General features: G+C 38.9%; 10 protein-coding genes, 1 long non-coding RNA gene and 2 pseudogenes across 21 annotated transcripts; 5 read left to right on the forward strand and 8 right to left on the reverse strand.

Annotated features, from left to right (window-relative positions):
* Window positions 1-5,038: 5,038 nt before the first annotated feature.
* On the reverse strand, window positions 5,039-10,162 carry LOC143858018 (uncharacterized). Of its 2 annotated transcripts, XR_013238840.1 has the most exons (3): window positions 5,623-10,162; window positions 5,414-5,520; window positions 5,039-5,239 (listed from the first exon to the last, which is right to left on the reverse strand). It is a non-coding gene; the product is annotated as an uncharacterized LOC143858018 (long non-coding RNA). The 2 variants fall into 2 exon arrangements; XR_013238839.1 differs by having other exon boundaries at window positions 5,414-10,162.
* A 415-nt stretch (window positions 10,163-10,577) lies between these two features.
* LOC143858317 (uncharacterized) lies at window positions 10,578-12,827 on the reverse strand. Its single transcript, XM_077368972.1, has 2 exons — window positions 12,456-12,827; window positions 10,578-11,024 (listed from the first exon to the last, which is right to left on the reverse strand). The coding sequence occupies exons 1-2, from the start codon at window positions 12,766-12,768 to the stop codon at window positions 10,786-10,788; spliced, it is 552 nt and encodes a 183-aa protein (XP_077225087.1). The 5' UTR covers window positions 12,769-12,827; the 3' UTR covers window positions 10,578-10,785.
* A 6,737-nt stretch (window positions 12,828-19,564) lies between these two features.
* Window positions 19,565-20,110, reverse strand: LOC143857655 (calmodulin-like protein 30 pseudogene; annotated as a pseudogene).
* A 1,818-nt stretch (window positions 20,111-21,928) lies between these two features.
* LOC143858133 (calmodulin-like protein 30 pseudogene) lies at window positions 21,929-22,808 on the reverse strand (annotated as a pseudogene).
* Window positions 22,809-24,567: 1,759 nt separating this feature from the next.
* LOC143858002 (anaphase-promoting complex subunit 2-like) lies at window positions 24,568-46,114 on the reverse strand. The gene is made up of 17 exons (XM_077368582.1): window positions 45,984-46,114; window positions 45,529-45,770; window positions 43,898-43,987; window positions 40,622-40,853; window positions 39,150-39,427; window positions 37,103-37,174; window positions 35,485-35,729; window positions 32,793-33,209; window positions 32,239-32,440; window positions 31,918-32,032; window positions 31,698-31,780; window positions 27,513-27,632; window positions 27,267-27,355; window positions 27,109-27,190; window positions 26,275-26,466; window positions 25,612-25,680; window positions 24,568-25,209 (listed from the first exon to the last, which is right to left on the reverse strand). Exons 1-17 carry the CDS (start codon window positions 45,994-45,996, stop codon window positions 25,087-25,089), a joined length of 2,664 nt encoding a protein of 887 aa, XP_077224697.1. The 5' UTR covers window positions 45,997-46,114; the 3' UTR covers window positions 24,568-25,086.
* A 1,569-nt stretch (window positions 46,115-47,683) lies between these two features.
* On the forward strand, window positions 47,684-61,875 carry LOC143857848 (protein transport protein SEC24 A-like). The gene is made up of 13 exons (XM_077368364.1): window positions 47,684-47,971; window positions 51,529-52,540; window positions 52,665-52,803; window positions 54,056-54,246; window positions 54,408-54,515; window positions 54,651-54,854; window positions 55,219-55,450; window positions 55,536-55,685; window positions 56,091-56,247; window positions 59,026-59,153; window positions 59,537-59,859; window positions 59,972-60,166; window positions 61,390-61,875. The coding sequence occupies exons 2-13, from the start codon at window positions 51,572-51,574 to the stop codon at window positions 61,621-61,623; spliced, it is 3,030 nt and encodes a 1,009-aa protein (XP_077224479.1). The 5' UTR covers window positions 47,684-47,971; window positions 51,529-51,571; the 3' UTR covers window positions 61,624-61,875.
* A 1,560-nt stretch (window positions 61,876-63,435) lies between these two features.
* LOC143857656 (uncharacterized) lies at window positions 63,436-71,786 on the forward strand. Its single transcript, XM_077368098.1, has 3 exons — window positions 63,436-64,780; window positions 64,888-64,951; window positions 70,321-71,786. The coding sequence occupies exons 1-3, from the start codon at window positions 63,551-63,553 to the stop codon at window positions 71,673-71,675; spliced, it is 2,649 nt and encodes an 882-aa protein (XP_077224213.1). The 5' UTR covers window positions 63,436-63,550; the 3' UTR covers window positions 71,676-71,786.
* Window positions 71,787-77,350: 5,564 nt separating this feature from the next.
* LOC143857762 (F-box/kelch-repeat protein SKIP6-like) lies at window positions 77,351-90,178 on the reverse strand. 3 transcript variants are annotated; one of them, XM_077368230.1, is made up of 3 exons: window positions 89,749-90,175; window positions 85,101-86,682; window positions 77,351-77,369 (listed from the first exon to the last, which is right to left on the reverse strand). In XM_077368230.1, exon 2 carries the CDS (start codon window positions 86,405-86,407, stop codon window positions 85,118-85,120), a length of 1,290 nt encoding a protein of 429 aa, XP_077224345.1. In that variant the 5' UTR covers window positions 86,408-86,682; window positions 89,749-90,175; the 3' UTR covers window positions 77,351-77,369; window positions 85,101-85,117. The 3 variants fall into 3 exon arrangements, 2 of the variants coding, with proteins under 2 accessions (XP_077224345.1, XP_077224343.1); XM_077368228.1 differs by lacking the exon at window positions 77,351-77,369 and adding an exon at window positions 83,033-83,713; XR_013238750.1 differs by lacking the exons at window positions 77,351-77,369; window positions 85,101-86,682 and adding an exon at window positions 88,696-89,012 and having other exon boundaries at window positions 89,749-90,178.
* Window positions 90,179-90,387: 209 nt separating this feature from the next.
* LOC143857763 (F-box/kelch-repeat protein At5g39560-like) lies at window positions 90,388-91,567 on the forward strand. Its single transcript, XM_077368231.1, has one exon. It carries the CDS (start codon window positions 90,572-90,574, stop codon window positions 91,148-91,150), a length of 579 nt encoding a protein of 192 aa, XP_077224346.1. The 5' UTR covers window positions 90,388-90,571; the 3' UTR covers window positions 91,151-91,567.
* Window positions 91,568-102,964: 11,397 nt separating this feature from the next.
* Window positions 102,965-119,878, forward strand: LOC143857536 (F-box/kelch-repeat protein SKIP6-like). Of its 8 annotated transcripts, XR_013238692.1 has the most exons (4): window positions 102,967-104,231; window positions 107,637-107,811; window positions 107,912-108,261; window positions 108,365-108,556. XR_013238692.1 is itself a non-coding variant. In XM_077368002.1 (2 exons), exon 1 carries the CDS (start codon window positions 103,063-103,065, stop codon window positions 104,212-104,214), a length of 1,152 nt encoding a protein of 383 aa, XP_077224117.1. In that variant the 5' UTR covers window positions 102,965-103,062; the 3' UTR covers window positions 104,215-104,231; window positions 115,413-115,656. The 8 variants fall into 8 exon arrangements, 5 of the variants coding, with proteins under 5 accessions (XP_077224117.1, XP_077224116.1, XP_077224115.1 ...); XR_013238693.1 differs by lacking the exons at window positions 107,637-107,811; window positions 107,912-108,261; window positions 108,365-108,556 and adding exons at window positions 119,575-119,650; window positions 119,754-119,878 and having other exon boundaries at window positions 102,965-104,231; XR_013238691.1 differs by having other exon boundaries at window positions 107,912-108,556.
* Window positions 107,661-125,233, forward strand: LOC143857657 (uncharacterized). The gene is made up of 5 exons (XM_077368099.1): window positions 107,661-107,811; window positions 119,575-119,650; window positions 119,754-119,808; window positions 124,497-124,524; window positions 124,590-125,233. Exons 1-5 carry the CDS (start codon window positions 107,661-107,663, stop codon window positions 125,231-125,233), a joined length of 954 nt encoding a protein of 317 aa, XP_077224214.1.
* A 5,884-nt stretch (window positions 125,234-131,117) lies between these two features.
* Window positions 131,118-141,171, reverse strand: LOC143858187 (bidirectional sugar transporter SWEET3b-like). Its single transcript, XM_077368826.1, has 5 exons — window positions 140,976-141,171; window positions 134,520-134,742; window positions 132,941-133,102; window positions 131,443-131,562; window positions 131,118-131,360 (listed from the first exon to the last, which is right to left on the reverse strand). The coding sequence occupies exons 1-5, from the start codon at window positions 141,047-141,049 to the stop codon at window positions 131,220-131,222; spliced, it is 720 nt and encodes a 239-aa protein (XP_077224941.1). The 5' UTR covers window positions 141,050-141,171; the 3' UTR covers window positions 131,118-131,219.
* Window positions 141,172-193,297: 52,126 nt separating this feature from the next.
* LOC143858297 (uncharacterized) lies at window positions 193,298-200,179 on the reverse strand. The gene is made up of 2 exons (XM_077368947.1): window positions 199,333-200,179; window positions 193,298-193,634 (listed from the first exon to the last, which is right to left on the reverse strand). The coding sequence occupies exons 1-2, from the start codon at window positions 200,165-200,167 to the stop codon at window positions 193,615-193,617; spliced, it is 855 nt and encodes a 284-aa protein (XP_077225062.1). The 5' UTR covers window positions 200,168-200,179; the 3' UTR covers window positions 193,298-193,614.
* Window positions 200,180-206,707: the final 6,528 nt, after the last annotated feature.

Raw genomic sequence — 206,707 nt, forward strand, 5'->3', positions numbered from 1 at the left:
GGGTCTTTCATTTTCGGATCTAAAAGAAAATTTGCAGAGAGAGGGTTTATGCAAAGTGAGAGCAGAGGTTTAAGAGGAGGAAGAGTTTATCATCTCCGATTGACAGATTGAAGCTTTGAACCTCTGTTCGGGTGAGCTAAATAAGGGTTATACATTAAAATCAGGTATGCTATGCTATCTCACCTCCATTTTTTTTTACCATAATCTTCTAGCTCCTTGGACCTTGCGCAGACTTTAGATTTGAATTTTTACACTTCCTTTCCCTTTTTACTAGCACATGTACTTTGATTTTGGCATGTCACTTTGTGAATTTCAAGTTCAATTATGTTGTTAATTCTGGGCCTCAGTGAACAGACCCTTTTTGTTTTGGCTCTCACATTTGCCTTCATTATTTCTCTTGTGTATCATTTGTGTGTTGCTTATATCTCATTGCTTACCCTTTATGTTTTGGGTTGGAAAGAAGGTTTCATGTGTCTAAGAGGTAACTTCCCTCTATGGTGTATGTGATGTTGGGGATTTCAATTGTGCCGTTATCTGTATAACCCAGGCTGGTTCTAATGAAATGAAAATTGGTTGGCTTTTGAATGATGACAGCATTTGTAGATAGTTAAGAATAAGGAATTAAGCTAATATGGTTCAATCGTAAGAGCAGAGCATGTTTTGATAAAAATAAAAGTGTTGATGATCATGGAGATTGCTGTTGGTGTTTGAATAAATGCATGCTTCCAGTTAGTTTTTTTTTTCTTTGAAAAGCAAATGACAGCCCTTTTCACTTGATAATGGCAGCCTTCGTGCCCTTACTTTGAAAGCCCTCACTCTCTTGGTATGTCAACCCTCTTTTTGCATATAATATAGTATTGCCAATGGCAACCCTCATAGTGTTGTGTAGACATAGCAGCTCTCATTTTGTTGTAGAGGCATAACGGCCCTCGTATTATTGGAATCATAAAAGCAAGGCAATGGCATGGAGTATGTATGTGTGTCTTTGTGTATGAGCATGTGTAGGTGTGTGTGAACCTGCAAATGCATGTATGTATGAATAGGTGTTTACATTACAAGTTGTAGAAATTCAGTCTTTCTTTTAATCGTTGCACTACCATTTGTGTAGTTTAGTTTTCCTTTTAGCTGTTTGCATTATTAAATGTTTCAATGCAATTTTTCTCTTAACAGTTCACACTGTGCATTGTATGAGTTTAATTCTCTTCTTCATTGTTTGTATTACACATTCCAAGTTCTACACACAAATCTATTCCCGTTTTAAGCACAAATCTGTCCCCTTTTGGCACAGTCTATGCACACAAATCCGTCCCTGCTTTGGATTAAAATCTGTCCCTGTTTTAACGCAAAATTCTGTCACATTTCAGCCCCTGTTTTACACTAAAATCTGCCCCGTTTTGGCACAGTTCAGTCCTTGGATCTGCCCCCTGTTTTAGCACAAATTCTGTCACATTTCAGCCCCTGTTTTACACTAAAATCTGCCCCGTTTTGGCACAGTTCAGTCCTTGGATCTGCCCCCTGTTTTAGCTCAAATTCTGTCACATTTCAGCCCCTGCTTGAGGCGCGAATCCGTCGCCAGTTCGGCCCTCTTTGATTTAATTTTCACTTTGGTTCTATGAGCCTCAATGAGTGCATTTAAACTATGCGCAGTCATTTGAGTGATCCAGTGAAGAAAGGTTTGATTCTTGAGCATGTTCCACTTTCATTTCGCAATTCCTTAGTGTTTTCTTGATGCTCAAGTAGGGCATTAACATTGTATGGGTGTGTATATGTGATTATGAGTGTGTAGAGCTGGGCCTGTCCCCTGAATATTATAAGCTTTGCTTGTCAATATCTGCCCTGTTATATAGTTTAAATGTACAAAGTCTCGCTGATACTGCATACTTTGATTATCAATCTTTGTACTATCTTGTCTTGCTGCCAGAAGGATTGAACTTCTTGTAATTGTCTGTACTGAATCAAGTGCCTAACAGTATGGCTATCGGGGTTATTATATTTATTTGGAAATGTGTTACTAAAGAAAAAGATAACTTCAGAATAGTTGATGAGAGAGTTAATAGTATCATGCTCTTAGACGATGGCATTAACTCTCGTTATTTGTATGTGAGCAGTGTTTAGGTTTCATAATTTGTGATTCAATGTCTATGCGCGTCTCTTTGCTTTAAGGTATGGTGTACTTATGGTGGAAAGATTATGCAAATCATAGCATGTTCTTATTTTGTGGTCATCATATAGCTTTGATTTAATTTCCTTAGTGGTATTTCCTTCTTTTCATTGAGAATATCATTAGTGGAAATCGGTAGTCTTTCAGGTTGCTTCAGATAGATAATTAGGGGAGTTTGCTTTCTTATATGAGTAATGGCCTTAGGAAAATCTAGAAAGTTTGGGATCCTTTCATTTTCTTATCCCCTAAGCTTTTCACTAGTAGTATTAGAATTGTCCTGAGAATCATTCAGCTTTTTAGAAGGGCTTGCATTGCAAGGGCGATGAAGGTGCTAGCCCAAGCCCATCCTTAGGGGACTTGCTCAGTCCGAGTAGCATACCCCTCTTTTGTATATAGGAGACTTGTCCAGTCTCATTCTCTTGCTTAACCTCCTCTTTGTGTGTCGTTTGGTTTTGGGAGAACACCCTACTCGGCTTGGCAGCATACCCCTACCCTTATAGGTATTGGGTTGCACATTTGTTGCACCCTTCGGCTAGGTAGCTGTCCGGCCCGGCTGGGTGTTTCACCTTTGCCAAATATGCACAAGGTCTCTTATTCCTTTTAGACCCGCCCGGTCTCTTTCTCTTCCTAAACCTCCTCTTTGTGCGTCGTTTGGTTTTGGGAGAACACCTTACTCGGCTTGGCAGCATACCCCTACCCTTACGGGTATTGGGTTGCACATTTGTTGCACCCTGAGGGCTAGGTAGCTGTCCGGCCCGGCTGGGTGTTTCACCTTTGCCAGCTATGCACAGGGTCTTTTATTCCTTTTTGCTTGTGAGCTTCTCCTTATTCGATAGTCCATTCGCATAGGAGTCAGCCCTGATTAGAGAGTCTTTGACTCATTCATCCTTTGTAGTGTTATTAGAGTCTCTGACTCATTTGTACTTCCTCCCTAGTGTTATTAGTTAGGAGTTTTTCCATTAGAGACTAACTCAGTCATATAAGAGCCTTCCCTGCTTAGGATCTTAGATTGTTTTCTCTGTTCTTGGGGCACTATCTTTCTTGTTGTGGTTTGTCTCTTTGAGACGCCAGTTTCTTGTTGTGGATCGTCTCTTTGAGACCTTTGTTGCTTGTTTGGGGTTTCCCCTTTTTGCTTTAAGGCTTTGCCTTAGTTTATGGTATTACTTGCGTGTCCCCTTTAAGATTGAAAACATTTAAAGGTTTAGAGCATTGGAAAAGCTTTAAAATCCAAAAACATTAGAAATTTAAAACTCAAAAACATTTGAAAACTTTAAAAATATCAAAAACATTTGAAAATATAAGAAAACCTTAAAAAATCTGAAGTGTTGAGTGTTTATTTTAGAAGCGTAGTTTGAGAGTTCGTTTCGAACTACGTTGGCTTGATCCTCTTCCACGAGGTACGTAGTGCAGCTTGGGATCTTCATCCCAAGTCCAGCCAAACTTTGTAAATAAAAAATGCTTTAACCCTTCAACTTTAAAACCTTGTTTTTAACAAAAATCTTCCTCTAGAGTTAGGAGTTTGTCCTAGATAGAGAGTTTTAGAGTTAGGAGTTCGTCTTTGATTTGTTGTGTGCTTGTTTGTGTTTGTTTTAGAGTTAGGGGTTTGTCCTAGCTAGGAGTGCCTCCGTCCGGTTAGTTGGCGATTCACATCGCCGACTGATGACTAGGTCTTGGATACGTTAGCAATCCTATTGTTTCCCTTAGGGTATACAGCCTAGTTACACGTAGGTTGTAGGAACCACCTGCATTAGCTTAAGGCTAACTTGCATTTAGTTAGGGCATATAGGGTGTCCTAAAATCTACAATTCATTGGAATTTAAATAATCGTTCAAGAAGCTTTAATAATTAGTCCGGTCTTTTAGATCGAGTCTAAGATAGAGGTCTAGGTGTCTAAGGCATCCTAGCTTAGAATAGACGCGAAGAACTACGTTGCCTTGATTCTCGTGGAGGCGGGGATACGTAGGCTTCTTTGGATGAATACCAGACCATCCGAGGACTCGGGCTTAATCATTTAGAGTCTTAGGATTTATTGTGTTGTTATATTGTGTATTTTGTTGTGTTTTCTTATTTTCTTGTGCAGACCCTATACCTTTAGCTGTAGCATGCATGCGTTCGTCCACCAGAACTTAGACACCTGTTAGGCCTGTCACTCATAACCTAGTTGTCATTAGGTGACATTTATTTCGGTTCTTTTGTGTGTGCTTATTTTCATCTCCGAGACATGCATGATTAGATAGACGTTTTCTCGGAGAGGTGTGTTCCCATTTCATATGATTTTCGCCCAAAACTCTTCGAGGTTAATAATAAATGGCATAAGAGACCAAGTGTTCGCACTCGGGCGAATTGGGGGCGCTCTTCGGACCTTCTCCATTCGTCATCAGGCACGGACCTTCTGTATCTCTGGTTATCCATTGCAAACAGAGCATTTGTTTTGGTTCCATGGCGTGTCCATGGATGGCGACTCTGAGTTATTTTAGGTACATCTCGGTTTCGAGCCTTGGCTCCTGATCAGGATGTATCTCATTCGTTTTTGTATCGCCACTCATGCTATGCTGTGAGGGTGGCATCCGTTTCGAGAGTTCCTTGGTAGAGCTCTCTTCCGTTGTGGAGATCTTTGAGGATTGCTGTGGGGATCTCGCGTCCTTCGGCACCGTCCTCGGATCGGGGTCCACAGTAGGATTATCTCCAAACCCCAAAGCTCAGTTATTATGGATTGACAGATTCTTGACAATGCACACATTACAAACGAGTGTCTTGACTACTATCACAAAAAGAGATTTGGTGGGGCCCATAAATAGAGAATAACACTCAATAACATTGCCATAATATAAAGTTGAATCCATAAACATTTCCCAATTTAAGAACAAAAGGAAAGTCTCGGCAAAATAAAGTCATTGTCTGATTTCAATGTTCTTCAAACAGTCTTCAAAAAAAAATTGTAGTCTTCAAATAGGAACTGACAGTCTTCAAAAAAATAGTAGTCTTCAAATAGTCTTCAACTGCAAAAGGTCGTGCAAGAGATTGTAAGCCCAAAGCAATTCGCAAAATGAACACAATCTGTTTGGAACTTCAAATGCCCTGCATGAACAAGAATAAATGATCATCATCTGGCCGTTACAACTGATACAAATAAACCATTTCATGTGAAGTAGAAATTATTCAATGAAAAGGATAGAATATGTGCATAACTGTAAATGTGCATACATGAGTTAGTCAAAACTGCCATTACATGATAAGGAAAAAAATCATTACCTTCATATTGTTGTTCAATCTATATTCAGGTCCTCTTCTTCTTCTTCCTCCTCTGCCTCTTCGTCTTCCTCTACATCTTCATCCTCATGCACCTCCGTTGTGGGCATCTATTGACACGTACAGTAAAGAAAAAAAGGTACTACATGTTAAATCCCGTGAACAATAAATATTTAAGGGGAAAAAAGGAAAACGTTAGCAATAAACCAAACCTCCTTTTTCTTTTTACACGTTGTTTGGTAAACGACCACAAATTCCACACTTCTTCCTCTTGCGCTGGGTTTGAGACTCCTCTAAAGGAGATTTATGCCGTGTTGCCTTTTTCGGGCGACCTTTGCCTCTCACAACTTTGGGATCGCGAATAACAATCTCAGGGGTTTCCCTGATAAAGCTAGAATGCACTTGGCTGCAACTGCATGGCATTGAAATTTGCTCAACCAACTTCTTCTTCTGTTCACATTCTGCTAACCAAGCATCAAAAGCTTCATTCATCTTCTTGAAGAGACTCTTATCACTCTGCATTTCTTCTAGAAGGCGTTGATTCTTCCCTATCAGGCACCATTTCTGAAGAGGAGTAGCGTCATCACTATCTTCTTCTCCTACAGGCACTCCACCAGCAACATGATATCTCGCCCCAATAGTCCATCTATGTAAGATATATCTCGCAGGAATGCTCATTAAACGCTTCAAGGTCATAATGCGGAGTATATGTCTACATAAAATCCCCTCAATTTCAAACTTCCACATGCACATGTAGCCTTCACGCCCTCTTTAGATTCCTCATACACAACCTTCGACGATTTCCATATTGGGTCATCACTGAAACCAACGATGTATTCGATGACGTTGCCATTCTTACATGTCTCCTCTTCCCACAAATCAATACTTTCAGTAAACTTGTTTTGGAATATGGTAAACAATGCCCTCGTATAACAATCTCTTGCTTGGGCTTCCAACTGATTTTTTCCTTTCAATACAGCTTTTGTTGATTTAGTATTGAAGTCTTCTTGAGATTCGGACTTACGACGAGCAACGAGTGCCCTATCATATTGTTGGACAAATTCTTGTAAAGTTGTGTTTTGATTGACGAAGCCATCAAAGAAGGCATTTATGCTCTCACTATGTGAACTGGATACCATGCCAGCAGTGAACGTGCCTCTAAAATAAACTGGCACCCAATGACTCCGCAACTCCCACATTTTCGCTAGCCAGTCTTTTTCACCAATGTTATATTTCTCAACCATCTTTTTCCACTCCATCTCATAATCTGATATTTTTTCCCTATAAAACCAATGAGAGCAATCTTTTTCGAAGTCACTAGTTGGGTCTCTAAAAGCTGGAATATGCTCAACTAGATGCTTCTTAATGTACCAATAGCAGAACCGATGGCGAGTAGTAGGGAATACACTCTGAATTGCATTTCGCATTGCCCCATCCATATCGGTAATTATGCAACCAGGAGCCTTCCCAAACATACACCTCAACTATTGCTCAAACAACCATGTAAAAGTCTCTTCCTTCTCGTCTGCTAGTAGTGCGCATCCAAAGAGGGCAGACTGTCAATGATGGTTCACCCCAGTAAATGGAGTGAAAGGCATCTGATACCTATTAGTCTTGTACGTAACATCGAAAACAATTACGTCACTAAATGTTAGGTACGCAGTCCTTGCCCGTGCGTCCGCCCAAAACATAGATCTTAAATTGCCCACCTCATCCAACTCCATAGAAAAGAAGAAGTTGAGATCTTCTGATCGTTTCTTTTGGAAATGTTCTGCTACTATGACTGCTTCTCTCCTCATATTGTTCTGTCGTCGTATTCTCAGACGGGAAACCACTTGATTGGTTGTGATTTGTGCATATGATCCTTTACATGACTCATTAATAGCCCTCACAATACCAGCAGGCGGCAATCCACTATCTCGGAGCAAATCTATCAAATTCTTACAGGCATTGCTCTCATGGAATCCATTACGTGAACGATGCAATCGTATTCTGTCAGGGGAAGTGAGAGCATGACAATGAGTGGGTTGAAAAGCAGTGACAACCCAGTTACCATTTTTGCATGATATCTCCAACTTCGCTTCACAACCCTCTCACTTATGGCGACGCACTTTCACTTCTTTTCCAACCTGTCTCTTATCATTCGAGTTTCTAAACCCCTCTTTATCGCATACGAATCTCTTCCATATTACAACTTTAGTATCCTTCTTCGAAGTAGCAGTCTTAGCTTTCCGAATTCCAAAGCCTGTAACCAATGCGTATAAATTATAATACCGATAGGCAGCCACTTCGTTCTCGAACTCCAAACCAACAAATGGTACAATACGTATATTGCCCTGACAATCATCCTTAATAGGTGTACTAAAGGTCCCACTACATCCCACATCATTATCACCTTGTACCAAAGCAGCCTTATTAAGATTTCCATCCCCATCAACCATAACTAATTCATCTCCACCATCTTTCTCATTTACTCCTTGAGACTCCGACCATGTATCTTCAATCAAAAGTAACATATTTGCATCAATTTGATCAATGGATAACACACAAGGTTCCAACTCATTACTCCTATCCATCGGTTCTATACAACGTCTTCAATCCCTTCTCATAAGATTGAAGTGAGAAGGAAAAAAATCCCTACCAAAAAACAGAGAAAAGTTAAAAAAAATAAAAATCAATGGTTTAGCTTTTTTGGAAGAGCCGTAGCAAGACGTGATGGATCAAGGGGTAGGATCACCAGGTGTGTTTAGCTACGGAGAAGCTTTCCTTCCTACTAAGGCCCTGTTATGGATTTTGAGAACCGATTGTCAGCCCAAAACTGATTATTGGATCAAATGTACGTTAAATTTTTAGTCCAATAATCAATTTTTAACTCACAATGGGTTCTCAAAATCCAAAACAAACAGGGCCTAAGTGAGGCAATTACTTGAATCTCTATTCAATGAAAAGAAGAAAAGAACTCAAATCAATAGCAATGCATCTGGTGTAAAAGCAGAGGCTACATGAAGTCATGGGGCCCAGTTGAGTTCATCACAAGATGGGTTTATTTATTCTCGTATGATTTGTGGGAAAAAAAACTCCCTGAAAGTATCCCAAAACAGCAGCTACAAAACCCTAGTTTCTAAACAACATAGAAACCCATCCTCAAATCCATGGATATGAGAAAAGTTACAGATCTTTCGAACCAAAAAACTCCCTTGAAAACCCATCTTAAAAACCCCTTGAAATCCATGGATATGAGAAAAGTTACATAAAACTAGGGTTTCGAACCAAAAAAAAAAAAACCGTAGCTCTCGAACCAAAAAAACCTACAGATCTTGAGAAAACCTACTAGGATTCAATCTGAGAGCTTCGAGAGAAATCTGCTTCCAAAAGGAAAAAAAATGAAGAAATCTGAGAGAGGTATTGAAAGAGGAGAGAGTTAGAGAGAAAGTACTTGTTTTGATCTTCAAACAGAAATGAGGAATGAGGGAGAGAAGCCAAAATCCAAGCCAGAACCCTTTCTCTGTCTTTTTTCTTTGTACAGCCGAAATGGGTTTTGGGGTACTTTTAGCGCTGGATGTTTTTAGCGCTGGAATGTTTTTAAAATAACGTCTTCGATCATTCAATCAAGATCCAACGGCTTATAAAATGGGAAGACTAGAGATCGTTTTCTACTCGGCAGACTAGACTCACTTTTCTCATATATATATACACACATACTAGTGGGACCCCAGTGCGATGCACGGGGAGTGGGAAAACATTATATTTAGCTTCTCATGATAGACAATAGAGAAACTGCATATTACAGAAACCTTATAGATCGGAGGGTTGCGACCATCCCATCGAAATGATTTTGGGGGCACAACCTATTTGCGTCACAGCCCATCAAATGGACGGCTTGGAGCATCCTATGGCGTTGACCGCAAACTTAATTTGAAAAATCTGGGTGGGGCCTACAATTTGGCCTTAATGTTTATGCACAACCCACACCAAAGGATGATCGAAACCATTCATTTAATGGGCCACAATGTAAATAGGTCGTGCCCCAAAAATCATTTCCATTGGATGATCACAACTCTCCAAGCTATAGAGGTTTAAGTAATATGCAGTTTTTCTTTAGATCGGAGGGCTATGATTATCAAATTGAGGGTTTGGATCATGGGGTGGTGCGTACAATTCATTTTGAAAAATATAGGTGGGGCCTACCTCGTTCAAAGATTTGAAGAAATCAATATTTGGCCCACCAACTGTGGGGGATAGACCAGTTCAAAGATTTGAAGGGATTAATTTTGGGCCCATCAAAAAGATTTTGAAAAATATTGGAGGGTTTGACCGACCCGTAAGGGTCCGGATGACACGGGCCAGGTCAAAATGACCAGGGAAAATTTACGGGTCACGAATCTTGGACCCGTACCCGGCCCAAGAACTGTACGGACCACATCACAGGTTGATCCAAACCGTCCATATGATGGAACACAACATCAACAGGTTGTGCCCCAGAAATCATTTACATACGCTGATCCTAGCCGCCCAATCTATAGAGGTTTCCATAATATGTTGTTCCTCTTACATCGGATGGTTAAGATCACCCTATTGATTTTTTATTACAAAAGCATAAAGGAGGGGGTAAGATTGAAATTAAGTGGCTTTCATGGGTGCCTTTGTTAAAAAGCATAAAGGAGGGGGTAGGATTGAAATTATGTGGCTTTAACAGGTGCCTTTGTTAAAAAGCATAAAGGAGGGGGTAGGATTGTAAATATGTGGGTTGAATGGGTGCCTTTGTTAAAAAAAAGTGATGTGTAACACAGATTTTTGGGAAAAATTGAAATAATTCCCTTAGTTTCCATTCCTATATATATATATATATATATATATATATATTCCGACATTATAATATGTATAGCTAGATTTTAAGACTTTTATAGGTCCAATAATAAGATTTGGACCTAGGGAAGTGACATATCCACCCTTTTTTTACTTGGATCAGACACCTCTGGTGTATCTAGGACTGCAGACGATTTATTTACTTCATCTAGGAAGGAATTCAACAGGCCTGATTGCCAAGTACACTGGATTTGGCTGTCCCATGTTAAAAAAGGATGGCGAATTTATCATTTCCCTCTGGACTCATAACTAATTCTCAAATCCAAAATGAACCAAATGAAGTGTCAAAGAGACCAACAAGTTAAACAAAGATTACTTCCTTGCTATATTATTATTATTATTATTATTATTATTATTATTATTATTACTACTACAACATAAGAAAAGACTACAACTGGGGTCGGGCTTATAGCTCATTTCTCGAGGCTTTGTTTCTCAACCTTGAGGTTAACCAAAAAAATAAAAGAAAACAAAACAAAACAAAGACTAAGAAAAAAAGGAGGACATGGTCATTTGACTAGGCGGATGGTGAGTCCCCAGTGCTTCTTTGCATAGTCGACGAACTCCTTAAACTCCGAGCCAGGATCTATGCGGCCATTATGGTTGTTATCGGCATGCCTCACTGCTTTCCATGCTCTCAAATCCACGAACCATAGATTCCGGCGACGGAGAGCTGCCTCTAGTTCTTCCACACTTATGGAGCCATCTCCATTTGTGTCAATCATATCAATGGTGATACTTTCGCGACCTTGGGGACCAGATGGAATGATGATTAGAAACCAAGATATATTGTAAACAAACATAACACAAAGAGTGAGTTTGGAATGGAGAATTTATAGATGGATGCCACGCAAACCTTATATTATTCGCCCTTTATTCGAGCTTATAATGCATGTAATTGATACTTCTGTTGATGTAAAGAGGTATTGTAACTATGGGATTTGCTAGGCAATTTTGAGGTAAGCCATTTTTGGGCAAATTGTCTTATTCATTTAATTCATGTGAGGTGACTGTTCTCTCCTGCAAAAGTGAGTCGCGAAATGGCTTTCCTCGAGCGACTAGCATATACTATATATAGTATATTCTTGTATAGAAATATTACTGTCCAGGGATAGTGCAATTCCAATTTTAGCTCACATAAGCACTTCTCTTTATTGAGTCATTGATTGACCAATAATATTTTTCACCTAAATTGCTTTATCAAGACCTGGAAAATTCAATTTCCAAGGAAAAGAAAGTCAGGAAATTTTTTCTTGGTTGTCAAATCATCCATTTCAGTGCTTTAGTAAGGGCTTATTGCAACTAAGGTGCATGTCCTTCAATCTACCATAGAATGAAATTACCTCTTTTATTAAATTTGTCAATATCGAATTATGATGTTGATCCCTTTGCAGATGTTTCAAATCATTCCTAAGGGGCCGTTTGGATACATAGATTTTAGAATCCGGGATTTCTTCAAAATTGTAGCTAAGAGATACGTGAAGAAGTGGATCAACCGTTGTTTTTGACTTCTCGCCCTTCTTTCTGTCAGCAAGAGAGCAACAGATCCTCCAATATTTTCAGGTTTAAGAAATCTCGGAATGCAGGAGAGATTTTTAAAACTTGAATTTCTCACTTAAAATTCAAGAAACGCTGTCAAGACAGCATACAGCAGCTTGATCATGAACCCTCTTTTACACTGTTTTCAAACTAATTAAAAACCTAGATTCTAAAATCCGCGTATCCAAACAGCCCCTAAATCACTTTAAAAACTTTGAAAGTAAGCCATTCAATTTTGCCTCTAGTCGTCCGATCGAACTATCATGCAATTGATTGGCTAGGGCACAATTGATCGATCTTTAGTCATCTTATTAAAGTATCAATCAGAATTTGAGCTAACCTATGACAAATCAGTTAGATGTACAAATCAACTAGAGATTTAAGATGAAGTTTATGAAACTCTACATCCTATAAAAATTTCCATCAAGATTTTAAAATTCTATCGTTCTAGATCGTTCTTCCACTTTGTTGTAATAATACACCAGGCCTAACACGATCTACACGATGGAAATATGAAACAAGCACACGCATATAGATAACAAGAGATAAATTCACCAAACAACCATATAACCTTATAATAAAAAAGCACAGATATGGCAACATATGTAAGGCTATAACATGGAGGGAGATCAACACAAACCTGAAATATATTTACTCAGAGCAGGGTTGCCCTTAGCCAAGGCTGCATGGATGACATTTCCCCACCGCGTCTGCGCAATGTACATGAGCCTCTCCCTCTCAGATTCGCCATCTATTACACCGTTACCATTGGTGTCGGCAACACACATGGCGAGTTTGGATTGGTACTTTGCAAACCAAAGATCAAGACGTCGGAGGGCCTCCTCCAGCTCTTGTGGCCTTATAACACCAGCCTTTTTGCTTGCTATTTGATCTAGCCACGCATCCGATTCCATAACGAAGATCGGATGCCCTGCCCGATTGAGCATAGCCATGATCGCAAGCTTAGCGACGAGAAGTTGCGATGAAGAATGACCCTTGGGAGGACCATTTATAGATAGGCATGGATGTGCACTTAGCTTAATTTCCTTTATTGTACCTTATCTTTAGTCCAAGATGTTGATTTCACCTGTGTCCCTCATTGTTGGTGCTACCGTCCTGAGTGGGAGCCTGTCTAGATATGGGACTATGTGGGACCCAGCCTCATATAGGATAGGTTTAAAGGGTCTAGTCTAAAGCGTTCCATCAACTCCGGAGCTTTTCATGTATTGGTTAGTACTAACATTAGGCCCTAGGATTGATCGTCAAACTTGATCCAATGGTGGCATTGCCAACGTGGTGGTTCTCTTTTATATATCAAGGGACTAAGTTATCCTATCATGGTGGGACCAACAGAGATATGCTGGCCCACCTAATCAAATGGTCCGGATCATTACACATGGCGGTGGGCTGTATTTGTCACGACAGTGGGCCGCTCGTTTTAGCATTTTTTTATTCTATAAATATGAAAGATGATGCATCAATCACACAGCGCAAGATAGCATGGATCCCTGTGGATAGGCCTAGGTACTAGTATAGTAGCATCTCAATGGTCCAAGATTACATGGGCCCATTGATAGCTACGCATCCTACTGCTGTCCTTATTCGTTCTTATCCTGGAAGAACCATTTGAAATGCCTTTATAAAATGGAACTTTTTCTTTCGGTTGATCATATCTCCAATGGATCATCTTGTGGAAATTAGCTAAGGTGCGTGGATAGGGACGTGGGCCCCTCTTCGATTGGATTATGTGAGCCATTGATCGAGGGGCCCACCAAAATTAATTGAAAGACGGAGATGAATCATCTTCAAGACCCTTGTTGGATTGCAGGAATTTTCCAGATAAAGTTTTCTTGTGTTTGATTACACGTGAAACAAAAAATTATTTGAATAGCTACAGTAAGGCCATGTTTGTTTTGGATTTTGCAAACCGATTGTGAGTCCAAAATTGATTATTGCACTAAAATTAAGCATAAATTTGAGTCCAATAATCAGTTTTGGACTCACAATTGGTTCTCAAATTCCAAAACAAACAGGGTCTAACATTGATCAATACCTAATAAATATTTTGAAACAATCAAAAGTTATTTTTCCTGCACAATCCAAACAGCTGTGAGAGACGTCATAACTAGAACGTCATAACTAGTACAAGAATTTTCCAACCCTAGGGTAAGAGAATATTCAATTGTCCTGAGACTGGGAGAAATAAAAGGAGAATATAGACATGGATTATCACATAAAGGGATGCCAGAATAAAGCTCCAACTTCTGTCGTGCATTCTTCTGTTTTTTTACATGCTTAATACTTAGAGAATAAAGAAAGGGCACATAAAAAAAAGGGCGATGATATTTTCACTCCCCCCCCCCATTATGCATGCGCTCCCCTTATAAGGTGAATTGACGTCAAAAAGCGTTAAAGTTGCACACTGTTCACCTCAAATCACGGCATAAGGGGGGGGGGGAAGGGGTGGGGAGCACATGGGTAAGGCAGTGGGGTTGAAAATATCATCTCCCCAGAAATTCCTAAGGGGGGAGAGAATCGAAAAACTCCAACTCCACACTAGCCACTCCTGCTCGAGCGAGATGATCCGCCACCTCTCCATTCCTGACCTAAAATTCAGTAGTCCATTCACTATATTTTTTGTTATTAGTTTCAGGGGAAATGTGGCTTTCCAAGAAATTGCCTAGTAAATTCCTAGTTTCAGATTTTGGGTACTTTATTTGTGGTGTAATTTATTTTGCCAGCATTTGCTCAAATAAATTTGTGGGTTGTTTTGATTTTTAATTCACACACGGACAGGAAATTAACATATGCTTTATTTACTTCCAATCTTTAAAAATCACCAGTATATTATTATTATTATTATTATTTTGAATGGTAGTATATTATATTTTTTTCCGACATTATAATCTGTATAGCTGGATTTTAAGACGTCCAATAATAAGATTTGGACTCGAGAAGTGATATATCCGCCCTTTTTTTTTACTTGGGATAGACACATCTGGTGTATCTATGACTGCAGACGATTTATTTACTTCATCTGGGAAGGAATTCAACGGTCCTGATTGCCAATTACACTGGATTTGGCTGTCCCATGTTAAAAAAGGATGGCGAATTTATCATTTCCCTCTGGACTCATTACTAATTCTCAAATCCAAAATGAACCAAATGAAGTATCAAAGAGACCAACAAGTTAAACAAAGATTACTTCCTTGCTATATTATTATTATTACTACTACTACAACATAAGAAAATACTACAACTGGGGTCGGGCTTATAGCTCAATGGTCGAGGTCTTGTTTCTCAACCTTGAGGTTAACCAAAAAAAAAGAAAGAAGAGGACACGGTCATTTGACTAGGCAGATGGTGAGTCCCCAGTGCTTCTTTGCATAGTTGACGAACTCCTTAAACTCTGAGCCAGGATCTATGCGGCCATTATGGTTGTTATCGGCATGGTGCACGGCTCTCCATGCTCTCAAATTAGCCAACCGTAGATTCCGGTTACGGAGAGCTGCCTCTAGCTCTGCCACACTTATGGAGCCATCTCCATTTGTGTCAATCATATCAACGGTGATAATTTCACGACCTCCTCGAAGATCAGCTCGAATGATGGTTAACGTAGGCATGTAGATATGTTGTAAACAAACATACCACAAAGAGTGAGTTTGGAATGGAGAATTTATAGATGGATGCCACATTGCCACATTGCCACGCAAACCTTATATTATTCGACCTTTATTCGAGCTTATCGTTATTAGCATGTAATTGATACTTCTGTTGATGTAAAGACGTATTATATCTATGGGATTTGCTAGGCAATTTTGAGGCAACCCATTTTGGGGCCAAATTGTCTTACTCATTTAATTCGTGTGAGGTGGCTGTTCTCTCCTACAAAAGTGAGTCGCGAAATGGCTTTCCTTGAAAGCGACTAGCTCACATAAGCACTACTCTTTATTGAGTCATTGATTGACCAATAATATTTTGGGAGCTGATATTTACACCCCTTTTAGTTCTGCGGACACCCGCATTTAAACGCCGTGACCGGCTTGGATGCGTTGTTAGTTAGTACCAAAAAAAAGAAAAAAGAATACTTCTAAAATGACGAGAATACCCTTTCAATAAACCGTCTATGTCATCTCTCAAGATCAAAATCTGTAAACCTCGTTTCTGCTTTTTCTCTCCCAAAACCCAAATCAAAACTTGAAGATCTTTCTCCAATAACTTTCCTTCTTCAATCTATCTTCGGTAAGCAGTAATAGCAGAGTAATCCATCTTCGTCTTCTCCATCCATTCACAACGGAAGAAGGGCGAGAAGAAAGAGGAAGTCGATTTCTTCTCCAAACCATAACCCTAACCCTCACCATGGCCACGGCAATTTCTGGCCAAGCAGGACAATCCCAAGGCGAAGATGACATCATTTTGCCTTCAAGGCCTAAAAGCCTCCCTCCAAGGGAAAGAGTTCTGAACTTTGTTGTTTGAGTGTTCCCTTGGAGGTTGTGATTGTGAATTCAATACCTAAAAGTATAGTGGGAGAGAGTTCTGATTTTTGTTGAATCAACTCCATCCGGATGGAATTGTGCCAAGATATCAAATTTAAAACTGGAATGTTTCATGTCTGAACAATTCGTATTGGAGCTTGTCCTCAATTTCAGTGTCAAGGAATTACTTTCACATATTTTTTCTCTCTAAATTGGATGCCAATATCTAATCAATCCCTTCTCGGGCATTTCACCGAACACTTGAGAAGCAAATCAAATAGCCCAAAATGGAAAACCCTGTTTTCATAGACATGAGATATTTTCATGGCCAGAGATAGAGACACCTGTGATGATGGCAAGCTCTTTTTTCGATTTGAGCTTAGAGACGGAGAGAGCTCGAAGGTCTCCATTTTGGTCGGCCGAGAAAGACGAAATGAGGGTTCCAGAATTTGGTTAGGCGAGATAAAGGAATAGAGGATTTTGGTAAGGCCAGAGAAAGCGGAAAGATTTTGATCGTGAGAGATGGAATAGGCGGTTTATTGAAAGGGTATTCTCGTCATTTTAGAAGTAATCTTTTTTTGTACTAACTGACAACTCATTATTGCCGGTCACCACGTTTAAATGCGGGTGTCCGCAGAATTAAAAGGGGCGTAAATATCAACTCCCTAATATTTTTCACCTAAATTGCTTTATCAAGACCTGGAAAATTCAATTTCCAAGGAAAAGGAAGTCAGGAAATTTTTTCTTGGTTGTCAATAAGGGTGTCAATTTTGGCTCGGGCTCAAAAGCTCGCTCGAGCTAGGCTCGAAAAAAGCTCGGCTCGAATCCTTAACGAGCCTAGCCGAGCCGGCTGGCCAGGCTCGTTAAGCTTAACGAGCCGAACCCGAGTTAGGCCAGGCTCGGCTCGGCTCGGCTCGTTAAGAATTTACTATATTTAAATATATATATATATATATATATATATATATATATATATATATATATTATATGTTAATATGTACACTAAGAGGGTTGTCCAGGGAGTGAAAGGGGGAGACAAAATATGTCACTTTTTTTTGGAACCCCATTTGTTACTTGGACCACCCCCCGTAGTGTAAAAAGAGTAGTCAAATTACACTAGGTAGGGCTGTCCAGGGAAAATGAGGGGTGTGAATTTAATATAACCCAAGCTCGATAAGGCTCGCGAGCCTGACCGAGCCGAGCCGAGCTTTTGAGCTTAACGAGCCGAGCCGAGCCTGGCCAAGCTCGGCTCGTTTACACCCCTAGTTGTCAAACATGCCCTAAGGGGTTTGGATCAAGGACCAAGTTATGGAAAAAAAAAAATCCACAGACAAGATAATTCTTGATCTATAAGGTTTGAAAATTCCCTTAAAAATAGAAAATTTTCAATTTGGAAAAAAGATCTAATTCCCTTGCAAATTCTAGTCCCTAGTAAAAGGATGTGCACTTTGAGAATTCGATGCAACAAGATATGCATGCCCAATCCAAGCTTACCTAATGAAAGGAGATGATTGTCTGTTATAGTGAGTTAATAAACTTGATTAATTAGTATTTTGTTTTTGGGCTGAATGAACTTTTAATTAGTTTGTATTATCTAAGATAACACAGATTTATTAGATTTCAACGTACAATATCATGCTAACGAATTACATGTCTAATCAAGATCAAGATCCATGTAAATTGCATGTGATTAGAATCTCTTTCCAGTAATCATCTTCTAACCATCTATAATTTGGCATAAATGCCGCCATGTGAAGAGATTCACCGAGAAAGCAATTCGTGCCCCTATCATTGAGGCTTCGAATCCTTCTTTTCTTTCTTTTTTTACCATCAGTCCCACTATAGTAGAACATAATCCCTGTTACCAAGTACAATGATTTTGTTTGAAGAAAGAAGAAACACAAAGCATTGATTCATGCGAGGGAATTTTGCAAAATCTAGGAAGATGCAGGCACTCTAGAAAAGAATTATGATTATTTAAGGTAAAAAAATACTTTGATTTAAGAGATCATGGCTACTTTAGAGTAGACATGAGCTTAATCAAGAGAATTTGGGGGTCGAATTCAAGTAGTAATCCCCTTTTCTTCCTCATTGGAGAGTTGCCTAAGATTTTGGAAATTGCTCGTGATTGATGTCTAAGAATCTTATGCCTAGTTGGAGTTCGATGCAAAGCTACTTTAGCAAAAGGATTTTTAAGGACTTTTGGAAACAACCAAAAGTGTTTGGTTGCACAAATGCTCGGCATCCAATGGAATTTTGAAAGAAAAGTAAAGTCGATCCCTCGTTTGGTTGCCAATAATGTATTGAACTTCCAGGAGACTCTCCAACTTGTTTGCCCATGTGGCATTCATGTCCCCTCCTCACTTTCAAACCAAATTCTACAAAATTGGAGAACTTTGGTTGAAAAATCTTAGAAATGGTGCTTCTCTCTCTATTTGTAATGTCACCCTTACTTTTTCCCTTACTCTCTGAGTCTATGCCATGCAACTAGACACTAATGTGATCTATTCACTATTCTCTGAGATGTAATTCTAGACAAATCCAATGCTTGTCACCTCCCTTTTGACTTCTTATTCCACTACTCTCGGAGCTTATGCCGCACATTCAAATATACCGGGGAAAAGATTGTAGTCCATGGGACCACCGACCACCTTTCAAGGGCAGAAATGAACTTGTGGGACCTATCCGTGGGTTTTGGGTAGGTCACATAGTCTCAAACCACCAGGATAGGGGCATTAACTGAATTGGTGGTCCTGTGAACTACCAAAATGATGTATTCAACTTTCATAAAGGACCCTGATATCCAGACTACCACACTTTGATAATCGCACTACTCACTTTGTTTTACACTTTTAGTAGTGGTTTTCACCGGATTAAAACCAACTTTGTCGGTTGGAATACTTTTGGGAGAGCTTGTTGGATCCTTCTTTTTCAGTCTCCGTCTCGATCCAGTTTCCAGATAAGAAAAAAGAATCTCATAAAAAGGGGTCCCATAAAAGAGATTAAGGGTACCCATGTAGGTTTTCCTATGTAAACAGGCCTTAAAATTAGGCATTGCCACCCATGTTAGTTTTCTTATATGTAGGGAGTGAAACTAAATCAAATAAGGCAAACTCACAAATGCCTAAATCTATATATAGAGTGGCAACACCAAGAACCAAAACATTACTGTCTTGCAGTATGATGTATTTTGCCTATGTCATTAATAAATGATTGTACACAAATCACATGAAGAAGAGGGCCAACATGTACATACATACTTTTCAAAAGCAAACTAAGCTCTCAACGGTTCCATGGTTCTGGTCATCATCACCATGAAATCTTCCATATCAACTAATCCATCCTTATCTGTGCCAACTCTTTTCACCATTTTTTGGCATTCTGCCAAGCTGAAATCCTCCCCAAGTCTCCTCAGAACTTCCTGCAAGTCCTTTGGACCAATCCTCCCATCCTTATCCAAATCACATATCCAAAAGGCTTGTCTTATGTCAGTGGCCTTCACCCCATCTCCCTTCTTTTGCACATCCATAAACTCTTTGAAATTGATACACCCATCATTATCCAAGTCTGCAACTTCCATCATTCTCGCCACTTCACCCCCCATTTTCTCCTGCCTCATTTTTTCCAAAACTTCGCGCAATTCTCCCCAAGAGATCTTCCCATCTTTGTCCACGTCTAATTTGTCGAAAACCCATTTCATCTCCTCTGTATTGGGCAGGAAAGTCCTTTTCAACGAGCGACGCCTCATCACGTTTAGCTGGAAAATTAGAAAGTTCAGTTTTCCCACTCTGCCATGGTGCCAAGATTTCAGTTTCGCCATTCTGTGGTGATGTTGATGATGATGTGAGGAATAACAAGTAAAAATGTATATCAGATGAAGGGAAGGATAGAGATTCTCATCCAAAGGTGGATGATAAGAATAGCCCACATCACATTCCAACCCCCCCACCAGATTTAGATGAAGTTTGGTATCTTTGCTCCTCAACCACACTTCCCTGGAAGTAGAAACAACATGTTCCCTTCAGCCAAAGAATCAAATATCCTAAACTTGATGATAGCAAAGCCAAAAGAAGAGAAATGGAGATGGGGCAAAGGTGAAAAGAAGAATTTATTCTAAATGTGCATTGCACACTTTTTATTCTCACTCTTTCTTCTCTCTTTTTTGAAGAAATTACTTGTCATCCCTAAGTAGAAAAAGGAAGAGAATATCAAAGTCCTTCAATTCAAAACATGATCAGGTCATATGGAAGGCTGTGTGCAAAGTTAAGATCAAATGCTTTATGGGGAAGCTAGTCAAGAACCCCATTGCTACTAGGAGTGTTAGAGAATTGACACTATCAGTCCTATGTACAAGGGACAATAAGAAACTATAACACACTTATTCCTCTCTTGTACCCCTGTTTGTAAGGAGTGGAGTTGTGATTTACTCTCACATGCTTCCAATTCTTCAATCTCTCCCTCATCTATTCTCCAAAATGGGATCAAACATCAATTAATAGACCAAATATAGGACAGGCCACTCCTTGACGGACCCTTCTTAGGGAACCCCAATCCAACGGAGGTGGGGGAATATTCCAAAATCATGAGGTTGTTTGTGGCAGTTTAGAACATTTATATTCGAAAACCTATTAATCATTCGGGCGGGCCCAACCCGAACCTGTCGGGTTCAACCAGGGGAAAATGCCGGGTTGTGTTGGCTTCCACTCGGGTCGGGTGGAAGTGACATAGTCACCCCACCCGAACCCGTCGTGTTCAACCAGACGTACCTTAAGTTAGCACCTATTATTTTATTCCCCTGCTCTTGCATTAACTTCTCTTGCGAAGTGACATAGTCACCCCCTATTTTACTTGGGCAGCCCTTCTGGTGTATTTATGAGTGACACTATTTTTTTTATAGCAGGGGCTGTTCTAAGTATAAAAAAAAACGTCAGAATATATTTATTGTTTTGCTGTTTTCTTCTCGTAAGCTGCAACAAGTGTAGTCTTTTCCCTCCGCCTCTATTAAATGTTCTGCCTTTTTTTGTCACATGTAATTATGACTTTTGATCTCACCATTTTAGGAGACTCCATTGCCTTGATGCCTTCTGTATATGGTTCTGTCTTGGAAAATGAGGAGCAATGATGGTCCTGCGTTCATCATTTTTTCCTACAGAGTCAATAAAAACTCCTTTGACTCTCTCAAATAATGACTGCATTAACCGAGTATTCGATGGTATTATGCCAAGTCGACTAGGAGTTTCTTCGACCACGTTTTAACCAGCATCTTTCTTTTTTGAAACACTAGGAGCACATACTACCCGTCCACCCATGAGATGGACGGAGACTCCACCTCATGAAATCGTTCCCTTGTTATTGTATGAATAGTCGCATCATATGTACATAAGACTTACCACCTTACAAATTCGAGAAATTATATGATGACCGACCGTCAAAGTAAAGGGCAGAGAGAGACAAACTGTCTCTCCCTTGATTTTTAATCAGGGGAAAGCACCATTTTTTACTTTTCCTTGGTTTTTTAACCAAGGGAGCAGGTTTTGTCTCCTTCCACCCCTTACATTTTGACGGTCGGGCATCATATAATTTCTCTACAAGTAGTAGCTAGTTTTCTTGTACAAAAAAATAAGAGTACAATCAAAGGGAAATAAATAAGTACGATGAGACTGTAACCTTTTATTTATTGCCCAAGAGCAAATCAGATTAAAGGTTAGGGATAAAGACACTAAGTATATATATGAATAAAACTCATTTAATCAGCTTCATGGTTCTTGTCATCATGGCGACGAAATCATCCATGTCAACCAATCCATCCCCATCTGAGTCCACTGCCTTCACCATCTTTTCGCATGCTTCCATGCAGCAACCTTCCCCCAATTTGCTCAACACTCCAAACAGATCTTTAGCACTGATCTTCCCATCCCCATCCAAATCATACTTGAAAAAGGCACGCTGTATGTCAGTGGCCTTTATCCCCACTCCTTTATGAACACCCATGAACTCCTTAAAATCAATGAAAGAATCTCCATCCACATCAAAAGCTTTCATCATCATCACAACCTCACACTCGCTCGCCATATTTTTATCCAACACATTCAACACACTCTTCAAGTCAGCCTTAGAGACTTTACCATCCTTGTCAGCGTCCATTTTGCTAAAAACCCATTGCATCTCCTTAATGTTTGGCTCGAAAATCCTTGATAAGCTCGAATCTAATCTGTCTTTGGCTGACACCCACCTGAACATTTTAGGTTTCGAAGGGAGCCGCTTCATAATCTTAAACTGGAAATCAAGAAAACTTGGATTTGCCATCCTGTGATGGCGTTGATGATGATCAGAGAAACTCCAATTCTATAGCCATAAATATATGCATCAGATCTCTCCCCACTTTATTCCTGAATAGGATGAGTGTAGGGCTACATATCCATTCCACCACCGGTTACCACCCGCATTTAGCTGTGGGTTGGTACGTTTGTTCCTCCACTATATTTAACAAACTAGGAATGAAGTTCCTTCCAATCCATGAATCAATTAAATGTCGTCAAGTCCTTATCAAAGCCCAAAGAAATAAAAGGAGAGCAAAGGTTGGAGAGGACCTGAAGAATTTATTCTGAGTGCAACAAGTTGCTTTCCCTTATTCTCACTCTTGGTTCTATTTTTTATGGGACATCTTTCTATTCACAAGAAAAAGGAGAAAAAATTACAGAAATGATTGCATTTCAAATTTATCATCACTTCCATAGTCTGGAATAAAAACATCTCTCAACATCATGCCTCATGCAAAATCGAAAAAATGTTAAAAAATAATTTGAAATGTCCTATAGAACTTTAAAAAATTCATTACAAAAACTAATTTTAAAAGTCATATAGAACTTATAAAAAAAAAATCATTTGCTCATATGCTAACATAATGGGTCAAAGTTGTTTTTCATGGTCAAGATCCTCCATCACATCTTGAGGTATCAGAAACCAAGGGAAATTATACGTCGTTTGGAAAATCTAGTGCAAAAGGAGCATGATGTCTTCCCAGCAAAAAATTCAGAGTTTATCACTAATCAACCTTGAGGACAAGGTTGATTCTAAGGGCGGGGGGATGTTAGAATCAATGGTCCTTATTTAGAGTTTAGACCATATTGCAGTAGGTTTCTATTTTGCTCTCCCTAATTTCTATGCAATATGGCTATTCAACAAGGAAATAATCACATAGAGTGCTTCAACACATTGGAGGCTTGAGTTTCCTCGAAATCACTCATTGTTTTCATTTTTCTCTATCATCTTCTTCTCTATTTTCTATTTCGAGCAAAACAGAGATGCCCAAAGCACAAAACTAAGGGAAATTATATGATGAGAACATAACAGGGAGAGAAGCTCAGGAGAATCTTGATCAAGGCCCACTCACCCCATTTCAGAATGATCCGAATCCTTCATCCAGGAACACCTGGATGGGCTTCTCAAACAAAGGCTCCACTAAGGGAAATGATATCATCACAACCATGTTTTAATATTTCCACTAACACATCTCGTCTTTTAGTGTTTAAAGAGCTGTCAAAGTTTATTACAGTTCGCAAAAAGCTCTCACACACCAATTAAAAAAAAGAAAAGAAAAGACAAGGTGGTTTGTGCAATAATTAAAACATGGTTGTACTGATATCATTTCCCCTCCACTAATACGAAATGAATCAAGAAACTAGCACAGCTAGAAGAAGGAAAAAAGGTAGATAACCAGCTACATAGGAGAACTGCTTACTCAGCCCGTAATAAAAAGTAGATAACTGGGATACTTTTAAGGCAAAACGATAAAGGGGACGAACCCTTAATAATTAGCTTTTCAAGTCTCTTAGAATATTCAATATGCTATCCCCATACAAACAGAGATGTGTAAAACAAACTGAGTATTGATGCTATCAGACTATGGTAGTGCAGATATCAGTCCATAGCACAGGTAGAACTGCTTAAGCAGCCAATAAAAAAAAGGGTAGATAACCAGCTACATAGGAGAACTGCTTACTCAGCCCGTAATAAAAAGTAGATAACAGAGATACTTTAACGCAAAACATTAAAGTTTCGTTAAAGGGGACAAACCCATAATAATTAGCTTTTCAAGTCTGTTACAATATTCAAGATGCTATCACCATACAAACAGAGATGTGTAAAACAAAGTGAGTATTGGCGCTATCAGACTATCGTAGTGCAGATATCAGTCCCCTTTATTTATTATTTATTTTATTTTATATTTTGTTTACTAATTAATTATTTTGATCCACATCATGTAATAACAGCAAAGACCAACAAGTATAGCACTCTATCATATTCATATGCAGATAATGTATCCATCTAAATATAAAATATTCCATTGATTCTATAAAATATACAGGAAGCTTACTCATGGGATCAAAAAAAGATCCCCAATATCTACAAAATATATCCAAGTGCTCAGAATAGGTTGAGGGCGACCATTAGACAACTCAGTACATTGCTGAATCGAATTGCGCCATGAATTTCTAAACTTGTTAAGTTTCACACCAATATGGAAATGAGTAGAAAAGGACAGATTTCTAGAAGAGGCAACAGAGATTTGATGGCCAAATATTCACATTTCTTAGGTTCGCACTTGGAAGTAAATTTTGAAAACAACTCTTTCAGTAAACTTTGGAAACAGTGATATTTAAAGGGAAAAAGATGAGTATCCGGTGAAAATAATGCAAAGTGGTAAACTAACCCCATCGCCTACTCTTAGACTGATACCCAAATCATCACTCAGATAACAAGCAAAAATGACCTGGGTCATTTGCTTAGCTTTTACTACTTCTTCAGAAAGTACATCCCATCTCTCAATTCTAACTTTTCTTCCGATATAAGACCAGACAAGAAGCTTTGTAACTGTTGGAGTGACTTCTCATAAGGAGGATCAGCTACACAAAACATCTGCAACATGAATTTGAAAATTGTAAGAGTACTCAGTTACAAAATGACTAATCGGGATAGATGGTTTTCGTTGAAAGTATACGAAATCATGATTGCATGGCTCTATTGTGAAACAACCAATTACTCCAAAAGCTTAAGCCGTTGGAGATGGCATTATTTAATCTTTTATAGTTTAACACTCCCCCTGACGTGTGGCCCCTCTTTTTAGGGTTGGCCTACACGTGGCACATATGGCCCTCTTTTTGGCTTGGCCATTACATGTGGATTTTTAATATCAAGGAGTTTTGAACCCAGGACCTTTGCTCTAATACCATGTGAAACAATCAATTTCTCCAAAAGCTTAACCCATTGGAGATGGCTTTATTTAATCTTTTATACTCTAAACTCTATTGATCCTGTTACCTTCAGAGTATTGTGGATCCGGTCCAGTGCCATGCTGCCAACATTAGTAAGCATCCCCAAAATATATTTCTGCAACCAAAAAATTTTAGTGAGGCTAGCTCATGAACATTTACATTATTGAAACTTCCCAGCTTACCATAGAATACTACAGTTCCCAACTGAAAGCATAGGCCACTTATTGTTACCCGGGAAGAATGGTTGTCTCTCATGCATTATTAACGTTTTAAGGTTTTCTCATTTTCTTTTAGGATTCCTACCTGGAGATTCTAGACTTAATTTTTCCAATTATGGTGGTTGTGAAAATATTACTAAGATACATAAATGGGAGGAATGCTAAACTCAGGAGCGCCCTTGCAAAAATGGATGAAAGGTTACCCCATTAGCTGCATGTCACCAAAGTGCATTTAATATTCTTTGACTTGAAGCCATTATAAATGCACAATGGTGACGTGCAGCCAATGGGGGCACACCTTCAGCCCATTTTTGCAAGGGCGCCCTTGAGTTTAGCATACCTCCTAAAATGGATTTGGATATGAGTATGACATGGGATTAGATGCGATGACCAAGGACAAAAAAGACATTTCAACTGAGAGTAAATGAGCTTTTCCATGCCCATGCAATTTTAAGCTATAGATAAAAATTGTGTTCCCAGAAAGCACAAACCTCATAGACAGACATTTCTTTCAGAAGTTGTTCCTCAACAGAGGTAAAGCATCCCTCGCCCTCCTCATCAGCTGCTAAAAGTTCCTCACAGCTCCCACTGTTAACACCATTCCTGTTTGCGTCAGCCATGTCATCCACAATGGTGAAGACATGGTCATCAGACTCCAACCCTAGTGATTCTGTGAGGATTCCCTAGGCAAAACAATTAATAGGAGAGCAACAATAAGTAAAGCATAAAAAATATCTCTAATATTTTCAACATCTGGAAAAAAAATATCCTAAGATTTCAATAAATGGGAAGGAAGCACAAAAGGGTCTAAATGGTATTAACTCAATCGCCTATAGGATTTCGACATACCCAAGAATGGATGAACAGTTCAGTTGTAAAATTAAGGATTCTAGAGTTTCAAACAGCATGAATGAAAAATGTCGGGGTTGAAGTAACACAGGCTTCAAAATCTGATCATGGAATTGGAATGGGTTTTAAGCAGTCTTAGATAGTGTAAAAAAAGGGAAAAAACACTAAAACTAGTAATGATATAACTATATGAAAGAGAAGAACTAGAAGATCACAAAGATAAACAAACTACTATAGAATAACAATAAGAGATATGTTAACATCACACTAACAAGTCCATAGCATTAGCATCACGCCAATGAAAGTGAACAATGCTTAGAATTAAGTGCAACACTTCCAAAGAGGTCGCTATTTTCACTAATGATCCCTAAGTGTCTACATGCAAGTAAAGCAAAAAACTATAAATCATAAAGTCCAAAAGCAGTTATAATGAACGGAATGAATAATTTCTTGATAAAAGAACTTATCTATCATACTTTGCTTATCCAAAAACTTATCCTTCGATTAAGTGTATCCACAGGCACCCCAATCGCAGCTGCAAGGTTCTTAGAAGTCCAACTGGAATTAGAGAAAATAAATATGATTAGAAAACAAGGGAACGAGAAAAAAAACTGACATAACTTGTATGCTTTACCTTGTTTTCTCTTGAAATTGCATGATGATTGCTGCATGTACTGGAGCCACTGTAAACTGCACATTCCGATCTTCAAATTGCAACTCTAACTGAGACAACGGAATCAAAGTAAAAGTCATCAACGAGATCAAAGATGCCCTTTCATAAGGAAATAAACTTTCCATCAAAACTATACAGCCATGATTTGAGCAGCAACCTATTGCCGATTATTAAATTTTGAATGCTCAAGCTTTGCAAGTTTCTAACCTTAACAGTTCCAAGATTCTTCATCCACAATAGCTTACGAGGGGTTTTAATTTCATGAAACCTGTTTGCGTAATCAGAAAGAAGTTGATCCACGGCTCTAGGTATGTCAAGCGATTCAGCCTGCAATTTCTCTTCGAGGTCAACGAGAATGCAAAAAAACTTGTTGATTAAGCAATGACTTATAAACACATGGTAACTAAGCAATTCCCTAGTTAAACTGAACTATATGGTGCCTATAATAATTTAAAAAATATCAAAACTGATATTTCTGCTGAAAGTATTTAACTACATATCCAGAAGCAAGCACATTTATCACACTGAAGGTATCATCAATCAAATGCCATGGTTCAAAATTGAAATACTTTAAACTGCTTGAAGCTTTGCCGTGCACACTGAAATATTTTAATGTGCAGTAAATAGTCACCTTGCAATTATACTCCTGAGGCCAAATACTTAGTATCAATATCTACATATTATCTAAGCAGAAATGAGACATGTGGTAGCAATAGTAGAAGCATTGCAAAGTGAAAAGATAAATTCGCTGTGCAGAATATTATAAGTTGTTATACCAGACCAATTACCCCAACTTTATGCTTGCAGGTTACATATAGAAAATAAAATAAAGCTTTATCCATAACCTACTTATAAGAAAATAGTATAAGCTGTTATAGGGTCGCATGAAAGACCAATTACGGCACCTTTATGCTCGCAGAGTTCATATACAAAATAAAATAAAGTTTGATCCATCTTTCAAAACAACATAGAAAATAAAATAAAATAATAAATAAATAACAAGCAAACTAGTTTGCAATGATTATTCTGTTGGTCTGCCAGTCTTGAAGTTCATATGGTTGGTATTATTGACATATCTGCGATTCAAAAGGGATAAATTTTGGAGGGATAGAAAATTCCTACAGAATCTACTAGGAATCACAACTTTATGTTAGTTAGAAGAGTGGGGAAATTTTATAGTAATGAAAACAAATTAGTTTGTAAGGATTTTTCTGTGGCATTTCAGTCTTCATGTTCGCATAGTCTGTATATCACCAGCTATGAAGTTAAAAGGGAGAAAAAATTTCTCAGACACCTATAATCAAATTTACCCACACTATCCTTGTCATTTTTTTTACCAATACTACAATCACAATTCATCCACAAAAATAAGGAAAAAAAACCAACACAAAATTTAAATCCAGTAGAAGAACACTGAAAACTTCCACCATAGTTTGTGCTAGAAATGACCCAAACATTCTGCTCTTTCGAAATATTCCATACCCATAGGATTGCATTATGTTACCTCTACCATAGAGCATCATGTTACCTCTACCATAGACTATCTCCTTCCAACATCAACTGTTCTCACCTCTAATGCCATAAAACCCATTGCATACTACCTCCATGAATGAAATATTTAATATTTTTCTCACCCATCTACCAACTTCACATTGCCTCTAAACATTCTATTCTTACACTCCTTTGGTATTAACTATAACATCACCACCAAACATAACCTCCAAAAAATACAACCTCTTGAATTGAAAAGAAAAAACACTTCGAGCAACTCTATGACTGTCATTGCCATCAGCCATGCCATGCTAAGAATATATATGTTTTTTTGAAAGATAATTCTATTTTTTGAAAACTACACTCAGAGGATGACCAAGATGGTCTCTAGCAAACATCAAAACGTATAGAAAACACTAGATGTCCAAATAAGACACGCTACAATGAAAGAGTATGACACATCACCAAGCCTCGTCCCCCCTGCCTCCGCCAACTAGTCTGGCTAACCATTCACTTCTCTACAGACATGATGGAGCAAAAAACTATGGTGAATCACATATATCCAGAGTTTCCCCAACTGGGTCCAGCAATCACCAAGGAAAAAATGCCTTTTCTTCTGGACCACCTAATAACATTCATAGAATCTCACTTGATTATGAATGGGCCTTCGAAGTTGGCTGATAGTAGCATCAAACCTTGCCTCAGAGTCAGAACCAACAATCCCACCTCCAAAAAGTCCTTAGATCTCAAAGGGCCCAAACAAGATAACGTTACCACCCCAAAATGGTCTTTAATAATGTCAAGAACCCCTGCTCAAAGATAAACCATTGAACTTTAGAACGGACTGATTTTGACAAGGCCTCCATCACCCTACCGCTTCTTTGCAGCCATACGACTCGTTAACATCCCCTCCCAATATCTCCAACACTCTTGATTTGTAAACCCTCAAAAATACTTTTGAATGCTAGCCCAATAAATGATGTGTCCTATAATCTTTTTCCTTGGCATCCTTTAATCTTTTGTTCCTTAAAGAAACAGATAGTGTGGTGCTCCCAAATTGTCCATAAAGTTAGCTACCTCGCCCAAAGGATTGTACCCTTGGAGTAAAACAACCAGCAGCCCACGCCTCACACAGAAGAGAGATAGAACCCCACTATATGCTAAAAAGGGGAAGATAAAAACACTATAACCCAGTTGCAATCAAACAATGGATTATAAGATGGTCTACTAATTCCTCCTATGAGTAGCAGATGATGCATCTGTTGGGGATGTGCCAATTTCTACCTTGTGATGTGGAATTTCTAACAGATTATTTGGGGATGTGCCACCCTCTTACAGGCTTTGGTCTGTTAGAAATTCAAAATCTTTCTAACAAGGTAGCTGTTTGCAAAATACTCATAAACGATAGGTGCCTCTATAGTCTCTGCAAAAACCGATAATAGAGATGGCCTTCTGCGAAAAAAGGCAAACAACAGGTGCTAATTATGCAGAAACTGCTAGGAAAAGCCTAGTTCACTAGGGAAGGAAGAACCTAAGCCCCCGAGGAGCAAGACTTAATATTGAGGACTAAAGCTACCACTTTAGTTTTAGGAACAGATTAGAAACTAAGAACTTCCAGCGTCCTTCAGCTTATGCCTAAAGCAACATAGTACCTCAACTCAACTCCACAAAGCCTTTGTCCCAAACTAGTTGGGGTCGGCTAAATGAATCCTTTAGAAAAATTTCATGAAGAAGGTGAAGGAATCTACCCGGCTCTAATCCTGGCTCTAGTTGGGTTCTTCTACGTGGATCATTTTCTTCCATTCTATCCTATCCAAGGTCATGTTCTCTGTTATGTTCCTAGCTATCAAGTCTTTCCTCACTGTTTCTACCCAAGTTGTGTTCGGCCTACCCCTACCTCTTTTAACTCAATCAATTTGGCACGAGTCGCCTCTTCTCACTGGAGCATCCAAAGGCCTACGTTGGATATGTCCAAATCATCTTAAGTAGTGCTCTCTCATCTTCTCCTCAGTTGGTGCCACCCCCACCTTTTTTTTACGAATGTCTTCATTTTTTTAATTCTATCTAACCTTGTGTGGCCGCACATCCATCTAAGCATTCGCATCTTTCCTACACTCATCTTATGCACATGCTGCTTCTTGGTGGCCCAACATTCTGAGCCGTACAGCATGGCTGGCCTCATAGCTGTCTTCTAAAGCAACATAGTACCATGAAAAATATACAGTGGTATGTTGCAAGTTATTGCAAGCATAGGTAGAACAGGAGAACAACCATGAGTATAAGTCTTGATCTAACCTTTAGGTTCCATGTTTCACCCTAACAATGATCATTCTCACCACTTGACTTACACAAAAATCGTAACTGTGAGACAACACATTCTTCAATTATGATCAGCTCCACATCTCACAATTATACTTGAGAATGGTGAAGGTACACCTAGATTCAAAGACTTAAAATGCTTACTCTATGATATAATTAACTGCTCTATTACAAAAAGTTTGAAAACAACAAACATTCTTTAGAGAAAAGAGCAGCGGCTCCAACTAAAGAATAAAGAACACAAAGCTGTGATTAACGGGCATCATGCTAGGAGAATGGAAGACCCACATAAATGTCAACTGGCGCAGATATGACGATTCCACGGGCCAAGTCCACCAACTTGAATGCACCTATAAAATATTAGTAAATGCTATCTGACATAAGCTTGTTCCAAAAAATCCCTAGAAATAATGTGTTTTTATTGATGCATAGAAAGTACACAATGTGACCTTAGCATATATACATCTAATAAAGAAAAGGCATACTAGTTCGATATGCTTCAAATTTCTCTACCCATGTGTATTTTACAATCCATGATTGATATCTAGTTGATGCTATGAAGCCTAATATTGATCCAAGTACCTGGATTGATGGCCAAAAGTTTGAAGATATTATTGTAGCATCAAGAAGATCCAGTGACACCTCATTCTCTCCTTGTACGCCACCTTAACATGCAGAAAATGATACAACTTTACACACCAAACGTCCAAACAAATGGTGAATAAGATTTACTATAAGGAAATTTCATGAATAAGTTCCACATGCTTCATAGTTGGCTGAGACACTAAGTTTCAAAAGGTACCTCTCTGCGGTGGCTGTTTTATGCTTGCCTTAACATTGGTGTTTGTCCTCTTGGAATCAATTAGATCATTTAGCATGATCTCGCACCTTTGCATGCTGCTCTCTCCAAAGTGTATCTGAAAATGATACCAGGAGAAGGGCATAACTAAACTTCTAAAATGACACCAGGACAACCCAGGACGACCCAAATTCAACCAAATACTAAGGTAAGAGAACTTTATAGACATAATAGAAAGAGTCCAAATTAATCCAAATAATCAATTGCAACCAATAAGCCCAATAAAACCAATGATGTCCCAACATAAGAGACAAAAGAGCCTACCTTAAGGAGTTCCAAAGTGCGTATCTCTGAGTCAATATCATAATCGGATTTGTTCAAAAGCTTCTCTGCTAGCATAACACGATATTCATTAACTAGCTGGTCCTTTGAACCAATTATGCTAACCATCATTCCAAGTATATCAATCTTTCTTCTGTTCCTACTGCCTTTCAATGGATCTGCCTCTACTGGATCGGGTTCCCAGCTGAAATAAAGCACAAAACCAGTGACAGGAAATCTCTCTCTGTCACTCTCTTATAAATGAAAATTTTATTGGATAAAAGATAAAGAGAACTTATCATCAGATCACAAAAGAGATATTAAAGCAAACTTAAGAACTTATGTAGCAGTGAGGCGTTTATTCATTGATAGCCATGACCATAGTTTTAAATTTCGGCCAAAATACCGAAATTTCAGATTTTGTCCGGGACCGAAATTTAAAAATTTCAGCCGAAATTATAAGATTTGCACCGAAACCAAAATTGCCACCGAAATCTTGTTTTCGGCCGAGGCCGAAACCAAAATTTCAATCCTTGGCCATGTCAAAGGAAACATACCGCTCAGCATTTATCCATGCTTGCTTGTCATCAGAATTGAAATCATCATCACAATCGCCATTCTCTTGATTTTCCGCATCTCTATTTAGTTCTTCAAGGAGACTGTCCCCGGCATTACCAGGCCCATTGGGATTTCCCCCAGTCCCATCAGTAAGCATGGTCACAATGCATTTTATAGTATCCTTTCTCCCCCTTAGATACTCCCTTATTGGTTCTCCTACTGCCTCAAGGAATACACCACTTGGGTCTATTGTGCGGAGTGCTTTGATAGTGGATACATACTGGTGTAATATGTCATTTGTTGAAGCACCAGCAGTAAGCAAGCGATATCGCAGAGCGGAAACAAATGAATCAACAAGCTTTGAATGTTGGCCGGTATATTCGAGACATTGCTTTAAGTCTTCAATTGCAGGAGAGCTGCAAACACATAGCAAGCTATTGAGAGCCAAAATTTTGGAAAGATGAACAAGAGAGCCCCTTGACACAATTTTTTAAGTTAACTAATATTATCTTCAGAAAAAGAATGGGCATAAATGGATGCTTCAATGCATACACAGTAGAAACCAACATGTATTGGTGAATGAACATGCAAGCAGACATTAATTACATATATTTCTTATTTGAAAAGAGAAATTTATTAGGAAAAACAAGTAAGAGAATTGAGGAAAGTGTTCCTGCGCAGCTGCGTAGGGATCTTCCCTGCGCTTAAGTGGCTTAAAAAGCCTCCCATTGGTTCATATAGCGAGTCCACGTATGCGGGTCCACAAAAAAGTGACCAATGGGAGGCTTTTTAAGCCACTTAAGTGCAGGGAGCTCCCTGCGTAGCTGCGCAGGAACACTTTTCTCAAGAGAATTATAGATTTATATAATTGGGCAGAATCTGCCCAACATACAATTCTGCCCATCCTACTCCTGTCTTTGCTAATATATCGGCTATTCCATAAGCACTTGGGATATGGAGCCATCCCTTTACCAGACCTCTTATTTTGTCTTTTATCTCATTAATGAACTGCCCTGGCCTCCATGGACCTTCATCATCACTTCTTATCCATGAGTTGCCTTCAATCAAAAGTCTGCCTCCTAAGATGGTTTGTTGGGAATATCCTATAGCCACTTTTTTGCATAAGGCTCAGTTGACGAGTGATTACTAAATCTTCATTGCAACTGTTTTTGGCTCTGATTACATTGAATGTTTGGCATGGAATCCATACTGTGCTCCCCATGGAACCCTAGAGTACACATCGAATGTCTCACTAAAAAAATACCCATGTAGAGAGAAGATGTGATTTGTATCAGTGGAACAATTCGTTAATCAAAAAGTTTCAATACAGTAGTCCATGATGGTGTGAGGGCATACTACACAAACATTTATTTCACATACATGCCCCCTTGCAGGACCCAAAAATTTCCCTTAACCATTGACTGTAAAAGTTACTTTCTGAGTGATCATTCTCCATTCCTAAACACAAAAGCATCACGATGCCAATAAATCGGTGCATGAACGCTCAGACATGTGCATTTATGAGGAGAGGAAACTAACAAGCCAACAAATCTATCTGCCAGCATAAACAGATTAGGGACAAGTGATGCGTGCACATAGATATACAGGAAAACAAGATAGTATTCAGAAACACAGAGAGAGCACCCCAGATAGATACTTGCAAGACTCAGACCTATGTATACATTAGATTGCTTTATATAAGAAATATGAAATGTCAGAATTTTTTTGTCAGGTTCTTTATTAATTGATATTGATTAGAGAAAACACAGATAGTACGAGCACTCTGAGCATATAACTAGAGAATGAAACCTCATTTTTATCTCAAAAACATAAATACATTCACAGATTAGAGGCGAGAATCCTTGTACTAATCTTCGGATGGAAAAGAAATGCAAATGTCAAGAATATGAATTGAAGAGAATAAAATCATAGGATAAAAGCCTTAAACGTAACTATGCAAAATATTACATCCATATGAATCTGATCTTTCCATCTATCAGATTAAAATATATAAAGTTTGGATTGTGAAGGTCATAAGTTTGACCACAGATAATATTTAAAGCATCCCTGCCATGGATTAGTTCGATGCATATGATCCTCTATGTATTAATTGCTTGCTCATTGTTACTACAGGGAGTAGGTAGAACAAAGAGGTATTCGAGGCCTCAAGCAATTTCATGTACTTTTATATCCACTCTACCGTATTTTTCAGAGGTTAGAAAATTCTTAAGCCTATGTTCTTCAGAATGGCCTCAGTAACTAATGCTTGCTTGCGTATGACTTTGAGGTTCCTCAATTATGCCAATAATGGGAAAAATATACGTGAATTGAGGTATACATAACAAAGATTGATATATCAAACATCGCAGACATAAGTATGTACTTATTACAGTAGGACTAGAAGATTAGTATGTTAAGCACATGAAAATTTTAATTTTAATTTTTTTCATCACAGTTATTCTTGAATAATACAAGCATGATTGATCTTAATTTGAGAAGTGCCAAAATTATCAAAATTTACATTATACATGACTTCTCTGGACATATATTAAGCACAGGAATACCTCCTATAATCTGCAATATGACTTATAACTGCACATTAGAAACCACAAGCTTAAGCCATAATCAAGAACTTACATAACAAAAAAATAATTCAACAATTATGCTAAAAAAACACGGTGAAAGATTTACCTGTCGGGATAATCCACAATAATCTCAAAGAGCTTCCCTATTCTTAAATCTTGCAAAGTTTCATACGCAAAGTACTCAAGGCGCAACTGCCATCTGATGAGCCCTTCAGAAGGAATGTCAATCCCAGGGTAACATGATGAAGGACATGAAGCCAAGGGTGTTTTAACAGCAGAGCATTTACTATCATTACCAATTGGATCCCCCAAATAAGCAAGAAGAGCATATAAGAACTGGAGTGGTACAGCCTGAAAATGGGAAGAGCAAAAAATAAGGAAAAATCTTGGGCACTACAAGCACAATCATACATCTACAACAAAGAAACTAAGGAACGGATAAAAGTAACTGCAACCCACATTATATATAGTATGCATATGTTTGAACCCTGAAATTAGCCATCCATGCTGGTCTACACTTTATGGCTGAAAAAATGATTTTTCAAGACCAATACTTTTTCTTTCGAATAAGACAAAGGACACGAAGAATGGGTCGTTCATACTTCATACCAATGCCAAGGCTTGGATTGAAAAAGAATTTGAGGAAGAGGAGAGGAAAGTGTTATTTGAATGTGCAAAGATAAGCACAGGGACTGGATGAATTCTCTTTAGCATTCTACCAAGAAAACTGGGAATTGCAAAGAGACAATCTAATGGATGTTTCCAAGCCTTCAAGGAGTTCATGGAAGGGTAGCTTTAATAAAGAAAAAGATGCCAGTTTCACAACCATAATCCCAAATAATGAAGAGGTGGAGGAGGTAAATATAAAATATTTCAGAAGGATCAGCTCGGTGAGTTAACCTCAGGAATCAAACAATGCAATTTCTTGAGCCTTGAAGGGGAGAATAGGGCCATGGAGAACAGCGCACATTGAAGATGAGACATTGGATTTGGCTGCTTAATCCTCTTTTCTTCTATAATTAATGTAACTTCATGGTGACTAAAACAAAAGGCATTAAAGCCTCATATTGCAAAGACACACATAGACATCTATGCCCCACGCCACCCCCAACACACACAGCAATCATGAGGGAACTGTGTGTTTATATTTGCAGGCAGAAATATATGATGTAAATATTCCTAAGGATCTCAAAATCAATTCAATCATTTATTTACTATTTTGGAACGCAATTTATGCTAATTACATGCTAGCTTAGACTTTATGTGAGACGCAAAGCGCAGCTAGGAGAGGGTCACTGCATATGCAATTGATGTCTTGCATAAAGGCCTCATATTGTTTGTCTGTTTGTGGCATAGCCCTGGCTTTACATTTTGAAGTGCATAGACGCATTTTAAAGACAATATACAAGATTTAATGCATGAATCAAGATGCTTCAAAAACCATTAAATAAGTAAACCATCAAGTCATTAACAGTCTAGTCATGCACCTGCCAAGAAATACCTGAGTTATCATCAAATCATATAAGAGCCATGGAAAGAAGAACTATCAGTCAAAACACCAAATTTGAGTTCATGGACCTAATCTATTCTAGAGAGCCAAGCATGAGTACAGTACTAAATAAGTAGATTTATAATGACAAAAATATTCTGATATAAATTCATTAGCAATCTTATCCGTCTACAAACACAAACTAATATTGTTAAAAATAAACCCTATCACTCACCTGAATCCACTCTTTAATAGATTCCAAAACAGGACTCCTATAATCATCACCAGCCAAACTTTGAACTTTGGCCTGATAGACAACAAGAACACAATATAAGTTCAAACAAAAAATAAACGGAAAAAGAAAACAAAAAGAACATCAATGAAATATGAATAAGAAAATACCAACCCATATTAATTAATTGAATAAGACAAATTCAGCTACGAGGTGGCTCCTCTCTTGCAAAAGAGGGGCCGCAAAATGGCCTTTTGTGAAATCGCTGCCCTTATATATATATATATATATATATATATATATATATATATATATATATATATATATATATATATATATATATATGCGATGCACGGGCCGACAAGGAATTGTACGGACCACATCATAGGTTGATCCAAACCGCCCAAGAGATGAAACACAACAGAAATGGGTTGTGCCCGTAAAATCATTTCCATAGGCTGATCCTACCCCTCGAATCTATAGAGGTTTCCATAATATGTTGTGCCTCTTAAGGTGCCCGGAATTCGTCAATATTTTGAAAGGCGTCCTGAATCCGCAGTATTATGGAATATGTTCACAGAAATCCGTAGTATTATGTAACATGTGTACCCAATCCGTAATTTTGCAAAGAAAAAACGTCCCTATGTTGACTTTGTCCACTTTTTTTTATTACAAAAGCATAAAGGAGGGGGTTAGGATTGAAATTATGTGGCTTTAATGGGTGCCTTTGTTAAAAAGCATAAAGGAGGGGGGTAGGATTGAAAATATGTGGGTTGAATGGGTGCCTTTGTTAAAAAAAGTAAAAAAAAAAAGTGACGTGTAATTCTATTAGAATTTTGGGAGAAATTCAAATAATTCTCTCATTTTCTCTTCTGCTATATAGTATACTAGTAAAAACACCCGTGCGATGCACCGGGCGAGAAAAATACAAATGGTTAATCACTTTCCCATTTGATGCGGTGGAGTATTTCACACTCATGCTTTGAAAGGTGGGTCTCACGCACCATCTATAGCCAAACCCATGCATTCGAGTGGGACCCGGAATATTTTGAAAGGTGGCCGAAATCCGTAGTATTATGTACTAAATGAACACGTTCTGTATGAAAAAATAATCGGGTTCGTCAATATTTTGAAAGGCGTCCTGAATCCGTAGTATTATGTAATTTGTTCACAAAAATCCGTAGTAATATGTAACACATGTATCAAATCCGTAATTTTGCAAAGAAAAAACGTCACTATCGACTTTGTCCACTTTTTTTATTAAAAAAGCATAAAGGAGGGGCGTAGAATTGAAATTATGAGCATAAAGGAAGGGTGTAGGATTGAAATTATGTGGCTTTAATGGGTGCCTTTGTTAAAAAGCATAAAGGAGGGGGTAGGATTGAAAATATGTGGGTTGAATGGGTGCCTTTGTTAAAAAAAGTCAAAAAAAGTGATGTGTAATTCTACTAGAATTTTGGGAGAAATTCAAATAATTCTCTCCTTTTCTCTTCTGATATATATATATATATATATATATATATATATATATATATATATATATATATATATATATATATATATATAAGGATTTGCTAGCGTCCATCGCAGATGGTCTGTTGCATGTCAGACCAGCCACACAGGCTCACTTTACAGCAGCTTTTGTCTTCATTCATGAGGTGGCTCATCTGACATGCAACAGGCCATTTGCGATGGACGCTAGCAAATCCCATACATATATATATATATATATATATATATATATATATATATATATGGGGAAACGGTTTCTGAGGTATCGTTCACCTTGAGCAACCCACTAAATACACCATCTCCCATAGTTGTTTGACTCATCCAACCCATTCATTCTATAGGTTATGGTTAGGATTATGGTTATGGTTAGGATTATAGGTTATGGTTAGGGTTATGATTTGTGGAGGTTTTGAAATTGATGGCTAGAAATTAGGCGATGATCAAAATTGTTTCAAATGGTCAATGAAAATAGGGCCGACAGTTCCAACATATTGTGAAAGCAGATAGAAGAACACTTTGAAACATAAATGACACATACCTTCGAAAACAAAAATATGGCAGAAGCATAGGCATCTTCGGTCATAGACGTAAATCCAAGACTTCTAAGATCACGAACAACCTTGCCGATGTTTTTCACCAATTTCTTGTTCATTGAATTTTCACCAATTTCCAATTCAGCAATTTCAGAGAAGGGCTTGCTTCTTTTGTCTAAATCAATGTTGCCCCTGAATTGACTTTCATAGCCACTCTCATAGTCTCCAGCCACCATTGTACTTAGATCTTCCAACTTCTCCTTAAAATAAAAGCGGAGTATCTCTAAAAGAAGGCAATGCAAGACATAAGTAATGATCAAACTCTATGTATGCATACTAAGATTGCATGCAACAAAATGCTTTCAAGAGAAACCCACCAATATAGATAATCTAACCAAAAAATATCGTCAATATTTTCCTTCTACAAGATATAATTAATGTTTCAAGTAACAAGGCGGAGGCAGCAAGTTTCTAGAGATATTGAGTACAAACTACAAATGGTCAAGTTCTCTCATAAAGTGTAGATTCAAATTTAGGATCAGCTCCGGAATTCAACATTAATTAAACATATGACACGGAAATAATCGCCCAACTTGACTCTAACATGTTATGAGAGAAAATCAACTCAGATGAAAAGGAACTCCATAGGCTGCCTTCCTAGAGAATAAATCTAAAACACTGTAGCAACCTCATGAATGAAAAAATGGGAAGAGCCATCACTGTTGAAATGTACTGTAAAGTGATAAAAGGGATCTTGACGATAGGATAAAAAATATATCAATGAGAGAGGGGGGGGGGCAAATAATAAAGCAACTTCCAAACATTAGGCCCAAAGAAGACCCTTCAAAAGTTTAGAAAAAACAACAAAGGAGGAGATAAAAATGTTAAAAAGCATTTTAAACATAATTAAAAGAAAAATCATATTGCTGAAGCCAACTGAGAATAGCAAAATGAGTGATCGGAAATACTCACTCCTCATCGGGCACTATAACCAGATTGGTTGATAGACAGTTCCAAGGTCTTGCTTATAGATGTTTACAGCAATGTTTAAAAGCTATCCGAGTCAGCCATTAACTCAGACACGTCAACTGAGTACTGGCCCTACCAAGTCAATCAAAAATAGCTCAGGTCAATCATTTACTTGCCCAAATACACCTGCTTTTGCCTTAGGCTAGTTCTTGACCATATACGAATTTTTAAACACTGGTCTTTTATATAAAAAAAACACAGTGACAACTTTCTAAAACAGAACAGGAAAGGAAAATGCTTATGAGCCGCTTGTCCCACTTGGTCAGCAATCAACCTTGTTGACCAACCCACTGGGTGGTGTGACAGGACTTGTGATGTGATAGAAATATACAGCATTAAGAAATTTTGACAAATTAAAGAAAAAAATCTGCATAAATTAATATCAGAAAATTAGCCAAGAGAGTTATCAAAATTTTAAGCACAAATAAGCACACCAGAGTTAACGCACCCGGAAAATGCCAAGGGTGGGTTGTGAGAAGAACTGAAGATACCATCAATTGGTACCTAGAAAGTAGGTTGATTCTTTCCACATCTGAATTCTGGCTGGTCTTTGAAACAGCTTCCTTGTATGACTGTAGAGCATGAACCAACATTAACAGGCACTTTTCCTGATATTGTTTCTCTAAGCATATCACTTCCAATGATTTGCAAAATACTTTCTCGGACCAATCTTCCCGAACCTGTATAACATTGTGGAGATAAGGATTCCACCAAAAGTAATTGACTGTAAATGATTCTCCAAAATAACCAGCATTATGGTCATTTGCCAAATAATAGGGAGAACTTGAAACAAACAGATACTCAGGAAACTAATGATTATGTGAACCCATGCCGAACATGCAATATAGCTCTAACTTAGTGCATTCTTACCAAATAGTGCCTCAACAGCAGAGTATTATTGTATTTTTGTGCCCTTTAGTAGCCCTATAAATGGCCATAAGTATTGCAGAGTAAACATATAATTTCAAAAACAATCCCTAAGCCAAAAGTAGATGTTCACCCTCCGGAAAAAAGGTCATACATACATTTCGAGAATAAGTTTCAACATGTGCTTAATCATTTTGTTCATCAAAGAAGACAATCTTATTTAGAAGATTTCTCATGAATTTCAGGTTCTGCAACCATATACTTGCATAAAATATCCCCTTGATGTTAGTAAGTCTGGGAACCCTGAACTTATAGAGATGCCAATGAATTGCATAAAAGTTTCAACAACTATTAGCAAATAAACATTTCTTATAATGTTTACCATATAGTGCTTCTTAAAGGAATCTATACAAGAATTATATATGCATCACTTTGTGCAAAGTGACACTCCAAATGTTTTATGCAACCCAAATTTACAGTTTGATTTCTTTATAAACAGGACTTCTTGCTTGATCATTTTTTGAAATATTCACTTATAAAGGATCCTTGATAGTGATTTAATCCCCTGACACAAACAACAATCCAAACATGTTGCTTCTAAAATTTAGTCACATGTTAGATCAAGCTTAAACATGCTGTCCATGCCAATTTTTTTGTCTTTGGGATCATGCACTGAGATACATACTCCCATTCATCTGGCAAAGAAGACCATTAAAACATGTGAAGCAGAACAATTCTACCTGGAGGGTTCCTTATGTGCAAAACAAGAGTGATTGTAGACCTAAAGCCATCAGACATTCAGAACCACGGTTCATGGAAATTTTATTTTTAAGAAGACTGTGAAAAAGACAAGGAGAAACATCTTAGAAAATATAAGAAAGGAAGTGTGAGCTAAATCTTAGAAAATAAAAGAAAGGAAGTGATACAAAGTGTGGGAATCATAAAAATGTTGATGAGTGCTTACGGTTTCTCTTTCCTTCACCATGTATAATTTACATTTCTCTCAGAATCCTCAAAGTTCATGTAGGATTTACATCTTGTCAATCTTACCAATGGCTTCCAAGTATTTACAAGATTTCCATCATCAAATGAACACTTAGGGGCCGTTTGGATATGCGGATTTTAAAATCCAGGTTTTTAGTTTGAAAACAGCGTAAAAGAGGGTTCATGATCAAGCTGCTGTATGCTGTCCTGACAGCGTTTCTTGGATTTTAAGTAAGAAATTCAGGTTTTAAAAAGCTCTCCTACATCATGAGATTTCTAAAACCTGGAAATATGGGAGGATCTGCTACTCATTTGCTGACGGAAAGAAGGTCAAAACGACGGCTGGTCCGCTCCTTCTCTTGTCTATTGGCTACAATTTTGAAGAAATCCTGGATTCTAAAATCCGTGTATCCAAACGGCCCCTTAATATTCTTCACCTTTTTTTCTTGCGACAGATGAGCTGGGATTGAATCCACGACCTCAAAAGTTGATGCATATAGCACCTTTCAATTGTGATAAGGGCTCAACCCGAGTAGAGACTTCTTTTTTTTATGGGTAAGCTGGGGTTTGGCGGGACCCCTACCGGTTTATTAATAAAGAGAAAGATGATACAATAAAGGCACAAAACCATCCCTAACTCTGAACATGTGAGAGAGGGAGAACCAAGGCTTAGCACATATGAGCGTCAAAACACTAAGCCTAAGAGATCTAAATGCTCGTCACTTGTGAATTACATAATCAGCTAATTTTGAAGGGGTATGCTGGGCTCTTAGTGAACGTCTTGGCCATTTTTTCTTCTGAACTTCCCGCCAACCCGAGTAAAGACTTAATAAACATTCAGTTCCCTGCACAACAATTGAATCACTCCCCCGTAATAAATAAGACCAAAGTGTGCAATCTCTGGGTCCAAACTCCAAACACCTTCCCTGTAGAGAAACACCACAACAAGTCTCCATATCTACAAAGAACATCCAATCTCGCCCAGCTTGCCTTAACTTGCACGACATACGCCTAAGCTAAAATCCAATCCCATATAATTTGAAAACTAAAAACTTCTGTCACCCCATGCTACTTATCCATTAACTAGGTCAAATCAATATTGTGAACAACTTCACAATGTAAAATATATCTAACTAAACAGACTGTACAAAATCTTCACAAAATTTCCAGTCAAAAACTTGCCTATGCCAAGATGAATAAGTAACAAAAGAACACATTATGGCCACTTACTCATAATCAGATACCGATTGAAAGGAAAATCATGGAAAATGGTGTAAATTCCAGTATTAATCCTTGACCAATAGGTAATAATCCCTAGGTGTAGCACAGGTCTCATGAATCGCTCATTGCAATGTAAATATATAGTTCAAGTGGCGAACTATGAACTACGAATATCATGTGATAAATCATAAGATCTATGCTTAGTTGTCCCCAAATAATTGTTTAGGTCATCACACATACCTTATGTCTGGTTTGCATATGTAGTATCATTTTGATGACATAAACGACCATAGTAACTTGACACTTCATTGTGTAAGTCACATCTTGAAGATACTGTATGCCAAGGTTGGTCAAAATTGAATGACTTTGACGAAGAAAAATTAGGTAATAACCGCCAATGTAACTAAGACAAGCAGTGCAAATAAATGATAAGAAAAATCTCGATTAACGAACAATGAAGAAAACCATTCATATATTTAAACTACGAACTTGTTAAATCCCTTGGAAAATAAATTGGAGCACGACAGTTTCACTTTAAGGTATGTAATAAATATCTTGAACGTAAATTTCTTGAACTAGGGGAAAATCATCCATTAATGTGTCTATGCATAGCATGAAAAATAGAAAATGATAAAAGGTCATGTTTCCATACACAGGGTTCATTTGTTTCGAACACCGCAATATCACGATAAGCATCAAGATTCTGCCAAAATTTGTAAACACATTTTTTCTTGAATGTCACCTGCAAAAATAACCAAATATATGAGCTTTTTGTCTTTTCAATGAATCATCACAATCGAACTAATCTCTTCAAATTAACCAAAATACTCTTACAAAATATAACATGTCATCAAGATACAACACGGTTAATTTTAAAGACTGGCCCATGCCTCCAAGCCTGCCCAACCTCAACTGATTCATACAAGGTCTTTTACAGGCTAGCCATCAAACCTATTCAACTCATGTGATTCCCAGTCAACTCCAAGTTATCAGACCATGACTTATGTATCATATAATAACAATATATCAATCAAGAGTAAAAGAATAATGCATACTCGTACATATAAATGCACGTCATAGTTTATATATCGGACAAGAGTATAGCAGCTCTGTTATTGGTGCCTCACGATCAACATTATGATGAGATTTCCAATGCAGCTACTTTATCATTTCATATATGATATGGACATTGAGGAGGCTATGCCAACTTGATTTTTTAAACTCCGGGTTATATAGTCATTTTATAGAGACATTTTAAGAGTGTATTGAAAGTGAAACAGATATAGAGGTTTAGGTTCATCAGGCCATTTGTGGTTGAATTGATGTTTTCAAATAAGGATAGCAATGCCATGCATATTTCCCAGTAATAATCCATGGCCAGAGCCCTTTTATGTAGAAGCAACAGCCCAACATCATTGTGCTATGATGATTTATGAAAGCCCTGCACACTTAAGCTTGCAAGCGAAAAGGCCCAAATATCCAATTAAAGTTATGATTTCTTGGTATGACCCTAATATGATTTATGGGCTGGCACTCCCTTCCATACTTTTAGGATTAAAATTTGAAAGCATTTTATTTAAAATAGACAAATTATAAATCTATATGATGAACCTCTAAATCTTTTTCACTTTTGCCTTAAATCTAATTTTAGAATTATAAGCTGTTAAATGAATCGTTGAATTGTAAATAGCCAGCTACTCTTTGACATTTCTTTATTTTATCCGCTCTCTAACGCGGAGCAGAAACTCACTCGTTCACTCTTAAACGGAGCAATCAATTCTAAAGTAAAATGACAAATATAGAACTATGGAACTGAAATGGGTCATTACATTGTTGCAAACCCAATCAGTTCGCAATGTGATTGATCTTCTCAGAGGGAAGATCAGCGTCTTGAACCACTTTGAGGAAGAATTAGTCCTCCTTTGTGTGCAAAAACACAATTTGAAAGAATACTACTTACATTTAATTTATAGCAAATGGAAACCCACTTGGCCACTTCATCTAAAACTAATACCCAAGCCAATCTAAACACCTTAACCTTTATCTCTAACACTCCTACCTATACCAAACAACTACAGAACAAAATCTAAAAACTAAAAATATCTAAACTAATTTATTTCACCCCAAATGGGACCCATATAGGTGTTAAACAACCAATTACTCCAAAATCTTAAGCTGTTAGAGATGGTGTTATTTAATCATTTATACTTCAACACTAGGCACATAACATACATTTAAAAAAAAACACGATTAAAACCAGTAATCACGTGTAGAGTAATATACCTCAAGGGCATTCAGAAAGTGATCCTGAATTAGAGAATCCAAACCATGTTTGCAGAGAATATGTACAAAGGAAACGAACTCTGATTCCACCGAAAGATCTTCGTCGCCTTTCAAAAGAACTTCTGTGCAGTTGCAAAATCCACTCCAGCTTTCCAAAATCTCAGTCACGGAATCGCCTCCTAGGGCATCCAAAATCCCTAGATTTTGCATTGAGATCGACTCTCTTTCTTCTCCTTCGCTCTCTGAGAGGGAATTTTCTCGAATTGTAAGTAAAACGGGAAAAGGAAAAAAAGAAACCCTAGCTGTAGAGAGGCCTTTGTTCTGAACTTATGTGGAATAGTATTTCCATGGAAATTTCCAGGTGGAGAATCGATTGCTTGTGTTAGAGAACCTTTGGGAAAATTTTATGTGCAGAAGAAATCATGGGAAATGGGTGGAAATTCAAGGGGGCCCACCTTTTCGCGCCATTTTTTTTCTCTTGAGCTTTTTAGTGATGAATGTAGAGATGGGAAGGAGGGAACGTAGGGGCGTACGGCTCTAACCTTCGATTTGCCGCGTAGAATGTAAAATTGATCTCTGCGCATCGGGCGCACGTTAAGATTTAGGAGCATGTATTATTTATAGGGACTCCCTCAGCCGTTTTCATTGGTCAAGATAATGGGACCCGCGTGGCATGTAGGGAATGGAAATAATATATTTTCCCCCTTTTCTTCCCTTCGTCACCCCAATCTGTGAGGCTGCAAGCAAGCCGAGCCAAGCGTTCAGGCTCGGTTCGCTTAGTTTCAACAAAGGCTCGAGTTCAGCTCGGGTTCATGACAAGCTTAATGCTATAGGACTCAATCTCGACTCGCAAAATATTCAACCAAGCTCGAGCATGGCTCGGCTCGGCTCATCAAATGGAACGAACCGAGGTTTAAGCTCACTATCGAGTCCGGGCTCGGGAATCTACAACTTCAAAGAGCATCCCCTGCATTTATTGTTACAGCCTTACATGTTATAGCCTTGTAGATTGTACCCAAGAATCATAATTGTAGGTATGCCTTGCATTTATTGTTATCAGCCTTATAAGCTTGTAAGGTATGCTTTGGAAACTGGGAGATATCAAAAGAGATTCTCAGTTCCATACATTTGTATTATAACAAACATAATCCGAGCTTTAAAACTCGGCTCAGTTCGGTTTGTTTATGAACCGAGCCTAAAAAGTTCACGAGCTTTTCAAGCCAAACTATACAAAGCTCGAGTTCAACTCGTTTATTTGACGAACCTAATTTTTGAGCTCAAGTTCGGCTCGTTTAATAAATGAACGAGTGTGAGCCAAGCTTTTAATGAGCCGGTCTCAAACACGTTCGTGATCCAGCTCAATTCGTTTACAACCCTACTTTATGAGGTAGGTAATTCTAAGTAGGGGTGCAACTCTGGTTGGGTCTAATTTTTTACAGGGAAACTTGAGATTATAAACCCGACCCTACCCAAGATAGTTTATTGGATCGGGTCGGGTTTTCACTATTTAGCGTAAGATAGTGACTAATTTGAAAGATCGTAGGAAAAAAAAAACAAATCTTCATGTGAAAAAATCTCTAAATTTATGTCATTATGTGTATAAATTTAAAGATGAGACTATATTCTCACATAACAGACATGATTGCCCAAATGAAAACAATCGTATCAATGTATTGGAAAATAATTTTCCATGCTATTTGAGAGATATCTAAGAGAGTCACAGTACACCTATATGAGTTGACTAAAATTTCTGATATTTTGACCGAAATTTGGTAAATATTGGCAATTTCGGCTTCGGAATTTTTCGATTTCAGTCCTCACTTAAATTTTGGATTCCGGCGGAAATTTAAAACCTTACTTACAAGCATGGTTTAAAATTTCGATTTCGATACCTGTTTCAGACTTCCCAAAAACCAAAATTTCAGTCGAAATTTGGTAATAATTTTAAAAGAATATTTAATTGATTTCAAAATTTCGGCCGGAAAAAAAAAAAAAAAAAAACAAAACTTCATTTTCTAGAAATTTAGGACCTAAGTTTCCGAAATTTCCGGAAATTTCAGTTTCGGTCTCCACTGACATCCGTCCGAAATTTCGGATTTCGGTCGAAACTTAAAACCATGCTTACAAGTGGGGATAGCCCGATAGGTTCCAAAAGTTTAGTCTGAGAGAGTGAGGGAGCGAGGGTGTGTGATGGTCGTACCACCTGCTAAAAAGGGGTGAACTCATCTTGTTAAGGGGGTGAACTGACCAATAAAATTTCGTGAGAAAAATTTCAGTGAATAATGAGGTATCTCTCAGCGGCAATCAATTCCCAGGAAATAGTTTTCCACTGAGAATCCTTTCAAGTAAAGTTCCCAATCTCTCTCATTCTCCAGATCTTTCCCTCGAATAGGGAATTCTTACAGATCATATTTCCAGATCTTGCCAAACATTACTGATCAAGGTAACCCTTGTGCACAATTCCCTCTGATTCCATATCATTGATGAATTTGGGTTGATAAAAAACAATGAAAGTACGTCTATATTGGGTTTCGTTACAGTGGCCTTGCTTTTGTTTTCTTATTTTGATCCAACATGAACTGGGTACAAGGGTTTTTTTTTTTTTTCAATTGGGTTGTTTAAATATTTTTGAAGTTTGGAACCTACATAAACTGTCTTGTAATACCCATCTCTTCATGTCCCTGTTATTTTCTCTCTCATTTTTTACTCCAAATATGTCTGGTGTTGTTTTTTAAGTTGTCTGCTTTAACTAATTTTCCTTAATTGATTATATAGTCAAATTGACTAGGTTCCAATTACTAAATAATTGGTTTCTTTGTAAACTGCTGGCCTCTTGGATTGTTCTTCTCTGATTTCCTTACAAGGATTGCTCATTTCTTTGTAAACTGTTGTTTTTTTTTACTCATATGAAAACTGCATGCATTAGAGAGTTGACCCACATTGATCTTTTTATTTTCCACATTGATCTTCTCTTGTATGTGATATAAAGTAGAAAAGTTTGTTCATTTTGTAGTTATAGAGTTGAGTTCCGTCTGAAATTCTGTTCGTCAGTCTGTTTGGAGGATTTTTGTGAATGCACGTGTTTTTCGAAGGACGGGGGTTGATGAAAACAATGAAAATATGGCCATATGGGCTAGTACATTTGATAAAAAAAATCGTTTTTTTTTTCTTTGAAACCTAGCATCCAACTCCTAAGCAAAGGGCTTATCCTGGTTAGAAATTTTGTAGAATTTGTAGACTTTGCCGTGGTTAAGGCTGAAATGAGCATGGCTACGTCCTGTGATTCTATGTTCTCTGAAGGGGACATATATTATTGTTTATGTCCTTTTGAGTTTCTAAACCTTCTCACTGTGCTTTAAAAGATCAGATATTTTTTGAAAAGATAACGATTTTGTTAAAAAAATAGAAGACTTACCGCAAAACATCACGGGAAGAGCTTCCCTATAAAAATTATGGGCTTGTAAACATTTGGACTTCTCGGTATATGCTCAAAGGAAATGTCTCATGATCTACATACATGGAAAATTTGATCCAAACAAGCAAGACTCCATGATCCTAAATTATCATACTTGGCCCTGAAATTGAAATCATTTTTAATTTTAAGAATCTCCTTACATCGCCAAATTTTCACCCATTTCATTCTTTAAGATGCGAAGCAGACCAAGAAATTAAACTCAAAAAAAGAAAAAAAGAAAAGAAAAAGCACACATACACAAATTCAGTTGAAGAGGCGTATTTTGGTAGTCTCATTACATGCCACACAGACCAAGAAGTAAAACTTAAAAAAATAACAAAAGGTAGCCTGGCTGGTTATCTTACTAGTTCATTGATGCAGTGCAATACCGTAAGTCCTTCAAAGCAGAAACAGGAGAAGGATGAACTGAGAAGAAAGATAAATATGATATTTGGTGATGTTAAGTTGCATTTTGGAATAATTTTTTGGTTTTAGGAAGTCCATGCATTTGAATTTAGGATGGTTAATCTGGAGTAAGTTGCGGTGGGAAGGTCAGATTGGGGTTGCTTTATAATTATAAACAATTTAGGATAGAAAGTAATATTCTTAGTGGAGATTTGGGTTTGTTTTATGTGAGAAGTTTCTAGTTTCTACTTTAAGTCGGATTAGAATATGAGTTTAAAGCAATGTTTTTAAAACATGACCCGTGATTGAATTGGAAAAGTTTCTGGTCTGGTCCAAACAATTTAGTCCGTGGTTCAACTTGTTCAATCTGGGTTGAATTGTGATGCCTTTAGAAAAATTAATCTTTAAATTTAAAAATTAAAATTAAAAAAAAATGAGGGACAAAGAGCATGGTTTTAAATTTTAACCGAAGCCGGCATGAAACGACCAAAATATTTCCATTTCCATCCCCACAAAAATGCATACCGAAACTGAAACGCATAGCAAAACCAAAACCGTAATTGTTTTAGTGGTACGCATTGAATTATCAGACATGCACAATGGTTCATTTCACTAGGTGTGTAATGTGGTTAAACCATTATTGTTTTTTTTTGCTTATGATGGTTTTTTGTATGTATTTGTGCTTATTCCCGTACATCCTGAAGTTTCATCTTAAAGTCCATCATTTTCATATGTTTCCATGCATTTCCGTAATCGTATAGGATTGCTATAGAATTTTTCATCCAAATTCCATTGCCATTATGACCAAAATGCACATTGAAACCGAAACTTGAAACCTTGAGGGAGAGAGAGGGAGGGAGAGAGAGAGAGAGAGAGAGAGAGAGAGAGAGAGAGAGAGAGAGAGAGAGAGAGAGAGAGAGAGAGAGAGAGAGAGAGAGAGAGAGAGAGAGAGAGAGAGAGAGAGAGAGAGAGAGAGAGAGAGAGAGAGAGAGAGAGAGAGAGAGAGAGAGAGAGAGAGAGAGAGAGAGAGAGAGAGAGAGAGAGAGAGAGAGAGAGAGAGAGAGAGAGAGAGAGAGAGAGCATTTCATTATTTGTTAAGTCTTTTGACATCTATTTATATAGTCATATATTTAACTGGTAGTAGCCAACATATGGGTCATTGGTTCTTTGTTCTAAGAGAAGATTGAGTTTTTTTAATAGTTTAGGAGTTTAGGTATTCTAGGTGATTGGGAAAGGGGTAAAAAATGGGATATGTATGTTAATGAAGTTCAGCCGTGGAGAAAGAGAGAGGGTGCCCAATAGTCAGTTCCTATTACCGATTGAGGGATAATTTGCATAGTTGGTGAGAAGCAGTGAGCAGAGTCGCTTTTATCCATGTCTCAAACTAGTCACCAACATTTAAAAAATTGTTTTGGCCATTAAAAAAGATTGGTTTATAACAAGATCTCTGTAGGGATTTTGCTCAAGTAGTCATCCTTAAAAATTAAAAATTCCATAAAATCAAAATTGGCCAATTTTATTTAAAATTGTTAGTGAGATAGTTTGGTAAGCCGAATCAAATTGGGTTGAACTGGTTTATCTTATGCAGAATCTCTTTTAATGAATCTATAAATTTGTTTTCCTCCCATCCAGACCATCTGATCTGACAATCATAGTCCAATTTGACAGTCCTCTGACCGTACTTAATGATCCATTGCCCGATTGTATGCAACTTATGGAACACATTGCTAAAATGCTTATATATTGCTTGGGTATTCCCCAATTTGCTCGGCTCTATGCCCATGAATTGGGGAGTCATCTGTTTGGAAATATAGACAAGTCACTGTGGAAACTTGTCCTATAATTGGTGGTGGAATATTTGGATGGAGAACTATAGAATATTCGAAGGAAAGTACAACTCAGTTTCTTAGTTTCTTTACTTTTTGCCCTTTGCAGTTTATCTCATTTTAATTGAACAGGATGGTGGCTTGATACTGTTCAGTGAAATACTCGTTCATCTGCTAACAAAATAGCAAATATATTAGTGGCATATCTTTGGTGCCATGGTTTTTGCATTTGATATTTTGTGATGGTTTCATTTTTAGCCCTTTTATGATTCTATTTTTCGATTTTTTATTATCTGTGATGGTTGCATATGGCAGGTTGCACATGGAACTGTAACTAAGTTTAAGAAGATCAATAAACATGCAGCCAATGGGGAATGAAAATGCTGGACCTACAAAATTTCCAGGAAGACCTGTCTCTCCATTTGTGGCTGCTCCGCAAACTACAATGCCCTTTTTCTCCTCTGGGCACGTGGTCGAAAAAACTGGACCTCCAAACTTTCCAGGAAGACCTGCCTCCCCTTTCTTATCCGCTCCTCAAAATGCAATGCCCCTTTTAAGCTCTGTACCTGTGGGGCCTTCCATTCCATCGTCTCAACCCTCACCAGATGTAGGTAATTATCAGCGCTTTCCAACACCGGTTTATCCTTCAAATGTCCAATCTATAACACCTGCACATGGCCCACCTTATGCTGGTCAGGCAGTGTTACCCCCACCAGGTTTACCTTCTCCAGGACAACAACCTTTACCTCCACCTTTTAACTTTCGTCCTCAGCCCCCCCAGCCACAGATCCCTTTAGTCTCAATGGGACCTCCACCTCAAAGTTTCAACTCTATGCCAAGAGGTAGTATGCCCACATTTCCATTAGAGTCATCAAATTTGCATCCATCAATGCTTGGATACCCCAATAGTCAAGCCAGTCCAGTTACACATGTTCCTCCAGGACAGGCTTCCCCTTTTCTTTCTCATCAAGGAGGCTTTGTGCAACCACCTATAAGAGCACCACTAGGTTTGAATTCAAGGGAACAACTAACACTTACTAGCATGGGACCTCCCATAAGTGTCCAAAACTTGGTTGAGGAGTTCAGCTCACTAAGTGTTGGGTCCGTTCCCGGATCTATTGATCCTGGCATTGATTCCAAAGCACTGCCGAGGCCACTGGATGGTGATGTGGAGTCAAAGTCCTCTACTGTGATGTACCCCTTAAATTGCCATCCAAAATTTTTAAGTCTGACAAGTCACGCAATACCGAATTCCCAGTCATTGCTTTCCAGGTGGCATTTGCCTCTTGGGGCTGTCGTTCATCCTCTGGCAGAAGCTTCTGATGAGGTCAGTAACAACTATGTTCCCTTGAGGGCCAAGGTTCATTGATATTTAAAATCATATTTATCAGCCTCTTTTATGTATTCATCTAATTTAGTTGCTTGGTAACTGTTCATAATTTGTTTTTCAGGAGGAAGTGCCTATTGTGAATTTTGGACCAACTGGTATAATTCGATGTAGGAGATGTCAAACATATGTAAATCCATATGTGACATTTACAGATGGAGGCCGAAAGTGGCGTTGTAACCTTTGCGCTTTGCTTAATGATGGTAGGTGCCCAATCAAGTAGTCTTCTTGCAGCTTGCAAATTTGTTCAAGTGAATCATGATTAGACATATATCTTGTACTGGTTTACTTTTTTCAAATATGGCAAGCCATCGATGATTCAATGAAGTAGTTTTTTTTATTTAAACGAGGCTTCAATGAAGTTTGTATTCTATTTGAAGGTACTTGTTTTTATTTTTTGGTAAAAAAAGTATCCCAATAATTTGCGTATCTTTTTCTTCCAAGGTAGTAGATCCACTCTGATTACTATTTTGATTAGACTTGAGAGATCTGATTTGCAAAGCATCTTTGCTTCTCATTCTTAAATGCATTTCTAGTTCTATAGTAGGATGTCAGTCTATTGTAAAATTCACATATATTGAAGAAGAGGAGAAAGAGAAGAAAGAAGAGGAGAGAGAAAACGAAAGAGGCAAGATGCAACCGCACAAACTGTTTTAGGAAGGAGTTCATGCCAGGGCTCACAACTTGTCTCCTCTCCTTTATATATCTAAAATAAATCAGATAACATAAGTTTTACACGAATTGTATACAAAGCTAGGATTTTGCATTTGTGATGAATAATCTTTAAGAAGGCAGTCTAAGGTAGTGGTTTCATATATGTGCATTTGTGTGTGTGTGTGTGTGGGCGCGTACACGTGTGCGTGTGCGTGTGCGTGTGAGTATGCATGTGTGCTTCGCTATGGCCTTCTCAAGTTGACACTGTCTATGAACATTTCAACTTTTTGTGTGTGGTTCTTGGGGAATGACACTATTAGGAGTGCATGAGAAGCCTAAGCTGGCTCCACCCACCTGAAGTACAAATATGCCAACTAGGAGATGACATGACATGAAAGAACCTGATTGAACATCCCTAACCATTCAGTAGGATGAAATGAAACTTGATGATTATGCAGAAATGAGCAACCACGCAAATCCTCTAATTGAGGTCCGGGAATAATAGAGCGACGGTTTCAAGTAATGTCATATGCATGATGGGTCCTTCAGATGAAGGGTTTGGATCATGCTAATGTCCTGTGGGTGGGGACTGAATCCTTCAGCTTCCCATAAGCGTCTGGTAGTATAAGTCTCCATAATTCTTTGGCTAGACTAGAATGCTTTCACCAATTTCATTGTTTCAACGATTAGTGACAAAAATGGAGCTAAACACACCCAGCCTTGTACCATTCAAAAGAAAACACACACACACACACAGCCTTGTATATACTGGTGCTAATGGCATATTAATTTCATGTTCAGTTCCTAGTGATTATTTCTCCCTTTTGGATGCAAGCGGTAGAAGATGTGATGCAGATCAACGACCTGAACTTATGAAGGGTAGTGTAGAATTTGTTGCTTCAACTGAAAATATGGTGCGCCCTCCAATGCCACCGCTATATTTTTTTCTCATTGATGTATCACTATCCGCTGTTAGAAGTGGTATGCTTGAGGTATTACCACACCCCTTTCCTCCTCTCTCTCTCTTGATTTAATGGTAGAATGTCACTACTTAGTACTTAGACCATCTTTCCCTAAGAGAAATGATGTTGGTTTTGTAGTGTTTTATTTGGAATTACTTGAATTTATGTTCACATTCAACATTCTTTGGCAGATCGTGGCGAAGACCATAAAGTCATGTTTGGATGAGCTGCTTGGATTCCCTAGAACACAGATTGGGTTCTTAACCTTTGACAGCACGCTCCATTTTTATAATATGAAGGCATGTTATTCTTGCTACTCGACCCTCTGAACTTAAATGATAAATTATCCATTTTATGGGAATTACGCATCTTTTTTCCACAGTTCTAAATGTATGCTTAGCCATCATGTGCTGATTTGTAGTTTTTGAATGCAGTCATCTTTCACGCAGCCACAAATGATGGTGGTCGCAGATTTGGATGACATATTTATACCCCTTCCAGATGACCTCCTTGTCAACTTGTCTGAATCAAGAACTGTGGTGGATGCATTTTTGGATAGCTTGCCCTCCATGTTTGTGGACAATGTTAATATAGAGTCCGCTTTTGGACCTGCTCTTAAAGCAGCATTTATGGTTATGGTGTGTTTTTTAGTTCTTGCACTGCTGTGGGCTTCTTATTTATTAGTTGAGGAATGATAGAATGAAGGGTGCCCTTGCAAAAATCAGCTTCAAGGGCACCCCTATTGGTTAATTTCTGCAAAATCAACACGGTTTCCACTTTTTTAGGTGCCACCCACTTTTTTAGGATACACCATAAATGCGCTTTGCAGAAATTAACCAATAGGGGTGCCCTTGAAGCTGATTTTTGCAAGGGAGCTCTTCATTCTATCATTCCTCTAGTTAGTTATCAGTCATTTACATTTTATTGATGCCTCTAAAGGAACTAGTTAAGTTGTTGAATTAACTTGCATCTACTTGGATCGTTATTCCATTTTACCAACAGAGCAAACTTGGAGGAAAGTTGCTCATCTTTCAGAGTACATTACCTTCTCTAGGTATTGGCCGCCTAAAGCTACGTGGAGATGATCTTCGCATTTATGGAACAGACAAAGAACATGCATTGAGAATAGCAGAGGACCCATTCTATAAGCAAATGGCTGCTGATCTTACACAGTACCAGATAGGGGTGAACCTATATGCTTTCAGTGACAGATATTCTGATATAGCCTCATTGGGTACAAATCTTTCTATATGATCTTAATAACGTGTAAAGTTTATCCTAGGGATCACATACATTTCAATTCTTTTCTTCTATGACAGGAACTCTTGCCAAATATACTGGTGGCCAGGTATACTATTTCCCATCTTTCCTAGGAGGCATTCACAAGGAGAAGTTAAGTTATGAGTTGGCGAGGGACCTTACGAGGGAGACTGCTTGGGAAGCTGTGATGCGCGTGCGGTGTGGTAAAGGTCTGTAGCTAACATATAGGGGCTGTTTGGATACGTGGATTTTAGAATCCAGGTTTCAGTTTGAAAGTGGTGTTCTGGATTTTACAATCCATTATCCTGGATTTTAAGTAAGAAATCCAGGTTTTAGAAATCTCTCCCCCATCCTGAAATTTCTAAAACCTGGAAACACGGGACGATCTCCTACTCTCTTGCTTGACGTAAAGAAGGGCGAGAAATCAGAAAAACGACAGACGGTCTCCTTCTTCTCTTGTCTCCCATCAGAATTTTGACGAAATCCAAGATTCTAAAATTCACGCATCCAAATGGCCCCATAACGTCCTCTCTTTAAAATGACTAGGTGTCTAGAGCTTTTACAGTGGTTATTATTCAGATACATTCCTGATTTATTTATTTTTTTCTTTTCAGGGGTGCGTTTTACTACTTATCATGGGCATTTAATGCTAAGGTCAACAGATTTATTAGCTCTTCCAGCTGTGGATTGCGACAAAGCCTTTGCAATGCAGTTATCTCTAGAAGAAACTTTATTGACAACTCAGACAGTATATTTTCAAGTTGCTCTATTGTATCCATCACTTCCTGAAATAAGATGGAATGTTCGCTGTGAAAATTTGTTCCTGAATGTTATATCCATGATTTTAAATTTTGGCCGAAATCCAAAATTTCAGAAATTTTGATTTAAAAAAAAAAAGATTATAGTATTACTCTAGTAATTTCGGCCGAAATTTGGGAAAGAATTAAATAATAAATTTTTATTAACGGATTTCGGCAGAAATTTTGGTTTTGGCCAAGGCCGAAACTGAAACCGAAAACTAAATTTAAAACCATGGTTATATCTAGTATTGTTTTGGGGATCATATAAGTCTAAATTGTAACTAGTTTAAGTTAATTTATTTTTATTTTTACTTTTTTACCTCTTTTATGTATTTCGGAACTTCGTAAATTCTTTATTTTTGCACCAGATGTAATGCACAATATAGGGTAGCACCTGGAAAATTATGTTTGTATTCTCCTATAGTTCTTGAGAGAGTACCTACCAGTTCTGTATATGCAATGGACTTTGCTTTCCTTCTTTCTATTCAACCAGTTTAACAATATACTGCACAATAAATTGTGTTAGGTAATCTACATTTGTTCTTAAGTTCTAGCAATTAATTGGTCGGCTATTTTTTCGAGAATTAGGTCTTCCTCTTATTTGGGACAAAGGCTTAGCTGAGTTGAGTTGAGGTCTTCCTCTTATTTGTAATTTCCTTTTTGGATCATTTGGATTTTCAAACACAACCATCTGGCCCCAGTAGAGCCCTACCTACCTGCCTATTTAATTCGGGTGAAGTACTCCCATATCATCCGTGAAGAGGCAACAGACAATCCTAATTTGCTTTCTTATTTGTGTCTCTAATAATAGCATTCCTACAAATGGTTGCACATGGTATAGCTTTGAGAGGGGGGACAACACCCAAATTGCCTAATTCCTAGACTTAAGGGGGAGCTTAGTTTCCCGCGGTTCCCTATTGTATTTTTTTAATTAATTTTTTGTGGCATTTAACATTCACGAAGTATAATATGAGAAAGCAAGCGGACCTGCTTTGCTTTCTGGTGTATGATTTATTATTTAATTATTCACATGATACATTATATATATATATATATATATATATATATATATATATATATATATATATATATATATATATATAGAGAGAGAGAGAGAGAGAGAGAGAGAGAGAGAGAGAGAGAGAGAGAGAGAGAGAGAACATTTCCTACACACTTGTGTAGGTAAGTTACCTACACACTTGCTTAAAATACAGTGAGGGCCCACATTGTTTGGGTGATCCAAACAATTCATTTGAATGGTCCTCACATAGATAGGGTGTCCACAAAAAATCAGATCCATAGGATCATCCCAACCCTACGATTTGTGGAGGTAAAATGGACGTGTATAAACCTTCACAAATTAGTCCATTTTTTGCCTCCACAGTTCGAATGGTTAGGATGATCCTATGGATCTGATTTTTTGTGGACACCCTATCTATGTGAGGATCATTCAAATGAATGGTTTGGATCACCCAAACAATGTGGGCCCCCACTGTATTTTAAGCTAGTGTGTAGGTAACTTACCTACACAAGTGTGTAGGAAATGTTCTCACACACATATATATATATATATATATATATATATATATATATATAGGGAAATGATATCTGTGATAAACATGCGCTCCACTTGTCTGTCGTGTAGTATTTAAAGAGCTTTAAGAGCTTTTTGAGAACCGTAATATCCTCTGACATCTCTTTAAATACTACACAACAGACAAGTGGAGCGCATGTTTATCAAAACACTCTGGCGCTAATATCATTTCCCTATATATACACGGACCTTGTTTTACCAGCATTGGACATAAGATAAAATGGCATGTGAACCTTCTTTCTGGATTTTGCAAATAACTCTTGAAGCATTCACATGCAAGGTTTTAAATTTCAGTTTCAGTTTCAGTTTGGTTGCTGGGAAAACGTAAACGTTTCGGTTTCGGTTGGAAATTTCAGTGGAAATTCTGTAAAATGATGGAAACTTATGAAAATGATTGAATTTATATATGGAACTTAAGGAAATGCTAGAATAAACGCAAGTACACACTTAGAAACCATCATATAAGTAAGACAACCATCCATAATGGTTTGAAAACATCGAACACATTGTGACATGCACTTTCGCTCATGTCTGAAAATTTAGCATGCCAAATTTCACATGTAATTCATATAAATATAATTATGCAATACATAATAATATAACATACCACTATTACACTTATGATTTTAGTTTATGCATTTCGGTTTCCGTTTCGTTTTCGGTGGGGATAGAAATGGAAATATTTCAGTCATTTTGTGTCGGTTTCAGTGGAAATTTAAATCCATGTTCACATTATACAATTGTTCTTTTATTTGTATTATCATGGATAGTGGTCCTGCTTTGATCCTGCTAGTATTTTTTCTCATGCACATTTCCACGCCTCTACGTGATGGGCCATTACATATGTTGATTTGATATTATGTCCTATATGCGTGTATTTTGATAGGCCTCTTTCCTTATCGTGGATTTCCATCTATTTTGATAAGCTTCTTTCCTTATCATGGATCTCTCTAAATGTTTTTATTCTTTTTCTTTGATTCCTGATCTCTTATTTTCTCTTGATATGTAAAATCACTAGTTCATGTCAAATATAAAGATGATGCTGTTAGACTCGGCAAGTATTTGAATGCAAATTGGTGCCTTATTTATATCTTTTGGGTAAAGACGTTTTTGTTCTTTTTACCAATAAAAAAAAGCTTCCTTAGCAAATGAAAGGTACACTTCATCTTCTGGTGAAAGACGTATCAGAGTCCATACAGCAGCAGCACCTGTGGTAGCCGATCTTGGAGAGATGTACCGCCAAGCAAATACTGGAGCTCTTGTTTGTTTGTTGAGTAGGCTTGGTAAGATTAATATCTATGTCACAAATATCTCCGATATTTTCAAATTATATCGATTTTATCACGATATTTTGATAAAATGACAAAATCCTGAGAATTAAAAAAATATAGTGATATTTTCATTAACCGTGATAATATCACGATATTTTTATGAATTTTTTTTCTTAATTTATTTATTTTTAAATAATTTAATTTTATTAGTTTTTCCTTATGTAAATCCGAAAAGATAAAAATAATAATAATATGTCCCGAGATTTTCCCTTGCTGAGAAATTCTCGATAATGTTAATTGTGCAATAGATTAATATCCCTTTTGATAACTTGTGGCTGTGGTATTCCATATTTTACTGGTTTTCTATCTCCTTATCACAAACCAAAACATTGCAGCGATTGAGAAAACATTGTCCCATAAGTTGGAAGATGCCCGCCATGCTATCCAGTTGAGAATTGTGAAAGGCCTTAGAGAATACCGTAATCTCTATGCCGTGCAACATAGATTGGGTGGCAGAATGATATTTCCGGAATCTTTGAAATTCTTACCTTTGTATGGATTATCACTTTTGAAGTCTATACCTCTTCGTGGAGGATACGCCGATGCTCAATTAGACGAACGCTGTGCAGCTGGTTTTAATGTGATGATTTTGCCTATTAAAAGATTGTTGAAGCTCATCTATCCCACCTTAATTCGGATTGACGAGTACCTTGTAATGGTAATGACGTTCTTGGGTTTATCATTTACTCAAATAATTCTGTTAATTGTTCAAACTTGAATCTTTGGATTGACGGTTGGAGATCGTCCACGGATTATGCTTACTTTTGTAGGCCCCAACTGTTGCTGATGATTTTGGGAACTTCTCAAAACGATTACCCTTATCTTCCGAGAGCTTAAATTCTAGAGGCCTTTATATGTATGATGATGGATATCGCTTCATTATTTGGTTTGGCGGAATGCTATCTTCTGATATCACCACAAGTTTACTTGGAGTAGACTTATCTGCCATCCCTGATCTGTCCAAGGTATAGGGTCTTTACGGCAACTTTAAAATTTTCTGGATTACAAGGCTCCATTGCCATTTGTTGATATAAAGAAGGCTCCATTGCCATTTGTTGATAAAGACAAGTTCTTTTAAACAGGATGGGTGAGGTTAAAATTTCAGAATCTTGGAGTGCCATTTAGTTTTGTTGCTTGATGACTTGATATATGGACTAAGTTTTATTGCATCTATTAAGGATCATTTGTTTCTTTGCTGGGATATGTACCATTGCCTTTTTTTTTATAAAAAGATATCTTTGCCATTTTTTAATAGACTTTCATGCAGGAGTTTTGATGCCCATTCCATCTTCAATGATGCTTATTGGTTTACTGATTTGTGCAAACTTTTGCATATTGTTTTATGCTTTATGTGCCTATAATCTGGCATTGAATGCAGATCGATATATAGAATCCCATATTTCAGTTTCTTTTTTCAATGCTCCTTTTTTTAATTCGATGTCTTTTTATTTCTTAATTAAAGTTTGAGAATTTTTATCCACACTCCTTTGTCCTCCTAATGTTACACATTGTAATCATCCTTTTTTGCCTATTATAATTCTTAAAAACTTAAAAACGGCGAATAAGAAAAGTCTTTAATGAAGTGAGGAGTGCCATTATCAAATGGGGAGTGCAGATATCAAGTTATGGGATTAATCAGTGATATATTTCTGAACCATAATTTACCCTTTCATTTTATTTATTTGGATTTCTTGAAATTATTATTTAGATCTTCCTTTCCATGATACTTTTCTTGAGACCTTTGAATCACAATCATTCCAATATTGTCTCCTTTCCAAGTTGTTTTTCTTGATACTTTTGAATCACAATCATCCCAATCTTGTTTCATTTCTTTCTTTAGTATGCATCCACTCAACTTCTTTTGTTGCTCCTAAAAGCCAGTATGGCTACAAGTTTTTCTTTAGTTTTTTTTTCACTAGTTTTTTCTATAGCTCTTATCTAATCTGCAGGCAAATAATTAGCTAAGTTGATGTTGGCGCATTCATCATTTGTATTCAGTAATTTTCATTTATTGTTACTTTTTCTCTAATCCACATTCCTTTTACTGGGCTTTGCTCCAAATAAGCTTCTCTTCATCTTTTTTTTTCTATTTTTCCCCAATATGCAGTGTTACTCAATTTTTTTTTGAATGACAATGTTGCTCTACTTAAACCTTCTCTGATGCTACTCCAATTGTCCTTAATTGCAGGTTAGCCTTTGTGAGCGTGATAATCATATTTCTAGAAAGCTATTTGGGATACTAAAACGATTTAGGGAGAGTGATCCTTCCTGTTATCAGATGTGCCATCTCGTAAGACAAGGAGAGCAACCAAGGGAAGGTTTGTTACTTCTTTCCAATCTTATTGAGGACCAAATTGGGGGGACTGTTGGTTATGTTGATTGGATCCAACAAATACACCGCCAAGTCCAGCAAAGTGCATAAATAAGCTATATGGTTCTTTCTTTTTTTTTGAAATGGCCAAGCTATATGATTCTTAGCCCTCTGAAGATCAATTTTGCTTCCTGACATATCTCTTAGTTTCGTACCTTTCTCAAATGCCATTATAAATCACAGGGCCCATGAGATTGAATGATGTTGGGAAAGTTACTCCAAAATATTTGTAAGCCAAAATAATGATTCATTATATTTTTTCCTCAGACAAAGAAACAATCCCGCTAAGACAAATCTTTTATTTTCTCCTTTAGTTTCATTTGTTGTTTTTGGTGCTAGAGTTTCTGTTCTTGATTTTTTTTGTGAGAGGGAGGGGGGTGCTACTGTGGATTCCTGTCATTAAGAATAAGTAGGTTCTGTGGGGTTCCATTTGCAAGGGATGCTGTTTCTTATGCATATGTTTATTTCAATCAGTTGCATTCATTACCACAAGTGTGCTGTTTATTGTATTGTACTTAGGATTTTGTTCAATAAGTGTGTTTAAGGAACATAATATCATTCTTGTGAGGGGAGTTGTTGCCCAATATATGAGTCTTTTGACATTTTTTATTTATAAATATGCAAGCCCATCCTCATCATCACCATCCATGTCAAAATAAAGATATGCCTTTCATCATATATGGTATCAAATGCCTCAGGTCCGACACCAATGCTTGTTTCTGGTGCTCTTTTTTTGGTTTTATCTCAAGATGGTCTTGGGTCTGTAATTGTGGATTGATTGCCATTGTGCAGGTGGTTATATGGTTGGAAGATCTATGCTTTTCTTATTGTGAATGAGCCTTATCAGGTTATTCAAAGTGTCTCATTTATGGCTTTGAACTTCAATCAAACAAATTTTGTTTCACATTCAACAAAAAAAAGAAGATTATTCGGCAGTAAAAGAAGAATTGTAGGTAGGGTGTGGTTTTACAGTGCCCATCAAGGGGCCTTCAATCAAACTGATGTTGCTTGATAATCTCACACCAATGGCCTTAGAGTTCAAGGGGATGCTTAAGAACAGAAATGGTAAACAGCCCACATTAGGTCCACTAATCAGAGAGGTGGTGTTCTAAGCTACGTCACATCAGAGTTCTATTGCACTAAAATCAGCCATTCAGTTTTTAGGGAATCCTGTTGAGATTAACAAGGTAAAAACTGGATTTTATAACCTAAAACTTGGATTTAATAAGCTACAACCAGGAGTTTACATTCTCAGGACTGTAAATTCCAAGTTTTACCTCATAAAATCCAGGTTTTGTCATGATTTTAGAATCCTGGATTATAAAATCCAGCCCGGTTTCTTTTTATGAGCAAAAAAAGAAAATTGGAACCGGCCGGCCTATTCAAATTTGGGATTTGCTAGCGTCCATCGCATTAGGCATTTCAAGGATGGTCTGTTGTATCTGACAGTAGCCACCTCGTGAATGAAGACAAAATCTGCTGAAAAGTGAGCATGTGTGGCTGCTGTCAGATGAAACAGATCATCCGCAAAATGCCCTTTGCGATGCACGCTAGCAAATCCCAATTTGGGATTTATCTAGAGGGATGTAAAATTTATGTTAAAATCCCTCTAAATTGAGCATAGTCGTATCATTTCCCCCTAAATTGATTGTGGAAATAGAAAAAATTTCCATTCAGAAATGTTTTTCTTGCAATCCAAACAGTATTCATCGGCCCAGCTCTTCTTTCCTCATTGGAGAAACCAGTTGAGAAACAATGGGACCCAACTAATCTCTAATCCCATCCATTCAGAATCTTGGGCCTACCCACATGATGAATTTGGATCGTTCATCCAAGGGCCCCCATCTTTTTCTATGAAAGTTACTGCAGCTCTGTTGAAAGTTGAAGCCAATTAAAGGAGGAGGAAGTGTTGTTAGAATTAGGGTTTCGAGAAACCACCTTTCATCTCTCTTCCTTTCTCATATCTCGCCAGAGAGAAATGGAGGAGACCCTTTTGCCTCCTCTTCCCAATGAAATCGGGATACAATGCATAGCGAGAGTCCCTCGATCCTTCCACCCAAATCTATCCATGGTATGTAGATCATGGCGATCTCTCCTTCGTTCTCATCTCTTCTACTCCACTCGTTCCCATCTTAAATGCACCCAACAATTCCTCTACTTTAACACTAAGCATGGACTTACTTTAAAATGGTATGTCGTCGATATCTGCAATGAAAACCCTAGAAAAATCAAACCATTGCCTCCTTTCCCTTCCCCTATTGGTTTCGGATTCGGTTGTGTCGTATTGGGACCATGTCTCTATGTGTTAGGCGGTAGAGTGAATGATGGCGCTTTAGTGGAAGCCATTCGTTCATGGGACATGTGGGTTTATGACGCCCGTACTAATCGTTGGGAAGCTGGCCCCAACATGATGATCGGAAGGATGTTTCACCGCGCTACTGTTGTGAATGGGAAGATTTACGTTGTCGGAGGTGACTTTAATTTTTCCACTGTTGTTGATCCATGGGCTGAGGTTCTTGATCCGACTCTTGGCTCATGGATGCCTTTGCATTCGCCTCTCCTTCCCACCGTGTTTGGAAATGAAAGGAGGTTCGACATCTGTTGTGGAGATGTGAGAGGGAAGCTTCTTGTACTCACCAACTTGGATGATGGTGAAGGCAATTACATAATCAGGGATACAGAGGGGGTTTTTTTCGATCCCGAGAGTTCGTCGTGGTGGATAGAGAGGGCGCCATTTCATTCCAATCTCGGACGGTATTCTCCCCAGAGAAGTGCTGTAGTTGGCGGGATTGTGTATCTCTTAGATTCATCTTTTAAGATAAAGGGGTATGATGCGGAGGAGAATCGGTGGAAAGAGTTGAAGGTAATTGATATGGAAACATTGTATAGGCCCTTTGATAAAGTTATGTTGGCGAATGTTGAAGGGAGTTTGTGGCTGATTTGGCATTGCTCGTCAAGAGTGAAGGAGGGGTTTGATTATCAACACCTCAAGTGGATTGACAAGAATTCCGTGCTTCGGGAGTTCCATCAGGTTGAGAAGGATTTTTTGCTTCGGGATTGCAGGCAGGATGAGACATATTTTGTGCTTTGGGAGATTCATGTGCGCAAAGAGAGCAACGGAGGGTTGCAGGGTTCGATCGTTCGATCTAAGATTATTCTGACGATTCCAAATACATCTTTTGTCACGGATTTTTTGGCACTTGGATTGTGATCTTCATACAAAGACAGGCATTTGAATTTTGTGATATTGTTCAAGGACTAAAAATATTTTGCAGTTATTGTTGTTGTTGTAGTATATTGTTATGTTTTGCGTAGCATGAAACCACCATTGACCTTATTTTGACGTCCCTATTCTCTATCAAAAGAGCATATGAAGAAGGTATCTCTTTGAAGCATTTTAATCATCCGATATGGTGGTTAAATTAGTTATATTGATAGTTTTCGAGCTCTTTTATCTAAACTGGGGTATGTTTCCCTTCACCTCATTGTGATGCTTATCATGAATGCCTTCATTAATTTTCATTATTTATTGAGGGGATCAAAAGACAAAAACTTACTAAACTAACATGGAGAATGTGCCTCTCCCTTCTTCCTTGAACTATCTCTAGAGAATGCATCTCTTGATTCTCTAAATTTACACCCTATCAACAGATTCATTCTACCTAGTTCCATCCTTCCCCATGTTGTATCCTTTCATTCAATCACTTTTTGCCTCTATGCCTCCATCTCTTCAAGCCATTCTCGCTCAGACACTTACAATTGGGACAAAGTGTTGTTCCATGACTTTTGATGGTTTTAGATTGAAGGGAGAAGAATGGTCTGAAGGAAGATGAATGTAGTTGTAGATAACCAGAAGCAATGCATTCATGTGAATTTTTGTATGAATGAGACTCCTTTAGGGCCAGTTTGGATGCCCCTTAATTTCAAATTTCAATATGGATTTGGGTCCCTAAATCCAAATCTGGCGTTTAACATTTCTTTTTTACGTCTGGATTTGCATCTGACCCAAAATCATATTATTTTCAAATCAATCATCATAGAAGCCAAATTAGAATTTGCAAATTCGTTTAAGATAGGGTACTTATAAATCTAAATCGAGAGCCCTAATTTCAGTTTTCAGATCCGTGCTCGACTCCTTCCAACTCGACCCCTAGCAACTCTCTCTCTCTCTCTCTCTCTCTCTCTCTCTCTGGTAAGCTAGGGTTTACAGAGTTCTCACAATTGAGAATGCTACGGTTTTCAGAATTCTCACGGCCATTTAATAGTTCTCTATTTCTCTGGTAATCTAGGGTCTACAAAGTTCCCACCAACCATTTCAACCGAGAATGCTAGGGTTTTTCAGAGTTCTCATGATTGAGTTTTAGAACTCGAGAATGCTAGGGTTTCTGCTGTGAGGAAACAGAGAATGCTAGGTTGAGTGAGGATAAAAGTTAGGGCTGTGTTCGGCATAAAATCTAGGGTTGAATGAGCATGAGAATCCCTTTGTCTTTCTCTTTTTCTCTCTCAAAGGTTTCGATCACGTTCGTGGTGTAATTCTTCCTTTCAGAGGCAATTCGATTCAATTCCCATCACATTTTAGCTAATTCTAATTAAATTTCTAGCTTGATGCTTGAATAACATCTATTCTTACCTAATCTGGTGTTTTGTAGAAATATTTGCATTTTTCTTGTGTAAAATCGTTCTTTTTTGGGCAGGATTTTTATCGATTTTGATTTACTGTTTCGCTATCTGATATGCCTTTGAGAGATCTAAGGATTTATATTCGAATCTTTTTGTTATTTGCATTTTGGTCGATTTTATGTATGAATTTTTGGTAGATTTATGTGCAGACTTGGTTTCATTTTGTATAAATCTGATTTTTGGTCTTATTTTTCTTTAATATTTTTGCGTTCCCCGTAGTCTGGATATGCTTTCGTCCGTATTTGGTTATTTTTATGTTTTTTTTTTTTTGGGAAAATTGACCTTTTCCCATTATCTTTTGGTTATTTATGTGTAACTTATAATTTATGGATAAATCTGGAAGATTTTGGTCGGTTTTTAGCTATTTCCATATGAATTGTCTCACGGTTGAAATGGTACCCCTTTTCTCATATATTTTATAAATTTTCGATATCCTGGAACCTTTTGTATATTTATTTTCTTTCTATCGACGTTTCTTATTTTTATTTTTATTTAAATTCTCCCATTTGTTATGGCTTGATTGTTTTTATATGTGAAAATGGGAGATTATGTGCCGTATCAACTCAATTTCTTCTCGATGTAGCGTTTTTGATGAAGTTGTTCTCTTCGTGGATCTTTTTATCTTTTTCCTGAGAATTTTTGTTTTTTACTTGGCGACAAATTGTTACTTTATTTGGATTTCCGTCTTTCATTATTTGCTGTTGTTCACTTCATTTTTTATGCATAGAAAATTGGTAGAGCTTACAGGAATTGTATTATCTCTGAGGTCTGAAAGAGGTAAAACTTGTCTTTGTTTATTTCTCTTAGTATGCAATTTTAATTGAAGGTTTTGTATTATTTGGCTACACAACTTTTCAGCTTCGATCTAATATTTTTAAATGATGTGTGCTGAATTTGCATGTAAAAATGTTCTCTGCAATTAAATAATCTCTTACACCTATTTCTGCACTGAAAATGCCGAGAAACATATTCTGCATTCTGAATATCTCATTGTTACTTTTTAAAAGAAATATCCCATTGTTTTATCTTGCTTTTCAGGGCAAAAGATTGAGAAAATGGTTCTGCTACCAAATCTTAGCTTCAATCTAGTATTATTGTATAATGTGTGCCGAATTTGCATGTGCAAAATGGTATTTATATTGATATCTTTACTTATTTGATGGTTTAAGCTGAGATAGTAAGATTAGTAAGATTCTGCAAGCTAATAGTACATATCTTACGCTTCTTCTATTGGACAAAACATTTTTCTCTGTTCTTATTTCACCTGAATGCGTGAAGATACTGTGGTTTCTTGTATTTTATTGCTCCATACATGTACGTTTGATTTGAGATTCAGTGGGTGGCTACTGCAATTTTGAACCCAAAAAAAAGATCTGATTAGGTCCTTTCTAAGGCTACTTATCAATTGATTGTTGTTGGCATCCATTATCCTATTTTATTTTCCACAAAAGGATGATTCTGCTTTGCATGACAAATTGATTGCCTGCAGTATAGTAGAACTGTCATAGTTTAGCCTACACAATTTCCCTTCACTTTTTTTGTCAACTGCAATCAATAAATCTTGGTTTGGATGTTTCCTTCAAGAACTGGTGTGCAGGTCCCATGCTTGTGGGGCTATATATAATTCTTGGAAGTACTTGGATTCACGATTCTACGTGCTCTAGGATTTAGCTTTTGTGGTACCAGACATATCTTGCTAAAACAATTCATACCCTTAGACACTCAACTAGGTGGTAATCACATCTGAAAAGAACTATCTGATCTTTTAATTGCTGTTGGACAGTCTATGGTTTCGCCTTTATGGAATTTTCTTTAGATATTATTATTATTCAATCATGTTCATGGCATGTGTGTACTTCACTTATCATGATGTGTGATCATTATCCTTATGGAAGGTCAATTCTGCTACTTGCCTGGGAGTCCGCCAGAATGTTTCTTGTTTGGGACAAAACTGGCACTGGGTGTGATATTTTGAGTAGTCAGTGACTAAGATTTACAGAATGAGGCTTGATACAAATGAAAACGAAAAAATGCTCTCAAGGTTAACAAGTCTCTTGTTTCTTTCCTGCCTCATATTATCCAATACCACATAGCAAATGCATGGAGCTGTAGTCTCTTCTTATTATCTTCTATCTTCCATTTTGCGTGTATTTTCTGGAATACTCAATAGAAAAGAGATTGTTAGTATGGTTTGTTTTGACAAAGTACACTGCCAATGGGTGATACAAGGTGGGTAAGTTTGATCCCTTGTGAAATGATAAGGATCTCTTTTGCTGGATCTGATCCTCAGATTCTTGAATCGGGCCACTTAGATCCCAAAAACAAGGCTCTGATTGGCTCCTTTCAAAGAGTCCTCAATGGGTGAATGGAATCATAGTATGAGCTATTTCAAATTGCTCCTTTCAAAGAAACTACATTGCTTGTCAATTAACTTTGAAAAAATGTATCTATACATAACCATAATGTCAAAAAAGGGCGGCCCAGTGCACGAGGCTCCCTCCATTGCGGGGTCTGGGGAGGGCTAGAGAACAAGGCTATGATGTCAATGGCTCAAAAACAAGGCTATGCAAGGGTGTGCAATTATCAGTTCTCAATAACAAGGCTATGATGCCTTCAGCTATGTAGAAACAAAGCTATGATGCCTTTGGCGGACAACAGGACCTGCTTTGTATGGAGCTACAGCACTTGCCCAGAAGATAGGACTTATTTTATTTGCAAGATTTAAAATTCAAATCCAAGGAGTAGCCAGACTACAGATTTAAAATTTTGGATTTGAAATTCAAATCTTCAGAAGATCATACAAACAGAAAATTCACAAATTTGTTATTTTGGAAATTTCGGATTTCAAACATATAGATTTTTATATCTTAAAATTAAATCAAAATCGGAATTTAAGGGGCATCCAAATGGGCCCTTATGGAAAGCAATTTCTGGGTTGCATTGTGGAGTTATGAACTATATAGGTGATATTAGCCTTTGAAATCATTTCTCATTGTCAATTGAAATCCAACCTTTCACAGTTGAGAGTTCCTTTGATGAAGCATGTTAAGGTATCTGATTGACAGATGAGGGAGGGTTCAGAGCACTCTTATGGACCTTAGGTGGAAGAAGACATCTTCCAACTGAGCTCTTGAACTTGATAGCCATAAGACCATCGATCTTTAGAGAGCACTAAGCTTGTGCTGAGCACTTTGCCCTAATTATTTGGTGCAAGGCCGTACCTGCACATGCAGCCCAATAATACACTGGGGCTCACATTGTTTGTGTGATCCTAACACTTCATTTGTTGGGCCCTGACATAGATAGGAGGTGCGCAGAGAATTTTCTCCACAGGATAATCCCAACCCTCTGATTTTTGAGGTTTAAAATGGACGGCACAATATAAAAACTGCCACAGATCAGAGGGTTAAGATCATCCTATGGAGAAGACTTTCTAGCTAACTCCTATCTATGTCAGGCCTCAACAAATGAATGGTCTGGATCAACCAAACAATGTGGGCCCCGGTGTAAGCCCGTGTAGTATTTTTTTTTAAAAAGTATTGTAGCCATAGGATGATCTAAACCGTCGATTTGATGGGCTACAATGTAAATAGGCTGTGACCCAAAAATCAATTCAATAGGATAATCTCAACCCTAGACAGGCTTACATGGCCAGTTTGGATCATCTTACAGGGTAAGACTTACGGTACTTTCTAAAAAATACGGGACTACACGTACTTACACCATATCAAATAAGGGATATGTTATCAGCGCTACCATATTTTGATGATCGCACTCCTCACTTTATTAAAAGCCTAAATAGGTTGTGCCCGAAAAATCATTTCCAGAGGTTGATCCTAACCCTCCGATTCAGTCCCTCTATGGATCCGTGGGTTAGGATCAACATATGGAAATAAGTTTTAGGGCATAAATTATTTAGGCTGTGGCCCATCCAATGGACGGTTTGGATCATCCTACGGTGCATGCCGTACCTTACTTTTACTAGGAGTGCGGTCATCAAAATATGGTAGTGCTGATAACATTTCCCTAAAATAAATGAGAAATAATCTACTACTGTTTTATAAGAATAAGAAACGTCTCAGCATAGGAAATATAGAGGCAGTGTTTGTTCCTTGTTACTGCCAAAGGGATTAGGGTTTATAGAACGTAGAGAAACCCATTTCACCTCTCTGGGCATGGAAACAGAGATGGAGGAGGAGGTACTTTTGCCTAATCTTCCCAATGAAATCGGGATACAATGCATAGCGAGAGTCCCTCGATCGTTCCACCCAAATCTATCACTGGTATGTAGATCATGGCGATCTCTCCTTCGTTCTTCTCTCTTCTACTCCACACGTTCTTATCTTAAATGCACCCAACACTTCCTCTACTTTAACATTGCCGATGGTGAAAGTAGTGTAAAATGGTTCGTCCTCGATATCTACGATGAAAACCCTAGAAAAATCAAAGCATTGCCTCCTATACCCTCCCATGTTGGTTTCGGATTCGCTTGTGTGGTATTGGGACCATGTCTCTATGTGTTAGGCGGTATAGAGGGTGAAGTCCCTAGAGTAGATAGCATTCGTTCATCCAACGTCTGGGTTTATGACGCCCGTACTAATACTTGGGAAGCTGGCCCCAATATGATGATCGGGAGGATGTCAACTAATGTTACTGTTGTCAATGGGAAGATTTACGTTGTCGGAGGTTTCTTTACTTGGTCCACTGTTGTTAATCCATGGGCTGAGGTTCTTGATCCGACTCTTGGCTCATGGATGCCTCTGCATTCGCCTCTCCTTCCCACCGTGTTCGGAAACGTAAGGAGAGTCGGTATCGGTTGTGGAGATGTGAGAGGGAAGCTACTCATACTCACAAACACGGGTGTTGTAGAAGACAATGACATAATCATGGATACAGAAGGGGTTTTTTTCGATCCGGAGAGTTCGTCATATTGGATACAGAGGGCGTCGTTTCATTCCGATCTCGTGGGGAATTCTATTCAGGATAGTGCTGTAGTCGACGGGATTGTGTATCGCTTTGATTCATCTTTTAAGATAAAGGGTTATGATGCGGAGGAGAATAAGTGGAAAGTGTTGAAGGTAATTGATATGGAAAAATTGTATAGGCCCTTTGATAAAATTATGTTGGTGAATGTTGAGGGGAATTTGTGGGTGATTTGGCATTGCTCGTCAAAAGAGAAGGATTTTGATCATCGAAACCTCGAGTGGATTGACAAGAATTCCGTGCTTCGGGAGTTCCATCAGGTCGAGAAGGATTTTGTGCTTCGGGAGTGCAGGCAGGATGAGAAGTATTGTGTGCTTTGGGAGATTATGGTGCGTAAAGAGAGCGACGGAGGGTTGCAGGGTTCGATCGTTCGATCAAAGATTATTCTGACCGTTCCAAATACATCTTCTGTTAGGGATGTTTTTGCACTTGGATTGTGATCTTCATACAAACACAGGTATTTGAATTTTTTGATATTGTTCTAGGACTAAAAATGTCTTGTTGTTATTGTTGTTGTTATAGTATATTGTTATATTTTGTGTAGCATGAAACCACCATTGACCTTATTTGACGCCCCTATTCCCTCTCAAAAGAGCCTATGAAGAAGGTGTCTCTTTTATCTAAAGGGTTGTATGTTTTCCTTCCCCTCATCTTGGTGCCTATGATGAATACCTCCATTAATTTTCATTATCTATTGAGGGGATGGAAAGAAAAAAAAACTTACTCATCCAGTGTGGCGAATAAGCCTGACCATTCTTCCTTGAACCATTCCATAGAATGCCTGTATTGATTCTCTAAATTTACTCCCCATGGATGAACTCATTCCACCCATCTCTATCCTTCACCATGTCCTATCCGTCCATTCAATCACTTTCTGCCTCCATTCCTCCATCTCTTCAAGCCATGGTCACTCAGACACTTACAAATGGAGTAGAATGTTGTTCCATGACTTCTTATGGTTTTGCATTGAAGGTAGATGGATGGTTTGAAGGAAGGCGAATGGAGTTGCAAACAAGCACGAGAGTAACTTCTTTCTGATGTTTGGTTGTTTTGGGTTCTCTACGTAGTTCCTTAGATTACAATATTGACTAAGTTGTTATGAGGAATTCTTGATTATGATTTTTTTGCCCATATCATTTTCTTTCTCTAATTGTTTGCCACTTGTTGGATTTTTCAAAATAAAATTGCAATGTTCTAAACCCAGGGTTCATGGATCATTGACTAGGGACTTAGGGGCATAAGAATCGCTTCTAATTCAGAATAATAGCAGCTTACATTCCCAATCAAATTAAACATCACATAATAATCAAAACATTTAGAAGTTTCTTAAAGATCTAGCCATATTAAAAGGAAATCAACGGATTCGATCCCAGCTTACCGATTAAAAAAATTTAAAAGGAAATCAACTAAATAAGCAAAGAAATTAGATATCAATATCGGGTCGAGGAAAAGATGTAAATAAAGTTTACAAGGTCACTTCGGCACATGGGGGGGAGGGGGCAAAGATTGCCCCTCAAAACACGAATCTCTAGAAGCACCCGACTTGGAGAGGCTGTCGACCCAGTCATCGCACTTCTAGGAATGAGAGAAAAAGAAATAATTTTGCAGACAAAGAAGGGAGGTGGGGGAGTGATGTAGAGAGGGTCCCGGCCAAAGATTATATGTAATATTTTGTGCAGGGTATCTATCGTTTTCCCACCATTTTCATGTAATAGGGAAACTCTCGTCATTTGGGGACTTTTATAAAAATTTTGGAATTGGAGACTTGTTTTCTGCTTGGAGAGAATCCCATCAGGGTTGTATTCACTTGGAGCGCTCCAGGTTTGATTTATGAGAGAAATCCCTACCTCTTGGCCCCGTCCTATCATCTCCATTGTTGCATGCAATATTCTGAATTGTTCTTGAAAGGAAATTCAGTAAGCTTCCTTCGTCCTCATGATCGGAGTAGAATTACTGATTTCCAATTTACAATTTTTATTTTAATTGAATGTCTTGTTCTTCCTTTTCAATAGAATTCTAGATCATTTGATTTTGGTGCAAATTTATGTTGTTGTCTGTTTCTTAAATGTTGAATGTGTGATTGGATCTTGAATGTTTGTACTGAGTTTGGCTGGTGACTAGTTTTTACATTGTGGGATACGAACCTATTCAGATCTGAGAAGCGAGGTGCTTATTTGATCCACGCCTCAATCCATAAGATTTGCCCAGCAGAAATGTGGATTGTATTTGGCCATTGTTGAAGTTATCCTTCATTACCCCTTGTTGTGTGTTAATGTGCTGCCAACCCTGTTGAGAGTCATAAATTGGAATTTAATACATTGAAGTCTCAAGTCTAGCCTTGGATGATCAGAGGACAGTTGTAATATAAGATCCGAAACAGTCCAGAATTCATGGTGTTGAAAACCTGCCACTTTTCATTGAAGATGTACCTCCCAAACCTTTTTATTCTTAGGTCTGTTGTGGTAGAACTTAATTCGGTCCTGTGACTGACTTGTGTAGATCAACATTGGTTTCGTAGAAATGAAATTAGACAGGACTTAGTGTGGATAAGCCTGGATTCAACGAAGCTGTCCACTGAGCTCTCCTAGTAGATTGGCACTAAATTAAGAGGGTGAAGGTCAATTGTCCTGGGTCCCTCGTGATTTCAAATTTGAGTTGGAATCTGGGGTCTACCAGGCCAACCTTGGTTGAATACTATTTTCCTTTGGGTTTTGACCCATCACCTAATCAGGGCTGGTAACATAGTTGGGCTGAAGGCTTCAGTTTACATAGGCTCCTACCCTACAGTTGGTCTTTTCACAGTATACACAGAGTTTTGGAACACCCTGAGCCATTTACAAAGCTTGTTTCATGGTTGCCACTCGACCTCTGAATTTTAAAATTCAAACCCAGACACGGTCCCTGTAAGAAGCATTGAAGCAGCTACCCTCATAGTTGTTGGAATTAGCTGCTGAAGCTTAACCCAGTTGTAACTAATAGTTGAATTCCAACTGTAGGCCCCACAAATGTTTTATTAATTATTGATAAGAGCAATCTGCAATCATGTCAGCAACAATTACATCCCTGTAAACCAGGATTTCGATGGTTCCATGTTCATTCGTATAATTTAGGAGTGCTGGCATCAGTGACATATCTGGAAGCTTTCAATCGGAATTGCCACAGATTAAGATCAACTCTATCCGCTAGACACCTGCTTCATTTTTGGTATAGATTAAGATCAACTCTATCCGTTAGACACCTGCGTCATTTTTGGTATCAGAGTGAGGGAAAGTCAAGTTCCTTGACTTGGAAGTCTTGGGAGAAGGTTGCCGCAATAGTTCAGTACTTGAGTTTCATGGTCCTTCCAAGCAAGCAAACTACTTGCATTTGTGCCTGAAAACCAAATTGAAATTGGATACAGTTGGGTCATAGTTCAGGGAAGTTGTTTCTAGTTACTCAAGGTCAGATGTGACTTCATCCCCAAGGTTAAAGGACCACATCTCCTCTTGCATTCTCTTTTGAAAATTTGGGTTGGTAAGTTGTGTCGGTTGAGCCTAATTTTGGACTGGGGTAGTACTGTAGCTAGCACTCTTATCTGTATGGATGGCTGACTATAATTCTTCCCACTACAGCATATAGAACAAAGGTGAAATATTAGTCATCTAGTGGAGATCTTTTTCAGCTACTGGTCAAGCCAATTCAGCTGGTATCCGAATTTTTGGGTCCAGAATCTAAGCGTGACCGAATTAGCCTTCTTATTCTCTTCTTTGGAACAATTTCAAACTAGGAGTGAATGGAATTACAGTTTGTTTTAGCCCCTAGTGCTGTGTTGTCTGCTTGAAGCACCTCTACAATAGGACTGATAACTGGGTGGCATTGGCTGCAATTCCATTCCATTGAGAAACAGTCTGTGGACTTGTTTGACCTTTATTACTCCCATTAGTTCCAGCAGATTATGGGTTTTCGCTTAAGTTCAATGTCGAATTCTTCTCTACTGTGTTAACTGCTCTTATACAAAGTGCCTGGACTGTACTGGCATTCATATGTGAGACTATATTTGTTCTTGCCTAAACTTCCTCATTTTAATGCTTTTGAAGAACATCTTCTCATAGAATTAATCGAAATCCTAAAATAAAATGTTGATATGCTTATGAGAAGCCTGAAATACAGGCCATAAGATCTAAGATTTTCAGCTGCAATCTAATAAGCCTTTTGATCCATCTGAGATTTTGAACTCCTGCATTATAAAGAGGGCTTAAAGACCATTAACGGCCAATTTTGATTGTGATATTAAGAGGTGGAATTTCTGTCATACTTGGTTGAATCCTGTTCTTGAATAATTAAGCTCATGGATCGTAGATGTCCGTTGCGGACTAGTTCTAGGTAAGGCCGCACTCAGGGACCCATAGGGATTTTTTTGATATTTTATTGTTCGTGGTGAGGAACTGAGGATTCTTTTGTGATTATTAGGTTTATTTTGGTCTTTTATGATTCTCAGTTGCCTATATATAAGCTAATCTGTGACTTTTTGATTAGTTTATGATTAAATGATTGCTTACTGACTTTGAGTTCTCCTTCGCCTCACAATTTCTTCTCTTCTACTTCTATTTCGTCTCTTCTTCTACTTCTTCTCTCTTTCTAGCCTACATCAGCTTGTACCTTGGCCTCAGATGAATCTTTGTTACCAATTGGTCTCACAAAGGAATATATGATGTTTCCCAAATAGTCCCTAAAACCCCCCCAATGCCTGCATACTTGCCATACTTGGGTTGCTAAGAGAGCAACGATTAACACTAAGTTTAATGGCATTCCTCTGAGGGGGTTTCCACTTAGCAATCACCCTCTCTTTTGTGACATTGTCGTTCAAGATTGTATCCTAATTCCTGATGATGCTGTCCACCGAGTAGCCCGAGAAGGACTCATATTGTAAAAGCCCAAAGCTGCCACCATGAATCTTATTTTTCATGCCAGCCAATTGGAGTTCTTGTCTGTCTGAGGTAAGGAAAATTGGATTGAAGACACTTCCTACTTCCCCCCATTTCAATGTACTGTTAGAATCCTCGTATCATTTTCTTTATCCACACTCCTACATGGCCTTAGGATGTATTTGTTTTAAATGAAATTGATCATCTTTCTTATCTTGGGAAGTATGCTTTTGTTTCTAGTGAAATTCCTCATTGTTCTTATAACGGAGTTCTTGGCTATGAGGCTAGGAAAATCGGATTGAAGACACTTCCTACTTCCCCCCATTTCAATGTACTGTTAAAATCCTCTTATCATTTTCGTTATCCACAGTCCTACATGGCCTTGTATGTATTTCTTTTTAATGAAAGTGCTCATCTTTCTTATCTTGGGCAGTATGGTTTTCCTCATCTTTCTTATCTTGGGAAGTATGGTTTTGTTTCTAGTGAAATTCCTCATCTTTCTTATGTTGGGACCTCTTTTTCATAAGGTAGAGATTAGGGGATTAAGATTACTCCCAAATTCTTATTTGCAGGGTGTCTCTCTTGGTTTGTAGTTGCTCATTGACTCCACCACTCTACTTCCCTTCACCTTCATTTGTAAGAGTAAACATGTTAGCGTGTTATGTAAATAGCTATGGTCTGATGAACTTGTGATGTTTCTTAACATCTCAAACATCTCAATCGGAGCTTATGGGTTATTCGACCTGAAAGGCTGAACTGACCATCGTTATAGCGTAGTTGGTGGTCTGAATCGGAGCTTATGGGTTATTCGGGTCTTCAGGTTACATGTTGTATTGAGGTTTCATCCCTATGTCTGGGGAACATCTTGTCCCCCTCATGCAATTTTCAATAAATAATAGTATCCATCGTTACCTGCTCCCAGAAAAGGAAAAAAAAACTTGAGGAAGGTCTTGCACGGAAAAATACACTATGCCAAAAAGTTTGATTCAAAATCAACAGCTTAACTGCTCAAGTGACTAATACAACCCAACTAATAGTTTCCAAGGAATGAAAGGCAGAATTTTTTTTTCAAAATATAGAAAAATTGAATTCCATGCCCTAAAGATGCTTGCCGAGCCCTGGTCCCAAAGTACTCCTCTCAGTAATCAAACTGCAACTCTAGCAAACGTAAAAGACTAAGCCCAACTCCATCAAAATGTAGACAAGGAAAGAATGATCCATGCCAGCCACCTGCAACAACAGTTTTTAGCAATCAGATGAAAGTGAAAAAAGGTATAAATAAACTGAACATTGCATACCACACTAATGTCCACAACTGAATCCTACTACTATGAAGCAGGTGTGTCACATTCAAGCAATAAAAGATCAAGAAGCATGTAACTCAAAACCCTCATATTTCTCTTAATCATATGCCTACCCTTTTACTTCCCTCATATTTCCCTCAATCATATGCCTACCCTTTTACTTTTCATGTAATGCAACACCACAACAAACACTTAAGTCCCATTGAAAGGAGTAGCACATACATTGAGATGTTAAGAAACATCACAAGTTCATCAGACCATAGCTATTTACATAATACACTAGCATGTTTACTCCTACAAATGAAGGTGAAGGGAAGTAGAGTGGTGGAGTCAATGAACAACTACAACCCAAGAGAGACACCCTGCAAATAAGAATTTGGGAGTAATCTTAACCCCCTAATCTCTACCTTATGAAAAAGAGGTCTCGACATAATAAAGATGATGAATTTCACTAGAAACAAAACCATACTTCCCAAGATAAGCATGATGAGCAAAACCATACTTCCCAAGATAAGAAAGATGAGCACTTCCATTAAAAATAAATACATACAAGGCCATGTAGGAGTGTGGATAAAGAAAATGATAAGAGGATTTTAGCAGTACTTTGAAATATGGGGGGGGAAGTAGGAAGTGTCTTCAGTCCAATTTTCCTAGCCTCATACAGCCAAGAACTCCATTATAAATGGCGTCATGAAATATGTCTTCATCATCTAAGCATGAAAGATTGTAGCTACTGAAACCAAGCATGAACTGTCTTTCATTACCTAAGCATGAACCATGTCTTCTCTCATCATAACAGAAACTTGACATTGGATATAGCATTGTATATAAGAAAATGCATGGGTGTGTATAGAGAGCCATGGTATATGAGTCTGCTTGCTGTGATATGAACTACTTGGCTTTGAAGACGAAGTGAACCATTTAATATGATTATGCTTGGAATTAAGATTATATTGCTTTGTTGGGTCCTTGTAAGAAGAGCTTTTTGCGAGGTAACTACTAAAGAATGTTTTAGGAATTGGGAGGAAATTATTGAGGGGAGGACACTGAAGGAGAAGAAAATGGCTAGATGGCTTCCTCCACCTTCTCAAGTGAATAAGCTAAATTGTAATGTGGTTCTTTGGGGAAGCAGGGTCTACCAGGAACTGTCGTATTGGAGATTGGTCTTTTGCTTAGAGACGATAATTGAGAGACTATCTTAGTTCATTAAGATCTGAAAATGCCATAACAACGAAAAGAAGGACAAGTTGGATATTAGGAGGGTTAACAACTGTAATCAGTCACTAGTAGTTAAATGGATATGGAATGGCAGTTTTATGTCTAATTCTATTGCACTCTTGCATTATGATACTCCTATTTCTCATGCCTCAGTAGAAGGCAACTCATAAGGAACCCACACAGTGCTCAACAAGAAGTGACCAAAATCTCCCCACGTGTCTATCTAGTACGCACTCGAAGCCGCGCGAGAATTCCTAAATACTTAAACATTGTGTTGTCTAGCTAATATAAGTCCTAAAGCTTCATGAGTACAGCTTTAGAAGATGACAAAGGTATATTGAACTGACAGAATATTAGGTTTAGGGTGGGTGATGGGAAGGTTGTGGTTTTGGAGTGAATGATGGCTAGACATCATTTCGTTATTTCACTCCTTTCCGACCCTCTATTGGATATCCTAAAAGAAAAAAGAAAAAGAAGCAAGCCTTTGAGTGCTATCAAAGGATGGGTGGTAGGGTCGTTTGGTGGTAGAGTTGAATAGGAACTCATTGGACCTTGAAATTACTTGCTTTACTAGCCTTCACTGTAGGTTAGAGGAGTATTTCATTTCAGGGGACCAGCCTGATCGTGGGGCATGTGCCTCAGATCCAAGTGGTGTATTCTCTATCAAATCACAATTTTGATTTTGGGCGATCCTACGACAGTTTCTTTTCTTTGGCAGAAGATATGGACACCCTTAATCCCTCCGAGGATTCAGGCTTTTTACAATGGTAGGCATCGCTTGGAAAAATCAACACTCAGGATAGGCCTAAAGGCCACCATTTTTACTTGGCTAACAAGTATTACCTTTGCAATTTAGAAGAAGAATCCATCTCCCATCTTTCAAAAGGATTCAAAAAACCAAAAAAAAAAACAACCAAAGGTGGTTGGATAAGGAGAGCTAAAGTGCACAACCTTCGATGAAATCAGGCTCATCCAAGCCCGAACCAAGCAAACTAATAAACCAGGTAATATATTCCAATCCATGGGATTTTCAAGATTAACTTCCGGTCATCAACTTTGGTTGACTCGACGATTAAGTGAGTAATATAACCCAAGAATACTCTTCTTTTTGTTAGGAGGAATATCCAAATCTCTTTTTGATGTAGAGCAGAAATCGAGTTCGATCCTGGCTATAGAGCTCACAACTTTGAAGGCTGCTTGATTCCAACAATTTTAGATTTGGACTCATGTCTGCCACAATGCTATTGTTGAGTTTAGCAAATGACATGGAGATTGAAGACACATCAAGGTTCCGATGTGACTAAGAAATCTCCTTCTCAATTACCCATGTTAACAAAGAGGAACATCTTTGGTTACACAATATAACCAACAGTTCTCTAGTCTCCTTTGATTTAAGTTCTAGCTCAAAATAATCTGCCCATACTCTAGATTTGCATTAAGTTTAGAGCTTTAAAAACGAACAATAGTTTTCAAAACAAGCATATCAGTTGCATTTAGTTGAGAGTATATGGCATATTCATGGATCTACTTAGGGCCCCTTTCAATCCCCAAAAATTCTGATTTGGATTTGAATTTCAATTCAAATATTTTTCAAATCACTTGTTTGGAGCACTTTGGTTTGGATTTAGATTCAATCTCAAGTAGATGGTTATCAACGACCCGTTAAAATAAATATATGAATGTAAGCTTTCAAACCAACAAAGATGGGTCCCACTGTACTTTTTCTATGCATGTACTGTTGTGGACACATTATCAATGGTTCATATAATCTAAATGAATGGGTCCTATTGTAACTTTTTCTGTGCATGTACACTACAGCTGCCATATAATTCTTGCATGTATCTTTTTCTACTTAATTATACCTTCTTGCGGCATATGTCAGGTCTACTGCTGCAGAGTCAGATATGTGAAGCCACAGCCCATTTGATAGAAAAGCAAAGAGAGTTCCTAACCATAGAACTCCAGTTGGGCTGCCTAGAGAGAAGGGTTAGAGAATGAAACCTTACAGCCCATCAGATATTCTGTCATTATTCCTCACCCTATCTAACAACTAGATAAAAGAAGATTCCATGACTTTTTTTTAATGGTTGCCAAACATGACCTTCAAGGTTGATATTTGCACGTAGAAGATCTCAGCTCGTCGAGAATATTTTTCATAATATAGTTTTAAATACCTTAATAATTATGTTAGACGTATGTTCATGTCATGTAAATGCCTAAGGGCATAGTGGTCTTTTGCAAAGTTCTCTCTTTATAAATACATTAGTGAGGAGGAGAGTTCCTAACTCACTTCTCCATTCTTTCTCTTTAACATGGCATCACAGCCGTAAGGTTTTGATCCCCTAGGGACCACCATTCGCCTCCACCCTTTCCCTCCAACCAAACCCTTGCCCCTCGTCTCTCTCGGCCACCCTACCCTTCCCCTCCACCCTTTCCCCTCTCGTTGCCCCCTCACCCACCCCCCGACACCTCTCTCTCTCTCTCTCTCTCTCTCTCTCTCTCTCTCGGCCACCCTACCTCTTCCCTACCCCCCTCCTTTGTGTTACATTTTACATGTCCATTTGTGTCTTTGTATCTTAGGAAGGGTATTTTAGTTATTTCTCTAGTACCAGTGTCATTTTAGGCATTTTGCATTAGAGAGAGTTGTATTAGTCTTTTTACATTGTAATTGCCTATAAAAGGCCATTTCCCACCATTTGTAACTAGACCTTGGATTTGAATTTAGGAACCCAAGTTTAAATCCAAATCCGAAATTAAGGGGCATCCAAACGGGCCTAAAGGAGTGTCATTCAAACCAAAATTCAACTGAATGTGTTGCTTCTTTGAGGACTTTAATTAAATACCGCAAGTATTAGTAATTAGAAACAGCACTAAACAACCCCATTTAGCCCTTTTTTTAATGGCAGGTAAATTCATTAAAAGCAAGCAAAGACGGAGATGAATTTGGTTATTGAGGGGATGGATTCCATTTAGCACATAAAAGTTCAAAAGATTTACAACCTTGAGTTTCTTTCAACAAAGCATAAGGACATCAGTTTTTAAAACAAAGCATAACTAGTAATGGTGGATTTAGTGATTGAGGGGCTGGATTCCCCTATGATAATGCTGAAATTGTGAATAGAATTTAATAGCAGAAGTCAACGAGGCATGCCGCTTCATGTTCCTTGGATTCAAAGCAACAACCAATAGAAGCATTTGTTCCATTATTGGCTCTGAAAAGAAATACTCAGTCTTGGAGGCTTCCAGATCTATAGTCTAATTAACTATAAAAGGAACGATATATCATATCTGAAATGAGATATACCAGATCTGATTATCCTTCACAATTGCTAAACATATACTTGGCTTTCAAGATAACAAATGTAAGGCTCATAAAACCATGGAAAACAAACACAAGTTCCTCATGTTGATTAAACTTGTAGCTTCTATTTCTTTCACATTTCCATTCAAAAAAATCAAAATTATTGGAGCAAGTAACAAATGTTTAAATGGTGGGAAAAGGCAAAAGATCTCATATTCCTTTCGTATGGCTTCATCGATTCAGAGAGGCTCTGTTCACTTGCCTTCTTGAGAAAGGAAAGGAGAAGAAAGTAAGCCGAATTTTCCCGTGATTGGACATGATTTGACAATTTCCGCCGTTCACTTGTTTTCTCGAGAAAGCGGAATTACACAGGTGGAACATATAAATAATGACATGGAAAACCAACTTTCTTGCACTTTCCCTCTAAATTTTCCCACCAAAAGGATAGGAAAATCACTTTCCTGAGAAAACCACTTTGCCTGTATACTTTCTTTTCCTTTCTCCCAAGTGAACGACGGAATTTTCTCACAGTTTCTTTTCCTTTTTTTTCCAGTTTTTCACGTCAGATTCTTTTCCTTTCTTTTCTTTTCCTGCAGCTAGAAAACAAGTGAACAGAGCCAGACAGAGGCAGCACTGAATTGATCGTGTAGGGTGAAAAGTCAAGTTTAAGCAATTCGCCAATGAAGTACATTGGTAAACCATATAAGAGGGAAACTCAATCTCTCGTCCAGTATGTTGCAAATAGAAACAAAGGTGAGACGAGGAGAATTACCTGCTGAATTCAAAAGTCTATTGGTGTTCTTTCCATTGGCATCTTCAAAACTCCACCAACACAAAAGCTGAATTTCAGCTTCTTCAAGAGTTCTTCTTATAGAAAATTCCTCCAATGCAATGTACAATCCAGTAAGGGGATACTGAATTACAAAATGAAATGGATCCTTGTGATTCAAGGAAAGGTAAGTTGAACAAGAGATGGAGCTTGATCCTCAAGCTCTAGAAATTTCCTTCCATAAAATGAAATTTCAAAGGGAAATTTTCCCTCCGAAAGGGAACTTGCAATATCTAATCTTGCTAAAAACTCAAATTCACTTTTTAATTTAAAAATCTAGGTCTGCAAACAAATCGTGGGAAAATAGGCCTTTTATAGGCAATTACAATGTAAAAACACTAAAACACCCCACCTCTAAAGCAAAATGACCAAATTGATAACAACATGAAAAATAACAAAACTACTCCCCCTGGTTTAAGAGAAAGACCAAAAAGGAAAAGAAAAAATCAACACTCGGGATAAGCCTAAAGGCCACCATTTTTACTTGGCTAACGGGTATTACCTTTGCACTTCAGAAGAAGAATCCAACTCCCATATCTTCATCCATTGCAGTGTAGCTTCCTTCATTCAGGAGCAAGTCATTTTATGGTTCAAAATCAGTTGGGTTCTTCAAAAGCCGATTCAAGATTAGATTGTAAGTTGGAGAATAACATGTCTTGGAACTCATGGGTTTATTCCTTGGTGTGTCGCTCCTTTTGTTGTGCTGTGGAACATTTGGTTGGAGAGAAACACCCTGAATTTTTATGATAAAGAGTCTGACTCTAGTTGGATGCCATGGGAAATAAGATTCACAGTGGCATCTTAGGCTTTACAACATAAGTCCTTCTTGAGCTGCTCGGTTGACAACACCATTAGGAATTGGGATGCGATCTTGAACGACGACGTCTCCAAAGAGAAGGTGACTGCTTAGCAGAAAGTCCCTCTGAGGAATGCCATTAAAGTTAATGTTAATGGTTGCTCTCTTGCCAACCCAGGTATGGAAGGTATTAAAGGGTTTTTAAAGACTTTTTGGGAAACATCATCTACCCCTTTGCAGAACCAATTGGTAACACGGACTCATCCAAGGACAATGTATGAGCTCTTCACCGAGACTTTACTATTTTCCTAAACATGATGGATGGGAGGTTGGAAGTGGAAAGCAACTCCCCTAATACTATATCATGGGCAAAAGACAAGAGTGACAAGATCCAGAGGCTAGTAGAGTTATGGCTATTTCATTAGAGATTATTGTTTTGAGGGGCAATCCTCACGTCCTCCAGAATGCACTTTTAATCTTTATTTTTATCAATAAATGGCATCCTTCCTCAAAAAAAAAATATTTCAGTAATTTCTTTGCTTAGTTGATTTCCTTTCGAGTAGAACCAATGGTTGAAAGTTTTACTAGGATGAGTTGAATTCGATTGATGAGTTAATTTTAAAGCTGTGGATCTTCATGAATATTCTAAATGTTTTGATTATTATATGATGTTTAATTTGATTTGGGAATGTAAGTTACTATTAGTCTGAATTAGAAACGATTCTTATGCCACTAAGTTCCCAAAAATCATAAAATAAAGTAGCAATTGCAATTTTATTTCGAAAAATACAATAAAGTACTAAAAACAATTAGAGAAAAAAAGGACTTAGGCCAAAACAATTATAATCAAGAATTCCACTTTACGACTTAGTCAATACTTTAAAATAAGGAACTATACAGAGAAGCCAAAAGAAGAAGCTACTCTTCTGGTTATCTACAACTCCATTCATCTTCCTTCAGACCATTCTTCTCCCATCAATCTAAAAACATCAGAAGCCAATGAACAACACTTTGTTCCATAAGTGTTTAAGTAAGCATGACGTGAAGAGATAGAGGCATAGAGGCAGAACGTTATTGAATGAAAGGATAGGGCATGATGAAGGATGGAACTGGGTGGAATGAGTCTTTCCGTGGGTATTAAAAGGAAAAAAGGGAGAGGCCCATTCAACATGTTAGTTTAGTTAGTTTTTTTTTTGTGTTTGAATCCTCTCAATTAATAATGAAAATTAATGGAGGCATTCATGATAGGCATCACAATGAAGTGAAGGGAAACATACCCTAGTTTAGATAAAAGAGCTTGAAAACTATCAATATAACTAATTTAACCACCATAACATATGATTAAAATGCTTGAAAGAGATACCTTCTTCATATGCTCTTTTGATAGAGAATAGAGGCGTCAAATAAGGTCAATGGTGGTTTCATGCTACGCAAAACATAACAATATACTACAACAACAACAATAACTGCAAAACATTTTTAGTCCTTGAATAATATCACAAAATTCAAATACCTGTCTTTGTATGAAGATCACAATCCAAGTGGCAGAAAAACCGAATCAAAAAATGTATTAGGAATGGTGAGAATAATCTTAGATCGAACGATCGAACCCTGCAACCCTCCGTCACTCTCTTTACACACATTAATCTCCCAAAGCACAAAATATATCTCATCTTTCCTGCACTCCCGAAGCAAAAAATCCTTCTCAACCTGATGGAACTCCCGAAGCACAGAATTCTTGTCAATCCACTTGAGGTTTTGATAATCAAACCCCTCCTTCACTCTTAACGTGCAATGCCAAATCACCCACAAACTCCCTTCAACATTCGCCAACATAACATTATCAAAGGGCCTATACAATGTTTCCATATCAATTACCTTCAACTCTTTCCACCGATTCTCCTCCGCATCATACCCCTTAATCTTAAAAGATGAATCTAAGAGATACACAATCCCGCCAACTACAGCACTTCTCTGGGGAGAATACCATCCGAGATTGGAATGAAATGGCGCCCTCTCTATCCACCACGACGAACTCTCGGGATCGAAAAAAACCCCCTCTGTATCCCTGATTATGTAATTGCCTTCACCATCATCCAAGTTAAAAACCCCCTCTGTATCCCTGATTATGTAATTGCCTTCATCATCATCCAAGGTGGTGAGTACGAGAAGCTTCCCTCCCCCAACTCCACAACAGATGTCGAACACCCTTGCATTTCCAAACACGGTGGGAAGGAGAGGCGAATGCAGAGGCATCCATGAGCCAAGAGTCGGATCAAGAACCTCAGCCCATGGAGGAAAAACAGTGGAAAAATTAAAGTCACCTCCGACAACGTAGATCTTCCCATTTATAACAGTAGCGTGGTGAAACATTCTTCCGACGATCATGTTGGGGCCAGCTTCCCAAGTATTAGTACGGGCGTCATAAACCCACACGTCTGATGAAACAATGGGTTTCGCTAAAATGCCTCCATTCATGCTACCGCCTAACACATAGAGACATGGTCCCAATACGACAGAAGCGAATCCGAAACCAATAGGGGGAGGGAAAGGAGGCAATGGTTTGATTTTTCTAGGGTTTTCATCACAGGTATCGAGGACGTACCATTTTACAATTCTTCCACCATAGGTAGTGTTAAAGTAGAGGAAGTGTTGGGTGCATTTAAGATCACAACGAGTGGAGTAGAAGAGAGAAGAACGAAGGAGAGATCGCCATGATCTACATACCAGTGATAGATTTGGGTGGAAGGATCGAGGGACTCTCGCTATGGATTGTATCCCGATTTCGTTGGGAAGATTTGGCAAAAAGATCTCCTCCATATATCTCTGCCCAGATATGGGGTTTCTCCAAAACCCTAATCCCCTCTCGAGTTCTTCGTATTCCTCTGCTATGTCGTCGTCTTATGAAATAGAAAGGCAAGTTTTTATAATTGCACTAACTCACCTTGTCTTCCATTATTTAATGGAGTTAGTGCAATTATCAAAACATTTGCTAGTGCGAGCCAGTAAAAAAACCTCACAAAATTCTTGGACTAGCTTGCACGCCATTGCCTCTGGGCTTTCTTTAGTACATAGATAGAGGGTTATAGGCCCATCTGTCGAGACCAAAAATCAGTTACTTGTTAGATTGATCTGAACCGTCTATATGATAGGAGGGATGCTTTAGCAGGCACACTTTTCCGTTGATTGATCCAGACCGTCAAGATCTATGTACGGGCAAAGTTCTATATTCATTGACCACAACTACAATGTATTGGATTGAGAAATATCTGATATGGTGGGGCACGTCGTATGAAGATCCAAATTCATCATGTGGGTGGGCCAAAGATTTTGAACGGATGGGATTAGAGATTAGTTGGGTCCCGCCTAGTTTCTCAACTTGTTTCTCCTAGGTGGAAAGAAAAGCTGGGCCCTTTGGATACATGTAGGCCGTGTGTGGATTGGAAGAAAAACATTTCCATGGAACTTTTTTTATTTCCACGATTTAGAGGGAAATGATATGACTATGGTTTATTTGGATGGATATTATCATAAATTGTAAGTCCCTCTAAATAAAATTTAAATAAGGTTGTTTCCAATTATCTTTTTCGCGTGTACAAAAAGTGAGAAATTTTAGAAATATTTTTCCCAAACTGTGTTCCCTCAATCGCCACCGTACATTTATACAGTCTTGTTGATGATCAGATTAAATCTTCCAGTGGGCCTGGAGATTAACTTACCAATTCTACATCCAAAGAGTTTATGGGCCACGAATCAAACTATCGGAATCCTCCGGTAGACATGATTTTTTGCACCGGGCCCATCAGTGTTTTTGGACCTTTTACTTGGTATATGATATAATCGCCCCCTTTTTCTCCTCGGGCCACCCCTTCTAATGTAAAATGAGCAAGGTTTGAAATTTGGACCGAAATTTCGGGTTTCGGTTGAGAAAGAAATCAAAATGCCATAACTCGAAACCGTAGAAAATTTTGAGCGAAGGTTTGAAATTTTGAAAAAAGGGCTGATAAAACCTTCCTACACAAGCCTTGAGAGAAGGGTGACCATGAAAGCCTTGGTGTCTAAGGATTTTGAAATATTCACGTGTTGAAATTGCAAAGAAGAAGCAGATGGTGATATATGTTGCTGGCTAAAATTGAATCCCGAGCCTCATGGCATTAAGGATTTCCCTTTTGAAACAACTATTAGTGCATTTTCTATTTTTGAGCTACTCTCCTTTTGCTTGTGTATTGGTGCATGGTATCATTGCTTAACCATTCACTTTAATGCAAATGACAGTTCATTCATGAGTTCCTTTCATGTGCTTTTGGATTGTGTTCTGAAATTGATCTTATGCTGTTTAATTTTCAAGGATCGAGTTATAAGCTCAAGGATTTCAGAGGTTTATTTTGTGAACTAGAATTCTATTAGATCCCCATCTGATGCATGCATTACTCATTTAGTCCATTGTAGTACCGACTTTCTTCTCAAAACCTTCTAGAAAGCTTGGGCATTAGAGCTTGAGTTTTGATGGGGAGGAACTGCTTCATTTTAAAATGCTCAAAGCAAGTTAGCTTTAAAGCATTGCAAATGAGTAATGCATGCATCTTCTGCTATTATCACCGCACAACAAGTGCACCGCACGTCAATTCTTTTACAGGTCAACCACCCAGCTATATATCATCCAGAAGGGCATGCACCGGTAACACTTAAAACAAGTATCAAAATACACAACTACAACGACTCCAAAATAGATAGGTCATGAAGGTGAGGGACTCCATTTCCCATTTAATCACTAATGTGTAAGAATTCCTTTTATTCAAATTAGATTTTTTTTAAACATTCCCAAAGATATGAAAGCTCTACTCATAACGTATACTAAATCCAATAGGAATGTGGCTAGGCAGCTGTAATTTTTAGTTAAAAATCCAAAGGTTGTTACATGGCTTTTCTCAGGCGCCAAGATTGCAAGACCCGGTCAACAAGGAGAACTAGCCAGAAGCATGTGTTTAGGCCACAAACATTTGAAGCTACACTTGCTTGTTCGTCCAAATCAAACTTGGAAAATGACCTGCTCATTCCAATCAATGGAGCATAAAATAAAAAATGCCAAACTTTGTGATCAATTAAAACTAGGATTCAAATTTCCAAGTGTTACTAGTGCATAATACATTGATCTCATTCCACCCAAAGTATTTTTAGACATTCAAAAGCATGTTTACATTTTTTGGTCATATTCCTTTTACGACAAAGAGTTATACAATTACAATTAATAAAACATTAGGAATGTGATAATAAAGATAATTGTAAGCAGATGCTTGTTGATGAGATCTTCATGATTCTGCCACTTTCTTTGCATAGGTGGTATGTCGTCTTCATGCTCGCCCTCATGTGCCACTCTTCTATGCATGTCATCTACCCATATGAAATATCCACACCTAGATGTACCCTACAATAATACATGTGATTTTTCATTAAACAATATATAATGACAAATGAATTCAATAAACCTACACAAATGACACTTCATTCCATTTTAAACATTTATAAAATGGTCCCCCTGATTAGTTTCTGTCTGTGAAAGAAATACAACCATCTCGCCGTGCCCAAATGGACAATATTCAAGTGGATATCTACAGCTGCTACTTCCAGTGGAGGAAGCCATTGAGTAATCTAGAAATAAAAAAATAAATTATTAAAGAAATCTAATCGACCATTTTATTGAGACCCGATCTCACCAGAACCTGAACTCAATATCCATTTTTTTTTTTTTTTTGCATTACTTTTTAGTTTCCAGAGATCTATTAACGAATTAATCTTCAAATTTCAGTTTAATTTGAAAAATTCTCATTTAATAAAAAAATATTTGGGATAAAATGGGCCATAAAATTTGGAAAATTTTCAAGAAATTTGTAATCATCCCTCCACAAGGAACATATGAACATGATCTAAACCATTCATCTTGTGGGCTATAGACAAACTCAAATGGATCATATAGATTAGATTGTTATTATTGGAAAAAAAAAAAGAATAAGTAAAAGCTAAACAATATATTCACCCATTTTTCTTACCTGAGACAGCCCCCTCTAGTGTAGTTATGGCTGCTCTTTTGCACTTGAAGAGGCTGTTCCAAGTAACAAAAAAAGGTGAATATACATGTCCCTAAACGAAGATGGGAAACTTACCTTAAATGCTTGTTATATTGGAAGGGAAATCCCACACCCAAACCTATGCCCACGCCCACGCCTGAATTTACACCCGTCGCCGATAGAGACTGAAAAAAAATCGTTTCTGGCCGACTAAATCTCTGGCTGAAAGAAAGGGCAGAGGAAGAAGAAGTGTTGCAGAGGATTTTGTGTAGAAATGAGAGAGAGAGAGAGAGAGAGAGAGAGAGACTCAATCAGCTTTTCGTTTTTCTTTTTTGTTGAAAATGACAACCCCTGACTTGTAGAAGAAGAAGTACTGACTTTTGCTACTTTTCCTCTGACATTTTGAATTTTGGTCTTTATCTTTAATTTTTAAGATAACATTTCTTATGCACCATTGGATGGAAATCCAACGGTGATACCCTTTCCGTACAAACCTCACGGGTTCTCACGGCCACCCATCATATAAAATCTCACTCATAGGAGCTGTCCAAGGTTATTACAATTCCCAAAAAAGCTGTTGAAACTTGAAAGCCAATTCAAACAGAAAAGACGGTGTGAGTTAGTGCGATTGTCAAAGATGGTAGTGCCAACATCCGTATCGAGGCCAAATGGTCATCGTTCTGTATATTTTATGGCCTTTTGTAATACAGAGTTAGGGTTGTTACTCGAGAGGGACTGTTCCGGATATTTTCTGGCTTTTGTAATACAGAGTTAGGGTTCTTACTCGAGGGAGGAATTAGGGTTTGGATTGTTACTCTAGAGGGGAATTAGGGTTTGGAAAACCGGGTTCTGAAACCTCACACCCAACCACTCTCATCTCTCTCTCTCTCTCTCTCTCTCTCTGGGCCTTAGAACAGAGATGGAGGAGGAGGTACTTTTGCCTAATCTTCCCAATGAAATCGCAATACAATGCATAGCTAGAGTCCCTCGATCGTTCCACCCCAATCTCTCCCTCGTATGTAAATCATGGCGCTCTCTACTTGGCTCCCCTCTCTTCTTCTCCACCCGTTCTCATCTCAAATGCACCCAACCCTTCCTCTACTTCCGCATTTTCTTCCATGACTTTACTTCAAAATGGTATGTCCTCGATCAGTGTGATGGAAACCCTAGAAAAATCAGCCCATTACCTCTTATCCCCTCTCCTACTCTTAATACATCCGCTTGCGCCTTGGGACCGCGTCTCTTTGTATTGGGCGGTTCAGTGAATAATATTCCTTCATCGAACGTCTGGGTTTTCGATGCCCGTACCAATAGTTGGGAAGCTGGCCCTAAGATGACGGTCGGGAGGAGAGGTCCCACCGTTGCTGTTGTGAATGGGAAGATTTACGTTGTCGGAAATGTGCTTAATAATTCCACTTTTGATTCTTGGGTCAAAGCTGAATGTGGATGCCTCTGCATTGCCCTGTGGATGGTGGTGGGATCCAAACGAAATACGTGAACCCTTGTGCAGATGTGGCAGGGAAGCTTCTTGTGCACACGGGTATTGGAGATGTTTTTTTCGACCCGGAGAGGTCCTCATGGTGGATAGAGAAAGAGTTTCCAGGCAATCTGAATTTTATGAGCACTGCTGTAGTTGACGGGATTTTGTATACCTTTGATTCATCGGGGAAGATAATGGGGTATGATAATGAGGAGAATAGTTGGAAAGAGTTGAAAGGAATTGATACCGTATTTATGAATAGGCTGAATAGTCATGGGTAGTTTGGTTTTTCACCAAATTAGTCATGGGTTTGTTGGACTTTTAGCTAAGTAAGGGTAGCTAGGTAATTTCTATTGGTAAACCTTTATAAATAGCCATTACCTACCATTTTGTAAGTATTTTTTGAATTTTGAATAAAGGATACTTAGATCTTAGATTTAATTTTGACATTTGGAGGTAATTTCCTTGCAAAAGGAAAATACCCTAAATCCATTTGGTTCAAAATAAAAATAAAAAAAATGGAAAATACCCGAAGTCCCTAATTGATTCACATCTACTTCAAGCAGGGATCTACAAGCTTGATTTGCAAGCTTCCCTACCTTTTTTTTTTTTTGAATGGTAATAGAATTCATTAAAAAGAAGACTGTGAAGGTCCCCCTCAAGTACAAATACACAGATACAAACCAAGAAAACAGAGACAACCCTGCAAGCTTCCCTACCTTGTTCCATAGCAATTTGATCCTTGATGATAAAGCAAATGAAGGTGTAAATTCCAAGCATCTCCTTGATTGGAAAGATATGGATGTTTTATAAGATATTTCAATAAGTCAGAGAATTCTCTATATTACTGTTCGTGTAAAGCTTTTGCTGCTAGTTGAGTGGAATTTTAATTTTTAAGTCTTCCAAGATTCCAAGATTCTCATTAGGTAAGTTTCTATCCTATGGTTGAATGTAATTCATGAAGGAAATCGTTAAAGTTAGGGTTCATGACTAATTACTAGCTCCATTGATCAAAGTATGCTTTCTGTTTAATTGTAATCTTACTTCATAGCTCAGCCATTAGTTCTTGGATTTTATCCAGATCTGACAGAAGAGATTTCTGAACCTGTTTTTAAATGTTCCTGAAGTCCTCTTTCTACATGTTCTGCAAGAACTGTAGAAAGAGCACTTCAAGTGTTCTTGGTTTGAGCACATGGAAACTCCTTCATCTTAGCCTTGTTGCTTGCAAAAATCATTCATGAACAGTCACCATTCTGTCTTTAGTCAATCCCTAACCTGAATCTCCCGCCTGAAGCTAGGACTTAACTGAAATTGCACAAATAACGAATGAATGTTGCCGTTCTACCCACCAGCCTTTTTCATGATCTAAAAGATGCTGAGACCTGTTTAGATGCTTGAATGCCTCCAAGGCATACCTTTGTGAATTAGATATGGATCCAAATTCCAAAGACCTTTAACGGCGGTACAGATCCTCTACTGTAATTAGGTACATTGGAGAAAATCAACTGCCTTCTTGAAGCATTTGCACTTTCAGAAACCACAAGGCAGACAATTCTGTCCTACCATTAAAAAAAAAATCTGCTACTTGCCTGGGAGTCTGCCAGAATGTTTCTCGTTTGGGACACTGGCACTGTGTGTGATGTTTTGAAATTGTCAATGACTAGGATTTATTTGGCTAGGTGAGCTCCATCGGCTAAGGATGGTGTGGAGTATCCAAAAGTATATTCGTTCAGTCTCAGGGAATCCTATAGGTATGCATCTCATCTTTGTGCTTCGTGCCTCACATGTAGGGACCATTGCCTGTGTATGGGTTTTTGGTTTTAATTATAATTCAGTTCATGAAATGATGTGTTGTAATTCCTGTATCTTACCCTTTACAGAACGAGGCTTGATACAAATGAAAATGGAAAAAAAAATGATCAAGGTGAACAAGTCTATTGTTTCTTTTGCGTTCATATTATTCAATACCACATAGCAAATGCATGGAGGTGTAGTCTCTTCTGAGTTGGATCCCTTGTGAAATGATAAGGATTCCTTGTACTAGATCTGGTCCTAGAATTCATGAATTGGGCCACAACATACCACAGAATTTCAATCATGTCTTGGTTTTTTGGAATTGGGTAATAAGCTAGTAAGATAAAATCAGTTTAGAAGCTAGATTCATTGCCAAATTGAATGATTCTAGGCCAATCATCATAACCGAAATCAATCAATAGCTATGGAAGTTTATGACTATCCCAAATTCTCATATAATTTTTTGAGGTTAAGGAAAAGGTCAAATGCAGTTCAACTCTTCAATATAATTTGCTTATGCTACTCATGGATTGCCTCTATATCCCATTTTTTTCATTGAGATTCGACCCTGCTTCTGTTTTGTTATTGTTGTTTTTTTCCAGTTTTCTTGTTTTTCATTGTTGAAGAATTGAAATTTGATGGAAACCAGTGTCGCAAGTTTGGAGAAATTGTGTTGCTGGTTTCTGTCGTTTGAACTTTCGAGGGCCCTTCCTCTTTCGATGATATCATGTTAAGAAATGTTGTTAGTGATTTTGCATTTTCAAAATCATGTATATTACATGTTTTAGTGTTTTGGAAAATGTTTTATCAAAAGCGTTTGGGAAAAAGAAAATGTTTTCTTGGAAATATTTGCTTTTACAAAAGGATGTAGAAGTGTAGTTGAAAAGATAGTTCCACATCGGATGAGAGAAAAGAAAGAGAAGGGCTTATAAAGCACTACCTTTTCTAACTCTTGTTGATTGCACATTGGGTTGAACCCATGGTTGGACCCGCGGGACGGTGCAACGCACCGTTCGCACACGCGCGCGCGGCGTGGGCAATGGGCTATAGGGCGCATAGTGGCGCTTTTTTAGGCGCACTTTGCACTTCGCACGTACGCAACGTCGCGAGGAGCGATTGAAGCCTTTAATTTTTCCAGATTTGATCTGCACCGTTGGATCAAGATGAAGGTGGACCGGTCAAATGGTTCGCAGGCCCATCAAGCCGAATGGTTCAGTTGGGTTGGGCTTCGGTTCGGGCCTAACGGTCGGCCCAACGGGCCCATGACTCCAACGGTCAAAGGGTGTGATCAAATGGGTTGTGTCCCTTCCCCCAACGGTCATGTGCCAAGGGGGTGCGATCCACACCATAGATGGTTGATCTAACGATGACTGGGTTGGAGAGAGGTTTTACTCAAACCAACAGTCACCTCTAGAATCGATCAGGACCATTCAATATCAATGGGTGCGATCTAACGGTCAGATTTCAAACATTCTGGAAAGGTGCCCTGTAGAGGTGTTTTTCACACTGAAAAGACACCAGATGGTCTATAAAATATGTGCAAACTTCAGTCATTTCAAATAGAAATCGAATTGGCAATTCTGACTGATTTTACACTCTCTTCTACACTCCTACAAAAATCCCCAAGTATTTCTACATACTGTTTTTCTTTTGTTTACTGTTCTAGATACTGTTTTTCTGCAGAAACAGAATCTAGAGATTTCTCTAAGGCTTGAGATTTCGGAAGGGCATTTCGGGTTTGATTCCGCTAGTGCTACGCGTCATCAAACATTAGTAGGGCTTCCCTACTAGGCTTCATTGTATCTTGGAGGCAATTCGCGGATCCCCTTTGCACACTACTAGTGGGGGCGAATCTTGTCTTAAGGAAAGTGATATCACGCCTTGAAGCAACAAGTTTCTGTTTTCTATCATCAACAGTACCCTCAACAAATTTTCCAACAATCTTAAGACAAGATTTTTCTACTGTTGTTTCAATGGCACTTTATTCAGTTCGTCAAATGACCCAAGACTTTGTCAAACTCGAACGTTTCGACAAAGGAAATTTCAAGCGCTGGCAGAAGAAGTTGCACTTCATTTTGACATCACTCAAAGTGGTCCATGTTCTCACTACTCTAAAGCCGTCAGCAAATGAAAATGAAACTTTGGCGGAGGCTCGTGCAAGGATGAAGTGGGAACAGGATGACTACATTTGCAAAGGGCACATCCTAAATGCTATGTCAGATACACTATTTGACATATATCAAGGCATGGGATCAGCAAGTGAAATCTGGAATGCACTTGAAGCCAAATACTTGGCGGAAGATGCCAGTAGCAAGAAATTCACTGTGAGTCAATTTTTAAATTTTAAAATGGTAGATGATAAGTCTGTTATTGATCAATTACATGAAATACAACATGTAATTAATCAAATTCATTTGCAAGGCATCCTTCTTGATGATTCCTTCATTGTCCCGTCAATTATTGACAAACTTCCACCAAATTGGAAAGACTTTAGAAAAAGTCTAAAACACAAGAAAGAGGAAATGTCTATTGAAGACTTGGCTCAATGCCTCAGGATTGAGGAAGAGTCAAGAATCAGAGACAAGAAAGAAAATGAAACTGTATCCTCTAAGATCCATTTGGTGGAAAATGTCAAGAATTCGAACCAACAAAGAAAAGGCAATTGGAAGAGAAACAAACACCCTGAAAAGAATACTAATAAGAATAAGAAAAGAAAGGGTGCTTGTTTCAACTGTGGCAAACCAGGCCATTACAAGAGTGAGTGCCGACTTCTTAAGGATAAGAAGTCGGGTGCACCAACAGACAAAGAAAAGTTTGTCGCCATGATTTCAGAGGCAAATATGCTTGAAGATGGCAATGATTGGTGGATTGACTCTGGTGCGACGATGCATGTCTGTAAAGACAGGAACCTGTTTTCAACTTATGAAACAGTTGAAGATGGAAGCGTGTTATACATGGGAAATTCGTCGACAGCAGAAGTCAAAGGGAAGGGCAAGGTGGAACTTGAGTTCACATCCGGCAAGCGACTCACTCTAACCGATGTCTACCATGTACCAGAAGTTAGAAAGAACTTAGTGTCTGGAAGCATTCTCAACAAGAATGGCTTCAAACTTGTATTTGAATCTGACAAGTTCATTCTTTCTAAGGGGGGTACTTTTGTTGGGAAGGGATATATGTATGAAGGGATGTTCAAACTTAATATCAATAAAGTGAATGTCTTTGCTTATGTTTTGGATTCTTCTTTATCTTTATGGCATAATCGTTTAGGACATGTAAATACTAGGAAAATGAATGATATGGTTAAGTTAACCTTAATTCATAAATATGAAAATGACTTAGTAGATAGATGTAAAACATGCATGCAAACCAAGATAATCACTAAGTCATTTCCTAAAGTAGATAGAACTTCTAACTTGTTAGATTTAATTCATAGTGATGTATGTGACATACATAGTGTTCCCACAAAGGGAGGTAAAAAGTACTTTGTTACATTTATTGATGATTATTCTAAGTACTGTTATGTTTATCTACTTAGTCATAAAGATGAGGTTTTAGAAAAATTTAAGATTTATAAAACTGAAGTAGAAAACCAATGTATAACAAGCATTAAATGTCTCAGATCAGATAGAGGTGGTGAATATCACTTTCCTCATTTCTGTGAATCAGTAGGCATAGTCCATGAAACTTCTGCCCCTTATACACCACAACAAAATGGTGTAGCAGAAAGGAAGAATAGGACACTTACTGAAATGATTAATGCTATGCTTGTTAATTCTGGTTTAAATAAAAGTTTTTGGGGTGAAGCCTTACTTACAGCTTGTCACATTTTGAATAGGGTACCAAGTAAGAAATCTGATATAACCCCTTATGAATTGTGGAAGAAAAGAAAACCAAACTTAAGTTACCTTAAAGTTTGGGGTTGTAGATCTATAGTTAAAGTCCCTAAACCTAAGTTAAGGAAATTAGGTGAAAAGGGTATTGAGTGTATCTTTTTGGGATATGCTAGTCACAGTAAGGCCTATAGGTTCTTAGTTATAGAACCCAATGATTTTATAGATGTCAATACCATAATTGAATCTAGAGATGCCTTTTTCTATGAAAATAGGTTCACTGCAATTCCTAAAGAAATTGAACCTACAACTTCTGTAGATCATCCTTTAGAATCACAAACAGAAGTTGGTGAACCTAGTGTACAACCTAGTAAAATAAGAAGAAGTTCAAGAGATAGAAGGGATAGGAGTTTTGGCCCTGACTTTGTAACCTACCTGGTAGAAGGGACAAGGGAAAAACTCCAAGGTTCTGTCTTGTTAAACTTAAGCATAGAAAGTGACCCTCAAACCTATGGAGAAGCCATAAAGTCACAAGATGTTGCTTTTTGGAAAGAAGCAATTAATGATGAAATGGATTCTATCATGGGTAATAAAACTTGGATTTTGATTGATCTACCACCTGGGTCTAAACCTATAGGATGTAAATGGATCTTCAAGAAGAAGATCAATGTAGATGGGACCAAAGAAAAGTTTAAGGCAAGGTTAGTTGCCAAAGGGTTTACTCAAAAACCCGGTATTGATTACTTTGACACATATGCACCTGTTGCTAGGATTTCTACCATTAGAGTGTTGATTGCCCTTGCTTCCATATACAAACTTCACATTCACCAGATGGATGTTAAAACCGCATTCTTAAATGGTGAACTTGATGAAGAAGTGTATATGGAACAACCTGAGGGATTTATTCTGCCAGGCCAAGAGCATAAAGTATGTAAGCTTATCAAATCTTTGTATGGGCTTAAGCAAGCCCCTAAACAATGGCATGAAAGATTTGATAAAGTCTTAGTGTCAAATGGTTATAAGATACATGAATCAGATAAATGTATATACAGTAAATTTAAGGGCGGCAAAGGTGTTGTTATTTGTTTATATGTTGATGACATGTTAATTTTTGGTACTGATATTGCAAGCATTCAAAGTACTAAATCATATCTTTCTCAAAACTTTGATATGAAAGATATGGGTGAAGCTGATGTGATTTTGGGTATTAGAATCATAAGACAGGACAATGGTCTTATTCTAACACAATCACATTATATTGAGAAAGTTCTTAAAAAGTTTAACCATTTTGAATGTTCACCCATTTCAACACCTTTTGACCCAAATATAAAGTTGTATCTTAATACTGGCAGGACTATCTCTCAACTAAGGTATGCTAGTGTAATTGGTAGTCTTATGTATGCTATGACTTGTACCAGGCCAGACATAGCATATGCTGTAGGTAAACTTAGTAGGTTTACCAGTAATCCTAGTTTTTCTCATTAGAATACAGTCTATAGAGTTTTAAAATATTTAAAGAAAACTATAGACTATGGTTTATGTTATAGTGGGTATCCAACTGTAATAGAAGGATACTCTGATGCTAGTTGGATAACTGAGCGTATAGACCATTTATCAACCAGTGGGTGGATTTTCACCCTTGGTGGGGGAGCAGTCTCCTGGGCCTCTAAGAAACAGACATGCATAACAACTTCAACTATGGAAGCAGAGTTTATAGCTCTGGCAGCATGCTGTAAAGAGGCGGAATGGCTTCGGAATTTGTTATTGGAAATTCCGTTATGGTCTAAACCAATGCCATCGATTTATGTCCATTGTGATAGTCAGGCCACACTATCAAGGGCATATAATCATGTTTATAATGGTAAGTCCAGACATATAGGACTTAGACATAGTGCTATAAGAGAGTTACTAATGGAGTAGTAACTATTGATTTTGTGAGATCGAGCCAAAACTTGGCCGATCCATTCACTAAAGCTCTTGCAAGAGATCTGGTGTGTAAAACATCATTAGGGATGGGGTTAAAGCCATTAACCAATAGTCACCAATGATGGAACATCAACTCAACACTTGAATAAACATCAAGTCTTGAGTTCAATGAGTCCAAGTACATCATATGGAGTGATTGCAAGCACTATAATCTGTATTATTTGCCATCCCAAGGTAAAGTGCTTGGTACCTGTAATGTTTAAAAGGAGAAGGCTGAGTATTTAAACTCTTAATAGGCTTATAACATAGTGTTGGAGTGTCTTAGTTACAGGGGCACTCTTGATAAGCCTACCTATGTGAGTGTGGGAGTGGTGCCGCTTCCTATGAGACCTGGCTAGTCTCTAGAGCGCTCATGAAACCAAGATATAGACACAAGGCCAGTTCATGTGTCGGTTTTAGAAATTGCCCAAAGAGGTGAAATCTTGTGTGTGAGACGTATCCGGTTAATCATATAGAATAGCTAGTTCAAAGATACGTCTACTATGCAATTCTGGTTAACTTTGATATGTCCTCACTAAGTGAAGGTTCAAATCGAGAGATACCTTCATCTATGCATAAGATTTCCAAGCCTGATGAGAAAATTTTCTTTGATTTTGAAAATGGTGGGGGATTGTTAGTGATTTTGCATTTTCAAAATCATGTATATTACATGTTTTAGTGTTTTGGAAAATGTTTTATCAAAAGCGTTTGGGAAAAAGAAAATGTTTTCTTGGAAATATTTGCTTTTACAAAAGGATGTAGAAGTGTAGTTGAAAAGATAGTTCCACATCGGATGAGAGAAAAGAAAGAGAAGGGCTTATAAAGCACTACCTTTTCTAACTCTTGTTGATTGCACATTGGGTTGAACCCATGGTTGGACCCGCGGGACGGTGCAACGCACCGTTCGCACACGCGCGCGCGGCGTGGGCAATGGGCTATAGGGCGCATAGTGGCGCTTTTTTAGGCGCACTTTGCACTTCGCACGTACGCAACGTCGCGAGGAGCGATTGAAGCCTTTAATTTTTCCAGATTTGATCTGCACCGTTGGATCAAGATGAAGGTGGACCGGTCAAATGGTTCGCAGGCCCATCAAGCCGAATGGTTCAGTTGGGTTGGGCTTCGGTTCGGGCCTAACGGTCGGCCCAACGGGCCCATGACTCCAACGGTCAAAGGGTGTGATCAAATGGGTTGTGTCCCTTCCCCCAACGGTCATGTGCCAAGGGGGTGCGATCCACACCATAGATGGTTGATCTAACGATGACTGGGTTGGAGAGAGGTTTTACTCAAACCAACAGTCACCTCTAGAATCGATCAGGACCATTCAATATCAATGGGTGCGATCTAACGGTCAGATTTCAAACATTCTGGAAAGGTGCCCTGTAGAGGTGTTTTTCACACTGAAAAGACACCAGATGGTCTATAAAATATGTGCAAACTTCAGTCATTTCAAATAGAAATCGAATTGGCAATTCTGACTGATTTTACACTCTCTTCTACACTCCTACAAAAATCCCCAAGTATTTCTACATACTGTTTTTCTTTTGTTTACTGTTCTAGATACTGTTTTTCTGCAGAAACAGAATCTAGAGATTTCTCTAAGGCTTGAGATTTCGGAAGGGCATTTCGGGTTTGATTCCGCTAGTGCTACGCGTCATCAAACATTAGTAGGGCTTCCCTACTAGGCTTCATTGTATCTTGGAGGCAATTCGCGGATCCCCTTTGCACACTACTAGTGGGGGCGAATCTTGTCTTAAGGAAAGTGATATCACGCCTTGAAGCAACAAGTTTCTGTTTTCTATCATCAACAGTACCCTCAACAAATTTTCCAACAATGTGATAGTGGCTTTTTTGAAATGGATGTTTCTCAATCTTGCAATTCCAAAGCTCTTATACAATTGCTTTTTTGAAATGAATGATTGCTAGTACAAACATACAAACGTATCTGCTGTTTTGGACTTGGTGCAACTAAACATCAGCTGTCATGCTCAACATCTTTACCTAAACCTCAATGTCATGTGCTTCAGTAAACAATTTTGTTTTATTGCTCTATACATATATATATTTGCTTTGAGATTTAATGGGTGAGTGCTGCCATTTAGATCCCAAAACAAGGTTTTGATTGGCTCCTTTCGAAGAGTCCTCAATGGGTGAACAAAATCCTAGTATGAGCTATTTCAAATTCCTCCTTTCAAAGAAACTTCATTGCTTGTCAATGATGTTTGAAAGAACATATCTATTCATAAATATAATGTCAATGACTCAAAAACAAGGCTATGATGCCTTTGTCTGTGTGGTGCCATTGTTGAATCAAGGGTGTGGAAATATCATTTCTCAAGGACAAGGCTATGGTGCCTTTGGCTGTGTAGTGCCATGTTGAAACAAGGCTATGGTGCCTTTGGCAGACAACAGGAGGTGTTTTGTATGGAGCTAGAGAACCTGCACATATTTCTTCTCTTCTCAAGTCTGGCAATGATTTGCATTTCTAAGATTTTCTTCTCTCATTTAATAAAGTTTGTGAAAGTTTTCAAATAGTTCATCGACTACCTTTCTCTGCTTCTATCGAACCTTCTTGTAGAGACAGCCACACTTCTGCCTATCCTTTCCAGTTGATAATAGATTGTCACATTTGGGGACTCACCTTGATTTCATCTAATTGTGGTTTCAGATATTATATTTTGTCTGTGGATGACTAGTAGTTGTTACTGTTCATTTCGTTTCCTTTTTATTTTTATTGATGTCTTTAAATTATCTCCGTGGCTCCGTGTTTGATTGTAGTCGGAGGATAGTAGGCACGGCCGGCATAGAGTGAAGGACAAAATAACGGTGAAGCTACTACAAGGACAAAAAACTATCATGTCAAGGAGAAGCTGATGGAGAAGTTCAAGGAGATGCTGCATGTGGAGGATTAGAGTTGGTTTTTATTGCCTGTGGTGGATCAGTATTAGTTTTTAGTTATTTTCTATGACAACACAATGAAAGAGTTCACGCCTATAGCCTGTTGCAAATGCGATTTACAAGGTTATATCAAAGATCTTATCTTTGTTAGTATTGCCCTTACCCTATCACGCCTTTATTAGTCAGTTATTGCCCTCCTTAGTCTCGAGTGAAGTTCGCTTGCTTCAAAAATGCACATAAGCTAGCGGTTACTTAGTCATTTCTCATGATATCTAGCTAGTTTTATTACTTTTCATTAGATTTGGGTATTGTGGTTATTTTGCATGAGTATTTTGCTGTCTTATTCATTTAATTCTATATCATGCAATAGCCAGCCGCGAAATGGTTTTTTGCAAAATTGCCTAGCAAATCACATATTAAAAAAGTGGGTGGTGCGGGGCTACTATTTTTTTACTTGCATCCTGTCAACCCACCATCGTCACTATTTTCTGGTACCTTTGAGAGGTAATAGTGTTAGCTGTAGATCAGGGAGATTTCTTTTAAAAGAATACTGTAATGGTGTCAAGATAAAGGGAGGTGATACATTTGCCCCCTTTTCTTCCTTGGATCACCCCATTCTAGTGTATTTATGAAGGCTCAATTTACATTAGAAGGGGTGGCCCGGGCGAGAAAAGGGGTGTTGTAGTAAAAGGGGACAAAAGCACTGATGGGTCCGGTGCAGAAAATCATGCTACCGGAGGATTCTGAGCATTTGATTCATGGCCCATAAACTCTTCGGATGTAGAATTGGTGAGATAATATCCGGACCCACTAGAAGATATAATCCGATCATCAACAATACTATAAATGGACGGTGACGATTGAGAGAACACAATTTGGGACACTTCCAGCTGTACCCCTGTGTGGGTACTTTGGCCATCAAATTCCAACTACATCATAGACCTTTATGATCCAATTTATATTGAATAATTATATAAGATAGAAATATGGCCTACAAATTGACGGTCTGGATCAATCAAAGGAAAAGGTGTAGTAGTGTGTCCCACTCCCATCTTCGAATGATCCGATTGTCCATTTGATAGGTCTTGTTTTGGACCTCCTGTGGCCCAAAATCAGGACGGTTCAGATCAATGACAGCCTAATTGGCCTATAGGAGATCCAAACCAAGACCTTTCAAATGGACGGTTCAGATCAATCCACGAAATAACTTATTGGTCCTATGACCCTATCTAACCTACTAACTAGCCCACTGAAAGAAAGCCCAGTGGCAACGCTGTGGTGGGGTTTTCAGTAGCTCGTAGTACCGATGTTTTGATGATTGCACTAACTCACCTTGTCTTTTCTATTTTAATAGAACTTTCGTTTTCTCTTCGAAAGGAAGTGTTTTTTAATCGAGAGGGGGGATTAGGGTTTAGAGAAAGGGTTTCAGATTTCTTCCTCTCTCATATGGAGGAGGTCCTTTTGCCAAATCTTCCCAATGAAATCGGGATACAATGCATAGCGAGAGTCCCTCGATCCTTCCACCCAAATCTATCACTGGTATGTAGATCATGGCGATCTCTCCTTCGTTCTCATCTCTTCTACTCCACTCGTTCTCATCTTAAATGCACCCAACAGTTCCTCTACTTCAACGCAATCTTTGATGGAAGTAGTGTAAAATGGTACGTCCTCGATATCTGTGATGGAAACCCTAGAAAAATCAAACCATTGCCTCCTATCCCCTCCCCTATTGGTTTAGGGTTTGCTTGGGTCGTATTGGGATCACGTCTCTATGTGTTAGACTGTGCCCTTAGGGAACCGAACGTATGGGTTTTTGACGCCCGTGCTAATAGTTGGGAAGCTGGCCCTATTATGATGATCCATAGGTTGTTTCCCCACATTACTGTTGTGAATGGGAAGATTTATGTTGTCGGAGGAGGTTCGAATGCTGGTCGTAGATTCATTTATAATCCGTTGGGTGCGGTTTTTGATCCGGGTCTTGGCTTATGGACACCTCTGCATTCCCCCATGTTTCTAAGTAAAAACACATTCATCGTTGGTTGCACAGATGTGAGAGGGAAGCTTCTCATACTCACGCGTACAGAAGCGATTTTTTTCGACCCGGAGAGTTCGTCATGGTCGATAGAGAAGAAGTCGGTTCCTTGCGATCTCTTGAAGATCGCTGCTGTAGTTGATGGGGTTTTTTATTGCTATGATTCGTTTTATAAGATAAAGGGGTATGATTTAGAGGAGAATAGGTGGAAAGAGTTGAATGTGGTAGATATGGAAATAATGCATAGGCCCTGTCATATGTTTAGGTTGGCGAATGTTGAGGGGAGTTTGTGGGTGATTTGGCAGTGCTCGTCAAAAGAGAAGGATTTTGATCGTTGGAACCTCGAGGGGATTGAGAAGAATCCCGTGCTTCGGGAGTTCGATCAGATTGAGAAGGATTTTGTGCTTCGGGAGTGCAAGCAGGATGAGATATATTTTGTGGTTTGGGAGATTATGGTGCGTAAAGAGAGCGACGGAGGGTTGCAGGGTTCGATAGTTCGATCAAAGGTTCTTCTAACAATTCCGAATACATCTATTGTCCGGGATTTTTTGGCACTTGGGTTGTGATCTTCATACAAAGACAGGTATTTGAATTCTGTTATGTTGTTCAAGGACTTAAAATGTTCTGCTGCTGCTGTTGTTATAGTATATTCTTATGTTATGTGTTGCATGAAACCTCCATTGACCTTATTTGATGCCCCCATTCTCTATCAAAAGTGCAAATGAAGAAGGTGTCTCTATCAGGCATTTTAATCACATGTTATGGTGGTTAAATTAGTTATGTCAACAGCTTTCACGCTCTTTTATCTAAAGTTGGGTATGTTTCCCTTCACCTCATTGTGATGCCTATCATGAATTACTGCATTTATTTTCATTACTTATTGAGGGGATCAAAAGACAAAAATTACTAAACTAACATGGCGAATGAGCCTTTAGGCCAATCCTGTGTGTTGGTTTTGCCAAGTGATGCCTACCACTGTAAAGCCTGAATCCTCGGACGGATTAGGGGTCTCCATATCTTCTGCCAAAGAAAAGAAACTATCATAGGATCGCCCAAAATCAAAATTGTGATTTGACAGAGAATACGCCACTTGGATCTGAGGCACATGCCCTACGATCAAGCTGGTCCCCTGAAATGAAATACTCCTCTAACCTACAAGGAAGGCTAGTAAAGCAAGTAATTTCAAGGTCCGATAAGTTCCTATTCAACTCTATCACCAAACGACCCTACCACCTATCCTTTGATAGCACTCAAAGGCTTGCTTTTTTTTTTTTTTAAGATATCCAATAGAGGTTCGAAAAGGCGTGAAATAACGAAACAATGTCTAGCCATCATTCACTCCAAAAGCCACAACCCCCCCATCACCCACCCTAAGCCTAATCCCCTGAAGAAATGTATCAGAAATCATACAAATGGACCTGCACACCCCCGATAACCTTCTTAGCTCCCGCCCACCCCTTGCCTCCCCATACTTGCTTTTAATTTCTCCACAAAGCCATCTTCCATTTATATAATTCTATCAAACAAATCAAATCTACTCACTAATGTGTAATCAACTCAACTCAACTCAACAAAGCCTTTTTCCCAAACTAGTTGGGGTTGGCTTCACTACTGTGTAATCATGACCTAAAAAACGTCTAACTAGATATATGGCTAATGAGATTGGTAGGTACATGATACGAAGGAGGGAAAATAAGATGAGAACGATTAGGGTTATGGTAGGGATCAAAGATCAAAGAACTCATCAAACCGATGCGAAATCTCAAAGGAGGGGGATGGCCCCCCTTTAGCCACATAATGACGTTAAGGGAGTCACCTTCTACAATCAGACTATCTAGTGCGGCATTCTCAATAATCCTTAAGCCTTGAAGCACTGCTCACACCTCCGCCTCATTAGAGTCAACTACTCCAAGGCCCACCTTGTGCTTTCGTGCTCATCTCTCAAGACTCCTCCAACTCCAGCTGAAACAAATGTAAAGCTTGTTAGAATTTTAACCCACGCTATGGTTAAGGCTATTACTTTAGTTCTATGTTGCATTAGAACGAATACGAGTGTCGGAATCTGACACGGGTATCGAGTGTCAGATTCGGCAAACCTCAAAAATCATGATTCGTTGATTCGCCAAAATATTTTAATCAATTATCAATTTTGTTTACATAATACTATGGTTATAACAAGTAATATATATTAAATTTTTTAATAAGGTTAAGTAAATATAATATTTTATTTCCATTTAAGTAACCTAATATTAGGATGGGTAAAACTCAAAACATATGGTAATTGTAAAGTTGTGGTAGTAATATTCAAAAACAAAAGATAAAGGAGATCTAGAAGTGTCTCAGAGAATCTTGAAGTATTGGAATCCAAGACGTGTCCGACATGGATTTTTTGCCCATTTAGAGGAATCCATCTAATAGTGCCTTAGTGTATACATATAATGAGGACTTCACCTGGCCCTTGAATACCCATTCCTTCGGACTTCACCTTACTGTATTCTCGCCTTAGTGTATCCATCCTTCCACTAGACCCACAAGGTGGAAAGAAGAACTACATTCCAAAGGACTTTGCCTTTGGCCCTCCAAGGCAGAAACGGGCAGCTTTCAAGAAGGTCCTGGATGGAGGTGTTGTGTGGCTTTGTTCTTTTCTTGTTTGTTTTGTACTTATCTTGTATGGAGTGCAGGAGCATCTCCTTGGCAAAGACTACATCGGCCTAATAAGCTCATTAATGTAGGGATTTTTTTTCTATACCATTACTTAGTGATGGTTTAGCCAATTTTACCCTTTCTTGCTCACTTTGGTCATTTCCACTTGGTAAGGGTAGCTTAGTCACTTAGAGATTTAAGTGACCTTAATTGTCATTTTCATGGGGAGGGATAATTATTTCTTTTACTTGTAATGGGCTACTTTATAAAGCCCCACAAATGAAAAGTGTTCCAATAGCTGCAATCGATATATTTTTGTTGAACGCTTGGTTCTCGCTCTGGCTATGCCAATGCACTCAAAACCATAGAGCGGAGCAACATATTCAATAACCTCATATAATTCTATACTAATATGCTATAGTCATAATGAAATTGTCCTAAACAAATTATTACGTGCCCTGTAGTTTGGATGAGAAAGCCACACAAGAAAGCAATTACACAGCAGTATCATAACTAATACCAAAGTCTTTCACATTTTCTTAAACTTCAAAGTGTTGCATTCCCCGAGACGGAAGGTTTTGTCTGCCTTCTTTCCTTGACCCCTTTTTACTTGGTAGCCCTTATATGCGTTGATGTTGAACTTCACCTTTTCAGTCAAAATAAGAGATGAATTTGGAGCGAGCCTTTCAACCTCCCACTTAATAAATGGGCCAGTAGTTTTGTGAGTGGCATGAACTTGTCCATGTGGGAGGAGCAAATTGCTTGCTTCATTAAAGAAGTTAGATAGTAGTTCCTGGTGCATGCTAAAGAACAAAAGAGAAGAATATAAGTATTCATAAAATATATCGCATGATTAAAAATATTCTAAAAAGAATTAGAGGACTCACCTTATGACCAACTTGTCATTTTCTGAGCCATGAAATCCAGCATGTGGGAAATTGTATACTATTCTGTCAAATTGCTAAAACCGTAGCTTTCCATGGCTGCTCATTGAAGTTGCGTCCACACTATGAATAACATGTGCTCCGAAGTCTCTCAGCATTTGCAAATTTGTTTTTCCATTTCGATATTACGTTTTTACAAGATCTGGGTTCAATATAAAAAAAATGATCATTTATCTTTATAAAAATAATAAAACAAAGGAAGAAGGATTTGTAACAAACTATGCATAGCCAAACATTCTGAATCCAACGAGGTTGGACTCATGTTTGTTCCGGACATAAAAGCTTTCGCCAACCTCATTGGATTCAGAATGTATGGCTATGAATAGTTTGTTACAAATCATTCTTCCTCTGTTTTATAATTTTTATAATGATAAATAATCTTTTTTTTATATTGAACCCAGATCTTGTACAAACGCAATATCGAAATGGGAAAACAAATGCTGAGGGACTTCGGAGCACATATTATTCATGGTGTGGACGCAACTTCAATGAGCAGCCATGGAAAGCTACGGTTTCAACAATTTGACAGAATAATATACAATTTCCTACATGCTGGATTTCATGGCTCAGAAAATGGTAAGTTGGTCATAAGTTGAGTCCTCTAGTTCTTTTTAGAATATTTTTAATCATGTGATATATTTTATGAATACTTATATTCTTCTCTTTTGTTCTTTAGCATGTACCAGGAACTACTATCTGACTTCTTTAATGAAGCAAACAATTTGCTCCTCCTTCATGGACAAGTTCATGTCATTCACAAAACTACTGGCCCTTTTATTAAGTGGGAGATTGAAAGGCTCGCTCTAAATTCATCTCTTATTTTTACTGAAAAGGTGAAGTTTAACATCAATGCATATAAGGGCTACCAAGTCAAAATGGGTAAAGGAAAGAAGACAGACGAGACCTTCCGTCTCGGGGAATGCAACACTTTTAAGGTTATGAAAATGTGAGAGATTTTGGTATTAGTTATGATACTGCTGTGTAGTTGCTTTCTTGTGTGGCTTTCTTATCCAAGCTACAGGGCAGGTAATAATTTGTTTAGGACAATTTCATTACGACATTAGCATATTAGTATAGATTTATATGAGGTTATTGAATATGCTGCTCCGCTCTATGGTTTTGAGTGCAGTGGCATAGCCAGAGCGAGAACCAAGCGTTCAACAAAAATATATGGATTGCAGCTATTGGAACACTTTTCATATATGTATAGGTCTTTTTTCGAACGTTGTTTTACACTTGAGTTGTGATCTTCATAGAAAGATAGGTATTTGAATTCTGTGATATTACTAAAGGACTAAATATGTTTTGTTGTTGATGGTCTTGGAACATATTGTTATGTTTATACCATTCAAATTACACACGTGTGTGTGTTTTGTGCAGCTCCTTAGACGGACTCATCAACCCCCCCCCCCCCCCCCCCCCCCCAGCTCCATCCTTCCCCACTCCTATCCGTCCTTTCAATCACTTTCTACCCCCATGCCTCCATCACTTTAAGGCGTGCTCAGTTAGACACTTACAAATGGAACAGAGTGTTGTTCCATGACTTTTGACGATTTTAGATTAAGGGAGAAGAATGGTTCGCAAGAAGATGGATGGAGTTGCAGATAACTAGAAGAGTAACTTCTTTCTGATGTTTGGTTGTTTTGGGTTTGCATGTCCCTCAATATTGTTTTATTTTGCTAAATGACTTGCAAGAAATCTTTTGAGACCTCATCGCAACATATAAATATCCTAGTCCATGCTTTTAATACTTAAGGAGATATGTTGAAGTGGTTGAACCCATATATGGACCAAGTTTTATAGGTCTCACAGTTTAGTAGGCATTTTTAATGCTTTATTGATTACTTTTATCCTAAGACCATGAATACCTCTTATACACGTGGCTTCTCCTTTAGTAGTCATTTGGTGGTTGTTTGCAGGGTCATTGTGTACCTGTTGTTGAAACCCAGCAAATAATGATATTGGGTATATTTTTTTAATGTTTATAGGGCATCCTCTATTAAAGATCATTTGTTTCCTTTCTAGGATTTGTACCTTTGCCATTTTTCCATAGAATTCTATGCAGGTGTTTTGGATGCACCTTCCATCTTCAATGATATTTATTGGGTGGCTGATTTGTGCAAAATTTTGCATCTTCTTTTATTGTTTACATGCCTATCATTTGGCATTGAATGCAGATTGATATATAGAATCCCATATTTCAGTTTCTTATCTCCCAGTCCCTTTTTATAATTCTCTATCCGTTTTTTAATGGCAATTCGATGTCTTTTTTTTTTCTTAATAGAAGTTTTGGGAGTTCTTATCCTCACTCCTTTGTTTTATTAATGACACTACTTCCCTCATTTTACACATTCTAATTATCTTTTATTGCTTACTATAATTCTTAAAAAATTATAAGGGGCCAACTAGAACAGTGTTTAATAAAGTGCCTTTATAAAAAAAGGGGGTGCAGATATCGAGTTTTGGGTTTAATCATTGATATCTTTCTGAACCATAATTTACTATTTCATTTTCTTTATTTGAATTTCTTGAGATTATTATTTAGATCTTCCTTCCAATGTTATTTTTCTGGAGACATTTGAATCACAATCATTCCAATCTTTTCTCCTTTCCTAGTTGTTTTTCTTGAGACTTTTGAACAATCTTATTTCATTTATTTCTTAGTATGCAATATGCCTCCAGAGCATCAACCACCATAGGTATGCATCCTCATAATAGCTATAGGGAGTGTAGCCTTGAAAATTTTGATCGCCGTGTATGCAATATGCCTCCAGTTAACATATCCTCCTGTGATTGACTGAATATTGTGCCTTGGATAAAACATTTATTGCTTGTTGAATTCATTGCAAAAAAAGAGTTCCATTTGTTCTTTTTGGTGCTATTAAACTAACTGGAGAGCAGACTTCATGTGAAGTGCTTGTGGTTCCAATTGTTCTCTGTAAGCTTTGGTCCTGATTTTATTCCTTAAGAGTTCCCTCCATATGGCCGCTTCTACAAGAGTTGATTTCTTCTAACAAGTGAAGCTCAAAACTATGAACAGTGGGCTACCTAAGAATTGATACTCAAGCTGGGAGCTAAGTTGCAAACCTTAAATCCTGTTTGGCCAAGAAAAGCTACATTTGGAATTAGAGAACTTTGATTCCCTCATGGATATTATATCAGTTATGGTCCTTCACTTTGTGCTTCATGCCTAGCCTCATCATTTTTCACTAGTTATTCATGTCACCACACCTTTGGGACTGAGTTTTCTTCTTATACTTTCACCTATCCATTCTTTGTGCTTGCATTTTTCTTATGACTTAACCAGAGCATGTAATTTCCTATTAGATGACCGTAGTCATGCTGCCTATTGCACCAACTTGATATCAGAAACCTCCAAAGTCCAATTTGGCCTAAATTTTGCGTTTGTAAGATCCTATCTTGAATACAAAACCTGCTGCAATTTGGAAGATAGAAGTGTTTTGAATTAAATTTGGTGGCCCCAAGTGCTAGTTGAACACCAAGCCCTCCATTTCCATAGTTCCTTCCATTTGGAGAAGTCACATTGTTTCAGTCCATTTCAGGGCAGTATTATTCAGCAGAACACTGTGAACAAACAAGGACTGTTGGGGCAGAAACTTAGTACAAGGTTTGGGCAGCAATTTGCAATCAGTTCAGAAACACCTCTTTAGGTTCAAATCACTACCCGTGAGCTCAATCTGAGTTATGTAAACTTTCATTTTTCCTTTACTCAGCAGTCGATTAATTTTCGTGATGTCCACCATTTCCGGATAAGTAGAATTCCACCCCAGAACTTATTTGATTCCTGTTGAAGCATTTGAAGCAACTCACAACAGCAAGTGTAAGGGGGCTTAAAAGCTTCCAAATTTTATGCTCAATTTCCAGCAAATTCAACAGTCGATTGCATACCCTAAAGGCCTACACCAGATCTGTCCACATTTTAGAATGGATCCCAGACACTCAAGAATCTAATTTGCTTAAGCGGAGTGATAAATCGACCCCCATATATCTTAAATCGACCCCCTATGTGTCTATCTCTCTCCTCTTTCTCTCTCTAACCCAGAGGAGAGAGAAAGACACATAGGGAGTCGATTTAAGATATTTGGGGGTCGATTTATCACTGCCCTTTGCTGAATTCTATTACAGGTTTGAGATCTGAAGGTCCAGTTTGGGGGGTTGAATTTCGACATCAATACTTAGCATGTGCAGACATAAATTGCTATAGTCACAAGTTAATTAGCGGGACTAGGCTTGCACCAGGACGGGATAAACCTAGTCTTTGTCTTACACGAGCTAGGACAGTCTTCCTTCTCCCTGGGTTCATTTTTCTTACCAAAGCACAGTGATTGGCAGTTATTGATTAGTTTAGTTGTGCTCACATCCGCACTTTGGCTCCACCTTATGTTCCAAACTTATACGGATACAACTACGATGGTGATTGTGAGATTTGAGTGTTTACGATGGATCGACGCCCTCACAGCATATCACACATATTATGGTCGGAATCACTGAGAGACTTTATGGTGTGTCAGGGAGACTATAACACATCATGCCAAACATGTGTGGATGTGTTGCGACAGCAACCGCCTTGCATTTGGTGGACCTCTGATCCACAGATGGGAGGTAACCATTTTATGAGAGAGTTAGGCATGAGTCAGAGTTCCGATGCTAAGAGTTTGAGGCCAGATAGAGGCGTAAGGAAGAAGCCCGTCGTGAACGGGAAGCCGGATTTGATGCTATAGGGAGAAGGCTAGACTTTCTTATTAATCGGTTAGCCAACCAGAAGAACCGTTGAGTTACTTATTCCCCTCCACATGATGATGCTAGGAACGAGGAAGACGAGTTACAGGGGATCACATTGATACAGAGGCTCTTTTTGAGGCCCTCACTTCTATTGATGAGCAGGTAGGGCAGATAGCAGTGCCTTATCATGATACAGAGCAGACGGAGAGTCGCAGTGAGGCCGTGGATGGTCATGTTGGAGGATGATTTAGTAGGGGACGGCCCAATTTTTGAAAAGGCAGAGGATGAGTTAGAGTTCCCCTTGGCAGGGATGAACATTCCATTTCATCATGACACTTTATCTGATCACGGTAGATTTATACGGAAGAAATTATTGATTGTTGCAAAGAGATACATAGCATAAGACTTTTATAATATTGACTATAGGAGCAGGAACAGGACACGACCAAGACAACATGTTGGTGGGAACTACAGACGAGATGGGACATCAACTACACAACTGACGGTTTCCGGATGAAAGGCCTTGCCTGGGAGAGTTTGGTGTTTGAACCTGGCATCAGCATCACCACTTGCTTTGGCCGAGTAGTAGAGGGATGGCATCCCTGCTTGCCCAATGACCTGGGTCTATACATACCCCTTCTAGCAGGATGGATCCAAGCTCGTGGACAAGTTCTTTTCTAAGTGGGGTGGGGGTTTTGTTGGGGAGGGGTGGGTGGGTAGAGCTGGTCCCGGCCACAGAGTATGGGCAGTTTTGTTTAGGGGCAGAGCTATTTCTTTGTACCACTTCTGTGTAATAAAACAAGTGCTAATGTACGTAATAGTCTTAGGAGGAGTGGTTTTGTCTTTTGGTGAAGAGCCCATACCTTGTCCTTGAATGAGTTTACGTTACCAATTGGTCCTGCAAAGGAGTAGATGATGTTTACAAAAAAGTCTCTAAAAACCCCTTTAATACCTTCCATACCTGGGTTGCCAAGAGAGAAACGATTAACATAAACTTTAATGGCATTCCTCAGAGGGGGTTTCTTCTTAGCGATCACCTTCTCTTTGGGGACTCCGTCATCCAAGATCGCGTCCCAATTCCTAATGGTGTTGTCAACTGAGTAGCCGAAGAAGGACTTACGTTAAACCTACATTGCAAATGAATTTTCAGAAATGGAGACAGAAGTGTGTTAAACCTGTACACCAGGTCCTTGGAACACAGATTTGAGCCAACTGTGGACAGCAATGGTATGAAAGGTAGTAGCCTTGGTCTTTTGTGTTTTCCCTGGTTGAATCGGTCGGGTACGGTAGGATTCAACTTGGTATTAGTGCCGACAAAATATGGTTTGAGCTGAAGTTGATTCGTGGGTTTTGATCTCTGCATGTTTTGATCACCCGAAAGCCTGAAAGCTAGCATTCGACTGTTTCTTCATGATTGGACAGTGCTGCTGGAAATGAGATTATTTGAAAATCCAATCGGGCATTTTTTCGGATTCTCTTTAGTGGCCACTTAACGCTTGTTGGAATGCCAATGTGAGCACAACCATCATCTGGTCTATAAGACTCAAAACAGAAGAACTTCTGTCATATATAAAAGTGTCCAAGTTGAAAGGGTCCAGCCCACGGTTTTATCTTATTGTTGTTGATGCTAAATTTCCATCTTTAGTTGCTCTTGGTGGCTAAAATCAAGTGCAGATGCCAGCTCCATTAGATTCTACTTCTTAATAAGTTCCTTGATCGGAACTACAATCTGAAGGATATTGGCACTATCCTTGGTGTTTGGTTTCCTTTAGGAATTCAAACATGGTATTCAATACATTCACAACAAAAATCGGAACATGAGTTGAGTCGAATATAAAATTTACAGCATCAAGCTGCATCAACCTGTCCCTTCATAGTTTTATAACCTGGTTTGAATTCCAAAAAAAATAAAAATAATAATATATATTTTTCTCACGGTGATTTTTTTTCTTTTTTTTGGGGGTTGGGGTGCGGGAGTGTCTATTCAGTTTTTCAATACCATCAGAGAGGAACAATTCTAAGTTTCTAACATGCTTCTATCCTTCTTTACATCAGCATACATCTAGCGAATAGTTATTTCATGCTATATTCTATTTTGAGGTTCCTCTGCTATTGTGCTATTACGTACGCTTTTGTTGCATAGGTATATTTGGATCGCCATATGGCCAGGCTTATGCAACCAGTTCTGAATTTTCTTATTTGCAATTAAAACATAAGATTAGGTCCACATCCCTCTATTCAAGATTGCTTTTTTTTTTTCTCAAGATTTCATTTGATAGTCATTTATGTGGTTTTTGTGACGCATTAAAAGTTTAGTTGGAAAAGCTAGTGGTCCTAAACCTTGGAACTCCATTAAGTGAAATATAATATGTGCTTTATGATAAGACTTTTCTTCTAGATTTTCGCATCTCATATGAAGGACTTATTCAAAGAATTCAGTGTGCACCTATTCAAAGGTGGAGATCTCCTACAGATCCTTATTGTTGAAGGTGACTATCTCAATGTTATTAGGTGGGTGAAGAAAGGGAAAAGTTATCCATGATGCTTTGCGGACACAATTGTATAGAGTGAAGGGTCATTCAATAGTCTTCTAGCACATGTGGAGTTTGGCTAATTTCAAGGATGACTATCCTGTCTGTTTTGAGACTTCTGACTACTTTCCTCCTTTATGGAAGGGTTTTGTGGCTTTGTTCTTTTCCTGTTTGTTTTCTACTTATCTTCTATGCACCATCTCAGACGCCTTGTTGCTCGTTTTAGCTAATTTAATGTCATTCAAAAAACAAGGATAAACAAGTCCAGAATGGAATGTGGCAGAGTTTCTTTTAACATAGTTTTGTCATTAGCTGATTTCTTTTCCAAAAATGATTTTTGTGGGTGTTTTGTGTAGTCTGTTACCTCTTATAATTGCAATGGAATGTAAACTTTGATATGGGATGCTAGAAAATGGTTCACGTGGTCATGCCTTAAACAATTCGAATCCATCCCGCTTGTGATTCCACATTTTGATACGGTTTATAAGCGAACAGTTTATGATTTGCAGAATTCTATTCTAAATTATGCTTCTACATGGTAACAGACAAAGAGTGGTGAAATATCTTATTTTTTTCAGTTTTCCTCACCATGCATGCTTCTAGTAGTCAGCGACAGTTCATTCAATTTCCTCGATCAAATATTGAACTAGTCTTTTTAACAATGCAGCTTGTTTTTAGGGCTTGATCAGCCCAGCCTACAAGGCTGTCAAAGTTTAGAGTTGCAATGTTTTTAATAGCTCCACTTTGATCTCTATGGTTTCTGTGGACACCTCCCATATGATTTTTGTTGAGCTTCATTGATCCAGAAAATGCTTCATTCACTTCATATTTGACTTCTAACATACCCTTCTTTTGGCCACTGCCCTCCAATTTCTTTAAGTTGGTGTGCTCCTTTTGTTGTAGTCTACAGCTAGCAAAGCTCTGAGTCTTCAAGAGGGCTTTATAAATATTCCAGGTATTTCGAACCATATTATGAAGAATATTTATGATGAACAGAGATCTCCATTGAATCAATTCGTTCAAATTTCAACCTTCAAGGTCATGTTTTGCAACCATGAAAAAAAATCATGGAATCTTCATCTATCTAGCTGTGAGGTGTAGGGACTAGAGATACTGGGAGAGGAAGAGAATTGGGAGGTAGGAGCTTATTTGTAAATATAATCAAAATTGGGTCCTTATTTGTAAATAGAATCAATATTCTTGCTCACTTTCAAAAAAATTTCACCCATGTGTTTCTCTTTTCTTGAAAATAATTCTCTTCCACAATTTAGAAGGAAATGATATGATTACGGTTAATTTAGAGGGACATCAACATAAATTGAAGGTCCCTCTACATAAAACTTGACAGATAATTTTGAAAATGCCAAAAGAAAAATCTCCAATCCAAATATGGCTTCAATTTCAGGAAAATTCAACTAGGAGAGTGGATATCTTATTCCTAAATAAGACCACTAATTTAATTTATTTGCAAATGGGACACTAAGGTCACTTTGAAGTCCATCACTGTATTGTTTCTAAAACTAGATAGTAATTATTTTACACATAATCACATTTAACATCAGAACCATTTGCATACAAGATATTTTAGAGGTATTCAAAGAGGCCCTACAATACACCAAAGACAATATGACCAGACTGTGGAAAGAGGGAAGTTCATTGGTTGTCCTTGTCTTCTTTTTGGTAAATATATATTGACCCCTTTTCTTCCCAAGGCCACCCCTCTAGTGTAAAAAGACTAAAAGAGCAGTCATTAATACAGCAGAGAGATATGTCACTTTCCTTTTTTTGGGTTGGTGAGAATGACGACACCTCTCTCTTCCTCTCTCTCGCAAATGAATTTTCCACCAAAGAGAATGAAAGCCTGTCTTACAAAATGTAGCACCTTGAATTTGTCTTCCGTTTGTACTACTGCTACATCTTTATTGCTGTTGTATTTTTGTGGGGAGAATATGCTTCACATGTCAGAGGCTGTTCAGTTCCTGCAAAGCTATCAATAGGGAATAAAAAATGAGGAGTGCCACTATCAATACAAGGAAGTGCGAATATTGTTGGGGAACTTAGTGTGGTCTTTTTCAATGGCCCAACCAGTCAATTTTGTCTAGGAGGGGCTTCGGGGAAATGGAGTTAATAAAATAAGAGATGGTTTGAGCATTAGTTGTAGATTAATATAGGGAAATGTTGTCAGCAGTACTGTATTTTGATGAGCTCACTCCTCACTTTATTAAGAGTACGGTATTGCCCTCACCATAAGATGATCCAAACCGTCCATTAGATGGGCCACAGCCTAAATAGGTTGTGTCCCAAAAATCATTTGCATAGGTTGATCCTAACCCTCCGATCTGATGTTAGAGTGTTGATCCTAACACACTTTAGATCGGAGGGTTAGGATCAACCTGTGGAAATAATTTTTGGGGCAAAACCTATTTAGGCCGTGGCCCATCTAATGGACGGTTTGGATCATCCTATGGTGCGGGCCATACCGTACTTTTAATAAAGTGAGGAGTGCCCCCATCAAAATACAGCACTGCTGATAACATTTCCCTTAGTATGAAATCCGCCTTGACTAAAATGTTCATTTAAATGAATAGGATTCGACCTGAATCTGCTTGGATTACAGGGTGTAATTGTTGAACCTCATGAACCTGGATTAATTGGGAAGCAAGCTAAAAGTAGTGATTCAAGAAGGAGGAATGGAAGTTAAAAGAAGAGAGAGAAAACAAACAAAATAGAGATATTTTTGTGAAGAAACTAATATGGTCTTTTTTTTCTTTTTTTTTTGGATGGGTAAGCTGGGGTTAGGCGGACCCCTACCAGATATATTGATAAAATGAGATTATAAAGATTGAGCAAGAGCAAACCCAAGCCACAAGCGACTGGGAAACAAATACAAGCCAAGAACAAAGCAGCACGAACAAAAAAAAACAAGAACAATGGCCAAAAACCAACAACACGAGAACAACAAAAGAAAACAGCAAGAAAAAGAAAAACCCAAAAAAACAACAGCAAGCAACAACTAAGGGAAACAAATGCAATGAACTCTACTAAGTGAAGTCTTTTGTCTTCTTCTTAGTTGATGAATGAAAATATATGGATTAAATAAATCCAGGTTTTAGCTTGTGAAATTCAGGATTTTGCCATCCAGATTATAAAATCCATGTACCCAAACGACACTTAAATATTATAAACCCTTTTACAAATGTTTATAATGATATAAATGTTATGTTATAATGTTATTAAGTTATAAATGTTTTGTTCTAAAAATGTTGTCCGTAATGGTGTAATGATTATAAAAACCCTTTTATGTTCCTAGAAAAATTCTTCCATTAAAAAAAATATTCCTAGAAAACCCTTTACAATTGTAAAAATCATAAGTGTATGTTCATACAAAAACCCTTTATAACTATAAACTGTGTTTGGATTCAAGGATTTTTATAATCTAGGATTGTAAAAATTTGGATTTTACAAGCTAAATCTTGGATTTTATTGGCTAAAACCTGGATTTTATAAGCTAAAACATGCACTGTACATTTTAAGCATGGTAAAGTCTAGGTTTTAGCTTATAAAATCTACGTTTTAACTTATAAAATCCAGGTTTTAGCTTGTAAAATTCAGGATTTTACAATCCTGGATTGTAAAATTCATGTGTAAATCTTAACAACTGACAGTATTGTCCCCCCCCCATCGTCATTTCCTTTATAACCCACATCCTTTATTAATCATGCTTGGATTTTCACTATAGCCATGTATGGATTGCAGGAATTTTCTGGAAAAGTTTAGAGAGGAAAAATATTTGTAAAATTTGCGACTTTTTTTACACATAAATAACATATCTTGAACAAACCCTATTCAATTTTTATTTAGAGGATCCTTCAATTTATGACAGTATCCCTCTAAATTTATTACAATCATATTATTTCCCTCTAAATTGAGGAAAGGAAAAAAATCTGGAGAAAACTTTTTCAATGAGAAATGCTTTTCTTGCAATCCAAACAGGGCCTATCATATGTATGTATGTTTCTACTGTGAGTCTTCAGCACTTGCAATCTCTTGGTGGGTTTCAGATCTTCTATTGCAAGTTCAGGACTGAAATCATTTTTTTTTCATGATTCAACCTTATTCATTAATCATGCTAATCATTCAGATATTCCTTTTTTTGGTAGATAGTCATTTAGATATTCATATCATATTATAGTGGGTTATCTTTGGAACCATCTTTCTTCCTGTAATTTTTGAAGAATTTGATTTATGATAAGATAGGTTAGATTTGGCAAGGGATCCCCGTTCATTCCTTGGCAGGGTCCAAGTAGTGAATGGTGACTAGAGTATGACACATCTTGGTGGTCTGGGTCATGTTATCAGAGAGGCAAATGAAGACCAGAGTATTGCTCTGCAGGGGCTTCTTGTAATTTAATAGTTACTAAAGATCCCTTTGATAGCTGAGTGGAATGTCATCTATGGGACTTTTCCGTTTAGTTATGAAATCCAAAACTTGGTGGCACGATTCTGTCATTTTGTAAATTTTTAGATTAGTTTTAGATTGGTTTTCTTCTTCTTCTTCTTCATATTCTTATTTACTGTTTAAGGGGCAATTGATTTCTAAGGACAAGAGGACAATCCTTCCATTCAATAAATTTTAATCAGCCTGTGCTAATATAATTTATAACCTTATGCGGCATCTCACAAGTGAGCCGATTTTCTAAGTGTCCACTATTATTTCTAAGTACCATTCGTTTCTTCAATGTAAAAGGAGCTAAAATTACCTTCTTTTTTTTTCCTTCGGTAAAAAAAAGTGTAAGAATTCCTGGGCTTTAAGTAACGCAGGTCATTTATTCATTACTTTCCGACTTGAGTAATATTTTGCAAAGGAATATACAATTTATAATCTGAGATTATTGTTGTGTAGCCCATGCCAGTTAGGAACTGTTTCGTGAGGCGGCCAACTGATTGATTGGATGATATTACTGACATTACAATTCCTTTTCCTTTCCTAATATCTGTTTATCAAGACTGCAAACAGGTTATTTATTTGTTTATTTACCCTAATATAATCCTGAACTTTCAACAGGAGGGGGGACCCATGTGAGTTTTGAGTATGGTTGCTATGGAAACCCAACTACACAGGTTGCAGAGAAGAAGATCAGGTATGTCCTGCATTTTGATACATGTGCGTGCGTGCACGCGCTTTTGCTTTTCTTTTGGATACTCTATTTCAATGTGATAGTTTCAATTTATTTCCTGGAACAGTGCACTAGAAGGGGCTGAATCTACGCTGTTAATAGCATCTGGCATATGTGTGCCAGTACAGTTATGATGCTGGCATTGATCCCAGAATGTGGGAATATTGTGATAACCACAGATTGCTACAGAAAGACTAGAATTTTCATCCAGACTATACTTCAAAAAATGTGAATTTCGGTAATGATGTTCTCTCTCTCTCTCTCTCTCTCTCTCTCTCTCTCTCTCTCTCTCTCTCTCTCTCTCAGCTGTTTTCATAGTTGGTACTTTTTTTTGAATGGTTCACTGTGAAACGTGCCTTAATGTATCATTACTTTTTATCAGTTTACTTTATTTCCATTTTTATGTGGAATACCAGTTCATTTTACTTCTGTATTGTCATCGGGCATGCGATTATCTACTAAAGATCATCTTTATATATTCCGTAAATTGTCAATTTTTCTTCTATTTGTGAAAGATTTAATTTTCAGAAGAAAAAACTAAAAAGAAAGAACGACACTTTAGTTTTACCTTCCTAAAAAAAGAAGTCTTAAACTGGATAACTGTCTTCTGGTTGATATGATTCAGATTTCAGAGTAGGCATACTGATATAAAGAACCAGGACCCTGATTGATCCCGGCTTTTAGACATTTCACTTGAGATTTTTGTTGTTCCTGCTTTTCTATTCCTTCAATCCCTTATTTGGAAGCTATCCCACTAGAAGTCTTGATGCATTTGCCCCCCTATTCATATTTGGGTCTGTCCGTAGTTTTACTGGCATTGCTATGGACACCTTTAAAGTTGGGTTTCTTGCCTTATTATGAAAGGGATAAACCATAAACATTTAATAGTTTCTGTGCTTATCTTTCTTTCCCCTCTTTGGTTGTTTTCGCATCTGTCAGTTTGCTTTCCTGAAACAATGAGTTTCCCTTTTACCTGGTTTTTTCAGAATGTGAATTATATCAAACCAATGGAAAAGGTCAGAGCCTTACAACACAACGCTCAAAGAGCAGAAACACCAACAACAAATGAACGGGGTTCAAGATACTACGACCGCGAAGACAATAAAATACCAGTCCAGGATTACAATTGACCTTTTACCTCTTCTTTTCCTGATGTCTGTGGTCCATTCATGTTGTTAACTTACCAACTTCTCCAATAGCTCAAGCTGTTGGAGAAAGGCAGTATTTAATCTTTTATACTTTAACACTCCCCCTCACGTGTGGCCCCACTTTCTAGGGTTGGCCTACACGTGGCACATGTGGCCCCACGGCACATGTGGCCCAACTTTTAGGTTTAGCCATTGCATGTGGATTTTGCTATCAAGGAGGTTTGAACCAGGCATTTGCTCTGATACCATGTTAACTTACCAACTTCTCCAATAGCTCAAGCTGTTGGAGAACGGCAGTATTTAATCTTTTATACTTTAACACATGTACCCCAAACAACTTGAGACACTGTGCATGTTACTGCTATAGCACAATGTTAATGTAAATAAGGGTACAAAATGGATAACACTAAAAGGGCGCTGATATTCCCCCCGCCCCTCCCCCAGACGGCTGGCTAACATATTCCCACCATTTGACCGCTCTCTCTCTCTCTCTCTCTCTCTCTCTCTCTCTCTCTCTCTCTCTCTCCACACACACACACACAACAGAGGAACAGTTGGTGGGCCCAACAGAAACCATTGGTGGGCCCATCTTTGAACAACGTAGGCCCCGCCCATACCACACCATAGGATAATCCAAACCATCCATTTGATGGGCCATAAATGTAAATAGGTTGCGTCCCAAAATATTTTTCCATAGGCGGATCCTAGCACTCCGATCTAAATAGAAACTACATCTTATGCAACCTCTATAGATTGTAGGGTCATGATCATCCTACGGAAATGATTTTTGGGGCACAACCTATTTACATTGTGGCCCATCAAATGGACGGCTCGGATCATCCTATGGTCTGAACGGTACACTTCATTTTCAAAAATATGGGAGGGGCCTAAATTGGTACGAACCACACCATAGGATGATCCAAACCATGGACGGCTTGGATCATCCTATGTTGTGGACGGTACGCTTCAATTTGAAAAATATCTGTGGGGCCCACGATTGGGCCTTAATGTTAGTGTACGACCAACTCCATAGGGTTATCCAAACCATGGACGGCTTGGATCATCCTATGTTGTGGATGGGCCTTAATGTTACTGTACGACCACAGGATGATCCAAACCATTCATTTGATGGGCCAACCCTTTTGGGGGCACAACCCATTTACGTTATGGCCCATCAAATGAACGGCTCGGATCATCCTATGGTCTGGACGGTACACTTCATTTTCAAAAATATGGGTCGGGCCTAAATTGGGCCTTAATGTTACTGTACGAACCACACCATTGGAGGATCCAAACCATGGACGACTTGGATCATCCTATGTTGTGGACGGTACGCTTCAATTTGAAAAAAATCGGTGGGGCCTACGATTGGGCCTTAATGTTACCAACTCCATAGGATTATCCAAACCATGGACAACTTGGATTGTCCTATGTTGTGGTTGGGCCTTAATGTTACTTTACGACCAACTCCATAGAATGATCCAAACCATTCATTTGATGGGCCACAATGTAAATAGGTTGTGCCCCAAAAATCATTTCCATAGGATGATCTCAACCCTACAATCTATAGAGGTTGTATAAGATGTAGTTTCTATTTAGATCGGAGGGCTAGGATCTGCCTATGGAAATGATATTTTGGGACGCAACCTCTTTACGTTTATGGCCCATCAAATGGACGGTTTGGATTATCCTATAGTGGTATGGGCCATCAATCAGTTATGTTCAAACTTCGGAGCATCCGTGTTTTCCCATGAAACTAGGGGTGTAAACGAGCCGAGCCGAGCCGAGCCGAGCTTGGCCAGGCTCGGCTCGGCTCGTTAAGCTCACAAGTGAGGCTCGGGCTCGGCTCGGCTCGGCTCAGTCAGGCTCGCGAGCCTTACCAAGCTCGGGTTATATTATGTTCACACCCCTCATCTTCCATGGACAGCCCTACTAGTGTAATTTGACTACTTTTTTTACACTACGGGGGGTGGTCCTAGTAACAAATGGGGTTCCAAAAATGAAGTGACATATTTTGCCCCCCCTTTCACTCCATGGACAACCCTTTTAGTGTGTGTGTGTATATATATATATATATATATATATATATATATATATATATATATATATATATATATATATATAAAAAGAGGAAAAGGATTGTACGCTCGACCGTACCTAAAGTTAGGTACGGTAGAGTGCCAAATCACATGGGTCCCCCATTTTTGGTGGGCATCTAAACCATTCATTTGCAAGGCCCCATCATAGATAGGGTGCATACAAAAAATCAGCACCATTGAATCATCCTAACCCCTCCAAAACTGGAGGCCAAAATGGGCAGATTTGTGGACAAACACTGTCTGTCCATTTTGGCCTCCACAAATGGATGGGTTAGGATGATCCTATGGAGCTGATTTTTGGTATGCACCCTATCTATGATGGGGCCTTGCAAATGAATGGTTTAGATGCTCACCAAAAATGTGGGACCCATGTGATTTGGCACTCTACCGTACCTAACTTTAGGTACGGTCGAGCGTACAATCTTATTCCTCATATTTAAATATATTAAATTCTTAACGAGCCTTAACGAGCCGAGCCGAGCCGAGCCTGGCCTAACTCGGGCTCAGCTCGTTAAGGATTCGAGCCGAGCTCGAGCCGAGCTTGAGCGAGCTTCCGAGCCCAAGCCAAAATTGACACCCTTACATGAAACTGTCTCTAGTGTGATACAGAGTAATTCACAACATTATTAAATGAGGAATAAATTGTGGGTTTAACTAGCAGTGGAATAATCATCTACTAGTAAAAAACCCGTGCGATGCACGGGCCAACAAAGAACTTTACGAACCACGTCATAGGTTGATCCAAACCGTCAATGTGATGGAACACAACATAAATAGGTTGTGCCCCAAAAATCATTTCCATAGCTGATCCTAGCCCTCCAATCTAGGATCATAATTCCTCTTAAATCGAATGGTTAAGATCACCCTATAGATTTTTTATTACAAAACCAACGGACCACGTCATAGGTTGATCCAAACCGTCCATGTGATGGAACACAAAATAAATAGGTTGTGCCCCAAAAATCATTTCCATAGGCTGATCCTAGCCCTCCAATCTATAAATGTTTCCATAATTTCTCTTATCTTAAATCGGATGGTCAAGATCACCGTATAGTTTTTTAATTAAAAAACCATAAAGGAGGGGGGTAAGATCGAAATTATATGGCTTTAATGGGTGCCTTTGTTAAAAGCATAAAGGAGGGGGTAGGATTGAAATTATATGATTTAATGGGTGCCTTTGTTAAAAGCATAAAGAGGGGGGGGGGAGGGGGTGGGTGGGATTGAAATTATATGAGTTGAATGGGTGCATTTGTTCAAAAAAGTCAAAAAATGTGACATGTAATTCTCACGTGATTTTCAAAAAAATGAAAAAAACTCTCTTCTTTTCATCCATCCCAGCTTATTGTATTAGATGAGTATGTTGTAGATTATCTCTATTTCCTTTGCTAAAAGAGGAATAATCATCAATCAGTTATGTTCAAACTTCGGAGCATCGGGGTTTTCTTTTCAAAATCCATTTTTGATTTTTATGTCATCTCTATATTCCACACTTTCTGATTTTCCTTATAATATATTTTCTGTTTATTTGTTAGTTTTTTTATTTTTCATATCTTCCAACCGCAGGCCACTGTTATAGATCTTGACAATGTCAGTGAATTGTCTAGTTCACGGTATTTTCTTTGATGTGATTAGTTGGAGATTCTCTTTTCTCTACAGAATCTCCAACTAATCCGTTCCTTCGTTGCGTTGACATTGAATTGGTTTCAAGCCTTTGCCACAACAAGGGAGCACTGGTCTGCATCGATGGCACTTTCGCGAGTCCCGTCAACCAGAAGGCCTTAGCTGTTGGTGCAGATATTGTACTGCATTCTGTGACCAAATACATCGCAGGTCATAATGCTGTCTTGGAAGGATTCAGCGATGCGGATTGGAATACTTTGTCACATGATTCCAAGGCTACCACAAGTTATGTATTTACTATTGGTGGTGGTGCGGTCTCTTGGAGATCTAAGAAACAAACAATAATAGCTCAATCTACTATGGAATCAGAACTAATTGCTCTAACCTCTGCTTGTGAAGAAGCTACTTGGTTAAAGAATTTTCTAACTGACATACCTATTTGGGATAGACATGTGTTTGCAGTTTTGATTCATTGCGACAGCATAACAGCCATTGGAAGAGTACATAACAAGTACTATAATGGAAAGTTGCGACAGATCCGAAGAAAGCACAGTACTGTGAGAGAGTTGATATCCAATGACGCAGTCACCGTTGATTTTGTAAGATCAGGTGATAACTTAGCAGATCCCTTAACTAAGGCCTTATCAAGGGAGAAAATTTGCATTACATCTAGGGGATGAGACTTAAGCTCATTAATGTGTAATTACCTATGATGGATACCCAATCTAGGGACTGGAGATCCCAAGAACTAGATTTTCAATGGGAAAAACGAGTCATGGTGAAATTGGTGGACAATTATGTTAAATATGAGTTTATCTCGAAGTCCATCCCTATGGTGTAACCCAACATGATATCCTGAAGCTTTGTGAGGTTGAGTATTTTACTTTTAATGAGATCTATAACTCATATGAGTGGGATGTCTAGGCTACAAGAGCATCCTTGATAGACTCACCGACATGTTTGCTAGGAAGTGGGCCGCTTCCAAAGAGAATGTGGGCTTAATTCTCTTTTTCTTACATGGATACCGGGATTGGCACATGGCCGTAATGTGTAAGCTTGGAAGAACCAATAGAATGCATTAGCTTTATGTCCCCAAGGGTTGTAGTTCAAGACATAGTCACTTCAACTCCTGGCAGTTAGAATACACTTATACTAAGTAAAGGTTTAAGACATAGTCAACTTTATTATGCGTGTTGCTTCGCTGGTTGCCCAACACAAGTTATATTTTATTTTTAATCGTTTTTTATTAAAATAAGTGGGGGATTGTTGGTATTTTAATACAAAAGTGGCATTGTAGGTACCACTTTGGTTTTGGAAAATGAGTTTACTCACTTCCTTCACAAAAGCGAATAGTCCCGTATTGGAAAGTGGAGAAAAGCTTCATATGTTTATATAGTTTTTCACTTCTTTAGTTTTGTGAATGAGAAGAGGAGAAAGGGGGCCTACGCGCATGAGCCACCAAGTAGACCCGGTGGGCTTTTGGCTATACCACACGCGCGCCGCCCGGCCCGGCTAGGCTGCGTGTGTGAGTCAAGGTTTTTCCTTCCCCTGCATTTTAATTTTTGTTTCTGTCCGTATAACTTACCTTTACCTTCGCCGTTATTGATTAGGTAAGCTGGCGTACCTGGGTAGCCGGCTTATTGGAATGCCGATTAACTGGGTAAAAAAATGCCGCTGTTATTTTATGAATAACTGCGCCGTTCCTGAACGTTGGGATGCGACATCTGTAACGTCTTTTGAATGGCTCTTTTTTTAAAGAGCGTCTTTATTCCATTAAAGGGTGTGTCGAACAGACATGTTTTGTTCTATAAAGAGAAGGCTCTTTCTGTTTTTTTTATACAACAACAGAACGAAAAGCTACTGTTTTCTTCTTGTTTTTCTTATCTTACTGTGAACAGAGATTTCTTTCTTCTTTTATTTTACGTATTTTTTTTTGGGCGATTGGATTGTTTGGGTGGTTCGTGCAGTTCTTGGAGATCGACGGTGCATACAGGCTGTTGTATTCTGGAGGTGATTGCGGCCTCATCTTGCCGCATCGGAAAAGGTTTTAATAACATTGTTCGTTTGTTTTTTTTGTTCCTCAACAAAAATCTGGTAAGCCGTATTATTCTCTAAATCCACAACAAGTTATACATCTTGTTAACCATGCATTGGCCTATTTTCTTTTGGCATGCTTGGACCCGCTATTAGGATCCCCATATGGACTTGCTATAAGCATCCCCATATGACATACTGAGTGTTAGCTCACTCTATTGTTACATTTTTATAGATCCTGAGAGCTGATCTTGCGCAGGATAGAGGAGCATCTGTGCGGACTAGTTAGGACCGTTGAGTCATAGTTCGTCTTTAATTTCCTTAGAGATTCAGTGAGTAGTTTTGATAGACATAGGAACCTTGTATTGGTCTTTTAACTTTTATTAAATTTATGGGTAGGGAGTGAGATGACACTTATGGTTAATCGGATTTTCTTCGTCTCCTTCGTCAAAGGAAAATCGGATTTTTCCAAGGAAAATCGGGGTGGGTGGGATTGAAATTATATGAGTTGAATGGGTGCATTTGTTCAAAAAAGTCAAAAAATGTGACATGTAATTCTCACGTGATTTTCAAAAAAATGAAAAAAACTCTCTTCTTTTCATCCATCCCAGCTTATTGTATTAGATGAGTATGTTGTAGATTATCTCTATTTCCTTTGCTAAAAGAGGAATAATCATCAATCAGTTATGTTCAAACTTCGGAGCATCGGGGTTTTCTTTTCAAAATCCATTTTTGATTTTTATGTCATCTCTATATTCCACACTTTCTGATTTTCCTTATAATATATTTTCTGTTTATTTGTTAGTTTTTTTATTTTTCATATCTTCCAACCGCAGGCCACTGTTATAGATCTTGACAATGTCAGTGAATTGTCTAGTTCACGGTATTTTCTTTGATGTGATTAGTTGGAGATTCTCTTTTCTCTACAGAATCTCCAACTAATCCGTTCCTTCGTTGCGTTGACATTGAATTGGTTTCAAGCCTTTGCCACAACAAGGGAGCACTGGTCTGCATCGATGGCACTTTCGCGAGTCCCGTCAACCAGAAGGCCTTAGCTGTTGGTGCAGATATTGTACTGCATTCTGTGACCAAATACATCGCAGGTCATAATGCTGTCTTGGAAGGATTCAGCGATGCGGATTGGAATACTTTGTCACATGATTCCAAGGCTACCACAAGTTATGTATTTACTATTGGTGGTGGTGCGGTCTCTTGGAGATCTAAGAAACAAACAATAATAGCTCAATCTACTATGGAATCAGAACTAATTGCTCTAACCTCTGCTTGTGAAGAAGCTACTTGGTTAAAGAATTTTCTAACTGACATACCTATTTGGGATAGACATGTGTTTGCAGTTTTGATTCATTGCGACAGCATAACAACCATTGGAAGAGTACATAACAAGTACTATAATGGAAAGTTGCGACAGATCCGAAGAAAGCACAGTACTGTGAGAGAGTTGATATCCAATGACGCAGTCACCGTTGATTTTGTAAGATCAGGTGATAACTTAGCAGATCCCTTAACTAAGGCCTTATCAAGGGAGAAAATTTGCATTACATCTAGGGGATGAGACTTAAGCTCATTAATGTGTAATTACCTATGATGGATACCCAATCTAGGGACTGGAGATCCCAAGAACTAGATTTTCAATGGGAAAAACGAGTCATGGTGAAATTGGTGGACAATTATGTTAAATATGAGTTTATCTCGAAGTCCATCCCTATGGTGTAACCCAACATGATATCCTGAAGCTTTGTGAGGTTGAGTATTTTACTTTTAATGAGATCTATAACTCATATGAGTGGGATGTCTAGGCTACAAGAGCATCCTTGATAGACTCACCGACATGTTTGCTAGGAAGTGGGCCGCTTCCAAAGAGAATGTGGGCTTAATTCTCTTTTTCTTACATGGATACCGGGATTGGCACATGGCCGTAATGTGTAAGCTTGGAAGAACCAATAGAATGCATTAGCTTTATGTCCCCAAGGGTTGTAGTTCAAGACATAGTCACTTCAACTCCTGGCAGTTAGAATACACTTATACTAAGTAAAGGTTTAAGACATAGTCAACTTTATTATGCGTGTTGCTTCGCTGGTTGCCCAACACAAGTTATATTTTATTTTTAATCGTTTTTTATTAAAATAAGTGGGGGATTGTTGGTATTTTAATACAAAAGTGGCATTGTAGGTACCACTTTGGTTTTGGAAAATGAGTTTACTCACTTCCTTCACAAAAGCGAATAGTCCCGTATTGGAAAGTGGAGAAAAGCTTCATATGTTTATATAGTTTTTCACTTCTTTAGTTTTGTGAATGAGAAGAGGAGAAAGGGGGCCTACGCGCATGAGCCACCAAGTGGACCCGGTGGGCTTTTGGCTATACCACACGCGCGCCGCCCGGCCCGGCTAGGCTGCGTGTGTGAGTCAAGGTTTTTCCTTCCCCTGCATTTTAATTTTTGTTTCTGTCCGTATAACTTACCTTTACCTTCGCCGTTATTGATTAGGTAAGCTGGCGTACCTGGGTAGCCGGCTTATTGGAATGCCGATTAACTGGGTAAAAAAATGCCGCTGTTATTTTATGAATAACTGCGCCGTTCCTGAACGTTGGGATGCGACATCTGTAACGTCTTTTGAATGGCTCTTTTTTTAAAGAGCGTCTTTATTCCATTAAAGGGTGTGTCGAACAGACATGTTTTGTTCTATAAAGAGAAGGCTCTTTCTGTTTTTTTTATACAACAACAGAACGAAAAGCTACTGTTTTCTTCTTGTTTTTCTTATCTTACTGTGAACAGAGATTTCTTTCTTCTTTTATTTTACGTATTTTTTTTTGGGCGATTGGATTGTTTGGGTGGTTCGTGCAGTTCTTGGAGATCGACGGTGCATACAGGCTGTTGTATTCTGGAGGTGATTGCGGCCTCATCTTGCCGCATCGGAAAAGGTTTTAATAACATTGTTCGTTTGTTTTTTTTGTTCCTCAACAAAAATCTGGTAAGCCGTATTATTCTCTAAATCCACAACAAGTTATACATCTTGTTAACCATGCATTGGCCTATTTTCTTTTGGCATGCTTGGACCCGCTATTAGGATCCCCATATGGACTTGCTATAAGCATCCCCATATGACATACTGAGTGTTAGCTCACTCTATTGTTACATTTTTATAGATCCTGAGAGCTGATCTTGCGCAGGATAGAGGAGCATCTGTGCGGACTAGTTAGGACCGTTGAGTCATAGTTCGTCTTTAATTTCCTTAGAGATTCAGTGAGTAGTTTTGATAGACATAGGAACCTTGTATTGGTCTTTTAACTTTTATTAAATTTATGGGTAGGGAGTGAGATGACACTTATGGTTAATCGGATTTTCTTCGTCTCCTTCGTCAAAGGAAAATCGGATTTTTCCAAAGTTTTTCTCAGCACTCATGGAAAGAAAGTAAGCTTTGCTCCTCCTCTGATCTATTTGCACTATTTCACTAATTTCGGGTGCGATAATTTGGGAGATGGGAAATCCGGATCCGGATTCGTAAAGAATTCAGAGAAAATTGGCACATTAACAACTCAATTTTGAAAACTAGCACACTAGAAGTGCTATTGGAAAAGGAGCAAATCGTTCACATAATCACATTAACCTTCTCCGCAACTCAATTTTCATAATAGAATCATTTATTTTTCTGAATTGTTTTTTTTACCCCGCAACTCAGTTGATGCTGAATGACTCTTAGAAGACTATATAAACCTTTCCTGAGATTGTGTGTCCCTTGCTTCAAACGCCACAGAAGAACAAAGATTTGTTTTGTTTTTGGCAGCTCCTTTCCGGCAAAACCAAGATGACAGAATTCAAATTAACGGGCAAAAATAGGCGTAAAAACTGAGCAGAATTCAAATTAACGGCCTCTTTATTTCCAGGTGAAATAACAAACAAGTATCAGTCTCTGACTTGGACTGTTATCTTAAACAAAACAAATTGATTCATAACAATCCCAGTTGGAACTGGATTGTTGATGCAAAAAGAGAACAAATCAACTTAACAGTCCCTTTTGGAACTGGGTTGTCGATTCAAAAAGAGAAAAAAATTCGACTCTAACAATCGGTTGAGCACTAAACTTGTTGATGCTGACATCGTTCCTCATGCGGTTAAGATGGATGGGAGGGAAAGGAATTTGGGTCTGCAAAACCCTGCCGGAGGAGGCGGTGCCTCTGTGGGGGGATGATCCTTCGTAATCGACATTCAAAACCTGCTGGTGCATATCCACGAACACTTGGAGACAGCCAAGAGCATGCCTGAAATGGCGATTTTCGACAGCAAATTTGTAGAGTGAAATCGCTTAAAATCCCATCACACGTAGTTTACATTTCTTTCTTCGAATTGAACCTATTTTCTACAACTTCAATTCGTAAACGAACTGTTTTCGTTAGATGAGTTCTTGATAGCACAGGATATAAGAGTGGAAACCAGTAGGAAATTCATCAATGAAGTGTTTCCACATGATACCAGGATGTTAAACATAAGTAAATCATAAACAAAACATATAAGACTAAGAGATAAGGAGAGAATGCCTTTATAATGAATAATTTACCTCCAAGCATGGAATAACTTTAGACAAATAAAAATTATTAAAAGGTTATTTCAATGATAAACTAAATCAACCTAGCCGTTAGGCCATCTTCTTTCTCAATGTCCAAACCCTCAGGTTCTTCAGGGATTTGCTTCTTTTCACCATACATACAAAATAGCACAAGTTGGAAAAATCCTATTGGCATGCTGAAGAGATTAGGACCCTGTAAACAAATCAAAAATTTGTTAGCTATAGAAAAGAATATTAATAATAAATGTTTTGGTTTATTGTTTCATTATACGAACCGCGACGAAAAAATCAGCACCTAACAGTCCATATGTCCCCCACAATACACTGGAGATGAACATGAGCAATGATAAATTGAATGGCATGAACTCCACACTCTTGGTTTGTATCACTCGCTTCTGCAATTGTACATTCATTTCAATGATTTTTATTCATGTGTCAAGGACAATAAAGCTTAAAAGTAAGTAAACAAATTCAAAAACCACAGAAGATAATCAAACAATTTGAATAAAATCAAAACAAGTTAAACTAATATTCATATCATGGCCAACAATACGAATACATTGTATTCACATACACCAGTGGAATAATTTCTTAAATCTTAAGATATTTTAACTTGACGAAAAAGAAAAGACTGAAAAAAATGAATTTCTCATAATTTCGCACCAATATAATAAAATGTAATAGACTTATATTTATTAAATTTTTAAAGGATTGAATTTAGAAGCACATGAGAAGATTAATCTTGAATGAGATTAAATTCTGTGTAGTCAGTAGATAATAACATAACACTCTAAACTTGTACCCTTTTCTATTGGAGAACACACACACATATGGGGGTGATGTATCTGAGGGATACTTCAGAGTTCAGACAGCTTATCTGAGCTATCGAGTGTAAATAGCCATCAGCCATGTTGTTTGTAGATAGGGTAATTGTAGGAAGTCATCTCTATCGGATCATGCTGACGCTTGACTTGTGGAGGTTTAAAATGGACGGCAATAAAATGGGTGCATTTTGTACCTCTGTAGATTGAATGGTTAGGATGATCCTATGGAGATGATTTCTCACCTTATCTATGTTCGGTTTTATGGAATGAATGGTTTAGATGAGTCAAACAGCATGGGTGATAAGCTATTTATAGTGGCTTGCTCTGGTAAGCTTATCTAGGGTACCTCCGATCTATAGAGGTACCTCCCCAAAAATCATTTACATATAGATCAGAGGGTTAGGATCATCCAATGAAAATGATTTTTGAGGCACAACCTATTTACCTTGTGGCCCAACAAATGGACGGTTTGGATCATCGTACGAAGTGGACCACAACGTACATTTTAAAAATCACCTGTTTGCACGGCCACCCAATGGTTCTAGAGATGTTTTGATGCAACATCTCCATCGTTACATTTGATGCGACGCTTGGCTCTAGCACAACGGAGTTGGAGACTTGGTGAAATTTTGAACTTTTGCAACGATGACATGATGGGCACGGTCACCGAGGCCCAATAGAATGTCACCATGTGGAGGGGGGCCGGTCTCGTCTTACTCTCCGGTGACTAAAACGCCAGAAGTTTCCCCACAAATGAAAAATGTCTAAGGGAGGGGGGTATTTCTGTCACAAATTAAACGAAGTTCAAATTGGAAAGGTCTTTTAGTAGGAAACCCAATGAATTGAATTAGGGTTTCCAATTCAATTCAATCCAAATTAGGACTCTAAAGGTCCGTTACGCTAAACAAAAGAGCTAAGGAATGAAACTATAAAAAGAAAGAGAACTCACCACAACCACAAGAGGAGAGGCTTGCATAATCACTGTTGAGACTACTCCCACCGATCCCACCAGTACCTTCCGACTTTGATGATCATGCAAAGCCAAAGTTGAGACTAGTGCAGTGACACATGACACCACAATCACAGGAAATAACATCAAAGAAACCCGTTTCTGCAATCCCATAACACTTTCTTAGATATACATACACAGGAAGTAACATCAAATCATGAGGTAAACTGGTGGGCCCAAATAATGCATGGGTTTGAGTGGACTTGGTGGGACCCACCCTGTCAAACATCATGCAAAATGGTGGGCCCCACCCTATATATGCAGTGATTTAAATGGATATAGTTGGCCCACTCATGGTGTAAAATGGTGGATCCTATCATATTCACCGGTTTGGGTAGAGATGGTGAGCCCTACCATATGACGTGAGGTGTAAAATGGTGGGCCTCACGCCCTCACCCGTGCTATGCATGACTAAACAGAGTAGTTGTAAATACACTAGAGAGGTGGCCCAGGGAAGAAAAGGGGGCGAATATAACACTTCTCTTATAGATGTGTACATGAGAAATACTATGTCAAACAGGAGAAATTATATGGTGCCCGACCGTCAAGTAGCGTGATGTTGGTACTTCAAAAGTACCACCCTGAATATTTGATCCAACAGCAGCCTCTTAAAAAGTGGGCTGCTGTTGGATCAAATATCAAGGGCGGTACTTTTTTGACGCTACTTGATGGTCGGGCATCATATAAAATCTTGTCAAACATAACTACACATGAATACACGAAATTAATTCCTAGAGGATAGTTGCAGTAGGGCACGACCTCATTGCAATCTCCAATTCATGTATTCATGGATATCATATTTAAACACATGAATACATTAATCCAATTAGACAAGCTTAACATTACATACTATGCCCCATCTTGGGCTAATCCTGACCACATCTGATGAGTACACCCTTATATCTCCAACGGCTCAAAAAAGCATACAAACTGGGCAACCCTGGTACCTACTAACATGTAATTTTTCATTGAAGATGAACAATTGCGTCAAAAAAAAAGGTGGCCCAGTGCCCGAGGCTCCCACCATTGCGGGGTCTGCGGAGGGCTAGATGTACGTAGTCTTATCCCTGCTTTGTAGAGAGGCTGTTTCCGTAACTCGAACCCATGACTACCAGGTCACAATGGGACAACCTTACTGTTGCGCCAAGGCTCACCATCTAACAATTGCGTCAAACGTTCAACAAAAAAAATTAATTGGATGCTATGACTTTCCAATTTGCATGATTTTTTAGCCATAAAATTCAACACAGCTGACGGTCAAGATGAATTGAAGATGTTCAACAAGCTGTACCCAAAGGATACAGTGTAAAGTATTAGAGAATATCTGACTATTGGGTTGTGTTGGAACTTGGATGATTAGGTAGTTAGTATAGATAAGACAAGTTGTTTAGATTAGGATTCTCTTGATCTTATCCTTATCATCTTATGTTATCGGTAAGTGCTTATTTAAGAACATGATAGTGTTAATCAAATCCATCCAACTTCAGCAGAAATCTCAGATTCTATATAAAGATCTTACCTTTTTTTTTGCCGGAGCTAACCAGAAATAAATAAGGATGAAAATGATCTGTATGAGAGCCCCAGTGCTGTTGATGAGGGCTAAAGGTAAATTTTCCCAGCCGATGCTTACTACTGGGAAACCGTACCAGCCGTAAGCAAGACAACCAAACAGAGTAGCAACGTATGGGAAGCATGAAAATTCCTCAATGCTTCTGTTCATGATAATCCTTCTAAATGTAAACCTGTTAAGAGAGGAACAGGTGTAATGTTAGAATACGTAATTCAAACTATGAAGTAGTGGCCTCACACTTGTGAATTTTATCTCTTAGCTATTCTAGAAGTTTTTAGTAGTTATCTTTCTTTTGTTATTATCTGGAATTCTTTTCTAAAGCTATTTTAGAGGTAGGAGAGTCAGTCAGGTGAAGTTGTTTTAGGTAGAGTTTAACTAGAATCGTGAAAGGTGCAAAAATGTGTGAATGTTGCACTCGAGTTTTTATTTAAAGACCATTGTAGTTATTTGTGGTGAAGATGAATGCAGAAATAAAAAAATACAAAATTTATTCTCTTTCTCTAGAAAAGGCTTCTTCCTGTGTTATGTATTTTTATTCTTAAAATTCAACAAAGTGGTATCAGAGCAAAATGCTAGAGTTAGTGCCCTAAAAGCAAGTACATTTCGTATATCTTGTCACATTAAAATTTATTACTTGAAATATTTCATGGCATCTAATGGGTAATAAATGATTGAATATGTGTGATGTGCTTGTTATTCGTGAAATATTCCATGACATCTAATGGGTAATAAATGATTGAATATGTGTAATGTGCTTGTTATTCATCACATATTCGTCCTTAGGCAGCAAAGTAGGAATACCGTGCTCAAGGATTCACAGATCCTAAGGAGCATGGAGATATGGTATACCGGTTCTTTGCATACCTTAAAAGTTCTTAGTTGAGGTCGAGATTGGACATCTCCTCCTGTACACAACCAGTACCAGTCTTGTCTACATGCATGTGCCGTGAAGTGACTTATCTCAGTTACTTGGGTAGCAGACCCTTAGCAAGAAGAGTGGGTGAAATAATTGGGATTGCGCACTGAAGAGGATCACACTAGAATGATCTATGGACAGGAGTTAGTAAGTCTATTCTACTAGATAGGACCCTTTACATATCCTTAGACCTGAGAGGTCATATTGGTTTGTGGGCCCGGCCTTGATTCTTAGCCTATCTAACGTAGTCCTTCTAGAGATCACTAGAGGGTAGTACTAGAGTCTTGGACAAGCCCACGAGGCTAATAATGACACCCGACATGGAATTCTCCGCCCCAACTACGGGGATATCATCTAAAGTTTCGGTCAGAACATTAGGCCTATAAAATAGCTTGGCCAAACGGATTTGATAAATGGTTTATCAAAGGTTTTATTAAAACACTTGATTGTTTTTTAAATAATTTTGCAAATGCTTTTGCGGACCCTAACTTCTTGACTGGAAGGTATACCATGAGTGGGCCCAAAGGGTAGTAGTTGTCCACCCCCTATAGGACTCAACTCAGTAGATGTGGAATGGAGAAGGGACTTGAACATATTAGATGTGATTAGGGGTATGATGATTTGACGGTCATCTTCAGGATTATGTCTCAATGGAGGCCGCTAATCCAATGCAATTGTAGTTGTTATCTACGGAGCAAGATCGCAGTGGGACCCATCATTGGGTTCTGCAAGATCGGCCGTCGAATTCCTGTAATGATCCCACTCACAACTAATGACCCATTTATATCCTTTGGATAAGGGTCCCGCATTTATTAGATTGAACGGTCAGACTAGATTCGTCGCATTTGATGTGAGGAAAAAGATTTACGTAGTTCCTTTGGTATGTACACACCGTATGACACATTTGGCATACCTGAAGAGTTAATTGTTAACTTAGGGGTATTTTGAGAATTTTACAATATATAGATGGAGCTTTTATCCCATTGAATGGGAGGAAATGATTTTATTTAATTACAAAAATTAAATAACAAGTGTGTCTTTAGCTTATCGACTCGTTTTACTAAAATAGACATAACTTTCTAACATCTTAGCTAAAATAGACATAACTTTCGAAAATAGACACTGCTCATTTTGAACAACTTTGTAGTTTATGACTTTTACAGAATCGGCTATCTAATAGTAAAAAAATAAAGTCGGAAATTGGCCAGCAGCTTTGTAGTGGGAAAGTGGAAAAAGAGAGATTGTATGAGAGATTTTAGGAGTTTTTTTAAAATTTGATTCGAGCCAATTGGGAATCTAGTCCTTCCGTGCAATCTAGTAAATGTGGGACCCTTATCCAAAGGATATAAATGGATCATAATCCCTATCCACGTGGGTTGTATTAGCAAAGGAGTCTAAGGGATAAATCCCAAGTGTTTTGAAACTCTAAAACACGTGAGTGTTAGAGGTGTGGAAAGACACAAACTCTTGTGATCTGAAATCTATAAATATGGATTGCGTTTGATGGGAACAATACTCATACATTATAGCTAAAGTTCCATCATAAAGAGGGTCCCTAATCTGAGAGGAAAACTTGTGCCTGTGATTCCATCGATCGAGCCATAAGGTCTTCTCAAGATTAGAAGATATCTCTTCTCTTGTTTGTGCGCAGTGGTTCGTGTTCGTGTTCATGGATCACAAAGCTTAGAGGATTCTTGATCTTGTTTCTAATTGCCATTGCCGGAGGTAAGTTCCACATTAATTTGGTTCAATAAAGTCTTATAGTTGGTATCAATTGAAAACTTTATTTAATTCTAAATTAATGCAGAACATACCTCCGGTCATGGCGATTAGATTTGAAGATCACGTATCCCTCAAATTTTGGCAAACCACGAACATGAACATGATCTCCGTTGCACACGAACAAGAGAAGAGAGATCTTCTAATCTATAGAAGACCTAAAGGCTCGATCGATCATAGGCACATTTTCCTCTCAGATTAGGGACCCTCTCTTTAGATGGAACTTTACTATAAACGTATGTGTGTTGTTTCCATCAAACACAACACATATTTATAGAATTCGGATCACAAGAGTTTGTGTCCTTCCACAACTCTAACAGTCACGTGTTTTAGAGTTTCAAAATAGTTGGGACTTATCCCTAAGATTCCTTTGTGAAATATAACACACATGTTCAGAGTGTAAAATGGTGTTATCACTTTTCAGAAAGACGTTCAAATTAATATCAAAGATTTCCAATTAAATCTTGTTTCTATTTAATGAAAAAGATAAAAAGCTAGTTTTCTGAATTAGCTAGTTTTAAGGAGAATTAATTGGAAACTTTAAAAGAAGTAAGCAAAAACTATATAAACACATATGAGAATGTTTTCTACAGTTTTTTTGTTGAAAAAAACGTTCTTCCCTCCTTGGGAGAACATCCAAAATTTCTCGTATCTTCTCTCTCTTCTAGTTCTTTGCTTTCTGGTTCAATATCTTTGCAAAACCAAAAGCTCCATCAAGAAAAATTAAATTTTCATCCAACAGTGCTGATATAGATCACTACATATATTTGAAGAAAAGTTCTTCAACTTCCCTTCTTCAATTTGAAGGGATCCATCAGTTCAACTTACGGGTCCGCGGCGATGAGATTGATCATGGCCGTTCGAGGAGTGGATCAAGCAGAGGCTATTATTGTGAATAGCAATTCAAACCTTTTATTTTATTTAAATCACCATCAGATCATCAAGACCCTAGGATCCTGAATTAACGGGCGAAATCGACGATAAATTTTTTGTTTTACGCGATTTGTAGTTCCGCTACGCGTAGCGATTTCGCCTTGGGGTTACAACCTTTCCAACACAAGAAAGGCCATTTTCAACAAAGTAGAGAGCCTTGAGACGGTTTTAAGAGAAGGAAACAAGCACGGTTTCGATAAATTTGCATCATGCCGTGTAATATATACTAATTCTACAATTCATTCTCAGCAAAGTGTTCATTTATTTCAAGGTGATAATTAATTATCAGTTTTGATCTATCAAAATTAAGATCTTTTCTAAACTTTTGATTTGTGGAAATTGGTAAAGAATGGGTAAGATGATTTTGCAGAACATGAAAGATTGACTACAATTAACACAAAAAAATGAATTGAAGGAGAAGTAAAAGAATGATGCAACTCATTCAACAAGCTATGGGTAGGATTATGATTGCAACATCATCAAAAGAAGCATAGGTTTTGCTTCAAAAAGAATATCAAGGTACTTCAAAGGTAATCTTAGTAAAGTTAGAAACCCTTCATCGTAATTTTGTTTGTGAAAAAACTCTGAGACATTTTCTCAAGAGTTAGTTTTATTGTGAATCAAATAAGGACATATGAAAAAAATTAGATGGTCAAAAAATTATTAAAAATATGTTAAGAAGTCTTTCTTGTAAATATGATCATGTAGCTGCTGCATAGAAGAGACCAAGGAGTTATCTAAATATTTTACAAATGCATTCATGCGTTTTGTTGGGCTCTAAGTTTTTGTTTTTTAAATAATACATACCCCTACGTAGGGGCACCATATAATGGTTATTTATTATCAAATTTATTGGGCCTAAATTTTTCAAAGATCCAAACCGTTCATTTGTTAAGCAGTCCCCCAAAAATTATCTCTACGGGATGATTCCAACCCTTCGATGTGCTATATATTGTCTTATGTTTAAAGATTGGATGGATAGAATCATCCTTTGGAGATGAATTTTGGGGGAAAGCTTGATTACATCGGGGGCCCAACAAATGAATGGTTTGGATCTTCACAAGAAGTTAGTGTAAGTGCTTTTTTTGTTTTTGAAAAAAATACGATGTATGCAGAGTCCGCACATAGGTTACATTTTAAAGAGAAATTATATGATGGGCGGCCGTTTAAACTCGTATTTTTAAAAAAGTAGGGTATGCCCTGCTCCATAGGATGATCTAAACCGTCCATTTGTTGGGCAACAATGTGAATAGGCTGTGTCCCAAAAATCATTTCCATAGGATGATCCTAACCCTCCGATCTATTGTACTTTTCATAATGTGCAACCCATCTATAGATTGGTAGGTTGGGATCATCCTATGAAAATGATTTTTGGGGCACAGCCTATTCACGTTGTGGCCCAACAAATGGATGGTTCGATCATCTTATGGAGTGGGACGTGCCGTACTTTTAGAAAAAGTATGGGTTTGTACAGCCACCCATCATAAAAGGGAAGTGATATATTGGCCTCTCTTTTTTACTTGGGACAGCCCCCTCTAGTGTATTTATGACTTCTGTTTTTAGGGGTGCAACTTGGGTCGGGTTTAACCAGAACTCGAAGGGTTCAACCTGATTTTTGGGTGGGTTGGGTTGAATTTTTTCGGGTTGGGTTTGGTTGTGGGTTGGCCATTTATAACCTGACTAAAATCAGGTTGGGTTGGGTTGGGGTATCGTCAACCCGACCCGACTCAGTGTGAAATTTAAACAGGAAGGATATTCATCACTGTTGATATTGAGAAGGCGATGCAAGATGGAAAAGTAAGCTTCATAATGGTTGATACTTGGTGTATTATATATTTAGACACACCCACTGACCTGTGTACTGTTTCTAAAATTTTGAATTACAAAATGCCACTTGCACTCTCAGTAGTGTTCAATCTACATTTATGCACCTAATTTCTGACTTTCTATATTGGATCCATTAGTGTCTTAACTAGAAACTAGGGCATCACCATATATTTTGACCCTTCATTTCTGACTTTTAATATTGGATTCATTACTGTCTTAATTAGATGAATTATATGACATCCATGCATATTTTCTGAGGAAAAATACTGCCAACAGAAGTACAAGTGGGTCCAACATATTTAGATGGTCTAAACACGATTCAATATGGAAATTGGGTCGGGTTGAGGAAATTGTTCCTCGGATTGGGTCGGTTGAACCCCGCCGGGTTGGAATTCGGGTTGGGTCGTTAGGTTGGAAAAATGGGTTCCTCGGGTTGGGTCGGGTTGAGTTGGCAACAACCCGACCCAACCCACCCGAGCTGCACCCCTATCTGTGTTATGCTAGAGGGGGCTGTCCCAGGCAAAAATGGGGGCGAATATATCATTTCCCCATCTAAATCATTTAGTTGTTGGGCCAGATAGATAGATAGATAGATAGAAAGTGTGTGGGTGTGAGATGAGAACGAGCTATACTGGTGTAGGCTTAAAACCCGGTAAAAAGGGGCGCATAGGTTCTCGCAGGCGGCAAATCTATCATTGCCCTTTATCATATTCTAATCAGAAATATAATAATCGGCTAGAAGAAGCTTATATCTGAATTCCCTTGTGTTGATATTGCCAAACCTCTTCTATTTTCCATATTTTCTATTTTACAAATCACAACAAGCTCTATCAGCATCTACTTGGATAAAATTAAAATGCAGAGGTAGTTCATCCTAACAACAACTCACTGACATCTAAAGCCAAAAAAAAGGAAGGAATGAACAAAACTTCATGAGTTCTTCTACTTACACTGGAACAAGATACCGTAGAAGAGAAACTATATCTCCCAGTACGCCGAAAGCCAATCGCAGAGTCTCTGCCATGGTTCCACGGGAGACTCTTTAAAATGTTACTTTGTTCAAGTTGTTCTTGAAAAATTCTTTTTTGTTGTCTACTTTATATTTAGTGCCCTGTCCTCTCCATTATTATCAGGTGGTTGAGAGTAGCCTCTTTTCAAATGCTTATCTGGCTATCTGCCATTCTTCTTGTTAGAATATATGAGATTTCACTGTTGGATAATCTTAGTTGTAGATTAGGTAAGTTGGTTAAATAAGGTAACCTAGGTAGATTAAACAAACTCGATTGAATTAGAAATTAGACTAGATTAGAATGTACCATTCTCATCTCTTTCCATAGTTATCTTGATTTCATTCGTTTATCATGGAAGTGCTCTATATAAGCACACATCGATTCTCTTGTAAAAGCATCAAAGAATTAGTGAAATTACTAAACTTTTGACTACTCCTGCCTTCATCTTGAACTCTATTGTTACTTTCAGAATGTAATTAATATGTCCCATGGTTTTAAATTTCGGCGGATTTGGATTTCGGTTGAGACCAAAACCGAAACATACTGAAAACGAAACTTCCGAAATGTACAATATTTCAGCCAAAAATTAAGCTAAAATTTCAATAAAATAATTTACTTTTTTATTGTTTTACAGAATTTCATCCTAAATTTCGGCCCAAAAAAACTGACATTCCAACACTTTTTACCGAATTTCAGCAGACACCAACTTTGGAGGCAGTAAAAAGATTATTTTGTTTTATTCTCGACCAAATTTTGTTTTACTATATTTATTTCTTTTTAGAGGCCTCTCCTGTCCACTAACCAATATATGGTTGTTGAGACTCTAGAGTAGTTTGTTTTCATATATAGCTATCCACCATTCTTCTCTGACATGCCTCTTCCGAAGACTGGATCTCCATTATTACTTAAAGAAAAGTACGGATTGGGGGCACATGGGCACATTCGAGGAATTACGGATTTTGCTTACCTTTTAAAACTAGCAACAAATGAGGGTGATTCTTCATAATTGGGTGAAAAAAAAGACCCTAATACCCTTATGACATCAATAGAAATATCCTTTTTCATTACTGCCCATTAAATTGGCGCGCTTCACAAGGCTTCTTTTGGTTCTTCTGAATGTGTATTTGAACCGACAGAACCTTGGTTTCGTTTCTGTCTTGGCCGTCGGAAATAACTAGAGACGGGTGGATGCTTGACACGTGTCGAAAAACTTTTTGGAAAGCTGGCACCTTTATATGGAACGGTGGCGTCTTCTAATAATACCACCTCTCCGCCGGCCTACCCCTTGATATTCCGGCGGTGTACTTCTTAATCCGGCAGCGTACTCTAGAATCCGGCAGTGTATTCGATAGTTTGGCGGCGTACTCGATACGTTTGGAACACATGTTTGAACCCAGAAAATTCAGAAGCGTACTCGATATTCCCGCGGCGTGCTCTAGAATCTGCCGGCGTACCCATTATTTCCGCCGGCGTACTCTTGAATTCCGCCGGCGTACACCCTATTTCCTATTTCCGCTTACACCCTATTTATGCTGGCGTACCCCTTAATATTCCGGCGGCATACTCTATATTCTCACGGCGTACTTGATATCTTTGAACGATGGGTGTTTCGTCTACTTGATATTCCGACGGCGTACTCTAGAATCCAGCAGCGTTCTCAGCCAAAAGAGACGTGAGAAATAATAAAATATTCAATAACGTCGTCGTTTTAAGCCAAAAAAGACATATTCAACAACATTACCGTTATAAGCCAAAAGAGAAGTGAAAAGATTCTAAGCCAAAAGAGACGTATTCAATAACGTTACCATTCTAAGCCAAAAGAGAAGTGAGAAAAGATTCTAATCCAAAAGAGACGTATTCAAAAACTTTACCATTCTAAACCAAAAGAGAAGTGAGGAGCAAAAGAGAAGTGAAAAGATTCTAAGCCAAAAGAGACGTATTCAATAACGTTACTGTTCTAAGCCAAAAGAGAAGTGAGAAAAGATAATCATTGACTTTGGGTTGCCAACGTTTCAAAAAGTTTTCCAACACGTGTCAAGCATCCATCTGTCTCTAGTTATTTCTGACGGCCAAGATAGAAACGAACCCAAGGTTCTGTCGGTTCAAGTACACATTCAAACGAATCAAAAGAAGCCTCGTGAAGCGTGCCAATTTAATAGGCAGTAATGGAAAAGGAGGACTCTCTTGATGTCAGAAGGGTATCAGGGTCTTTTTACCACCCGATTTTGAAGAATCACCCGTCTTTGATGCTAATTTTAAAAGGTACCCGAAATCAGTAGCATTCCGTAATTTTGTCTTACTTTTTGAGTGTTTGTCTGTCCAACCAACCAAGGAAAGATTTTGACAAGCCCCATTCTCTCTTAATTGTGTGCAATGATTAGGTACTGCTGCATCGGCAAAGTCTATATCATGTTAGGTTTTCCTCGAGCAGGAAGCCACAATAAAAAAAAGAAGGGAGATGATATTTTCACCCTCCTGCATTATGTGCACACCCCCCTTATAACCTGATTTCACATGAAAAGTGGGCAACTTTATGTCAAATCACATTATATGGGGGTGTGCAAGTACTGCAGGGAGGGGTGAAAATATCATCACCCTAAAAAAAACATTCCGAATAATTTCCATTTCTCTGATGAGAAAAAGCTTTAAAAATATTTTATGCTAAAAACCTCTTTTTTCTGAAAGTAGATATTCGGTTGGGGTCCAATTGAATGCTAAGAAAATGTCAAAAATGCCCCTATGTTAGGAATAAATTTTGAATAAATTTCTACCAAACTCGACTAACAGGAGATGGAAGAATAACAACCTTAATCTTATCTTACATGAGAGCCTTTTTCCATACATCCCATCCCCATGAAAACAAATAAATTGAATTTGTTTCTCGATCCATCTACCTGCTTTAAATCATTAATGATTCAATTGGAAAAGGAACATGGATTTCTCTTATGTCTTATGATGATCAAATTTAGTCATTAAAGGAAAACTTATTTCGACAGATCCCAACCAAAGTCGATCCATATAACACCCCAAAACGAGCCCTTGGCTGCGCATGTGAGTGCCGCTCAACTGAAAACAACTCACGGATATGCAAGGCAGTAGTAACCAGCAACCACATTTTCTAACTATCTCCATTAACAAATAAGTAAACAATATATCCATAGTATCTATCTTTAAATCTCTAAACTAATAACTAACAACCATTTAAATTATCTCAACCGCTCCCAACAAAATAATGAAACTATTACAAGGTTCTATTCAGTACTCACGAAAGTGGATCCTCGGCAGTTCAAGGCATGCCTAGAAAAATATAAGGCCAACGCATAACATATATGCAATGAAAGAGGTAATTCGAAAATCTTCATTATATATAAAAAATAATGAATCCAATGCTCATGAGACCCTTGCTTCCTCGAGCCGAGCGAAGCAAGAAACACAATAATGAATGACCATGCACCAACACCATCTGGGTACCCAAGTTACGGAACATCGGTCCCCAATATTCATATACGTAGGGTATACTGCCCATGCCTCTCGGGCACACCCAAAGCAACCCAGGTATACCCGCATGCCTCTAGGGCACGCCAAAAGAAACCTGTGAATATTGCAATCCAGAGATACTGAGGTATATCGTTCATTTCTCTAGAGCACGCCCAAAACATCCCACCTATCGGAGATATCTAGATACTGAGGTATATCACCCATGCCTCTAGGGCACGTCCAAAGCAACCCGAGTATCATATACATAAACACAACACAATCCCATGCATCACACAGCATGACATGAAACCCACATACATCATTATGCAATAAAATTAACGGTGTCAATTATGGCTCGGGCTCGGAAGCTCGCTCGAGCTTGGCTCGAATCCTTAACGAGCCGAGCCGAGCCCGAGCTAGTGGCTCGGCTCGTTAAGGATTTTATATATATATATATACACACACTAAAAGGGTTGTCCAGGGAGTGAAAGGGGGAGACAAGATTGTGGACCCCGATCCGAGGACGGCGAGGGAACGGGTCCCTAACACCCTCTCTGGATCTCCACAACGTGAAGAAGAGCTCTACCAAGGAACTCTCGAAACTGTTGCCACCTTCACAGCATAGCATGAGTGGCGATATAAAAGGAAAGAGATACATCCTGATCCGGAGCCAGGGCTCGAAACCAAGATATATCTAGAAATAACTCAGAGTCGCCATCCATGGATGCGCTATGGAACCAAAACAAATGCTCTGTTTGCAATGGATAACCAGAGATACAAAAGGTCCGTGCCTGATGACGAATGAAGAAGGTCTGAAGAGCGCCCCCAATTCGCCCGAGTGTGAACACTTGGTCTCTTATGCCATTTATTATTAACCTCGAAGAGTTTTGGGCAAAAATCATGTGAAATGGGAACAATCCTCAGGAGTCGTCTATCTAAGCATGCATTTCCTGAGAATAGAAATAATAAGCACACAAAAAATAAATGGAAGAGGTGCCACCTAAATATTGCTAGGTTATGAGTGACATACCTAACTGGTGTCTAAGTTCTGGTGGGCAAACACATGCATGCTACAGCTAAAGGTATAAGGTCTGCGTATGAAAGTAAGAAAACATAGCGAAATATACAATAACAACACAACAAATCCTAAAACTCTAAACGATTTAGCCCAAGTCCTCGGATGGTCTGGTATTCATCCAAAGAAGCCTACGTATCCCCGCCTCCACGAGAATCAAGGCAACGTAGTTCTTCGCACCTATTCTAAGCTATGATGCCTAAGACACCTAGACCTCTATCCTAGACTCGATCTAAAAGACCAGACCAGGCTGTATTTCCTAAGAAAAACAAAGGGATTACTAACTCATCCTAGACCTAGTGTAGACACCCCATTTTGACCGACCCCATTTTTTTCCCATAGATGAATAAATTCCCAAAGTTGAAAAATGCCCATTTACAAGTTATTGCTAAAAGCCTTTCTGAAGCGCGAGTGACCCCTGAGCTCGGCAAATTGGCCCAAGTCGCACCCCAACCCATGGTCTTGCGTTTAATCCGAGCTTAATATAAAGAAATGCAGGTGGATCAGATGCGTAGGAGTGCCCTGCAAGTGAATTAAAGAAGAGAAAGTGTACCCTGTTTTCTACCCCCCCTGCTAGAATAAAAAGATGTTTGTAAATGGATTAGGGAGGGCTGTCCAGAGCAAGGAAAGGGGGGTCAAGTATATCATTTCCCTTTGGTCTGTTTTGCCCAGCCGCCCCCCCTTGTGCAAAGGAGTAGTTATAAATGCATTAGGAGGTGGCTGTCCTAGGGAAATGGAGGGGGGTGTATGAGTATATCGTTTCCCTTAAAAGGGAAAGGAATTAGGGTTCGAGAGAAAAGGGATTTTCTGAGAAAAAGAGAGCCGCAGGAGAGAGTGGAGAAAAGGGATTTGAAACCGCCACAACTCCCTCTTCTCCGGCCAGCTACTTCCGACCACCATCCTCTTCTTCTTCATTTCTTCCTCTTACATCCAAACCCTCCCAAGCTGCTGGCCGCACAAACCCATTTCATTTTTATTTTTATTTTTTCCTTTCAAACCCACCAGATTCCGGTTGGCCACCATTAAATCCGGCCATCTCCCTCATCTATCCGGCCAGCCACCTTTGCCTCCATCAAAAACCTCCACCACGACCACCAATCAAAGCCACCATCATCTTCCATCTTCTTTTACCCCAATCCGAAACCTATATTTACCCAGCTATTATGAAATAAACAAGAGGGGGGGTGAATTGATTTTAACACTAAATTAGCCCTTTTGAAAATTAATTATGAACCATAATTTGAATTTTCTTCTCTTGATTAAATTTTTGGTTAGTGCAAATATGATTAAAGACAAGATGAAATGCCAAACCAAAAACAATAATGAAAGTGCAAGAATAAGAAAGAACACACCGATATATAGTGGTTCGGGCAAAGCCCTACTCCACTCTTCTTAAGATCGTCCTTAAGGATTTCCACTATGCAAGACCTCCACGATGCCCGGCTCCGAGGCGGTTACACTTCCAAGGGATATTAAATAAGGATGCCCTTACACCTTTACAACGACTCTCCTTCTTCGCCGAGTTCTAAGCGATTTCTCTCTAGGGAATTAAGATAGGATGCCCTTACACCTTTACAAGAAATGGAAGATAAGTAGCTTAGCTTCTTTTGAAAGCTTGATGCTCTTTGAAGTCCCTTGATTGCTCTTCAATGGTGATTGCAAGTGAAAGCTCTAAATCCAAACTCAAATAGATTTGCAAGTTGCAAGGCAAGTTTGGGAAAAACAAATTCTTAAGCTTGAAAGGATTGCAAATGTGTTTGAAGGCTTAAGGTAGTTTTTCAAATGATCAAGAGAGATGAAATAATCCTCTAGATGTTGTATAAATAGTCTCTCCTCAAAATATGACCGTTTGGGGGTAAGAAAATTAAAAACCAATTTTTAAATCAAATCCCAACGGCTCTTTTTTGAGTTGTCGCGAGGTTCTCGGAGTTCCGAGAACCATTCTCAGAGCTCCGAGAAATTCTCGGAGTTCCGAGAAATATTCTCGGAGTTCCGAGAGAATGGCCAGAAGATGGAATTTTTCTACTAGACCATTTCTCGGAGTTCCGAGAAAATGGCCAGAAGCTACTGGACCATTTCTCGGAGTTCCGAGGGAACTCTCGGAGTTCCGAGCTCAGAGCTCCGAGAAAAATCTCGGAGTTCCGAGAAGCCTAAAAAATCAGCAGATTTGTGTTTTTATTGCTTGTTTGATTTTTTGGCTTTTGGAACTCAACTCCTATGATAATTTTGGAATGTTTATGAGGGTCCCAACATGTTGGTCCACCACATAACCATTCACTAATCCATTTTAAGTTCTTTAAGTGTTTTTGAAAACTATTTTTAAAACACTTTGCCTTGACTTGAAAATCTAAAGAGAAGGGATGTACAATGATACCTATGCAATCTTCAATTTCTCTTTAGTCTTGGTCTTCAATTGATCTTCCATTTTGTATATGCTTGCTTGAGAGATAATGTCACGCCCCGAACCCATAATTCTAGGTAAGGCGCACGTGACAGCCGCCGCACGCCCATAGGGTCGCCCCCACAAGCATGCAAGGCTCCTTTTTCGATCAACTATTCTCAACAATCAGAGTAACTAATAAATGCGGAAATTTTAGTCTCATAATGAAATACAAATATAGATTAGGTCCATAAGTCTAAATCCAACAATAATTATTTCAAGACAATCACCTTAATAAAATATCAAAGGTTTCTAAATTGGAACAATGAAATAAAGAACAAATCTCCTAGGCTCCAATCCAAGTGCCTGATCTCAGCAAATCTACTGCCGCTCCTCTGTATCTGAAATTTGTTAAACCACATAATGAGCTAACAGCCCAGCCGGTTTTCCAAATCCAAGCCAGCTAATAGGAAAACAAAAACAAACTTGTGCGGAAAAGACGTAGCATGCCATAAAATTTAGCCAATGCAGAAATTGATAAGAATTAAAAAGATCATTTCTACATAAGCTATATAAGAAAAATACATGTTTTTACAAAACAGTTCCAACCACTCGGTTATGCAGTTTTTCACTTGGAAATCAATGACAAGAATATATATTTTCAAACACTTGATTTTGCATTTTTCCACTTGGAAATCAAATACTTAACAGTAATATATTTTCAAACATAACAGTCTTCTCTGTGGCCAATTTCCAACCTTATTGGCAAGTAGCGTAACCCAAGGTGAACACTCGTTCGCAGGACTCACAGGTCCAAAAGTGCGCAATGTCACAATATCAATAGCCAGAGGACTCCCTACTGGCCGCCCGAGATCAACCTTACGGGTAGATAAAATTTGACCGGTCTACGTGATCACGTCCAGTGTACTCACCCACTGGTAGGTTGGGCACTAGATCCCCACCAGAGATCAACCTTACTGGCGGAATCCATTCCATACCAAGACTGTATGCAATTATAGAGAGAAGCAATTTTAATGTTTGCAATACCATGCCATAAATTTGTAACGCTTCAAGCCATAGGGAACTTCCCTCATTTCAAATCTACGAAAACATATCGTAAACAAAGTGCTTTTCAAATTGTTGCTTCATGAATTCTAGTTTTCTAAATCATGTTCTTCATAAAGCTTTTTATGTATAGGGATGAAAACATGTCAAGACTAAAGGATACCATGCATAATGATATTCAACTATGTAGAATGACATACTAAAAAAACGTTCAGTAAAAATCTTCTCCAAAAGAAGTTCCAAGTCAAAGTAGATATGCAAAAATTGAAATAGAAAGCTTTCAACTTAGCTAATGTAATTATTTGATAATACACTGACATAGGGTAGGATCACCTACCTCTTGCACGAATTTCTGACTTTGTTTTGTTTTCTCTAGGACGACGTTGACGTTGACAAAAACTCCTCTTTTTCCCCTTCACATTAGTAAGTAAACCAAGGTCATTTAACTATCCTAATGTGTAACAGTCCCTATTAAATAAGATTTCATATTTGATTGTGCCTCTAAAAAGAAAAGAAATTAGGACGGCTCTAAAAACTCATTTCTAACACATCGCACCTAAACTCCAATCCCATTTGCTCAACCAAATTTATTCGCACCTAAACTCCAATCCCATTTGCTCAACCAAATTTATTTAATTAAGACTACTCTTTTCCTCCTTTTTGTTCTTGTCAAGGAAGGGAATTTGCAAAGCTGAAACTAGAAGGTGACTGAGTAAGAATATGAACTTACAGAATTTTGGCAATTATTCGTGATGAAGATCCACCCAACCGTAGTTGATCTCAAGACATATGTGATGGAATATGAGGTCTTGTAGGCCTTGATTCTTGGACACAAGGTTATGGCAACAAGATGGTGGAAAGTAGTTTATTTACCGGCAGCAATAGCAATTTGCAGAGGTTTCTAGGACTGTTTTGCAATGGCTTCTAGGACTGTTTTGCAATGGCTTCTAGGACTGTTTTGCAATGGTTCTAAAGTGGTGTAAAACTTGGTCTTGTAGGAGAGTTACAAGCATCCCAATGTAGGAGAGTTACAAGCATCTCAATGGCCTCAAACACCACCTATATTCCCTCTTTCTAAAGCCCACAACAACTACATCCAACACCTATATTTCTTCTTTCTAAAGCCCACAACAACTACATCCAACACCTATATTTCTTCTTTCTAAAGCCCACAACAACTAACCTTCATCAACACCACCCCTTTCTAAAGCCCACAACAACTAATCTTCATCAACACCACCCCTTTCTAAAGCCCACAACTACTAACCTTCATCAACACCACCCCTTTCTAAATCCCACAACAACTAACCTTCATCCAATGAGAGAAGAGAGTGGAGAGAAAAAGTTGTAGGCAAGAGAGTGGAGAGAAAAGGTTGTGGTGAGAAAGTTGTAGAGAAGAGAGTGGAGAGAAAAGGTTGTAGGCAAGAGAGTGGAGAGAAAAGGTTGTGGTGAGAAAGTTGTAGAGAAGAGAGTGGAGAGAAAAGGTTGTAGAGTGGAGAGAAAAGGTTGTAGCCTCGCAAGGTTCCAAACATCCCACACATTTCTTTCTTTTTCAATATTGAAATGATTGCTACCTTAAGATAAAATATTGAAAATGATTGCATATTTGATTCCTAATTTAACCAACTAACCTTCATCCAATGAGAGGAAGAGAGTGGAGAGAAAAAAAAGAAGAAGGTTGTAGTCTCGTAAGGTTCCAAACATCCCACACATTTCTTTCTTTTTCAATATTGAAATGATTGCTATCTTAAGATAGAATATTGAAAATGATTGCATATTTGATTCCTAATTTAACTTTAGTCATTGATGATAATAGCACATGATTGTTACCTTATGATTGAATATTGAAAATGATTGCATATTTGATTCCTAATTTAACTTTAGTCCATTTGATATTATTACCCATATCAAAGAAAATTCACAACTTTTATTTGATACTAACACCCATTTCTAACAATTAATCTTGGCTTAATTTTTTATAATGACACCCATTATAAAAAAAATCATATGTTCACTTTGATAAGGATAATTACCCAAATACTTGGGACCGGGTATTACATCATACCCCCCTAAAAAGAATTTCGTCCTCGAATTTCACATACCTGGTGCTTGAAAAAGCTGGGGGTACTTTTCCTGCATCTCCTCCTCAAGCTCCCAAGTTGCCTCTCGCTCAGAGTGATTTCTCCACTGTACCTTGACATAGGGAATGGTGCGTTTTCTAAGAACTTGGTCCTTTCGATCAACGATACGCACCGGGTGTTCCTCATATGACATATCCTCTCTGAGTTGCAAAGGGGCCAATTCTACTACACGGTCCGGGTCCGGAACATACTTCCTCAGCATAGAGACATGGAAGACATTATGCACCCCAGCCAAACTGGGTGGTAGTGCAAGGCGATAGGCAACTGTCCCGACCCTTTTAAGAATTTCGTATGGCCCAACATACTTGGGATTCAACTTTCCTCTAATGCCAAATCTGACCACTCCTTTAGTGGGAGACACCCTCAAGAAAACACGATCTCCAACTTCAAATTCAAGCTCACGCCTCCTGACATCAGCGTAGCTCTTCTGCCTGCTTTGTGCTGCTCGGAGACGCTCTCTGATCAATTGAACCTTTTCTTCTGCCTGATGCACTAGCTCCGGGCCCAAAATCTGCCTCTCACCAACCTCATCCCAATGGATGGGAGACCTGCACTTTCTACCATAGAGGGCCTCATAAGGGGCCATCTGAATGCTGGATTGGTAGCTATTGTTGTATGCGAACTCCACCAAAGGTAACTGCCGATCCCAAGAACCTCTAAAATCCAAGGCACATGCTCTCAGCATGTCTTCCAATATCTGGATCGTCCGTTCTGACTGGCCATCGGTTTGTGGATGATACGCTGTACTGAAGTTCAACCTAGTTCCCAAAGCCTTATGGAAACTCCTCCAGAACTGAGACACGAACCTTGGGTCTCTGTCAGACACAATCGACACTGGCACTCCATGTAGCCTGACAATCTCCTCCAAGTACCACTCTGCCATCTGATCCAATGTCGAACCCACTCTATAAGCCAAGAAGTGAGCCGACTTAGTCAACCTGTCGACTATAACCCAAATGGCATCATTTTTCTTCAATGTCTTTGGCAAACCGGTCACAAAATCCATAGTGATGTGCTCCCATTTCCACTCTGGAATAGGGAGGGGCTCTAACTTCCCGGCAGGTCTCTGATGCTCTATCTTGACCTGCTGGCAGATTATACAACGAGCCACAAACTCTGCAATCTCTCGCTTCATGTTATTCCACCAGAAAATTTCTCTGAGGTCCCTGTACATTTTGGTGCTTCCAGGGTGCACTGAATAAGTAGAACTATGGGCCTCATCCATAATCTCCCTCTTGAGATCCGCATCAGCAGGCACACACAACCGAGTTCCGAACCTCAAGGACCCATCCTCATGGACTCGAAAATCTAATTGGGATCCTGCCTCAACTTCTGCCCTGATCTTATGGAGTCTCTCATCAGTACTCTGAGAAATCTTTATTCTCTCTAACAAAGTGGGCTGAACTCTCAGGTTCGCAATTTGCAGACCAGGCTCGTGCTGTCTTACCTCAATACTCAACCTCCTCAAGTCCTCAATGATCTGCCTTTGATTAGTTATCAAAGATGCCATCTTACCCTGGGCCTTTCTGCTCAAAGCATCTGCTACTACATTAGCCTTCCCTGGATGATAGCTGATGGTCAGGTCATAGTCCTGTAGCAATTCAAGCCATCTCCTCTGACGCATATTTAGCTCCTTTTGCGTGAACAAGTACTTTAGGCTCTTATGGTCAGTGAAGACCTCACATGGCTCCCCATAAAGGTAGTGTCTCCAAATTTTCAATGCAAACACTACTGCTGCTAACTCTAGATCATGCGTCGGATAGTTCTGCTCATATGGCTTCAACTGCCTGGAGGCATAGGCCACTACCTTTCCGTGTTGCATCAACACACAACCTAAACCACTCTTAGAGGCATCACTATATATGGTGAATCCTCCACTCTCAGATGGTATAGTGAGGATTGGGGCCGATACTAACCTTCGTTTCAACTCTTGGAAGCTCTCCTCGCACTTATCAGACCATTCAAACTTGGTTCCCTTATGCGTTAGACGGGTCAGTGGTACGGCAATCCGTGAAAATCCCTCTACGAATTTCCTGTAATATCCCGCCAGACCTAAGAAACTGCGAATTTCGGCGACATTAGACGGCCTGCTCCAATCCACTACGGCCTCAATCTTTTGGGGGTCCACAGACACTCCATCCTTAGAAATCACATGCCCCAGAAAAGCCACTCTATCAAGCCAAAACTCACACTTCTTGAATTTCGCATATAGCTGCTCTGCTCTCAATACCTGCAACACCTGCCTTAAGTGATTTTCATGCTCTTCATGGCTCTTTGAGTAGATTAGGATGTCATCTATGAACACTACTACAAATCTGTCTAAGAATGGCTTGAACACCCTATTCATCAAATCCATAAATGCCGCGGGTGCGTTAGTCAAACCAAATGGCAACACTAAGAACTCGTAGTGTCCATATCTAGTCCTGAAAGCTGACTTGGGCACATCTTCTGGCTTGATCTTCAACTGATGGTAACCCGAGCGAAGATCGATCTTAGAGAATACTTTAGACCCCTGTAACTGATCAAATAGATCCTCGATCCTGGGCAATGGATACTTATTTCTCACAGTTACCTTGTTTAGCTCTCTATAATCGATGCACAACCGCATACTCCCATCTTTCTTCTTCACAAATAGCACTGGTGCACCCCAAGGAGAAACACTAGGTCTGATCAACCCCTTATCAAGAAGTTCTTGCAACTGCCCACTCAACTCCTTAAGCTCTACTGGAGCCATTCGATAGGGAGCCTTAGAAATGGGACCCGTGCTAGGTACAAGATCAATGGAGAATTCGATCTCTCTATCTGGAGGCAACCCCGGCAAGTCTTCAGGGAATACATCAGGGAAGTCTCGTACAATTGTGATGTCCTCTAGCCTGAGGGCCTCCTGACTGACTTCTGATATAGAGGCAAGAAATCCCTCACAACCCTTCCTTAACAATCTGCTAGCCTTGCAAGCCGAAATGATTTGGGTGGGCGCACCACCAGGACTACCAATAAAACTGAACCTTCGCTGTCCTGGCATCTGAAAAGTCACTAACTTACTGTGACAGTCTAGGCTGGCATGATTAGCAGCCAGCCAATCCATCCCAAGAATAACATCAAAATCCTTCATCTCCAAGACTACCAAATCAGCGGGTAACTCCCTGTCACCGATCTTCACTGCACACGACTTGCAAATCCTGTCGGTAATCAGGCTACCTCCTACAGGTGTGTCTACACATAACTCTACATCTAAAGGCTCATGAACTAATCCATGCTTCACAACAAACCGGGATGATATAAAAGAATGTGAGGCACCCGAATCAAATAATACACATGCATAGACCGAAGCTATTGGAAGGGTACCTGTCATAGGTTAACCCATTCCCACTATTAACTAAGCAAACATAGGTTAACCTATTCCCACTATTAACTAAGCAAACATCAAAATGCAATACGTTGAAATTTTATAGACATTTATATGAATAAGAATATCAACAACTAACTAATGACATACCTGTCACCACTGCATTAGAGGCCATAGCGTCCTGCTCGGTTAGTGCATAGACTCGGCTTGGGATCCTCTGCTTCTTATTCCATGCCTGATTCTCTCCTGTGGGCGGGACTCGCACCGCTGGAGGTGCCCGATTCTCTCCTGTGGGCGGAACTCGCGCTGCTGGGGGTGCTCCTGAAAACTGAAAATTTCTCTTCCGAGGACAATCTGCTACCTTGTGACCCAACTGGCCACACTCAAAACATGCCCCAGTGTTCCATGGGCAATCCTTTTCTGCATGATGTTTCTTGCATTTGGCACACAAGCTAGACCTCTGACCAGCACTCTGATGCTGCGGGCGATGGTCGCCTGACCTCTGCTGTGATCCACCTCCCTGGCGGTAGGAATTAGGCCTCTTAGATGGCTCTCCTGAAATCTGGCCATCCTGCTGACCTCCTGCCCTGAATCTCTTCTTCTGCTGGTCCCTATGCTGTTGGGACCTGATGACTCCTTCCTCAACCTGTAAAGCCTTACTCAACACATCTGCATAGGTTTTAAGCTGGAAATCTTTTACTCGATGCCTGATAGGCTCCCTGAGTCCGTCTTGGAAACGGCGAGCAAGAAGCCCGTCGTCCTCCATGACCGATATGGGTGCAAACATCCCCAATCTCGTAAACTCTGCCTCATAATCTATGACAGATCTGTTCCCTTGCTTTAAATTGAAAAAATCATTTTCCTTAAGAATCCTCACACTATCAGGAAAATATTTGTCATAGAAAGCTGTAGAGAATTCATCCCATGCAATGATAGCGCTCCCCCTGACACGCTTCTCCATCTTCCACCAAGCATCTGCACTTCCTCTAAGCATGAACGTGGCAGCTACTACTTTGTCCGGCGCTGCCATCCCCAGAAATTCAAAGATTTTCTCGGTCTCTTGCAACCATTCATCAGCCACGAGAGGATCAGTGGTCCCTCCAAATGTATTGGCCATCCTCCGAAACTCGGTCATCCTATTCTGCTGACGAGGCTCGACCTGTGGCGGATGATGCTGAGGCTGCTGCTGCTGTTGGGTCACCACCCCAACCAAAGTCTCCATCATCCGCTCTAATCGGGGTAACCCTTGCTCTTCCTGATGAGTCCCTCCCTCTGCAGTATGGATGATAGGGGTGGGAGGCTCCTCCTCTTGCGCCTGATTTGGCTGCACTGGAGCCGGTATAGGGTTTCGCTGAAGTCGGGTCGTGCTACGAGCAAGGTCAGTCATTCTCTTGGTACGAGCCATACCTATCCCAACAATAGCAAACACTAGTAAGGCTCTAGATTATTGCCTTTACCTAAGTAGTAAAAATACAATTTGCCTTTGCCTAAGGTCCTGTAGTAAAAATACAATTTGCCTTTGCCTAAGGTCCTACCGGTTCTTAAACCTATTGCTCTGATACCACTTTACTGTCACGCCCCGAACCCATAATTCTAGGTAAGGCGCACGTGACAGCCGCCGCACGCCCATAGGGTCGCCCCCACAAGCATGCAAGGCTCCTTTTTCGATCAACTATTCTCAACAATCAGAGTAACTAATAAATGCGGAAATTTTAGTCTCATAATGAAATACAAATATAGATTAGGTCCATAAGTCTAAATCCAACAATAATTATTTCAAGACAATCACCTTAATAAAATATCAAAGGTTTCTAAATTGGAACAATGAAATAAAGAACAAATCTCCTAGGCTCCAATCCAAGTGCCTGATCTCAGCAAATCTACTGCCGCTCCTCTGTATCTGAAATTTGTTAAACCACATAATGAGCTAACAGCCCAGCCGGTTTTCCAAATCCAAGCCAGCTAATAGGAAAACAAAAACAAACTTGTGCGGAAAAGACGTAGCATGCCATAAAATTTAGCCAATGCAGAAATTGATAAGAATTAAAAAGATCATTTCTACATAAGCTATATAAGAAAAATACATGTTTTTACAAAACAGTTCCAACCACTCGGTTATGCAGTTTTTCACTTGGAAATCAATGACAAGAATATATATTTTCAAACACTTGATTTTGCATTTTTCCACTTGGAAATCAAATACTTAACAGTAATATATTTTCAAACATAACAGTCTTCTCTGTGGCCAATTTCCAACCTTATTGGCAAGTAGCGTAACCCAAGGTGAACACTCGTTCGCAGGACTCACAGGTCCAAAAGTGCGCAATGTCACAATATCAATAGCCAGAGGACTCCCTACTGGCCGCCCGAGATCAACCTTACGGGTAGATAAAATTTGACCGGTCTACGTGATCACGTCCAGTGTACTCACCCACTGGTAGGTTGGGCACTAGATCCCCACCAGAGATCAACCTTACTGGCGGAATCCATTCCATACCAAGACTGTATGCAATTATAGAGAGAAGCAATTTTAATGTTTGCAATACCATGCCATAAATTTGTAACGCTTCAAGCCATAGGGAACTTCCCTCATTTCAAATCTACGAAAACATATCGTAAACAAAGTGCTTTTCAAATTGTTGCTTCATGAATTCTAGTTTTCTAAATCATGTTCTTCATAAAGCTTTTTATGTATAGGGATGAAAACATGTCAAGACTAAAGGATACCATGCATAATGATATTCAACTATGTAGAATGACATACTAAAAAAACGTTCAGTAAAAATCTTCTCCAAAAGAAGTTCCAAGTCAAAGTAGATATGCAAAAATTGAAATAGAAAGCTTTCAACTTAGCTAATGTAATTATTTGATAATACACTGACATAGGGTAGGATCACCTACCTCTTGCACGAATTTCTGACTTTGTTTTGTTTTCTCTAGGACGACGTTGACGTTGACAAAAACTCCTCTTTTTCCCCTTCACATTAGTAAGTAAACCAAGGTCATTTAACTATCCTAATGTGTAACAGTCCCTATTAAATAAGATTTCATATTTGATTGTGCCTCTAAAAAGAAAAGAAATTAGGACGGCTCTAAAAACTCATTTCTAACACATCGCACCTAAACTCCAATCCCATTTGCTCAACCAAATTTATTCGCACCTAAACTCCAATCCCATTTGCTCAACCAAATTTATTTAATTAAGACTACTCTTTTCCTCCTTTTTGTTCTTGTCAAGGAAGGGAATTTGCAAAGCTGAAACTAGAAGGTGACTGAGTAAGAATATGAACTTACAGAATTTTGGCAATTATTCGTGATGAAGATCCACCCAACCGTAGTTGATCTCAAGACATATGTGATGGAATATGAGGTCTTGTAGGCCTTGATTCTTGGACACAAGGTTATGGCAACAAGATGGTGGAAAGTAGTTTATTTACCGGCAGCAATAGCAATTTGCAGAGGTTTCTAGGACTGTTTTGCAATGGCTTCTAGGACTGTTTTGCAATGGCTTCTAGGACTGTTTTGCAATGGTTCTAAAGTGGTGTAAAACTTGGTCTTGTAGGAGAGTTACAAGCATCCCAATGTAGGAGAGTTACAAGCATCTCAATGGCCTCAAACACCACCTATATTCCCTCTTTCTAAAGCCCACAACAACTACATCCAACACCTATATTTCTTCTTTCTAAAGCCCACAACAACTACATCCAACACCTATATTTCTTCTTTCTAAAGCCCACAACAACTAACCTTCATCAACACCACCCCTTTCTAAAGCCCACAACAACTAATCTTCATCAACACCACCCCTTTCTAAAGCCCACAACTACTAACCTTCATCAACACCACCCCTTTCTAAATCCCACAACAACTAACCTTCATCCAATGAGAGAAGAGAGTGGAGAGAAAAAGTTGTAGGCAAGAGAGTGGAGAGAAAAGGTTGTGGTGAGAAAGTTGTAGAGAAGAGAGTGGAGAGAAAAGGTTGTAGGCAAGAGAGTGGAGAGAAAAGGTTGTGGTGAGAAAGTTGTAGAGAAGAGAGTGGAGAGAAAAGGTTGTAGAGTGGAGAGAAAAGGTTGTAGCCTCGCAAGGTTCCAAACATCCCACACATTTCTTTCTTTTTCAATATTGAAATGATTGCTACCTTAAGATAAAATATTGAAAATGATTGCATATTTGATTCCTAATTTAACCAACTAACCTTCATCCAATGAGAGGAAGAGAGTGGAGAGAAAAAAAAGAAGAAGGTTGTAGTCTCGTAAGGTTCCAAACATCCCACACATTTCTTTCTTTTTCAATATTGAAATGATTGCTATCTTAAGATAGAATATTGAAAATGATTGCATATTTGATTCCTAATTTAACTTTAGTCATTGATGATAATAGCACATGATTGTTACCTTATGATTGAATATTGAAAATGATTGCATATTTGATTCCTAATTTAACTTTAGTCCATTTGATATTATTACCCATATCAAAGAAAATTCACAACTTTTATTTGATACTAACACCCATTTCTAACAATTAATCTTGGCTTAATTTTTTATAATGACACCCATTATAAAAAAAATCATATGTTCACTTTGATAAGGATAATTACCCAAATACTTGGGACCGGGTATTACAGATAATGTGAGCTTCACTTAGCTCCTTTGACTCTTGTTGGGTACATCTTCAAGCATGACCATGTAGTGTGTTGGTTTCATCAATGATCAATCTTATCTTAAACACAACACTTCAGAGCAAATTGATTAGTATTCAATAACACAATCAATTATGTTTAGAATCATCAAAACAAGATAGGAGAGTAGACCATTGGGCTTACAATCTCCCCCTTTTTGATAATGACAAACAAAATTGATTATGAGGTGTGTGTAGAGTGACATAGTAGGCAAGTGAATGCTGGAACTCCCCCTCAATATATGCACATAGATAAATTATAACAATTAAAAGCATATGGTGCATATAGGCAATTGAATAGATAATCAATTTCAAACTTGTCCCCCTTTTGTCATCGACATAAAGGGTGTACTAGAGAGTAAAGCAATTTAGGAGTAGATGAAGATTGAGTTAGGTACTCCCCCTAAATCAATGCTTATGGTATAAAAATATATAACCAAGTAATGCACATATACCTGTTCATGATCGAGATGTTGACAAATGTCAAATTGTTAGGTATTTTTAATTAAAGTGAAGGTACCTCTCCAACTTAGAAAACTAAAAAGGCTAAGAGTACCAATTGAGTGATTGTTAAGATTAATATTTGACATCTCATTCGTGCAGATACTACCAAATACGGATGATATATATAAATACTATATAGATAAGCTGGTGAAAGGCACAAAGTATTTATTTGGCAATTTCTTTAACTTGATCCGCACTCCAAATGTTTAAGGCACTTCGGATATAACAAATTATATCATCACTAAGGGGTTTTGTAAAGATATCCGCCAATTGATCTTCAGTGTTGATATATTTTAAGCAAATATCCCCTTTTTGTGAGTGATCTCTAATGAAGTGATGCATAATCTCAATATGTTTTGTTCTAGAGTATTCTATGGGGTTCTTTGTCAAACTTATAGCACTAGTATTGTCACATTGGATGAGAATATTTTCCATTTTAATTGCATAGTCTATCAATGTGCTTTTCACCCATAGGACTTGTGCACAGCAAGCTCCAGCTGCCACATATTCTGCTTCTGTTGTGGACAAAGCTACTGAATTTTGTTTCTTGCTAAACCATGAAACAAGTGATTTTCCCAAGAATTGACAAGTCCCACTAGTGCTTTTCCTATCCACTCTACATCCAGCAAAGTCTGCATCTGAATATCCAATGAGAGTGAAGGCAAATGATCTTTCATACCATAGTCCTAGACTTTGGGTTCCTCTTAAGTACTTGAAGATCTTCTTGACTGCCGATAGGTAAGACTCTTTCGGATCCGATTGAAATCGAGCACAGAGACAGACAGTAAACATAATGTCTGGTCTGCTGGCTGTCAAATAGAGTAAGGTACCTATCATACCCCTATACATCTTTTGATCTATAGATTTGCCAAATTCATCCTTTTCTAGCTTAGCAGTTGTACTCATGGGAATTCTTGATGTCTTACTGCTATCTATCCCATACTTCTTTAATAACTCCTTCGTATATTTTTCTTGATTTAAAAATATCCCATTTTGGTATTGTTTAATTTGGAGTCTTAAGAAGTAGGTTAACTCACCCATCATGCTCATTTCAAATTCATTTTTCATTAGAGTTGCAAATTCATCACACATTTTTTGATTAGTTGAGCCACAGATGGTGTCATCCACATAAATCTGGACAAGGAGGATATCTTGATTTTCTCTTTTGATAAATAATGTTTTATCCACCTTTCCCATCTCAAATCCTTTTTCCACTAGAAAAGTGCAAAGCCTCTCATACCAAGCTCTAGGAGCTTGCTTTAATCCATATAAAGCTTTACCAAGCCTGAAGACATGATTTGGATGTTTGTAGTCCTCAAAACTTGGAGGTTGCTCAACATACACTTCCTCTTGGATATAGCCATTTAGGAAGGCACTTTTGACATCCATTTGATAGAGTTTAAATCCTTTGTGAGATGCATATGCCAAGAGTATCTTAATGGCTTCCATACGGGCAACAGGAGCAAATGTCTCATCATAGTCTATTCCTTCCTCCTGATTGTACCCTTGGGCTACAAGCCTAGCTTTATTTCTAGTGATAATTCCATTTTCATCCAATTTGTTTCTATACACCCATCTAGTGCCAATGACTGGATGATCACTAGGCCTAGGTACTAGCCTCCACACCTTGTTCCTTTCGAATTGACTCAATTCTTCTTGCATAGCCATCAACCAATATTCATCCTTTTCGGCTTCCTTGATGGATTTAGGTTCTAATTCGGATAGGAATGCCAAGTTATTGCTCACACTACGATAGTATGATCTAGTTCTTACCGGCGATGTGGCATCACCTAAGATTTGGGATTCAGGATGATCTACCAATATTCTCCTATCCCTAGGCAATGAGTCATCATCTACATTTTCTACTTCCTCACTAGGCAATGTATTACTTGTAGATACATGGGAAGGAACATTTGTCTTGGGTAATAGATATTCAATAGGTTCATCCTCATCATGTGGCATTTCTTGAGGTGTTGGCTCTCTCTCATCAAATGTCACATGCATGGATTCTTCTACAACTAGAGTTCTTCTATTAAATACTCTATATGCCTTGCTATGTGAAGAATACCCTAAGAATATGCCATCATCCGACTTCTTATCAAATTTGTGCAAATTATCTTTAATGTTTAAGATGAAGCATTTACATCCAAACACTCTAAAATAGCTTATATTTGATTTTAAGTTTTTCCAAAGCTCATAAGGTGTTTTCTTTGAACTTGGCCTTATATATACCCTATTGATGATATAGCAAGTGGTGCTAACCGCTTCCGCCCAAAAGTATCTAGGGGAATCATTTTCATGCAACATAGTTCTAGCCATTTCTTGGAGGGTTCGGTTCTTTCTTTCTACAACCCCATTTTGTTGAGGTGTTCTAGGTGTGGAAAAATTGTGTTTGATGCCATGTTCATTACAGTAAGTGTCAAAGTGTACATTTTCAAATTCCGTTCCATGGTCACTTTTAATGTAAGATATGGCAATACCTTTTTCATTTTGTATTTGATTACACAATTTAAGGAAGTTTTCATAAGTTTCATCTTTATGTGCTAAAAATATGACCCATGTAAATCGTGAGTAGTCATCCACGATGACAAACACGTACCTCTTTCCACCTAGGCTACTTGTCTTCATTGGTCCAAAAAGATCCATATGAAGTAGTTCCAAGGGGTAGGAGGTTGAAATCATATTTTTATGGGCAAATGAGCTCTTCAATTGTTTCCCTAATTGACAAGTTCTACAAATGTGATCTTTGGTGTATTTGAACTTAGGCAATCCTCTAACAATTTCTTTTGAGGAGAGGGTCGAAATGAGATCCATTCCGGCATTACCCAACCTTCTATGCCACAACCAAGAATCTTCACTAATGGCATTGAGACAAGTCACATTTTGGAGTCTAAGATCATCTAGTCCAATAGTGTAAATGTTATTGTCTCTAGAACCTATGAATTTTACTTTTCCATCTATCTTATTTTTAACAATGCATTTGTCGGGGTTGAAGACTACTTCAAACCCATTATCACATAATTGACTAATGCTAATAAGATTATGGGATAAGCCACCAACATAAAGCACGTCATGTATGGGAGAGGTAGAGTTACCTATGGTGCCTTCTCCTTTGACTTTTTCTTTCTTGTCATCTTCAAAGGTAACATCTCCACCATCCTTGAGTGATAAGGATGCAAATTGAGTGAGGTCTCCGGTCATATGTCTAGAGCATCCACTATCAAGGTACCATGTGTTCTTCTTGTTATGGCTTTTAAGGCATACCTACATATGAATAGGCAAGTGAGATCCTTTGGGTACCCAAATCTTCCTAGTCTTGCTATGTTCATTTGTTTTTACTTTAGAGTTCAAGTTGATATTATCTTGTTTAGCATGCATGCAAGCAACTTTATAATGACCTTCTAAACCACAATAAAAGCAAGTTTTTGTACTACTAGAAGAAGCTTTTACAAATCTATTTTTATAGTTTGATATGGTAGTATTCCATTTATGTCCAAGTCCACTTTTATCATGTGACATTTTTTGAATGTTAACAAGCCTATCCAATTTCAATGAACTATGTTCAAATTTTTCAAAAAGTTTCTTTAGTTCATCATATTCAAAAGATAGTTTACCATTTTCATGCTTTAGCTTGTTGTTTTCAATAGAAAGTTCTTGTCGATTTTCATTCAAAATCTTGATGGTAGCATTTAACTCATGAATCTCAACTTTATATTTTTCATTTTCATCATCTAAAAATTCATGGTCTTTCTTTAACCAACCAAATTCTTTTGTCATGTTAGCAAGAGAATTTTCAGTTGATGCATTTTTATCAAATTCAATCTCGAGTTCATCATGTGCATTTTGCAAGGAATCTAGAACTTCTTTTAAGACAATGACATCATTTAAAGTATTTACCTCTTTATTGTCGTTTGTTGAGGCCATGAAGCAAACGTTTCTTGCTATCAAGCAATCTTCCTCATCATTTTGTTCGCCTTCACTTTCAATTTTCTCATCCCATGTGGCGGTCATTCCTTTCTTGCCTTCTCTTCTCTTGAAGCGATTATTTGAGGGAGGCTCATTGTTGAGTGGACAATCCAGGCGAATGTGTCCAAGCTTCTTGCAACCATAGCATCGGGGTTGAGAGGATCCGTCACCGAGTTCTTCTTTCTTCTTGAATGGAGGATTGGTCCTTCTATTTCTCATGCCTCCCATATTCCTTTGCAAGAACTTGATTCTTCTTGTTAGGAGGGCAACTTCATCTTCTATGTCTTCCTTCGCATCTTCATTGTCACCTATATTGCAGGCAAAAGCAACACATTTTCCTTTTTCAATTTTAGTTTCAATTTCGGGTGCTTTTGTTTTGAAAATCATCTTATGGGTTATCAAGGACCATATTAGTTCATCTAGGTTCAATGTATTCATGTCCTTGGCTTCGGTGATTGCGGAGGTTTTGGATTCCCATGACAAAGGTAGGGACCTAAGGATTTTGGTCACTAAATCTCTATTTGAAAATTGTTTTCCAAGTCCTCTTAGTCCATTTACAAGGTTAGTGAATCTAGTGTACATGTCGGCAATTATTTCATCAGGTGTCATTTGAAAAAGTTCATATTGTCGAAATAGATGGTTCATTTTAGATTCTTTGACTTGGTTGGTTCCCTCATGGGTGACTTCTAAGGTGTCCCAAATTTCCTTAGCCGAATTCAAATTAGACACTCTATTGAATTCTCCGGGAGACAAAGCACAAATTAGGAAATTCATGGCCTTGGCATTATAATTTGAAGCTTGTTGTTCGGCTTCGGTCCAATCATTTAGATTTCTTGTGGGTAATGTATATTCATTATTAATGGCTCTCCACATTTGGTAATCTTGGGTTAAGAAGATTTTCATTTTAGTTTTCCAAAAACCATAGTTTGTTCCATCAAAATAGGGTGGCCTAGTGTTTGAGTAACCTTCATGGTGTTGAGGATGGTTTGCCATTTTAGAATCTTTACTCTAGACCGGTTAGGGTTTTAAAAGATTAGAGAAGAGGCTCTGATACCAATTGAAATAAACAAGAGGGGGGGTGAATTGATTTTAACACTAAATTAGCCCTTTTGAAAATTAATTATGAACCCTAATTTGAATTTTCTTCTCTTGATTAAATTTTTGGTTAGTGCAAATATGATTAAAGACAAGATGAAATGCCAAACCAAAAATAATAATGAAAGTGCAAGAATAAGAAAGAACACACCGATATATAGTAGTTCGGGCAAAGCCCTACTCCACTCTTCTTAAGATCGTCCTTAAGTATTTCCACTATGCGAGACCTCCACGATGCCCGGCTCCGAGGCGGTTACACTTCCAAGGGATATTAAATAAGGATGCCCTTACACCTTTACAACGACTCTCCTTCTTCGCCGAGTTCTAAGCGATTTCTCTCTAGGGAATTAAGATAGGATGCCCTTACACCTTTACAAGAAATGGAAGATAAGTAGCTTAGCTTCTTCTTGAAAGCTTGATGCTCTTTGAAGTCCCTTGATTGCTCTTCAATGGTGATTGTAAGTGAAAGCTCTAAATCCAAACTCAAATAGATTTGCAAGTTGCAAGGCAAGTTTGGGAAAAACAAATTCTTAAGCTTGAAAGGATTGCAAATGTGTTTGAAGGCTTAAGGTAGTTTTTCAAATGATCAAGAGAGAGGAAATAATCCTTTAGATGTTGTATAAATAGTCTCTCCTCAAAATATGACCGTTTGGGGTTAAGAAAATTAAAAACCAATTTTTAAATCAAATCCCAACGGCTCTTTTTTGAGTTGTCGCGAGGTTCTCGGAGTTCCGAGAACCATTCTCGGAGTTCCGAGAAATTCTCGGAGTTTCGAGAAATATTCTCGGAGTTCCGAGAGAACGGCCAGAAGATGGAATTTTTCTACCGAGAAAATTTCTCGGAGTTCCGAGAAAATTTCTCGGAGTTCCGAGAAAATTGCCAGAAGCTACTGGACCATTTCTCGGAGTTCCGAGGGAACTCTCGGAGTTCCGAGCTCGGAGCTCCGAGAAAAATCTCGGAGTTCCGAGAAGCCTAAAAAATCAGTAGATTTGTGTTTTTATTGCTTGTTTGATTTTTTGGCTTTTGGAACTCAACTCCTATGATAATTTTGGAATGTTTATGAGGGTCCCAACATGTTGGTCCACCACATAACCATTCACTAATCCATTTTAAGTTCTTTAAGTGTTTTTGAAAACTATTTTTAAAACACTTTGCCTTGACTTGAAAATCTAAAGAGAAGGGATGTACAATGATACCTATGCAACCTTCAATTTCTCTTTAGTCTTGGTCTTCAATTGATCTTCCATTTTGTATATGCTTGCTTGAGAGATAATGTGAGCTTCACTTAGCTCCTTTGACTCTTGTTGGGTACATCTTCAAGCATGACCATGTAGTGTGTTGGTTACATCAATGATCAATCTTATCTTAAACACAACACTTCAGAGCAAATTGATTAGTATTCAATAACACAATCAATTATGTTTAGAATCATCAAAACAAGATAGGAGAGTAGACCCTTGGGCTTACATATTAAAACCCTCATCTCCATCTCCCTCTGCAATCTCCCACCTCCACTCCTCAAAACCCACAATCCGACCACCAACCGCCACCATCCTCATCCTCTGTAACCCACAGCCGAATCCCACCACCAACTTTGGCCATTAACCCCTCTCCTCCTCTGTTCAGCTCCACCAAGCCACCGCGAATCCCACCACCATCTCTTTCCCAACCTCCATCACCACCATAACCATTTCCACCCCCCATTGCCGACCATCCCTATTTCCTTTTCCCTCTTGAAACCCATCTCACACCTTCATCTTCTCCAACAGATCGTGGAAACCCATTTTAAGAAAAATCTCTACCCTCACCTCTTCTATGCTCTATAGAACCACTACCACCTCCATTAAACCCTCAGCCACCACCTCTACCACCGACACTACCCTTGTCTTCTCTAACTCCGGTGGAAACCCAAACGCTTTTTCAAAAAAAAAACTGAAGTAGAAAATTGGAGAGAGAGAGAGAGAGAGCAGTGAGAGGAGAGCTCGTTTGGGTTAGGGTTTTCCCCCATCTTCGAAAAGCAGAGAGGAAGATATGATCTTCCGATCATCTTCTCCGTTTGACTGACCGGAGATCTGATGTTGATTTCCCCATTTCCATTTGATTCTAACCTCCTCTTCAACACAAGATACATCACTTTCTTCATCTATTTTTCTTTTCTTTGGATTCAGCCATCATTCTCAGCCATTTATTTTTCTAAACCCTCATTTTTTCCTTTCTGATCATCTCCTCCGATCATCCTCACCGAAGCTCCATCCAAGCTCCGGCCAGCCACGTTCTTGTCTACGCATATGGCCATGGCTGCAGATCTTCATCTTCAATGGTCTTTCTAGCAGATCCAAGAGGAGTTGCAGAGAAGGTTTTCAAATAGATTTAAGGGAGATAAGGGATTCATTACCTCAAAGTTTCAGATCCGTGCCTTGTCTTTTTTTTTATCTCCACATTTTCGTCTTCATCTGTAACCCTAACTCGAGGTCACAAGTTCATACCCACTATCCGCTTGTGAATTGAAATAAAATTCTAGCTCGGAATGTCTCATTGGGGGAAGCTTGCCGTAGAATTGCAAAGGTCAGAGCCAAAATTGTTGTGTAAGCGAGATTCAGGTAATATTCCTAATTCTCTTCTCTACTGCCGAATTATGTGTAGCTATTTAACTCGTTTACTGGTAGTATATCATTCTTTCATGGGTTTAATGTCAATTTGCTCATTGGATTTGATTTGAATTTCAATTTCTGTGGTGAATGGAGGGTGAAGTGACGTATGCCTAATTGATGTAGGAAATCATCTGATTTCACAGGAGACCCCATGTCGAGGGTTTGTTTGTGTGTATCACTTGATTTTTGTTTCTTTACCCTATGTTATGGGTATTACTGGATGGATTTGTTTTCACTTATTTCTGGAGCATTTGTAGATTCCTGGAGTTTGGCATTTTCATATATTTCCTGAACCTTTCTTTAGTTGAGCTAACCCTTGGTTTCTATATTTTGATTTGAAAATGGCATGCGTTAAGTAGATGATGTCTCCGGCATGACTGGTTTTGTTATTCTAGAAGATGGAGCGGGCTATGATGAGGTTACTTGGAGCCCCCCTTTAGCTTTCTCTCTCCTTCCCTTTCGAGGCTTCTCTCAATTTTAAGATTTTTCCTTAGATCTCAGGGTTCTTATATTGTCCATCAATTTCAGAGGTTTTCTATCTAGCCTAGGCGATGACGGAATATTTCTTGAGCCAACCCCTTGCCCTTCTTATCATTTTTCCCATCTTAGGGTCTTCGCAGGGTTTGAGGGGTTTCCTTTCTTTCCGGGACTATTCTTTGCACGTTCCTCGGGATCCTTTTCGAGTTCCAGGATTCTATCGATTTGGTAGTTCTTTTTATAGGGTTTTGTATGTTCCTTTTGTTTAGAAGTTTACCCTTAGGGTTAGAAGCTTTTCATCTCTCGTTTATTTAGGATTTTCTCTCACAGATTAGATATTGTCTCCTTTGGAGATTGATTATGGCTCGTTAGTTTTGTTTTCGTCTCTTCGAGATTGTTCTTTTCTTTAGGATTTTAGTCGTCCCCTATTTTGATTTCTTTCCCCTTAGGCTTTAGGGATCCCGTTTCCCTCTAAATTACTCTACCGCGATATGGTGGGTAAGGAGGCTCTTTTATCGGATCCCCTTTAGCTGAAGGGTGTTAACACTTCTTTTAATCACCAAAAAATTTAAAACATCAAAAACCCTTAAAAAAAATCAGTGTTGAGTGTTTCTTTTAGAAGCGTAGTTTGAGAGTTCGATTTTCGAACTACGTTTGCTTGATCCTCTTCCACAAGGTACGTAGTGCAGCTTGGGATCTTCATCCCAAGTCCAGCCAAACTTTGTAAATAAATCATTTACCCCTTTTAAAAAATACCAAAAATCTTCCAAAATATTGTTTTCGAAAGAATCTTCCTCTAGAGTTAGGACTTTGTCTTAGATAGAGAGTTTTAGAGTTATGGTTTTGTCTTTGATTTGTTTGTTTGTTGTGTGCTTGTTTTAGAGTTAGCGGTTTGTCCTAGAGTTATAGGAGCGCCTCCATCCGGTCAGTTGGCGATTCACATCGCCGACTGATGAGTAGGTCTAAGATGCGCTAGTGATCCCATTATTTTCCTTAGGACACACAGCCTAATTACACATAGGTTGTAGGAACCACCTGCATTAGCTTAGGGCTAATCTGCATTTAGTGAGGGCATATAGGGTGTCCTAAAATCTACAATTCACTGGAATTTAAATAATCGCACAAGAAGCTCTAATAACTAATTCGGTCTTTTAGATCGAGTATATGGTAAAGGTCTAGGTGTCTTAGGCATCCTAGCTTAGAATAGGTGGGAAGAACTACGTTGCCTTGATTCTCGTGGAGGCGGGGCTACGTAGGCTTCTTTGGATGAACATCAGACCATCCAATGACTCGGGCTAAATCGTTTAGAGTCTTAGGATTTGTTATATTGTATATTTTGTTGTGTTTTCTTACTTTCTTGTGCAGACCTATACCTTTAGCTGTAGCTTGTATGTGTTTGTCCATCAGAACTTAGAAACCAGTTAGGTATGTCACTCATAACCTAGCAATATTTAGGTGGCACCTCTTTCATTTATCTTGTGTGCTTATTATTTCTATTCTCAGGAAATGCATGCTTAGATAGACGACTCCTGAGGATTGTTCCCATTTCACATGATTTTTGCCCAAAACTCTTCGAGGTTAACAATAAATGGCATAAGAGACCAAGTGTTCGCACTCGGGCGAATTGGGGGTGCACTTCAGACTTTCTCCATTCGTCATCAGGCACGGACCTTTTGTATCTCTGGTTATCCGTTGCAGACAGAGCATTTGTTTTGGTTCCATGGTGTATCCATGGATGACAACTCTGAGTTATTTCTAGATATATCTTGGTTTCGAGCCTTGGTTCCGAATCAAGACATATCTCTTTCTTTTTATATCGCCACTCATGCTATGCTATGAGGGTGGCATCCGTTTTGAGAGTTCCTTGGTAAAGCTCTCCTTCACGTTGTGGAGATCTAGAGGATGTTAGGGACTCGTTCCCTCGCCGTCCTCGGATCGGGATCCACACCTAGTCATCAGTCGGCGATGTGAATCGCCAACTGACCGGACGGAGGCGCAACAGACTCATAACTCTAACACAAACACAAACAAAACACACAACAATCAAACAACACACCAAGGAGGAAACTCTTAACTCTAAAAACAAACTTAAACAAGCACATAACAAATCAAAGACTAAAACCAAAGACAAACCCCTAACTCTAAAACTCTCATTCTAGGACAAAGTCATAACTCTAGAGGAAGATTTTTCGAAAACAGGTTTATGAAATATTTTTGTACTTTTTAAAGAGTTTGAATGATTTATTTACAAAGGTTTGGCTGGACCTGGGATAAGAATCTCAAGCTGCACTACGTACCTCGTGAAAGAGGATCAAGCCAACGTAGTTCGAAACGAACTCTCCTAAACTACGCTATAAAACTCAACACTTTAGATTTTTTTAAGGTTTTTTATGTTTTCAAATGTTTTTTTATGTGCTTTTATATTTTTGAGGATTAAAAGAAGTGCGTTAACACCCTTTCAGCTAAAGAGGATCCGATAGAAGAGCCTCCTTACCCACCATATCGCGGTAGAGTAATTTAGAGGGAAACGGGATCCCTAAAGCCTAGGGGGAAAGAAAACAAACGAGGGAACTAAAAATCCGATACGAGTAAACAATCTCAAAGAGATGACCAAAAGCTGACGAGGCTTAACCAGCACCCAAAAGAGACGAGTTCTAACCTGCGAGGGAAAACCCTAAATAAACGAGAGATGAAAAACTTCTAACCCAAAGGGTAAAATTCTAAACAAAAGGAACAGACAAAACCCTATAAAAAGAACTACTAAATCGATAGAATCTCGAAACTCGAAAAGGATCCCGAGGAACATGCAAAGAATAGTCCCGGAAAGAAAGGAAACCCCTCAAACCCTGTGAACACCCTAAGATGGGAAAAAATGATAAGAAGGGCAAGGGATTGGCTCAAGAAATATTCCGTCATCGCCAAGGCCAGACAAGAAACCTCTGAAATTGATGGACAATATAGGAACCCTGAGATCTAAGGAAAAAAACTTAAAATTGAGAGAAGCCTCGACAGGGAAGGAAAGAGAAAGCTAAAGGAGGGCTCCAAGTAACCTCATCATAGCCCGCTCCATCTTCTAGAATAACAAAACCAGTCATGCCGGAAACATCATCTACTTAACACATGCCATTTTCAAATCAAAATATAGAAACCAAGGGTTAGCTCAACCAAAGAAAGGTTCAGGAAATATATGAAAATGTCAAACTCCAGGAATCTACAAATGCTCCAGAAATAAGTGAAAACAGATCCATCCAGTAATACCCACAACATAAGGTAAAGAAACAAAAATCAAGTGATACACACAAACAAACCCTCGACATGGGGTCTCCTGTGAAATCAGATAGTACTCATACCCATGACATGGAGTAGAGTAATAACCTGATTTCCTACATCAGTTAAGCATGCATCCCTCCACCATCCGTTCATCACAGAAAATAAGATTTGCCATCTTGCATTCAAGAGTCAAATTAACATCCAAAGCTTCTACATGTAAAATCTATATTTGAAATCATAGCACTGATGAAACCAATCCAGCTGAATGAAAATTCAGTCCTTGAAGCCATACATACACCAACAAAACAGGGGTCAATGACAACCACAGAGCTACTAGAATTTGGTGACCCAAGACAAATTGAGAAGCAACATCATTGAAGAAGGTCAATACCAGAATTATTACAACTTCTAATAATAAAACCCAACAAGAAAAATCTGTTATGATAGGGAAGGGAGGTTAATAACGGCATTTCACGGGGTTAACAAATCATCTTTAAATCATTACCAAGAGTACGATTCAGACATATTCAGAAAACAATGCAACTCCATCCAAATGATTACACTGGATTCATTTCCTAAAGCCCCCAAAGAGATCAGTTAAAGCAGACAGGGATGACTAGCTCAATTATTTGAATTTGATGATGAAACTGTCAAGTTGGTGTACTCTTGGGAATTAAGAGAATCAGGACAACCCAACTGAACATGCCAAACAAGGGATAATGCATCTGCACCATTTTTATTTGGACCACCTGCTTGTAGCGTAAAAAACTGATCACAGATGCATTCGAAAGAAGTGGTACAAAGAACAACAAAGAATTAATACATCTTTTCCTTTAGGAACAATAAAGAAGTTTCATGTACCAACCCCTTTAATTTTCCATAAGCTCATATGAAATCTAGTTATGTGGAGAAATTGCAACAATAAGTAGCAAAACACTTTGAAAACTTGGACTAGCAAGATGGGCATAATTCTCATTGGGATCATAAGATGGAAAAAGAGTAAAGGATTACCTCAGGTAGATGAAAGTGATGATGATTTCTGAGTGTTTCCCGAAGGACAGCAACACACTTCAATGGATCAAACCCATCTTCTCAGACCACTAGTTCTCTTCCTTTCTCAAACCCTCTTTCTCTTTATTTCTCTCTCTCTCTCTTTCTCTCTCTGTTTTTTTTCCTCTCTGATTTTCTAAACAAAATGGAGATGAATATGAAGGTGGTTAAAGGTTGGCCGGAATTAATGGTGTTGGAGGTGGAAGTGAGAGGAGGTGGTTGGATTTGATGGAGATGGGGAGATCGGATGGCGTGGGTTTGATTGGATTCCGGCAAGCTTGCCGGAATCAATGGGTTTGCCGAAGGTGGAAAGGGGGTGGTCGGAAAAATGGGGAATATTGCAGAGGTGAGGGTGATGGTCGAAGAAGGGGGTAGGTGAAGAAATGAGGTGGGTTTAAAGTCAAAAATGGAGGAGATTGGCCGGATTAGGTTCGGGTTGGCCGGAGTTGGGGTTGAAAATGGAGGTGGGTTAGGGTATAGATGGTGAAGGAAAGGGGAGATGGAGGAGTTGGGTTTCAATGGAGGTTGAAGAAGGTGGTGGTGGTTGGGGTTCTTAGGATCGGTTGAAATGGGTTTTTGAGGAGAAAACGAAATGGGTTTGAGGGAGAATGAAATGGTGGGAATGGAGTTTATGGAGGTTGGGGTGGAAATGGGTTTGGGTGTTGCAGGTGGTGGTAGAGGGATGGGGGTTGTCGGATTCCGGTGAGAATCCGACCGGAGAAGAAAGGTTTGGTTGGAGGGAGTGGCCGGATTTAATGGCGGTGGGTGGTGGTTAAAAAAAAAGAAGGGGAACGAGAAAATGGTGGCTGTGATGGAGGCGATGGAGGTGACCACAATGGTAGGTGGGTTTTGAAATGGATGGAAGAGGGTTTGAAGAGATAGGATGGGGAATAAGAAGATGGATGTGTTGGTGGTTGTGGATTTGGATGGCCGGATCTTGGCCGGAGCACAGCCGGAGCTCAACCGGAGAAGATGAGAGGGGGAAATGTTAGGGTGGAGATGTGGGTGTCGGCTGGAGGAGAAGGAGTTGTGGTGGCGGGTGGGCGAAGACCGGCCTTCTCTCTCTCTCTGCATTTCTCCCTCTGCTTTGTTCTTGCGGCTACCCTCCCCCTCTTTTTTTAGAAAAAAATGGGGCTCCCTCTTCCCTCACCCTAATTCGATGGGGGAGTTTTGTAGAGGGAAGTGATAGATTTGCAACCCCCCCATTCTCCCTAGTACAGCCCCTCTCAAGTGTATTATGACCACTCTTTTTAACCCTATAGGGGTGGTTCAGGTAAAACAAAAATGGGCACATTTTTTCTCTTCCCTCTACACGACCCCTTTGATTTGATCCAAGGGCCACTAAAGATTGCTTTCAACAAAAGCCAAACAAGAATTACAAAATTACCCTCGTAAAGACAGCAGATTCCCCCTTTTAGCATTGAACAAGGAAAATGATGTCCACACACCAAATTTTGATAATTGTACCAGCTCGACCCATCTTAATCTCCATTGCTTGTCCGATTCACTTGAAAATTTGCGAGCATACTCCCGAGAATATTAATTATCTTTTGGGAATTTTGTACCTATGGGTACGTACAACGAACTGGTGAAATTTGGGTTCTCTCTCCTTGGGAATTTTGGGATTAGGCTTCCAAACTTTTATTCAAAATTCAAATCCGGGCTTTATTCGGCTTCAGGCATTCAATCGATTTCAGGAATTTATTCGGTTTTGGGTAAAAGGGTTCGGTCAAAATGGAGTGTCTACAAAGATATGTCACTTCTTTTTTGGAACCCCATTTGTTACTTGGACCACCCACCGTGGTGTAAAAAGAGTAGTCAAATTACACCAGATAGGGCTGTCCAGTGAAGATGAGGGGGGTGAATATATCATTGCCCTTAATATAACCCGAGCTCGGCAAGGCTGGCCGAGCCGAGCTCTTGAGCTTAACGAGCCGAGCCAAGCCGGGCCGGGCCAAGCTCGGCTCGTTTACACCCTTAAATAAAATTGTGCATAGCATGACAAGGAAAGTAGGAAACATTAGATCAAATAAACCATATACGAGGATATTCAAATCACATCAATAGACCATGAGAAACATATCATTGCATGCCGGATCATAGTTTGAGAAACTTGGGATTCTAGACTATCGATATAATCCAATAAACTTCCGGTATCAATTCATAATTTGAAATAGATGGATCATTATAATTTAGTTGATTTCCAATACCAAATCACCATTTGAAACACCCACGGGTTACCTTTAGGGAACAAAACACTAAAGATCCGTCATAAAACGTACCTTTGTCATGCAACTCCAACTTCTTCGAAACTCAGAATCAATCACCCGGCATCAAATCATTACTCAAATAGTCATGAATATGTCCAACAATAGTATGCGTGACATCCTAGAGACAAAAGACACTCTTTGATGCCTAACCGGGACGAGAGCGGTAGACAATTCTAGGGTCCCCTTTAGTATTATGAAATTAACATAATTATAGAGTCCTCAAAAAAATTTCAAACCATTTTTAAAAGAAAGTGGACTTCTCGAGGTTTTCGGATAGCACAAGAACTCTAAAATAGAACAAAAAATGAATTTGTGATTTTCCAAAGTGCCGGAGTGAATCTGTCGCGCAAACATTCGCCTTGGGCCGGATGTCCAACTGATATCCCAGCTCAATCTGGTTGCGTTTGGGCGAACATTGGGTTTTCCTTCGAGATGTGATTTTTCTCTGATTTAGACACTTTATGGGTTCTATCTCACTCGATTTACACTAAATCACTTGTGTTTAGAATCATAAAAAAAAAGATGGGAAATGGCCAAGGTAGAACCATTGGGCTTACAAGGATCTTGGTCAAGTTGGTTGGAATTTTAAAAAAAATTGTTTTTCGCACATACTAGCTTCCGCGGTGCATAGCGATTCCACCACCAACTTTCACTTCGGGCATAGATGCGCGATTCTCATCGCTAATGAAGGCGTTAGCCCGAGCGGCTAGGTCATTCGAGATGTGTTGGTTCTGCCTTCTATCCGGTTCCAACAGCAGGAAGATTGGTTTGACCTCTGTGTGACCTGGCTCATAGACAAAAGTTAAGGACCACCAAGAGTCAGAACTCCAGGGGAACCCTTCGACACTCAAGTCAAACCGAGGCTCTAATAAAAATGCCATTTCTATTATTTTGGAGAAATTTGGGTGAAAATCATTATAAATGGGAATTCTTTCGCTTAGAATCCAGGGGCACCAAATAGGTGTTTAAAACAAGGGATTCACACACTACACAACATACATCATCATGTTTTTATTTTCTTTTATTGATTTTTATCATTATTGGCTCCACGGGATAGATACAATGCCTGCCACATGGGATGTCATTACCCTGATGGTGCTGTTGTATCTATTTCCAAGCTATGCGCCAGTGCTGCAGTCGTAAACACTCGGTGTACTTGTGTTTACAGCAGCCGGTGAGCAATGAAGCATACTGTATATAACACTCGGTGTACTTGTGTTATACACTTAAAGTATGGATCATATGCATAGTGCCCGATATATTAAGTCCGGAGCTCTACTTTCGTTTTACATATATTATGTACATGGATATATTTGTTGATTTAGTAAAACCCAATTAGGATCTGCATGTGTTTATATATGTATTACATTCATATAGGGACGAACATGTGTTTGCTTACACATGTGGAGCCTAGATTTAGGAGTCTTGTCCTGTCTATAGATTACTGTAGTTCACTTTTTGTGACTACAACGCTGTCCTAGTACACTCACATGTCTGTCTTGAGTCAAGTGTCTTGACTCTGCGGGATTATATTTAGGGCTGGTACCCCTGGTTAGGATATATATGTATATATCTATATATTGGTTATCAGATTGGGGCCTACTCATTAGTGAGGTTTCCTTATCTAATCAAATCAGTTATATCAGTCCGTTTTTCAGATCTAGACCCGACCAGTGGCTTTTGCTTGCCTCTCTCATGGTCGTGGCCTATCTTTTGTTCTATTCATTGAGATTTTTTGTCCATATATCTTTTGATTATAAGATCAGGACTTACCTTGTAGTAGAGATTCCTGGTTTGAATCAATCAGCCATATCTAAAGAAGACCCAAATGCGTGGATTGAGGATTCTTTGAGACCCTGTGGGTGTAGGTCATATTATCACTGTCTATTTTTTACCTTCATAGACAGTCTCCTTTTGACATTCCAACTCAAAATATTAATGGATATGCTCAAGATGGCTTTTATCTCAGTTTGTTCAGAATTTTTTATCCCATGACTATTGATCTAGTGTGTGTACTTCCAATTCAAAAGTCTGAGTTCAGCAAATGATTACCTTTCCAAAAAACTAACCACTTTCAAACACGTTTGATCCAGGCAGTCTATTGCTTCCCCTACATTGCCAACATAGCCTTTTATTGTCCCACTTAACCCTGGCCTTGTAGGGTTACCCTTTCCGAGATTCCTACTTCGAGATCGAACTCAGTAGATACCTTTATCATGGAGGATGGTGTATCGCCCAGGAACTTTCAGTGCCACTCTCTTGCTCATGCAGAAGTGTCCAGTTTTTAGAGTTTGTCTTTTATTGAGTTTATACAAATTCTTGTGTCAAAGTTGGTAAATCTAGTCGTGTCATCAATAATTCGGAATGTATAGTGTTTGTCGGTCTTCTTATCGAGTCAATGTCCAGTCTTCTATTGAGTCTGATGTAGAGCCCGTTGAGGCGCGTCTAAAGTCATCAATGTATTTGAAGTTTCCAATTCAATAAATACTTGATTACAGCGTTATCTGTATTGTCATGATTCACTCTTAGATTTAATATTTAAATAAACAAAGACACCCTTCTCGGATGAGAATGCAGACGAAATTTCTCTTGAGATCTGAAAAATTATCAAACTAAGAGAAAGAGCGTCTAGCATAGCCACTTAAAGAGGAAATCGAAGCTATTGATAGTGGTATTGAAATCTGAAACTCAGGAAAGATGGATTGGCAAAACTTTATCTCCCGAGGAGCGCGAAGAATTGATAAACCTATTTAGAGGAGTTCATAGTAGTCTTACTTGATCCTATAAGGATAAACCGGGTGAATGACAAGGTATAGTGCAAAGCAAGACTCTATTTGTTTGAGACATCGGGTCAAAGAGTAAAATTCAAGAGAGATGGACATCAGACATCCTGTGGAGCTGATGAAGAATTGAGAGAAGACTTTCTCAAAATGAAGTCATAGATTTGAGCCATAAAAGAACAATTGGGCTGTGTATTTTCATTATGATTCTGAGGTGGAATATTTCAAGAAAAAGGACATTTTTAATGTTTAGAATATGAGAGAAAGACAAAGAGAAGGGAATGTGTCCATATGACAATTCTTTTGGAATATCAAAGACCCAGATGATAGAGTCAATGAGATAGATCGCATATGAGAATCGTCTTTACTATTTGGAGACAAATGAAAGTTGAAGAATCTTGAGCATGAATTCAAGATCTCGAGAAGAGAATGGAGCACCGTGGTTAAAGTCTTGCCAGAAAACCGCCAGACTCCTCGATAAAAATATTCAAAGTCTTTGAACCTTAAGCAAAAGAGCTTATGCGCCAAAACACCAGAAGGTCATCCTTGGACGTTTGAGCCTTTATTGCCAAAATCCTAACGTTTAAAAATTCGTTTGTAAACCCTTTGGGCCAAAAATTCAAATCAAACCATTTTTTTTCCTAACCACATTATAAACCAGGAGCATTTTTTTTATGAGTTTGAACTACGTTATGACCTGATCCCCATCTCTTCAGGGGTACATAGGTAGCCTGATTTATTCAGGTTCGGTCAACTTTTGGAATAAATGTCAATTATTCCCTTACAAAATTTGAAGCTAAAAGCTAAACCATTTTTTGATAAACCCCAAAGCGAACTACGCGGACCTGATCCTCCATTTTTGGGGTACGTAGGTAATCTGGCTAGACCAGATTCGGTCCAAATCCTTAAAACTTTAGATATCTAACCCTTTTAAACCCAAGCTAGCCTAGAAAGTCCTTCTGGTGAAACAAGCAAAGGTTCAAGGCAAATGAAAGCAAAGACAGAAAGAAAAGAAAAGAATGAGAGTCTGAAGACCCACTAGGTTGAAAACCCGAGAGGGCGGCCTAGATAAAGTCATGTACTTGCTAAGTTGATAACCAAAGGAGTCCACTTATGCAAAATTTGGGCAGCGGTCTGATGGATTGAAAAATTGAAGAGACAATCCAATCAGAGGCAAAGACTTCCCACAAAGAGTTGAGGGGATGCAAAAAGAGTTTCTCAGTTATGAAAAAACCCAGATTGCATGTAGCATGAATGAAAGTTGAGACAAGTAGTCTACAAGACTGAAAGCCTGGAAGACATTAATTGTGACTTCCTGTAAGGACGAAACTCGAAGAGATGGATAAACAATCACTACACATGGTAGGATCTTGGAATCCGAGTAGTGTCAGTGAGACTTACTTTGACATCTTTCTAAACTAGGGGCATTAAGACTGAGCAATCCAAAAGGGATAATAACCATGACGGAAATCCTGATGGAGGAAATTAATGCCCTTGACATAGTTTTGAGATTATTCTGAGAGCGGTTAGCCTTACCATTTAGAAATGCACATTAAATCTAAGGATGAATCAAAATTGAGTCAAGTCCCTTGAATAATCCGAATCTTCTTCGATCAAGTCCTTGGAAGTTTGTTCCTCATTCTTATCTGTTTCCTTTCAAGGTTCAAAGTGTCGCCACTGAAAGAATGGGTGTATACCTTTTGAAATGTGGAGAAAATCTAGAGTAGATCCTGACTTAGGAATCGAAGAAAGGCAAGAGACCTGCCAAGGACATCAAGCCTCAAGTTATGAGCAGTAAATGAGAAAATTCTCAGATTCAGCCATTGTGAAAATTCTTTTACCCATTATATCAAAGAAAGAACCCATGCAAATCCAAAATTTTCCTACTTTTCCTGATTTTGCTTTCTTAAGACTTTTGTCATGGAAGTACATTATACTAAGGGCATCTTTTATGACTTACGTCATAAAAGATATCAAACATAATGATAACTGGGATAGCTATTCTCAGCAAATAGAGATAAGAGAAGCTTGAGCACAATCTTTAAGTCAGTATCTTCAATCAGATTGTTTTCTTTCTGAGTCAAGTTTTCAGAAAATCTTTATCCCTAGCGGAGTCTAGAATTCACTCCTGCAATTTTCAAACTCCAGCAGAATGCTTTTCAGTCGTTTTAAAAGGGTCAATACTTGAAATTTTCTTCAAGTTTTATCTTCAGCAAAGATCATGCATTTTCAATCATTCTCGGCAAAGGATGGTTTATTCACCTTGTGAAATTGATCAAAGTTGGTCATTTCTTCAATCATTTCATTGAATTTTCCTTTCATTTTGTAAATATTTTTGCCAATGGCTCCGTGATTTGGAGTTTGGAATTTTCTTTCATCATTTTGTAAATATTTTTGCCACAGGCTCCGTGATTTGGAGTTTGGCATTTTCTTTCATCATTTTGTAAATATTTTGCCACAGGCTCCGTGATTTAGAGTTTGGCCTTTTCTTTTATCATTTTGTAAATTTTTGTTGGCTCCGTGATTTAGAGTTTGGCATTTTCTTCCATCATTTTGTAAATATTTTTGCCACAGGCTCTGTGATTTGGAGTTTGGCATTTTCTTTTATCATTTTGTAAATTTCTGCCAATGGCTCTGTGATTTGGAGTTTGGTCTTGTCTTTTATCATTTGAAAGATTTAAAAAATGCTTCCGCCAATGGCTCCGTGATTTGGAGATTGGTCTTTTCTTTCACCATTTGAAAGGTTTAAAAAAATGTTTTTACCAATGGCTCTGTGATTTGGAGTTTGGTCTTGTCTTTTATCATTTGAAAGATTTAAAAAATGTTTCCGCCAATGGCTCGTGATTTGGAGATTGGTCTTTTCTTTCACCCTTTGAAAATTTTAAAAATGTTTTCGCCAATGGCTCTGTGATTTGGAGTTTAGCAGTTTTTCCCATCATTTGAAAGGTTTTAAGAAGATATTGTCAGTAGCTCCGTGTGTTTGGAGTCTGGTCTTTTCTTTACTCATTTGAAGGTTTTAATGAATAAAGAAATTTCCAGTGAAGTAACTCCGCATGTTTGGAGTCTGGACTTTTCTTTAATCATGAAGAGTTTTTAGAAGTAAGAAACTACCAGTGAAAAAGCTCCGAGTTTTGGAGTCTGGTCTTTTCTTCTTCGCCCGTGACAATTTATAGTGAAATGCCAAATTTTGGCCTGTCTAATTGTCACTCCGCAATGTACCGCTACCTACTGAGATTGGGAGTCAGGTATATCTGCGTAGATTTATATGGAACCCTTTTCGCAGGACCATATCAATCTTGGATGATCCGCTACCTTGAAAGAGAGGAGTCAGGATTATCTGGATGGCTAAACAGACGGATTTTCAACAATGGTCTGTGTAGTTATCGCCCTTTTGTTTTGAGTTAGTTTTGACGACTGACCAAGCAATATTTGGTCTGATCGTTAAGATTTGCTCATCCCTTTTAATGATATCATTTTTGGCAACGGACCAAGTGATATTTGGTCTGATTGTCAGCAAAACCCTTATTCATCGATACAAGTGTGAGTTTGTAGTGTGATTCTATTCTTTTAGTGATTCATTTTGTGTTTTACCAGACTTTTGACTTACCAGTAAAAAAAAGAAACAAAAATAGATGTTTTGTACATGTTGGCGTTCATAAAAGTCATTGTTAACTGATTTGATTGTAGAATCATTATTAGAGAGAGACTATGTCATTTTAGATGTTATGGTTATCATGTTAAGAGTCGGTGAGATGCTATCTCCCAATGTTGCAAATTTTGGGCCGGCCAAAATGTGTTGCCTGTTCAGCTTTGGCATGCGCGCGACAAGCACGCTTTGCCAAAGAGGGGCATCTGTACACACCCCATTTTGACCGGGCCCTAAAATCCCGAAATTCAATAAAATTCTCGAAATTTGAGTTCCAAAATATCCGAAATCCCCAAAGAATTGAGCTCAAAAATGCAAAAAGAACCCGAAAATGCCCATTTGCAGATCATTGTTCAAACTTTTGTGGAGCCGAAATGATCCTGAACCCCCGTCGATATCTACCATTCAATTGCCTTGATTCCTTTCGTTATGCCCCAAAATCTAAAAAAGAACAAAAAAAATATAGTCATCAATATACCTCATGGGGCTGTACGGGAGAAGAAAATGGGAGTCCTTGTTATTCACCCTGTTTTTACCCGAACCACCCTCTTGTACATAAAAGAGCTAACAAAATACACTTGAAAGGGCTGTCCAGAGAGGGAATGGGGCCGAATATATCATTTTCCCTAGGACTCGTTCCTTACCTGATGGGTAAATAGTAGTTGAAAATTCACTTGAAGTGGCTGTCCTTGGGAACAATAGGGGATGAAAATTTGTCATTTTTAGTATAAAAGAGAAGCAAAGCTCGTGAACGAGGAGGAGGGTCTCATTTTTTCGTTGAAAAAAATCCAGATCAGAGAGAGAGCTGGAGAGTGAGAGAAGAAGAAAAACGATGGAGAGAAAAGGGGATTTCTAAAACCCTAACCCAAAGTCATCTTCTTCGATAGCATATGCTGGATTCCGGCCAAAGACGATGATCCGGTCCAATTTCAGCAAGACTCTGCATCCTCCGGTGAGTTCCTGTACATTCAAGGTTCGGTGATTTCTACTAAGATCAGAACATCAAGATCTCTTGCAAATCTTTGTAAAATCTCTAAGATCTGAGAATTAGAGGAATTTCAAGAGAGAGTGAGAGAGAAGGAAGAGGATTTTGAACAAAAAAAATATCATCTTCTCCGGCGGATTTCATTGGAATCCGGCCGGATTTTGGAGCTCTGGTAGATTTCCGATCTTATTATCATCCTTTCTCTTGTTCTTAGCATCTGCCATATCTTTTATCTCTTATATCCTCAAAATCCTAGAATTCCTCCCTTTTCAGTTTCAAACCCTAGCTTCTTCTTCTACTTCTTCTCCGATCGATCTCGCCTGAGATCCGATTTAGTTCCGGCTTCTCCTCCGCTTTCTTTAGATCCAGATACCTCCGTTTCAAGGTTTCTTTTCCGATCCTTCATCTTCTCCGGCAAGTTTTGCCAGAATCTAGTCTCATTTCCGATCACTTTCCTTCACTGCCTATTATCTTATTCTCTGGTCATCCTCTTTGAAAGATCGAGGAGTTCAGAGAAGGAGAAAAAGCATAGGAGCTCAGATTCGGTTTGATCTACATCATAGCGCAGAGAGAGTTAGATTAGAGAGGCATTTAGGGTTTTGCTTCCAAATTCATCCTCTCGGGCAAGGTCTAGCCAGATCTGAGATATTCTCCCTAGGAATCTGGGGCGATAATAGTTAAATCGAGGGTTTGATCATCATCACCTTGAAATTCAAGTGTTGAGGGCTTCACAAGTTCAAAACAAGAGGAGAAGAAGGTTAGAAAAGAGTTCAGATCAGATTTTCATGTGCACGGGATTTTGTGTTTTGACGACAATATGATCTATTTGATTTCTATTTTTGAAGAGAATTCATGTTCTGATGGTGGTATGATCTATTTAATTTTCAGTAATAAATGAACAATTTGCTTGAGTTTTTAGTGTTGAAATGATCATATGTCTGTAAGCTATTTGGTTAAATGCCTATAGGAAGATTTCTGCATTCCTCCTTGCTTTCGCCTATATGATTCATCCAAAGCTCTTAGGAAAATGATTTCAGTACAGTTGTGTCTCCATCACTGTATGTATGCTCAGCTCTGTCTTTATGCTCACAGGTATATGTTTGGTTTTCATGTTCGTATGTGTGTTCAGCTCATCCACTAGCAATCCAGTCCATGTTCTGTGTTATAAGTTCAGCTCATATATGTACAAGTCAGCCCCAGCTTCATCACAATTCTGTCCATCATTTGGCCCCTGTTTGAGGTGCAAATCTGTCCCGGAGTTTAGCCTCCGGTTTTATGCACATTACCCCATAACAGCCCTTGTTTTACCCCATAACAGCCCCTGTTATTACCCCAATTCAGTCCCATTTTTAAGCACGAATCGGCCCCCTTTTTGTGCAGATTTTGTCCACCAAATCAGCCCCCGTTTTGTGCAGATTCTGTCCACCAAATCTGTCCTTTTTTGTGCAGATTCTGTCCACCAAATCTGTCCCTGTTTGTGCATGAGTTTCACCCCTGAATCAGCCCTTGTTTTGCATAATACAAAGCCATAGTTCAACCCCATGTTTGCCACATTTCAGCCCCTGTTTTGGCACAATTCTGTGGACAGTTTATGCTCCCTGTTTTGCATAAAGTTCTGTCCATAGGTCAGCTCACTGTTTTAGCATGCAGTCCATTGTTGTTTCCCCCTGTTTCAGCACGGATGCTAGTCCCGTTGCTGCTGTCATGAGTCCTTGCATTTTCTTATGTTCATTCATGTTGTCCCTGATAAGCTACTTTGATGATTCAAAATTGCATCTAGGTTCATGGTATTGTTTTGATAATTGCCTGATGATGTGAGCATAGATAAATTCAAGACAATTATCAAAGCATGGATGTAAGAGAGGTAGAATCATTGAAATTCTTGGTGTAGCAGGGTATGGCAGTGTTCATAATATTTCTCAGGTTTATAGGGGCAGCCAGTTAGTGGTTAAGTCCACTGAGTATGCTAGGTTGTGTTGGATAGTGCAAGCCTATTGTGTTTGGGTCATCAGATGATGTGAGCTCATTATTCCTTAGGCATCAAATAAAATGGGTATGATCTGTTGGGTTATTGAGTACTGAGAGTCCATTAGTTCGGTCTCCAAATATTGTTCGCATGTTTTGATAGGTTGTCAAGGGTCATGAGTCCATTCTTTGCACATCAAATAATGTGAGTATGCTTTGTTAAAATATCAGATTATGTGTGCCCATTTTGCGTTGATTCTTGGGCTGAGAGTTTGTTCCTTGTATGCAACTCCCTTTCTTTATTTCCTTTGGGATTCGTATTGGCATAACCATGTTTTTTCCGTGTACATGATTCTTGTTCATTTTATCTTTTTGGGTGTCATGACTTGACCATTGCTCAACCCCAAATTATTCTGCTCAAACCTCCACCCTATATGTAAATGTCTAAATGAGAGTTTATGAGGCCAAGGGTGGCAGGTAGAGTGGTCATATATTGTTTTCTTTTCTCTTCTTTCCTCAAACTATCCTAGTGGTTCTCAAGATGGTTCTGGAATGTTAAATAAAAAAAGGTCCACGTCTATAGTCCCCTGCTTGTCCCCTCATTCAACTCTGTTCAAGGTAAGGAAAATAGACGAGCAGGATTGATTACCCGTGTAGATTCAGTATCTGATAGCTACCTTTGCTTGCCGCATTACTTCATCACTCGGGTATCAGATTTGACTTAATTCATGTTGGTAATAATGTCAATTCCCTTTGCCCTCCTTGTCTCTTGTCTTATGTTCATCTCTCATGGGGCATAGGGGTTTCCTCTTCTATGTGATCGTCGTTTCTTGTGGAGCTTAAGGGTTCTTTCCTCTCCGAGATTATCATTTTCCATAGGGTTCAGAATTACTTCTCTTCTCTCCCATCGATTTTGGGAGCACATCTTTGTCGGGTTACAGGCGACCTCCTGAGCCAAAACCCCCCATGTAGCTTTCCCTTTCTTTTATTTTAGTAGATTTTCTTAGTCTTTTAGTCACCATTAGATATTAGAACCCTATCATTGCAAGGGCGATGAAGGAGTCATCCCAAGCCCCTCTTTTAGGAGACATTGTTTAAGTCCTCTAGCATCCATTTCTCTTCATTTTAGAAGACTTCCCAAGTCTTTCAGATATTCCCTTTAGACATGTTTTATCTGATTTGTGTTCCATTTGTTTTTGTGATAATGCTAGTTTACTTGTTTGTGACCACGCTGGTGTACCTGTTTGTGAGCACGCTAGTTTACTTGTTTGTGAATCACACTTGTTTGCTTGTTTAGCATCTTTATTTCGAAATATTTTTCGAACTACGTTGGCTTAATCCTCTTCTACGAGGTACGTAGTGCAGCTTGGGATCCATATCCCAAGTCCAGCCAAACTTTTTGTAAATAATGTTTTAAACCTTTTTCAAAAATCTTTAAAATCATGTTTTCAAAAGATCTGCCTCTAAAGTTAGGAGTTTCTCCTAGATAAAGAGTTTTAGAGTTAGGATTTTCTTTTTGATAGGGTGTTTGATTGTTTGTTTATTGTGTGCCTGTTTTAGAGTTAGGGGTCTGTCTTAGAGTTATAGGAACGCCTCCGTCCGGTCAGCTGGCGATCCACATCGCCGACTGATGACTAAAATAGGATACGCTAGTCCACCCTTTGTTTTCCTTAGGAAACACAGCCTAGTTACACATAGGTTGTAAGAACCACCTGCATTAGCTTAGGGCTAATCTGTATTTAGTCAGGCTAACATTTACCTGCTTAGTTGTAACTTTTTATTGGAGTTATGCAATGTTCTAAGAACTCCCCAGCAGAGTCGCCAGCCTGTGGACACCGATCCGAAGGAGACTGCGAGGAAACGAGTTCCCCTCCAGCGGCCTCTTAGATCATCCACACGTAAAGGTGAGCTCTACCAAGGAACTCTCGAAACAAAACAAAACTCAGAGTCGCCATCCATGGTATACGGCCATGGATCCTTAAAAAAAATATGCTCTGTATACCATGGATAACCAGAAATGAATGGTTCGTGCCTGATAACAAATGGAGAAGGTCTGAAGAGCACCTCCGATTCGTCCGAGTGTAAGCACTTGGTCTCTTATGCCATTTATTATTAGATCCAAAGAATTTTGGGTAAAATCATATGAAATGGGAACAAGTATCTCCGAGTGAACGTCTACCTAATCATGCATGACTCGGGGATAAAATAATAAGCATATATAAAGTAAGATAAAAGATGTGTCACCTAATGACAACTAAGTTGTGAGTGACATGCTTAACTGGTATCTAAGTTCTGATGGGCAAACACATGCATGCTACAGCTGAAGGTATAAGTCTGTACAGGAAAGGAAATCTAAAATTAACAGTTAATCATGAATAGTAAATGAAATAAGGAATAAATAAAATTCCAGGCAAATAACAGAATAATGAAATAAAAAACCTACTGCGTGCACATAGCGCCTATCTACAATGGGGCGAATACATAGCGCCTAATATAAAATCCTAACACATCTCATCTAGAAAGCAGTAAATGACAGATAGCAATTGCAATAAATAAAAAAACCTGCGGCGTGCACATAGCGCCTATCTACAATGGGGCGAATACATAGCGCCTAATATAAAATCCTAACACATCTCATCTAGAAAGCAGTAAATGACAGATAGCAATTGCAATAATAAAAAAAACATGCGGCGTGCACATAGCGCCTATCTACAATGGGGCGAATACATAGCGCCTAATATAAAATCCTAACACATCTCATCTAGAAAGCAGTAAATAACAGATAGCAATTGCAATAATAATAAAAACCTGCGGCGTGCACATAGCGCCTATCTACAATGGGGGGAATACATAGCGCCTAATATAAAATCCTAACACATCTCATCTAGAAAGCAGTAAATGACAAATAGCCATTGCAATAATAAAAACCTATGGCGTGCACATAGCGCCTATTTACAATGGGGCGAATACATAGCGCCTAATATAAAATCCTAACACATCTCATCTAGAAAGCAGTAAATGACAAATAAAAAATGCAGTAATGCCATAAAGTGTTACAGCTAAAAAGATAAAACTGCGCAATGAGCAAACGTCAGTAGATGATAGTAAAGAGATAATAATCAATAACCTAATAACGATAGAGAATTACAGCTAAGCACGTGAGAACTACAGCTAAGCAGGTAAGAGCTACAACTAAGCAAATAGGTAAAACACATAAGCAGGTAAATGTTACAACTAAGTACGTAAGTAAGCAAGGAAATGCACACACGCTGCCATGATCCTACGCGAAAATCATCAACAAAATCAAACACAAACCCTAAAGTGCTATCAACAAAACCTAAGACTCTAATGCTTCGGCCCGAGTCTTTAGATGATCTGATATTCATCCAAAGAAGCCTACGTATCCCCGCCTCCATGAGAATCAAGGCAACGTAGTTCTTCGCACCTATTCTAAACTATGACGCCTAAGACACCTAGACCTCTATCTTAGACTCGATCTAAAAGACCGGACTAGTTCTTAAAGCTTCTTGTGCGATTATTTAAATTTCAATGAATTGTAGATTTTATGACACCCTATATGCCCTGACTAAATGCAGATTAGCCCAAAGCTAATGCAGGTGGTTCTTACAACCTATGTGTAACTAGGCTGTGTTTCCTAAGGAAAATAAAGGGTGGACTAGCGTATCCTATTTTAGTCATCAGTCGGCGATGTGGATCGCCAGCTGACCGGACGGAGGCATTCCTATAACTCTAGGATAGACCCACCCCTAACTCTAAAACAGGCACACAACAAACAAACAATCAAACACCCTATCAAAAAGAAAATCCTAACTCTAAAACTCTTTATCTAAGAGAAACTCCTAACTTTAGAGGAAGATCTTTTGAAAACAGGATTTTAAAGGTTTTTGAAAAAGGTTTAAAACATTATTTACAAAAAGTTTGGCTGGACTTGGGATATGGATCCCAAGCTGCACTACGTACCTCGTAGAAGAGGATCAAGCCAACGTAGTTCGAAAAATATTCCGAAATAAAGATGCTAAACAAGCAAACAAGTGTGATTCACAAACAAGTAAACTAACGTGCTCACAAACAGGTACACCAGCTTGGTCACAAACAAGTAAACTAGCATGATCACAAAAACAAATGAAACAACAATCAGATAAAACATGTCTAAAGGGAATATCTAAAAGACTTGGGAAGTCTTCTAAAATGAAGAGAAATGGATGCTAGAGGACTTAAACAATTTCTCCTAAAAGAGGGGCTTGGGATGACTCCTTCATCGCCCTTGCAATGATAGGGTTCTAATATCTAATGGTGACTAAAAGACTAAGAAAATCTACTAAAATAAAAGAAAGGGAAAGCTACATGGGGGGTTTGGCTCAGGAGGTCGCCTGTAACCCGACAAAGATGTGCTCCCAAAATCGATGGGATCCCGAAATACAAAGAGAACCCTGAGGAGTACGAAGAATAAACCCGAAAGAGAAGAGAAGTAATTCTAAACCCTATGGAAAATGATAATCTCGGAGAGGAAAGAACCCTTAAGCCCCACAAGAAACGACGATCACATAGAAGAGGAAACCTCTATGCCCCATGAGAGATGAACATAAGACAAGAGACAAGGAGGGCAAAGGGAATTGACATTATTACCAACATGAATTAAGTCAAATCTGATACCCGAGTGATGAAGTAATGCGGCAAGCAAAGGTAGCTATCAGATACTGAATCTACACGGGTAATCAATCCTGCTCGTCTATTTTCCTTACCTTGAACAGAGTTGAATGAGGGGACAAGCAGGGGACTATAGACATGGACCTTTTTTTATTTAACATTCCAGAACCATCTTGAGAACCACTAGGATAGTTTGAGGAAAGAAGAGAAAAGAAAACAATATATGACCACTCTACCTGCCACCCTTGGCCTCATAAACTCTCATTTAGACATTTACATATAGGGTGGAGGTTTCAGCAGAATAATTTGGGGTTGAGCAATGGTCAAGTCATGACACCCAAAATGCTAAAATGAACAAGAATCATGTACACGGAAAAAACATGGTTATGCCAATACGAATCCCAAAGGAAATAAAGAAAGGGAGTTGCATACAAGGAACAAACTCTCAGCCCAAGAATCAACGCAAAATGGGCACACATAATGCGATATTTTAACAAAGCATACTCACATTATTTGATGTGCAAAGAATGGACTCATGACCCTTGACAACCTATCAAAACATGCGAATAATATTTGGAGACCGAACTAATGGACTCTCAGTACTCAATAACCCAACAGATCATACCCATTTTATTTGATGCCTAAGGAATAATGAGCTCACATCATCTGATGACCCAAACACAGTAGGCTTGCACTATCCAACACAACCTAGCATACTCAGTGACCTTAACCACTAACTGGATGCCCCTATAAACCTGGGAAATATTATGAACACTGCCATACCCTGCTACACCAAGAATTTCAATGATTCTACCTCTCCTACATCCATGCTTTGATAATTGTCTTGAATTTATCTATGCTCACATCATCAGGCAATTATCAAAACAATACCATGAACCCAGATGCAATTTTGAATCATCAAAGTAGCTTATCAGGGACAACATGAATGAACATAAGAAAATGCAAGGACTCATGACAGCAGCAACGGGACTAGCATCCGTGCTGAAACAGGGGGAAACAACAATGGACTGCATGGTAAAACGGTGAGCTGACCTATGGACAGAACTTTATGCAAAACAGGGAGCATAAACTGTCCACAGAATTGTGCCAAAACAGGGGCTGAAATGTACAATGATCTGCAAATGGGCATTTTCGGGTTCTTTTCGCATTTTTGAGTTCAATTCTTTGGGGATTTCGGATATTTTGGAACTCAAATTTCGAGAATTTTATTGAATTTCGGGATTTTAGGGCCCGGTCAAAATGGGGTGTCTACAGAGGCACCAGGAAAGGAGAGTTGAACAGGATAGAGGCAGTGGATCACCATATGCTAGGGGCGGATACGTGCACTTAAGGGTGTGTTTACCGGAGGGAGAGAGCCTGGCTGGTTTGTGTACTTCTTATGTGGGGTCTCTTGTAAAGATTGGAGGGATTGGATATCTGGTCTCTTTTTGAGTGGGGGGTTCAACTTATTATGGAAGTTCCGAGTTCCTAGGCGCGATGTGACAATGATGTGACATTCTGGATATCGCTGGAGATGCCGGTGTTGCAAGCCTTGCGCGTACGATCCTGGACGATGATGTGACAGGATATGCGTTGTGCTTCTCCAGGTGGTGGTAGGTTGGCGGCTGGCAGGCATAGGATCATGTACGATGGAGACGAGATCTGATACGATTGCTGGTGGGGGGCAATGCTAAATAGTGACAAGACGTTAAGTGGTCTCTCACTTGTGAAGAGAGCATTGGCTCTTTCACGTGGGTGAATGAGCTTTGCTCCTTTCATGTGTTATATTGGAGTTTTTCTCCAAACCGTGGCTTGGGTTTTTAAACCCCCACAAGTTATTTAGTTGTTGCTTGTGTTGATCTCAATCTTGGTGTTGCCGCTCCATGCTTCCCTGCATCATTTGGTATCAGATTACAAGGGATCTCCGACGCATCAGTTACAAGGGACCTCGTGAATGGAGACAAAAGCCGTTGTCTTCATTTAGGAGGTGGCTGGTCTGACATGCGACAGACCAGCTGCAAAATGCCTTTTGCGATGGACCATTGCAGAAAGGAATTTCACGGCTGGCTGTTGCATGTGAGAGGACCCACCTCAGATGAATTAATTGAATAAGACAAAATCAGCTGAAAAGTGAGCTTGTGTGGCTTCTCTCACATGCAACAACTAGCTCTGAAATGCCTTTCTGCGATGGACCCTAGCAAATAGTGTGTGCATATGTGTGTGTGTGTGTGTGTAGACCCTAGCAAATAGTGTGTGCATGTGTGTGTAGACCCTAGCAAATAGTGTGTGCATATGGACCATAGCAAATAGTGTCGGCCGACTAGAGAAGTTATCTAGTCCGTCGGCCATAAAAACAGTGGGGGCCCACATTGTTTGGGTGATCCTAAGAAGTCATTTGATAGGCCATGACATGGATAGGATGTGCCCAAAAAATCAGCTCCATGGGATCATCCCAACCCTACGATTTGTGGAGGTTAAAATGGACGAGTATAAAATTCCACAAATCTGTCCATTTTTTAGCTCCACAAATCAAAGGGTTAGGATGATCCAATAAAGCTGATTTTTGGGGCACACCCTATCTATGTTAAGGCCTATCAAATGAGTGATTTGGATCATCCAAAAAATGTGGGCCCACTGTATTTTTGGGCGGCGGACTAGAGAAGGTTCTCTAGTCGGCCGACTAGAAACAGGTTCCTCATATATATATATATATATATATATATATATATATATATATATATATATATATATATATACGCGCACACACACACACACAATTTGCTAGGGTCCATCGCAGAAAGGCATTTCAGAGCTAGTTGTTGCATGTGAGAGAAGCCACACAGGCTCACTTTTCAGCTGATTTTGTCTTATTCAATTAATTCATCTGAGGTGGCTCCTCTCACATGCAACAACCAGTCGTGATATGCTATTTATAGTGGCTTGCTCAGATAAGCTTATTTAGGGGGTGAAGTTTCTGAGGGATACCTCAGATAAGCTTATCTGAGCAAGCCACTATAAATGGCATATCACCCATGCTGTTTGACTCATCTAAACCATTCATTCCATAAAACCTAACATAGATAAGGTGCTCCTAAGAAATCATCTCCATAGGATCATCCTAATCATTCAATCTACATAGGCACAAAATGCACCCATTTTATAGTCGTCGATTTTAAACCTCCACAAATCAAGCATCAGCATGATCCTATAAAGATGACTTCCTACAATTACCCTATCTATGTTAACTTCTATAGAATCAATCTCTAATATAACCCAAACAACATAGCTACCTACCCTATTTATTTGAGCTTGCTCAGATAAGCTATCTCAGGTATCGCTCAGAAAACTTTATTACCCTAGCTTAAAATAACAATTGGGGCCATATTGTTTGAGTGATCCAAAGCATTCATTTGATGGGCCCTAACATAGATAGGGTGTGCCAAAAAAATCAGCTCGATAGGATCATCCTAACCCTATGAACCGTGGAGGCAAAAAATGGACAGATTTGTGTACGTTTATACACGTCCATTTTTTCCTCCACGGTTCATAGGGTTAGGATGATCCTATTGAGCTGATTTTTTGGGCACACCCTATCTATGTGAGGGGCCATCAAATGAATGTTGTGGATCACCCAAACAATGTGGCCCCAACTGTTATTTTAAGCTAGGGAGTAGATAAGTTATCTATTCCAGGGAGTACCTACTCTTCTCTCTCTCTCTCTCTCTCTCTCTCTCTCTCTCTCTCTCTATATATATATATATATATATATAGAGAGAGAGAGAGAGAGAGAGAAAGAGGGATGGATTTTACCCCTAAAAATATTGCCCCCCACTTCCTCGGGTTGTTCCGCCCACAAGAAGTAGCTCTTGCAGGTTGTTCCGGCCTTAGGAAGTAGCTCTTGCGGGTTACGGGGTTCCTCTTCAGAGCGATGAACTGCTGGCCTTGGTTGGAGTTCGATAGAGCTATGTTCTCATTCTGGCCGAGCTTCCTGAAAGCTTAGAAAGAGTCTGTATGGATCTGAGGCTATGATGGTCGACCTTGGTTCACCCAAGCTTGGGAGCTGAGGGGTCGGTGACGATTGGCTCTAGCTCAACGGAGTTGGAGACTTGGTGAAATTTTGAGGTGGGAAGCCGAACCTTAACATTTGGAAATTCTTACTCTCGAAGATGAAATGGTGCCCACCACCATTAACGACGGACATTACATTTGTAACGACGACATGATGGGCATGGTCCTTGAGGCCCAATAGAATGTCACCATGTGGAGGGGGGTCTCATCTTACAAAGCGACGAGACCGATCCCCCGTGCAGGCGAGCTCTTTCTATGTATGAGGGTTTTTTTCCATCATTTCCCTAAAAATTTCAGAGAGCTCCGACGTTCTTCTCTTACTCTCCGGTGACTAAAACGCCCCAAGTTTCACCCAAATGAAAAATGTCTAAGGGTTCTTTTTTCTTTTCTTTTTTTTTGAACAGGGAGGGGGGTATTTCTGTCACAAATTAAACAAAGTTCAAATTGTAAAGGTCTTTTACTAAGAAACCCAATGAGGGAAGGTTTCCTAGTCTAATTGAATTAGGGTTTTCTGTTCAATCCAAATTAGGACTCTAAATAGAGTCTATAAATACTAGTAGGCCAAAATCCTGCAGAATTTTCACTTTTAAGAGAATCGTGTGGAGAGTTTGGTGTTCTTGGGAAGAGAGAAAAATGTTTTTCCTAAAGAGGTATGTAAAAAGTTCAATTAATCTTCTTGTTTAGATCTTAAAAAACTCCCTAAATCTGTCACGCCCCGAACCCAGAATCTAGGGTCCGGCACACGTGACAGCCGCCGCACGCCCATAGGGTCGCCCCCACAAGCATGCAAGGCTCCTTTTTCGATCAACTATTCTCAACAATCAGAGTAACTAATAAATGCGGAAATTTTAGTCTCAATAGTTCAAATGAATTACAAATATAGATTAGGTCCATAAGTCTAAATCCAACAATAATTATTTCAAGACAATCACCTTAATAAAATATCAAAAGTTTCTAAATTGGAACAATGAAATAAAGAACAAATCTCCTAGGCTCCAATCCAAGTGCCCGATCTCAGCAAATCTACTGCCGCTCCTCTGTATCTGAAATTTGTTAAACCACATAATGAGCTAACAGCCCAGCCGGTTTTCCAAATCCAAGCCAGCTAATAGGAAAACAAAAACAAATTTGTGCGGAAAAGACGTAACATGCCATAAAATTTAGTCAATGCAGAAATTGATAAGAATTAAAAAGATCATTTCTACATAAGCTATATATAAAAAAAATATACATGTTTTTACTAAACAGTTCCAACCACTCGGTTATGCAATTTTTCACTTGGAAATCAATGACAAGAATATATATTTTCAAACATAACAGTCTTCTCTGTGGCCAATTTCCAACCTTATTGGCAAGTAGCGTAACCCAAGGCGAACACTCGTTCGCAGGACTCACAGGTCCAAAAGTGCGCAATGTCACAATATCAATAGCCAGAGGACTCCCTACTGGCCGCCCGAGATCAACCTTACGGGTAGATAAAATTTGACCGGTCTACGTGATCACGTCCAGTGTACTCACCCACTGGTAGGTTGGGCACTAGATTCCCACCAGAGATCAACCTTACTGGCGGAATCCATTCCATACCAAGACTGTATACAAATATAGAGAAAAGCAATTTAATGTCTGTAATTCCATGCTATAAATTTTGTAGATGTTTCAAGCCATAGGGGACTCCCCCCATTCCAATCTATGAAAACCATATCGTAAACAAAGTGCTGTTCAAATTGTTTGCTTCATGAATTCTAGTTTTCAAAATCATGTTCTTCATAAATCTTTTTATGTATATGAATGGAAACATTTTAAGACTAAAGGATATCATGCATAATGACATTCAACTATTTAGAATGACATGCTCAAAACAGTCAGTGAGAATCTTCTCCAAAATAAGTTCCAATTGAGAGTAGATATGCAAAAATTGTAATAGAAAGCTTTCAACTTAGCAAAAAGTAAATATTTGATAATACACTGACATAGGGTAGGATCACCTACCTCAAGCAAAATCTCCAAAAGTTCACTTGCAAGGTTAGGTCCACGAAGAAGATCTTCCTAAAGCTTAGATAATTATGGAGTAAAGTACGTGGCTGAAATCATATAAAATCTTAGAGTCACATAGGATTTCTTGGGTTGTGAATTACACCCAAGAATATTAGCTATAAAAACTGTTTGTAATAATTTCACTTACCCGAAATTTTGGTTATAAAAAATAAGGCACACAACTGTTAACATGCTTCCAAAACAAGCATAGTGGTTGATGGAGACAATTCCCAAAAACTGATTTGGAACTTGTGGCTGCTATATGGATGAATTTCAGCAGCATATGGATGAATTTCAGCAGCATATGGATCTTAGAACAAGTCCGGATGATGAAGGACAGCCGGATGATGAAGGACAGCAAGGGCTTCAAATGGATCAGAGAAGTGTTTTCTTGGACGAAGGAACTGCCGGATGAATTTCAGCAGCATATGGATGAATTTCAGCAGCATATGGATCTTAGCACAAGTCAAGATATGGCAAAGAATTCCATTATAAAGGCTAGGTTAGAAGGGAAAGTCATTAGGTTCTTGCTCCTCCAAACTCACGACCACTTATTTTCAATCTAGAGGTTTTTCTATAGTTACATACCATCTATAGAGGCACTCTTATTAGAAGGTATAACACAATGAGTAAGCCACCACTAAAAAAAATAGAATCTCATTAGCATAGGAAATAGCTAATTTCCAAACACTATGGTTGTCATACAACATTTCCAACAACAACAAGGTCCACCAATTAGTATAGAAAATAGCTAATTTCCAAACAATACATGTCCTAGCAATACTTTAGGGGTTATGAGGTTAGTGGAGGTTAGTGGCTTCATAAAATAATATGATGTGGGGTTCCACCAATTAGCATAGAAAATAGCTAATTTCCAAACAATACATGTCCTAGCAATACTTTAGGGGTTATGAGGTTAGTGGAGGTTAGTGGCTTCATAAAATAATATGATGTGGGGTTATGAGGTTAGTGGCTTCATAAAATAATATGATGTTCTAGCAATTATGAGGTTAGTGGCTTCAACGACACCCATTAGAAACAAATAACCATGATTTAAATTTGCTAAGGACAACCATATATGTAAAAAAAAATTATTACTTTGAACCTACTTGGAACCGGGTATTACATTATACCTCCCTTAAAAGAATTTCGTCCTCGAAATTAACATACCTGGCGCTTGAAAAAGTTGGGGGTACTTCTTCTGCATCTCCTCCTCAAGCTCCCAAGTTGCCTCTCGCTCAGAGTGATTTCTCCACTGTACCTTGACATAGGGAATGGTGCGTCTTCTAAGAACTTGGTCCTTTCGATCAACGATACGCACCGGGTGTTCCTCATATGACAAATCCTCTCTGAGTTGCAAAGGGGCCAATTCTACTACACGGTCCGGGTCCGGGACATACTTCCTCAGCATAGAGACATGGAAGACATTATGCACCCCAGCCAAACTGGGTGGTAGTGCAAGGCGATAGGCAACTGTCCCGACCCTTTTAAGAATTTCGTATGGTCCAACATACCTGGGATTCAACTTTCCTCTAATGCCAAATCTGACTACTCCTTTAGTGGGAGACACTCTCAAGAAAACACGATCTCCAACCTCAAATTCAAGCTCACGCCTCCTGACATCAGCGTAGCTCTTCTGCCTACTTTGTGCGGCTCGGAGACGCTCTCTGATCAATTGAACCTTTTCTTCTGCCTGATGCACTAGCTCCGGGCCCAAAATCTGCCTCTCACCAACCTCATCCCAATGGATGGGAGACCTGCACTTTCTACCATAGAGGGCCTCATAAGGGGCCATCTGAATGCTGGATTGGTAGCTATTGTTGTATGCGAACTCCACCAAAGGTAACTGCCGATCCCAAGAACCTCTAAAATCCAAGGCACATGCTCTCAGCATGTCTTCCAATATTTGGATCGTCCGCTCTGACTGGCCATCGGTTTGTGGATGATACGCTGTACTGAAGTTCAACCTAGTTCCCAAAGCCTTATGGAAACTCCTCCAGAACTGAGACACGAACCTCGGGTCTCTGTCAGACACAATCGATACTGGCACTCCATGTAGCCTGACAATCTCCTCTAAGTACCACTCTGCCATCTGATCCAATGTCGAACCCACTCTATAAGCCAAGAAGTGAGCCGACTTAGTCAACCTGTCGACTATAACCCAAATGGCATCATTTTTCTTCAATGTCTTTGGCAAACCGGTCACAAAATCCATAGTGATGTGCTCCCATTTCCACTCTGGAATAGGGAGGGGCTCTAACTTCCCGGCAGGTCTCTGATGCTCTATCTTGACCTGCTGGCAGATTATACAACGAGCCACAAACTCTGCAATCTCTCGCTTCATGTTATTCCACCAGAAAATTTCTCTGAGGTCCCTGTACATTTTGGTGCTTCCAGGGTGCACTGAATAACTAGAACTATGGGCCTCATCCATAATCTCCCTTTTGAGATCTGCATCAGCAGGCACACACAACCTAGTTCCGTACCTTAAGGATTCATCCTCATGGACTCTAAAATCTAATTGGGATCCTGCCTCAACTTCTGCCCTGATCTTATGGAGTCTCTCATCAGTACTCTGAGCAATCTTTATTCTCTCTAACAAAGTGGGCTGAACTCTCAGGTTCGCAATTTGCAGACCAGGCTCGTGCTGTCTTACCTCAATACTCAACCTCCTCAAGTCCTCTATGATCTGCCTTTGATTAGTTATCAAAGATGCCATCTTACCCTGGGCCTTTCTGCTCAAAGCATCTGCTACTACATTAGCCTTCCCTGGATGATAGCTGATGGTCAGGTCATAGTCCTGTAGCAATTCAAGCCATCTCCTCTGACGCATATTTAGCTCCTTTTGCGTGAACAAGTACTTTAGGCTTTTATGGTCAGTGAAGACCTCACATGGCTCCCCATAAAGGTAGTGTCTCCAAATTTTCAATGCAAACACCACTGCTGCTAACTCTAGATCATGCGTCGGATAGTTCTGCTCATATGGCTTCAACTGCCTAGAGGCATAGGCCACTACCTTTCCGTGTTGCATCAACACACAACCTAAACCACTCTTAGAGGCATCACTATATATGGTGAATCCACCACTCTCAGATGGTATAGTGAGGATTGGGGCCGACACTAACCTTCGCTTCAACTCTTGGAAGCTCTCCTCGCACTTATCAGACCATTCAAACTTGGTTCCCTTATGCGTTAGACGGGTCAGTGGTACGGCAATCCGTGAAAATCCCTCTACGAATTTCCTGTAATATCCCGCCAGACCTAAGAAACTGCGAATTTCGGCGACATTAGACGGCCTGCTCCAATCCACTATGGCCTCAATCTTTTGGGGGTCCACAGACACTCCATCCTTAGAAATCACATGCCCCAGAAAAGATACTCTATCAAGCCAAAACTCACACTTCTTGAATTTCGCATATAGCTGCTCTGCTCTCAATACTTGCAACACCTGCCTCAAGTGCTTTTCATGCTCTTCATGGCTCTTTGAGTAAATTAGGATGTCATCTATGAATACTACTACAAATCTGTCTAAGAATGGCTTGAACACCCTATTCATCAAATCCATAAATGCCGCGGGTGCGTTAGTCAAACCAAATGGCAACACTAAGAATTCGTAGTGTCCATATCTAGTCCTGAAAGCTGACTTGGGCACATCTTCTGGCTTGATCTTCAACTGATGGTAACCCGAACGAAGATCGATCTTAGAGAATACTTTAGACCCCTGTAACTGATCAAATAGATCCTCGATCCTCGGCAATGGATACTTATTCCTCACAGTTACCTTGTTTAGCTCTCTATAATCGATGCACAACCGCATACTCCCATCTTTCTTCTTCACAAATAGCACTGGTGCACCCCAAGGAGAAACACTAGGTCTGATCAACCCTTTATCAAGAAGTTCTTGCAACTGCCCACTCAACTCCTTAAGCTCTACTGGAGCCATTCGATAGGGAGCCTTAGAAATGGGACCCGTGCTAGGTACAAGATCAATGGAGAACTCGATCTCTCTATCTGGAGGCAACCCCGGCAAGTCTTCAGGGAATACATCAGGGAAGTCTCGTACAATTGTGATGTCCTCTAACCTGAGGGCCTCCTGACTGACTTCTGATATAGAGGCAAGAAATCCCTCACAACCCTTCCTTAACAATTTGCTAGCCTTGCAAGCCGAAATGATTTGGGTGGGCGCACCACCAGGACTACCAATAAAATTGAACCTTCGCTGTCCTGGCATCTGAAAAGTCACTAACTTACTGTGACAGTCTAGGCTGGCATGATTAGCAGCCAACCAATCCATCCCAAGAATAACATCAAAATCCTTCATCTCCAAGACTACCAAATCAGCAGGTAACTCCCTGTCACCGATCTTCACTGCACACGACTTACAAATCCTGTCGGTAATCAGGCTACCTCCTACAGGTGTGTCTACACATAACTCTACATCTAAAGGCTCATGAACTAATCCATGCTTCACAACAAACCGGGATGATATAAAAGAATGTGAGGCACCCGAATCAAATAATACATATGCATAGACCGAAGCTACTGGAAGGGTACCTGTCATAGGTTAACCCATTCCCACTATTAACTAAGCAAACATAGGTTAACCTATTCCCACTATTAACTAAGCAAACATCAAAATGCAATACATTGAAATTTTAGATAGACATTTATATGAATAAGAATATAAACAACTAACTAATGGCATACCTGTCACCACTGCATTAGAAGCCATAGCGTCCTGCTCGGTTAGTGCATAGACTCGGCTTGGGATCCTCTGTTTCTTATTCCATGCCAGATTCTCTCCTGTGGGCGGGACTCGCGCTGCTGGGGGTGCCCGATTCTCTTCTGTGGGCGGAACTCGCGTTGATGGGGGTGCTCCAGTTCGCGCTGCTGGGGGTGCTCCTGAAAACTGAAAATTTCTCTTCCGAGGACAATCTGCTACCTTGTGACCCAACTGGCCACACTCAAAACATGCCCCAGTGACCCATGGGCAATCCTTTTCTGCATGATGTTTCTTGCATTTGGCACACAAGCTAGACCTCTGACCAGCACTCTGATGCTGCGGGCGATGGTCGCCTGACCTCTGCTGTGATCCACCTCCCTGGCGGTAGGAATTAGGCCTCTTAGATGGCTCTCCTAAAATCTGGCCATCCTGCTGACCTCCTGCCCTGAATCTCTTCTTCTGGTGGTCCCTATGCTGTTGGGACCTGATGACTCCTTCCTCAACCTGTAAAGCCTTACTCAACACATCTGCATAGGTTTTCAGCTGGAAATCTTTTACTCGATGCCTGATAGGCTCCCTGAGTCCGTCTTGGAAACGGCGAGCAAGAAGTCCGTCGTCCTCCATGACCGATATGGGTGCAAACATTCCCAATCTCGTAAACTCTGCCTCATAATCTATGACAGATCTGTTCCCTTGCTTTAAATTGAAAAAATCATTTTCCTTCAGAATCCTCACACTATCAGGAAAATATTTGTCATAGAAAGCTGTAGAGAATTCATCCCATGTAATGATAGCGTTCCCCCTGACACGCTTCTCCATCTTCCACCAAGCATCTGCACTTCCTCTAAGCATGAATGTGGCAGCTACTACTTTGTCAGGCGCTGCCATCCCCAGAAATTCAAAGATTTTCTCGGTCTCTTGCAACCATTCATCAGCCACGAGAGGATCAGTGGTCCCTCCAAATGTATTGGCCATCCTCCGAAACTCGGTCATCCTACTCTGCTGACGAGGCTCGACCTGTGGCGGGTGATGCTGAGACTGCTGCTGCTGTTGGGTCACCACCCCAACCAAAGTCTCCATCATCCGCTCTAATCGGGGTAACCCTTGCTCTTCCTGATGAGTCCCTCCCTCTCCAGTAGGGATGATAGGGGTGGGAGGCTCCTCCTCTTGAGACTCCTCCTCCTGCGCCGGATTTGGCTGCACTGGAGCCGGTATAGGGTTTCTCTGAAGTCGGGTCGTGCTACGAGCAAGGTCAGTCATTCTCTTGGTACGAGCCATACCTATCCCAACAATAGCAAACACTAGTAAGGCTCTAGATTATAAAATACCTACATCTAATCGGAAGGTAAGTAGTAAAAACACAATTTGCCTTTGCCTAAGGTCCTACAGGTTCTTAAACCTATTGCTCTGATACCACTTTACTGTCACGCCCCGAACCCAGAATCTAGGGTCCGGCACACGTGACAGCCGCCGCACGCCCATAGGGTCGCCCCCACAAGCATGCAAGGCTCCTTTTTCGATCAACTATTCTCAACAATCAGAGTAACTAATAAATGCGGAAATTTTAGTCTCAATAGTTCAAATGAATTACAAATATAGATTAGGTCCATAAGTCTAAATCCAACAATAATTATTTCAAGACAATCACCTTAATAAAATATCAAAAGTTTCTAAATTGGAACAATGAAATAAAGAACAAATCTCCTAGGCTCCAATCCAAGTGCCCGATCTCAGCAAATCTACTGCCGCTCCTCTGTATCTGAAATTTGTTAAACCACATAATGAGCTAACAGCCCAGCCGGTTTTCCAAATCCAAGCCAGCTAATAGGAAAACAAAAACAAATTTGTGCGGAAAAGACGTAACATGCCATAAAATTTAGTCAATGCAGAAATTGATAAGAATTAAAAAGATCATTTCTACATAAGCTATATATAAAAAAAATATACATGTTTTTACTAAACAGTTCCAACCACTCGGTTATGCAATTTTTCACTTGGAAATCAATGACAAGAATATATATTTTCAAACATAACAGTCTTCTCTGTGGCCAATTTCCAACCTTATTGGCAAGTAGCGTAACCCAAGGCGAACACTCGTTCGCAGGACTCACAGGTCCAAAAGTGCGCAATGTCACAATATCAATAGCCAGAGGACTCCCTACTGGCCGCCCGAGATCAACCTTACGGGTAGATAAAATTTGACCGGTCTACGTGATCACGTCCAGTGTACTCACCCACTGGTAGGTTGGGCACTAGATTCCCACCAGAGATCAACCTTACTGGCGGAATCCATTCCATACCAAGACTGTATACAAATATAGAGAAAAGCAATTTAATGTCTGTAATTCCATGCTATAAATTTTGTAGATGTTTCAAGCCATAGGGGACTCCCCCCATTCCAATCTATGAAAACCATATCGTAAACAAAGTGCTGTTCAAATTGTTTGCTTCATGAATTCTAGTTTTCAAAATCATGTTCTTCATAAATCTTTTTATGTATATGAATGGAAACATTTTAAGACTAAAGGATATCATGCATAATGACATTCAACTATTTAGAATGACATGCTCAAAACAGTCAGTGAGAATCTTCTCCAAAATAAGTTCCAATTGAGAGTAGATATGCAAAAATTGTAATAGAAAGCTTTCAACTTAGCAAAAAGTAAATATTTGATAATACACTGACATAGGGTAGGATCACCTACCTCAAGCAAAATCTCCAAAAGTTCACTTGCAAGGTTAGGTCCACGAAGAAGATCTTCCTAAAGCTTAGATAATTATGGAGTAAAGTACGTGGCTGAAATCATATAAAATCTTAGAGTCACATAGGATTTCTTGGGTTGTGAATTACACCCAAGAATATTAGCTATAAAAACTGTTTGTAATAATTTCACTTACCCGAAATTTTGGTTATAAAAAATAAGGCACACAACTGTTAACATGCTTCCAAAACAAGCATAGTGGTTGATGGAGACAATTCCCAAAAACTGATTTGGAACTTGTGGCTGCTATATGGATGAATTTCAGCAGCATATGGATGAATTTCAGCAGCATATGGATCTTAGAACAAGTCCGGATGATGAAGGACAGCCGGATGATGAAGGACAGCAAGGGCTTCAAATGGATCAGAGAAGTGTTTTCTTGGACGAAGGAACTGCCGGATGAATTTCAGCAGCATATGGATGAATTTCAGCAGCATATGGATCTTAGCACAAGTCAAGATATGGCAAAGAATTCCATTATAAAGGCTAGGTTAGAAGGGAAAGTCATTAGGTTCTTGCTCCTCCAAACTCACGACCACTTATTTTCAATCTAGAGGTTTTTCTATAGTTACATACCATCTATAGAGGCACTCTTATTAGAAGGTATAACACAATGAGTAAGCCACCACTAAAAAAAATAGAATCTCATTAGCATAGGAAATAGCTAATTTCCAAACACTATGGTTGTCATACAACATTTCCAACAACAACAAGGTCCACCAATTAGTATAGAAAATAGCTAATTTCCAAACAATACATGTCCTAGCAATACTTTAGGGGTTATGAGGTTAGTGGAGGTTAGTGGCTTCATAAAATAATATGATGTGGGGTTCCACCAATTAGCATAGAAAATAGCTAATTTCCAAACAATACATGTCCTAGCAATACTTTAGGGGTTATGAGGTTAGTGGAGGTTAGTGGCTTCATAAAATAATATGATGTGGGGTTATGAGGTTAGTGGCTTCATAAAATAATATGATGTTCTAGCAATTATGAGGTTAGTGGCTTCAACGACACCCATTAGAAACAAATAACCATGATTTAAATTTGCTAAGGACAACCATATATGTAAAAAAAAAATTATTACTTTGAACCTACTTGGAACCGGGTATTACAAAAGCTGTAGCTGCTGACACTACTAGGGTGGGGGGCTGGTCTATTGATACAATTCTATTCAGAATTTTAATAAAAAAAACTTGGAAATATTATCTTATATGAATGTGAGCCGCTCGAGTAAATTTGTGTCATACTCAACCAGGATTCTATAGAAACTAGAGAATTTCTGTATTTCATGGATGACTCGACTTGATTTTCCATTGAGTCAAGCCGAGTAGAGATGAGTTTTATTACAATGAATCAAGTAATAAGTTGCTAAACTAAAGAGCTAAGGAATGAAACTATAAAGTGAAAGAGAACTCACCACAACCACAAGAGGAGAGGCTTGCACGGTCACTGTAGCAACTACTCCGATCGATCCCACCAGTACCTACCGACTCTGATGATCATGCAAAGCCAAAGTTGAGACTAGTGCAGTGACACAGAACACCACAATCACAGGAAATAACATCAAAGAAACCCGTTTCTGCATTCCCATAACATTTACTTAGACATACATACACAGGAAGTAACATCAAATCATGAGGTAAACTGGTGGGCCCAAATGATGCATGGATTTAAGTGGACTTGGTGGGACCCACACTGTCAAACATCATGTAAAATGGTGGGGCCCACCCTATATATGCAATGATTTAAATGGATATAGTGGGCCCACTCATGGTGTAAAATGGTGGATCCTATCATATTCATGGGTTTGGGTAGAGATGGTGAGCCTTACCATACGACATGAGGTGCAAAATGGTGGGCCTCACGCCCTCACCCGTGCTATGCATGACTAAATAGAGTAGTCATAAATACACAAGAGAGGTGGCCCAGGGAAGAAGAGGGGGCGACATTAATTTCTAGAGGATAGTTGCAGTAGGGCACGATACATCTGATGATTACACCCTTATATTTGGAATGGTTCAAAAAAGACTACAAACTGGGCAATCCTGGTATCTAGTAACATAAACTTTTTCATTGAAGATGAACAATTGGGTGAAAAAAAAGGGCGGCCCAGTGTGCACGAGGCTCCAGCCATTGCAGGTCTGGGGAGGGCTAGATGTACGCAGCATTACCCCTGCTTTGCAGAGAGGCTGTTTCCGTGACGAACCCGTGACTACCAGGTCACAATGGAACAACCTTACTGTTGCGCCAAGGCTCGCCCCTCTAACAATTGCGTCAAACGTTCAACAAAAAAAATTAATTGGATGTTATGATTTTCCAATTCGCATGATTTTTGAGCCATAAAATTCAACACAGCTGACGGTCAAGATGAATTGAAGATGTTCAACAAGGTGTACTAAAGTCCAAAAGTACTAGAGAATATCTGACTGTTGGGTTGTGTTGGAAGATTGGATAGTTAGTATAGATAAGACAAGTTGTTTAGATTAGGATTCTCTTGATCTTATCCTTATCATCTTATGTTATCGGTAAGTGATTATTTAAGAACATGATAGTGTTAATCAAATCCATCTAACTTCAGCACAAATCTCAGATTCTATATAAAGATCTTACCTTTTTTCCTGCCGAAGCGAACCAGAAATAAATAAGGATGAAAATGATATGTATAAGAGCCCCAGAGCTGCTAATGATGGCTAAAGGTAAATTTTCCCAGCCGATGCTTACTACTGGGAAACCATACCAGCCGTAAAGAAGACAACCCATCAAAGTAGCAACGTATGGGAAGCATGAAAATTCCTCAGTGCTTCTGTTCATGATAATCCTTCTGAATGTAAACCTGTTAAGAGAGGAACAGATGTAATGCTAGAATACATAATTCAAACTATGAAGTAGTGGCCTCACACAAGTTAATTTTATCTCTTAGCTATTCTATAAGTTTTTAGTAGTTATCTTTCTTTTGTTATTATCTGGAGTTCTTATCTAAAACAATTTTAGAGGTAGCAGAGTCGGTCAAGTGAAGTTGTTTTAGGTAGAGTTTAACTAGAATTGTGAAAGGCGCAAAAATATGTGAATATTGCACTGGAGTTTTTATTTAAAGGCCATTGTAGTTATTTGTGGTGAAGATAAATGAAGAAAAAAAATACTGAATTTATTCTTTGTCTCTAGAAAGGGCCTCTTCCATTGTTCTTGTGTTATGTAATTTTGTTCTTAAAATTCAACAAAGTGTTATCAGATCAAAATGTTAGAGTTAGTGCCCTAAAAGCCATTACATTTCGTATATCTTGTCCCATTAAAATTTAGGGAAAAATACACTTAGACCCCCTGTGGTTTCTGACACATTCAACTTAACCACTAATGTTTAAAAAGTTACAAATAGACCCCCTGTGGTTTCAATTTGTGTAAGGTAGACCCCCTCAGTTGACGGTTCATCCAGAGATTGAAGGGTTAGTATGATCCTATGGAGTTGATTTTTTGGGCACACTCTATCTATGTCAGGGCCCATCAAATGAACACTTTGGATCATCCAAACAATTTGGGCCCACTGTGTTTTTGGTAGTGTGGGCCCGAATCCAAACACTACCAAAAACACAGTGGGCCCACATTGTTTGGATGATCCAAAGTGTTCATTTGATGGGCCATGACATAGATAAAATAGCTTGTCCAAGTAGATTTTATAAATGGTTTATCATAGGTTTTACTAAAACACTTGATTGTTTTTTAAATGATTTTGCAAATGCATTTGTGGGCCCTAACTGCTTGAGTGGAAGGTATACCATGAGTGGGCCCAAGGACTAGTAGTTGTCCACCTCCCGTAGGACTCAACTCAGTGGATGTGGAATGGAGAAGGGACTTGCACATATTAGATGATTAGGGGTATGATGATTTGACGGTCATCTTCAGGATTACTTCTCGATGGAGGCCATTAATCCAATGCGATTGTAGTTGTTAGCTATGGAGCAAGATCGTAGTAGGACCCATCATTGGGTTCTACAGGATCGACAGTCGAATTCCTGCAATGATCTCACTCACAACTCGAAAAGACCATTTATATCCTTTGGATAAGGGTCCCGCATTTACTAGATTGCACGGACGGACTAGATTTGTCTCATTTGATGCGAGGAAAAAGATTTACGTAGTTCCCTTGGTGTATACACAACGTATGACGCATTTGGAATACCCAAAAAGTTAATTGTTAACTTAGGGGTATTTTGGGAATTTTAGAATATTATTGTGTGGACCCCGATCCGAGAGAGGCGGCGGGGAACGTGCCCCACGCGCTAACAGTCTCAGGATCATCCACGTGAATGGAGAGCTCTACCAAGGAACTCTCGAAAGAATGTGCCTCTCACAGCATGAGTGGCGATATAAGGTGAGATACCTCTCGATTCGGGGACTAACCTAGATTCGAGGCGTACCTTAAATAAAGAAGAGTCGCCATCCAAGGAAGTGGGCCAAGGATCCCATACTATACTCTGTTGCAACGGATAACCAGAGATTATAAAAAGAGGGTTCGTGCCTGGTTACGAATTCGAAAGGTCGAAAGAGCACCTCATCCGCCCAAGTGCAAACACCTGGTCTCTTATGCCATTTATTTAAT

The sequence above is a fragment of the Tasmannia lanceolata genome, unplaced genomic scaffold (genome assembly GCF_043159265.1).
Source record: "Tasmannia lanceolata isolate RefF3 unplaced genomic scaffold, GAP_Taslan_0.1 ptg000025l, whole genome shotgun sequence".
Classification (NCBI taxonomy): domain Eukaryota; kingdom Viridiplantae; phylum Streptophyta; class Magnoliopsida; order Canellales; family Winteraceae; genus Tasmannia; species Tasmannia lanceolata.

Excerpts from the sequence above, each read along its gene's own strand:
- LOC143858317 (XM_077368972.1), bottom strand. The coding sequence starts at position 12,768 with ATGGCTATGCTCAATCGGGCAGGGCATCCGATCTTCGTTATGGAATCG. Across the intron at positions 11,025-12,455 it reads TCTGAGTAAATATATTTCAG|GTCGCGAAAGTATCACCATT; the intron begins GTTTGTGTTGAT and ends CTGGTCCCCAAG.
- LOC143858002 (XM_077368582.1), bottom strand. Across the intron at positions 31,781-31,917 it reads AAAACAGCCACCGCAGAGAG|GTGGCGTACAAGGAGAGAAT; the intron begins GTACCTTTTGAA and ends CTGCATGTTAAG. Across the intron at positions 27,356-27,512 it reads AGAATCTTGGAACTGTTAAG|TTAGAGTTGCAATTTGAAGA; the intron begins GTTAGAAACTTG and ends CCGTTGTCTCAG.
- LOC143857848 (XM_077368364.1), top strand. The coding sequence starts at position 51,572 with ATGCAGCCAATGGGGAATGAAAATGCTGGACCTACAAAATTTCCAGGA. Across the intron at positions 52,541-52,664 it reads TGGCAGAAGCTTCTGATGAG|GAGGAAGTGCCTATTGTGAA; the intron begins GTCAGTAACAAC and ends TTTGTTTTTCAG. Across the intron at positions 60,167-61,389 it reads CCATCCCTGATCTGTCCAAG|GTTAGCCTTTGTGAGCGTGA; the intron begins GTATAGGGTCTT and ends CCTTAATTGCAG.
- LOC143857656 (XM_077368098.1), top strand. The coding sequence starts at position 63,551 with ATGGAGGAGACCCTTTTGCCTCCTCTTCCCAATGAAATCGGGATACAA. Across the intron at positions 64,781-64,887 it reads ATTTTTTGGCACTTGGATTG|CATGAAACCACCATTGACCT; the intron begins TGATCTTCATAC and ends TGTTTTGCGTAG. Across the intron at positions 64,952-70,320 it reads CAAAAGAGCATATGAAGAAG|AAGAAACGTCTCAGCATAGG; the intron begins GTATCTCTTTGA and ends TTTTATAAGAAT.
- LOC143857762 (XM_077368230.1), bottom strand. The coding sequence starts at position 86,407 with ATGGAGGAGATCTTTTTGCCAAATCTTCCCAACGAAATCGGGATACAA.
- LOC143857763 (XM_077368231.1), top strand. The coding sequence starts at position 90,572 with ATGGAGGAGGAGGTACTTTTGCCTAATCTTCCCAATGAAATCGCAATA.
- LOC143857536 (XM_077368002.1), top strand. The coding sequence starts at position 103,063 with ATGGAGGAGGTCCTTTTGCCAAATCTTCCCAATGAAATCGGGATACAA.
- LOC143857657 (XM_077368099.1), top strand. The coding sequence starts at position 107,661 with ATGGGAAAACAAATGCTGAGGGACTTCGGAGCACATATTATTCATGGT. Across the intron at positions 119,651-119,753 it reads GTTGCAGAGAAGAAGATCAG|TGCACTAGAAGGGGCTGAAT; the intron begins GTATGTCCTGCA and ends TTCCTGGAACAG. Across the intron at positions 119,809-124,496 it reads CATCTGGCATATGTGTGCCA|GCCACTGTTATAGATCTTGA; the intron begins GTACAGTTATGA and ends TTCCAACCGCAG.
- LOC143858187 (XM_077368826.1), bottom strand. The coding sequence starts at position 141,049 with ATGGCAGAGACTCTGCGATTGGCTTTCGGCGTACTGGGAGATATAGTT. Across the intron at positions 131,563-132,940 it reads CCTCTCCTCTTGTGGTTGTG|AAGCGAGTGATACAAACCAA; the intron begins GTGAGTTCTCTT and ends GTACAATTGCAG. Across the intron at positions 131,361-131,442 it reads GTGCTGATTTTTTCGTCGCG|GGTCCTAATCTCTTCAGCAT; the intron begins GTTCGTATAATG and ends ATTTGTTTACAG.
- LOC143858297 (XM_077368947.1), bottom strand. The coding sequence starts at position 200,167 with ATGGAGAAGCGTGTCAGGGGGAACGCTATCATTACATGGGATGAATTC. Across the intron at positions 193,635-199,332 it reads TTCTAATGCAGTGGTGACAG|ATACAGAGGAGCGGCAGTAG; the intron begins GTATGCCATTAG and ends AACAAATTTCAG.